Source organism: Pseudorca crassidens, chromosome 15 (assembly GCF_039906515.1).
Source record: "Pseudorca crassidens isolate mPseCra1 chromosome 15, mPseCra1.hap1, whole genome shotgun sequence".
Lineage (NCBI taxonomy): Eukaryota > Metazoa > Chordata > Mammalia > Artiodactyla > Delphinidae > Pseudorca > Pseudorca crassidens.
The window spans coordinates 74708297-74991980 of record NC_090310.1 but is presented as its reverse complement, the minus strand read 5'-3'; the positions used below and the strand labels follow the sequence as shown (position 1 = coordinate 74991980).

The 283684-nt window shown below is 51.8% G+C and overlaps 4 protein-coding genes and 1 long non-coding RNA gene across 19 annotated transcripts in view; 4 read left to right on the top strand and 1 right to left on the bottom strand.

Annotated features, from left to right (window-relative positions):
- The window catches only part of ELMO2 (engulfment and cell motility 2), a 38458-nt gene extending 3166 nt beyond the window's left edge, over window positions 1–35292 (top strand). Inside the window, exons 2-22 of one of the 3 annotated variants that reach the window (XM_067708310.1) lie at window positions 4068–4157; window positions 7951–8074; window positions 8401–8441; window positions 8906–8978; window positions 9353–9403; window positions 13014–13195; window positions 14739–14838; window positions 15942–16093; window positions 18599–18677; window positions 21852–21902; window positions 25783–25905; window positions 26221–26355; window positions 26953–27057; window positions 27148–27256; window positions 27596–27732; window positions 29142–29305; window positions 29418–29530; window positions 29719–29826; window positions 30585–30667; window positions 32505–32582; window positions 33760–35292. In XM_067708310.1, coding sequence (XP_067564411.1) covers window positions 7997–8074; window positions 8401–8441; window positions 8906–8978; window positions 9353–9403; window positions 13014–13195; window positions 14739–14838; window positions 15942–16093; window positions 18599–18677; window positions 21852–21902; window positions 25783–25905; window positions 26221–26355; window positions 26953–27057; window positions 27148–27256; window positions 27596–27732; window positions 29142–29305; window positions 29418–29530; window positions 29719–29826; window positions 30585–30667; window positions 32505–32582; window positions 33760–33960 — 2163 coding nt within the window. In that variant the 5' untranslated portion in view covers window positions 4068–4157; window positions 7951–7996 and the 3' untranslated portion in view covers window positions 33961–35292. The remainder of the gene's footprint in view (window positions 1–4067; window positions 4158–7950; window positions 8075–8400; window positions 8442–8905; window positions 8979–9352; window positions 9404–13013; window positions 13196–14738; window positions 14839–15941; window positions 16094–18598; window positions 18678–21851; window positions 21903–25782; window positions 25906–26220; window positions 26356–26952; window positions 27058–27147; window positions 27257–27595; window positions 27733–29141; window positions 29306–29417; window positions 29531–29718; window positions 29827–30584; window positions 30668–32504; window positions 32583–33759) is intronic. The other 2 variants (XM_067708311.1, XM_067708309.1) reach the window with 2 other exon arrangements.
- Window positions 35293–36803: 1511 nt separating this feature from the next.
- Window positions 36804–49043, top strand: SLC35C2 (solute carrier family 35 member C2). Of its 6 annotated transcripts, XM_067708312.1 has the most exons (11): window positions 36874–36953; window positions 39918–39997; window positions 40612–40993; window positions 41380–41530; window positions 42398–42461; window positions 43118–43190; window positions 43719–43887; window positions 43964–44047; window positions 46344–46519; window positions 47638–47767; window positions 48100–49043. In XM_067708312.1, the coding sequence occupies exons 3-11, from the start codon at window positions 40715–40717 to the stop codon at window positions 48231–48233; spliced, it is 1260 nt and encodes a 419-aa protein (XP_067564413.1). In that variant the 5' UTR covers window positions 36874–36953; window positions 39918–39997; window positions 40612–40714; the 3' UTR covers window positions 48234–49043. The 6 variants fall into 6 exon arrangements, with proteins under 6 accessions (XP_067564414.1, XP_067564413.1, XP_067564416.1 ...); XM_067708313.1 differs by lacking the exon at window positions 39918–39997 and having other exon boundaries at window positions 36804–36953; XM_067708315.1 differs by lacking the exons at window positions 47638–47767; window positions 48100–49043 and adding an exon at window positions 47086–47631.
- Window positions 49044–51522: 2479 nt separating this feature from the next.
- Window positions 51523–60786, top strand: LOC137207935 (uncharacterized). Its single transcript, XR_010935377.1, has 3 exons — window positions 51523–53689; window positions 54505–59900; window positions 60008–60786. It is a non-coding gene; the product is annotated as an uncharacterized lncRNA (long non-coding RNA).
- A 27067-nt stretch (window positions 60787–87853) lies between these two features.
- On the top strand, window positions 87854–213629 carry CDH22 (cadherin 22). 8 transcript variants are annotated; one of them, XR_010935374.1, is made up of 14 exons: window positions 87854–88212; window positions 142442–143060; window positions 152647–152941; window positions 165901–166020; window positions 175114–175281; window positions 180011–180204; window positions 182703–182956; window positions 191384–191548; window positions 191646–191782; window positions 203130–203251; window positions 203370–203487; window positions 209149–209403; window positions 212092–212179; window positions 212318–212362. XR_010935374.1 is itself a non-coding variant. In XM_067708300.1 (13 exons), the coding sequence occupies exons 2-13, from the start codon at window positions 142782–142784 to the stop codon at window positions 212893–212895; spliced, it is 2685 nt and encodes an 894-aa protein (XP_067564401.1). In that variant the 5' UTR covers window positions 87858–88212; window positions 142442–142781; the 3' UTR covers window positions 212896–213629. The 8 variants fall into 8 exon arrangements, 7 of the variants coding, with proteins under 7 accessions (XP_067564407.1, XP_067564401.1, XP_067564403.1 ...); XM_067708300.1 differs by lacking the exon at window positions 212092–212179 and having other exon boundaries at window positions 87858–88212; window positions 212318–213629; XM_067708302.1 differs by lacking the exon at window positions 212092–212179 and having other exon boundaries at window positions 87859–88212; window positions 142442–143073; window positions 212318–213629.
- A 38879-nt stretch (window positions 213630–252508) lies between these two features.
- CD40 (CD40 molecule) lies at window positions 252509–262636 on the bottom strand. The gene is made up of 9 exons (XM_067708299.1): window positions 262479–262636; window positions 259338–259416; window positions 258890–259015; window positions 258466–258612; window positions 258025–258118; window positions 255362–255423; window positions 253469–253555; window positions 253319–253347; window positions 252509–252822 (listed from the first exon to the last, which is right to left on the bottom strand). The coding sequence occupies exons 1-9, from the start codon at window positions 262527–262529 to the stop codon at window positions 252655–252657; spliced, it is 843 nt and encodes a 280-aa protein (XP_067564400.1). The 5' UTR covers window positions 262530–262636; the 3' UTR covers window positions 252509–252654.
- Between the last annotated feature and the right edge of the window lie 21048 nt (window positions 262637–283684).

The following is a 283684-nucleotide window of genomic DNA, read 5'->3' as shown; positions in this document are numbered from 1 at the left end:
GAAGGTCAAGGTTGGACGAGACCTCCTCATGCATATCAGGACCTGAAGTCCAAAGAGGCTTGTCCTCATGGCAGAGCTGGGCAGTCAGGTCTCCTGTGCTGCAGGGGCAGGACTAACCCAGAAGGGAGCGCCGAGGCCTTCTTTGGTTCCTGACTGCTGGTGTGGCCTTGCCAGCTTCTCTGGACCTCAGTTCCCTTATTTGTAAAATGAGAGGCTTGGCCTGGTTTTGCAGTGAGAACAATGCTGTGTGGTTGGGGTCAGTATTGAAGGAGTCGGGCCCCCAGCCCGGGGTTTCAGTCATAACCCAGGGCTTCTCAGCCCCGCGCACCCCGTCCCCACACAGGCTCTGCCTTCCCGCGGCAGCCGTGGTCCCGTGAAGGCAGACAGTACTTCTGGTTCATCTGTGTTTTCCACTTCAGTTTCTGTTTCAGTTCCAGAAACTGAGGCAAGTGGACTGGAAACACAGACCCCCTTCTACGTCCATCTCGATGACTGTAGGGCCGTGTGGAGTTCTAGGCAATGGCTCGTCCTCTGTCATTAGAGTTTCTGTTCTCTTTTAGAGGCGGGCAGGTCTAGGGGTATCCTGGAGGGTATTTTTGGTGTGGAACTCTGTGGGCACAGCTGTGTGCCAGGCACTGTGGGCAGGGGAGTAGATGCGGACTTGATGAGTCCCTGCCCTCAGCTAGCAGCCCCTGAGCTGTGGCTCCCAGCCCTGGCTTCCCATTAGATTCACCTGGGTGGGGGGGCTAGGGGGGTGGTTTGCAGTGACCTGGGTTGGGCACGGATGAGGCACAGCCAGAGCTGAGACCCACTGGTGTAGAGTCTGCACCTGGGGATCTTGTTTGAAGGCAGGTTCTGATTCAGGGGGTCTGGGCTGGAGTGGGTGATTCTGTGTTACAGGCTCCCAGGCAACATCGGTGGTGCTGGAGTGCGGATCACACTCTGAATAGCACGAGGAAAGGCTGCACATAGACAGTTATGAATCAGTGGGATTGTGACAGTGTGTGTAAAAGATGGGAGGGCAGATGAGGGCGCAGTTCATTTTGTCTGTGGGGAGAGGACCAGGAAGGCCACACAGAAGAGTGACTGAGCTGGGCCTTGAAGCTCGAGTAGAAGTTTGGCAGCTGGACCAGGTGGAGGGAGTAATGGCAGAGGCCCCAGTGAGACTTAGAAGAGCCTGATGTTTGGGGGAACAAGGTGGTCTGCAGTGACATTCGGAGTATCTGCGAGGGCGGTCTGAAGGCCATGGTGGGCCTGGAAGGAGCTGGTGCTCTCCTGCGGAGTCTAAGCTCAGTTGTGCAAGGATAGGGACCTTGCAGAAGGTTTCTAAACCGAAGAGGAGAGCTGAGTGCTTCTTAGGGTAGGTGTTACGTGAGAAGAAGCCCAAACAGTTACCCTGTTCCCACGCCCTTCCTCACTGCCCTTGTGGCTCTAAGTTAGTGGCTTTTAACTACGTGTTCGGGTGAGTCTTGTGTCCAAAAATTTCAACAGAAGGGAGAAATCTCAGCTGCCATTGGTATGATGGTCCTTCTCGGTGTTTCTAGCAGTAAACGTCAGGACCTGAATCTTCGAACCCAGCTTCCCTCCCTGTACCTTAGAGTCTCACCCGCATTCAGGGGTCCGAACTAAGGGAAGTTAAGTCACTTCTCACTGCAGAAGATTTCAGAGGGAGAAGCCTCTGTTGAGATTGTGCTCTCGATTAGAAAGAGGGTTTGACCTCTGGTTGCCTTCCTGGAGCGGTGCTTTCTCTTGCAGGAAACATAAACCAAACTCACCCATGCCTCCCCCACCGAATCAGAAGCAAAAGAGCCGAACAAAAGCACCCGTCAATCCTTATCCTTAAAGGAATGAGGTGGGGAGAGTGCGGAGCTGGAGCCTTCTGGCCTTCCTCCATCTGAATTCCTTACTAATGGGGAGGGATTGTCTTCCACTTCCTTTCTGCTGGGCTCAGAATCCATCTCCCTGGAGCCGTCCCTGCAGGGGCGATTGATTGATGGAGCTCTGTGGGGCCTTTTGTAACTGTGCTGATTTTATAAGCACACCTTCCAGAAGCCACTTAAAGAACACTCATTGGAGACATGGAAGGTCCTGTTTTTCTCTTGTTTCCCCGACTTTGCCTTTGAAAACCTGAGCTTTCATCTTCCTGCCTTAGAGTATAGGATTATCTTCGCCAGATCAGTGTGTGCCTCTCTCCTGTTTGGTGGCATGTAGAGCTTTCCCAATCATCTTTATATCTGTAATACTTGGAAGGGGGTGGGAGGGTGGGATGCAGAGTCGTTTAATCAGAAGGGGTTGATGACTTCTTCGCCTCCTGGGCCTGGATGTGGAACCACCGCTCCCTCATCTTGGCTGTTTGCTCTTGAACTCTATAGTGACGCTGAATGGTAGAGCGAGAGGCTATTTATAACCCTGAGAATTTTGCAATGTTACTGAATTGCTTCGACCTAATTCCCACTTCCTTTCTAAAGTGAAAATGAAAAGAGTGAGCAAATGAGAGCTGAAAGGGCTCCCCACAAGGAGATCCTTTATCTGGGGACCGTTACCTGGAGAATAGTATTCTTCTAGTCTCCTATCTCCCGACGTTTCCATAGGGAGAAAAGCGGAGGGATGTTTTCCGCCATCTTTTAACTAGAGTCAGGGGTGCTAAATCTGATTTTCCAGTGAGACACGTCCTAATGTTAGATGTGAAAACAGTGAAAATGCTGTGGAGTTGGAAGGTGGTGGGTCGAGGAGGGAACACACAACCAGAGTGCTTCCTGCCTGTCCACTGCCGTGTGGAGCCGGCCCTGGTTTGTAGGAGTTGAGGAAGTCAGAGCTGTTGGATTTGAGCAGATGCTCATGGAACCGTATCCGTGTGCCAGGCGCTGTGCCAGCCGATGAAGCTGCAGGGTTGGCCTTGCCCCGGGGGAGGAGAGAGCTGTGGGAATATAAAACTATAATGGGGTGGGACAGGAGCCGTCACAGAGCTGTGGACAGAATGCCACAAGAACACGGGCCCGTCCTGTTTCACTTTGCTAGAGAAACGGGGGTGGCGTGAGGAACTAAGACTGGTACAGAGAGGAAGTGACATCTGAGTGGGGCTCTGAAGCTTGAATATGAGCTCTCCTGACAGTCGAAGGAAGGAAAAACATGCAAAGATACAGAGGAGGAGGAGGAACATGGGCTGCCTTATAGAAACAGCAAGTAGTCCAGGAAGGTCTGGCTAGACTGTGAAGGGCTGAGCACCACACAGGGGAGTGGGGGTCACCTTCTTTAGACAGTGGGCTCCGTTGTCTGTCACAATGGTGAGCTCTTGTCGTTGGTCTCTGAGCCTCGGTGTGCTTCATCTTCAGGTCCAGGGAACCCAGATCCTCCACTGAGCGCCTGCTGTGGGAACCATGCCACCTGCTTTCACGTGGCTTTCAAACAGCCAGACTGGCTAGGGTCAGATTCTGGCCGTGCCGCTTACTAGCTGTGTGACACTGAGCACAGTACTTAATTTTTCTGCGCCTCTATTTCTTTTTAAAATTTTATTTATTTATTTATTTATGGCTGTGTTGGGTCTTTGTTGCTGTGCGCGGGCTTTCTCTAGTTGCGACGAGCGGGGGCTACTCTTCGTTGCGGTGCGCGGGCTTATTGCAGTGGCTTCTCTTGTTGCGGAGCACAGGCTCTAGGCACGCGGGCTTAGTAGTTGCGGCACGCGGGCTCTAGGGCACAGGCTCAGTAGTTGTGGTGCACGGGCTTAGTTGCTCCGCAGCATGTGGGATCTTCCTGGGCCAGGGATCGAACCCACGTACCCTGCATTGGCAGGCAGATTCTTAACCACTGTGCCACCAGGGAAGTCCCTCTATTTCTTGTCTATAAAACCAGGATGATGCATCACACAGGGCTGCTGCGTGGATTAAATGAATTAATCTGTGTAAAGCCCTTAGAACAGTGTCCCAGCACTGTGTAAATGTTAGCTAATGTCATCATCCTCAGCAAAGGAAGTATTATGTAGAGGGAAGAGAGCCCACTTTGAAGTCCTAACGCACAGTCCTGAGACCCAGTTCTGATGTGATTTCTTTCTTTCTTTTTTTGTGGGGAAGAGGTGGGAAGGAGACATGTGGAAGATACGTTTCTCATCCCATGTGAACTTCAGTTGCCTCATCTACAATGGGATGACTTCCAGGGTTCGGGTGAGCATCAGCGGTAATAATGCTACAGACGTGTGATCAAATGTAAATAGGCTGTCTGCACATTGCTGTTACATACAGGATGACTTGCCATAAAGTCACCACAAAACTGAACTGTTTTAAACAAACCACTTATCTAAGTGGGTTTTGCTCTTCATTATTTCAGCCAGTGTTAACCAAGGGCCTGCTCAGTGCTATCATCTTGTGCCTGTTAGGCTGCTGTCTCTTCAGCCCTCCATGTAGAGCTCCTTCAAAGCTGGGGGGTCACCCTTATGCTTAGGCTTTTTAGTTGCAATGAGTAGAAACGCAGGCTAGTTTAATTGAAAGGAGTTTTATTGGCAGGAAACAGGGGAACTTCAGGTACCCCAACTGTAGGAGGTGTAGCCGTGGAGTCTGGAAAGTCTTCAGACACAGGCTTTTTCCACCTCTTTCTGGGACTTTGTGGTTTCTGGTTTCTGGCCTCCACTCATCCACACATTTCTGGATTCTTCTTGCTGAATAGCTTCCTCTGCAAGGCTCTTGGTTTTTGCTTCTTGGTATCTTTGGCTTGCCGCGGTACCTGCTCTGAGGCTGACTGTGACCTTTCTGCTCCAGGGCCCGTTGTCATCCATCTTCTTTAGTCTGTGTCTTTAAGCTCAAGAGAGAGAATTGGATTAGTCCAGCTAAGGTTGAGTGTTCACCTCGGTCCTGTTGGCTGTGGCATGGGTGGCAAGAGTGCCAGGACACATGGGCTGCCTGGGCATATTGGGAAAGGGCAAAGTCACTGAGAATCAGGGCTTATAGTATCTCTGGAATAGTCCTGGTGGTTGCAAATCCCCGTGCTTTAAAATGGATATGAATTTTTGGAACATACAAGTATCACTCAGGGCTGACTTTTATAAAGAAAGAGATAGGGACTTCCCTGGTGATCCAGTGGTAAAGAATCTGCCTTCCAATGCAGGGGACGTGGGTTCCATCCCTGGTTGGGGAACTAAGATCCCACATGCTGTGGGGCAACTAAGCCTGCGCGCCACAACTACTGAGCTCATGTGCCTCAACGAGAGAGCCCACATGCCGCAAACTACAGAGCCCACACGCCCTGGAGCCCGTGTGTCACAACTGGAGAGAAACCCGAGCAGACTGCGCACCCTAACGAAAAGATCTGTGTGCTGCAACTAAGACCCGATACAGCCAAAAAAAAATAAATAAATATTTTAAAAAAGAGAGATAATCAACCTAGGAAATGACGTGTGGTGTCACAGTAAAGTGGAACTGTAAAATAATGAACTTTAGCTTTGTTTATCTCCAAAGACAGTATCCAGAAAGGAGTTCTAGGGACTTCCCTGGCAGTCCTGTGGTTAAGACTCCGCTCTTCCAATGCAGGGGATGCGGGTTCAATCCCTGGTCAGGGAACTAAGATCCCACATGCCACGCACAGAAAAAAACAGAAACAAACAAACAGAAGAGAGTTCCAAAAAATATGATTTGTTTCTTAACAGCACCACTGAAATAAGGGTGTAACTTCTTTTGGAGAGGGACATGTGTACATCACCCAGACACTCAGTGTTGGAGCTGTGACTAGGTCCTGAGTCCTCTGGCTCTGAATCCAGATGCTTCAGCAGGGAAAATCATCTCAGCCCAGTGCTCTTCCTCTCACACCTACACTGCCTACTTATTTTAAGAAGAAGAAGAAACTAAACTAAATAACAAATGGTCTTAAAGGCCATATTGTGCATTTCCACATATATGAAGTACAAAAGCAGGCAGAACAAATCCATGGTGTTGGAAATCAGAAACAAGTTGCCTCTGGGAGGGCTGGCAGGTGCGGGGTTGACTGGAAGGAGGTAGGAGGGAATTCTGGGGGTGTGAAAATGTTCAGTGTCTTGTTTTGGGTGGTGGTTGCAGGACGGTATGTGTATTTCTATTTTGTATATATATTTATATATACATATATACACATAAGCTCTGCATTTTATTATTTGTAGATTGTATCTCAGTCAAAAAAAACGATCTCACAACTGTACAGTCATGCCTCCTAATTATGGCAGATTTAGATAAGGATGGGGAATCCTGCCCTAGGTATCCTGAGATTCACGGTACCACCCCTGCTTTGCTGTGTCACTGGAGCAGAGCATCTCAACCAGGACTTCTTCTGATGGGCCCGTTTCTTTTCAGAGGTTTGTTGTGTGTCTAGGCACATAAAAATTACATGTGAGAAATTCTGCCCGGAGCTGCAGAAGCTGTGGAAGCTCTCAGGGCCGTGAGACCGGCCCACTTCACCTTTAGCCTTGATTTAGTTGCAGTGAGCAGAAATTCAGGCTAGCTCAGCCGGAGGTGGGGGTGGGTTGGGGGTGGGTAGCACTAGTCAAAGTCAACTCCATGTTCTGTCACCTTCACTGCTTGTGCGCTGGGTGAATGGGGCACCTTAACCACACTGAGTTTCAGTTTTGTTGTCTTCAAATGGAGGTAATCCTGTGCTGCCTACTTCACAAGGCTGCTGAGGGGACTCAACAGAGTAAGTGATGGCACACTGAAAACCATCTCTTCTGTGCTGCCATGTTCTGGAAGTGCTGGTATTTTTGACAGTCGACTTCTGAAGCACCCCATCCTGGTCAGGAAATGGCTGGGAAAGCTTCCCTCTTTCTGAGACCTGTGGGTTTGTAGGGGAAGGGACTTGTACCCCTGTCGCCAAAGAGGTTAGTACTTACAAGGCTGTGAGAAATAACAGCTGTGTTTGGGCTGAAAAATTGATGGCCTCCACAAATACCAGCTCAGCACAGCTATGCCGCATGTTCCAGGAGAGGCGGGTGGTCTCCATTAGTGAGGCGTGGATTGTGGGCAAGTGGCTAAACCTGGGGGTGCAGGAGAAAGGCCTCTTTCGTGAAGAGAGAGGCCTCTCCTGAAGCTGCAGGCATGGAGTGTAAACAACATTGAAATAATCCATCAGCGGGGTGGCTTCCCCTCATCAGACCTTGGAGAGAGAATGCTTTAGCTACTGCCTGGAACACCACTAAGCTCACAGAGTTGCCTAGGATACCAGTCACGTGGGCCCATCTTCCAGACTTGTTCAAAATGATTTATTTTCCTTTATTTTGGAGAGCAGTGGGTCAGAAGTACTTCTGAAGCCTTGTCCTCCGATAGTTGGTCCTTTGTATGAGGGTCCTTACCTCCCTATACTTGTGCTCTCAGCAGCCCTTGCCTTTGGCAATTGGGACTAAAATAGCATTTCCTGTCCCGCTTCTCTTCTCCATTTTCTGAAGTCTGTGTCATCCCACACGGTGGAGGCTCCGCGTTGTGTCCCTTTGCGGGGGGAGGAGTGGCAGCAATAAGTAGGGAGGAAGCAACAGAGCATGTGGCCAGGCCCTGCTGACTCTGGAATCTTCCCGGGATGACTGCAGAGCAGAGCAGGCTGGCTGCTTCAGCTAACTGCTCCGCCAAGGAAAGGCTGTGTCTGTCCTTATCAGTCTCAGGGCATAAGCTTCTCCCTCTCAAGGTCCCAGGACAGGACTTTGCAGTAAATGTTCTCCTCTACTCCGGGGTCCTCCTGGCCCTTCACCTGAAGTGTCACATTGGCAGATCTTGCGGCTGGCTTATCCGCAGTTGGTAGATAGGTTTGTCCCTTTTCTACTTGCTGATTTAATCTAAAGAGACAAAATGTCCAAGGAAAGGTTGTGGCGTGATCTAGAAGAATTCAAACCAAGGAGTTCTACATGTTTCTTTGGGCACTCTCTGTCTTCTGATTTTCCAAAATGTATAACAAGAGTGAAAAATGAAGGCAAACTCTGACTTTTTCCTTTTTTCTGATTCTTTTCCCCAGGCAGCTGTGTCTGTGTGTCTTGGAGAAGCAGGGCCCATTGGGAACGATGCCACCACCATCAGACATCGTCAAAGTGGCCATCGAGTGGCCAGGTGCTAACGCTCAGCTCCTCGAAATCGACCAGGTAAGCTCTGGAAGGGAGCAGCGGCGATGCAAGGGGAAGGATCCAGGGAGTGCGTGGTGGGGATGTCTTTAGGGGCGGGGACCACTGGCATTAGGAGTAAGACCAGCAACAGGAAAGCCAAGCCCTGTCCCACCCTGTGGAAGGCTAGTCACCATGGCCTGGGAGAGACTTCCTCTTCGAGAAAAGCTCTCAGAGAAGAAGTCCGTGCTCAGGCCCCAGGACGACCCTGCCTGGCCGACCCTCTCATCAGGACCTTGGTACTAGCAGGCTGTGGCTCCTGGTGAAGGATCTCTCTCTCTCTCTCTCTCTCTCTCTCTCTCTCTCAGAAACGGCCCCTGGCGTCCATCATCAAGGAAGTTTGTGATGGGTAAGTTGAAACTGCCCCTGTTTTGGATGGTGACAGGCTAAAAACAGAGGAGCATTGCCAGACCTTGAAAGGAATTCTGCCCGAGGATCTGCAGTTAGTCGGGTCCCCAGTCCGGGGGTTTTGTGGATCGTTGTCTTACGAAGAAAGTGTAGCCGGTGGGGATGTCCCTGAGACCTGTCAATCTTCAGTTTTTCCTTTACGCCCAGGAACGCCCCACCTGAGGTCCTGGTGGGGTCTGAGACCTGCGCTGAATTATATGTGCCGCCTTCTGTGGTACCAATCTTTACAGGGGCTGAGGAGGGTACTGTTCAACATCTCAACCCAAAGCTTTGGGTTTTCTTCCCCTGTACGTCAAACAGACCGCCCAATCCCTCAGTCAACTCTGTTGAAAATTATTTATTTGCAGCTTCTAGACAGGCCCCCCGGCATGGCCACACAAGCTGTACTGTTTTTCTCTTACATAGGTGGTCACTGCCAAACCCGGAGTATTACACCCTCCGTTATGCAGACGGTCCCCAGCTCTACATCACCGAACAGGTTAGTACAGGGAGAAGCCAGACCAACACAGGGCTCGCTCTGGAGTGAGCCATCCCGGGGGCCGGCGCTGTTTGCCCTCCTTACATCCAGGGAGCTTCCACTTCCTGGGTCAAGAGCTGCTTCCTGGGCAGATCAGGGAGCATCAGCCCTTGTCCTCCTCTGGTGGCTGGAAAAATGTGGCTTCTGCTTCCTGAGAGGCACTTGAAAAGCATCTTAGAAATTCTTTGCCAAGAAACAAGCAGGAGAGGAGGCCCTGACTGAAGAGTCTCAGTTACAGCTACTTTAAAAATGACAGAAAGTTCTTGTTGATTCAACTTGCTTGCACAATTTTAATATTTTATCTTAGCTACTCTTTTTTTCTCTTTGCTACCCAGACTCGCAGTGACATTAAGAACGGGACAATCTTACAGCTGGCTATCTCCCCGGTAGGTATTCGGCCTTCCTTAGGAATTCCTTTATTTGACAAGCGTCTGTGAGCACCTACCATGGGCCAGACTCTGTTCTAAGTAAGGCTTGGAGGTTAAAAAGTCAATCTTTGCTCTCACAGCCTGGTTGGGAATAAACAGACAAATATAAGGCCTCTCTCAAGGGTCCTGAAAGAAGGTTGCTTAGGGAACTCAGAAAAGGGTCCACCTAACTCAGACTGAGAATTCCCAGAAAGCCCTTCCAAAGAAGGGGGACACTTGGCTCAGATGTTGAAGGATAAGCAAGAAGCAGCTGAAGAAAGAAGAAAAGGAAACGTATTCCAAGCAGAGAGATGTGCTTTGTTTAGGGGAGGCAGGAGTGATGGGTGGCCGAGGGCCTGTAGCCATCAACCAGAAGCCAGTGAAAGGTTCCTTGGCGGCCTGCTTATGGGTCGGACTTTATCCAGAAGGGAAAGATCATAGTGGGGACGTTGAAAGATTTTAAGTAGGAAGCTATATTATGCTTAGGTTTATGTTTTATGAAGATCACTTTAGTGACAGTGTGGAAGATGGGCTTGAAAAAGGAAGGTTGGTGGTAGGAGGAATCTTCAAGAAGCTGATGAGCAGTGTCAACAGCCCGTGAAGGCAGTGGCCGTGGCGATGAAACGATGGGCAGGAAAAGTATTTGCAGGTGAACTTGGCGAAGAAGGCAATACACTGGCTGTGGAAGCAGTGCGAGAATGCAAGCTGGCCCCCTGATTCCTGCAAAAGCAGCCCTTCCGGGTGACTAAGGAGGCACCCACAAGGGTAGAAAGAAAACAGGCGCTAGAAATGGCTTAGGAGCTGAGGGCAGGGAGAGTGTCCGGATGGAGGACGGGTTGGTCTGCAGTGAGCAGAGAGAAGGTAAACTGAGGACAGAAGAGCGGTCCGTTGATCTGGGAGGTCAGCCGGTTGCTGGGGCAGCTGGGTGGCAGCCAGATCGCAGTGGGTTGAGTTTAAGAGGTGACAGAGCGAGGACCTTGTGTTTGCCATGTTATCAGGAAGCTTGGTTTAAAAGGAAATAGATAGAGAAGGTACTAGCTCGGGGATACGGAGTTGAAAAGATACGCCTTTTAAAAAGAGGTGGAAGGGTTCCCTGGTGGCGCAGTGGTTGAGAGTCCACCTGCCGATGCAGGGGACACGGGTTCGTGCCCCGGTCCGGGAAGATCCCACATGCCGCGGAGCGGCTGGGCCCGTGAGCCATGGCCACTGAGCCTGCGCGTCCGGAGCCTGTGCTCTGCAACAGGAGAGGCCACAACAGTGAGAGGCCCTCATACCACAAAAAAAAAAAGAGGTGGAACATTCACGTGTGTTAAAATCAAAAGAGTTTTACAAAGATACAGTGAAAGGTCTTCTCCCACTCCTGTCCCTCACTTACCCAGCTGTCCCCCTCCTCTGACCCTTCACAGTTGTTAACTTCTGTTGCAGTTTTTTATGTGTCCTTGAAAATACGTTAAGATGCAAGAGAGGAAGGTTGCCAGTGCGGGAAAGGGGGGATGAGTGACGGGGGCAGGACCTTGCTGCCCACAGGACAGGGGGAGCCCACAGCCCAGGGGAGGGATTTGCCCTGACGGCTCGGCCTGGAGCAGGACCAGTGATATGGGGGTAGCGTAGGTAGGTTTGTAGAAGGGCTGCCGGAAAACGGAGGGCATGCTGGCCCCGTTCTCTTGATGAGGTGACAGGCTGGTCCATCTGAAAGGAAGGGAGGTGTGGAGTAATAGCAGCTACCTTGGCTGAGCGCCTGGATTTTGCAGAATACTTTCCATATATGGTATCACTTAATCTCGACAAACCCCATGAGATGAGTACTCTTGATAGCCCCATTTTTCAGACCAGGAAACTGAGACTCAGAGAGACTAAATAACCTGCCAGTTGTCGACAGCTCAGAACGCGGCGCAGCTGCCTCTCAAACCCAGGTCTGGGCGACCCCAGGCCAGTGTTCTTGGCACTGCCTGCTCCTGCCCTCCTCCTCAGCTCTTCTCGTCCTAAGGACTTCATTTCTCCTCCCCAAGCTCGGCTAATTTAACGAGATGGCCTGGGAGCTGCGCGCTCTTACAGAAGTGCCGAAGCATTTTACGGGCCTCGCGCGCAGCGTAGCTGACTTCCCCAGAAGCAGGAGGCGCAGGAGGTGGCCCGGAAATGCTGTCCCGGGAGGAGAACTGACATTTGGAGTTGGAAGGCTCCCAGTGTGATGCAGACCAGCGCTCTTCAAATCGTTCCGTCCTGTGACCTTTTCTCGCAGGGCACGCGTCCCTCACCGTGGAGGTGAGGGAGGGTTTCTGTGTCCTCGCGAGCAGCGTGCCGTTAAAGGGGAGAGACGTGGGTAGGCCCGACTCCTCTGCAGCAGCAGTACCTGGGCTCCGTCGCTTGCTTAGCACTGGAAGAAAAACGAAGACCCCCCCGGGGCGCTTGTGCTCTCCAGATTCTTCCATTCCAACCGAGAATATTAAAGTAACACACGAGAGATAGAGAATGATGGAACGGTAAGCTGTGAGGCACAGACTATAGAGTGAGTAAGTTCAGCAACAGGAAAGACCAGTGAACATGAGAGGAGGGGTGTCAGCCGCAGTTGCAGGAAGGATGCAGGTGCTCCCATGGGAAAGGTTCACGTGCTCGGGGGAGGCTCTGTCACCAGCCGTCATTTTCGAAAAGCCGTTTTGAAATTAGCTGCTTCTAGCCCCTTGGTATTCTTAGTTTTCCCAGGGCTAGCACTTTGAGGAACAATGATACGGACTCTGAGGGAAAGTGAAAAAAACGCGTCAGGCTGATCACAGTTTCAGATTGAAAGGGTCCTTAGAGGTCATCAGATTTCATTCTCCACCCACATAGGAGCCCCTTCCACAGCACTTTGTACAGGTGCCCGTCCAGTCTTCCTCGATTGCTTCCAGTGACCGAGAGCCCAGCATTCAAGAGACAGCCTCTTCCACTGTCTGACGGCTTTAGTTAATATCAATAGAAAACTCTTACGGTTACCAAAGGGAAAAGGGGGTGGGGGAGGGATAAATTAGGAGTGTGGGATTAGCAGATACACACTACCATATATAAAATAGGCAAACAACAAGGTCCTACTGTATAGCACAGGGAACTAGATTCAATAATCCTGTAATAAACCGTGATGGAAAAGAATATGAAGAAGAAAATATACATACACACACACACACACACACACAGACACGCATATATGTGTATAACACTGCTGTACACCAGAAACTAACAAAACATTGTAAATCAACTATACTTCAATTAAAAAAAAAAGAAAAACTCTGATATTGAACTAATATCTGTTTCTTTGTGACTTGCCCTGGTTAGCGGGTTGTCATCTCCCAGATCTCTCTTGTATTCCCTCGGTGGGAATTTTTTTATTCCATAGACCAGGGTGGTACAGAAAGGATACACATACACAGACCGGTCTCATCGTACTGGTGATTCCCTGATTGATCCAATAAACATTTATTTAGCAAATCTGAAGCAGTGTGAAGAGCTACTTCTGTCTCGGGCTTGGGAGTCCACAGAAGGGCCCCTGTGAGCTATTCACAGAGCAGTAACCTGCCACAGGGAGCAGATGGCATGTGTCTTGTCCCTGGTCCCGCAGTCCCGGGCCGCACGCCAGCTGATGGAGAGGACCCAGTCATCCAACATGGAGACCCGGCTGGACGCCATGAAGGAGCTGGCCAAGCTTTCTGCGGACGTGACCTTCGCCACCGAGTTCATCAACATGGATGGCATTGTTGTGCTGACGCGGCTTGTGGAAAGCGGAACCAAGCTCTTATCCCAGTGAGTGTTGCTGAGGTCTCGTTTGGGAGCTCTCGAGAGATTTACGACACGGCGCAGGGCATCCTATGCTCATTTCCGTTGAGTCAAATGAGCTTATTGAGCTCCTTCTGCATACAGAGCAGCGTGCCCAGCACCAGGGTCCACACAGAGGGGTATAATTCACTACTGTGGTCCTGAATCTTGTAGTCTAGTTGGGCTCTCACAAATTCAGTGACGGTACAAAACAGTACTATGCTGAGTGACGTGAAAGTCGGGGCTCTAGAAGTCAAGAAGAGAGAGGTCAGCTCACGGCTGAAATCATTTCCGGAAAATGACCGGCTTGATGGAAGTTAGCAGACTGTCCATTAGCAAGTAGAACAGGTGTCTGTGTGTTCTTAACCGCACCCCTGCGTCCCTCCCTCTCCAGTCACCTCCCCACTCCACACACAGGCTCCTTATACAGAGACGCGCACGGGCCCTCCTCTGTGTTTACCGGGGCGTATCCCCACCCATCCGCTGTCTCCCTGTCACCCATTTTCACGGGGGCAGGGGGGCGTCCGGAACTTTGCGACGCACTGCAAGTGGCTTTGTGGTACTCCAGTGCCAAGGTGAACGTGGCGGGAAACTGCCATGCCATTATCAGCAGTGAGTAAACAGATGTTTAGTTTGTCTTCTAAGCCCACAGAACCTAAGCTGGCAGAGAGGGAGTCAGAAACCTTTGAGTTGATGGATCAGCTACTGAAATTTTTAGCCAGACCGAGCAGCTAGTCTTGGGTATTTGTTTTAAGTCTTGGATTCTCCGGCTGCACGGAAATCTCGAAGCCTTTGGCTGCCATCAGCACTGACCCAGACGTTCCGCAGTCTCCCGGGAGTGCGGGGTTGGACTGGCCTTCGTCTCCTCTTTAAAGTGGAGGTGATACCTCCCTTGCCATATTGTCATGAGGAGTACTGTGGATGAGAATGTGTCAGAACATGCTTTGCAAATGGAAATATAGTTTGTAAATTATAGAGCACTGTACAGATGTATAAAGGTTGACGTGTATACAGAGCAGAGACAGAGGGGAGAAAACATTTCAGCCCTCATTCTCTGTCAGCTCTGTGGTAGGGTTTCGCATGCACTGTCACCCTGCCCTCACCACAACGCCGTGAGGTTAACGCTGTGAGAGGAACTCAGTTTCACAGAGAAAGAAATAGAAGTTTGAACAGATAAAATTTGCACAGTTAGTAAGTAGTTGAACCCATGGCCAGAGTTCATCCTCTTTCTCCTGTGCTCTGCCGCCTCCCAGCCTAAAAGTGAACCTGGGATGTAAGCTCCCTCGGGTACCCCACCAAGTGCTGGGATTTGACAAGGCCAGACCCAGAAGCCTTTCCTTTGGTGATTCCAGGGAAGAAGCTGCTCCACACCTAGCTTAGGTGTGTGCCAGGCGCTGGCTCACAGTGGCGTTCGCTGATTTCTCAGGTGGTGCTTACGTTGAAATCCGTCCCTATTGTGGCTGCCTTCACACCTGTGCTCCCAAGTTCTGAATCTTTGTATTGTTTTGTATGTGTTTTGCACATGTCTCAGCTACAGTGAGATGCTGGCATTCACCCTGACTGCCTTCTTAGAGCTCATGGACCATGGCATTGTCTCCTGGGACATGGTTTCAATCACCTTCATTAAGCAGGTGAGGCCTCCAACATTCCGTCTTTCCTCCCTCCGTCGCCAGTTGTCCTCTAGGCTTGAGGGGAGGTGCGGGCGACACAGCTGCTCCAGCGAGGGCCGGCGTTCGATCCCCGAGGCCAGGTGTTTCATCCTCAGGCTCCGGCCTTCCTGTGGCTCCTGGAAGGTGTACTTTGTTACACTCGCAGGGCCTGCACTGAGAAGATGGAACTGGACTCCCGGAACTGATTATGGCCAAAGTGGAATTGGATTGTCAGTGAGACTCGGGATAGCGTGCAGCCAGCCAGCCAGTACCATCCCTAAGTCTTCTGACCTGCTTCCTGAGCCCTGCCTCCTCTTTGGATTAAAAAAAAAAAAAAAAACCGTTCATTTCATTTGCCTTCTATTTATCAATCTGCCTTCTGTTTACAAATCTGCAAGGTAGACTGTTTGATTGTCAGATGAACTCAGTGGGGGGGGAGAAGATACTTCTAGTTTTATCCTCCTTTCTTCTAGAAGAAGGGGCAGTATCACCTCAGAAAACTGAACTAAAACCAATGAATGCTATATCTGCTGACCTAGAATTACACCTGTCATTGGGTTGGGACATTGAGAACTTCCCAATGCTGGAGATACTTAGGCACAAGTGAAATGACCATGTGTCAAAGATGTTATAATGGGGATTGAGAAAAGGGATTAGATTATAAGACTTTGAGGTCCTTTCTATGTCCCCGAGTCTGCTGTTCTGCGTGTGTATAGGGACAAAATGTATGTCCGGAGTACAGTACATGGAGAGCAAATGAGATCCCAGCATCAGTAAAACCCTCTGCTTTTTACCCTCGGCTTTTTCATGCCTGAACCCTTATTTTGAAAACAAAAGATTAAGCCCTTAGGTTTAACGAAACATAGTTGAGTGGATGCTGTAATTTGAAATTGAGTTATCCATGCCTAGGAACTCCCTGGCACATTGGCCAACATAGCAGATACCATCATCCACCTGGGGACAGCTGTCCAAACGTGGACAGCACACCTAAGAGGAGAGTCTGGGGGCGGCGGGCGTCCGAAACCTAAGCCTTCAGCTGTCTCGGGCCCTGAGCTTCCTAACTGACTTGCCCTCTCTGGCTTTAGATCGCAGGGTACGTGAGCCAGCCCATGGTGGACGTGTCAATCCTGCAGAGGTCCCTGGCCATCCTGGAGAGCATGGTCTTGAACAGCCAGAGTCTGTACCAGAAGATCGCAGAGGAAATCACTGTGGGACAGCTCATCTCTCACCTCCAGGTGTAAGTAGAGACCCTGCCTCAGCCTCCCTTCCCTGCCTGTTATCTTCTCCCCTCTTACTCTGTTTAAGTCTTCCAATCCTACTGCTTTGCTTGTACTCTGAGATGCTGATCTGCTTGTTCATTCACTCATCACCTCTTCTACACTACTCAGAATTCCTCCCGTAATTCAGACCTGGTCATGTCATGCTCCCGCTTGAAATCCTCTGTAACTCTCCTTGCCTCTCAGGATAATGTGAAGTTTTTCCCAATCTTCCTGTACCACCATGGTACCAGAAAGAATTAGATGCTTTCTCCTCTGTGGGCCAAATAGTTTCTGTTTGTACCTATGATAATCATATTTATATAAAATACTGTATTTTTATTATCTGCCTCCCATTTTAAACTTTGAGCTCTCTGGGAAAAGGGGCCAATCATTTTTGTATCCCTTGTTTTGATTTAAGTAGAAGATCAATTAGCATTTGTTGAATGAACTCTTGCCGAACTAACAGTATGCTGGTGGGGGTAGCAAGAAGTATTGTATAGGATGTGAATTCTAATCCAGGATCTACTGCAAACTAGGTCTCTGCCCTCAGCAAATTACCTAATCTCTTCTGGCCTAAGTTTCCTCGCCTCTAGACTAAGGTTAATCATCCCCGCCTCTCAGACTTGTGAGGATCAAAGAAGATAAAAGGTCCAGCATAGGGGCCAGCACAGGATAGGTATTGAGGAGGTTTTTTTGTTTTTCTGTTTTTTGCTTTTGTTTGTTTTTTAAGAAGCTTATCACATCCTAAAACATTTAACAGATAGTAAACAAAAGCCAAAGACAGATAAAGCCTTTGGAGCACTGTTTTGTCTCCTCCCCATTCTTTATACTTCCCTTTCAACCATTCCACACAATTTAAGGGGACTGGACTTCCCAAAACAAGGATGGGGACACTGCTGATTCCTTCCTAACCCTTGCTCCCTTCCAGCATATGGGACATTGACAGAAGGCCCTGCCAGTTCCAGGGGAAGCCAGAGCTCCCAGACTTGGTTGATTATAGCAGCCTTGTCTTCACTCAGCTATGCTCTCAGCCTGTACCTTCCCACTAGTCCAAGTAAAAAGGAAGCACAAGGAGATTTACAGCTCTGACTTCTCCTTGTCACTTCTCTAAGGAATTCTTCAGCCTCTGTTTTCATGCCCAAAAGCCAAAAAGGTTGATTGAAGTCAGGGGGACATTGTAAACTCCAGGTGGAGAGTCCTGATTTTCCTGACCTCAGAGTTACCTCTATTTCTTTGTTTCTGAATTGGGAATGAACCAGTTACCTCCTTAGAGATGATAGAGGAGCGTGGCATTTCTTAGGGGTCAGTCTATGAACACTTTCAGCCCATTGCTGTCCCCAGAAGTCATGTCCTCTGCTGCTGGGCTGAGGGACAATTAGTAGCCTCCACCAGACCTCCAAGGTGCCCCCGGCCAACCAGGACACCCAGCAGCCCCTCTGGAGAGAGCCACAGAATGCACTTATGACGTGGCAGGTGGAGAGCTCTTGTCAAGTGCCAGGATTACAAGATTCCAGAGGAGCGTTGTAGTTATTTTATTTGTTTAAAATAAAATAAGTTCATAGTCAGAGATTTTGAAAATACAGAAAAGCACAAAAAGGAAATCATTTGCCCATTATCCCCCCTCTAGACATAACCACTGTTAACAGTAAATTGACTGTGCCGCTGGGTTTTTTTTCTATGCATATTTTTAAGAAAGTTGGAATCTTACTGTACATGCTATGCGTGCCTTGACTTTTTTTATGGACTAATAGTTACTTAACATTTCCCATGTCAAAGAACCTTCTGAAAGGGTAGTTCTAAATCTTGTGCAGGAATTCCTTGCCGGTCTAGTGGTTAGGACTCCAATGCTCCCACTGCCGAGGGTGCGGGTTCGATCCCTGGTCGGGGAATTAAGATCCCGCAAGCAGTGAGGCCTGGCCAAACATTAAAAAAAAAAAAAAAATGTATATATATATATATATATATATTTTTTTTTTTTTCCACCCCATATGCCTTTGAAAATCCAGTAACAGTTATAGACTCTCACCTCCCTGGAAAAAAGTATCACATAGTCAGCCAGCTACAAGGAATAATGGCTACACCATTTCTAGGGTTCCCAGACACTCTAAGCCCATCCCTAACCCCAGGCGAAGAACCTTTATGCTAAAACAGCATTTTTAATGACCGCTTAGGATTTGAATATATATGAACAGAGTCGCTACTGTGGACATTTGCATTATTTACTGTTCTTGATTTTTTTTATAGTACTTGGATGAAACACCTTGCCAGTAACTCATGCACAGCTCTCTGATGACTATCTTTGGGTAAATTCCTGTTAGTGGAATTGCTGGGTCAGGGAGTCTGCCCACTTTTAAGCTTTTGAGGCTAAGCCTCTGATTATTATTTGATTACAGTGTGCAAGTGATTGTTTTAAAACATCTCTAAGGATCGTCTTGCTGGTCAGTCTCCTAACCTCTCTCTGCCTTCTTTCTCCGTTGACACAGCTCCAACCAGGAGATTCAGACCTACGCCATTGCACTGATTAACGCACTTTTTCTGAAGGCTCCTGAGGACAAGCGACAGGTCTGTGGTGGCCTTTTCAAGCTTTTCATCTGGGCTCTCCCAAGAGAAGACTTATCCACCCAGTCATTTTCCCAAGAGTCCCTCCTCCTGCCCCTGTGCAGCCAGAGCCCGTCTGAGTGGCTTTGCTAAGGAAGACCCGGGGAAGAACTAGGAGGGAAACCAGCTGGGTCCTAGGTCAGGGCAGGGGCCTGCAAACTTTTTCCCCTCAAGGACGAGTAAATATTTTTTTGCCTGGTGGCCCTTGTGGTCTACGTGGCAACTATTCAACCTTGCCGCTGTAGCCAAAGCAGCCTCAAACAGTAGGCAGACAGGTGGGTGTGGCTGTCTTTCCATAAGACCTTCTAGACACAAACAGGCAACAGGCCTCATTTGGCCTTACTGCGACTACCCCTGGGTTAGAGGAGCAGGGAGCAGGGAGAGGAGACCCGCTGGGCCTCCCTGCCGGGTCCCAGGAGACAGAAACAAACGCAATCCTTGCTTAAGGAAGCAAGAGTGGAGGGACTTAGCTTGAAGTTTCACGTATAAAGATCCTCTGATCCAGGTTCTAAACTTTTTTCTTCCCTATCAATCAGCTGTGTGACATGATGCAAATCGCTCTGCTTCTCTAAACCCCAGTTTCCTCACCTATAACGTGGGAGTAACAACATCTGCCCCATTCACCTCATAAGGATGTCATGAGAAAAAGCCATATTTTACAAGTGAGGAAACCAGGGATCAGCTGGGCAGTGGAGCAAGGACTGACCTAGGAGGCCAGGGTCCGAGGCTGAGTACTTTTCCTGCCACTGCTGGGCAAGTGCTCTAACCCCCCTGGGTCTCCGTTTCCCTTTCTGTAAAATGCAAGGGCCAGATTAAAGATCGCTCTGAGCCCTTCCAACGCGACTGTTCTAGATTTCTCTGGTCAAATCCCAAGTGATGTACAAAAGCAAGACTTTGTAATTCTCGGTCAATACCGTGGGCTCAGTAAGTTGTAAATCCTGTGGGATTATGTACCAAGTTCCTGGAAGATTCTGGTGGGAGGACCAGGAGCGTCTGTGGTTCTGTCTGTCCTTGTCTTTCTTGGATGGCTGGCTCTGTTCATCTCTTCCTCCCTAGTCCTGTTTTGAATGTAAGCTGAAGGCTCATTCTTCCATCTGCTTCTCTCTGTGCTTTTTGCTTTCTGCCGGCAGGACAAGCATCTTAATCCTCTAGACCTCCCTGTCACTGTAAGTAGCGCTGCCATATGGAAAGGGCCCCGCTCTTTTCCAGGTGGGGAGGTTGAAGCTGGGTGAGAATCTCGTGATCTGATCTAGTTGTTCAGGGAGCTGCAAGACACAGGAAAAGGTTGTGTGCTGTAAATCTCATTTGTCAGGACACTTAGCGAAGTACCACGGATCAGAGTCGCATAAAGGATTAAGGGGACGCCTGCCCTGGGGAATGTGGCCCAGTCTCTCCTTTGTAACCTGCCTTCACATGGGTCTGTGGTTCAGCCAGGAAGATCAGATTCAGAAATAGCCTGTGGCTTTCATCTAGACGATGCCAGATGCATCACATTCCAGCTTGCTGTAGCCAGGAGTAAAGGTACATCCACGCCCTTTTGGACGCTTTCTAGATCCTAGGAATTGGAAAAGCTTTAGACAGTTGACAGAAGGGAATTTGGATACTCGTTTCTTAGAGGGACGGTTTCTTAGAGGATTAGAGGGAGCTCAAAGAGGTCAGCTCTATGAGGATATGAAAAAGGATGAGTGCTTCCCCCGGCACCGCAGAGAAGCCTTTGGTTGCAGGCCTTTATATTCCAGCAGCAGACCACTGTCAGTTAGCAACTTTGTGAGTTGTGGACAGCAAGATTTAATCGTGAGTTGGCCTCCCATAGCTACCAGAGAAGTTTCTAGTCCACCTTCCTCCTTTGCCAGTTAGTGTGTGCTCAGGGGACGCAGAGTAAAACTTAATATTCCTGACAGCGTCAGCCATTGGAATTTGGCTAGAAATCTAGAAGCGAGAGACAAAGGCCTTCCAGCTCTGAGAAAAATGACAACACTCACGGATATTGCCCCCTAGGAGAGGTGTGACAGCTCCCTCAGGCCCGCTGATTTAGAATTATCTATGAAATTAAATTAAGGCAGCAGTTCAGGAAGTGAAGTCATACTAATTAACATTGTAAGAAGTGGTGACTGACATTGGAAGGAAGAGACAGAAGAATTATGAAAAGCTGTCAGAAAAATTAAAAGCATAGTAATCTGGGACCATTTTGTTTAGGGGAAAATAGCTTCACATTTCAGAAGCCCCATAGGGTATTACAGTGTCACAACACAGAATAATAACTGATGTGTTTCTTTGTTCCTGATGAAGTCAAGTCCTTGGCAGTGATTAACTTATTATAATCATCGTAGTCTCTTCAGAAATACAGGAAGTGTATATATTTTTAGAAGATTAGCATAAGAATGGTCAAAATAACAGTTCTGAGAGGACCCTTAAAGCTTCATTCCCTGGAAGATTGACTTAACGTAGGATATTTTATTTCCTGAGTGAGCTAAATAAATAAAGTGTTACTGTCAAAATCTGAACCAAATAAATAAAAAAGGTGACCCTGTTGTGAAAAATCACTCCAAAGCACCCAACACCTTGTTCTCTAAACTGATCAGAAGTGAATCGTAGACCACCTGCTGGTTTAGAGCATCCCACCCCAGCTCCGTCTGCTGGCGTGGTGCTGGGGCGGGGGGGCGCAGTGGAGGGGGATGCTGGAGCCCAAGCCCTCTTGCTCGGTTTGGAGTCAGTGTTCCATTAGAGTCCCTCCCAGCCTTGGCAGTGGTTCTGGCCTGGCGTGGTGCATGTGGCTTGGGAACCATCGTGCTGCTCTGTGGCCTGTGCTTGTTGTCCATCTCCTGGCATCCTTGTAACACAAGTGTCTCGTCCTGAAGCAGCCTTTGTCCCTCTTTGAAGATGACACGGTTGATTGTACCATTGGGAAAGGAAACCCTGTTTGCATTAATGTGTACTCATGAAAGAAAATGTATGGGAATTTTTCAGAGTATAAAATACGTATTTGAAGGTCTGTGAATTTTTTTTCATTTGCCCACTTTTCATTTTAAAGGAAAAAAATTAAGGGAAAAAGCCCCAGAGCTATGACATCACCTTCCTCTTGATAGTTGTCACAGCTGCATGCCTGCCACCTTACCTTATGTCGCTTCTTCTTAATAGGATATGGCCAACGCATTCGCACAGAAGCACCTTCGGTCCATAATCCTCAATGTAAGTTCCCAGACAAGCTATGTTTTGTTACTGTTATTGTTTTGTTACTATTAACTACAACTATCACTATTATTATAGCTGTATTATTATTATTGAAATCACTGTGGAGTGGGATGGGCACTCAGAGGGTCCTTACCGATAGGTACTAAACACTTCCTAAGCTGGAAAGCTTATGGTTTCTGATCCACTGTAAGCAGGGTTGTCTCTAGGAGGCTGTCCCACCAGGAGCTGCAGAGCCTCTAAGGAGGTACTTAGCCAGATATACTGTTTGTTGCCTCACAACCCCACAGACTTTTATTCAGAGGGAGTGTGTTAAAATAGGCACAGAAGAGGAATTCACTCAACTAACACCAGTCATAACCCTGAGTTGTGCGGGGCACCGGGAGGGATGCCCAGCCTGGGAGATTGCAGAGAGGAGCTGTCAGTCCTGCCGCAAAGGAGAGTTGTCAGGAGCCCTTAGAGGCGGGTCTTCAGGGAAGGCTGAGGATAAGCCAGATGACCAGTCAGAAAAGGAGTTCCTGCATGGGGAAGGGGGCACCTAGGAGGAGTGTGTGGTCCGGTGGAGCTTGGGGTGAGAATTTGTGACAGGCTGGAGAGGTAGCAAAGACCAGATCAGGTAGGGCCTAGGTCTTTCTCCCAAAAGCAACTGAGGGGCTTTAATCAGGCTCGTGAAATAACCAGGCCGGCGTTTTAGAAAGGTCACACTCCAAGATCCGTGTTTCCTGAGGGGTGTGTGAGGGAGGAGGGTAGAGCGGGAGTTGGCGGGGGAGGGAGGCATCTGGAGGGAGGTCTCAGTCCCTGTTCTGCAGTGGGGATGTGGGCGGGGAGAGAGCTGAGGTGGGAGGTGAGGGCGGGGAAGGAGAGTCAAGGAGCTGGGTTAAAAGGCCCTTTTATCAGTCGTCCAAAACCAGGTGCACCTGGGAGACCACAGTGTAGGGAACAAAATGAGAAATCGAGAGTCAAGTGTGAAAGGCTTCCTAATTCTGAGCATGAACTTTGGAGTCGGCAGCCCCCGCTCTGCCTTTAACCAGTCTTTCATCTTGAGCGGTTCACTTAACTCCTGTGGGCTTCAGTTTGCTTATCTGGATGTGCGGCCCACATGAGCTGATACATAGACACAGGGCTTAGCAGGGGGCCTGGCACTTGGTGAGCGCTCTGCTCACATGGGCAGTTCCTTCACCGTAAACAAGATACAGAGGTGACAGAATTCAAGAAGTAATCGTGGGCACCTGTGAGGTGGAGCGATCAGCTGCTCTAAACAGGCAGAGCCCACCGGACTTCACCTCGCAGAGCGAGCTCCTGCCTGCGGGCCACCTCCCTGGTCACACAGCCCCGCTGCCAGCCCGGCAGGAAGGACCTGGCCAGACGCTTCCGCCCTCTGCCTGCCACACAGGTCCCCACATTCTTGTCTCCCGTGTCCGAGCGGTTGTGTTGGGCGCCATCCTCTGCATGTGTGGGAGTGGGTGCCCTTCTCAGAGAACTTTAATGAATTTCGAGGCTTATCATTTACCTGAACGAGATTAGACGTTCATCTCATTTCTGGACAAGCCTGGTGAACAAGCAAAGATTCCATCCACTATAGAAGACAGTTTGGTGTCAGGACTCAGACTGAACCGGTCTGCTAGGAGAAGGTTAACGCGTGCTCACCTAAGTCCCGGGATTGAACGGAGTTGAGCCAGGGAGCTGAGGCCTCGAGGTACTTGCCAGTTAAATAAGACTTCATCAGACTGGCACTGTTCTTCTTTAAGCCATTGATGACTCGAGGAATTACCCTCCCACTCTGACATCTCTGAGATTGAGAAACGGGGATTAAAGTGAATGGAAACCAGTATCACATTAACTTTAACCTCTCTTCAGAGTGGTTTTATGAATTCTGGAGAGAGGTGAGGAGAGAGGAATAGGGGTAGATGGGTAGGGAGAAATCAGAGTGACAGAGGGAGGGACGCAGAGAAAGGAAGAGGCTCAGAGTGAGGTGGAGGGGCAGAAGCAGCCTAAGCGGAGAGAAGAGACTGGAGGCGGAGGAGGGGCAGAGCAGACCTTGAGAAGGAAGCTTGGGAGGGGCGAGGAGGCTTGGTGAGAGAGGTCAGGCCGCGGAGAGGGCTCAGGGAGGAGGTGAGCAGAGCGGCGCTGTCCCCTAGAACCTGCTGTAGCTGGGGAGGTGTGTGCAGAAAGGGTGGCCCAAGCCACGTATGGCTGTTGAACACTTGAAATGTGTCTAGCGTGGCTGGGGAACTGAATTTGTAGCTCTTTAAAGTTTCAGTTTAAATGCCCACGTGTGGCTTCTGGCTACTGTATTGGGCCTTGCAGATATAGGGAAAGAAAGACAGAGAAAGGAAGAGCTCTCATGGAGTCGCACCGGTGGGGAGAGGAAGCCTAGAGCAGCGCCGTCCAGGGGAAATATGATGCGAGCCACTTGTTTCATGTAAGTGTTCTAGTAGCAGCGTTGACTAAAAAAGGGATAGGGGAAATGAATTTCAATAATATAATTCGTTTAACCCGGCATATCTAAAATACTGTGACGCCCACGTGCAACCAACAGGAAAACTGCTGCTGAGATATCTTACACTCCCCGTCTCCGCACTAAGGCGCTGGCCTCCAGTGTGCATTTTACGGCCACAGCACAGCTCAACTTGGCCTGGCCACAGTTCAAGTGTCCACCAGCCACAGGCGGCTGGTGGCTGCCAGACTGGACTGCACAGATCTAAAGAGATCGATCCCGAACCAGGGCAAGCTCTAGAGAGAGCTGACCTAGAGTTAGAAAGCTAAGTACTTTAGAGTACAGCAGGACTTTCTGATATGTTCCGTTCTACTCTGTCATTGGATGTAGCCGCTAGCCACTTGTGCCTCCTGAGCTTAAAATGTGGCTAGTGCGACTGAGGACCTGAACTTTTAACTTGAATCAATTTTAACTGACTTAGATGCACGTGGCCACATATGGCTAGTGGCTACCATACTGGACAACACGGCTCTAGAGACGAGCTAGACCGAGTAAGAGAACACGAAGGGCACAGAGGGCGGTTACGTGTGGGAAACTGGGCAAGAGTCTCCTTTGGGCAAGAAAAGACCAAGAACGACAGGATTCTAGATGGTGAGTGAGACAGAGGGAGTGAGGAATGCAAGGGAGCAGGCAGGAAAGAGCAGGAGGCTACTGCGGGCGAGGGAACAGGACACCAAGGGACAGGACGGGAACCAGCCCGGAGGACAGAGGGGGGCTGTGGCATGTAGAACAAGACAGAGATGGAGCGTGAGAGGTGGAGAAGGACCTAAGGTTGGTGGGCATCAGGGAGGAGGTGGTGAGCTGAGTGGGTGGGGAGGATAGAATTAGAGGAGAGGAGAGGGATGTGGTGCGGGGACATGGGGAGGGGGACATACCCAGAATGAGCAGAGGGAAGGGGAGGGACACCAGTAGGAGAGAAGGGGGCCAGACAAGGAGCGTTAGGTGCCCCTCTTTGTGTAGGTGTCTCGAGATGATTGAAAGAAAATGATCTTTTCGGAACCTCTCTACCTGGTGAGGCCATCCAAAACATTTTATTTTTCTAAGGGAAAACAAAAGAATTGTACTGTCCAGTTCTGCAAGCGACTCTTCACGCACACTCTGTTGTCTGGATCGATTGGAATGAGGTCCAGCGGCTGATCTCCCGCATCGTAATGTTACTTCCCCGGCCAGGGGCGTGCACAAAAAAAGATGGTGCCCTTGAGGCCTGCAGTGAATCATCTCTGCCTGAATCAGAGCCATTCATATTCCATCCCCTTCTGGAACTCCCTGTGTGGGGGAGGAAACCCTGTCCCCTGCCCAGCGTACTGTCTTTTCACCAGCATGGATGTGACTCTTCAGTAAAAATCAGTCCAACCCTCTGCTCCCTGCCTTTGCTCTCTCCAGCATGTGATCCGAGGGAACCGCCCCATCAAAACTGAGATGGCCCATCAGCTGTATGTCCTGCAAGTGCTGACCTTTAACCTTCTGGAAGAAAGGATGATGACCAAGATGGACCCCAATGACCAGGTTGGTTCTAAGTGGGACAGAGCTTTCCTGGCTGGCATCGTGTGCTGTTTGATGTGGTGCATTCCGCCCTGTGTATCGAGCACCTGCTGTGTGTCAGGAGCTGTGCTTAGTTGTGTCAGCTTTGTGCCTCACCATGGTCCCTTTCTGCTGGGTGACTGGGCCAAGCCCACCTCTGTCCTGCGATGCTAGAGGTGATGCCTCCTCAAAGATCGATCGGGACCAGAGTTCTGCCCGGAAAAGCTCTACCCACTCTTTCCTTTCCTTGTTTCCCTTGACTAGCCGACTCACCTGCTGACTGTCTATTTCACCTCCCAGGCTCAAAGAGACATTATATTTGAACTGAGGAGGATTGCATTTGATGCAGAGTCTGACCCTAGCAACGTCCCCGGGAGTGGGACTGAAAAACGCAAAGCCATGTATACCAAGGACTACAAGATGCTGGGATTTACTGTGAGTTTCGCAGAGCATGGACACTGGTAGACCTTCTCCCCTGACAGGGAGTCAGAGGGCCACCCAGACAGAACCCTGACAACCCTCTCTCATAACATGATGGTGGCCCCGGCACAGAAGACACTAAGGAGCTGGAGGGGCCTTGACACTTGGTTTGCTTTGGCCGTGGCAGGTTCACAAGTTTATGTGCCACATTTGGCCCCTTGAAACAAACCCATCTGTAGGAGGGCCCAGGAGGTCAGCCGAATGAGTGGAGAGGGGATCTCTTATCAAAGCAGCTAGGTTCTTTGAAAATCTGGAGTGGATATGTTGTGCTAGGCTACAACTTGAGAATGGAACTAATTCATTTAAATACCTATTGGGCATCTGCTCGGCACCCAGCAGTATTTAGGCAGGGGGGATGTAAGACGAGTCAGGCACCGTCCAGTGGCCTTGAGCTCACGGCCTCGCAGTAGAGATGGGCACGTGACAAGAGCTACAACAGAGGCAGGTGTGACTTGCGGGCGGCATGTGGTGGAGGGGTGATCGGGATCCCCCTCAGGTGAGCTCGCACGCAGTGTCTACCGAGTCTCAAATCGGGTGTGTTTATTTCTACAGAACCATATCAACCCAGCAATGGACTTTACCCAGACTCCTCCTGGAATGCTGGCCTTGGACAACATGCTGTACTTGGCGAAAGTCCATCAGGACACCTACATCCGGGTAAAGGCTGGGGAACAGCTTTCTCTGTGTTGATGCCGCATCGCTTGCCTCCCTGCCTCCCTCACCCCCCCGTTCCTCTTCTGCCCACAGATTGTCCTGGAGAACAGCAGCCGAGAAGACAAGCACGAGTGCCCCTTTGGCCGCAGTGCCATTGAGCTCACCAGAATGCTCTGTGAGATCCTACAGGTCGGGGAACTGCGTAAGTCTGTGTGGCTGCCCCCTTCCTTCAGCCATTCCTTGTACTCAGGAGCCTGGTGAGACTCGACGGTATAGAGTTAGGTGTCCACGGGACTGGACAGCCTTACTGTACTTTTCTAAAAATTACCGAGAGAGCTGTAATCCGTCTGCTGTTGTCTGTGGGGGTCGTGGCTGTGGCTCGTTTGAGCTGGTGATTTGGCATGTTCAGTAGCTACGCCCCCATCCACTACCCTTCTCGGTCCTCAGTCTGGTTTTGTTCCTCCAGACTTTGATGTGGAGGATCCCAGGTTTCTGGACATGGGCTCCCAGCTTCATCCTTTCCGTTTCTCCTCTTCCACAGCAAATGAAGGGCGCAACGACTACCACCCGATGTTCTTCACCCATGACCGAGCGTTCGAAGAGCTCTTTGGAATCTGCATCCAGCTGTTGAACAAGACCTGGAAGGAGATGAGGGCAACAGCTGAGGACTTCAACAAGGTCGGTGTCACAGAGCTCTGAGGCCTGTGGGCTGAGACCCTCCCAGGACAGTCTGTGACAGCTGGCCAGAGCCTGGGGAATACCTCAGCTGGAGGACAGTGTGGTCTGCAGCACTGAGTCACAAGACGGAGGCATTGAGAGCGTCAGTCCCCTCTGTAACCCTGAGCAGGTGTCTCCCTGCTGGGCCCCTCATTTGCCCAGTGGACCAGTACTGGCCCCTCCGGCCTTCCTTCGGGGGCAGGAGGATAAACATAACGGTGATAGCTGTGGGTTACTGAGCACTTACTCTGTGCAGGCACTGTGGCAGTTTTGTGAACTGCAGATGTTATGGAGACATCGGGGTGGATCCGCAGTGAAGTGCATGTCAGGGGTACTTACCAGTAGCCATTTCTGGATGCGTTCTGAGTCCACCCTCTGACAGCACTGCTAGACCCTCAAAAGCTGATTATCTAGGAGTTGGCTCTTTTGAAGCTGCTCATCTCATTGTAAAAAATTTGTGAAATATAAAGAAGAAAAAGTTATCTATAATTCCCCTATCCAGCGACAATGACCATTTTTATGTTTCCCTCTAGTCTTTTTTTTTTTTTTTAATTTATTTGGTTGTGCCGGGTCTTAGTTGCAGCAGGAGGGCTCCTTAGTTGTGGCATGCGAACTCTTGGTTGCAGCATGCATGTGGGATCTAGCTCCCTGACCAGGGATCGAACCTGGGCCCCCTGCATTGGGAGCACGGAGTCTTATGCACTGCGCCACCAAAGAAGCCCCTCTGGTCTTTTTTTTGCTGTAGATTTTTCCTTCGTTGGTGGGGAGCCGACTGGATGTGCAGATGGTGTCCTGCTTTTTACTTAGCTGTTGTTGTTTTAAGGGAACTATCACATGTTTTGAACACACTACAGTGTGCCAGGCACTGTGCATCCAGATGGCGTCTCACTCATATGCTTGTGGCAACCTCTGTCGAAGATGTGTCTTCCTTTCTCTAGCTTTAAGGATGAGTAGGTGGGGCCCTGAGGATGTTGAGTGACTTGCTCAAGGAGAAGATTGAAGCACAGAGTTGAGATCTGAACCTACTCCTCTCTGACTCCAGAATGTATGAGAAATAAAGCACTTGTCTGGATGTCCCTGGCGGTCCAGTGGTTAAGACTCTACGCTTCCACTGTAGGGGACACGGGTTCGATCCCTGGTCAGGGAACTAAGATCCTGTATGCCCCATGGTGCAGCCAAAAAAAAAAAAAAATCCATTTGTCACCATCCATCATTTGTCCTACGTAACTGAGAAGAGATAATAGTAGAGACTCAGTGCTCTTACTCGCCCAGTGGATGCCTGTGGTACCCACCGTGCTCAGGACCGCGGAGGGCAGAGCCTGGCATCCGCTTATCAGACCAGGGCTGAGGCGGCCGCCTTCCTCTCTCAGGTTATGCAGGTAGTCCGGGAGCAGATCACTCGGGCCTTGCCCTCCAAACCCAACTCTTTGGATCAGTTCAAGAGCAAACTGCGGAGCCTGAGCTACTCTGAGATTCTGCGACTACGCCAGTCCGAGAGGATGAGTCAGGACGACTTCCAGTCCCCGCCGATTGTGTAAATGCCGTGATGGGGCAGGGTGGGGGTGGGGGTGTGCCAGCTCTGCCTCCCTTCAGAAGGCCTGCTGTCCCCGTGACCTTCTCCTTACGCCGGTGCATGTCCACCGCAGGGAGCTGAGGGAGAAGATCCAGCCCGAGATCCTTGAGCTGATCAAGCAGCAACGCCTGAACCGGCTCTGTGAGGGGAGCAGCTTCCGAAAGATTGGGAATCGCCGGAGGCAAGGTGAGTTGAGGGCCTGAGCGCTGGACCGTCTGTCCCTACTGCCCGGAGCCGCCGCACTGCGTGGGGCACCTGCCCGGGCAGTCCCTGCGGGGAGCAGGCAGGGAATGAGTCGTCTTTTTGCCCCTCGTGTGCCCAGGCCTCTCCCGGAACTGTCCTTGCTCACCTGCCTGTCTTCCCTTGTGTTCCAGAGCGTTTCTGGTACTGCCGCTTGGCCCTGAACCACAAGGTCCTGCACTACGGTGACTTGGACGACAACCCTCAAGGGGAGGTGACATTCGAATCCCTGCAGGAGAAAAGTAAGTTCATTTCTCTGTTGGGGTGTCATGGTAGCTGGACTTGCTGTCAGGAGACCTGAGTTCTAGTCCTGGCTGCTTCAAACTGGTAATCTGGCCTTGGGCCAGTTATTTCTCTGAACCCATTTCCGCATTGGTCAGAGGTCATCTCCACCTGGCCTAGGGGTCAAGGGGCTGTTTGGAGAATTCAGTGAGATCACAGGTATGGGTTTTGCAGATTGTAAAGGGTGATACAAGACTAAATTGAAAGGCGGTGGTTAAGAGCAGAGCTCTGAAGCCTGACTGCCTGGATTCACATCCTGGCTCTGCTGTTAATTCTAATTAATTACAAGTTAATTCTCCCCTCTGCCTTGGATTCTTCTGTAAAATGGGAATAATAGCCACATTTCCCTCATCAGAGGATTGAGTGAGTCCTATATGTAAAGCACTTAGAACAATGGCTGGCAGGGAGTAAGAGTAATTATTAGCTGCCTTGGCTCTCGTGGCCGTTGTCATCTTTATCGCCACGAAGTGGAAGTGAGGTGAGTGTCTGAGGCCCCCTTCCCTAGGCAGACAGTGCAGAAGCCCTGAACCCACCCCCAGTTAGACTTGACACAGCGCAGCAGGCCAGAGAGTCCAGGCGAAGCGACCACGGAGCGGGGAACCCTCCCTGAGCTCATACAGCCCTGTGGGTCTGGGGGCTGGGCCGTCCCTTCCAGCACTGATGCAAGGACCAACTTGCAACATAAAGCTTCCAGAAACTAATTCCCCTCATTTATCAGTTCCTGTTGCAGACATTAAGGCCATTGTCACTGGGAAAGATTGTCCCCACATGAAAGAGAAAAGTGCTCTGAAACAGAACAAGGTGAGTGGAGAGGCAGCCCAGAGTCTGAGCTGCTGTCACAGTGATACGTGGAGCGTAGTCGGTGGTGGTTGCTTTCTAGGTGCGTGACCTCTCGCCCCCATGCTGTCTCACATTAAGTTCATCCTGAATGTTTTGTTAAGAACAGTTTGAACAGACACCAAGATAGATAGAACCCCCATAGACGCCTCACCCAGCCTCATCAACCAGGGCAAAGTCTACCCATCCACTTGTCCCTCTTCCCTTATTACTTTGAAGAAAATCTCAAGTATTATATCGTTTCTTCTGTAAATGTTTAGAATGAATCTCTAAATTATAAGGACTCTGTTAACATAGTCACAGTACTATTTGCACATCTAAAAGGAAATAAAAAGTTGTTATTTAGTATCAAGTATGCCATTGATGTTTGATTTTCCACTAATTGTCTTAAAAATGTCATCGTTTCTCTCTATAAAAATATGTGTATGTGTATTCGCATGCACACATACACACACTCATACCCACTTAGTTTGCTAAATCAGAATCCAAATAGGGTCTCTGCACTGTGATAAGTCTTTTAAGTTTCTTAATTTGTAAGTTCCCCCTCCATCTTTTTTTTTTTTTTTTTTGCGGTACGCGGACCTCTCACCGCTGTGGCCTCTCCCGTTGCGGAGCACAGGCTCCGGACGCGCAGGCTCAGCAGCCATGGCTCACGGGCCTAGCCACTCCGCGGCATGTGGGATCCTCCCGGACCGGGGCACGAACCCGTGTCCCCTGCATCGGCAGGCGGACTCTCAACCTCTGCGCCACCAGGGAAGCCCCCCCTCCATCTTTTGCAGATCTTTTTTTTTCCCTTCTCTTTGCAGTTTATTAGTTGAAGAAACCAGGTTGCTTGTTTGGTAGTTTCCCAGAGTCTGAAATCTGCTGATTGTCTCCCTGTGGTGTAGTTGAGCCTATTCCTCTGTCCCAGATCTGTAAATTGGTAGAGAGATCTAGAGGCTTGATCCAGTTCAGGCTTGACCTTTTTATTTTGGCCAGACTCCTTCCTAGATGGTATTCTGTTCTATCAAGAGGCACATAATGTCTGGTTGTCTGTCTTTTTTGTGATGTTAGCAGACTCTGGATGCTCAGTGCCTCGTTTCATGAGTAAATTAAGGTTTGCAAACTAGTGATATTCTAGTGCGCTCATCCCTTTTCGTTTATTAGTCGAACTACTTCTCTAAAGAGAAACTTGCCATCATCTATGGTGGTTTCCCAGTGGTGCAGTTTATAAGAAGGGAGGATAAACGCTTGATTCTGTTCTTTTATGTACCTACTTTTAAAACAAGGACTTAGTTCCCTGGTATCATCCAATAGTGACCTATTTTGTGCATGTGTTTTGCTTTGGTTTTTTAGTGGTATTGTGAACTCATGGATTTAAGCCTATTATATTTGTTTCAGTCATTACAGTTATGTTGTTGATGCTCAGGTCGTCCCATTTTTGGCCACAGTTTGTTTCTGTTGTGGTGTTTTTTTTAAACTGTTAAGACTTTCAGTTTAATTACCCAGATATATATGTAAGGTAATATACAGTCGTGGACTCTGACATTCAAAGGTTCCGAGTGTTGAGAAATGATTTTTCTCCAATCTTAGAAAGTATCACCACATCCTAGGCATGACTTAGGTGGGTTAGTGAGGGTTGATTACCGGTGCCCTCATCTCCAGCCACATTTGTGCATGAGCCCTGGGACCTTGATGACATCTCATCTGAATCAGCATATTTGGTGGTGGTGCCAAGTCACTAGGACTTTGACCAAGCTCTTGGTATGTAGGGCTCAGGCCATTCCCTTGCTCCAAATAACTGAAGCCCTTTCTCCTTTAGGAGGTGCTGGAACTGGCTTTCTCCATCCTGTATGACCCCGACGAAACCTTAAACTTCATTGCACCTAATAAGTACGAGGTGAGCAGCGTGGCGCTGCCTTGGGCAGCCAGGCCTTCTCTGTGCCTGCAGCTGGAGGGGAGGGGTGGGCAGAACAGAAACATCCCCCTAAAGGCAGGGGCCCCAGAGTGTGACGAAGGCTGCCGACACCAAGGATCTGCCATGCTGGGGGTCCTTCCCCCTGAGCTGGGCTCTCCAGGTCACTCTTAGCAGCAGTGGTAGGTTGTCGTTAGAAAGACGGGATCAACTAGGAATAACTTATTTGCCTGGAACTAGGAAAATGCTCCTCTTTTCAGTTTCCGCGTGGCCACCCACCCAAGTGAGCCTGACAGATCCTCCCTCTCCAGGGCTCTGGGGCATATGTTGTAGTGGATCTGACCTGGGCTTTGAAGCCAGGTGGATCTGGTCCTCTTTACACGGGGACTACAGTTTCAGCTATAGCACTAGAAGATGCTAGATATTGAAAAGCAGCTGTGGTTGAGAGCATACATGTCTGGTGAGCTCTGAGAGCCAGTGGAGGGAACTGGAGGTGGGGCTTCTGAAAGAGGAGACCCTTAGGCAGGGCCTGAGCTGCCAGTGGAGTTTGATTGGGAAGAAGTGAAGAACTAGCAGGTGGGAGACAGGTGAGCAAAGGCAGGAAAAAGATGGAACAGGAGTTAGGGAGGGATGGGCTGAGAATTCTTTGTTATTCCCTCTTGTCATGAGACCCTCTAGTTCAGTTTTTCTAGTACTTATTCTTAACATTTATTGACGGTTGTTTGTTTGTTTTTTTTTAACTTTTTTTTGAAACAAAATTGAGATTCTACAGATATTCCTTTTGTTTCCTGCCTTTTCACCTAATATGTGCTCCCCCCCACCAGTACAAATTTCCGGGGCAATTTCAGGTTTCTCTAAAGAGAAACTAGTTGGTGTCCCTGTTCTTAGTTCTTTTTTTGCTGTACTTATTAATTGCATTTTTAAAAATCACACTTCATATTATTTTAGGGAGTTTAAATGTAAATCCCTTATAAAAATCAAAAGGTCTTTTGGGAAAGTGAACAGTCACCTCCCAGTTTACCTTTGCTCTTATCCCAGATAAGTCCTGCCTGTACTGAATAGGGCCCAAAGAGGCTGTGTGAGCCCTGTCAGCAAAGGGACTTGGCAGGACCTCCCGCTGACCAGGGTCCACCAGTGACATTTTGCAACTTGCTTCTCACAGTACTGCATCTGGATCGACGGCCTCAGTGCCCTTCTGGGGAAGGACATGTCCAGCGAGCTGACCAAGAGTGACCTGGACACCCTGTTGAGCATGGAGATGAAGCTGCGGCTGCTGGACCTGGAGAACATCCAGATCCCCGAGGCCCCGCCGCCAGTGCCCAAGGAGCCCAGCAGCTACGACTTTGTCTATCACTACGGCTGAGCCCAGAGCCGGAGCCAACGGTACCCAGCAAGGGACTTGCGGCCCAGGAGGAACACTCACAGTCTGGTGCCTTGTCTTTTGCTTGTACAGAATCTATAGTGACCGTGGTGGCCAGTCAATGCCAGTCACTCCTCAGACCCACCTCGGGCCACCCAGAGCTTCCTCTTGGTCCCTGTGCACTCTGAGCCGTGAAGGCAGGGTGCTGTGCCGTCCCCATCACCGGGGAGCCTGGGGTCGGGCCGTGAGGAATAAACAGCAGACGCCCTTGCCTTCCAGGCCAAGAAACTGCTTCTTGAGCCGGAGTTAACAACGGCCACTCACCTTTTCTTCCTGACCCTGCTCGCCAGTTGCCTGGATCCCCAAGCGGGCGAGAGCTGGCCCAGGAAAGGCCGCCCCAGAGGACAGACGTGCTGGGCATGTTGAGAGCCTTGGAGAGGCTGCCTTCAGGTGACCCGGGCCCGTGTCTCAGATCTAAGTGGAAGCCTTGGCCTTTGCTCAGTAGCGGCCTTGCCCTTGCTTTTGCCGTCTTCGTGAGGGCTCACCTGGCCTCGTCCAGGGCCGACGTGCTGCTGAGGTTCATCTCTGACATCTCTGGTCTCCGGAGCCACCGGATCCTCTTGCCCACGCAGTTGTCTGGGCAGATGGACGTGTCTCCCTACAAGCTCTGTCTCTCATCCTGGCAAGTCAGAGACATGCAGGCCAAGTCCCACCCTCTTAGTCTCAAGGAAGAGCCCAGATGAAGCCTGGGTCTAGACTGTGGTGAGGTCACTAGATTCCACTCCCCTCGCGCCACATTTATATCTTCTCCTTCCTCGGGGAGAAAGCTCCCAGCTCACCTAATTGCGGCCCCTCCGGTCTGCTTTCCTTTGGCCTACCAGCCCTCGGGAGGTTAGCCTCCCTTCCTCCCTCCCCCAGCGCTGTGATTTCTGCCATTGGCCATGATTTCAGCCGGCTGGGGCCAGCGGAGGCCACAGCTGTGCCAGTGAGGCTTCCCTGGTGCTGCAGCACTTGTAAACCACACGCACAGCCCGTCTCCTTGGACACGCGTGGACACGGTGGCATTCAGTATTGGTAGCCTAGCATGGTGGGTACTGCCCAATGAAGAGTGTACTATATATTTTCTTTACTATAGGCCATACTTATACAGACATGTATATATATTTATATAAGATCTACCTATCCTAGGATGGAACATTTGAGGGAAAATAAAATGGGAGGCCAAAAAAAAAAAAGGTAAACACTTCCAGTTGTGAGCCAAGATTGTAACCTGAGAGTGGCCAGGAGCTTCCTGTCAGTAACCATGTTTTCAATAAATACTCTTTCACGTACAAACTGGTTCCCATTAACAGCTGTTTCTCTGTACTTGCTCCCTTCCCAAGGGAGCTTTCACCTTGACAAGCGTTCATTTCACTGTGTCTGGGAGACGTTGGAGAGCTCCAGCTAGAGCCCTCAGCCGCCTTCCCAGAGCCCCTTCCTCCTCTTCAGCCACTCTGCCCCACCACGCACATGCCTGCACACACACGTACACACACACCCCCCTGCTGGTTAAGGATGCTCACAGATTGTCACACCAGGACAAAGTGCTTTCCACTCAGGCCCGCCAGGTATAGCAGGGAAAGGCATACTGTACACCCCCGAGGACATGGCCTCCCTCTCCTCCCTGCCAGGGACACAGCCAGGGAACAGCTCGAGTACTAGTGCCTGACAAAGAAGACATGTTCTTCACCCTGTGTGTCGCTGGTGCTTAGTGCCCAGCCTGCCAGCTGGTGCTCTACACTGTCTCTGTCGCTCAAACCTCAGGCTTAGTAGCTGGGAGGCTTGAATGAGGGCGGTGATGAAGTAGATACTTTATCTTGCCTCTGAAGGAGAAGGGGGCGAGGACAAGCGCTTTCAAAAGGCATAGAAAGTACGTGCAGCCTTGCGGACTCAATAAAGCCAAGAGCTTGGGTGCCATTGTAGGTGTTGGTAAGTGCTGAATGAACGAAGGCCTGGTGATGCCAGCTGGTGGGGGCGGGGCAGCAGCGGTTTGCATAAAGAACTGCTTACACTCTGGCCTTGGGCCTTCTGTTCAGAGAGGCCAGGGAGCCCAGCTGAGTCACTTGCAAGGACTCCTGTTTGCAGCCAGCCTTAGAGCCACAGTCCAGGAGGGGCAAAAAGTCCCAAACTGGGCTTCACTCTGCAACCCTAGCCTGCCCTGGCCTAAATGGTTCTCTCTCTCTCTCGACCTGCTCTGACCCTTTTAATCCATCCTGAAAGATGAGTAAGACCTCAACTCCCTAGCTGGCATTTTGGGGACTACTGCAACTTGGCCCTTGGCTACTTTTCCAACCATGGTTTTTGTTAACTCTCCTTATAAACAAGTGGACTCCAAGCCGGGCTCCAGCCTTCTCCTCGCCTCCTTATTTCCTCTTGTCTGGGATGCTCTCCCCTTACTCAATGAAATTGAGATCATTCTTATAAAGTTTTCAGGCCCACGGAAGATGTTTCACAAATGTTTATTATTTATTCCCTCCCACGGATCTTGTAAGTCCTAAAACTTAATGCCTCTGACATCACTCCCCAGCTGGCTTGAGCTCCCAGAAGAAAAAGCCCAGGAGAGATGCAGCTCGGTGTTTCCATGGTTGCCCAGCCCTGTGTTGGAATACGGTAAATACTTAATTTGTGAGTAGGTAATTGTTTTCTGGCTGCCCGCAATGCGCAGGGCTCCGCAGCAGGCACCGAGGCTCCAGACCGAGACCCTGGTTGAGCGCAGGAGACACAACACCGAACGAGGGGAGTCTCGGCGTCGGGCCCCAGGGGTCTCCCGAGCAGCGGAAGCGCACAGCGATCGGCCCCGCAGACGGCACAGGAGGACCGGCCCCCGACCGCCTCCCCGCCCCCGACACCGTCCCCTCTCGGCCCTCAGCGGCTTCCGGCAGAACTGCCCCCCCGTGGCGACGCTTGGCCTCGCACTTCCGGCAGGAGGATCCGGGCCTGGAGCTTCCGCGGCCGAGGTGAGTGGCCGCGCGGCGGCCCTTCTGCGCCCTCCCGGGGTCGGGGGGTGGACCCGGGCGGGGCTGGGAGCGGGATCCCGGCTTGGCAACGCGCGCCGCGGCTCGGGGCCCCCCGGGGAGCTCGTTATCCCGGGCCTCAGTGTCCCGGTCGTAGAGGGGTCCGGGCCTCCGAGCGCCCGCGACGTGGTCCAGGCGGGCATCACGCGGCCCCGGCCCTGCCCTTGGAGAGGCCGCGTCCCGCGGTGGGGTGGGAGTCGGGGATGGGCAGTGAGCACGTGGACAAACAAGGAAACGTCAGGTAGTGGGAGGTGCCAGGAGGCTTAGGAGGGCTCCCCCTCGCCCAGGACGTTCAGCCAGGCACAGGTCTGTGGAGGAGTGTACCGGGCAGAAGGAACAGCAAATGCAGAGAAAGACACAGACTTGATGTGTTGGACAAACGAGGGGCCAGCGTGGCGGGTGGGCGGGAGGGAAGATGAGGTTGCAGATATGGGCAGAGGCCAGAGGGTGGAAGGCCTTCCTCTTGGGCCTGCTGAGGAGTCAGGGTTAGCCCCAGAGGGCCTGGTCTGCTTTCTGTGCTCAGACCACCTCTGGGGCTGATTGGTGGACTCCAGGCTGTAGCGGGGGAGAGCAAGCAGGGACGCCAGTTAGGAGCCTCCTTGACTTTGAGAAGGTGCTCTGCGTGGGCTGGGGTGGGCATGGGGACTTTCTGCAGGTGGGGGACCTGGACTGGCTCGTGGAAGGAAGGGTAGGATTTGAACGGTGGAGGGAAGGCGTGGCAGTGTTGGAGCAGGAACCCCACTGGAAGCCAGAAGGTGCAAGAAGTCGATTCACAGGAGGGTGCAGACTGCCCTGGCATGGGAGCCCTGGGGGAACCACAGGGAGGGAGTGCCAGGAGAAAGCTCCCTTAGTGCCAACACGCCCCGTGGTTGCCTGTGGGACATCAGCAGTCGATCTCAACAGGGAGCAGTTTTGCCTCCAGGTAACAGTTGGCGACACCTGGAGACATTCTTGGTTGTCACAGCTTGGGATGAGGGGGAAGGGATGCTACAGGCACCTAGTGCGCAGAGACCAGGGATCCAGTGCACAGAACAGGCCTTCTCCCAACAAAGAATTATCTGGCCCCAAATATCAATAATGCCAAAGTTGGGAAACATTGGTGTAGAGGAAAGAGCATAGGCCTGAAGTTCTGTTAGATGTAGGTTTGGTGCCCCCGTGCTGCACTCTCTGGCTGGGGGAGAGGAGTCTGACTGTGAGGGCTGCAGGCAGAAGCAGAGAGGACCGTATAGGAGGCCAGTGCATTGTGTAGGGCAGGGAGCATGGTGACTCGGAGGTAGTGGTGGAAGTCAGGAGATGGGACCTTATTGGGGATATTTTTTCAAGATAGAGGAGACAGTATTTGCTGATTGAATGTGGACCGAGGGAAAGAGAGGAGTCAAGGGTGAGAACAAGATTTCCGGCCTGAGTTACCAGGTGATGGTGCCCCTGGCTGAGGTGGGAAGAGGAGGTTTGGACGGAGGGTGGATTACTCCTGGAAAACAGGAGGCAGCCCTGGACAGGCTATGTGTGAGACACCTGGTGTTAGATATTCAACCGAAAAGGACAAGGAGGCAGTTGGATATTCTTGTGGAGTTGAGGAGGTCGGAGAGAGGGATCCACACTGGGGAGAGGTAAGCTCACATGTCAAGGAATGGGACCACAGGAGATCACCTAGCACAGCGGTTCTCAACCCACTGGATACAACACCTTCTTTTGAACGACAGATATTTTGGTAACAACCCCCCTTATTATCCGCAAAGGAAATTTATGGTTAATGAAAATGGCCTACACATAATTTTTTTTAAAAAAATTGATGATCCCCTAACCATAATATAAAAGGGAAATAAAAGGAAAATAATTGATGATAAAATGTTTCAGTATGTGAGTTCCTGGGCCCTGCGGTACTAGAAACTACGAAGAAGCAGTGGGCGCTCTCACCTCTGGTAGAGCCTCTGGGGGTATGAAAGCCACAGTGCAGGTGGCTGCAGCCATGTCGCGTTGGCAGCTTGAAAACCATGCCTGCTGTGTCTGCAGATGAGGTCGTTTTTCCAAACTGGGAACTCGTGGTACCGTTTTATCAAAAACAGTTCAGTCTCCCCTCAGTGTACATGGTATAGGTATTATTGGACATTTTAGTGCCTAGGAGACCCATGGAAAATTTACTTTGTGTTACATGTGAAACAGAGTTGGGTTGTAAGTTCAGGGAATTATAAATAGAGCTTTCACCTCTGTGGATGTTGAAGTCATGCAGGGTGCCGAACAGTTCTTAGTTATGTGGACTGTCCTCCCATATTCCCGACTCACTAAAAGCTAGGAGAGTCTCCCCAAAGCAGCACAGGTTTCTAGAGTTTCCTGAAGAGAGCCACAGCCTAGGGTGTCCTCTGGGCAAAACCTTGTGCCAGCTCCCAGTTTGCCTTGGGGGAGGAGACACGGTAAGCCAGGTTCCAGAGTGTAGAACTGATGTGATTTCTCCTTTTAGAAAGGACCAGGGGTGGGGGAGGTAAGGTATGTCTGATCGGATGGTTCTAGGAAGGCTTCCAGAAGGAGGTGGCATTTCATCCGGGGGGGGGGGAGTGTCTCAGAGGAGGAGATGAGGCAGCAGGTGGGTCACACTGGTCCCAGGCACGCCTGGTCTCCCCGAGCCTGCGAGCCTGCGTGCTCTGGACACTCATTAGGCTGGGCTGGATTGATAGGGAGGCAGGGAGTGGTTCCCTCTGGCAAGACCCTCAGGCAGGCACTGCCTCCATGGGAGTGGTGGTTAGAGGCTAGGGCATGGGAGGTGTGGCTTTTCCGGTTTGGTTTTTGTTTTGTTTTGGTTTTTTTTTTTTTTGTCATGAATTTATTTTTCTGGTAAAGGATGTAAACTATGGCATATAGACTTAGCTCAAATTCTGACTGACTGGTAGTCCACGCCCTAGTACTGACCAGTTCGTTTCCATCTTCTGAAAATCACATGCCCTTTCTTGCATCGAGCCATCAAACCATACAGGAAACGCACAGTGTGCCAGGTGGGGGTGTAAGCTGACATGGGCACTGTGGCTCCGGTGTGCTCGGAGTGCACAGCCCCTTGGGGGACACAGCCTCACACAAACACGATGAAGGAAAAGTAGGGGAGCCGTGGGAGCAGCCTGTATCTCAGGGGGGCCCATGGGGGGGGGGCGGTGCTCCCTGAGGAAATGCCATTTGAGCTGAAGATAAGTAGGATCTGCTGAGGAAGGAATGAAGGGTGGGCAGAGCGTTCAGCTCCCTGGGGCAGCAGGAAAGAGCCCGATGTGTTTGGGAAAAGGAAAGCCCTGTGGCAGGACGAGGACACCAAGAGTCCGGCAGGGCGGAGCAGGCCTTCGTAGCCAGGGAAGGGTTTTGGTCTTTATCGTAGGAGCCTGGGAGCTACTGAAGGGATGCAGTCTTCTCTGACATGATCAGACTTACATTTTTAAAAGGTCACTTTGGTGGAAATCCATGGAGAACCGCTTGAAGTGACAGGAGAGTGGACGTGACAGGGAGCTCTGCGTCCTGCGGTCCTGTCCACTTCGCTCCACTCCCCGCGGGCCAGGGCTGGGGAGGACACGTGGGGTAGCCCCCCCCCGCCAGAGCCACCGGAACGGCCTTTTCCTCTTTCTAGCCTCAGCCCTGGGGTCCGGCGAGTCGTGTACGCAGTTGATCATGGAGAGGGTCGGCTCGGGCCACCAGCCCCTTAGGTGAGAACAGAGTCTAGGGCTCAGGGGATGCTTCCCGATCATGGAGGCAGCGAGAGCGCCAGCCAGGAGACACGCTTGTTGAAAGTCGTGGGTCCAGCTCGACTGGCCCTTCCTGCGGGCCCTGCGGGCATCTTCAGGAGAGGTCCGCCCCCACTGACCAGAGCCGGGGAGCTGCAGCTTCCACGGATGGGGAGGTGGGCCCTCGACGTGGCCTTTGTGTGGAGGGCGGTGTTGACTCTGGGGCTGGTCCTTCTCTACTACTGCTTCTCCATCGGCATCACCTTCTACAACAAGTGGCTGACCAAGGTAACGCGGGGGCCTCGCCAGCCCGGCCGGGTAGGAGATGGCTGTGGCCAGGGCTACAGCGCCCCCAGTATTAACAGCAGGGAGGCACGGGCTTCAACTAGTCACACTGGAAGCCACTCACACCAGTGACGCGACAGGGCCATACCAGGGATTCCCCTTAAATATTGGGATGGAGGGGAAATCAGGGGAGGGGGAGACACGCAGGATGAGCTGGGGAGCCGTGGGGTTCCTAAGGCCCCTTGTACACTGCGGCGCCCTCGTGAGCTGCTGAAGCAGCGCCCCGCCACCAGGTAGAGGCGAGGAGGGAGGCGGGAGGCGGGAGCCGGGGGCTGGCAGCAGGCAGTAACAGCACTGCCGTCTGTGCTCTGTGCTTGGGCTCCATACAGAGCTTCCACTTCCCCCTCTTCATGACCATGCTGCACCTGGCTGTGATCTTCCTGTTCTCTGCCCTGTCCAGGGCCCTGGTTCAGTGCTCCAGCCACAGGGCCCGCGTGGTGCTGAGCTGGACCGACTACCTCAGAAGAGTGGCTCCTACAGGTACGTGCCCGCGGGCTGGTCCGGGGAGGGCCCTGGAGGCAGGAGGGAGCTCGGGAAGCCAGAGGCCCAGACCAGAAGGAAGGAAGCCTCTGTGGCTTGAAGCTTAGGCTCTCCCGGCCACACTGCCGGGCGGGGATGGGGGGGGCCGTGCAGCAGTGGCCGGTCGTTCCCGCGCCCTTGAACACACACACCGAGCAGGTACCAAGGCCTGGACACAGTAGTGAGCAGGGCACAGGGTGCCTGCCCTCGGGCGGCAGAGGGGGCGCCTGGGGGCCACGGGGCACAGGGGAGGATTTCCGGAGCAGGGGCTGAGTGGGCTGAGACCCGGAGGGGAAGTTGACGGGAGGCACTCGTGTGCCTGGGTGGGGTTGCGGCGTGGGTAGGTCTGAGAGGGAACTGAAAGTGTCTCGAGAGGCTGAGGACTCAGCGTTGGTAAGAGGAAGGGGGAGAAAGGCGAACCGAGAAGGTGGCCGGGCCAGATCCTGGAGGGCCAGGTCCTCCGAGAGGAGTGTGTGTTTCATCCTCAGGGAGGCGGGAGCCACTCTGCAGTTTCCAGTCGGGGAGCGTCAGGGTCCGACTAACACCCCTCCCTCCTCAGGGAGATGTTCCAAGCGTTCAACAAGTGGGAGCTGCAGTGGCCGCAGCCAGTCAGGTGGAGGATTGCCGCCCCCTCCTCTTTTGGGGGGGCCAGGAGTTAACCCTTCAATTGCTGGGTAGAAAGGAAGGCGGGGAGGACCCCAGAGAAAGGCAGGCCTACAGGCCAAGGCAGGGGGCATTCGGGCGCCTCACGGAGAAGTGTGCTCACTGCGGGCACACCCGTACGGGCCTGCCCTGGCTGCGTGTCCGGTGGGGCCCGTGTCTCTGCAGCACTGGCAACGGCGCTTGATGTGGGCTTGTCCAACTGGAGCTTCCTCTACATCACCGTCTCACTGTGAGTACCGGCCACGCCCAGCACCGCCCTGGGGGCTCTCTGTCCAGCACCGTGTCTGTGTGCCCGGCCGACGGGCCAGCCATCACACTGCCCTCTGGGACCCAACCCCCTTGCTCTCTCCGCCCCTCCCTGGCACCCAGCAGCTCACCTGGAAGTCGCCAGCCTCTGCAGTGAGCCAGGCATGGACGGGGTGTCGTGCCTCCCTGCCAGGTGGCCTGGGGAAGCCGGGGGTTCAGACGGAATGGTGACAGGGCAGCGGAGAAAGGGGCACAGAGGGGCAGGCGGAACAGTTATTTTCTTATCTCAGATTTTGCGCTTCAGCGAGCACAGCCTCTGCCTTCTCTCTTTCTCCCCTTCTCTCCTTCTTCCCGCCTCATCCTGGTCTGCACTGAGGGGTCGGTGAGTAACAGGACTCAGGAAGCTCAGTTTCTCCCTGGTGATAAGCAGAGGCCTCTTAGGCATAGATTTCTTCCGATTAAAGGTCAGGTATCAGCCCAGATGACTCAGGCCGCCTTACTTTGGTCTTTGTATCCAGATTGCCCTGCTGCCCTCAGGGAAGTCAGGGGTCTCCCCCCGACCCTTTGCAGCCCACTGGTTGTGCTGTGGGTCCGCGCCCCCAGCTGCAGCGGTGTGCCATGGGTGACTTCCCCTCGCAGGTACACGATGACCAAATCCTCGGCTGTCCTCTTCATCCTGATCTTCTCTCTGATCTTCAAGCTGGAGGAGCTGGTGAGGCCCCAGCTTTTCTTGTGTTCCTCCTACCCCCACAGATGCTAAGAATAACAAGGGGAACCTGAGCAGTGGCTTGTCACTGCGTGTGACCGAGGAGATAAGCCCAGCCCAGGTGGCGCTAACTCGCTGAGGAAAGACCTAGACACAGGGCGCTACTGAGAATATTTAGAAACCGGTATGGCAGGAGCAGTGACCAAAGGAGACAGGGTTCAAGGGGCAGCGGGTCCTGCGGGCTTCCCGCTGTACAGCAAGAGCCCTTTGCTCCCTGGGTCCGGGGGGGCCACTGGGGCCACGTGGGGACCTAGGGCAGCTGTAGGGAAGCACTACCGTATTTCAGGATCTCGGTACATGCTGGCTGGATGTCAGCCCTGCTACACCGACGGGCAGGGGCTGGCCAGGACCCCAGGGTGGGGCAGGTAGAAGGGTGTCTCGCCCCAGGGGCAGCCAAGGTGGCTGCTGGCCCCCAAACTCTGGGTGTGAACTTGAGACCCCCAAGGTGGTTGCAACTGCTCCCCATCCTTTCAGCGTGCGGCGCTGGTCCTGGTGGTTCTTCTCATCGCCGGGGGCCTCTTCATGTTCACCTACAAGTCCACACAGTTCAACGCTGAGGGCTTTGCCTTGGTGCTGGGTGCCTCGTTCATCGGGGGTATTCGCTGGACACTCACGCAGATGCTCCTGCAGAAGGCGGAACTTGGTGAGTGCGGGGCCTAGGCGCCAGGCGGGGTGGAGGCGGGCCAGGCCTGATGGCTCGCCCGTGTCCCTTTCTGCAGGGCTCCAGAACCCCATCGACACCATGTTCCACCTGCAGCCGCTCATGTTTCTGGGGCTCTTCCCTCTCTTTGCCGTATTTGAAGGTACGTGGGGTCGTCCACCTCGGGGGCACCTCAGTGCAGCAAAGCTCCCATCCCCACCTCAAGCCTGTCACTGTGGTAGCTGCAGAGGTTACGGAGATCAGAGATGGTGGTCCCTTCCCTAGCAGTGCCTGGTTTGGGGGCTGGACAGACACTTAAACCAAATGGCTGGAATCCAGCACATAAACGCTACGTAGAAAGCGCGTGTAGAATAAATGCACCAGGCGGTGATGACGGTGAATGCAGACAGCCCTAAAGGTATGCCAGGGCTGTTCTGATCAAGTTAAGCGTATGAACTCCTTTAATACTCCCCCAAAGCCTGTGCGCCAGTGCTGTTACTGCCCCATCGTGCAGATGAAAGAAGCTGAGGCAGAGAGAAGTAGAGATGGCCTTGCCCAAGGTCCCGTGGCTCATAAACGCACCTGAATTTGGATCCAGCAGCTGGCTCCGGCGTCCCTCCTCTTAACCATGATGCGTTCTTTCTTTTAGAAGGAGCACAGGGTCATGAATTGCTCCAGGATGGTGGGGTGGAAAGGCAGGTCAAGGCTTCCCAGACAGTGCATTTTGGAGAATGAATGGGATTTTGACAGCCTGATGGGGGCGGGCGTCCCAGGAAGGGGGAACAGTAGGTTCAGACGTGGGGAGACGTGTCGGGGATTGGCCTTGGCCGAGTGCACAATTCTGGGGCAAGGGAGGGGGGAGGGGAGAGGGCGGCACACAGGAGCCCAGGCAGGTGAGCAGCGTCTCCCAGAGCAGAGGCAGGATGATGTGTCTAGGCTGGGGGGCTGGGGGAAGGGGAGGCAGGGGGCCCACCGCCTTCCTTTACCCAGTGTTTTGGAACGAGTCTTCGTCCCCTATCTGTTTATCCTTCCTCTCTGAGTGCCTTCTGTCCTCGGGGTTATTACAGAGAATTCCGTCCCACGTCCATTTAAGTTCCACGCAGTGAAGTGTCTCAGACCTCTCGGAGAAAATTATTCTGCAGCTCCGCCGTCCAGGAAACTTCTGTTCTGCAGCCTCCTTTTCTCTTCCCTTTTAAAATCTCTCTCCATTCCTTCCTTATGCCCCCTTCACCAAACGCCACACTCTCCCTCCCTTCCTGGGTGTTCACACCATTCCCCGTCTCTGCAAACCCCCACCCGAGAGCCCCTGCTGGTCATCACTTAGCAGAGCTGCAGCGGTTTAGCTCCTTTAATCTTTTCTGGTAAATTAATCCCCCAAGCGCCTTCATTACTTATGTTGCTCTTCCCCGAATTCCCTTCAATTTGCCAGCGCCTTTGCCGTACTGCTGAGCCCAGCACCAGACAAGATGTCCTACCTCGGGAGGCTGTTTGCCCGGGGGGACTGTCACTCTGCATTTCTTTGGTGCTTCCCCCCCAAAATCTCACAGGACTCGGCCAGTCTCCTGCTCCCACAGGTGTCCATTTGCTGAGTCGGGGGTTCAGCTTCACGCCTGCTTCTATACCAGGGGCCTTTCCTGCAGGGAAAGGAACCATTCTCTCAGATGGGCAGTGTCGGAGGGCCAAGGGTCCTCTGGAAGTCTAAGCGCAACTTGGTGCATGGAGGCCTGTGTGGGTGTCTCTGGAACAAGGGACCGTGGTTTTGTCAGGTCTTTGTACGCGTGTGTGTTTACTTTTTGAGAACTGTTCATCAAATTATATTCTCCAGTCTAGTCCCAACCCTTTAATTATTCAGTGGGGGAACTGTGGTCCAGAAAGGGGGCATGTCTTGGCTAAACCCCACAGCTTTGTAACTAAATGGAGAAGGTTTGTACAGATAGAGTTTCATCCCTGTTTAGAGGTGACCCACCTGAAGTTAAGGTACTCCTCCAGTGGCCCAGGACATTGACAGTCCTCATGTGATGGGCTGTCCCGTCTCTCTTTGGCCCACTGGGTATCACAGCTGCCAAGGCCACATGAAGTCACCCTCCCCCACCCCTCCTCCCCCAAAGACGGGTAGGTACATGACGTATGAAGGAGCAAGGCGCTTCTGCCCGATTTCCTCTGCAGTGCCAGCCCCCTCTACTCTAGTCCAGAGGCTCAGAAGCCTCCCCATCACTCCCTATAAGGATCTCTGGCTTGTATTGCCCCGGGGCTTCCCTGGTTTCCCCAAGTCTCAGGCCACCTCCGTGGGATTCTCTGACACCTTCCGTCCTTGTGCTCAGGGCCTCAGACAGGCAGCAGGTGCAGTGAGTGTGCAGTGCAGCAGAGGCAAAGCTCACCCGGCTGCTGGGTAGGGTGAGGCCGCCCAGGCAGGCACACCCAGGACATGGCCTCCCGCTCTCTCCTCCCATTGCTTGCAGGTCTCCATTTGTCCACATCTGAGAAAATCTTCCGTTTCCAGGACACGGGGCTGCTCCTGCGGGTACTTGGGAGCCTCTTCCTTGGCGGGATTCTCGCCTTTGGTTTGGGCTTCTCTGAGTTCCTCCTGGTCTCCAGAACCTCCAGCCTCACTCTCTCCATTGCTGGCATTTTTAAGGTACAGTCTTGGAGGGGAGTACAGTCTTAAGCCCTGTCTTAGAGGGGAGACCCCTGAGCTGTCCCAGCTCCTACATCCCAGAGCCCTGCAGAGAAGAGACGGAAGTGCCTAGTTAGGGTGCTGCGCACTCTGCTGTCACCTGCACTCCTTCCATCACCATGGCCCTGTGAGGTGGGGATGCACATCCCTGCTTCACAGATGGGGAAACAGACATGAAGAGCTGCTCGTACCCAAGGATATACAGCTAGGAGGTAGCCGAGTGGGATTCAAAGCCAGGTCTGACTCCACTAGTCCTGGGATGCATTTACGGTTTACCAAGAATGCCAGCTCTGGTCATTTGGCAGTGACCTGGAGCCAGGATTGAGAAGCCCCCAGTCAGACTCATTAGCGTAGAGTTCTGTGATTGATTGGTAATGTCTGCCATGGGCACAGTAAGGGATGGTTTTATCCCGCATGCCTTGCATTCGCCAATCCTGCCTTTACTGCTGTCCAGCAGCACCCCTACCCTCTCCTCTCATCACTTCCCCCCTTCCTTCCCCCACCCTCTCTCACTCCTTCCTGCTCAGGGCCATGGACCAGGCAGACACTGATACTGGAGCAGTGTTGCCTAAAGCCAGAAGCATAGGGTTCCCCGAGGGTCTTGCCAACCAAATGATGAGGCATAAGCTGTGCTTCTCAGAATGCATCGTCTGACAGGTCCCATTTGCAGTCAGTGTGTACGAAAAACCCCGTGACCAGTGTGTGTCCTATAGAGCCCAGTGTGACTTCATTCCCCTGTGGCAGCAGAGGCTCTCCATCCGCAGGTGCCTTCTGGAAGGGCAGCTTCCTCCACTCCTGTGGGCATGGCTGTGGGCTTGCTACCCTGTGCTCCCAGCCTGCATTTGTTTGCTAGTCCTGACAGCCCTGTGAAAAGCACCTCCTCCTGCTGCATCTCAGTAACACAAAGGGGGAAAAAGCGTCACAGGCTGGTTCGCTGAGCTTGGGGAGGCTTCTGCCTTTGCCTTGCAGGCCAGCCTGCCCAGGCCCCGGGAGTTTTGGCAGGTCTGGCTCTACCCTGTGGGTGTGCCCGGGGCCCCTGCCCTCCACCTCCTCCTCCTGAGCACGTCCCCTTCCTGCAGGAAGTCTGCACTTTGCTGTTGGCAGCTCATCTGCTGGGCGATCAGATCAGTCTCTTGAACTGGCTGGGCTTCGCCCTCTGCCTCTCGGGAATATCCCTGCACATCGCCCTCAAAGCCCTGCATTCCAGAGGTAACCAGAGCCCGTCTCCTGATGACGTTCTCCCCGCGACTCTTAGCCCCACAGGCTCCCCTCCACCAGCCCTGCCAGAAAGAGGCAGGTGGCTCTTGACTCCCCAAAGCAGTTGCGGTGTGGTCTGCACAGTTCAGCTGCCTCCGCACCGGCTGTCCCTCTCATTGAGGAAGTTTGCCTGGTGATTCGCCACCGCCACTCCTCCGAGAAGTCACAGGGACCGTCTCCAGGGGGTGGGGGTGGGGGGGCCTGGAGGCCTCTGCACATGCTCATGTCAGGCCACACCAAGAAAACCGGTACTGGGTCTGTAACTGGGCTGCCTCTGTCCTCAGGTGACAGCGGCCCTAAGCCCGTGAAGGGGCTGGGCTCCAGCCCCGACCTGGAGCTGCTGCTCCGGACCAGCCAGCCGGAGGAAGAGGACAACGAGGAGGAGGAGGGGCGCTTTGTGGCCCAGGGGCAGCAGTGATCAGCCGTGGGACAGGTTGGAAGCAGGCCGCTCCCCAGCCTTCACACCTGTCAGCAGCTCGGGGACCCGGGCGGCCCCTCCCAGCTGCTGGGGAGCAGCAGGCCGGGCTCTCCCAGGCTGGCCTCGAGAGCACGTGACCACGTGGTGGGCCAGGGCAGGGAGTTGGTCAAACGGGTGAGCACCAGGCCAGCCTCAGACCTGGCCGGAGCGGGGCCCAAGCGGTGCTGGCGTCACAGCCACTTGCCAGGCTCTGAGAGCCAAGGTGGTGATTTCAGAGGTATAACGGGTTTGGACTGTGGGCCAGTTAGGAACGGGAGATGGAGAAGATGGGGCCTCATCGCCTGGAGAGCGTCTTTTCTCAGAGAGCAGATCTATTTATAGTTTGGAAATAAAGGGTTTACGGTCCACCGGCCACCTTGTGTTGCCTGGAGGTATGGGGGCAGGCAGGGAGGCGTGGGCCTGACCTCTCCCCTCCTTTCCCTGCCTGGGGCCTTCCTGGGGAGACTGGTCATACTCCAGGCCTCCTATGTCTCTCGTGCTCCTGTTTGAGCCCCAGTGCCCTCTCTTAGGGCCCCACCACACCTGCAGGCAGGAAAAAATAGGTACCGAGTTTCATATCCTGGGGACTTTAATGCTTTCACAGCCTGATTTGAATATTGACTCTGTGACTTACTAGCTGTGTGACCTTAAGCAAATTATTAACCTCTCTGTACCACGGTTTTTTCATCTGTGAAGTGGGGATAATAATTATCTCAGAGTTGTTCTGAGGGTCAAGTCAATATTGGTAACAGATTAAATGTCATTTAAGTATGTATTTTGAAATTTCTTTAACAGCCACAGGACCGAGACCCTAAACGAGCGGCCGTGCTAGGATTCACGGCCAGGACTGTATGCCTACGTGCTTGTCCATGGACCATACACAGAAGGGTTATGGGCCTCTGGGACCTGGGCCTTCTGCTCACCTACCTTGGACAAGTCGCACCACCCCTCTAGACTGAAGTCCTCTTTATAAAATGGAGAGGGAGGAGGTGAGATGCCAGCTCTGATGTGCGATGGTTCTGAGGCCTGGTCTGCTCCTGTGAGCTGTTCCCCTGCCTTGTGAGAGCTGCTGGCCAGTGGTCCTTCCGGGCACAAGTGCTTTTAGGCACTCACAGCAGGTGGCGCCATTGCACCATGCTTCGGCTCCTGAAACTGCCCGACCTGCCGCCACTATCCAAACTCAGGCAGGGGTCGTGGGAGGAGGACCCACCCTGGTGTCTTCCGGTAGAGAGACTAGGACGGGACTTGTTGTGAATTGTTCTAATCAGATCAGAGCCACACCAGCCCAGTCCATCAAGCCTAGGAGAGCGTTCATACTTTAGAAGTGGGTCAGCAAACTTTCTCTGTAAAGGGCCAGATAGTAAATATTTTCCATCTGGGGGCCATATGGTCCCTGTCGCAGCTGCTCAGGTCTGCTGTTGTAGCAGGAAGGCAGCCACAGACAGAGATACAGAAGCGAAAGGGCATGGCTGCGTTCCAGTGGAAGCTGCTTATAAAACCAGGGATCAGCTTGTCGGCTGGAGTTTGCCAGCCCCTGCTGTGGAGGAGTCCTTAAGAATGACTGAGTCCCACTCTCCGTCTTACGGCTAGGGAAACTGAGGCCCAGGAGGGCGCAGTGACTAGCCTGAGGTCTCCAGAGCCTCTGGCTCAGGAGGAATTAGAACCAAGGTCTCCTGCTACCAATTCAGCTTCACAATGCAGACTTCTGCAAATGGAGGTGTGACACCCAGGGCTCCCCTGAGGCGGTGTCTTACCTGGTTCCTGCACCTCTGCCCCCCTTGGATGCTGCAAGCTCAGAGGCTAGGATTAAAGGAAGCTTGCGTTCTACACCGGATGACCTGGGGAGAGCCAGCAGGCGGAAGGAGCCGGGGTCCTCCCTGCCCCTGCCAGAGGCTGCTTGGGGTGCAGGATGCTCCGGCAGTGGGGAGAGGCTGCCAGAGCCCCGCTGGCTCAGGTGGATGAGAGCTTCCTGCCTGCTCTCCCCCCCATCTCCCTCTCCTCGCACAGGGAGCAAGGTGTTGTCTGGTGCAGTAATTATAGGGTGCAGAGCGGGGGGGCCCCACTACCTGCACGTTGGGTTCAATGACAGCCCCTCACTTAGCAGCAATTACCAGTCAAGCCTGGAGGAGGGCTCCCTCTCCTCCTCCCCCACCCAGCCTGCCCAATCGCCTGGCCTCCAGGGCCAGACAGAGTCACCCCCAGCTTTGAGCCCTGGAAGCACCCATGCTGTCTGCAGCCATTGCGTCTCAGGGCTGCAGTGTCGCCATGGCAACTCAGTGCTTGCACAGGTTGAAGGAAGCTGAGGATGTGACTTGTCTCTCCAAGGCTGTGGCATCTGTCCCCACGAAGCCTCCAGCTCCAGGGCTTCTGCTGAGGAGGGGGGCAGGGAGGAGGTGCTGACCTCCAGGTTTGAGTTTTAAGTGCTTACATGCCCACCGTCTCTCCCAGGGGCCTCCAGTGGAGGGAAGGTTAATGCCCCCAGTATATGAGCATGTCTGCAGTCGGGGGGCGTGGTGGGGGTGAGAACAAGCTGGGGTTTGCCCGTGGGAGAAAGTTGAGACATCACGCTGGACCTAGAATACCTTCATCCTAATTCTGGTACCTCCTCTGTCAGGAGGGCTCAGGGGACCACCTCCATCTGTTTCTGCTCCGTTCTGCTGAGAAAAACCTCAGCATTCCAGTGGCTTGAGAGCAGTTACGTGACACCAAGAGAATTGCCTTCGTGGTACCGGCCACAGCCCGCTACATCAGGCACTAGTGACGGACCGAGTGGGATCCCCACCTTGCTGTCCAGAGAGCCCAGATCATCCATTTGGGTCGACAGCATTCAGTGAGCGCTGGCTGTGTGCCAGACACCACCGGCCCTGGGATAGAGACATTTGTCCTTGGAGAGACGGCAAATGGGGCCATCATTCCTTCCAGCCCAGGGAAGCGTTGAGGCGCAGGGGACGAAGGAAATGGGGAGGAGAACAGAGTGGACGTTCACTGGGCACCTCCTGGGCCTCTCACATCGGTTATGTAATCGCTAACAACCCAGTGCCGTAGGAATTGCTTGTACCTATTTCATAGCTGTGGAAACGAAGCTTGTAGACGTTAAGCACAATAGTGCCTAAGAACACAGCCTCAGCACTCCACTGGACCTGGGTTCACATCTCCCCTTGGCCCGGAGGTGAGCTGTGCGTCTTGGGCATGTCGCTGACCCGCCTGAACCTGTGTCCTTTTTTATAAAGATGGAATGACTATATATATATATATATATATATATATATATATATATATCTCCTAACGAAGCCGTTGAGAAGGTGAAGTGGAATCGTGTCTATAAAGCAGTTAGCACATACCGGGCACATAGTAATAACCATTCAGCAAATGTCAGCCAGCAATGGGGAGGTGAGGTAACTTGCCTGGGAGACAAAGCAAGTGAGAGGAGCAAGCATTGGGGTCCTGGCCTTTTGAGGTCACCGTCCCTGCTGCAATGCCTGGGACGGTGGACACTTCATATATATTTGTTTCATGAAGGAGTTTCCAATAGTGGAAACTAAAGTGAGGGTTTTTCTGGGTTCTGGGGACCAGTCTAACTTCTAAATGATTTGCTCTACAAGAAAAGTCTGTCCCTCACCACCACCCATCCCTGCCACCTCCAGCCTCCCAGCCATCCCCTTGAGCCTCCACCCTAACCACACAGCACCGACATCAGCCAGGCCCCTTTGACCTTGCTCTGTAGTAACCAGTTAGCTTGACCTCTGTTCCCATGGTTAGGTACCCAGAAGCGGGCCCACAGCCCTGGTCCTGCTGGCATCCTGCCAAAGGGTTCATCTTTTTCTCCTGGATGTCTGATGAGAACTCTCCTGCTGGGACAACAGAGGGACAGAACAGAGAAGCAGGAGCAAATGCATTCAAATGCATTCAGTAAATGTTTCTGAAGCATCTACAACACGCCCTGCCCAGTGAGAGCTGCTGGAGGTACAGTAGGCCTGAAGACGCTGTTGCTGTCCTCAAGGAACTTCTGCAGGGCTTTTAAGTCTAATGGGTCCCCTGGGAAACATACTCAGAGGTAAAGATTAAAGTGTAAGATGTTTAGAATATGGTCTTGGGAAAAACACCTGTGGAAGGGAGGCAAAGGAGGCAGGTCTCGGCAGAGGGAGAAGTCGAGCTTCGAGGCAGTTCCGACAAAGGCCTCAGTCAACCCCGTGGGGAACTTTGGAGCTGGGATGACCCTTCAGAGTTGTCCCAAGTTGGGGTGAGAAATTCAGGCCTTTGCACTTCCACATTGATCTGTCTTGGAATTGGGCCTACCCTGGAAGGAGGCATGTTTTCTTCCAATCAAGACAATCTCCAAAGAGGGCTGACAGCTGAGGGCTGCCTTCCAGCCACGCTGGGGTAGTAAGTCTTTCATACCCAATGGGGCGATCTGAACAGCCCATCACAGCATCCAGCACACATAGGGTCCACAGTCTGGCTTCAGCGACGACCAGGGATCCCTGAAGAGGGAAGCAGCATCTGGCACATCTGGCACTTGCAAAAATATATCATTTTACTGGGGGAGGGTTCCTTGACCCCCAAAAGATTAAGAACCACTAGTCTAGGGAAAGCCAGACTTGTCCAAAACTTCAAAACATGATCAGAGATGCACACTATTGGTGCTCAGTGAATATGAGTGGGTGGATGGATGGGTGGATGGATGGTTGCCACGTAGAAGAATGCATGGGAGGCAGAGAGAAGGGAGCAACCAGTTCTGCCTGGGGCAGGAGAGCAAAGATTCCCAGGGGCAGCTGACCCGTTTGAAGTGAGACTTGAAGACTGAATAGGACTGGCCAGGCAGACAAAAGGAGATAGGCATACCAGACAGGGGCAAGAGCAGACGCAAAGACCCAGGTATGAGCGAACATGGGGATGGTGTGTTTCAGCACCGTAGGGATTAGTTCACCGTGGCTGGCCACAGGTGCACTTGGGTAAGAGGAGGGGTAGTGGACGTTTTCGCCTTTGAAAAGCCCACAGGTTCCAAGGAGGTATCCTGATGGGAATCGCTTCTTGAACAAGCAGGTATCTCCCCTCCCCCCACTAACACTTAACAATTGCCCCAGTCTCCAGGTGGGGGGAGGGGGAGGTCCTAAAGATAATCTCACACAAGTGAAAAGCATCTGGTTATCTACCACCTCCTTTCCCATCCTTCTTTGCTCCTGCAGTCCACTCCTGAGAGGTCAGTGTTGCCAGCCGCCCCACTTTCCAGAGGAGAAATGGGCTCCAGGGGCCAGGTGACTTGCCCAAGGTCACTCACCCCCCTGGCTCCCAAGCGCAGCCAGGAGCCCTCTCTGCAGACTCACGCCTCCCAGTGCCCTGTTTTCCACTTCTCTGCTCTGCCGCCCTCCGTTGGAATGCGCACAGTCTCACCTGCCTCCTGGGATTCAGCCCCTCTGGTTAGTGGGGGCGGGGGACCAAGGGTCTGGCGGGGGATGGCGGGGTGGAGGGGGGTGCAGCATCCCCCTGGCCGTGTTTTGCTCTGGGAGGAATCCCCACTGAGCCAGAGCCTCCATCCCGTTCTGGGGCTACCCCATGAATCAAACATGCCCCCGTGGTTAACTCAGTAATGCTTTTATTAATAGTTAATTATTCAGTGCACACTGGGGAAATGAGCCTCACTCAGGCCTTGTAAATTAAGGCAGTGATCTCGTGAAAGAAGCCAGCGGGAGTTCGTTACCCACTCCCGTCGCTGCATCTCCTGGCTCTCCATTTAGCAATGCTAAATAATGGGGGGGCTGGGGGGGAGAGTAGGGGACAGGGACCTTCTCCGGTGGAGGTGAGAAGGGGCAGATGAACATCCTCTGGTTTCCTCCGAGAGAAAGGGCTCAAGGAGGGTGTGGCGAAGGATCAGCTGGGAGATGTGATCCCGCACCGTGGCAGTTGTCATCGGCCTGCGTTCCTTGTCACTGCCGGGGACTCAGCACGGCCCCCAGGGACTCGCGTCCAGGGCAGGGCCACCTGTCCCAGGTGTGGGACTCCCAGGCGGAGAGGAGCCCGTCTCAGACACTCCCGTCTCTGAGCCGCAGGCCTCCCTCCCCCACGCAGCCTTTCTCATTTCACCAGTGTCAGGCTTCCTGGGCAAGGTTTTTGTTGTGGCTGAAGCCAATTTCCCGTCCTGAATTTGCAGCTGAGCTGCATAAGGGGCTTGTTCTAACCTGGTTTGGCTTTTCTAAATTTAACTTTCTCCCATGTTTTGTTTCCCTGGCGACAGAAACCCCTCTTTATCTTCCTGGGAAATGAAAGCCAGCACCTGCTTTGAACCTACTGTGTGCCAGGGCCTGTCCCCCCGGTTTATGTTGACTCATTCTAACGTTCAGCTCTGTCTTTGGGACAGTGACTCCGCCTCCCTGGGTCTCCATTTCTTCATGTGAAAATGGAGATGTAATACTCCCTGTGTCTGGAGTAATTGTGATGGTTAAATGAAGTAATAGATGTGAAGTACTTGGAACCCTGCTGAACACATAGTAAGTTCTCTCTAGGGGTCGCTGCTATTACTGTCTTCTTCACAGCTGCGCTGCCATTATACAGATGAGCAAAGTGAGGTTTTCAATCCACGCTTTGGCTTGTTCAAGGACTCTTGACCCAGAACTTCACGTTGGCAAAGCTCATCACTTTCCTTCCATGGAGGTAAAATGGGGAGCCGATCTCTTCTCCAGAAAAGCACATTGGCCAAGTCCCAGGAGCCAGGAAAGATGTGCCCTTCTGTCCCTGCATGCAATACAGAGCCTCACCAAGGCAGTCTGGGCTGAGACACTGGAGCACTGGGTCCAAACCCTGCCATACCTGCTAGCTGTCACATCGGCCCCTGCAGCCTCAGTTTCCACTTCGGGCAAAATGGGCTCCTGGTAGCACCTACCTCCTTGCATGGTCGTAAGGATTTCTGTTCCAAAGTGCCTGACACCTCGTAGCCTTCTTTGAGCACTCTCTGCACCTGGGATAACAAAAAACCTCCCCCGCCCCGGGTTGTTGGAGGAACCCTGGAGATGATGGGCGTCCATCTGCCGTCAAGCAGGAAGATATGAAACAGGTGAGCTTCTGGTGCTCTCCGCGAAGGCCACTCAAAGGCAGGGATTTTCAGAGAGCCTCTGGGGGTGAAACACTGCCCCCGTGGATGTGATGGTCTCTGGCCTGACGGGGGTTTTCCTGGGACAGGTGATGCAGAGGGTTGGGGACAGATGGCCTTCCCAAAACCCATGCCAGCTGTGAACTGCCTTGCAGGTAAAGGTCGGCTTCTCTGCTGTGACCTCCCCCTCCCCCAAACTGCTAGAGCCACACATGGGCAAAAAGTCTGGGGTGGGGATTGAGGAGTACGGCTCCAGGTTCATCTATAATATGTTGCATCAGATTTAAATGTCACTGCTGCAGGCGGCTGACCCGGGTTCCCACACAATGGGCCGCGAGGGGCGCCTTCGCCACCTCTTCATCTTCCTGGCGGTAGCTGACCAAAGGGAGGGAGATTTGGTTTCTTAAAAAACTAAGCGCTTGTTGAGCACTCTGGCGTTGCCTGGGCAACAGCCGAGGGGGGAGAGAGAAGCAACTTATTGTTGAAAGTGATTCTTGCTCTACGCCAGAGGGTTGCTCTGAAAAGACCCGAGTTCTCCAAGCGTCCAGACTGGTCTCTCACTCAATCTCTCCCCTGGCCCGGCTGGCCGTGCAATCCCAGCCCCTGCCCTCCCTCAGCCCCCAACCCCACTTCCAGGTCCGGGGCTGTGGGAGGGGTCCTGGCCATGCTGGCCATCAGGATCCTGGAGGCAAGGTCCCTCCATAGTCTGTGCGCTCACCCCCAGGCCCAGGGGGCTCGTGGAATAAATGCACAAGCAACAGGCCGGCAAGGAGAATCCCTGCTGCCCCACCATGGGCTGCCTTTCCGGCACCCGACCTGGGATATGGACACAAGTGTGGCTCCGTGACTTAGGGGTCAGCTCACAGAAGTGCCTAAACTTGATCGGGGTGGGGGTGGGGGGAGTCCTGGCCATGTAATCCAGAGGTGGGCATCTTGGTCCTCAAGCCCAACCAGGGGCGAGACAAAGGTGACCTTGTGCCAGGTCATTCCTGGGGGGCCATGGCTGAGTGCAGCCGCCGGGATCCTTGGAGACAGTGTAAGTGGCACCCCGTGCCCCTCTACCCGTCTCGCGACACTGTTTCAGAATTGTTTACTCGCCTCTCTTCCCCACGAGACTGTCAGCTCCCTGACAGCAGAGCCGCATCTATTCATCTCTGTGTATTCTTGTAAGCTGCCGCAAATCCTTTCAGGAGCAAGGCAAATTCTGAAAATCCAGATGAGATGTACATATATTTTTAATTAGAACATGTTTACATAGTGAATACATACACATGATGCAAAATTCAAAGTTTAAAAGGAATGAATACCCATGTCTCCTGCTGCGCAGTCTCCTTGTATGGGGACAGCCATGGTTTCCAGCTTCCGATGTATCCTTCCAGAGATATTCCACTCATATAGAAGCAGATGGGCATCAAATAAAATATATTAGTCACATCTCTAGCTCCTGTGTCTAGCACAGGGCCCAGTCTATGGTAGATGCTTGATAAAAGTTTGTCTGATAGATGAACACACAAACAGGTGATGCATGGATGGATGGATGGGTAGATGGATGGATGGGTGCCGCTCTTGTACTGTGAGTTCCCTTTTCACCCAGATGTCTGGGTTCCCCAACAGGGAGTTCCTTGAGAGAAAGATGGAGGCCCAGCATCAGACACGTTTGGTCTGAGGGTCCGTGTTCTTCAGATGGAGACATTTAATAGGCAGTTGGACTGTGCTTGTATCAGGGAGGAGTCTTATTCAACTGCGAATAACAGGGATCCAACTACAATGGTTTGAGTCCATAAAGGTTTTCTTTTCCTCGTGATGAGAAGTTTATAGGGGTTCAGCCCTCAAGGATACCAGAGTTGAGGTCACTGTGATGTCCTTGACCTTTCTCTCATGGTCTCAGAACTGTTGGGGGAGGGGGCTCCAACCATCATATCCAAGTTACAGGGAGGAAGAAGAGGGGCAAAAGGATGCTTCCACTTCCTATAGGAAACCTGTTCCTGGAGGCCCCACCAAATGACTTCTAATCATATGTCCACGGCAACCCTTAGCAGCAAAGGAGGCTGGGATGTGTGGCTTTTAAGATGGGCATGTTACTCCCCCAGATAATGTTGGGGATCTATTAGCAAGGAAGAAGAGGGAGCTGGATAGAGTAGGCGACTCACAGCCCCTGCCACCCCTGCCCAGGGTGGAGACTCTGGGCCCCGGGAATGGACACAGCAGGAAGGCACATCCCAGAAAAGAGCATAAACTAAAGCACAGAGGCATGAAAGCTCACGGCACATTCGACCTACATCCTGTGGACTCTCGCCTCAAAAATCTCCGAATAGTCCCACTTCTCGTGCCCCTCGTCCTGGCCACCGTCATCACCTGGGGGACTGCAGCAGCCTGGCCCCTGGTCTCCCCACTCCCTCTCTGACCCCATGCTCAGCGCTCCATTTCCTGCCCAGCATCCACAGTGACCCCTGCGTCCATAAATCAGAATGCATGGCTCCCTGCTTAACTCCCAGCAGCAGCCTGACTTGGAATGAAACCCCAGGTCCTCACCCAGGCCCTCACGGCCTTCCTTGACATGGCCCCTGCGCTCCCCGTCCTCTCCCACCATCAGTCACTTTGCTCCATCCGCACCCCCTCCCACTGCGGAGCCCTTCTCTTGCCCCCGAGGCCCGGAGTGAATTTCAGTCCGATCCTTCCCTTGGCAGCTTCTCTGCCTCCTTCAGGTTGCCACTCATATATCACTACCCCAGAGACCGTCCCCCCAGCCCCACCCCTCTTCTACCTACCCGCCTCTCCTCGCCATCACTCTCTACTCCAGGACTTAACCCATTTGGGGCCACGGACCCCTGGGCCTCTGGAGAAGCCTATGGACCCCTTCCCAGAATAATGTTTTTAAATACATAGAAGATATGTAGAATTACAAAGGAAGCCGATTATATTGAAATGCTGTTTTCAAAATATTTACAAAACAAATGTGTGATACAGCACTATAGGTGCATCTGTATTAACGCATTAGATAACAAGATCTAGCAGCACCTCTATTAACTCCCACGAACTTGAGGCAGTGATGAGTGTCAATGATATTTTGAAACGTCTGCAACCACTGTAATGTAATAGGAAAGATCTGATTTCTGCTGGTGACAGTCACAGGCATTGCCAATACTACACAGTGTGTTGCCAACACTTTCAATTGAGGAGAAATGCTATATTTCAGTGAATTTAGTGAAATAAAAATGTAAATTTTCGCCCTTTGATTTCACTGACCCCCCCCCCCGTGCTCTGTCTGTAGCTCCCTCGGAGGAGTCTGGTTGGTTTGGGTTTTGGTTTTCTTGAAAGCCCCTTTCTCTGCCTGACATTACACATTTATCTGTTAACTTGTTTACTGTCAGTTCCGCCCAAGAGGGCAGGGATTTTATCTCTTCTGTTCTCTGCTGTATCTTCAGAACCTAGAACACTGCCAGGCACGTAAGTAATCAACAAGTATATATTTTTAAATAAATGAACAAGCAAGGGATGAGGCTGGAGAGACAGGGAGGCTGGAGGCAGATCTGGGGGGCCTTGAATGCCACACTCAGGAGCATGGCTGTGACCGGCAGTGATGGACTCACCCTGGGAGGGAGGCAGGGCCTCGGAGAGATCACTGTCCCATGGCAGCTGGGCTGACAGTTGGGATGACTGGGGAGGTGAGAGATGGCCGAGGCCGCCTTCCAGAGGCAGCTTTCTGAGGGAGGCTTGGGCATCAACCACTTAGCATCGTTCGTGAATGTCGGCAGCCACTTCACCCCCTGCCTTCCTGCCTCCTCCTGCCGTCCCCCCCCCACCCCAGATATTAAACAGGAACCCTGGAGAAGCCATGGTTTCTCAGTGTTTCCCGGGCAATAAGGATGTGCTAGACAACGGGACAGGGCCCACGGGGCTGAGGAGGCAGGCACGGGGGTGGGCGGGTGAGAAGAGGTCCCAAGGCAGCCACTGCGGGGCGGGGGTCCTGGTGTGTCAGACCCTGGGGTCAAGCTGTTGAAGGGTCACCGCTCCCAGACCGTGGCTGGCTATTCAGAACCAGGGATTGTAGAGCAACCTGAAAATCCAGGGAAAGACCAAACTTCCGGAATCAGCCGGCCTTCGGCCACTTGTTCCTTAATTGCACACAGTTGGACAGGTCACATATATGCCCCACACCTCCCTCTCCACATCTCGGAATGGGGTGGGGTGAGGATTCAATGGGGAAAGTGATGGATCTAAAGCAGCCAGCTCAATGCCAGGTGCACAACCGTTGCCTTTGTCACTGTTAACCCCTCTACTGCTAGTATTCCTTAACAATCCACTTTATCACCCTGCCCATAAAGGGAGGGGGAGGATGGCGGAAGGTTACCAGAGGAAACAAGTCAGTAGTGGAGAGAAAAAGCAAGTTCTGGAGTCAAACAGATCTGGGTTCAAATCCAGCTGTGTGACTTTGGGTAAGGCGCATCACCTCTCTGAACCTCAGTTTTCTCATTCAGAAAACAAGGATGGTACCTTCCTCTCATGGTGCGGTGAGGATTACTGGACGCGGATGCTGTGTGGAGGTAAGCGCTCAATCAGCAGGGCCGCTGAATACGTGATCACAGCCCCAGCCCTGTGCCGGTTGAGGATGAGACAGACAATGGTAATAAGCCCCTGCTTTTTTGTCAAGAGGTCTACACTTTCGAAAGCACTCTTTCCCATCCATCATTTCATTGGAGCCTCGCTTCAGCACCTCAGGATGAACAGGACTGAGAGTTTGATCCACATTTGACAAACGGGGACACAAGAGCTCAAGCGGCGTTGGTCTCAGGGAAGCAATCTGCTCAAATGTCACACAGCCGGTGAGATTCCGGGATGGACACGAAGCCAGGCATCTCAACTCCCGTCTCTTTTCAGATCAGCCGCTTAGGTATTCATCCACTCAACAGACAGTCCCTGAGCTAAGCTCCAGCAATAAGGCGGTAAATGGGCAGACACGACTTCCGCCCTCGAGGAACTTGGAGCCTGGTGGCTCAGGACACAGAGACCTTTTCCGAGGCTGCACCAATCACAGGGAAGACCCAGTTCTGCTCAGAGACGCAGATCGGGATGCACCCTGAGTTCAGAGTCATGGCTTTGTGTGCCCACCTTGGGCAGTGAGCAGGCCAGGAATAGAAGACTTCTCTGCCCTCAGGGATGAAATCCACTCGTTAATAAGCCCAGATACTGGGAATTCCCTGGTGGTCCTGCTTCCAGGGCAGGTTCGATCCTTAGTCGGGGAACTAAGCTCCTGCAAGCTGTGCAGCACGGCCAAAAATAAATACATAAATAAAAGTCCAGAGATTTGCACCAGGATCCCAGCCTGAACAAGAGTCCTAAAATAAAGGTTTCCATAGCCAGATGCGTTCAGAAAAGCTACACATCTCCCACCCTCTCTGAGAGTCACACTGCTTTGGCACACCCTGGAAAGTCCTGCAGAAAAGAACCCTGTTTAACACGATGCTTCCCAAACGTGCTTAACCACGTGAACAGTTTTTTTTCAAGCCACGCCTACTAACTTGGGAATTAGGAACAGGGCAGCGGAAAGAGCACAGTGTCTAGAGCCAGTTACTTGGGTTTGAAGCCAAGCCTTAGATGCGATTAGCACTTGGTAAACTGTGGAAACATTATAACCCAGGAGAGGGGACGTGACTTGCCCAAGGTTACTCAGCATCAGACCTACAATCCAGGTCTCCACGCATATGAGAGGCGTCCTTAGGGCATGTGCCACTTTGCTTCCCCTCTGACAGGGACGGCCCTGACAGCCTGCTGGGTGGGTGTTATTTAGGTCTACTTGTCCATGCAGTGCCTTTGTACAGATTACAGAAAGGTGCCTCCTTCTCCTGGATCCGCAGAATTCCACGTGAGGGCACATGGACGGATAAAGCATTGCACGGACTGAATTTTAGCCGCAACTTGCTTCCTTGGCCAACTATCCTTGTGTAGGTTACAACCTGTGCAACTGTACATGGCAACGCTTACTAGCCTCTTTCTCCTCATTCCTCTTCACTCCTTCCACCCTGGTCCCCTTCGTGGGAACTGCACCCTCCCCTTAGGGTGCTGGGTTGAGGCTGGGTGGGAAAGCCCAGTTGTTGGGCTGCACTTCCCAAGCTCCAAAGTAGCGTCGGCCAAAGATGCTGACTCAGCAAACTTTAATTTATTGCACAGGCCAGGGGTGCGCGTGAAGCAATTAGTGAAATAATGGTTACGTCGCACTAAAAATTATTTATAGAGTCACTGTGCACACAGCTGTGATTAAATTAGACAACCAAGGGGACTTTAACTGCCAACGGAGCCGGCATCCAAGGCCTCGGGCTCCAGCTGGCTGGGGATGGGGTGGGGTCACTTCTCCTGTCCAGTCACCCCCTGCCGGGCAGGTGAGCCAACCGTGACCCAGGCAGGGATGAGGAGGGTCTTCATGGGCAGGGGTGTGGAGAGCCATCTCCGTCCCGGATGTCCTGAGCTGCCAGGACATTTGAACATAAACAAGTCAGGGGCTTTCACATACCTGAGCCTTAGCAGTCCCTGAAACTCTTTCAAAGAGAGTCTTCTGTGGACCCCCAATGACTGAAAGGAAGGTGGTCTGGGTGAATTAGAAAAGATGGGCCTGGAGACCTATGGGCTTGACATTGACCCCAACTGTGGGCCCTGAGAGCACAGAGCCAAGCTGGAAGCCAGAGATCAGTCCAGCCCTCTCTTTTCACAGGTGGCAAATGTGAGGGCCAGAGGTTTCATCTCCCGTGTTCTCCCCACAGTGTCAGAGACCTTTGTTCCAGCCCTGGGTCCTGGGTAAGCCTTTACCCCAATCCGTGTACCCCGTGAGGGTTAGTGTTGGACACAGAGCTGCTACAGGAGGGAACAGGTATTTTGAGCACCTATGGCATACCGGACACTGTCTGTATTTATATTTATTGCTGATTCATGTTTATCTTTATATTCTTATTTAGCTCCTTGCAACATTCCCGTCAAGTAAGCAATCTTGTCCCTCTTTACAGATGCAGAATCTGAGGTTCAGAGAGGTAAAGATATTTGCCCACAGCCACAGAGCAAGAGAAGGGCAGAGCCATTTTCTTAAGGTCCATCAAACTCCAATGATGGAGCATTGTGGAGCTTTGAGTATTTTGCGGGGTGTCTCCTGGGTGCGGGGTGTGATGCTGAAAAGTCATAACAGGGTTTCCTTTACACTGGACACAAGACATGCATCATCTTGTTTCATCAGCAGCCCCTTGCATGCACATGGGGAAACTGAGTCACAGAGCACTCCATAAAGGGCCCCCAGACGCCAAGACTGTGAGCACTGGGGTTTGTGCTCATCAACAGCCCTCCACCTCTCGCTGAGATGCAGTCGGTACACCGTGTAGGAGCCACAGATCTTTGCCCAAAGGCTGGAGCTACCTGTGCAATTCCAGGATTCTCTCAGGGGCTGAGGGTGCGGGCAGCCTAAGGGGTGGCAGCCAGGGCCAGGAGTGCGGGTTGCAGTCAGGAGACCCTGAATCCCAGTCTGACACCAACCCAAGCCCCACATCCCTGCGGCTTCTTTCCCTCTCCATCTGAGCTAAAGATGGATGCGGAGCATTTCACAAGAGCTCTGGCCACAGTCATCTTTTAGCAGCCCGTGTCCTTTCTGAAACTCACTGGTCCTCCCTCCAAATAAGCCGCTGGAGGTGCAGATCAGTGGGGTTACAGAGCAGGGCCCGGAGGCTCAAGTCTCCCTCCCACTCCTCCTCCCTTCCAGGGCCTCCCCAGCCCCTCCCCACTCCTCTCTCCCTCACAATTCCCTGCAGAGCAGGACCAGCTCGCTCTCCAGATGTCTCCTGCCCAGGGGCACACGCTCACGGATCTGCAGGAACCCCACGCCTGGGACCCCAAAGGAGGAGGGCTACGTGGAGTGAGGACGGAGAATTGAGAGAGGAGCTGGATGACCCTGGTGCTCCCAAGCTTCGGGCAGGTCCCCCTACAGGGAGGAACCTCTGACAGCATAGGACACATTGTCCTAGGGAGCCAGCGTGGCTCCTCGTCCAAGTCAGGGCTGGCCTCTGGATTCGCCTGGCTGCGCACGGTGTCCGGTCCCCTCTCCCGGGCCTGTCCTGAGTCCGGAGGCTGCTGTCTCCTCCGGCCACTTAGCATGCAGGCCGGCTTGTGCAGGCTGCAGCAACCAAATGAGATTAGCTTGCCAGCTAAAGCAAGTCCCCACTTGCGCCACCCACGGCTCTGCGCGACCCCCAGCTGTTCTGCTGAGCCTCCCACAGCCTGGTGGGCCCAGCCTGGCCTCTGGCACCTCGCCCCCCACCCCACCCCATGGAATTCGGGCCAGCCAGGGGCAGGTCTAAGAGGATGAAGGATCCTACCCAACTTTATAGCCCTGCTTCCTCTCTCTCAATAGCCCTTCTGGAGTCAGCTGGGGGAGGGGGGCAGGCAGAGGGAGACAAACAGGATTAAGGATGCTTCCTTGCTTTGTATCCCTTGCCAATTCTCCATCAGACCTCCTAGGGGGAGTGGATAGGAGATCCCAGCCACATCTCCTCCCATTAAAGCCCCGAGTGCGGGTGGGAGCGGCCGGGAGTGGGGATCGAGCAGAGGAAGGGTCCAGTCCAGCTGCACTCCCTCTACCTCTGCTCCCCTGGGCCACTGGGAATCAAGCATGAAAGTCTGGCCCAGCCCTGGGCCTCCCTGACCGTTCTCCTGGCCAGGGAAGGAAGAAGGACCCAGCTCAGCCACTCAGCCCTAGTCTAGCTGGAGTCCCTGCCCCCTGGGCCCCAGGAAGCTTCCAGGGGTCTGTGAAGGAAACTGGGGGAAGCCTGGGTTCCCAACCAGGCCCCCTGGGAGAGGTGAGAGATGCCTTTGATGTCAGGACTTGATGTCAGGGTGATGTCAGGGTGGAGGTGTCTCTTGAAGGGTTGAGGGTGTGGCAGGGGTGGCTCCGCCCAGGGCTCCTGCTCTGCCTCCGACCATGCCCCAGGCTCACCTGGCTCTCTGCAACCATCTTCCTCCCTCTTCCCATCTCTCCCTGTTCTCCATCTCACAGGCTACTTGCCCAGCCAGGAGTAACCCACTCCTGGGTCCGCTCCTGAGTCCACTCCGCTCCTGAGTCCACTCCGGTGGTCCTGAGCTACCCTGGGGCTTCCTGCCTGGCTGGGGGCCCATTGCGCTGCTCCCCTTAAGGTCTGAGACTGGCACCTGAGATTGCAGAGGATGGCAAGTCCCTACCGCCTCCCGCATCTACCTAGCCGGCCCAGGTGGATCCAGTTCCCAGCACACACCTCTCCCCCGCCCACCCCGACTCCCTGCCCCTCCCCCTCCCTCTCATGTCCCAACTTTTCCCACCCCCTCAGCAGATCGGGCAGCCAGCTCACACCCTGCACACTTCAACTTGCACTTATTTCTACCCATCTCACTGTGCAAATCATCAAACCTCTCCGAGCCTCAGTCTCCCCATCTGCAGAATGGGGGTGACCCCTACTATCTCAAGGGCTGCTGTGGGGCCCAAGTTAGATCACAACTGCGCACGCCCATGTGAATCGTGGAGGCATCTGAGGGATTTTTCATCCTAGGTGACTGGGAATCCCCGTGCCTTCTGGGTTTGCTCCTTTTGCCCACAAAAGTCTCTCTAGGCCCTCGCCCCAGCCATGCGGATGCTCCTCAGCCTGGTTCAGTGAGCACGGCCCCTCTGTGTTGGGGAACAGGGGTCCTTTCCAGCCTCTGGTCCTGGGCAGAGGGAGCCGGGAGCCTCGGGATGCAGCGATGCAGAGGCAGGAGGGTGTGGATTAGAAACCCATCACAGAAATGACTTTCTTATCACACCACGACCTGAATTGACAGGACCAACTCTGGAAATGAAATTGCCTCCCCCCTCCCCCGCCGCCCGTCCCCGCCCCTTCCCTGGGCTCCTGGTTCTTTCCACACTCCAGCCCGCACCTCTGGAGGCCCTGCCGGTAGAGACCCAGAGACAGAGACAGAGAAGCAAAGGTAGAGGGGAAAGTGGGGTGGGCAGGGACCCCACGCCCCTGGGGGGCCACGCGCCAGAGGTCGAAACAAGGAAGAGATGGGAGAAGAGAGGGTAGCGTGGGACGTCAGCACAGAGGAGGGTGCGCCCCTCACTTCTCACTTCTCCACCTGCCCCTGCACCCAGCTGGAGGGCCGGGGCCCTCTCCTTCCTGCTGGCCCGGGGCAGGGCTCTGGTGACCGGGGCAGAACCCTGGGCTGGAGCCCATGGGTGCTTGGAAGCAGCCCCAGTGAGTTCCTGGCAGAGCCCCGGCTGCAGGTGGTGGGGAACGGCCGCGGGTGGCCAGGGGCAGTCAGCTGTGCAATCAGGCGGGCGCTCACCACAGCCAGCCCCAGGCACGAGGTAAGCAGGGTGGGGCCGAGCGGAGGGCGGGCCTGGCTCCAGGTGCTGCCTGGGCAGGGGGCTGGGACCCAGTATATTACCCTCTATAGCCCCCATGGTACCTACCAGCCCAGCCCCCAGGCCTGATGGCAAGCCGGAAGCTAAATGTTGCCGCCTCCCAGCTGAGCTGGTCTGACTCCCCCTTCCCAAGATAGCATCTCCATCTAGAGCCTGAAAGTATAGGACTCTCTCGTTCACTGGCACCTTGGCCTGCAGCCAGGTTGTGGTCCCCTCTCTCACATCCATCCCTCTCTCCTCAGCCCCTGCTCACCCCCTCCCATCTCCCCCTCCCCCATGTATCCACCCATCACTGGCCTGGTGCAGACTGCCTTCGGGTAGGCAGTCACAGGGGCCAGGGAGCCCAGCAGGGGGAGGACTGCATCCCAGGATCATGTGGTCCCAGACCTTCCCCCACTCAGCCCACTCCCCCTCCACACAAACACCGCCCCCCCCCCACACACATCTTTTTTTCAGAATGTGTTGTTGGATCTCAAGTTCATGCATTATCAACTCCAGACACCTCTTAATCCAAGCCCCATTTTACAGGTGGGGAAACCAAGGCCCGGGGATGGAGTGGACTTGTCCAAAGTCACACGACAAGGAAGTCCCTCTGTGCCCAGCCAGTCCTTCTCTCCCAGGAGGTCCCCCCGTAGAAGCCCCCACTGGCCTCAAGACTCGCTTCCCAGACTTTCCTGGTCCTCCTAGCTTCCCTGCTCACCTGGGCCTCCCAGGCCTGGCCAATTGCAAGGCCCCAAAGTTAATAAATCGAGGTGACTTTGGGGACAAGAATCGGCCTCTTTCTCCCTTGTCCCTCCCATTTACAGAATCCTGGCTGGCAATACGATAATGATGTCTGTTAAAGACAGAGCACAATAAATTAATGCGTTAAGTTGTCGCTACAAAGTGCAAAGCAGGTAATTTACTGCCAGGGAGGGACGGAGCCTTTAAATGGTGATGGATTAACTTTCCCAGCAGCAAACGCGTCCCCCGAGGGGGGAGTTGGGGAGGCAGGGGTGGAGCTGGGTTGATGGGGGGGGCCCCCGATTGCTGCCCAGGATCTGGGCCTCAGGTGTCCAGGCCCCGATCTGAGGTCTCCACTGGACGTCAACCCCTTCCCCACTGTACAGAAGGGGAAACTGAGGCCTGCACGAGGCAGGGAGCTGTAGAAGCCCACGGGGAGACAGTGGTGGTGATCAGGGACTTCCTGTGACAACCCCCACTCCTCTAGAGAGGGAGGCTGCGGATGCCGCATTTGTGGGACCCTCAGGAGGAGCCCCTGTCACAGACCACCCTTTCTTGAGGGTGACTAGAGCAGTCCCCCCAGGCCTGGTCCAGCCCCAAAGATGACTGAGCCCCCAGCCCAGCGGAGGCCTCAGCCCCAGAGGCAGTTGTGGCCCAGGCGCCAGCTTCTCCCTCCCAGGGTCCACACCATGGAAAGCAGGGAAGGATGGGGTTTCCTTAGGGCTGAGGAGGTGGGAGAAGGGGAAGGGTGCACCAGGAACTGAGGGTCAGACCCTGGCCTGATGCCCTGCCCCGCTCCCCCCAAACACTGCCCTTAGGCCCTGGGAAGGGAGGGGGCTCGAGGAGGAGGGGAGGGGGAATCATGAGGGGAGCAGTTATTTCCGTCAGTGGCGGAGGGGAGGGAGTGGGAGATGCTGGCAGGCCAGCTGAGAGGCCAGTGTGAACTGGGCCCACACCAGCACCTCTCAGGGGCAGCCCCTCCTTTAAGGCTCGGGCAGCCCCTCCTTTAAGGCTCAGGCAGCTCCTCCGTCCCCAGGAGAATTGCTGCAGCCCCAGCTCAGGGCAGGCCGCTGGGCGGTCTCAGGGACCCCGGCAGAATTCTAATTTCCCATTTATCTCTGCAGCTTCTCCAGCTATATTAAAGGGGTGACGCTCTGCAGGAGGCTCCCAGACTAATTGGATTTGGACTTCCTCTCACTCCTGGGCGAGGGAAGGTGTGGGAGGGAGACGGGGCAGCTCCAACTTGGGGAGGGATGCTGGAGCTGGACTCAACGTGGGTGGCTGCGATCCTGGAGTCCAGACCCCTGGTTATATCCCGACTGCTGTGTGGCCTTGAGCAAGCTTCTGCCCCTCATCTGAGGTGATGATGATGATGATGACAATAATAACAACCGCAGCAACAACAACCATCACTTACACAGCATTTCCTAGGTACCAGGCCCTGTTCAAAGTGCTCTGTATGACAGCACGCCTCCAGTCTCAACAATAGCCCAGTGCGCTAAGTATGTTCCATTGTACAGACGAATAAACAGAGGCATTCAGTAACCTCCCCAGAATCTGGATAGTACCCACAATGAGCATTTCATGTTTGTCACATGCCTGGAGTCCCAAGTTTAAAAGCCCAGTTACACCTAAATAAACCGGGGTTGGGGAGGAGGGTGCTCCCTGTGCCCATTTTGCAGATGGGGAAATGGAGGTCTGGTCCACAGCTGCTTTTAGCTTTAGGATTATGTCACTCTCATGAAGGCTCCCTTTCATTCCCTCCCAGGGTTCAGGGCTGGCATTTCCAGGGTAGAAGGCTGGGTTTTCACATGGTATATTCAGTGCCAGTGTCTGAGGTAGGGCAGGGGTCCATGTGCCCAGCACCTGCTCTCCCTCCATCTATCCTACCTCTCTCCTTCCCTGGACTCAGGTCTCAATCCTAGTATTCTCTACGCCTGCTCAGGCCCCTTGTCCCACACAAGAGCTGAGTTGGAGGGAGGGCCTCACCTCCTGAGCACAAATTCATTCCCAGATGAAACCCAGAGGCAAATCACACCCCTCTGCAGGTCCAGAGTGGAAGGATGAAGAGGTGAGAGCGCCAAACTCCACTGGATCCTGGTCCCTAGTGACCCTAGAATGAGGTCCTTTACACGAGTTACCTCATCTCGTCTTTAAGCCAGTCCCATAAGCCATGCCACTCACTCACCCATTTTACAGACAAAAAACCAGAGGCTCTTGTGAAGTACTCTGTGCAAGGTCTCATGGTGAGGACCTGGTTGAGCTGGGATTCAGACCAAGTTTGTCTGAATCCAGAAGCTGAGCTCTTCACAGCACGCTTCCCCACGCAGGGGGAGTCAGGACTCGGAAATTCCAGCGACGGAGGCCCTGCAACCAGGGCCGGAGAACAGGACTCCAGTGGAAGGAGCCCTGGGCTGGGAACCAGGGGACCTGGGTTGACATCTCTACTTGGCCCCAGACTCACTGTGTGATACTTTACTTCTCAGTTCAATGACAAAAATGGAGATAATAATAGTGCCTACCTTATGGGGTGTTTGTATCACAGGAACTGTTAAAAAAACAAAGCACTTATCACAGTGCCTGACCCACAGTAGGTGCAGGATCAAAGCTAGCCATCACTTCCATCATGAATTCATTTCCATGAATTCACATCAGCCTCCCGAGACTGAGAAGCACGTGGGAAAGAGCTTTGCCTGCTCCACAGTCTCAGAGATTGTCAGTGCTGGAAGCATCAAGTTCTAGGCCCTATGTGTCAGATAGGGAAACTAAGGCCCAGGGTTGCAACAAGCGAGTGGCAGGGCCAGGACTCAACTCTAGGGCTCCTGGTGGCTTCCCTGCTCCAGCCAGGGGGACGGTTCTTTTTCCATTCTCCTTTTGCCCTGTGTGCCCGCATCTGTCCATCCAGGCGTCCCTCCTGCAGGAGGCCAGCTGGATGGCTGACCCTGGCAGCCCTTTTTAGTCCAGCCACGCTGGCAGGAACCTACCCGAATAAATGCAAAGAGACCGCCCTCTGGAGGTGCTCTTGCTGTGTCCCCGTCCAAATGTAACTTTGCCAGGGCCTTGATAAATCTTCTTGTGGCCTCCACCCGGCCTGAGACATAGATTTCATCTTATTGAGAGGTGACACTTCTGCCCTTTGGTACCAGCTATCGATTGCAGGTGGCGCCCGGAGGGGAGAGCGATGAAGAACCAGGTCCTGGTAAACACTCTTCTGCCCTCCATCCTTCCCTTAAACACCGTGGGGCCAGCCTACTTGGGACATGGTCACCTGCCCTTCCAGAACAAGTGCCGGGACCCCACTTCTATTCCCTGGCTCTCAGCATTTCCGTGCACACCTGCCTGACTTCCAACTGCCAACACCTGAACCTCTTTACCTGAGATTTGCTCTGGCCTTCGGAGCCAGTTTGCTGCCCAGATGGCAGACTGGAAGAGCCATGGGACAATGTCCACGGAGTAGCTCTTAACTCTGAAGTATGAGCTCTATGCTGGCTCCCAGAATTCCCCAGTGGGGTTAGGCTCCACTCCGCAGTGGTAATGGGCTTGACCATCCCACCTCATTGGCTGTCTCCCTTCCCCCCTCACTTGCCCACCCTCCTGCTCGTGTTTTCTGAGATGACCTCCCCAATCAACTACTTGACCTTGAATGCTTTCCTTTGGGTCTCTTTCTGCAAGATCCCAAACTTAGACACTCACCAAACATTTTTTAGCAGCTCAAGAGGTAATGCACTGTCGTCAGCAACGGAGATACGGGAGAGGTCTGACATTTATTGAATGCCTACTATGTTCAGGGACACAAGAAACACATGTGTGTTTCTTTCTCCTGGATCAATTATTCATGCAAGCTGAATGACGCCTCTGGAACGTTTTGTCCCAGTTTTACAGATGAGGAAACAGATGCTCAGAGAGGTGAAGTCACTTGCCTAAGGTCACACAGCCAGCAAACGAGAGTCAATGTCTAAACTCAGGCAGCCCACTCTCTTACCCACTAGACAGAGGTGTGAAATGAAGCCAGGATCCACTTCCAGGTATGACCAACAGTTCAGTTGGGAGAATTTCTCCCAAGGGCAGGGCAGGCAGCCTTCTGCAAGGCGCTAAGGACACCACAATAAAAAGACACAGTTCCTGCTCTCACAGGGGCTGGAGATCTGGTGGGGGAGATAGACGCATGAAAGACAATATGGCTGGGACCCCTCACAGAATGCACTGCAACATCTTCCCTACAAGGTCTTCTTCCTATAGAATCTTGGGATATTTGTGGTAGCAGGCAGCTGAGAGATTGTGTATTTCAGCACTTTCATTTTATGGACGGGGCAACTGAAGCCCAAGAGAGATGGGGACTCGCCCAAGGCTGTCATCCAGGACCAGGGCTCTTGTGTTTGAATTCTGCTGAGCCTCACCCCCTAGCCCCGACCCCCAGCCCAGCCTGTGTCTTGGTCTAACCCTGCAATTCCCCAACAGAACATCCATCATAAACAATTCGCAAAACTCAGAAGTCTCAACGTTAAAAAAAAAAAAACAACAGGTGTTACTACATAAAATGTTTAAATTTCTGTACAACCTAAGGAAAAAAGATATACAGATGTAGGAGAAAATATTTGCATATAGCAGGTTAAGGGTTAATAACCTTAATATACACAGAACTTTTACCAATCAATAAGGGAAAAACAGGCAATCGGAAAAAATAATGGACAAAAGATATGAGGAGGGGACACGAGTCTAAGGAGTCGATGCCAGAGCTTTGGACTTCTGAGGATCCCAAGAGTGGTAAAGCTGTTATAACTCGTCAAATAAATGCTTATTCATTATTAAAAGATCCATTTGTAGTGTGGGTTGCACATTACTGCTTGTTAAACCTGTTAACATGCTGGGAGTCCTCCCAGCTGCCTTATTTACAGTTACAATCGCAGAAGAAGGGGGCCAAATGCCAGAGCCATGGCCCCAGTGTTGGGACCACTCCCTGCCCCCCACTCCCAGCCCTGTGCCTGTGGTCCCTCAGTCCCAAGCAAGGTGGCCTTCGAGTCAAGTTGCCTCTGCAGCCTGGATGGGGCACACCCAGGAGGAACATGGCTGGGGAGTCAGGACACCTGCTCCTGCTCCTGACTGTGTGATCTGGACGTCAGTTTTCCTGTCTGTAAAATGGGTGGGTTGGCACCAATGATATCAGAGGTCATTCCAACGCTGAAGCGCCAACATTCGGGGGAGGGGGGAGGGGCCGAGGGAGATTTGGCACCAACCATCTTCCCTGCCCCCACCTCTATGCAGAAGGGCAGGTGCTGACCTAACCAACTGGAACTCAAGGAGTCCTTTTACGTGACTTAGGACAGAGATCCCACTTTACAGGTGGAAAGTCAGAGGCCCAGAGAAGAGCAGGGACTCACGTAAAGTTCCCCAGGCCCCCAGTCAGGAATAGAGCCCCAGTCCCTGGATTCCTCCTCTTTCTCCCTGAAAGGGAAGCAGAGGCCACAGACAGCTGTAGAGTTCTGCGGCTACCGGGAATTCCCTGCCTCCCTGCTCTCGTCTCCCAGCCTCCTTCCCCTCCTCCCTGATTCCATGGAAATCCCTCCCCCAGGACCATAAGCATCCTTGCAGCAGGGGAGTCTTGTCAGGTGTCAGGCCAGCAGTGTCCCCCCAGCCAGCCGGGCTTCCTTTGTCTCTGCTCTGAAGACAAGCCCTGGCCCTGAGGGAGTGATGCGCCCTACACTGCCCGTGGCTATTAGCCACATGGCCCTTCAGATTAAGCATCGCCAGCTTCAGGAAGTCTCCAGAGCGGCACCTAAGTCCTACCGAACACCTACTCCGTTTTGTCGTGGGCTTGATATCCTTCATCTTGATGACTCCTCTTCCATCACTCTCAAAAGGAGTCAGTGTGTGCCCAGTGCTGGCGGTGAGGAGATCAGGACTTGGGGCCAGATTCTGCTGCTTCCTGTGTGACTCCAGGCAAGCCACGTAACCTCTCTGTGTTCTTCAGTAAACGGAGCTGTCATAAGGAAACATGTAGAGAATAAATGAAAGGTATTAGCACAGTACCTAGGACATGGGGGGAGGTCAATAAAAAGTTGCTGCTATTGTTATCTGAAAGATGGGATTAATAACATCTACCTGAGTGTGCTTGAGAGGAGGTAATGACACGATGGATCTAAAGCATATGGGAAAATATCAGGGGCTCATTTAGGACCATCCTGGGCCGAGACCAAAACTGGCGGCGGTGACTCAGGCAGAGATGCTCAGCTCGTGGACAAGGGGCTCCATCAGGGTGGCCCCGAATGCTCGCCAGGGAGATGACCACCTCCTCAGCTCCCACCTGGGGCTGACCCCAGCCCTGTCCAGCCTTGGGGTGTGATCCAAGCCGGGCACGCCAGCATCAAGCCTGGATGAGAATGTGGAGCCCAGGAAGACACACATGATCAATACTAAGCCAATCTACTACAAGATTATCCTGGCCTCTGATATCCAGTCGTAAAGAAAATCACTCAGCACGCTAGGGAGATGTGAAAAATGCCACGGATTACAGTTTGGGATGTTCCTAGTGAGAGTAAGTGAGTTCGGGATTGTTTCCTGCAGTAAATAATTCATCCACTTTAAAGTTCGTTTCTTCTTACCAGTGTCTCCCCTCCCTGCCTCTCCCGCCAGCTCCCTCTCAGGCTTGATTTCTCCAAGGCTCCCACCCCGCCTCTATCCAGGGCAACCCTGGACAGGAGCTCATTTGTATTATGAGCTCCTTGCAGCCAGCAAGGAGCTCATAATACAAATGTTTTGAGGCTGTTAATGACACTCATCATCATTCTCTGTTAATTAGTAACACTGACAAGAAAAGCTTCTTTGTGACAGAGGCTGAGGACCACCCAGGCAGGAGAGCCTCGTTGGGGTAGCCATGGGGAACGCTGGAGCTATGCCGGGGAGCCAGGCATGGGGTAGGGCACCAAGGAGGGTCAGCTTGCTGGACCGAGGGTGGTCTGGCCAGAGACAGCTCCTACCATGAAGGACTCCTTCCTCTGCTCCTATCAGATGGCTTGAGGGGGGCCTGGGACCGGGCCAGGAGGCAGGAAAAGAGGTCTGGCTAGTGATAGCCCCTTCACCACAGCTATAAGCACTTCACGGCCCTGAGTCAAAAGCATTTAAGAATGAATTTAATTACCAGGCGGCATGGGTGACGGGGGACGGATAGATTGGGAGTTTGGGATTGACATGTACACACTGCTGTATTTAAAATAGATAACCAACAAGGACCTACGGTATAGCACAGGGAACTCTGCTCAGTATTCTGTAATAACCTAAATGGGGAAAGAACTTGAAAAAGAGTAGATACATGTATATGTATAACTGAGTCACTTTGCTGTACTCCTGAAGCTAACACAACGTTGTTAATCAATTGTACTCCAAACTAAATTAAAAATTTTCTAAAAAGAATCCATTTAAGAATCAATTCTGAGACCTGGGGCTCAGAATTGGCCGATGGTGGGCACCTGTGTGGCATCTCTTAACACACCAGCAGCTGGGTCTCCAGCAGATGACCACTCAAGAAGCAGACCCCAGGGAGGTGCGAGGCATATGATCTCCGGGAACTCTTAGCTTGGCGTGCGGAGATGGAGGATAACAGCAAACATTTATGGAGACTTTACTGTGTGCTAAGAACTTACACAGATCCATTGATTCCTCTCAACATTCCCATGAAGTAGGTACTTTTTTGGGTTGGGGTTTGATTTTTTTAATTTTTTGATAGGTCCTCTTTTTTATCCCCATTTTACAGATGAGAAACCTGAGGTACAGAACGATCAAGTAATTTGTCCACTGTCACAATAAGGCAGAACCAGTAGTGGACTCAGGGAACCTGGGTCCAAAGCTCACCTGTTTTTACCATAAAACGTCTAACGGGGAAGTAAAAAGACAGCTTTGGTTCATTGGGAACCATAGGGTACATTGGGGGCTGCAGGAGCACAGAGGAGGCACGCCATGCAGTCTGGGGTGATCAGCGAAGGCTTCCATGAGGAGGTGAGGTCTGAGAGAGCCTTGAGGGGTACATAGGAGTTCACTAGGGGAACTGGAGGTGGAAAGGAATTCCAAAAGGAGAGGGCATCATGAGCAAAGCAAGGAGAAAAGAAAGGGCAGAATTCAAGTGGTCTAGTGATGTCTGAGGATAAGGAGTGAGGTGGGGAGCCGTGAGAAACCAAGCTGAGGACCCTGGAGGTGCTGGATGCTATGCAGAGCAGGGAGAGCAGCGGAGAAGAGCTGACTTTAGGATGAAGGGAGGCGTTGTAGGGAGAGACACCTGGGAGACTGGTGATGGGCCAGGAGAGGGCTGGCCAGGGATTGGAGAGGAGGAGGCAAATTCAATAAACGATTTGGAGGTAAAAGAGGGCAGGATGAGTGATGGATTGCAAGCGGAGGGAGGATAAAAGAGAGGGAGAGTCCAGGAGGCGGAACCAGCAGGCTCCAGGCAGGCAGAAGGAGACCGCCTTTCTCCCCAGGCACAGGGGAGCCCTGCCAGCCCTCTTGGGGAGGGGGGCACAGCAGGCCGCTTCAAGCCCAGCTTGGCTGGTAGGGGGCCCAGCCACCAGCAGCTGATAAGGCAAGAAGTACCCAAGCCTGAAAGACCCCCCAGCCAACTATATCTCCTCCTCTGGCGCCTTAAATCCCACCTTTCCAGCTTGACTCTCTTGGGTAAAGCATTGCCTGCTCTCTGATGGGGAGATCGTATTATGCCTTGAACTCGTCTTACGCAGCGTGGTAGATAAATTACATATCATCTGTTTTCAGGGGCCGCTTTCTGGGGTTCCCCCAGGCAGGATAAATTCTTCCCTCATCTGAGGTGCCGGAGTGCCTTGTATGCTTGCACAGCCCTGATGATGTCAGAGGGAGTTGCTTTTTTTTCCGCCTCTGTTCGCTGCATTAGCCTGGGAGTTCCTGGAGGGGCGAGGTGACAAGGGATCTTTTTGTTTGTGTTTTTGCAAATAAGGACAATTTTGCATGAATGCAATTTTTTAAGTGTGTCTCCCCTTCTAGAACTAACCCTCTGAAGGGGGTCTCTTGTCTTATTATATTTATCATGCAGTAACATTGACTCTTTTTTGGTGTTCAGCTTTATACGTTTCAACACTTGTAGATTCATGTAACCACTGTCTGAATGCACTTTGAATTCACATAAATGGTATTATGCCACAGATCCCCCACTGGTTTCTTTTTTCTTTTTTTTTTTGGCCGAGCCTTGCGGCTAGCGGGATCTTAGTTCCCTGGTGACCAGGGATCGAACCCAAGCCCCAGCAGTGAAAGCACCGAGTCCTAACCACTGGACTGCCAGGGAATTCCCCCCATTGGTTTCTTACTCCTTTCATTTTGTGTTTTAAAGACCCATCCACGTCTGTCACTGTGTACACGTCTCTAGCACTAACAGCTGCGCAGACCTCCATGCTGTGTGCCCCTGCGCCCTCCTGCCCACTCCCCCGGGGACGGCACTGGGGCTGCCTCCAGCTCCCCACACCACAGACAATGTTGGCATGAGCACCCCCAGACTTGTCCCTTGTGGACATGCTGAGAATTTCCCTGGGATATACATCCAGGAGCAGAACCCCTGGGTCCTAGGGTCATCGTATAAATAACGATCTCTAAATCCCACGTCACTCACAAGGGTGTCCCATCCCATCTTGGGAGACGACAGGCCATGTAGAGCCAGGATGCGCCAATAAGGCTATTACAGGTGTTAAAATATTGACACCCTTCCGCTCTGGTGGCTAAATAGCTACGTCCCTGTCTTCTGAGTCTCCCAAGGGCTCAGCCCCCCTCCTTGACTTCCAGCTCCTCTTGGAGCCCCTGGCTTTTCCCAGGATCTAGCAAGTAATGGGTTATACCTCACCCAGAAAGGGCCTCCAGGGTCCTGCTCCGGTTCCCAATGTCCATTCCCCACTATTACATATTTTGAATATTATCCTTGTACATAGCCTTGTGTAGGAGAAAGAGCCTAACAAGGGCCCCAGGGGTTGAAGATAAGTCCTCTCCAGCCAGTTTCTGGCCACAGCCTCCCCTTACTGGATTCCCACAGCACAAGACCAGCACTTTAGGGATTGCCATGCCCTCCAGAAACATGCTTGCATAATCCCACAGCCACCCTGAGAGCTAGAGCGTGGTTCTCCCCATTTGACAGATGAAGAAACTGAGGCCCAGAAAGTGGGAATGACTTGCCCAAGGTCACACAGTGAGTAAGGAACAGAGCAGGGACCCAAGAGTGTTTGAAGATGGAGACAGACCCAGTGCACTCCTGCTTTGAGGGGTCTCTACTCCACACCACACGCAGTAAAACGCATCCACACCCACCTCATGCATCTTTTATGCACGAGTATGGGAGAGGTGAGCTGAATTGCTATTGACGAGCTGCCAAAATGCTAGGTTTTGTAGACATTTAACTGAACACTCATTAATTTCGATCTTGCAGTTTTCATTTTGTATTTTGGAGCTAATCTTTTTTTCTCCTTTTTTCCTTTCACATCTCTAAGTTTTCTGTAGGCCCTTGACAAGAAGATCAAAGGCCCTTCTGAATGCTTGAATGATCACATGTGGTACTGAGTCCTGCTAGCAACTGGACCCAAGTCTGTCCCTCCGTCTCAGTGATGGGCCGTTGGTAGATATCCAGGCTTCAGCTGATCTGGCAGGTGGGGGACACAGAGGTCAGTCAACCTGGGGTCCTGCCCTCAAGGGGTCTCTGTTCTGCCTCGGAAACTCAAGGTTCCCAAAGGCAAAGGCTCTCTATTCCCAGGAGGTGTGTGCTCAGGCTGGCCGTAGGGAGTCAGCACAGTGATTCTCTGAAGCTAGCAGTTGGGGCAAGGGTGAGGGATTCCTGGTGCAGAATGGAAGTTATCGGCAGGCTTTTTTTTTTGCGGTACGCGGGCCTCTCACTGTCGTGGCCTCTCCCGTTGCGGAGCACAGGCTCTGGACGCGCAGGCTCAGCGGCCATGGCTGACAGGCCCAGCCGCTCCGTGGCATGTGGGATGCTCCCGGACCGGGGCATGAACCCGTGTCCCCTGCATCGGCAGGCGGACTCTCAACCACTGCGCCACCGGGAAAGCCCTCGGCAGGCTTTTTTTAAGGTAGCGAGGAAGAGGGAAGAGTGGGGGCCTGGGATCCCAGGATTCCAGGCCTAGAGCCCTGGTCCAGATTAATAATAGTGTCAACCATTATCTATTGGACACCTTCCGGGGGCCAGGCACTGTACTCCCATCATTTTATTTAACCTTCATGATATCTGTGGGATGCAGGCAGGGCAAAATATTTCCTACCCAGTGCAGCATGTATGGGTCCAGCAGAACATTCATCACTGACGCTGGAGCAAGTCCTTGAGGTGCCCAGAGGAGCTGACTTTTAGTTTTTGGATTGTGGGCAGAAGAGGCATCCTAGGTGGGACTGGGGTAGTAGCAGGGATGAGCACTGAGTCCATTGGCTATTTACAGACCAGTGTGGAAGTACTGCAATATTTTAACACGCTGAGCTGAGTATCACTTCAGGTTACGGGTACTATTATTATCATCTCCGCTTTACAGTCAAGAAAACAGGTTTGGGGAGAGGCAGTGACTTGCCGCTTTAGTCAGGAGGTGCTACCTGGATTCAGACGTAGATCTGGCTCATAGCTTTTATCGTGAGGCTCCTAGGTTTAGCATTCTGGCGGCTTTCTCTTTGCCCAAAAAGCCTTGACATAGGCCTCCAGGCTGCAGCCTCCAGCTCAAAGGGCGGCAGCTTAGGCGGGAGGAAGGGAAGGGTTAACTAGGCCACACCCCCGGGGCAGTCATGGCATCACCCTCAGGCCTGGCAGCCGCTGGCACCTACCCGAGTCTTTCACCTTCACGGGCTCCAGGTTAGAGAAGCTGGAGCCAGGTCCGCCAGGGACCCAGCAGCGTGGTTTCCCTTTGACTCCCCTGGAGGCCGCCTGCTCCAAGCCCAGAATCAAAAGCAGGCAGTTGTGGCCAGTGCCTCAGGGTCCCCAGGATGGCAGCCGTGGGCTGCTCCCTTCCACCTGCTCGGCCTGGGCCGCTGCCAGGGCTCCCCTTCTGCCATATTCTTGGGGACCAGCCAGAGCAGGAGATGGGCTGAGAGAGGCTCTGGGCCACAGGGGAGAAGGGAAAACAATGTAAGGTCAGGGCATCAGGGGCTCAGACCCAGGACAGGCAGGGCGTGGGTGGGCTCCAGGAGGCTGGAGTGAGACGCCTCCAGGAGGCCTCCCAGAAGCATGGAGCTTCAACAGGGAGTTCCCCCCCTCAGGGTTTGGGGGGATCTCAAGGTGAGAGCTGTAGGGGACCGGTGAGAAAAAGCAACGACTTTAAAAGGAATGAGTCAGGAGGAGGTGACAGGCCCATTCTGAAGCAAGATGAATGGGTTTCAGTTGGAGAAAATGATTCTAATTTATAATCTGCTTCTTGCTGCCGCTCGCCAATTAATTCTCTATAGATACATAAATAGGCCGTGTGTTTGCTTTGCTTCAAACATAATAAACATTATACTCTGTCCCCTTCTTTTGTGCCGGTTCCTGTCACGGCATCAGTCCCCACAGCTAATTCCTCACACCTGTCTCTGCCACTCAGGGGAGCAGGGCTGCTGAGGAGGAAGCGCCCGGCTCCAGGAAACTCATGGCACCGGGAGACAAATGACGGATCCAGAAGCTGTGGGCACCTGCAGCAAGGCTGGGCTCCCCCCGGCTCAGGAGAGGCCTAGGCAGGCAGGGAGGGAGGGGGGGGAAGGAGACGGGCGGAGGGAGGGGAGCCCCCCCCCCACCAGCCTCCTATGCCACAAACTTAGGGACCATCTTCCCACTGAGGGAGGGACGGAGGGAGGAAGAGAATCAACCATCATCACTCTCTGTCCTTCCGTCATTGGCCTCAGCTCGCTGGGCTTCAGACACATGTGCCTCCTGGTTCTCAGACACACCCAGCCAGCCTCTGCTCCTGGCTTTTGCACTTGCCCAGAAGCCTCTTTCCCTAAAAAGCCACCTCTTTTGTGTCTTTCTTCATGTATCTCACCTAGCAGTGGGATATTTTCCAGACCCCGCCCCCTTCCCAAAACGAGAACCTCCTCTTTGACACTCTTGGTGCCCCTTTCTTGCTTTAAATCTCTACTAAGCACTATCTAATGTACTATTTATTTTACTAATTTATCTTATTTTTTGTCTTCCTTAATTGGAATGGAAGTCCATAAGGGCATCCCCATATTCACTGCTATATCCTCAGTGCCTTGGGACATAGTAGATGCTCAGTAAATATTTATGGAAATGAATGAATGAGGTGGGGATGGGATGGGAGGGAACGGCAGATGGGATCCAAAGACTGAAATGGTTTCTTGGTCCAGCTTATCATCTCACGTGATGACACCCTGGCAAAACCAAGGGGAGGGGAGGAGGATTGACTTGCCCAAGGTGACACAGTGGGTTAGTGGTGGAACAGGAACTAGGATCCCTGGCCTGGGCTGCTCTCTAAGGCAGCTCAGGCCACCTGAGAACATACACCTCACAATAATTCTTCCAGGCTGGATATTGAGAAAACTGAAACTCAAGGAGGCGTCATGACTCGCCCAAGGTCACAATTATTTATCTAGTGAAATGATTGTGTATCTATTGTGTGCCAGGCACTGTTCCAGGAGCAGTGACCCAGAAGATAAGATCCTTGCCCTCACAGAACTTACAGTCCAGAGGGAGGAATGGTCATTGGACAATTTAACAAATGAATGTAAATGCCAGGAAGTCACAAGAGCTAAGAAGATAAATAAATCAAGGTGACAAGACGGGTGAGGGAAGGGGTGAGGCGGAGTGGGGGGCACCATTGTACTTGAGAGGGGCAGGGAGACCCCCTAGAAGAAGGAGCCTGAGAAGAAACGCCATTGGCAAGAAGACAAGGCTGTGGAACAGAGCAGGGCCGGGATTTCCACTCACACGAGTCTGCTCCCAAGGGCATGTTCTTCCCGGATCCAGCTGTGTTGCCACTAAAAATGGGCATTCCGTGAGGAGTGAGGTGACAGTGAGAAGACCATAAGTCAAAGCAAGAAGTACTCACTTGCAGTGGATGAGTTGGGGCCTGAAATCTGAGTGGGAGCAACCCCTGGGAGCAAGGGCTGAGGCAGGGGACTCTCAAATCGGGGTACCGTGGGAGCAAAGGCCTGGAGGAGGGAGTGGAGATGCTGAGGCAGAGCAACCTGGCTCTCCGGGAAGGTGTAGGGGGGAAGCCCTGGTCTGTAGTGTTTGCCAATTTCCATGGTGTAAATAATCTCCACGTGGTCAATTTCAAGGGCTTGTAAAACTGGCTTGAAAAATTCCTGAAAAACCCAACAACTGGCTTTGAGGCATCAGTCCAAGCCCACCGGGTATCAATGAGGGAGCTGGTCAGACAACATCCACCTGGGGAAAGAGCAAGGAATTGTTTCCAAAAGTATATGTGAGCAGAGAATCCTGGACTCATAACTACAAGGGCCCTCAGCCATCGGGAAATTATCCCCTGCCGCTCCTCCTGCAATTTACAGAATAGAAAACAAAGGCCAAGAGAGAACCAGGAATTTGCCCCAAAACAAAGAGAATTGGGGCCAGACACAGGACTGGGAGGAGACCTCAGACTCCTCAGGGTGACCAGCTCCCTCTCTGCTGCTTCTCAGAGGATCAGGAACTATGATGACCCCATCAGGCCTGACAGTCAAAGACACCCGTGTGGGGCATGAAGAGGGGAAGCAACAGGGGATGTGTATTCCAGGTCCAACGGAGGACAGAAGTGGGTGAGCTTAATGACATCTGGTGGGGTGGTACTTAAGCTGGGTTTTGAAGGATAAATAGGAGTTTTCCAGCGAGAAAAAGGAAGAAAGAGATATCCAAGGGGGCAGGAATGGCTTCATAAAAGCTCAGAGTGCAATTTTTTAAAACATATACTAAAACTATTTGGTATTACCAGGATATAAGGTTCAAGAAGGAAGTAGCAAGAGATAGAGCTGGAGGGACTTCCCTGGTGGTGCGGTGGTTAAGAATCTGCCTGCCAATGCAGGGGACATGGGTTCAAGCCCTGGTCCAGGAAGATCCCACATGCCACGGAGCAACTAAGCCCGTGCGTCACAACTACTGAGCCCATGTGCCACAACTACTAAGCCCGTGCACCTAGAGCCCATGCTCCGCAACAAAGGAAGCCACGGCAGTGAGAAGCCCGCGCACCACAATGAAGAGTAGCCCCCGCTCGCCACAGCTAGAGAGAGCCCACGCGCAGCAAAGAAGACCCAACACAGCCAAAAATAATTAATAAATCAATTTATAAAAGAGATAGAGCTGGAGAGGTGATGCTCTGCTCCCGATACTGAAGCAGTAACGGTTGGCTTTCAGGCAATTGCAAAGAAGCTATTTTAAGATGGGTCCTCCTGCTTATCAGAATCAGGTGAGTGAGGTGGTACAGCAAGGGCCACTTCCTCGTGGGGGAGGGCCTGCAGGGAGCGAAGGCCAGGCTTCTCCAGTGGCATGGCCTTCCTCCCTCTGCTGGAGCTCAGCAAGTCATTCACCGCATCGTGGGTCTCTCCCCTCAGCCCCCTGCTTATCCCCCTTCCCCTCCTGCTGGCTGCTCTTCTCCAGGCCAGGAATAGAACCACACATCGGACAATCCTCAGCGGTGTTTAAATTTAATGGGCGCTCCTGCTTTTTTCCTCCTCAGCACCTGGGCTGGGCACTCTGCTGCAGCCCTGGGGAGAGGCAGGTGAATAATTCAGGAAGAGTGGAGTGTTTGAAGCATTGGAGGGGAGTGTGTGGCAGGGCTGTCTGCCTCTCCCACCCCAGGGAAGGGGTTCAGGAGGGATGGTCCAGGTGCTTGGGCCCTGTTCTACTGTCACTGTGTCTTTAGGGACTTTCAGGAAAGCCCAGGGAAGCCCTACTCCCATCTCCAGGCAGCCACCTGCAGCGTGGGGCCTCAAGGCTGCAGACGCTGTCTAGGGCCGAAGGCAAGGGAGGGGAAGAAGGGAAAGGCGATGGGCTGCTTTCCCAGTCGGCTGCTTGGATCTGGATCCAAAGAGAAGAAAAAGGACACAGTTTGTGTGGGAGGCAGAAGTTTGGGGTCTAGTCCCAGACTGATGTTCCAAGTGCCAGGTCAGGGGACGGGGATGCAATCAGAGATGGAGGGCTGGGCCAGGCCGGGCAGCTGGAGAGGCCTCCCAGGGCCTGGGGGCATCTCTGCTGTCCATGGTGCTCCCGCAGGCTGGGTCTCGGTGGCTTGGACCCAGACTTGGACAAGCTCTCCTCGCCCAGAAGTTCCCCAGGCACTGGGCTCCTTCCTCCACGTCAACCCAAACTATCCCTCTGCAAACAAAGCAGGCTTTCCATTTTCTAGCTTTGGCAACTTTCCAGCCATTTTCATTCCTTCCTTCCTTCACTCATTAACAAATATTTATTGAGCATCTACTATGTGGTATCCACAGGAGTCAGCAGTGAACAAAACAGACTCAGTCTTTTTTTTTTTAAAGAAAAAATTATTTATTTATGTTTGGCTGTGTTGGGTCTTTGTTGCTGCGCGTGGGCTTTCTCTAGTTGCAGCGAGCGGGGGCTACTCTTCTTTGTGGTACACGGGCTTCTCATTGCGGTGGCTTCTCTTGTTGCAGAGTACAGGCTCTAGGCACGCGGACTTCAGTAGTTGTGGCACACAGGCTCAGTAATTGTGGCTCGCGGGCTCAGTAGCTGTGGCTCACGGGCTCATTAGCTGTGGCTCGCAGGCTCTAGAGCGCAGGCTTCAGTAGTTGTGGCACGTGGGCTCAGTAGTTGTGGCTCACAGGCTTAGTTGCTCCGCGGCATGTGGGATCTTCCTGGACCAGGGCTTGAACCCATGTGCCCTGCATTGGCAGGTGGATTCTTAACCACTGCACCACCAGGGAAGTCCCCAGACGCACTCTTTGAATCCTGGAGCTTGTTTTCCACCCCTGCACTCTCTCCCTTGAGGACAAAAGGGGAGAAGGGAGAGGGAGCCTGGCTTTAACCCCTGTTCCGTCACTGACTTGCTCTGAATCTCTGGCTGGTCACTTTCCCCCTCTAAACCTTCCCCATCTAGAGCATGCGGCTGATAATCCCACATTACCGAGTTGTTGTTCTCCTTATTAATTACAGCAAACATTTATTCTAAGTCCTTACATGGATTCGCTCATTCACCCAGCCCTTTGACCTAAGCACTGTTATCACCACGCCCATTTTACCTATGAGGAAACTGAAACGTGGAGAGGTGAAGTCACTTGCCCAGGATGATACAGCCGGTAAGTGGGGTGATGGGTTTTGAACCCAGACAGTGTGGCCCCAGGATGAACGCCATGGGGTGTTTAAGTGCGCAGCGAGCGTTCGGGCTCCCCTGCAGGCTCGCAGCCCGCCGGCTCTCTCCAGGGCGGCGGGGCCTCCCCCCACCTCACCCCCGCCCCGCCCCTGCGCTCCAGTCGCCCCGGTGGAGGAAGCCTGGGGTCCGTAGAGGCTCAGAGCGCCTGCGAGCCCCTCGTGAGGGGCCCTGCATCCCCGCCTGGGTCCAAGGTCCCTTCCTGGGAGGGGCTGGGGGGGCGCCCTGACTGCCCCCCCCAACGCCCACCGGCGGGCTGGCGGCCTCAGTCCCCGCGCTGACATTTCTTTGGTTGTTCATGTCACAGGCCCTTCAGTCTGCGCAGTTTTACAAATGTGCTGGCGAGATGAAAGGCGCCGGGAACAGCGACTGGAGAGCAAGTTCGGAAAAGCTTTTAACTTCCGGCTTCTAGAGACAAAACGCTAGGAGGGGGAGGAAAGGAGGGATGGGGTGGAGGGGAAAATAGAGGGAGGGGAACAGAGGAAGAGAGTGGGGGAAAGGCGGAAAGGGAGGGAGGGAGGAGGGAAGGCAGGGGAGGCATTGAGAGCAGAGAAGGAGGGAGGAGAGACAGAGGGAGGAGGATGGGGACAGAGAGAGCCAGGATAGGACAGGTGAAGTGGAGGCAGAGGGAAACTGAGGGAAAGGGACAGAGATAGAAAAAGACAGGGAGACACAGAGAGAAAGAGGCAGAGAGAATGAGGGAGGGTGGACAGATGGAGTAGGGAGTGGCTAGAGAAAGAGACACAGAGACACAGCTAGGGGGAGAGAGAGAAAGAAAGAACAGCCATAGAGAAGAATAGAAGGACAGGTAGAAACAGACAAATAAGGAGACAGACACTAAGAGAGAAAGAGTCAGGGAGACCCAGAAACACTGATGAACAGAAGGAGACAGAGGGGGGTTGAGCAGGGGAGACAGACAGCGGGTGAGAAGGCAACAGGCAGACATAAAGAAATGAACAAGGAGATAGGAAGATAGAGAAGGGCTGCAGGTGAAGACAGAGAGAAGTGAGGCCCTGTGGGCTCCAGCCACGGTGTAAGGAAATGTGGAAAAGGAGAGGAGAGCCAGGGAGTGGGGCAGAGCCTGGAGCTGAGGGCCGTCTGCCTCCTGGACACCTGTTCAAACTCTTGAGCAGACCCTGCCATTAAGGCGTTCAGGCTGGAGCAGCTGTTCTCAGTTGTGTGTGTGTCGGGGTGGTGGTGGTGACTTTGCCTCTCAGGGGAGGTTTGGCCATGTTGGGACACATTTTTGGTTGTCACATCGGGGCTGGGTAGGGGGGATTGATGGATGTGCTGGCACTAGTGAGTAGAGGCCAGGGGTGTTGCTAAGCGCCCTGCAACATACAGGACAGCCTCCCACAGCAAAGAACTGTCTGACCCAAAATATCAATAGTGCCAAAGTGGAGAAACCCTGGGCTAGAGGGAGGGGAATAGTTATGGACCCGGGTGACTACTCAAAAGGAAAACATGCTCCGTGTCTCAGGACGGTGTTGGAAGCATCTGATATAAGTGAAAGGAGGACTTTTACAAACCCCTTCTCCGGAATCATTCTAGCCATTCCGCCCACCCGCTCCCACCCTTCCTTATCCCATCCCCATGCCTGGCAGAGGAGCATCTCCCTTCTAAGTACACTCCCCAGGCTATAATGTAATCAGGCACAGGCTCGGGCCTCTAACTGAGCACCTGCAATGCATTAGGCATGTCGCTTGCCTGGGGAGGCATGGCGCACCAGTTCAGTATGTGGGCTCTGGTGTGGCTGGGATCCCAGTTCTGCCGCAAACTACTTGTGTGACCTGGGGCAAGTTTAGAGTTTTTCTGTGCCTCAGTTTCCACACCTCTAAATGTGTGTGTTGGTTGGTATGAGAATCAAATGAAATGATCCAGGTAAGCAATTAGCACAGGGCTTGACACGTGGCAAAAGCTTGCTAAGTGCTAACGATTGCTATTATCATGTCATTTTATCTGCACCAGGACGCTGAGGGAAGTGGCTTGCCCAATACCACACAGCCCAGTGTGCTTCCTCTGTCACACTACACAACCTCTTGCCGCCCCTGTCACACTGCAGCAGAAGTTCCTGCTTACCTCCTCCCAGACCAGAGTACAAGGTCAGGCCCAAGTGTCACGCACCAACCTGATCTCGCCACTTGCCAGCTGTGGGAGCTTTTGACATTTCAGCACTTGCTGCCTCTGTTTCCCCGTTTGTAAAATGGGGCTCATACTGGTTAGTATCTGATTGTTGCGAGAACTTAAAAGCAAAATCATGGCACACAGGAAGTGTTGTCATGGCTGATGGTGACCTCAGCGTGTGTCCAGAGCCTAGCGTCGTGCCTGGCCCAGAGTGGATGTTCAGAGGTTTGTTGGAGGAAGGAAGGGTTAGAGCAAACCCGGGAGATCTAATAAAGAGTCATGGGGAGAGCAGAGAGATCAAAAGGAAGATGCATGAGGAGCTCATTCAGTGAACATTACGGAGCACCTACTGTGTGGACGCAGGTGTGAGAGCAACAGGGTCCCAGGCCAGAACAACCTGTGGACAATTAAACAGGTCTGACTCCTAAGATGAGCCGCACACAGCAGGGCCTGGAGGGAGAGGAAGGGAGAGAGGGGTAACTGAAGCAAATGGCCAAAGTGAGTCGGAGGGGAGGAAAAGAACAGAAAGTGAGGAGATGCCTCTGGAAGGGCTGGCCTCCGGTCTCTGAAAGCATGAAAGAGTGGAGGCTAAGAATAGAGAGGAGAGGGGAGGAGAGAGGCGAGAGAAGGAGGGGGCGATACAAAGACAGGGCTGGGAGAGATCAATGAAGGGGAATAAACCTAGAGAAGGACTTAAGGGAGGGAACAGGCTGGCGAGATGAAGAATAAATCTCAAAATAAATAAAAGAGTGACAGAGTTTAGTGGGAGGGGCTGGAGGGGCAGCCATGAGAGAGGTGATTTCAATCACCAGGGAGCAGAGAGAAGGACCAGGACATGGGGATGGAGATGGAAATTAGGGAAGGAGGCAAAGGAGGAAGCAGGATGGGGTGAGGTAGAGCCTGGGTCCCTGAGGACCCACAGGACTCCAGGGGCCTGGGGCTCCCTGCTCCCTCTTGGCTTTGAACTTCATACATCATTCTGTGTCTGGTCAGTGACAGCACGGCAGGACAGAGGCGTATGGGGGTCTTGGCTCCTCCTATCCTTCACCCCCTATCCAACAGCCCTGGGGAGCTCCTAAGGGGACATCCAATCCAAGAAAAAGAATGGGTCTATGGAACTCATGGGTCCTAGCCCACCAGCAACAACCTCATACTGAGAGCTAAGGGGCCAGGGGTCTCCTCCATTAGGCCTCATCCTAGAGAGATGGGACTAGAGAAAGCCATGCAGCCAGCAGAAAGAAACTGGGCCAGGCAGAAAGACCTCAGGCAGCGGGCTAGCTGGATTTGAAAGAGATTGGAAAATCCACCTGCACCGTGTTTCAGGGCAGGGGAGGGGCTGGATGGGGGCAGGGGGATTTTATTGGGAGGCTCTGGGGGCCAAGGTGGCGCTAAATTTAGGATGGGGATGTCTTGCCTGTTTACTTTGTTGGTTGCAGGATGTCCAGCATCCCATCCCCCACCCCCAAGAGGAAAAGCCCCCGGGACACTTGACCTCGCACCTCCCTTGAGATTGGGCCCCCCCGCCTCAACGCGCAGCGACTGCTTCTGAAACTGGCGGGTCAGTGCGGGGGGGTGGGGGTCCTTCTTGGCAGCCAGCCAGGGGCGGCCACTGGAGAAACCTGCCCCCACTCTCCACTGCGCCCCCCTCCTCTGAAGCCGGCCTCCCATAGTAGTGGGAAGAAAATGTGGAACTCTGGACACAGTAAAGTCAAGTGGTGGAGAAGGGTCGAGTCTCAAACTGGGTGTCTCCAGAGGAGCTGCCACGCTGAGGGAGATGGTGCCCCTCCTGGGGGCGCTCCCTTCGCGTGGATCTGCGGTTGGAAGAAGGAGGAGTGCCGTCCCCCGGGGGTTCCTGGAACGAGGCCGGCGACGGGACTGAGAGGCCGGCCCCTCCCGGCGGGGGAGGGGCTCGATCCGGGGGCGGGGGCCGGGGCTCCCCGGCTTCGGCATCCCGGCCGGGCGACAGCCTGCGGCTCGGCGCGGCGCTGCGCTCCGGCCGGGCTGGCGCTGCATTCTCCGAGTCTCCACCAGAGGCTGCGGGAGCTGGGAAGGGATCCGTCCCTTGCACACTTCCCCCCTAGTCAGACACGCACGCTCCCTCGCTCCCGCTCGCTCACTCCCTCGCTCTCCCTCGCTCCCTCGCTCACACACACGCGCGCACACGCCGCCGCGGCTCCCTCTCTCGCGCCCGCTCTCCCTCCGGCTCCTCCGGGCGGCCGCCGGGCTCCAGACTCGCCCGTCAGCGCCGGGGCTCCCGCCCCACGCAGCGTCCCGAGGCTGCAGGACTGGGAGAGCCCCGGGCCGCTCCCCGAGGTAAGAGCGCGGGGTGCCGCGGGAGGGGCGGCCGGATCGCCGCCGAAGGGAGGCTGCCCAGCCGGAGGGAGCCCCCTGGCCGGCGGGAGCCGCCCGGCAGGCGGCGCGGGGGGGCGAGCCTCCCGCCGCAGGAGGAGCCCGGGTGCCCGCGCCCGGGCCCCGCGCGCCCCCTCCTCTCGGCGGGGCGGGCAGGGAGGGAGTTTCCCACGTCCAAACTTTCCCCGGCGCGGAGCCGAGCCGCCTCTCGGCCCGGAGCCAGCGGTCCCCGCCCGCCCCCCACCCCATCCGCCGCGCGCCCCGGAGCCTCTGGGATCTCGGCGGGTCGCCGGGTGGCAGCGCCGGGGGCCAAGACCGCGCGCCGAAAGGGGCTGGAGAGGTGGCGCACAGCCTCGACACGGGGACGGGGACCCAGGCGTTCCCGGCGCCCCCCACCCTCTTCTACCGGGTTTCGGCTCCCGGGCCCCTCCCAGAGGCGGGGTCCGAGCCGGGAAATAACAGCACGGCGTGATTGTGTGCGTGGGTGTGTGTGTGTGTGTGTGTATGTGTATGTGCGTGTGTGTGTGCGCGCGCGAGGTCGTGCCGCGTCCGGGGGCACCCAGAAGCTGACTCAAGCCGCGGCAACACGCGCGGCTGCGGCCACCTCGGGAGGAGGGGGAGAGCTGGCCCACGGGGACCCCCCGCCGGCCCCACCAGCGCGAACTCTCTACCCTGGGGCCGTCGGGCCGGTGAGCGAAGGGCAGCGCTGCCCTCTCCCCTAGTATCTGGCTCCGGCCACACTGTCCCTTCTACGGAATAAGGACAGGGCCGACAGCCTCACGTCCAAAGGGAGCGTCACTTGGGACTGACCCTAGGGGACCCGGGCGCTGATGAGGGAGTTGTGGATTGTGTGGGCGCGCTGGGTGCTGGGCGGCCCGCAGAGGGCACAGTCGGGACCCATCTTACGCGGGCCTCCAGACTTGACCTCCCCTCTCCCTCTTCCCTGGGGCTGCCAGGCCCCTGCCCCAGCCAGGGCGTGGGGGGGGGGGTGGGGCTGGAGACCACCAGGCGGGGCCGCAGCAGGAGGAGCTAATCCGGAGTCCCTCGGGGTCTCCCCGAGCTGCAGGGGCACCCCCTGGTGGCGGGCAGAGAAGCCGCCGTTTCCAACACCCGCGCTTCTGGGAACCCTCGTGTCTTCTCTACCACCCCTCTGGGCCTGGCCTAGGATTGCCCAAACCAACTCTTTTCTGTGTCTGACTCCAGCTTTCTCTGGGTCTCTGGGTCTGGCCAAGGTGCCCCGATCACCGGCAGCGGCTCATCTGAGGGATTTACCTGCTGCCAGCCCTCTGTCGGCCCCTCCTGCGAGGTTCTGGATCTTATTCTCTTTCTCCCCCACTAGTCAGCGCCACTGCCCTACATCAGCATCACCATTGCCTTGGAACCCATAGGCTCCTCCCTAACCATCATGGCTCTCTGTCCCTCATTAGTACCCCATATATTTGTCCATCAGTGCCCACTCTGTCCCCCTTAATTAACCCTATTCAACGGTCATTTGGGGGATTCGGTCTCTACACCCATCCTTTGGTCTTTGCCCATCTACGACCATTTCTCCTCCACCCATCTTCCATCCTGCCTGCCTCAGTTTCCCTCTGCAGCAGTCACCCGCTCCCTGGCCCAGCTACTTCTCCAGCCCCTATTCCTCTCCATCTCCCAGTGTCTGGGATGCTTCTCTTCCATTCCTCCTGGAAGGGAAGGCCATTGTCGACATTTTAACCCTGCTTCCTAGGGGTGTCTGCGTACCCACCTGAGACCACGCTCTCCAGTGCCTGTGGGGCAGGTGCTTTGCAAAAGCAGCCAGGTCTGTCTCAAGCAAGGGGCAGCTGCCTTTCCTGAGAAGCCCTCTCAACGGGCTCCTGGCGATGAGGAACCCCCTCCCCTATTCCTGACTGTGAGCACATTAGAGACCCTTGGACCCCACGCTTTCCCTTTTCAGAATCCCAGGTCACACCATAAGCTATAGCCAGAGACAGAATAGGAGCCCAGGTGTCCCGACTTCCAGGCCTTCCCAATTCTCCTTATATGTCGGGCAGGTCTGGGGGGAGACGAAACCGTTTTCTGCCTTCACACTGCAAGCAGAACAAGAAGACCCCTGCTTACATGAAAGAGGTGTTTAAATGAGACCCCCATGCTCCTCCGCCAGTACCCAGGGAAAGCCGTTGAAATCCCTTTTGCAGAGAAGCCTAAATAACACACTGAGGATGCAGCTCGGCCCCTAAATGTTCAGCGTTACCCCCGGCAAGTCCCAGCCCTTCTATAAAAAGTGTGTGTGCACGGAGGGGGTGGCTGTGATCTCCAGCCGTTTCAGTTGGTCTGGAATAATTGTGTCTAGAGGCAGGACTTCCAATTCCCCAGCCATTTCCCAAGGCTCTGCTTTTTCCGAGGCCTTCTCAGGAGCTCTGTGCTCCACGGCCCTCTGAGGGGGGCTGGGCAGGGACCCCAGGAGGGTCTGTCTCCTCTGAGGTAGCAAAGTTTGGAGCAGCTAGTTTATTTACCACATGGGTGATAGGAGTCAGCCAATTAAATCTCCTTGCCTCTCTCTCTGTTCTTTTTTTTTCGGTTTTCTCCTTTTTCTTCCATCAGGAAGCTCCATTCGGAAATATAGCCTCAGGTATTCCGAGAGAGAGAGACAGAGAGAGACAGAGAGAGACAGAGAGAGAGACAGAGAGAGACAGAGAGACAGACAGAGAGACAGACAGAGAGAGACAGAGAGAGAGAGATTCCTGTTTATATAACTCCAGCAGCAGCCAGTGCGACTCGGCCTGCGAGGGGGTGGGAGCTGAGGATGGAGTCAGTGTTGTTCCAGGAAAGAGACCCTAAGGAGTTTCCTTGGGCTGGGGTCTCAGGCCTGGGGGCTTCCCCATCCTGTCTTGGGGCAACCCAAACAGGGCGCTAGGGACTGGGGACAAGGAATCCACCCCTGTCAGTCCAAGAGGAGACCCAGGCCTCAGGCCAAGCTCAGGAAGAAAAGCTTCATGCCCCCAGAGAAGGTGCTGTACCCTTCATGCCTCCCACCTCCCACACCCCCACGGGACTCTTCAGAGTGCCCTTAAGATGGAGCTCTTGACCAGAGGCCTTTGCTTCCTGGAATCTTGTGTTTTGTTATAGGACTCTCTAGAGAAAGCCTAGATTTTTTTTTCAAACTACCAAGGACAGGCTCTGACCTCAACTTTTTCATCAGCGCAACGGGCATAATTGAATTTTGTCTTTTCTCCCATGGAGGAGACAAGGACTAACAAGAAACTTGTTTGCAAAATGGTCTGAGCTCTAGGTATCTGCCTGCATGTTTTTCTCATTGAGAATGATACAGAGTGGCTGCCGGGACAATGTGGATGGAGGCATGGCTGTCGTGTACAGTTGGGTAGGTTGCTGACTGTCCAAGGGGACTCAGTACAAGAGACTAGGGGCTGAAATCCATCCTAAGCTCCACTCAACAAATCAGGTGCCCTAAAGGCAGACTGTGTCCTTCCTTTGGAGGAAGGGCCACCATTCTCTAATTTGCAGAATAGGTTTCATATACCCTCTGGCCATGGGCCCGTAGCACTGCGTGCCCCCAGAGGAGGATATTTTTTTTAATTCCCACAGAGTTGCCCAACTGGGGGTTAAGGATATACACACTACTTACTCTTTAGCCCAATTCTCTAACAGCGTGGACACCCTTCTGGATACGGTAGTCTGGGTCTGAACACATGGTGTGCAGGGACCTGGAGGGATTCCCTTCCTGCCCCGTGTCTCCTTCCATGCCCCATCGGCAGGCCCCTTCCTGCTGTCACATAGAGATTAAGATGGGAGCTTCAGACCCACAGCCTTCAGCCATCCACTGCTACTAGCTCCCTCTTTCGTGTAATATAAATAGCTGATTAAGAACATGGGCATTGGGGTCAGACTAGCTTGGATTTGTGACTTGCTGGCTGTGTGACTTTGGGAAAGTTACTTTGCCTCTCTGAGCCTCAGTTGCCTCCACTGTGAAATGGGGGGAAAATGGTAATACCTACCTTATTAGGTTGTTGTGAAGATTACATGTGCATGAGTGTGTATGCTGCTTAGCACAGTGCCTGACACACAGGACACTCAAACAATGAAGCAGTTTTGTTACTGTTATCATCCTCTGTTTGTGTCCCTTGGTTTCCGCGGGGCTGAAGGCAGCTGTTCCTCTGTTTGGTTTTGTGCGTGACTTTGGCTGCCTGCACCCCTGCAGGAGGGTGAAGATGAGTCGGGACCACCAGGATCTGTCTCTGACCTCAGGATCCTTCAAGGGACTGGCCAGTGCCTGCAGGTGGCTGGGGCATCAGAACACGTTCTAGATTCCCAGATTCATTTCACCCTAGTCTCTCCCTCTTTTTTCTTCTCCCATCCATCCCACGATCCCTGCTCTGGCTCAGACCTCACTGGCTTTGCCTAAGCCGTTGTGGCAGCCTCCTCCCTGGCCTCCCAGCCTCTGATCCCCTCCCTACCGCAATCCCTGCTGCAGAAGAGTGATCTTTCTCCAACGCAGGTGGGATCGTGTCACTCGCTTGATTAAAACTCTCCTATGGCTCCCCATTGCCTACTGAATTAAGTCCAGTCTCTGCACCGTGACATTCAAGGTCCTTGTAATCCGTCTGCATCTTCCTTTATCTCCCACTGTGCCTCCAATCCGACACTCCTGCATTCAGCCACACCTGCCCTTCTACCTGAACGCCCTTCCCCTGAAGATCTTTGAAAGCATTAAAGACCCAATTCAAATAGTACCTTGCATCCACCCAGCCGTCAGTCTAACAGTCCGTCCATTCGTTATCCAGTTTAAAATATACTTTCACACATCCATATTAGATGTTTACTCTGTGCTAAGCGTTGTGCTAAATGCTAGAGATACAACGGAGAACGAGCAGACATGATCCCAGCCGACAGGAATCTGATGGTCCTGGGAAGGAGACAGACAATTAAACAATTCTCATAAGCCATGATAAGAGCCAATGAGGGGCCAGCATTTGCTTCCAGGAGGAAGTGGTGGTTAAGCAGAGACCTGCAGGTTGATTGGCAGCCATCTAGGAGACGAAGGGGGTGGAGCAGTGGGAAGATGGGAACAGGCTCCAGGCCAAGGAGTGCAAGGTCCAGAGCTGAGAGAGAATATTGGAGGAGCTGCAAGTTCAGTGGCTGAAATGGAGCACAGAGAGCTTGGGGTCCAGGTGCTGGGGTTACAGGAAAGGAGGCCAGTGAAGTGGGTGGAAGCCCGGTCCTGTGGGCCTAGAGAGCCACGAGGAGGAGCTTGGACTGCGTCCTGAGAGCCGTGGGGAACCACTGAGGGGTTCTCAGCAGGAGAGTGGCATGATGGGATTGCCCTGAGAAGCCTCACTTTGCTGCTGGATGGAGAACGGATTGCTGGGGAAGATGGGGTCCAGAGCTGCCAGTGGCCAGGCCTGGGGAGTAGAGGAGGATGGTGAGGTTGGAGGAGTAGAATGGGCAGGGCTGGGAGATTTGGTAGATGTGGGGGACAGGAAGAGTCCTTGTTTCTGACTTGGGAAGCTATGTGGGTCTTCAAGAGGTGGAGACCAGCTGTGGACAGAGTGTATGTGAGATGCTGGTGGGACATGCAGTGGAGATGCCTGATGGACAGTTGTGCAGAAAAGACTGGGGCACCCTGAGAGGTCTAGGCCAGAAATAGATCTTTGAAGCCACAAGGATGGATGAGATCCCCCAGAATAAGTCTGTAGAATGCAAAGAACCTTGAGGGACCCTCAAATTTCAAGGACAGGTACATCCCGGGAAGCCTTCTCTGATCCATCCAGGCACAGATGACTTCCATCTACACTGAGCCCCCTAGAAATTAGTTTAGGTTTTGTTTTGGTTTGGTTTGTTTTTCCTGGCTGCCTTGTATCATCGACTGGCTCCACAGTTCTTAACCAGGAGTGATTTTGTCCCCAGGGGACATTTGGCAATGTCTAGTGACTTCTCTGGTTGTCACAGCTGGGTAAGAAGCTGCTACTGGCATCTAGTGGGTAGAAGCCAGGGGTGCTGCTAGACACCCTGCGATGCGCAGGACAGGCCCCACAGCAAAGAATTATGCAGCCCCGAGTGTTGATAGTACAGAGGTTGAAAAACCCAGCCATGGATGAGACGATCCTGAAGACAGGCTCTGGGTGGTTGACATTTTGGTCTCCCCAGGGTCCAGCACGGCACATGACACATGGCTCACTACCCTCCCTGAATCAAATTTGGGCTTGAGGAGGGGGCCTCAGTCCATGCAGCAGTGAAGCCTACAATGCTTAAGTCCTAACCCTACCCAGGGTTGCCTGGCCCATCTCCAGCATCCTGGACCCGCCCACGATACAGGATGGAGGGAAGGATGAGCCGACGGGGCAAACCTGCTGAAACGCTGCCAGAGACCCCAGAGATTGAGGGCGTGTTGCTGTGTATATCTTGCCAGCCTCATTTTTTTCCTTGTCTTGTTAACTTCTGTCATTTCTTTATCTCCCAAGTGAATATATGTTATTTTTTTTAACAGGCAAGTTACAGATAAACAATAGGAGAAACGTGACAACCTACTGATTAAGAGCGCGGGCTCTGGAGTCAGAGAAAGCCAAGTTTAAATCCTGGCTCTGCCACTTACTAACTAACGGAGTGAGCCTCTGTTTCCTCGTCTGTAAAATGGTTTTAATGAACCTGCCTTGTAGGACTGTAGGGAAGAGTAAATGAGACGATATAGACAAAGGGTTTAGCCCAGCGCTGGGCTTGTAGGAAGTCTTCAGTACAGAGTCACTACATATGTGTATGTGTGTGTAAGTTTATATGTATGTATGTACATGTATGTGTCTTTTTGTATATGAAAGCATTTTTAATTAGCCATGATCCACCATTTGCCTAACATTTCAGTGCATATCCTTCCGCCATACATGGATTTTTAAAAAATAAAAATGGCATCTCGCTTTATACATAGGCCTTTGTAACCTGCTTTTTTCACTCTATAATATATTGTGAATGTCTTGCCGTTTCGATAAATACACATCCACATCATCATTTTTTAAGAGCTGCATGGTTCTCCATTGTGTGGCTGGACCGTAATTCATTCAACCAGCCCCCACAGTTGGACATTTGGGTTGTTTCCAGTCCTTCGCGATTACAAACAATTCTGCAATGAACATCCTTGTACAAACATCTTCACGCTCTTGTCCGATGATTTCCTCGGGGACCACTTGGACATATTTGGCAGGAGGCATGTGGCCCTGACCAGATTCCTCAAGTAGAAGCCCTTGGGCCCAGGAAGGAGGTGGCTGGGGGTCCCCGGGGAAGGGAGAGGATGTCCGATGGCAGAGGACTGTTTTGGCCCCTGGAAAGCAGGTTCTGATGTTAAGACTGGGCTTCTCTATGAGCGGAAACAGCCCCACCCTATCTCTCTGTTGTCACTGTGGTGCTTGCAGAGTGAGGCACCAGGGGTGAGGAGGTGGGCTCTGTGTGTGCGTGATGGGCAGAGTGACAGATACCAGGCAGGTGGGGACACAAGGTGGAGGGGCCCCAGGCAGGCTGATGGATGGGTAGCTGAGGCAGACGGATACAGGTCAGTGGGCAGACAAGATGATGGGCAGTGACGGGCTGAAAAGATTCAGGGGACCAGACACAGGACTGTGGCCTCCCAGTGGAGCCCACAGGAACCAGAAGCTGCAATCCTGTATTCAGGAGCATGGGGGAGTTCCTGGGAGATGCAGCCAGGCCCCGAGGCCAAGAGGCTCCCAGGGATTCTTCTTTCATCCAAGCATCTGTTTAGGATTAGGCATGTCAGAGCTGGAAGGATCTTTACTGTGGATGGGCCCAACCCTATTATGCAGATGGGGAACTGAGGCCCCGGGGGAGAAGGGAACTTGCCTAGGGTCCTCCAGTGTCTCAGCAACAGACTTAGCCCCTTGACTGTAATTCAGTCCATTATCATTTCCGTTTTTTTAAATGATCCTCTCACCTGGGCTTGAAAGGAAGGGGACCAGGTTGGCAGAGAGGCAGGTTATGGCCCAGCGGGGGAGGGTGCGGGGAGGTCAGAGTGAGCCTGGTCATGAATTTCTCCATCTATCCTCCTCCCACGATTGTATTTCTGCCACCCTACTGTGTGCTGTTGAAAGCACAGACCCACTGTGTCTCTGCCACTTACTAGCTGAATGACCGCAGATAAATTGCCCCACCCGTGCCTCAGTTTCCTCGTCTGTACCTACCTCAGAGGTTTGTTGAGAGGATTACAGGAGTTAATAAAGTCCTTAGAACAGTGCTGGGACCATCCTAAGTGCTCCATGAGCCTTAATTACTAATATTCCACTATTTTGCCCTTATTTTTTTCCTTTGAATTCTGTATGTGTCAGTGTGCACACTCACAGGCACCTCCACAAGCACGCTGTATCCCCTTGAAGGCGAAGAATGTGTCTTTCTCATCCTGTATCTCATCTTCACCTCTCACCACCAGGGCCCTCTAGCCAGCTGGGCACGTACATAGTAGGTGGTCAGTAAATGCGTCTTGAAGTGGCTTGTGGATTGTATCTGGTTGAAGGGATTAGGGAAGTTTCATCAGAGGGTGGCGGCCGGCCGTGGAGCTGTGTGTTGGGGTCTAGGATGGCTTTGCGGCGGTAGAGGCGGCAGCGTGGGCATCCCAGGTGGGGGGACAGCATGAGAGAAGCGGGGAAGCTTGGTGAATGTCTGGTGACAGATCATTGCCTGCTGTGACCAGAGCACCGAGACCATAAAAGGGAGGAACGAGAGAGGCTGAGAAAGGGGGGATTCAGCAGAATTCAGAAGGGTGGGCCTCCAGGCCGGGGGATGCAGGCCATGGGGAGCTATTGACTAGAGCTTTAGGGAGATCATGCTGATGGCATTGTTTTAGGATCGACTTGAAGGAAAGAGAAAGGAAGCAGCAGGCAGGGGCAGCTGAAATCGTCCCGGAGACAAGTGAGGTTGGGGCTTGAATGAGGTCGTGGAGAACAGCCGCCAGAGGGAAAAGGCACTGAGGAAATAGGATCAACGTGACTGCTGGGGGCCTCCCCGGTTGCGCAGTGGTTGGGAGTCCGCCTGCCGATGCAGGGAAAGCGGGTTCGTGCCCTGGTCCGGGAGGATCCCGCGTGCCGTGGAGCGGCTGGGCCCGTGAGCCATGGCCGCTGGGCCTGCGCATCCGGAGCCTGTGCTCCACAGCGGGAGAGGCCACAACGGTGAGAGGCCCGCGTACCGCAAAAAACAAACAACAAAAGAAACATGACTGCTGGTCGTGGAAGATGAGGGAGACAGAGAAGTAAAAAATGATGGTGTCAAGCCTGGGTGTCCGGGAGAACTGGGGCGCCGTCAACCACTTTGGGGGTCTGTATTTGGGAGGTATGGGGAAAAGCTGAGATGCCAGCTACGGTTCATCCATCCAGCCTCCCATATAAGCCATCCATCCATCCACCATCCAATCCATCTTCCTCCTGCCCACCCGCCTCCATTTAAACATCCATCTGCCCAGTCTACCCCTCCTTCCCCCTCCTCCACCCCTCTATCCATCCACCCGTCATCCACCACAGAGGTACCACTGCCTTTCTTTCCATCTTCTGCTATCCATTTATCCACACTCATTCATCCGTGATCCTCCAACTTATTCATCCATCCAAGTTACATTTCTTGTGAGCCTACAATGTGCCAGGCTCTGGTAAAATCTTATCACAAGCCTTGAGAGATGCTTGATTGATAATAAAGATAGTGATTAGAAAATCCAGTAGAAGAGACCAGAATTCTTTTCCCTAGAAGAAAGAAATTTGAGAGGACACTTTATGTCTCCAAAGCACGGAGGATGCCCCGAAAGGAGGTGGTCTGCAGATCAGCTGTGTTCTATTCTTGCAGCTGCAGGGACTGTGGTTAGCTTGGAGGGACGACTGCCTTATTGACCATTACAGGTGTCTGAAGTACCCACCTGATCATGTGTTTGGGCTAAAGGGGGACACAAAATCTATAGGGGCGACTTAGAGGGGATGAGTAGAGACTGGGGCATTTACGGTGCAGTTAGTGGAGAAGGACTCAGGACTATGCCTTGAAGAAAGGTGGGGAAGGGGGAGTGGAGGAGCAGAGGACCACGGTGAGGGGAGCTTCGGGGGAAACAGACAAACCTGTGGCTGGGATGAGCCAGGACAAAATAGGGCACCTTAGGGCTTCCCTGGTGGCGCAGTGGTTGAGAGTCCGGCTGCCGATGCAGGGGACGCGGGTTCGTGCCCCAGTCCGGGAGGATCCCACAGGCCGCAGAGCGGCTGGGCCCGTGAGCCATGGCCGCTGAGCCTGCGCGTCCGGAGCCTGTGCTCCGCAACGGGAGAGGCCACAGCAGTGAGAGGCCCGCATATCGCAAAAAAAAATTAGGGCACCTTAATTCTCAAAGCAACCCTTAGGGGAAGGGCCCCTCCATTCTCCTCACTCAGCTTCCATCCCTTCACAAGCCAACATTTCTCTCTGAGCACCCCACCTCTTACACAGCCCTGACCCCTCCCAAAGCCTCTCCCCCGCCTGGATTTAGCCCTGATCCCTTCACTGAGCCCCTGTTCTCTCTTCTGAGCCTTGTTTCCTCAAGATTCCCAGTCTCCTCACAAATCCCAGGCTCTCAGCGGAGCCCCTGGCCAGAATTCCCCCCTCTCAGAGCCCTCACCTCCTCTCAGAGCCCTCACCTCCTCTCAGAGCCCTCACCTCTTCCCTGAGCCCTCACCTCTTCTCAGAGCCCTCACCTCTTCTCAGAGCCCTCACCTCCTCTCTGAGCCCTCACCTCCTCTCAGAGCCCTCACCTCCTCTCTGAGCCCTCACCTCTTCTCTGAGCCCTCACCTCTTCTCAGAGCCCTCACCTCTTCTCAGAGCCCTCACCTCCTCTCAGAGCCCTCACCTCTTCTCAGAGCCCTCACCTCTTCTCTGAGCCCTCACCTCTTCCCTGAGCCCTCACCTCTTCCCTGAGCCCTCACCTCTTCTCTGAGCCCTCGCCTCTTCTCAGAGCCCTCACCTCTTCTCTGAGCCCTCACCTCTTCCCTGAGCCCTCACCTCTTCCCTGAGCCCTCACCTCTTCTCTGAGCCCTCGCCTCTTCTCAGAGCCCTCACCTCTTCTCTGAGCCCTCGCCTCTTCTCAGAGCCCTCACCTCTTCTCTGAGCCCTCGTCTCTTTGTGGAAGCCCTCTCCTCTCATGGCAGATGCCCCAGCAGAGCTCTCACTCCCCTCTGCAAGAGCCCTAGCCCACTGCAGAGCACCCACGCACCCCCTCCTGGAGCCCCAGATCCTCTCACAGGGCCCCATCCCCTCCTGGACAACCCAGGTCCCTCGCAGAGTACCTACCACTTCTCTTAGCTCCTGGCCACTTTCCGCATGTACTTCCCTTGTTCTCTTAACAGAATATCTGTCCCTGTTCTGAACCCTCCTCTCCTCTCTGAGGCCGCATTCCCTCATGGAGCCCTCCTGCTGGCCCACATCTCAGGAACCAGACCTTGCTCTCCAGCCTGTGTCAACTGGCAGGCAGTGGCTTCAACTCTACAACCATCCCTGGGGATCTGCATCAACCCAGTCAGCCCACAAGACCCTCCCCACAGCCTGTGCAGTACCCTGGGGGGCACTGGGGATGGAGGGACTCATAGGTGCCCAAGTGGGCTGGACTCGGGGCAGAGACCAGCAGCTCTGGCAGCTCAGCTCGATTCGTGGGCTGGGAGAAGCTGGAGACTACTGCTGCTTCTGGGTTAGGAAAACAATCACGAATTAGAGAAAATGCTTTGGGAAATTGCTCTGCTGCCTGAGAGGAGGTCGCCTTGGGAGGGAGGGAAAGAGGCCCTAAGCCAGCAATGGCTCCCCGTGGCCTCGCCCATCGGCTCCAGACCATCTGCTTGGCGTTCGAGGCCCCAAGCACGGTCACCGGCCGAGTGCTGACACCCACCTGGTCCAGCTAAGCCATTGCTCCAAGGTCCATTCTCACCTGCGGAACTTTGCTCACCTGGGCTGAGCTCTTCCACCCATGTAGCGTGAGCGCTTCCTTCCGGTCCTTCACGAACCATTGTTAGCCGTCTTGACTCTTTGACAGTCCCTCAAGGCCAGGAACCACGTCTTGTACTACTCGCAGGCAGGCAGATGAATCTGGGCACCCGTCCTCATCTGATACATATTGACTGGGTGGCCTTGGGCAAGTCTCTTTGACTTTCTGAGCCTCAGTTTCCTCATCTGTAAAGAGGGTCGAGTAAGGCCTCCCTTGCTGAGTTGTTACTGGGAATGAATGAGGTAAGGGGCACACAGTGCCCTGCTCACTATAGGTATCAGATTAATGAAGATGACCCTGTGCATCTTATAGCCAGATCAGAACAGTGGCCATGGGAGGCTGCACTTATCTATGAATATGCACTTATCAGCAACATCCCCAGCTGCCTTCTTTGTACCTGTCTGTCCATCATTCCCCTACGGAGAAGATACAGAAAGAGGACACATGAGCTTCAGGACAAGCACTTGGGGGTTCCTGATATAAGAAAATGAGGCAATAGATGTTGAATTTTATGAGTCTTCTGGCCATCAGGCGAGACTCACCCTCAAGCCAGACCACCCTCTGTCAGGAGGAATTGGGACAGTAGCCTAGATCTTGGGTTCTGGAGCCAGACTGCCTGGGTTTGCGTCTGCACTTTCCTAGCTGCCTGACCTTGAACAAGTGACTTAACCACTTCAGTTTCCCCATCTGTAAAATAAGAATGATAATCACAGTACCTGCTTCATAGGGTGTGGTGAGGACTAAAAGAGCTAATATTTGTAAAGTGCTTAGAATGGTGTCTGATACCTACTAAACTCTAGAAAAGGGTTTGTCAAATAAAATTGATGAAGGATTCAGGGACATAGGAGTGGACAGCCGGGAAGCTCAAGCATAGGAAATGGGCTTTCAGAATTGGGTTTTTGCAGAGCTAGAGTCCAGCCAGTTGCCCGTCAAATTGGCCTCTTTCTAAATAAGGAGAGCACGGGATGTTCTCTAAGTAAAAGGGCTTTTTCTGGAGATCACTGGAGAGCTTCATTTGGAGAAGGATGGGCCCAGGCACGTGGCACACAGAGGCTGCCTCTGCAGAGGGCAGCAGGGAAAGGGATCTAGGGTTCACAGTAGCACCTCTGAGCCCCGAGGGTCTCGCCTGCCCTTTCTGTGGCGCAGTGGAGGTTCCCTCCTGGCGTGACTATTCTCTTCCTGCCCATGACAGGTGAGACCAATCGCTGGTTCCTATGGTGGAGGGGGACCAAGATGCTTTGTCAGGGGGTCTCAGAGAATTCCCTCCCACAGGCTGGCTGAGCAGGGAGTGGAGGCTGTGTCCTGGGATCCGCTGCTCACCGCAGCACTGGGAAAGTACAGTGGACCAGGCACGGTCCTTGCCCTTGAGGGAATTGGGGAGAAACAGATAATTCCTGGAGTCCCTCTTCTCCTTGGGCCTCAGTTTCCTCATTTGTTCTCTTCCTTTTTACAGAGTGGTCCTTCCACCTGCCCCTCTCTTTTTATCCTCCTCCCCAGGCTCCTCCCCAAGCAGAGGATGGGAGGGGCCCCCAGGGAGGAGAGAGAGTTTGTACAAACTGGAGGCATGACTGGAACTTCTGATTGGCTGGTCAGGGCCATTCTTTTCCCTGGTTGCCATAGCAGCCATTTCCTGGGGTTGTCAGTGATGAAACTCATAACATTGTTTTCAAATAATCCGTGTAATTGAAATAACAATTGAGCTGTTAACTCGTCTCTCACACTCGGGCTGGGACAGAGCCTCCTTTCCTTACACCCTCCTGCCCACCCCAGGAAGCTTACACCCTCCTGCCCATCCCAGGAACCTTATACCCTCCTGCCCACCCCAGGAAGCTCTGGTCCCTCTCCATCTCCTCTCTGAGGCTCCAGCCCCTTCCTTGGGTTGGAGGGAAAAAGAGGTAAATTTATTTTAAAATCCTAGAAACTCAGGCCCCCAGAGTTGAACCAGAACTTAGAAACCAGAATCCACCCCCCCCATCTTTTGCAACCAGAGGCACAGAAGAGGAAGGGGCTTAACCAGGGTCACGCAGGAAGGAAACAGCTGAACTAAGACATGCATGTCTGTTCGTCAGTGGAGGTTGGAGTTGATATGTTGCACTGAGGGGTTGATAGAAGTCCACAGAACTGCCTTCTCTAAGGACTTGAGCTTGTATGAATCCTTACCTACTCCTACCCCCATTTTACAAGTGAATAACTGAGGACCTGAGAAGTTAAGCTTCATACACGTGATTTTTATAACTTTTCAGAAAATACCTATTGAATGGGTGGATCTCAAAGAGCACAGACCACTTCTCTCTCTCTTCACTCCCCTCCCCACCAACAAGAAACTAAGAGCTGGCTTCTTCAGTCAGAGGACTTCTTGGAAAAGGGGGTTGAGAGCGATGTGGAGACGTGTGGCTTAGAGGAAGAGGAGGATGGATTCCTGGAGGAGATAATAGGAGGAGGGAATTCCGCAGTACCGAACCGCGCCCCGCCTCCCCGCCCACCATCCACCCCTAGTCAGAGGCTGCGTGTTCAGAAGCATAAACGTGAGCAACGCAGATCCTTTTGCCCAATCCTCAACCTGGGATGGATTGAAAACTGGAAGAAGCAAGGCCTCTTCTATTAGTAAATGTCTCCATGCACATGTGGGAATGCAGGTCTGCACAGACAGCTCCCTATGTTGGCAGCTTCACTGAGGATAAAAGCATTTAAAAAAAAAAAAGGTGGGTTGAGGGGGGAGTGTCTGGTCGCTGTCCAAGGTACTCACTGGGTCCGCAGACTGTGGATGGCTGGGGCAGGAGGCACTTGCTGGGACTGGGGGTGGGGACAGTTCTCTGAATGTGAGACTGGGTAACAGCAAGAGGCTGGCTTCCTTCCCTGGATTCCAGAGTGCTGGAACCGCTCAGGGTCTTGGCAACCATCTACTCCCTCCGTTCATTCATTCTTACTTATTCAACATTTATTGAGCACCTACTCTATACCAGGCACTGTGTGGGCCATGAGGATATGAGAACTAGGGACACCCAGTCTCCATCTTCAAGGGCTCTTTCAGTCTTTTGGGGAAGACACACACACACACACACACACACACCCTTTGTGAGGGAAGTGACTTGGGCTCAATGTTGAAGGATGAATAGGAGTTCTCCAGGTAGATAATGGAGCAAATAGCATTTCAGAGGGGCAGCATAGGAAAAGAAAGGGAAGTATTCATAGTTTAGAGAGCATTGAGAAGTTCTGTGTGGCTCAAGTTTTGGCTCAAGTATTGGTTCTGGAGAAGGACAGTGACTTGTCCAAAGTGCCACCTTGAGTTGGGGCACAGCTAGGGCTAAAACATGATACCTTACTTTGTCAGAGAACCAGAACTTCAGAGCTAGTTGGGTCTTTGAAAGACTCTAGTCCAAACCGCCCATTTTTCAGATGGGAAAATAGAGGGTCAGGGATGTTCAGTATTGTGCTTGGGCTCGCACAGTAAGGATGTAGCAGAGCTGGGATTTGAAATCTGGTCTGTTTGATATTAAAGCCTGAACTGTGTTCACAGAACAAAAGCTGGGAGCAGGGTGAGTGCCACCGCAGCTCAGCTAGAGAGGGCTCGGGCAAGGTCAGGCTGCCCCAGCGGGACCTTTCCCTGGGGTGGGATGGGCAGCCTGGGCCAGCTCTGGTCCCATTGTTGGCACTCAGCACTTGCACAGGAAGAGCACGACTCCAGCAGGAAAACTCAGCAGCAGGCCTTCCTCTTGGCTGGAGTGAGCCTGGTCCTACTTGCAGTCCTGCCCCGACTCTCTGAGTGACCTTGGGCAAGACATTACCTCTCTCCAGGTCTTATTTTCCACAGTCATCTATATCATAGGAGTATCCTCCTCGCCTTCTCTCCGGGGCAGTCGTTCTTAATGGCGAGGAGGAAGGGGGCATGATTTGGACCCCTAGCGGACGTTTGGCAGTGTCTGGAAACAGCTTGGTTGACAGGGGTGCTACTGGCATCTAGTGGGTAGAGGCCAGGGATGCGGCTGAACAGCCTACAGTGTGCAGGACAGCCCCTGCCACAGAGAATTATCCAGTCCAGGATGTCAACAGTGCCAAGGTGGAGAGGCCCTGCAGTCCGAGCCTTGGTGAAAATCAAATGAGGCCACGAGGGTGGGCACCGAGGGCTGTGCAGAGGTGCACCCCAAGCTGTAATGTAGAGAAGCAGAAGTGACCTTGATGTTGGTCAGACCTGGCTGTGTTGAGAAGTATTTAACCTCTCTGAGCCTTCGTTGCTTCATCAGTGAAACAGAGGCAGTGATAATAGCCCCTATCTCAGGAGACTGTTGAGAGGGTGTGATGAGATCACGTATGCAGGTGGCAGAGGAAAACGGCAACACGGGAAGTTGAGGGGGTCCCCACCCTGAACCCCTCTACTGCAGACGCAAATGCTGAGCCTTTAAGCTCAAACTGCCGAGCCAGCTCTGCCATGCAGAGCTAAGGGATCTTGGGCAACTTAACCACTCTGTGCCTCAATTTCTCATCTGTAAAATGGGGAAGACAGTAGTACCTACCATATAGGTTTGGTGGGAAGGTTAAAAATGAGTTAACAGACGTAAAGCACTTAGAATGGCACACAGTAAGTGCTATGCAAATGTTAGCTACTATTGTTGTTATGTCGTTGTTGTTGTTGTTATTATTATTGTTATATGGATTCTATCTGGAACAAGGCACTCACACAGGTTGCAGAAGGTGCCTCAGACACTAGCTTCTCTAGATGCCGTCTCTTTACAGCTTTCTGCCTGTCCCTCCCCCACTACCCAAGCCTCCCATGGACCCAGCTTAGGGCCTCTGCGACCCTGCCAAGGCTGCTGGTCTCCCTCTCAACAGCTCCCACCCCGCTTGTCTATAGCTTCATGAATCCCATCTCCACCCTTACCCTCCTCCTTTCCTGTTGAGTCCACCAGAGCCAGAGATGGCTGTGAGAAGCTGAATCCATGGGGAGGGAGACATGGGCACCTGTACCTCAGTCTATAACTCAGGCCCCATTACACCAGCTCGCAGCCCTGAACACTCATATCCTGACTGCTCTGGACTAGCCCTTGACTAACCCTTCAGAGAATGGATAAATTCTTTAGCACAGGGTTTCACAACCTCAGCACTACTGACATTTGGGGCTGGATAATTCTTTGCTGAGGAGGGCTTCTCTGTGCATTGTAGGATGTTTAAAGCATCCCTGGTCTCTACTAAGTAGAAATCAATAGCTCCCCACCTCCAGATGCAACAACCAAAAATGAGCCCAGACATTGCCAAATGTCCCCTGGGTGGCAAAATCATCTTCGGTGGAGAATCACTGTTCTAGAACTTTGTTATAAAATGTGAGTTTCTGTCTTGTAGTATCCTGGCAGAGACGCTTTCAAAACCTAATGAATGTCCTCAGATTGGGCCCCTGATGCCACCCTCAACTTTATCCCATTTTACAACCAAAATTCTAATCCTTTGACCCACTGTCAAAACCAATTGGCCACAAGCATCAGGCCCAACTTCCAAACTCTAGGCCGTGACTCCAAACCCGGAATCTTAATCTTAAATCCAGAACTTCAACCTATTACCCAAATCCCACACCTTAATTCAAATTCTAATCCTAAACCCTCAACCTGTTCTAAAACCTCAGATTTCTTAACCTCAAACAGAATTCGAAATCCACAGGTTAAATGCATATATGTATAGTATAATATATATATTTATATATAAATACATAAATATATATAAAACTGAATCATTTTGCTGTACACCAGAAACTAACACAACATTGTAAATCAACTATACTTTGATTTGAAAAGAAAGAGAGGGCTTCCCTGGTGGTGCAGTGGTTGAGAGTCCGCCTGCCGATGCAGGGGACACGGATTCGTGTCCCGGTCCGGGAAGATCCCATATGCCGCGGAGCGGCTGGGCCCGTGAGCCATGCCCGCTGAGCCTGCGCGTCCGGAGCCTGTGCTCCGCAATGGGAGAGGCCACAACAGTGAGAGGCCCTCGTAACGCAAAAAAATAAATAAATAAAAGAAAAAAAGAAAGAGAAATCAATCCATCAATCAATCCACAGTTTAGCCCAATAGGAAACCTACATTTCCAGATCCTTCCGGCACTAGCTCCTAATCCCGGTCCCTGTCCCTTCTGGCCTCTGGAGATTCTTTGTTCGAGCTTCTAGCCTCCTCCCCTCCAAGGTAGCCCCAGGTCCCCAGGGAGAGGCAGGAAGGGCCAGAGAGTAAGAAGCTCCAGGAGGCAACTCTGTCTCATAACCCCTCCCTCACACTACCCCAGGCATCCCATCTGGAAATTCTATTATTTATTCATTTGCTTATTCAAACATTTAATGAGCACCCACTCTCCGGGCTTTGTGTTGGATACTAGAAAAACAGCAGAGAATTGGATCCATTGCTGCCTACTGTCTACTGGGGAAGAGAAAGAAATAGACAAACAAGTACACAGAGAGTTCAAAACAATGATTCCAGAGTCATTCGAGAAATGACCACCAAGCGCCTATTATATGCCAAGCACCATTCTAAGTGCTGGTGATACAGCCCTGAGCACAAAAGACAAAGCTCCTATGCGAGCTTCCATTAAAGGGCAAGGAGGCAGATAATAAATCAGTAAATGTGTGCTGTATCAGACAGTGCTGAGTTCTATGGGGGCAGGGCAGGGAGAGAGCAGGACAAGGGGATAGGGGGGTCCTGAGGATGGAGGAGCTGTTCTATCGCAGGGGAAGTCTCACATTTAAGCAGACATCCAAAGGAAGGGAAAGAGTAAACCATGCAGATATCAGGGGCAAGGGTGCTCCAGGCCAGAGGAGCAGCAAATGCAAAGGCCCTGAGGTGGGAACATGCCTGTTACATTCAGAGAGCAGCTAGAAGGTCCGTGTGGCTGGAATGGGGAGGGAGCGGGGATGGTAAGAGGAGGTCGGGAAGCAACAAGCAGCCAGATCATGCTGGGTCTTATGAAACATTTTATCCAGGGTGAGACGAGAAACCCAAGGAATTTGGAGAGGAGGAGTGTTATGATCTGATTTGCGTTTTGACACCATCACTGAGAACAGTCTGTAGGGGGCAAAGGCAGAAGCAGGGGGACCAGCGAGGAGGCAGTGACCCAGGTGAGAGATGAGGGTGGCTTGGACTAGGCTGTGAACAAAGAAGGTGGTGAGAATACTCAGATTCTGGATCTATTCTGAGGTAGCGCTGACGGGATTTGCCGATGGGTTGGATGGAGGGTGTGAGATACAGTGAAGTCAAGAAGGGCTCCAAGGCTTTTGGCGGAAGCAGCTGGGATCGTGGAGTTGCCAGTTACTGAAATGGGAAAGCCGGAAGAGGAGCAGCTTGAAATTGATTTTCTTTTACTATTATCTGGTGAGGGGTGGGGATAGAAGTCAGGAGCTCTGCTTTAGACATGATGAGTTTGAAGTGCATTTTAGACATCCAAGTGGAGATGTTGAACAGGCAAGTGGATTTAGGAGTCGGGGTTATGGGAGAAATCTGAGTTGGACGCAGACACTTGGGCATCATCAATATATCGATGGGGTTTCAAGTTGTGGGATTGCATGTGGTGACCTAGGGAGTAGGTGTAGACAGAAAAGACGAGCAGCCCAAGGACTAAGCTCTGGGCCCCGCCAGCATATGGGGGACATGAGGTAGAAACAGCAAAAGGGACAGTGAAATGGACAAGGTAGTGAGGTACAGGGTGCTGGGAGGGGCGCGTGATGCTGTCTTTGCTCCTGGTCCCTTTCTTTTGCAGTGGTTATCCTACCTTTTAATGAAATCATGAGTGAACACAGAGAAGTTGCTAACAGAGAAGGGAGTTGATACTGGGCAAAGGGAAAAGAGAAGAGAGACACCAAACCTAGAGCAGCCAGGGAAAGCTTCATGTGTCGGAGGTCACACTGGAGCCTGGCTTTGAGCAATTAATAAAAAATCCCCCATCAGGGCTTCCCTGGTGGCGCAGAGGTTGAGAGTCCGCCTGCCGATGCAGGGGACACGGATTCGTGCCCCGGTCTGGGAAGATCCCACATGCCGCGGAGCGGCTGGGCCCGTGAGCCATGGCCGCTGAGCCTGCGCGTCCGGAGCCCGTGCTCTGCAATGGGAGGGGCCCCAACAGTGAGAGGCCCGCGTACCAACAAAAACAAAAATCCCCCATCAGACAAGATTGGGGGAAAAGCATTGCAGGGAGAAGGAACAGCACATGCAAAGGTTCAGAGGCCTACGACCACCAGGGTACACAAACCGAGCTCATGGTTCCTGACCCTCCAAACCTATATGACTCACTCCGCCTCTGTTCCCCACATCACCACTGTGCCCTCCTTGGAATCCTCCCCTCTCCCTTACCTCCCCAGAACACTCCTGCTGTGTCCTGGGGATTCTGCCTCCTGCAGATCTCTAGAAACAGCCCTCTCCTCTCCACCCTCCCTGCCCCCACCCGGGACCGGCTCACCGTTTCAATCACGTGGACAACAGCTGCTTCTTCCATCGCCCCGTTTCTTTCTCAGCCACCCCGTGAGGGTCCCCGCAGGGTAAGGGGCGCCCATCTGCTTTACACGCACAACAGCCTGGGTGTTTAAAAATGGGATAAGGTTGATGGCGATCCTCTGCTTCACAAGCTTTCAACAGTTTTCCATCACTATCAGGACAAAGTTTAAAATTTAACAAGGCCCGCGAGGCCCTTCATGGTGTGGCCCCCTGCCTGCTTTTCTAGCCTCATTTCATTCTCCTTCCCCATCACTCCTGATGCGTCAACCTCCTGCTGCCTTTCAGGTTTCTCAACTCCGCAATCCATCCAGCCTCAGGGCCTTTACCTGTGCTGTTCCCTCCACTTGTCCGCTCTCTCCCTCCCCGACCCCACCACTTCAGTTAACACCCACTCATCCCTCCAGTCTGAGAAAATCGGACATCCTCAGGGAACCCTTCCCAGAGCTCCAGACTGGACCAGCCCCCCTCTTTGATGCCCTACTTGCTCCCCCATAACTTTATTTAGTCATCATCATCGTTTTTGTTTTGTTTTTTTTGGCCGCGGCCAGGGATCAAACATGTGCCCCCTGAAGTGGAAGCGCAGAGTCTCAACCACTGGACCACCAGGGAAGTCCCATCATCATTTGTTTTAATGCAGTCCTGGGTTAATAATGATAGTACTAGCTAACAATTATTGAGTACTTCGTGCTCAATAATAAATGATAGTATATTACATGTTTTCCCATATTTTTAGTCATTTAATTGCTCAAACAACCCAGTGAGGTAGATACTATTCTTATTCCCGTTCTACAGACGAAGAAACTGAGGCCCAGAAGGGGTTATTTGGGCTGTAAGATCACAGAGATATCTTTAAAAAGAGTGGATATATGTACATGTATAACTGATTCACGTTGCTGTACAGCAGAAACTAACACAACATTGTAAAGCAACTAGACTCCAGTAAAAATTAAAAAAAAAAAAATCACACAGATAGTGAACAGCCAAACTGGCATATGGACCCAGGCAGCCTGGCTCCAGAGCCCACAAACGTCTGTCTTTTCTGCTCGATGTTAAACCCCATGAGATGAGGGACCATGTCTATCTTGCTCACAGCTTTGTCCCCCGCATCCTTCAGAGGGTGCAGTAAATGTTGAATGAATGAATGAATGAATAGAAGTTTAAGCACTACAAGGTTCATGGTGTGGGAATGCAAGCAAGGAGGCTGGAGTGATGGACGGGACGGGACATGAAAGGGCCTGTATGGCAGCCAAAGGAGTCCAGACTTGGCTGTGGTTCATGGGAACCATGGAGCTTTCTGGAGCAGAGGAGGGTGGAGCTCAGATAAGTATGTTAGAGAGATCCCGCTGCTGGCAGTTGTGGAGGAGAGCCAGAGGTGGGGTCCTTTCCTGCCCAGTAGCCGGGCGAGACTGGCACCTGCCCCCTCCCACTTGGCCCTATTAGCATTCCGCTTGTGGCTTGGGCTCCACAATTAACACAAAGGTACAGTCATTCGTTCTGACTGGTGGAGGTACAGTCATTCATTCTGACTGGCGGACTCCGGGAATCAGCCAATCGGGGGCTGGCTGCGCGGTGCCTCGGCTGGGAAGGCGTGTCACAGCACAGCGGCCACCGAAATGAAAAGCTATTAATAATGATCCTGGAACTTCACTCCCATCAGCTGTTTGTTTAAAGGTGTTCCGTACTTGGAACTGCCTGATTTATGTGGGCAATAATGCGCCCTGGTCAGTCCGCACTTTTTAAAGCATTGCTAATGGGGTGAGACCGAGACCCCGGGGGATGCTGGGGAATAAGGCTTGAAGGCCAGGCCTGGTCAGCCTCAAACCTCAACTCCCTACCCAGCACCATCTTAAAAGGCCCTGGAGATTACAAAAAGGGAAGAGCTGAAAGAACCAGGAGAGCTGGCTTCAAATCCCAGCCGCTACACTTGACCAACTTAAGCTGTCTTTTCCCAACGCAACCCCCCGCCCCAGCCTCAGCTTCCTCATGTGCACTTTGAGTAAAACAACACCCAAATGGCAGAGTTGTTGGGAGCATCCGTGAGAAGCATACAGTAAGGGCTCGATAACATCTTCGTTTTCTCCCCCATCTCTTTTTTTCAATGGAAAACTTCCCCACCACCTGCCCAGTCCTCTCCAGGAAGGAGAAGCAATCCACTTCAATGTTTATCAAGGACCTACGGTTGCAATTTGATTTGAATTTCTGAAGGCCTCACAACAACAAGGAGAGACATAGTATCGTGCCCATTTTAGAGATGGGAAAGCTGAGGCTCAGAGGAGGAAGAGACAAGACTAAGGTGACCCAGCTCAAAGTCCACTACAATGTGAGTTCCAAATGGGCAGAGATTGGATCTATTTTGTCCACTACTGAGTACCCAGCACTTTGCACAATGCATGGCACAGAATAGAAGTACAATGATTGTTGAGTTGCAAACAAAAAGTGTCAGAACCCTGAATCTTTGACTTGGAGGCCTACTGCCCTTTCCATGTTGAATCCCAGGAGTAGACACAGTCAGAAGAGCTGGGTGCTACCCCCCATCTCCTGGGTAAGTTACGTAATGGGGACATCGCATCAAATGACTCTAGGGAGGGGGTTCTCAGCCTCGGCACTATTGACATCTTGGGTTGGATAATTCTCTGTTGTGTGTTGGGGGAGGGACCTGTCCTGTGCACTACAGGATGTTTCACAGTGTCCCTGGCCTTCCACCCACTAGATGCCAGTAGCACCCCTCCAGCTATGACAAGCAAAAGTGTCTCCAGACATTGCAAATGTCCCTGGGGGTCAAAATCGCCCCTGGTTGGGACCCACTGTTCTAAGAGCTTTCTCCAAACATCACACAACCTCTGCACAGCAGAGGGTTATGTCGTGGAGGTCTGGCGGGGAGACGATACTTGAACTCATGACCCAGCCATGACCCGAGAGGACATATCATATTGATATTTCCACAGAGTCACATTTTCCCACTTGGCCTGTTAGAGGGCAATTCTTCTCTTTGTCAGAGCCAATCGCCTGGTAGTTTCTGCTGATGATGCTAACCTGGTCCACACACGGAAGTTGTGGAGGAGAGCCAGAGGTGGGGTCCTTTTCCTGCCCCCCCCCCGCCTTACACAAAAGGTCACTTCCTTTTGTGTAAGGTGAATTTCCCAGAATGCATTGCAGCTAAAACCGGGGACTGCTAGGTCCCTATTAGGGTCAGAGGTGAAGAAGAGATCTGAGGCTGTTGGGGATGAAGCCTAGGAATGACCTGGGCTGGTCTCCAGGGAGGCTCGGGAGGATCTGGAGACAAGAGAAAGCCATAGGCAGGTCAGGGGGTAGGTACAGCTTCAGCAAAGATGAGGAGGCTGGAGTGAGCAGTGGTAGGGAGCGAGGGAAAAAATGGCCTGTACCCATTCCAGAAGGATAGACACGAGGACATCCTTCCTTCTCCAACGGGCCCTGCCTCTCACTTTCCCACCTGAGGAAGCCACCCCTTTTCCCCCGGGTACACAGTTCCTCCTAGCTCTAAGTCATTCCCTCCAAGCCTCCTTCCCACTGGGACTCATTACACAGAGGTGGCCTGGAGGGGCAGGAAAGGTGGATGCTTTGATGTGGGACACCGAGGGTTTCAATTTCAAACACAGATTGGAACTTACAGCCCTGTGGCCTTGGCCCAATCATATGACGGAGGATGACTGACAGTCAAAATATTTAACAACTGGCACAGCACAGGCACTGACCAGTCAGAGCAGATGACACCTGGAAAACAAACAAACAAACAGTAGTGCTGGCTGAACACCATCAAGCCTGCCTCTGCACCGCTACTCCACCTCCACAGAATGGTGACACATCTGCACTGTGGGGCTATGGGATGAAATAGAGGAAAAGCGCCCAGCACAGCAACTTGCATACAGCAGGCAATCAATAAATAGGCCTTAGCTTCCCCAGAGGATCCAGAAGGTGCTGAGGTCCCTGCAGCGGACCCTGGATGCCAGCAAAGACTTCTCTCTTTCCAGATGTTGAGGAAGCTTTCTAATGATTCCGCCCCGCCTTCCCCGCTGCCGCAACCCTCCAGGGCTCAGGAGCACAGAGGCTGGAGAGATGCACGGGGTCCAAATACATCCACTACAACCAGCGCGCTGAGGCTGTGGGCCCTGGACCCTTACCCCCAGGGGTCTCCATCCTGCCCAGGGGCCCTGGAACACCAACCGTCACCTGTCCCAGGAGGACCCGGATCTGTCACTCCATCCTGGCGCAGCCAGCCCCCCTCTCGGTGTGTTGAGGCAGCTTGTCATCATGAAATCCATTTTCTTTTTCCTTACCATATCTATTTTTCTAATTCTTCCTTAACGAGCTCCCCTGAAAATAAGAAAATCATTGGAACAATTTCCTTAAGTGTGAAAGATTAGTCTGAAATCGGCATTAAGGGGACTAATTACCTTCATTCTCCCACCTTTCCGACAGCCGTTTGTTAGTGGCAAGGTCTCATTCATCTGCTGCTCAGGGAGGGCTGTCAACATTTGGCTGCGATGGGATTCTCCGCTCCTGCTTTTACTCACAGGGTGCGTGCGTGCGCGTGTGTGTGCGTGCGTGTGTGTGTGTATGTGTGTGTGAAAGAGAGAGAGCGACAAATGGGAAGTGGGCACAGACAAGAGCAGAATGTCCCATGGGCAGGTCTGGGGGTGGGGGGAGAGTGGGGTCCTGTTCAGGGTCAGGGGTGGCTGGGTACCTGGGGGTGGTGGAGGCAGGGTCCTGCCACGCAAGCTCCTCCCCAGGGACCTCGATTCCCCACCACTACTCACTGGATGGCTTTGGGAAGTCGCTTTGTGTCTTTGGGCCCATCTTCTCATCGGTAAAACGAGAGTAGGGAATTCCCTAGTAGTCCCTTGGTTAGGACTCCGAGCTTTCACAGCAGAGGGCCCGGGTTCGATCCCTGCACGGGGAATTAAGATCCCACAGGCTACATGGTATGGCCAAAAAAGAAAAAAAAAAAGTAAAATGAGGGTGATTTCCCATAGCTACAGTAACAGCACTGTCGGGCTTTCATGGAGACCAGGCCCTGTACAGGTGGCCCGGTTAGTCCTGGCTATAGCCCCAAGGGCATCCACTGTCATTAGCTCAGTGTACAGAGGAGAGAGTGGACGATCAGAGACGTTAGGGAACATGCCCCAGGTCACGCAGACAGCGAGTTCAGAGCTGCAGGTGGAACCTGGGTCTGTCTGATTCTGGAGCTCAGGTCCTGTCCACTCTACCTGGACTCCAGACCTCCATCTGCTCCCAGAATAGCACTCCCAGAGAAACAGGGTCTGAAGACCTGGGCTCCAACCCCAAATGGAGCTCATACCAGTGGTGGGACCAGAGACACCTCCAGGCACCTCTCTGAGCCTCGGTTTTCTCCTCTGTGAAATGGGGATGGTTGTCATACTTCCCACCATAGAAGGGTGTGGCGAGGCCCACATGTTGGAACTGAAGCGTGAGGTGGCCGAGTGAAGGATGGCAGCGGCAAAGCTCATCTGAGGGTGGAGGACACAGGGAGAGGCAGAGACTTGCTCATAGGCGTCCTCGGAGTCTGTGGAAGCTGGGGACAAGAACCCAGGTGTCTGCACTCCCAGCTCCCCTACACCTGCTCAGCTGCTGCCTCTCCTGTCCCCAGTGTTGAGGGGCCTCCTTTTGGAACAAGGCTGTGAGCGGCAGGAAGGCAGACTGACAAATGGTGACGCCCAGAGCGAGGCAAGGATTATGGGCTCAGCGTCCAGCCTGGTACCTGGTATGGGAGAGGGGCCGTCACCCTTCCGGGGAAAGCTCATTGGGGGAGGCGGATAAGCTCTGAGAAGATGATGGGAACATCTTCCATTTTCCATTTAACCACCTGATATTGAATTATAAATAATTCATACACCTGCCAAACATTTGATTAAAAGAACCCAATTCGCACTGCATTTGTCAAGGGGTAAGAATTGCATTTGGTGTTTTTATTTTAATCTGTCCTTAACTCTTTTACGAATATTTATTTATACTTGGCTGTCAGGTTTTATTCTATTTGCCCTGATTTGATTCTGGCTGTAGCTGGCGTTTCTTCCTTTCCCTTTTTATTTTGTCACTTCTGCCTAGTAGTCATGCATTTGAGAGCCCAGAGGTAATAAATAAGGAAGTGGGACTCTGTCTCTGCTCTCTCCCTGCACTCCTGCCCCACCCCTGTCTACACCCACTGTTTATGGACCCCTCTCTCCCCTGATCTTCTCCCCACCCACCCATGCTAACCTACTGTGGGTCTCACCTGCCAAGTCCAGGGTGTCTGGGCATGTCACACACATACACACACACCTCTGTCTCCGGACCTCAGCCCATGCCCTTCCCTGTCATCCTCCTTCTTTGTTACCAAGCACAGAGGAAGCCCTCTAATAATTATTTTTTTGAATGAATAAATGAAGCAACATCATTATCAGTGTGTTTGGAGACAAAAAGGAAAGTATTGGTAGTCATCAAGTCTGGTGATGAGAATAAGCTGTCACTGTGGACTAGACAAGCTCAAAACCCCAGCCCTGCCACTTACCCTCTGTGTGAAAGTGGGTAAAATACTTCAGTTCCCTAGGTCTGCACTCCCCCCATCTGTAAAAGGCATACATTAAAATAGCACCCATGTCAGAGATCGATACAAGAATTAGTGCGTGCGCCCAGCACATAGGAAGCATTCAAAAACTAGGAGCTGCTAATTTTTATTATAATCTTCAGTCTCTCTCTCTGTCTGTCAACGCTGCCCATATTCCCACCCGCCCTTCCTGCTTGTCCCTTGAGGCTGAGTTTCGGGCGTTTGTAATATTATCCTGAATGCCGGGTGTAGGTCGACAGATGTGTCTGTGACAAACAAGAAAAAGAAAAGCGGGCCATTCCTTTTTTGCTGGCTACCTGCTTCCGCAATAACGTTCTGTGTTTGTCGGAGGGCTTACACCAGTCGGTTTGTGAGTTGACATAAAAACTTGTTTCTGCCAAGTGATTCAGGTGAGCTGGGAATTTACTTGAGACCTTGTGGTTGCTCTCTGAATACAAAGGGCCTGGGAGGCTGTATGCCCAAGAAAGCCTGTGATTTTGACAACAGAGCATTAGAGTGGGGATATGCGATTTTTTAAAAAGTTTATGAAACGTATTCTCATATACATCATGTGTTTCATCTCAATCTCCTATAAAATTCTAGCGTCTTTCAAAATCCATCCAGCCACCCTACTCTCCCCTGGCTTTCCCCAGTCCGCCAGGTATCTCACAGGATTAGACGGGACCTCAGGGCCCTATCTGTCACCTGAACTGTTCAGAGCCTCATCACGGGTTCCCTGCCTCCGGGCTTGTCCCTTCCAAAGCCATACCCCACACTGAGCGTTCTTTCTGAGACCCAGCCAACCCCATCACTCTCTTGATTAAACCTTCAGTGGTTCCCGCGGCCCTCAAAGTAGAGTTGAAGTTGGCCCTTGATTGTGAGTGGGGTCTGCCACCCCAGTTAGATGGTGGAGACTTTTCCTTTTGTCATCGATAATTTAATCCTATGAGAAGCCAAGGCACAGCTTCCCTGCGTGCCTACTTTATGTCATGTACTGTGCCTGGCACAGGGTTCAGGGGTGAGTCAGGCCCCTGCTTAGAGCCAGGAAAGCTGTGGGAAGAGAGAAAGCGCAGGAACCAACATTCACGGAGCACTTCCTATGTACATGTTGCCCACTGCAGCCTGCAAACTAGGTAACATCTTGCAGAGCAAGGAAGTGGCTTGTTCAAGATTGCAGGCTGGTAAGTGACAGACCTGGGATTCAAATCCAGGTCTCTCTGAGTCTGATATTCAAGGTCTATGTTAACACTACCTTCCAGAAACTAGTGGGTGAGGGTCTCAAGATAGAGGGCAGCCCCCAGACCATGAGGCCGAGGTCTCTGGGGCCAGCTCAGCTGGGGCTGTGGCACTCCTGGGCGGAGGCTGCAGGTCCTCTTGAGAGGGGGCTCAGAGTCAGGACAGTGCCTCCACCATGATTAGCCTAAGACACCAGTGGCCCGGAGACAGTTCAAAAGGCATTTGCACCCTAGAGCCTGAAGAAGTAGAAAGAGGGGCCCGTGACTTTCCTGGTGGTCCTGTGGTTAGACTCGGCGCTTCCACTGCAGGGAGCACGGTTTCCATCCCTGGTCAGGGAACTAAGATCCCGCATGCTGTGCGGCCTGGCTGGAAAAAAAAAAAAAAAAAAAAAAGCTGGGCCCAGGCTATGGAGCCAGACAGCCGCAGTCTGAAATCCCAGTTTTGTCCCCACATGACACACATATGACCTGGGAAAAATCACTTCACTTCTCCATGCCCTGGTTTCCCCCTCACTAGAACACACATTATAATCCAGCCCTCAAAGTCTTATTGAGAGGATGGAGTAAGGTCACGTGGGTAAAAACATGCTCTCTCAGCTAGAAAATAAATTATACATTCTCTGTGCACATATAATTTTTTTTTTTTTTTTTTTTTTTTTTGCGGTACGCGGGCCTCTCACTGTTGTGGCCTCTCCCGTTGCGGAGCACAGGCTCCGGATGCGCAGGCTCAGCGGCCATGGCTCACGGACCCAGCCGCTCCGCGGCATGTGGGATCTTCCCGGACCGGGGCACGAACCCGTGTCCCCTGCATCGGCAGCCGGACTCTCAACCACTGCGCCACCAGGGAAGCCCTGTGCACATATAATTTGGTCCTCCAAACAATTTTGTGAAATAGGCAGGGCAGAAATTTTTTTCAGTTAATTTCTTTTAAAAACTTAATTTTATAAGAAATACATGAATCCATTCTCTTAGAAACCAGGACACTGTTGATGAAACTAAAGTCCCCTTTATCGCCACTTCCAGTCTGGTCTCTTCCCCACGTCCCTAGAAACCACTCCTGGGATGAGTTTGATTTGTATCATTGCATGCCATTTTTATACTTGAGCATACATGACATGTACCTACAGAAAACAAGGAGCATTATTTTGTATTATTTTAGTGTTAATGGATTCCTACTAGATCTATCATCGCGCGGCGACTTGCTTTTTTCTCTCCTACGATGTGTTTGAAAGCTATCAACGTTGATGGATCTGGTCCATTGCATTTAAGTGGCTGTGTTCCATGGTATGAAAATAGCCTATTTTATGTGTCCCCTCTTTTACCAAGAGACATGTAGAATGTTTTCTCTTTTTCCCTTATTACCATCAGTGCTTCTGTAACTACGTACGCATCTCCTGGAGCACATGCTGGTGTTTGTCTAGCCCAGATGTAATAGATCATGGCGGGGCTTATTGATAATGATGATAGTTGTCCTATACTGAGCTTTTGCTGTGTTCTAGAAGTGTCACATGCATTATCTCATTTAACCCTCACCTAAAACCTTGCGTGAGTGAAGATCTTGTCCAGTTTTCAGATGAGAAGACTGAGGCGCAGAGACATGCAGAATTTATTCATGGTCACACAGCTGGGTTGGGGCAGAGTCTCCACCAGGCCCTGGTTTTCCTCAGCCCAGCACACACCCTGCCCCAGCAGTGGTGTCCCCCTCTGCTCATGGGGGTTTAGGGCAAGAATATTTGGAAAAACCAACTGGGCTAGTCTGCAGTCAGAGCCCAGAATCCACAAAATTCCAAGTGGCAGGTGTCCTCTGGTGATAAGAAAGGTGTCCAGGTCATTTCTGGGACAGGAGGCTCAACTTGTCAGCTGGGAGGACCACCCTCCCCCTTCCTGAGTTTTCCTTAACGGGGACATCAGAGGCTGAGGCAGCAGAGGCGGGGACTGGCGGGGACATTGAACCGTGAAATTGTAGGATCCTGGAGCTGGGCCTTTGAGGAGAAACTGAGGCCCAGGGCAGGGGTAGGGAGGACTTGCTGACGACCACACAGGCAGCCAGGGGTCGAGCTGGATCGGGAGGCTGCCGTGCCCCGTCCAATGGACCAAGCAACTGAGTCGAGGGGCCTGGAAGCCTGGGCCTGGATTAACGGTACTTGAGATGCAAAGCCGTTACTGTCCCCAGAAGGCCACAACCACATGGGAAAGAGCAGGAGGGGTGGCCCCAGGGAGCAGAGGCCCCACCCCTGCTCCCAGCTCCGCCCTTTCCCCTCAGGTTCTGTCGGAGGAGCCAGCCTCTCTCTGCCTGTGCTCCAGGCCCGGCTCTCCCGCTTCTGCCCTCCGTCTTCAGCGTGTCAGCACGCGGGCACACTCAGCTCTCTCTCTTTTAAAAGTCCCTCCCTCCCCCGCCACATTCCTCTCCAGCTACTGCCCGCTCCCTCCTTCCCTTCCTAGCCCCACTGATCGAGTTGCCTCCGTTTCACTCCCTCCCACTCCTCAAGCCACTCCAATCTGGCGTGGGCCCCCCTCCCCGTTACAACTTTCCCAGGGTCCCCGCGGCCTCCTACACCGCGATGCTTCAGTTCCTCACCTCCGATCCCTGCGCCATCACCGTCATCACCTTGGTCCTTTATCGACATTGGACGCCTGTGGCCCCGGCATCCTCCGAAATCTCCTTCCTCTGACCTCCGAGACCCCTCTCTCTGCTGGTTTCTAACTGCCTCTCTGAGAGCTCCTTCTCCATCACCTTTGCCATCTCCTCTTCCCCCTGCTCCTCCATTTGTTTAAAAATACAAAAAAGTATACAGAGAAGAATGAACCAAAATGACTTGAAATCTCACCAGTTATTCCTCGTTGATGTTTTTTTGAAGTAGATGTGGCCCGTGAAGCACGTGTCCAGGAATATGCTGTGTCCAGAAGGCCCCTCCCCTGCCCTGCAGCCGCTCTCCAGAGGCAAACCCTGATCCCCCATCTCGTAATTCCTTCTAGAAAAATGTCTTGTTCATACTCCAGCACATATGTCTTTATATTATTTTTATTTACCCCAAAGGGGTCATCCTGACACCCCATTCTGTGCTTCGGCTCCCCTTTATATCTTGGAGCTGACCTGGGCCTTTTCTCACTCCCCTGGCTTGAGCCAGGGTGGTGTCTTGGGGGGTGTGATGCCCAAATCACTTGTTGCCGGCTTTCATTTCTTCTCTGGCTTCCAGACCCACACATTCAACTGTACAGTTGGCATCTCCACTTGCGTGGCACCTCACACTTTTTGTGGGTTTGGCATCTTCCTCCCCCACCCCCAGCCCTGCCACCCCCATCTCCCCAAATGGCTCTAACACTCCTCCAAGCCAGCAGCCTGGGGTCACCCCTGAAAGCCTAACGTCATCTCTGGTCTGTGTCTGAATCCTGGAGGCACCACTTCGGTTGTGGAAACACCGTGTGTTTCAGGTTCCTGGTGTGTCCTGTGGATTAAGAGATAGGACCTGCCAGGTGCTCAGAGGCTTCCCTGGCACACAGTACCTGCCCAAGAAATGCTGGTTGTGGTTAGGGATATTATCCATGTTCCCTCCCTTTTCCAATCACCCACATCCAATCCATCACCTGCGATTGTCCATTCTCCCAGCCAGACTGGCTTAAAGGCCCTTGTCTAGCTCCCCCGCAATCATCATGGGCCCCTCCAATCTGTTCCATTCTTAAGTGACCCTTCTGTAACCCTGATTACAGCCACTCCCCTATTTGAACCCTTCAGTGATCACCAACACGTGTAAACTCCATGGTCTCTCCCGTGGCTTAGGGCACAGCAGAGATTCAGCCGGCAGGTCCCAGCTGTGTATGACCAGTGTCTTTTCTGATTGGTTGGTGCCCTGCTGAACTGACCGTTACATATTTCCATGTGCCCCAGGTCCTGTGCGGTCCAGCCCCTGCCAACCTTGCCAGCCCCCTCTCTCCCGCCACTCCCCTTTCAGTTCAGGTTTCAACTGGAATAAACATCTTACGTGTCTCCAAACAGGACACACTTCCTCTCTGACCTCTGGGCCTTCTCACATGCTGTTCCCTGGGCCTGAAACCCTCTTCCCTCCTCCCCACATGGCCAATTCCTACTTACCCAACGGGTCACTCTCCAGGAAGCCCCTCCCTCATCCCGCTCCCGTAACAGCCTTTTGTAAAGTTTATCACACTCGGTGGTTTCTTGGTGATGGGACTCGGTGTTGCCTTCCATTACTGATTTAAAATTTGTTCTTACCTATGGTCTCTCTACCACTGAAACGCAAGCCATTTAGGGGTGAGAGATTTTTTTACCCATTCACTGCTGTATGCTCAGCTCCTGACACAGAGAGGGTGTTTAGAAAACGTTTGTTGAATCACTTATTAATTCTTCCACTTAACAAATATCTGTTGAACTCCTTTTTCTGTCAGGTATTGTTCAATGGCCTAAGGGTACATCAGGGAATCAAACCGACAGGAATTCCTATCCCAGCGAAGCAGATATGCCAGGGATGAGAGAGAAACAAGCAATAAGCACAATAAATAAGTAAATCATATATGAAAAGGTGATAAACACTATGAAAAATCAGGAGGAGGAAAAGGGGGTTGGAGAGGGGCTGTAATTTCAGATGGAGTGATTGGGTTGCTTTCCACTGAAAAGATGATATTTGAGCAAAGATATTAAAATTGATAAGGGAGGGAGCCCTGCCGATATTTAGGGGAAGAATATTACAGGCAGATGGAACAGACAGTGCAAATGCCGTCAGGTGGGAACACGTCTGCGTGTTCAAGGAAAACCCAGAAGCCCAAGGGGGCTGGAGCAGAGGGAGGGAGGGACAGGGTGGGAGGAGGGATGAAATCAAAGAGGCCATGATCGCAGACCATGCAGGGCCTTGTAGAAGCTCTGACTTTCACGCTGAGAGAAATGAGAGCCTTTTTTTTTTGACAGCTTTATTGAGGTATAATTTACATACTATAATATTCATTCATTGTCAGCATACAATTTGATAATTTTTAGTAAATTACAGACTTGTGCAACCACTGTCACTATCAAGTTTTAGAACACTTGTTTTATCCCAGAAAGATCCTACAGTCAATCCCCATTCTCACCAGCAGCCCCAGGCAACCACTAATCTGTTTTCTGTCTCCGTAGATTTGCCTTTTCTGGACATTTCACATCATCAAAACCAAACAGTATGTGGGTCTTTTTTTTGGGGGGAGGGTCTGGCTTCTTTCATTGAGCGTAATATTTTTGAGATGCGTTCCACATGATAGCACTTATCGGCGGTGTGTTCCTTTTTATTGCTTAATAGTATTCCTTTGTGCTGCTATACCATACTTCGTTTCTCCATTCACCAGTTGATAGATTTTGTGTTTGTTTTTGTTTGTTTTGGCCACACTGCACTGCATGTGGAACCTTAGTTCCCCCACCAGGCGTCAAACCCACCCCGCCTGCAGTGAAAGCGTGGAGTCTGGACCACCAGGGAAGTCCCTTGATAGACTTTTGTATTGTTTCCACTTTGGGGCTATTCTGAATCATGCTGCTCTGAGCATTTGCTTACGATCTTCATGTGGACCTATGTTTTCACTTCTCTTGGGTAGATACCTAAGAGTGCAATTGCTGGATCATATGGTAAATTTATGTTTAACTTTTTAAGAAACTCCCAAACTGTTTCCCAAATGGGCTGCTATGTGGAGAATAGTCTACAGTGGATCAAGGGTGGAAGCTGAGAGACCAGTTGTTTAATGAGCATAATTTATTAAATAAACCCACTGGATCTGAGGAGAAAGGAATTAGGACAGTCATCCGATTGGCACCAGAGACCCTCATGGAGGACCCAGGCCAGGAGACCCCGGGCTGCAAACCCAGCCTTCCCAGCTCCAGAAAGGTACAGAGAGGCCTGTCTCACGCCCACCCCTCCCTCCACACTACCCAATCCCCAGACGACTTTCATGCAGCCAAAGCGTGAAAATCCCCCGTATGGAAAAGGATCGGCATCAGGCATGACTGTTCGAAGCTCTGGAGCCCTCTCCCCCCAGGGAGATGACAACATTTTCTTTGCAATTAAAATTCCTTTGAAACTGAGACCAAGGAAAATTCAGAGGAGAAAGCTTTTTAAACTAGGGGAAATACTCTTCTTAGCAATTACCATGTGTGCATTTCAACAAAAGCTGTTTCTCCTCCCTCCTCCTGCTGGCTGCAGGGAGCTGTCTCTGCCGGCACTCTGGTTCCATATTCACACTGAGCCCAGAAGTCTCCCTTGGCCTTCAAAACTTTTCCCTGGCTGGTCCTTGCTTCTCTGTCCACTGCCCACTCTTAGCTCCTGGCTCCCTCACACATTCCAGACTTCACTCCAGGCCTTTACTCACTTCCCGTGAGTCCTCCTTTCCCAACCCAATGGCTCATGTGCCAAGGTGAACTTCCATCCTTGTGCTCCCTCTGGCTCTATCCTCAACCCACTGCTATTGTCCCTCCGCATCCCACAGGGATCTTCCTCGCTCTGAGCTCACAGCTCTACCTTTCTGCGCAGCTCACTGCTCTGACCACAGCCCTCTCTGTTAGTATCTTGGCCTGGGAGTGTGATGTCCAACACATTAGAAAGAATGGGATGTTGGAGACCTGGGTTCACTGCATCCATTCAATCAACACATATTCATTGAGTCATTACAACGTGCCGTGCATGTTGCCAAGCTCCAGGGATTAGCAATTTCTGTGTTTAGAAACAGGAGGCTAGGTTTTTTGGAACAACCCTTCAGCTGAAAAGAGCTAAGAATACTGGATAAAATAGGAAAGGCATCTTATTAAAGCATCAAAGAGCTGACAAGTAAGCTCTTTGTAAGGAATTACCAGGAATTATTAGGTCAAAACTGAAGGGAAAAGAGAAACCCAGAGAAGTTTGAGAGCACAGGATCTGTTTTTGTCCTGAGGGCGTTTGCTGATCTCGGAAATTTTGAATTTGTTTTTGATGATCTCCCAGCATAAAGGGAATTGAAATCAAAGTCCATAGCCCAGACAAAGTGGGTGATCAAGAAGGAGACCCTCACCGAAATAAGCTGGGACTCTGGAGGGCTTCACCCTTGCAGTAAGGGTGAACCAAATGTAACCCAGCTTTGAATCATAGATTGGCAGCTTCATCCACACTACTTGGGCATTCCAGGGAACTTTGAACCTTGAATTTTATTTAAAGCAATCCCAGTATGGTCGCACCACAGCCAAATGCAAATCCTTTTTAGAAGCAAATACCTTTATTCTAGGCCTGAAATTCTTCCTAAAAAAACAATAAAAGTCCAAGTATTAGGCTGACCAAAATTTCGTTCGGGTTTTCTGTAACATCATACAGAAACCCGAACGAACTTTTTGGCCAACCAAAATGTTGGTTGGCCGTTGTATTTTGGCCAACCAAATTACAATGGCCAGCACAGAGTCAAAAATAACCAGACAAGCCAGAAAGCAATGCTAATGAGCTAGGTAAGCAGTAGCGGTACAGTGTGAGCAAACAAATGACACCCCTTGCCTCATAGGGCTTACAGTCCAGCAAGGAAGACAGGTATCAACGCTCTTATCAAGGCCACTAACAACCTCTGCATTGCCTAGTGGAGTCACTTCTTCATCCTCAGTTTACTTTGCCTCTCAGCAGCTTTCAACACGCTGACCTCTAGTTAATGCTCTTGGTTTCCATGACACCACAGTCTCTTGGATGGCCTCCAACCTCACTGGAAGCTTCTTCTCAGTCTTTCTGTTTCCTTCTCCTCCTCTGTTTCATCTCTGATGTTGGAGTGCCTCAGGGATCACTTCTGGGTCTGCTCTCTGTCTCTTCCCAAGTGATCTCATTCATTTCCTCAGCATTAGATACCACCTACATGCTCATGAATCTCAGATTTATATCCCTTCTCCTTGGAGTCCAGACTGTTCCACCCAACTGCCTGCTACTTATCTCCTCTTGCAGATCTCGTCAATGTCTCCAACATAAGATACCTAAATAGGAACTCTTGCTTCCTCTCCCAACCCTTCCTTCCCTCATTTACTCCATCACGGTAAGTGTCACACCATCCGGTGTTAAGCCAGGAATCTAAGAATCATCTTGAATCCCTGGTTTGAATTAGGGTGGTAATAAAGATGATGCAAAGTGGTCAACTTAGAGAGTTATTTAGGAAGTAAAGTAAACCAGACTTAATAATAGATCGCCCACGGGGGCTGCAGGGGTGAGAGTTGTCAAGCATGACTTCCAGCCTTCTGGCTTGGACCACTTGACATATAAGGATGCCATTCACTGAGGTGGGGCGCCCAGGAGAAGGACCAGCATGGAAGAAGAAGAACGTATGTTTGTTTTTTCACATGTTAGGTTTGAGGTCTCTCAGAGGCATCTAAGCGGAAGTATTGAGAAGCAATTGTATTTTTTATCTCTGGACTTCAGAAGGGAGGTTGAGACTAAGCTTGGGGGTCATCATAGTATTGATGGTAATTGGAGCCATTGGCATGGCTGAGATTGCCCAGGAAGAGATTGAGGAGTTTGAACATGGGATAGAGGCAGATATGCCTGCAAAGGAGATGCGGAAAGTATTGTTAGAGAGGTGGGAAGGAACCCAGTTGTTTAGTTTCATGTTTCAGATGCTGCTGAGAGGTTAAGTAAAATGAAGAGTGGAGAACATCCATTGGATTTAGCAAGATGGAGGTCATTGGTGACCTCTGTGAGCCGTCTTGATGTAGTGCTGGGGATGAAAGCCAGATGGCAGTGGGTTGAGAAGAGAGTGGGAGGTGAGTAAAGGAGTTCGTGAGAACACCCAGTCTGCAGAGAAGTTCTGCTGTTAAGGGAAGGGGCTGAGAGGTGTCAAGAGGTGTGTGCCTATTTTTGTTTGCTTTAAGATGGAATCTTCCTGAGCACATGTAAATGCCAGGAGCCCATCAGAGACAGGTGGAGATAAGGCAGGAGAAGGGAGAATTTGTAATGTAAGGTTTCTCAGATGCCGGGAAGGTGTGAGTGGGCTTCCGAACCCAGATGAGGTGCCTGTCCTCAGACAAGAGACATTTTCTCTGTCGAAAAGAGGAAGAAAGAGGAGAGAGGAGATGTGTTCTCTCATCTATCAAATGAGGATGATAATAGTGCCTATCTCTGGGACGGGTGGGGTGGGGATTCCACGAATGGACGCTTATAATGGGCTCAGCCTGGGGTAGTAATGGCGGATGGTTAAAGCTCTACAGACAGCAGCCACTACTATTATCTTTCACTCTCAAAGCTCTGATCCACTCTCGCTTGTGGGTAATAATCACCAGACCTCAGCTGGTTATAGCACTTAACTCTTTCCAGAGGATTACTTTGATATTCATCTATGTGAGCCTCACAACAGACCTGGGAGGATTTATTTCCCCTGTTCTCCAGAAGAGAGTGCTGCGGCTCAGAGAGGTGAAGTCACTTGCCCGACTGAGGTCCCACAGCTGGCAGCAGAGTTGGGAGTCCAGTCCAGGTCCACCTCCCAAGCCTACTGCCGCCACGCCAGTTCCTGCCTTCTCCACAAAGAAGAACTCGTATCTAGGGTCTCACCACTCCCCACATGCAGCCCCTACAGTATAGCCCTGTGTGTGAGCTCTGTTTTCTTCAACAGTTGCAGTGTCAGTGTCCCCTGGAGGAAGGGCTGAGGAATTCATGACTCAAATCTATAGCTTTAAACTCAGGAAGGAGAGGATTAAAGTTTGAACAAGGTGCCGAGCTCGGCTTGCTTTCTTATTCCAGCCCGAGACAGGAGATTAGGGAAGAAAATACCCAATCTGCCAGCTCCATCGCTTGTCAGGAGAGAGAGGAAAGTGAAGCCTCCTTCAGGCCTGGCATCGGTGCTGCCTATCTGTCACCCCAGATGAGGCCCTGCTCGGAGTCTGGGGAGTGATTTGGCCAAACTGGCTTGCAGCTTTCAGCTCCAGCAGTCCCAGCACGGGGATGTAGGACCCGTGAGAAATATTCTCTCCCTGTTCCCTTCTCCCATCTGTTCCAGGCAAAGCTAGGTCATAATGAGTATTTCCACCTCTAAGTTAACACCCAGCCCCTTGCCAAGGTGCTCAGCCTGGCCACACCTTACCTTTCTACCCTCTTCCCCACCTCCCAGTCCCACCCCCGCCCCGCACTCTGGATATCCCTTCCTCCAAGACATCACCCAAGTAGTTCCCTCTGCCTGGTTATCCCTTTCCTCTTTGTTCAACATGGTGAACTGCTACTTAACCTTCAAGGAGCAGTTCAAATGTCACCTGCTACAGGGAGCGCCATGTGACTTCCTTAGAGAAGGAAAACGAGCCTTTATTGAGCACCTACTATGTTCTAGTCCCTGGGTTAGGCTCAGAGATGCGTCAGATCCTGGCCTAGCCTCCAGGGGTCCAGGATTGCAGTCCAGTAGGAAGAAGTGGCAAGGCTGGAAGTCCCTGGGGATTTGGACGGGAAGCTGCAGAGAAGGTGGGAAGTGACAACCCCGAATGGGCAGACTCGGGGCTGGGGGAGTGCTGACCTCAGGGCCCAGGCCCGGTAATGCAAGTGACAGGTCAGTTTCCCTGACAGAGCAGCCGCCTGTACTTCTCCTTGGTATGTTGGCTCCTCTTGGCATCTTCTGTCTGCTCAACTGTTCACAAAAAAGCCAGACGGAGGGCAGCAGTGGGAGCACCTGGTGAGGAGCTTGGCTCTGATGTCAGACCACCTGTGCGACCTTGGGGAAGTCACCTGACCTCTCTGGGCCTCATCCCATCCACAAAATGGCAATAGAAATAGGGCCTGCCTTGTAGGGTTGTTCGAGAATTACGTGGATTACACGTGAGGTGCTTAGGATGGTGGTATCAAGCACTCAGTGGGTGTGAGCTATTTTATTACTATTTATTATTTTCACTGGCAGAAGATTTGGGCCCATTATCAGCTCCCCCTGTGCACTAGGTCATCCTCTCTCTGAGCCTCTCTCCAACAGGGAAATGAGGAAAGTAGTGGATTTCCAGCTCTGATATTCTGGGATAGGAATGAAGGGGGGTAGTAATTGTGAGGGGTTGGGGGAATAGAAAGACCCAGGGACAGAGCTGGGCCCTAAGCAGGGCGGAGACCAACCCCCCCCCCACACCCCCGTACTGCAGGAAGCCTACCGTGTTGGTGAGCCACAAAAGGTAAGTTTCCAGAAGGGAGCTGGCACCTGGATCACAGAGAACCTTAAATGCCAAAACAGTGCTTCTGAGAGGTGACAGGTCTTGATCAATGATTTGGAGACCGTGTCTAATCATTAGACATGGGTCCTTCAGAGAGGCAGGCATCTCCCCATCCCCAGAGGAATGCAAGCAGAGGCTGAGATCTAAGAGACATCAGACGTCAGATGGATGGGTCAAGGTCTAAGAGGGCCTGAAACCCTCTAAGAGACTACAGCCCTCCAGGAACAGTGGTTGGGGGAAGAGGCGGTGGCCATAGTATTAAGTGCCACAACCCTGGAGTCAACTGCTTCTTTGGTATGTGACCTTGGCAGTTGACCCCACGCTCCCTGGCCCCAGTTTGCCCGTCTCTAAAATGGGGTGATGGTAGTGTCTTGCATCACGGTTAGTGTGAGGATTAGCTGGAATAGCATCGATGTGCTCCTTTATTGCTGGGGTTACTGTTGCTTCTCCACCTTGGCCTCCAGAAGCCTATTCTGCTGTCTTGGCCTCTCCTCTGTCCCATTCTAGGAGGAAGCGGCCACACTGGAGATTGGGGCTGACGAGCCTCCAGCCTGAGGCCTCCCTAAGGAGCTTGCCATGGCTACCAGCTGCCTGCAAGGAGAGGCCATAAATCCTGAGCCTGGGGTGGTAGGAGGGAAGGAACCCGTGTGCGGGGTGGGAAGGGGGGGCAGCTAAGTGGAATTGAATCTTGTTTAAGGAGGAGGCTCACACCTCCCTGGGCCTGTAATTTACTGCGAGGTTGACAAGATGAAAGCGGAATTTTCAGTGGCATAATCACTGGGACTTCGGGAAGCCGCGGGAGACAAGCCATGAGGCAGGTGGTGGCAGCCAGTGTTTAAGCGAGATCTGGGGCGCTGATCCCGCTGTGATCACAGCGGGCAGCAGACTGGGAGCACAGGGCTCCGAGTGGGGCCGGCCCAGCTGGCTAAGCCCAGGGCTCAGGCCACGTCTTGTCTGCTGTCATCTCCAGAGCCAAGGTCAGGCCCCGATTTTTCAGCCAATTTTATGTAGTGGAACGTACCGCCCAAGACAGCTGTGACAGTGGCTGCTGACAGCCGTCAGCTGAGCCCCTTCACCAGGATTGCCCTCAGCTAAAGGGAGGTGTCTGGCTCAAGGTCACACCCCCTGGAGAGGTGGACAGCTCACGTCCAATATCTGGTAGATGCAAGGATTCCAAGGCCAGGCCCCTTGCCTCAACTTGGAGCATCCCAGCTCCAGAGCGCCCCATGGAAGCAGCTGGGGCCTCTGCTGTGACAGCCTCACAGCGCAAGTTCTCCCTCTGTGCAGCCTTGCCTCTCTCACCCCCGCCACAGTGTTCCCTTCAACTCTCCTCAATAAACCTCCCGGAAGCACATCTCTACCCTGGAGCCTGTTTCCAGGGAAGCGGACCTAAGGCTTTCCATCACCAGGAGGCTTGTTGTAAAACAGCTTTTGTGTACAGTGTTGTAAGAGGATCACAGAACCTTCTTTTCCAGATGGGGAGACTGAGGCCCAGAGAAGCAAGAAACTTACCCAAGAACACTTGGTGTTAGGGGCAAAAACTGGGATGCCGGACTCCCAGCCCCGTAGCCCAACTCCTCCATTTTGCACATGGGCAGACGGAGGACCAGAGAGTTGGGGGATGCAATTCAGCATCTATTACAAGGAACAGGGGAGAGTGGGGTCATGGAAGCAGTATGCTAGGGTGAAAGCTCACAGCTTTGGAGCTGGATCCTAGCCACATGGTGTCTCGAGCAAAGCCACCTCTTCTTAAGTACTTCTATTTTTCATCAGTAATTGGAGAGACTAAAGCCCGTCTCGGGAGGATAGGGTGAGGCTCGCTTAAAATACTAAGAGCTCGCACTGGTGGTTTATTGGATGAGCCCTTCACACACATCTTGATGAATCACTGAGAAAACATGTTGCTCATAGTAGGTCCATGATGCTTGATCTTTCTTATACAACTTTCTGACCACCTGGTCCAGGGGCTCCCGGGTCAGCATCAGAACCTGCTAGGGAGCTGTCCCAGACCTAGAACAGGCTCTGGGGCCAGACTTTCCTAGTTCAAGTCCTGGATCCCCACTTCTTGGCTATGACTTTGGGCAAGTTACTTCACCTCTCTGTGCCCCAATGTCTTCATCTGTAAAATAATAGTAATAAAACAGACTGTGGCACAGCTTAAACCAGGGAACTCATGTAAAGTGCTTAGCACAGCGGTTAACAAGCACAGCTTCTTATTTTTATTTCATGAAATACACAAGTCCTGGCACGTAGAAAGAACCCTATAAATGTTGCCTATTAATATTATTATCACTATTACTGAATCAGATGCCCCGGGGACCTGGGGATATGTGTTTTAAGAGTCCCTCTTGTTATGCTTCCAACATGACCCTGCTCCCAGCAGGTCCTCTGATGAGCTCTGGGAACCACAGTTTGACCTTCCATTGTACAGAAGCCCAGAGGGGGTGGGGACTTGCCCACAGTCACCCAGCATGGTGGGATCACAGCCAAGCTCCAACCTAGTCAGCTTGCCTTCCAGCCTGGAGAGCTTCCTTCTGTGCTGCAAAGGGACAGATCCCTAATGTCATCTGCTTGGGTTGCAATAAAAATTAACTACCCTGAATATATGCAGCTCCAAGACAGATAAGGGACGGAAATGAGATGTGTCACACATGCTCCTGGGGTATCCAAGCAGTCTCTTTAATGACTCCCTGGAGGGCCCTCCACTCCTCTGTGAGGACAAGCCAGCTGGTCTCCTCTGCTCTGCCCTGGGTGAGACCCATTGCTAGGTCTGGGATGGGTGCCCCAATAAGCCTTGAATGAGCAGAGCTGAGGGTGGGGCTTCACCCTTGGCCGGCCCGGCTCCAGTCCCCCCTCCCAACTCATCTGTGCATCTTACAGGTGCATCCTGACCGGGACCACCTCGGTTCTCACCCCAGCCCAGATGGTAGTGTTTTACTGTCTGAGTGAGGGTGATGGGTGAGGACTTCTCCCTTACGGATGCTAGAATAGAAGTTGATGCCCAGGGGCAAAGGACCCTGCTGTGGACCCCCAGTCTCTGTCCCTAGCGATCCTCTACTACAGATAAACGTTAATAGACTCAGGTCTGGGGAAACCTCCCTGTGGCTGGAGCCATGTATTCCAGGAACTGCGTGGGGGAGGGAGAGACCCAGAGGGAACATCCAGGCCCCTGGTAGGATGGAGGAGCTGGGATCAGGTATGTGTGTATGTGATATGAACAGATACAGCAGACAGAACAATGGGAGACAGACAAACAAGGAGGCAATACAGGGGGAGAAGAAGATAGAAGGGAAGGAAGAGAAAGAAAGAAGAGCAGGAGAAAGGAAGAAAGCAGAGGAAAAAGGAGAATGACTAGAATGGAGATATAAATCATGGTATACTCATGCAATGGAGTACTATACAGCAGTGAAAAGGAAACACGAAAGAACAAAGATGAATCTCCAAAACAATGCAAACAAGATGCAAAAGAGTGTATACAGCATGATTCCATCTATCTCAAGTTTAAAAACAAAAGAAAACTAAACTAAGACTTTAGGAAGGCATAATCAGATGATAAAGCATAAACAAAGGCAAGGGGCTGGTTACCGTAAAAGCCAGGGAGAAGGGAAGCAGTAGGTTATGGTCAAAAAAGGGACACAGTTGCGGGGCTTCCGAAGGGGGGACAATTTTCAGTGTTTTGATCAAAGGGTGATCCATGGGTTCATTTTATAATTATTTGTTAAACTCTGCATTTATGTTTTGTGCACTTTTAGGTATGAATGTCGAATTTCACAATTTTAACTGATTACAAAAGTCGAGAAAGAGGAGGAGGAGAGAGAGGAGGGAGCAGCTCAGGCGTGAGAGAGAGAAGGACCTCCCAGGGCTCTCTGCTTGGCTGGTACCACAGCAGGGCCCTGCCCCCCATCCGGCTGCATTTGTAAAATGGAATAAATATTGACACGGCCAGGATGGTATTCAATTTGTCCTGATCACTGGGCTGCAGTGAGTTCTGACAGGGCGAGGTGTAAAGCAGCAGCTCGGATGTAATTTCTACTGTCAACATGATGTACAGCAGGCTCTGCCTGGGGCACCAGCAGGCGGGCAGGGCGGGGGCAGGGCGGGGAGACAGGTGCAGGCCCCGGGGAACCTGGGCTGGAGGGTCCAGGTGGCCACCCCAGGGCAGGTGAGCAGTGGCAGCTAAGGTGTGTGTGTGCATGTGTGTGTAGTTGTGAACGTGCATACACGAGTGTGTTCATAACTTTCATGGGAGGTCATGCTTTAAGTAGACAGGCCTCAGGTAAGCAGTGTCAAGAGGTGTTTGAGGGGAGGGACATAGTCCATGCTTAGAGCTAGATGCAGGCCTTTCCTTCCTTCCCAGCAACCACTAAACACCTCTTTGCCCATCCTCATGCCCCTCCCTCTGCCACAACCCATTTGAATTCCACATCTACCAACTAGCTAGCTGTGTGATCTTGGGCAAGTCCCTCAACCTCTCTGAGCCACTGTCCTTTCTTCTGTAATAGAAATTTTAAAGAGAGCTGTTGCAAGATTTCAATCAGATCCTTGATATAAAGTGTCCTGCATGGAGTTTAGTGTCACCTCTTATTATTAGCTAATTGGATGGCACTGGGCCCGGCACACAGTAAAAGTTCTAAAAATGTTATCTGTCATCATTCTCACTGACTCAGAATCAGCTCAGAATATGCAGCCTGCCTCCATTTCTTCCTTCTCTATCCCTTTGATCTGCCAAGGATGTTGCCCCAAAGGAACAGAGCTTGGGACAAACCCCACTGGGTCCCATCAGCCCCTGCATTCTTATCAGAGTGAAGTGAGACTGTGAAGGGGGCTATTGTGAGGAATAAGCAAGGGATACCCATAAAGTGTCAGAACAGTGCCTGGGTTTTAGTAGGTGATCAATAAATGTCACTTAAAACAAAAACCAGGGGTCATGCCGATGTCGCTCTCCCTCATCCCCTACGTCAGACCCATCAGCAAGACTGGTCCACTTCCTAAATATTTCATATCCGTCACCTTCTCTCCATCCCACAATGGCCTCCCTGGTCTGAGCCACCACCAGCATCTCTCCCCCAGACACCGCCACCGTCTCCTCTTAGGGCCCCTGCTTCTGGTCCTGCACATGCGCAGTTTGTCCTTTAAGCCTCAAACCCGTGACCTCCTTCAAAACACAAGTTTGATCACATCTCCTCTGCTGAAAACCCTTCAATGCCTTCCCATTGCTCTGAGCTAAAAATCCAAACTTCTTAAGCCCATTCGAATGTTGCCTCTCCCCGGCCCCACCCATCCCTAATGAGCACACGCTGTGCTCTGGTCCCTGAATTTTCAGGCCCTCAAATGTGGCTTTGCACATTCTGTCACCTGGGCCCCAGTATGTCGCTCTCATCCTTTACATTTCAGCTCAAAAACCCCTTTCTCAAGGAACTGCCCCTCCCCGGCCCCACCCATCCCTAATGAGGTTGTGCCCCTGTTAAATGTGGGAGTCCCCTGTACTTTCCCTCTGTGGAACCTGATCCCGTTGGTAATTGTACATTTACTTGTGAGATGATTGGATTGATGAATATCTCCTCCTTACACACACACACACACACACACACACACACACACACACACACACACGGAACAGAAGGCCATGGGGGCAGGGACTTCGATTTGTCCACTGCTACATCCTCAGCCTCCAGCACAGTGTCCGGCATAGAGTAGGTGCTCAATAAATATTTAATGAATCAATGAATGGAACAAACAGAAGGAAACAATGCCATAGAAGGGCAGTCTCAGGGGAGATGGTGTGGCCGTAACCAGGCAACCCCACCACCTGGCCTTCCACCCATCCATCCAGCCATCCAGCCATGCATTCTTTCATCTGTTCATTCACACATTCAGTAGCACCCACTCTGAGCACGGCACAGAGGTGTGAGCTGAAGGGCAGAGAGCAGTGAGGGAGGTGCCCACGGCCAGCTGGCAGGATGCTGAGACCGAGACAAGAGAGAGTGTGGTTCTGAGCCACCACTCAGACAAGTGAGCTCACTGGGGTCGGGGGTGGGTGAATTGGGGGAGGCAGAGAGGCTGCCTGGAGAAGAGGGCATGGGCCCCGAGAGGTGGGTCAGTGTTGGATGTGGGGCAACATGGGAGAAGGGTATTCCTGGCAGAGGGAACAGCAGGAACAAAGGCCTAGAGGCACAAAAGTAGTAAACAGTGGTTGGTGCCACCTGCCCAGAGAGATGAGTACATGAAAAGATGCAGTGACAATAACGTAGAGGGGGGCGTCCAGCTCTCACGGGGTCTTGAGTGGCCGCATCCTCCCGGTTGTATCTTGGGCAAGTTTCATGAACTCTTTGTGCCTCAGTTTCCTCATCTGAAAAATGAGGACAAATAACAGTCCCCACCTCAAAGGACTCTGTCTGTGTGGAGTCATTGAACAGGAAAAACTCTTTGTTACTCTGAATGGTAACTAACGAGTGCCAGGCCCAAGTCTGGACTTTATCTTGAAGGTGAAAGGGAGCTGGGGAAAATTTTGAAAAGAAACTTCCAGGCTGAGCTGGGCTTCATGAAGGTGCGTCTGGCAGCATGCCCAGCATAGACTGGGGGCAAGACTGGGGGCCCTTGGACCAGCCTTTGCAGATGGGGTGACCCTGTATATGGGGTACATATGGCCCCAGCTCTGCTCATCCCTGTCCCCTGACCTCCCACCTTTGCCATCCTGGGTCCAGCTACCAAGCCCAGAAGCTTCGGCATGTTCTGACCTCCCACTAAAACACCCAGAGAGGCAGTTGCTACCCCCCCTAGCAATATAACGCTGAGCTTATAGGACACGTGCATCACCCCCAAGACCCCAGGGACAGCCCACGGACTCGGCCCACACAGAACAGGCCCCCATCTAGTCACTCGCTCCACACTTACTGAGTGCCTACCACAAGTAGGAAGTTGTTCTAGGTGCTGGGATACGGTGCACACGCATGCTTCCCCTGCACACATCATTACTGATGCAAACGCACACACGTGCTCAGGCACACACATGCTCATGGATGTCAAGGCAGCCCAAGGCCGTAACTGGTCTGCTCTCCTGTTTATGGTTTCACCGTGCTTTCCCTGGAGCAGGGGGCGGGGGAGCAATGAGAGGTGAGCAGAGACAGGTGACCCTGCCCAGCACCCCTCCACACCTCAACAGCTCCCGCATTACTCTGGGATCCATTCTGGCCTGGAGGGAGAGTACTGAGCTGGTAGAGATCATTTCCCCCCAGGGAGAAGGCAGCGGCCAAGCACAGAGATCTGGGCTCAGGACCCAGCCGGCATGGTGCCCTTGGGACGCGGGCAGGGCAGACAGGAGCCAGGCTGCCAGACACAGTTCCCACTGGCAGACCGGGGAGCCAGGCGGGCACGGAGAAAGGACATATACACGCCAAGCCAGCGTACAGAATGGAGGGAGTGAATGAATGAATGAGCAAATGAATGAGCTGCCTCTTCCTGCATCCCCCAGGCACCAGCCTAGCCCTGGAGCCAGAGGACCTACCCTGACCCGGTACAAGTCTTCACTCTTCTTGGAACAAGGTGCACTCATGGGCTCATAGCAGTTGTTAAATATTTATTTATTTGTTTATTTTTTGGCCACACCGTGTGGCACGTGGGATCTTAGGTCCCTGACCAGGGATCAAACCCGAGCCCCCTGTATTGGAAGCGCGGAATATTAACCACTGGACCACCAGGGAAATCCACAGTTGTTAAATAAATGCATAAGTGAATAAATGAATGACTGAGTGGACAGATAATTACAAACCCCTTTTACCTGGTCAGGATACTTTGTACGTAATAGGGGTCTAGTAGTATGTTTCAAGTGACCAAAATAATAATAATAACAGTAGCCATTATCGGTACACTATCTAACATTTATTGCGAACACTGTGGGTCCCTTCACATGCATCATCTCATTTATTCCTCACACTAGGTCTAGAAGGTAAGCACTGTTATCCCCATTTTTCCGATAAGAAAACTGAGACTCAGAGAAATGGAGAAAATTACCAAGATCATACGTAAAGTAACACAATGGAATTGGGACTCAAACCCTGGTCTGACTTTGGACCTTGTGGCTTTAGGTTCCCTGAACATTAAATTCTGCCCCAGAGATAGGGGCCGGGAAGGTTATCAGGAATCTGGGGGAGGAGGCAGGGGTGAGGAGCCCCAGGCTGCACCGTGAAGTCTCCCCTGCTTTGTCCTGCCTGTGGAGTCACTGAGCCCAGCCCCTCTTCTTGGTCTTGGCAGAGTGAGAGTCTGGGAAACAAATGTGGGATGGATAGGATAAGAATTCCTTCTCTGTCCCCGGGGAGACAGCCAGATGACAAAGGAAGGCCTGGCGCTACTGAGCTTGCAGTGATACAGCCTTGGCAGCAGTGGTACTAGGGCACTGAGAAATCAAGAAAGGACACGCTGGTCACCCAGCCCAGATTCTGAAAGTATACAAGGTAGGCAGTGGCAGTGATGCCCACAGCAAATCAGCAAGTCTAGCAGCTCCTCAGTGAGAAGGAAAGGCAAGTTGCCCAAGCAGCTCCTCAAAGCTATCCGAGGCAAAGTTCTCCTTAGTCCCTCCCAGACCCCAGCTCCCTGTTCGGCTCTTCCAGGTGTGTGTGGGAAGGAGCAGGGAGGGATGGAGGAAGGAATAGGCATGATCTCTGTCCTCCAGAAGCTTGCCATTACTGCTGACACCAAGCCCCAGAGGAAGACCCAGCCATAGGGGTCTGAGGGGGTTCAGGGGAGAGAGAGAATGAGTCTGGAGGAAGTGGGGCTGGAACTTGGTCATCCAAACCCAGAATGAATAACTTTGGTGGTTCAACAATATCGTCAACGATACAGATTGTGCCCTCATTTCTTAGTAGGTGCCTTTGGCCTCTTGGAGTAGCTCCCCTCATTGTCCCAAAATGGCTGCTATTGCTCTGGCCATCACCTTCTCACACATGCAGAAAATAGAACATTTCTCCTCAAGGCATCTCTTTTTAAAGAGTAAAAAATATATATCCAGACGCTCTTCGGGAGTTATATTTCACTGGCCAGAATTATGTCACATGATACTTTCTAGACCAATCACTGGTGGGGATGGGGGAACGGCTCTTATTGGCTTAGACTAATCACTGTTCAGAGGGGAGGGGCTGTACACATGGCCAAGCTGTGGGAAAGTGGCTATCAAAAGAAAACTGAAACAAGAAAGAAGGATGGGGGGATGAATTAGCCTTTAGCAGCCAGCCCATCTTTTATATTTCCCATCGCTCTCTTTTACACACCATAAAACCCAGCCAGACTGCTGAGGTAGGGGCGGGAGCTGGGAGAGCAGGCAAAACGAACCTTCAAAAATCCCTAGAGGGGCTGCGGCCCACTCACACGTGTCTCCACCTATTCTCTTCCCAGTCTCTCCTGAATCCACTCCAGTCGTGCCTGCACACCCACCACTCAACCAAAATAGCTTTATTCAAGGCCACTAATGACCTCCGTGTTGCTAAATCGAATGGTCAATTCAAAGTCCGCATCTGATTTGACCCATCAGTAGGATGACCGTATAGATTATCATCCAATCTGAGAGCAAAAGAGGGTATGACGCTATTCATAGTTATGCCAGGACAACAGACGTAAAGTGGAACTGACACAAGCAAAGGTGGACAGACAGTCACCAGTTAATGCCTCCTTCTTCCTTTCTCCTGTGGGCTTCCAAGGTACCTCCTCTCTCCTCCCCTCCCCTCCCCCTCTCTCCCCTCTCTCTCAGCCTCCTTCGCTATTTCCTCCTCATCTACCTGATCTTTATGTGCTGAGGTGCAGGAACTCTTCCCCATCTACGCTCACTCCTTCATAAGCTCACTCAGTCTCAGCTCTAAATATCCAAATTCCCTCATTTGTATCCGCAGCCAGGACCTCGCCCCTGAGCTCCTGACTGTAAGTACTGTTGCCTGCTCAACGTCTCTGCTGGATGTCTAATAGGCATTGGATGTAGCACGTCCAAGACTTGATTGTAATATGTCCAAATGAGTCCCTGATTGTCTTCCAAATCTGCTCTGCCCATGCTTGTCTGCAGCTCCGTGAAAGGACACCCCATCATTTCCGTCGCCTAGGCTGCAGATGTGGTCGTGCTCGGTTCCTCTCTTTCCCTCACACCCCATTTCTGACCCATCAGCATATCTTGTGATACAGCCTTAATTCTCAGCACCCCCACCGCTCCCACTTGGTCCAAGCCGCCTTTACTCCTCGTCTGGATTACTGAAATAGCTCCCTTGCCCCCTCCCAGCGCCAGCTTCTATTTTGAACACAGAAGCCAAACAACCAGAGTGATCTTTTAAAACACAAATCAGATCATGTCATTCCTCTGCTCAAACCCTCCTACTGGGTCCCATCTCACTCAGAAAAACCCAAAGGAGACCCTGCAGAGTCTGATGCCCAGCTCCACATCTCTCTGGCTTCATCTCCTGCTGCCCCCCTGCACTCACTCCATTTCAGCAACACTGGGCTCCTTGCTTTTCTCCTGCACACCAAATATGCACTGACCTCAGGACCTTTGCCCTTGCTGTTCCCTCAGCCTAGAATGCTCTTCTTCCAACTATGTGCACAGCTCTCTCCTTCCCTCACTTCAGATCTCTGTTCAAATGTCATTTTCACTGCTGGGCGTTCCCTGACCACCTTGTATAAATTATCATTTATAATACACGATTGAGAGAGAAAGAGGGAGAAAGAAAATCCCCATCCAGCACTTCCTGTGCCCCTTACCCTGCTTTGTTTTTCTCCATAGCACTTACCATCATCTGACATGTTATTTGTTTGTTTATCGTCTGAACCCACTAGACGTGCAAGGGCAAGGACTCTCTTTCTTTTCATTGTGCTGAGAACAGAACAGAGTGGAAACTCACAAATATCTGTGGAATGAAGGAATGGGCACCAGATACACACATGCGCTGGCATCCACGATTGCAGACCTGTGCCCGCACGCACGTAGGAACCACACGCACTTACGTGGGCCCGAGGGCACATGGGTTATAGGAGGTGAGGCTGAAGAGCAGACAGGGCAAAGCCAACATTTATGGAGCAAGGTTGGGGCTCGGCTTTTCATCCCATTTGGGATTAAACAACTGTGCAGTAGGCTGAGACGTGTGGCCCAGAGAAGGCCACCCACATGCCCAGGACCTCACAGAGAGGCCCAGCAGAGCCAAACGCAGCTCAAAGGCGCCACAGCTGTCTCCCCTGAAGGACTTGGAATGCCAAGACAGGGTCCTGTAGTTGACACCCACTTGGGAAAAGCAGCTGGAGCAGGAGAGAAAGGAAGGGAGGGAGGGATGGGGCAGTGAGGGCCTCGTCCCTCAAACGAAAGCACAGGATGTGCCTCGTACAAGGGGGTAGGTGGGGACTGAGATGCAGCCACCCTTGTCTTGCCAAGCGTGCCTCCTGGCACTGGGCTGCATCCACTCAGGGGGGCGTCTTTTCCCATCCCCTCAAAGGTGCCCTCCCCCAAGGGGAATCCAAGTCCTGGGTTTGAGGCCCTGCTCCACCACCAAGGATCCTATGCAACTTTGGACAACACTCTTGGACTCTGCCCCTTTCTAAAGTGGGATTTGACCTCAGACCTTTGTAGCGCTTCCACAGGGCACTCCCTCTCCTCCCCAACACCCCAAATTCCACATATCCAAATCCCTCCTGTGCTTTAACTCCAAGTGCCACCTCCTCTGTGATGCTGTCCCTACTCTGCAACCCACTATGCCTAGCCCTCCAAAGTTAAAGGACTCACATCATGAAATTCGTGATTACGGCCATGTGCCATTTCAGTCTCCCATGGTTTTTATTGTATAAAGTCCCTCCTAATATTTCTCTGCACGCTCAGAATAAAACGGACACTGCCTTCCTTCCTCCAGTCTGCCTTGTACCCGCCCTCTCCTGATGCACCTTCAACCACCCCCTTGCTCTGTACCAGCTTCAGTGGCCTTACTGTTCGTCAGCTTGTTCCAGCCTCTGGACCTTTGTACATGTTCCCTCTGCATCGAACCTTGCTGTACCCTGCTGCTTCTCATTCTTCCAGATCAGCCAATGTCCCTTCCTCTGAGAGATCCTCCCTGATGCCCTGTCTATAATAACACACACCCCGGTCCTTCCATCATCCTCTTCCTCCCTCTTTCCTGCTTTATATTCCCTCTTATCAATCTCCAAAACTATATTGTAGATTTCATTCCTTTGTTACCAGAAGGTCAGCTCCATGAGAGCCGGGACTTTTTATTGCTTTGTCTCCAGTGCACAGGGGCTGGCATCAGGGAGGCACGGGTAAATATTTGTAGAAAGAGTAAATGAATAACCAGAAGAAATGCATCTCTCCCCTGTCGTATAGCTGAGCAGCTGATTGCATCTTGCCGTCTCACACAGAGAAACTGTTTTTCAAGGGTGTTGAATGAATAAATGAAGTGCATTTCTGTCTCCCTAGTTGCAGTAGATGCTAATGTATGATGAACCAATGAATGACTGAATCTTAGTATGTCCCCCTCTTGTAAAAGGTGTTATAAAGAAAGAAATCAAGGAAAGGAGGGAGAGAGGGAGGGAGAAAGAGCCACAAGAGGGTGCCTGCAAACATTGGGGGAATCTCCCCTTGTTCCCACTTCCTGCGCCAGGCCTCCCCAGAAATGGCCCCAGCCTCCGCCAAACCCTCCCTCCCACCAGCCCCTCCCCTCTGCGTCCCTGCAAGGCTGTGATGGGCCCTGAAACTGCCTGATGGAGCCTGGGGACCAGTTCCTGCAGCGCGCATGGAAGTCATAAGCTCCAGGAAATGAAGGCTTCGGAGCGGCACCTCCTTCTCACCCATGACTCCAGCCTCGTTACAACCAGCCCAGGCCATAACGTGGGGAATCAACGCTGGATCCCCAGAGGCGGCAGCACAGCTCAGGGATTGCGGAGAGGGGGCCGCTTGGGTGGGGGAAGGTCCACCCACATCCCTGGGCGGCACCTTCATCCCTAGACCCCATGGAGTGGGCGAGGAGGGGGTGGGACAGGGGAGCTGCGGATGCCCACAGCAGGGTCGTGGGCCTTCCTGATGTCCGTTAATTCAGGGTGGGTCCTACAGGGAAAGGGCTGGCTCAGGACTCCTCCCCTCTGTTCTTCCCTATGAACCGTTGATGTTTTCTTATTCTTATTGCCCTGAAATGCAGTTTTAACGCCCTCACTGTCACCCGCACCTCCCAACAGATGACTCCCTACCCTGGAACCCCTTCCATAAAGAAATTCTGGAGCTGACAGTGGGAAAGAGCACTGGGGAGTCGAGCATCTGCAGAATGGGTATAAGACACCAACTTTCACAGTTGTTGTGACTCATGTGAGTTACTGAGTTAAAGGTTGGAGAATCACCTGCTGTGGTCCTGGGTCACAGGAAGTGATCAACATGTCTTCTGCCCCAAAGAGTCCAGCCACCTCCTTTGTCCACAGGAGGACCTGGCTGGGGCCAGGTCAGACCCTCACAGATTCTCTTAGCCACACACCTCATGTTTCCAACCTGGTCCCCCAAACTAGCCAGATCCCCCTTAGCCTGGCTGCATACTCCTCTGTCAAAATGCCCATCCCTTTCTTCTCACCGATCAGATGCCCCCTCCTCCAAGAAAAGCAGCCCTGATGCCCTCCCACCCACCTGCCACTTCCAGACAGCTGTGCCCACTCCCTTCCCTGAGGCCCACAGCTGTCAGGTTGCATACCCTTTTACAGCTCTGGTCACAAACAACCTGGCATTTAGGTCGTTCGTTACTGGGGGTTTTGTCTCTCACCCCACTAAACTGTGAGCTTATTGAATCTTTATCTTAGCATCCAGCCCAAACCTGGCACAGAGTCGAAGCTCAGCGGAATGGAGTTGTTGAACTGAACTGAGCTTGGGGAGAGGAAAAGTGGGGACTGAGCCCCTCACCTCCGCTAATGCTTCTCCGTGCCTGAAACTCCTCCATGAAAGCAGCATTGCTGTCCCCTGTAAACACCCACATTAAGCCATTATTCATCATTATGGCTTGAGTAGGAGTTAGTCCCTCAGATCCTTTCTTGCTGAAAGCAGAATCTGATGGAGGGAGGGAATGAGAGATGGATTGATCTGGGGAGGCAGTGCTGGTCCAGGAAGGGGAAGTGTCTTCCAGACTTTGGGAAAGGAAGGTTTTTCTGGGGAGTGTGGAGACACCAAAGGCAAGCTCAGAGGGGATGTGACCCTGCCCAAAGCCACACAGGGAGCCTCCAAGCAAGGCCCTCTGGGACTCAGGTGCTCCACCCGTGAAAGGGAGTGTGCAGGGACTCACATGAGGTCAGTGGGCCTTCTCTGGGTCCCTGGTTTGGATGGAATGACCTCTCTGTGCTGCTGTGGGGAGGCAGGAGTGGTGGGTGGTGGGCTGCGTGCTGGACTCTGTGCCCCCAGGAGGCCTGGGTCCTGGGAGCTCTTGAAGACCCCTTCTGGAAGGGGCAGCTTCCTCTCTAGGATGGGGGTTTTCTATGGGGTCGGCCGGGCTGGAGAGATTGTCAGCCAGGGGGCAGGGAAAGCAGCTCATAAGGTCCCTGCCCCTGTGGGCACCCGGGCTGGCCCAGAACCACCAAGAAAGGGCTGGATGCTGGGGCTGTGAGAAAAGGGGGCGTGCTGGGAGAGTGGGGGAGAGGACAGGTGTGCGACGGGAGTGGAAAGGGAGCAGCCAGGGCTGGGGGAGGGGGAGAGGCAGGGCTACTAAGCCGTGGGCCAAGGAGGCGGGAACCACTCTGTCTTGTTTGCCCCACGCTGCACAGTGCCAGGCACATGGTAGGTGTCTAATTAGTACCTAAAGGACAAAAAGGTGGACCCAACCTGCCCTGTCCCCGCAGAGAGCCTCCTCTGATGTTTTCTTGTTTTTCTCGCAGGCTCCTGGCCCGGACAGCCTCTCGTCCCCGAAGGACCCCTGTGCTCAGGGACCATGGCGCACCCCAGACTCCGGAGCTGCCAAGGCGCTGCCTGGTGATCCGGCCGCGGCGACGCCAGGGGGGCGCGGGCGGGGACCCCGGGGGGCCGTCCATGCCCCGGGTGCGGCCGCGCCCCCTCCCCCTCCAGCCGGGCGCCTCCACGGCGGGGCGGCGTTCAGGGCCGCGGGCCTGTCCGGGTGCCCGTCGGGGGCGGCGCCCCGGCGGCCGCGCTAAGGCCACCATGTGACGCGGCGCCGCTCCGTCCTGCCACCAAGCGGCGACGCCCTGGTACCTCCCGTCCATGCTCCTGGGCCCGGGCCCCTCGCAGGCCAAGCATGAGGCCGCGGCCCGACGGTCGGGGGCTCCGGGTAGGAGCGGCGCTGTCGCCCGCGATGCTGCTGCTGCTGCTGCTGCTGCTGATGCCGCCGCCGCCGCCGGGACCCCTGTGGGCGGCGGGCACGCCTGCGCCCTCGGCGTACGGGGCTGCGCAGAACGGCGCGCCGGGCGCGGGCCGCGTGAAGCGCGGCTGGGTGTGGAACCAGTTCTTCGTGGTGGAGGAGTACACGGGCACCGAGCCCCTGTACGTGGGCAAGGTAAAGTGGGACCCCGCACCCGCTGTCCCGCGCCCGGGACCCCGGAGACGCCCGCTGGTAGACGCAAGGGACCCCAGTTCCCCTCCCCCCCCAAATCCCAGTCCCTACTGCCTCCTCCCGGCTGCCCCTGGTCAGGAGCAGACAATAGGGTCATCACTCTGCTCCCATTACTACTACGCATCCTTCTCTAGTCCCTCTTCCTTCTGCATCTTAGAGCAAAGAGTACTAGTAGGGAGGGAAACCCAGTCCATCTTGTCGCTAGATGCATCTAGAATGGAGAAACGAGTTTGCACATCTGATCATGTCACTCACAAACTGTCCCCACTGTGTTTAAAATTCTTCAGTAGCTTCCCATGCACTTGAGGTCAAATCCAGATTCCCTCCCGCCGCTTGCCAAGACCGGCTCCTCCTCCAGCCTCATCTGCTGCCACGCTCGCTCTGAGTTTCCGACCACACACCCTTCTGATGCCCTTCTGATGGTCCCTCCGATGCTCCCACAGGCTCCTGCCAGCCCCGTCCCCCCTTATCTAGATTGTTTGCCTCCCTCAACTGCTCTCTCCTGCTCCGTTCTTCTACTTCTGCTGCTTACTTTATCTCACACTCAGGCCTCTGCTCAAATGCCACTTCCTGAAAGAAGCTGCCCCTGACCACACCAGGCTGGGACAGACCCCTCTGCATGTGGCCATCCCTCCCTGTTATGTGCCCTCCTAGGTCTTGGTATCTTTCCTTCATAACACTTAACTATGCGTGTGTTTGTTTGATTATGCAATTAATGCATGTCTTTCCTATTAGATCGTGTGTTTTGCTCACCATAAAATCCCTAATGCCTAGCACAGACATTGCTCACAAATTGTTCATTGAATGAATGAAGGAAGGAATGAAAGCTGCTTTCTCAAGCTCTCTGAGTAAATGTTGCTTAACGTGGCAGAAGATCTGTGCCCTAAGAGTATAAGGAGCTGAGAAGGACTTTCGTTCATCCATTTAATCCCTGCGCCCCTCATGGGTGCGATGCTGGAGAAACCCTGGTACATAAAAAGCTTCACAGGTCAGCACCTGGCACTGAGTAGGCATTTAATAAGTGGTATGTGTTGGCTGGCTTCATGGAAGTGTTTTCTAAATGCCTGAGCTGGGTTTTGATGTATGAGTAGGAGTTTAGGCTGATGGGGAAGAGGGCATAGCCTATCAAAAGACATGGAGGCCTGACAGAACCTGGCTTTTTCAGAGACTTGTCCGCAGTTGAGATGTTGAGGTAGAGGGTGCTTATAGGGCAGGAAGAGCAGCGCAGTGCCCAGGGACAGTTCTCTGGCTTCTGCCGAGGCCAGTCAGCTTTCCAGGAAGTTTTGGTCAGCAGAGGTGAGGGGGGACCAACTGTGGAATTTCCTGTGTGCTTAAATGAGTCTGAGAATTGGGAGGCTGACCAGGCTGCTCAGTTCAAGGCTCATGGCTCAGGACCCTCGACAAGGAGGAGAGGAAAGTTTGATGTAAACCTTGTGGGTTTGTCTTGCAGGAAACCCAGATTCTCACTGGTCTAGATACAGTCATCCCTGGTCCTTGGCTACTCTCCCCTCCATACATGTGGCTGAAGTTGATCCCCACAACAGAGCAAAGTGAAGATTTGACAGAGCACAGAGAGGTTCATGTCTCTGCTCAAGGTCACCCAGCAAACTAGTGGCAGAGCCTAGGACTCCTGACTCCCAGCCAGGGCGGTGAGATGGTGGGGCTGGTAGAATGGGGTGAGGGGAGGGGGAAGGAGGAGCCAGTGCCAGCTGGGCAGTAGCTAATGGTGAGATAGCTAGGGATGCAGACTTTGGAGCCAGACACGCCTGAGCTCGAGGCCCGGTTCTGCCAACCAACCCATTAACCGTATTGCCTGAAACAAGTTACTTCACCTCTCTGGACCTCAGTCTCTTTGTCTGTAAAAGTGGGGCTAGGGGAGCCCACTTCCGAGGGTTGTTGAAAGGATTACAGAAGAAAACTGAGCACAGAAAGTGTTCGGCCTGTGGCCTGGTTGTTTGTTTATTGTTGTTTTCTCATTATTCCCATGTGAAGCACTTAACCCTTAAACTGCAAGGTAGAAATCGTTCCCTTTTGTGGGCAAGGAACTGGAGGCGCAGAGAGGGCAGGCAGACAGTGGGCAAGTGGCTTAGCCAGGATTGGAACCTGTGTTCTGATTCTCCAAACATCTCCAAGACCTCCAGGCCTGGGAGAGAGATTTTGGTCCAGGAAGCCCCAGAAAGTCAGGGAAGGACTCTGACACATGTCCCTGAATGTCAGCTGTGGTGGTCTCAGGCGCCTCAGCCCGCTTGTCTACCCGGAAGCTGGGGCTCTGAGAAGGCTTCCTCAGCCGCTCACCTCCTGAAAAGATGAGAGAAACCAGACGCTGATTCACCACTTGCAACCTGCATCCACCTAGCCATTATCGTCATGAGTCAAACGCCACCCCTATTGCCTTGAACCACAGTCTGTCGGCGATGGGGGGACCCTAGTAAGTCCCTGCCTTGGAAGATGGGGAAGCTGAGGCTAGAGGCAGAGAACATCATGCCAAGGCCAGTTAGCTTTCCAGAGAGTTTGGATTAACAGAGATGGGGTGGGGCCAACACGGTGGTAGAACAACCCCAAGAGACAAGGCTCTCCTGACACCGGGTCTGGGCCCAGTGCAATTTTTTTTTAAATTTTTATTGGAGTATAGTTGATTCACAATGTTGTACAGCTATACAGCAAAGTGAGTCAGTTATACATACACATATATCCGCTCTTTTTTAGATTCTTTTCCCATATAGATCATTACCGATTATTGAGTAGAGTTACCTGTGCTGTACAGTACCGTCCTATATTAAGCATCTTCTATGAGCCAAACACTGTGCCCAGCCCTGGGGATCTTCTCTTCACAGCAGCCTCTCGCAGCATCCCCACTGCTGTCATGACTACGTTATCTTCCCCCTCCATCATCTTCACCCAGAGCCCCTCCTTGCTTACTCTCAAGGCCACCTACAGAAAAGCACGCCATGCAGGAAGGAGAGAGAAGTTTCCATCTCTTTGCAAACATGTGCCCAAAGCACTCTTTCTTGTGAAAGATGGTATAGTGTGTGGTTCAGGGAGGCCAACCAGAGCCAGACTGCCAGGGCTCAAATCCCAGCTCTGCTGCTGATTCCCTCTCTGACCTTGGCACATTATTTAACCTCTCTGTGCCTTAGTTTCTTTATCTGCTGAGTGAGGCTATACCTGGCACCTCCTCAAAGAGTTGCGGTGAGGATTCAATGAGTTAGCATATGTCAGGAACCTGGAGAGCACCTGGTGTGTGCCCAGTAAGTATTAGCTTTTATTATGATGGGTCTCACCTGTTATTTCCACCACCTAGAGTATGCATAGATATTATGAACCCCTGCCCCCAATTCCGAAAGCCTTCTGGGCAACCTGATGTCCTAGTTTCTCACCACAAAGTAGGGGGACGTGGTTGCCAGCCCACCCCTCGCTCTAGGAATATGAGCTCAGCCTTTTAAAAAAACCACCTGTCCCCTTTCCAGCCAAGTCCCACATTTGTTCAAGTGGTCGTGTGCATGCATGCACACACACACTCATACCATGCTCTCTCGCTCTTCAGGGAAAAAGGACTTCTCCACGGTTTCAGTTAATTCACTGCTTCCCGGTCCCCCGCCCCAGGGAGCCATAGGGAGCATCTGTCCTTGCCGAATTCCAAAGGTAGCTTAGCAACAGCACCATCAGCCGAGTGAACCCTGGGCACCCAACGGTAACCTATTTTACAACTGCCTCCTCCATCACTCACCGCCAGGCTCCTGTCAGCACCTGCAGGAACCACTGGCCCCGGTCGTTGTCACCAGGGCCCCACACCAACAGCTCCCTCTGCTGTCCTGCCCCCCCTACTCCCCACCCCCGGCAGCCTGGCTCACCTCTTCCCCTCACCTTCTCACAACACCCACCCTCAAAGCAACCTACCAACATTTCCATATAATCTGGGTACTTGGACTAATCCCTTTTCCGAACTGTAATTTCCCCCGAGGCTTCTGTCAGCTGGATGTGGATTTTGTAGGATTTTTAATTTCTTTTTTTTTTTTAAAGAGAGAATTATGGGGTCAGCACTTATGACCAACTCCTGTGGGCGGTGAGATCTATTTTAGATATGCGGCAGGATTAAGGTGAGGAGGAGAGCAGATTTAATTAAGTTGCTAATATTTAAAGAAAATTGATGAACTCCTGGTTTACGAGTAGCACAGACATGAGCAAACCCCTCGTTCCAGGGGAGGCTTTTTATTTGATTTGCTTTCCGTTTAAATCCTGGACTCGTTTTATTTGTGTAGCCGCACTGTCCGTTTAATTGTCTTTAATAAGGAAAACGTACCTCTGCTCGCATTTAATTTTGATTTAATTAGGAGGAAGTAATTAATGGCCTCGTAAATCCCATTTTTCAGCCCCCCAGGATGAGAAGCCATCACTCTGGTGTTTTTCATGTTGTTTATGATCCAGGGCTGGGGCTTAGGGAGGGGGAATTCCCTCAGGGGCCGTCTACACTCGATGCAAAGAACCGAGGATGTGGAGCCAGACAGGCCTCGGGCTGCCTCTTGTTAGCTGTGTGGCTTTAAGTATGATATGGGCCCTCTCTGAGCCTCAGCTTGCCAAACTGTACAGTGGGGAGAGGATAATCTGAGTCCCAAGATCATTATGAGCTATCAAGGAGGTAACAGTAGGGGGTCTAGAAGTGTGCCCAGTGATTGACCTTCCAAGTCTAGCTCAGGTGCACCTGGGATTTAACAGAGTGACTGGATCCTCCAGAAATCCCAGCAGACAGTTGGAGAATTCTAATGACAGCTGTATATTTCATTATTCATGTATTCAATGTTTGGTGCTGTGGCCTATCCTGGGGACCAGGGAGCAATGAACCGCCATATGCTTGATCCTCAGGGAGCTCACCATCTCACACACACATACACACACACACACACTCACACTCACCTGTCCCACTCCCCCTGTATTTTCTCTGCATGCATTGTCAGGACAGCTAGCGTGTGCCAGGCGTGGGGAGTTCAGACAAAGACAAATCAAAGTTAGTCCCTGCCCCTGAGCCCCATGACAACTGAGGAGACAGATTGCAACACGAAGGTGTTACAGGGGAGTGTGGAGCAGAGGGGAGTGTGCATGGGACAGGGGTACAGAGCAGCGGGAGGGCAAATGGGAAGGCATCTGGGAGGGCTGCCTGAAGGAGGAAACAAGCTGAGTTTAAAAGACAAGAAGATATTGCATGATGGCCCCTGTGTCTCCAGTGGGTCAGGATTTGAGCCTATGGTTCTCGTGTCAGGAGATGGGGGAATGAACTAGATGACCCTCAATCTCTTCTGAGACCAGGTGCCAGGAAAGGAGAGAAAACTCATCTTCACTGAGCACTCACTGTGTGCCAGGAGCTCCCACATATTATCTGATGAATCTTTGGACTCTATGGGGAAGCATTATCCATTTCATTTATAGATGAGAAAACTGAGGCTCAGAGGAGGGTAGCCTCTTGCTCAGGGCCAGGCAACAAGTGGGTGACAAAGCTGACGCTGGCACCCGGCCATTCCTGAATACAAGGCCCATCACCTCTCCTGATCTGTGTCCTGAAGTCCTTTTCCAAAAGATAAAATGCATAAGATAGAGGCTCAGATTGAAAAGGCCATCGATAACCATGGCCTGCGGGTACAGGGTGGTACAGGCCTCTCCCCCAGCCGTGAAGCCCAGTGAATGCCCTGTAACCTATTCCATCTTCCTTTCTCCCGCTTCTTTAGCCAGAAACGTTGTAAGTGGACTAACCAGGTTCCAAAGGCTGCAGAGGGACTAACCTGCGCTTTGGAATCAAACAGAACTAAGCCCATCTCAGTCTGTTCACCTGGAAAATGGGGAGATATTTACATAGGCCACAAAATTAAATTAGATTTCTGCAGAGGCCTGCAATCCGGCACATAGTAGGCGCTCGGTCAATAAGAGCACCGTCCTCCAGCCTCATAGCTGAGATTCTTGAGAAATACCCTCCTGGAGTAGAACCACAGGCACTTCTCCTCCACTCCAGAGCCAGGACCCAGGCAGGTGGGGCGAGCAGCCCCAACCCAGCCCAACTCTGCCGCTCTGAGCTCTCAGCTTCTCCGCAGGCCGACCAGCCCTGTTCGGACTCTGCAGTCCCCAGAGAGTAGCCACTGCACCCCACTGTGAGCTCTGTGTTGTGCTTCACGGAAGAGCGTCAGTGACATCACTACTGGGTTCCACTCCCTCCTCCCCCATCCTCAATGGTAGGTGATCCCTGGCCAGGGTCTGAGATAAAATGTCAAGGGCACCAGGGACATGATGGAGACAGAAAGGGAAGGAGACAGCCACTTACAGAGTGTGTAGGTCATTACCAACATGCTCACGTTTCATCTTCACCACACCTGTGCGAGGTAGGACTTGATCTGATTTCTCAGATGGAAAAACAGACCCAGAGGGGTAAAATTAACAAGCCATGCAGGTTGATCGCAACATTAGTGAGCCGTGGGATCAGGAGATTGGCTTCCTGCACTTAGCTGGGTGACAAAGCAAATGACCTCCCCTCCCTGTGCCTCAGTTTCCTCATCTGAGAAATGGGAATAATAATAATGTTTCATAGGGCGGTGACGAAGACTAATAAGATTACAGGTGTTAAGCATTCCCCCAAATGGTATCTATTCTCCCACACTCTTTGGGAATGTTTACTGATTAAATAAAAGCTCGCAACAGGTCTGATTGGAAAGTGGGTGGAGGCACCCTAAAAGGGAACACGTTTGCCCTCTCCTGTCCCCAGCTCCCCTGGGCAAAGGTGGAGGAAGAGCATAAACAGCAAACAGGAGAGACAGGTCTCCTCATCCCCAGCACTGCCGGTGATTCAGGGCTGATGTCTTGAGATAATTTTATTGGGGGTATTAAACTGAGTTATGAGGTTTTTACAATCCAGCCACTTATGAGAAATCTATTAACAGTAACTGGACAGGAAGAAGGCTTCACAGTGGAGCCCAGGATGGGCATTAATTGGGGCAATCCATAACAGGACAGGGACCCGGAAAGTTTCCACCCAACGCCTCCATTTACTCCCTGCAATTTCTGCTGAGAATCAGCAGACTCGCCAAAAAGAGAGAGATGCCCATTAATCGGCTAATGAAATATGAAAATGTTTATGGGCCATTCAATCTTCCAAATAGCACTTCTATAATCCACCCTTCAGACACAAAGTTCCACCAGCAGAATTTATACTCAGACTCCTCCTGCATGGCGGGGGGTGGGCTTTCATCCCTCTTCATGGTGATTTCATTGGCACCTGTTATCCTGCTGAGTGGGCTGGGGTACATGCTGTCCTGGCCCGAAAGGAGCCTTAGGGATTTTCTTGTTCACGTCCCATCTTTGCGGAAGCTTAGAGAGGAGCAGGGACCTGCCCAAGGTCACCAGCTTCATTGGATGCATTTTCCTCTGCTCAGAGCTGCCTCAGAGATTTGGACGTTGAAGGATAAGGACTTGGGCGTTTCTATTTGGGAGAACAGTCCCTCTGCTGGTTCCTTGCCCAGGAGATCTCAGTGCAGTGAAAACAGCCTGGGTTCTGGAGCTTAACAGTGCCTGGATTAAATCCTAGTTATATATAGCTAACATTTAGTAATAATATAATAATAATGATAGCTACCATTTATGGGACACTTATTATGTCACAGGCAGGGCTGATTTTCAGCTAGTACAAACTGGTATAGTTGTGCCGGTTGTTAAAATAGTGAAAAAGCTCCCCACCTGTGGTACATAGTCTGTTTCCTCTCCCTTGCCTCAGCCTCCTCAGCCCCTCCGACCTGTCTGTGATCCAGCATCCAAGGGGTTCCCATCTGAACCAGCAGGGGCTTTGCTGCAGTACCACTCCATGGGCAGTGCCTCTGCCGGGCTGGCCGTTACATATCGTGTCACCTGGTGCCAGGCAGGTGCTAAGGGCTTTATGTGGACTTTATGCTCAATTAGCCCCTCCGGCACCTCTAGAAGGAGGTGCTATTATGACCCACATGTTAGAGAGGAGGCAGCTGAGGCCCAGAGAGGTACAGTGACTTGTGCGAGGACTCACAGGGAGGTGATGCTGGAGCCGAGGCTGGACCAGGCTGGACTGCCTGTTCTGCCGCCATGGGCTCCTCCCAGGAGGCCTGAGGATGGAGTGAGAAAGCCCAGGCTGTGGACCAGGCCGGTTCCTCCAGCAGTCTGACCTTGAGCAAATCATCCTATTTCTCTAATCCTCAGTGGGAAAGTGAAAAAAAAAAAAATCTGCAAAGTGACGATAGCAAAACCTACTCTAGTAGGGATTTTTTAAAATATTTATTTTATTTGTTTTTATTTATTTAATTTTTTAGGCTGTGTCGGGTCTTAGTTGCAGCATGCGGGATCTTTCGTTGCGGCACGTGGGCTCTTCGTTGCAGCACGCGGGCTTCTCTCTAGCTGTGGCACGCGGGTTCCAGAGTACGTGGGCTCTGTAGTTAGCGGCCCGCGGGCTTTCTCGTTGAGGCGCGCGCGGGCTTAACTGCCCCGCGGCATGTTCCCCCACCAGGGATCCAACCCGCATCCCTCGCATTGGAAGGCGCATTCTTTACCACTGGACCACCAGGGAAGTCCCCTAGTAGGGATTTTTTTTTTTTTTTTTAAAGAACTCTGAACCAGATAAGTATGTAAATTGCTTAGTACACTGCCTGGCACATAACAGGTGCTCCTCCAATTTGCATCCCCTTTCCCCCTCTGTCCCTTAACTCCCTGTCCCCGGCATGTGCCAAGCCCTGAGGCTGGCTCTCCAGGTACCAGATGAGTAAGAAAATACCTCCGGGGGCTCAGAGACTAGGGATCCTGGACCTATAGCTCAGAGTGAGGTCATGGCCAGCAGCTTGGAAATTTGTTAGGAATGCAGATTCTGAGGCCCCACCCCAGACCTCCTGGGTCAGAATCTGCTTTTTACCAGGATCTTCGGGTGATTTGCATGCACATTGAGATTTGAGAAGCGTGGCTGCAGCAGTCCTACATGCTGAACGTGATAATGATGACTTGCTGTATTGCAAAGATCTTGGAGGGGAATGGTGGGGTTGGAGGTAGGGGCAGGGAGGGAATCCATAAACGCTTTTGGGAAGAGGTGGCGTCTGAACTGAGCCTCGCAGGATGAGTAGACTTTCCGTAGACAGAGAAATAAGGACAGGGCGCTCGAGGAAGCAGCAGAGAGCTGTGGAGGTGGTTCTGATTTCTTTGTAAGGGCGATAGGGAGCCATGGGAGAGTTGCAGGCGGGGGAGGACGTGTTCAGGTCTGCCCCTGAGGCTGACAGCTCTGGCGGCAGAGGGGAAGGTAGATTGCAGGGGCGGGGCTGGAGCAGGAAAAGCCATGGCGGGCTAGTGAAGCACTCCAGCCCAGACAGTGAGGCCTGGGACCGGGATGACGCGTGACTTCCCCAGCCTCAGTGTCTTCACTGAAGAATGGGTATGTCAGAGAAGAGATGTGCTTAGGCACAGGCCCCCTGTGGGACTTGGCCAGGGGGAGTGCCAGGAGGAGCCCCCACCCCAGCCTCCACCCTGCCTCCCCAGATCCACTCGGACTCAGACGAGGGTGACGGGGCCATCAAGTACACCATCTCAGGCGAGGGCGCTGGTACCATCTTCCTGATCGATGAGCTGACGGGCGACATCCACGCCATGGAGCGCCTGGACCGGGAACAGAAAACCTTCTACACGCTGCGGGCTCAAGCTCGGGACCGCGCCACCAACCGCCTGCTGGAGCCTGAGTCGGAGTTCATCATCAAGGTGCAGGACATCAACGACAGCGAGCCCCGCTTCCTGCACGGCCCCTACATCGGCAGCGTGGCCGAGCTCTCACCCACAGGTGGGTTGCCGGCTCTGAGGGGCGCGGGGAGCCGGGGAACGGGGGAAGGGGAGCTGCCAGGTTGTGAGAAGGAGCCTGCTGCGGGGAGGGGCAGGGGAGACAGTGTATAGGTGTGAGCCCAGGTGCCCACACGGACTCAGGCACAGTCCCGGGCAGTCGCAGCTGCACTTCTGGACAGAGACACACACGTGATCTCAGGCACATACACGGGCACAGTCCCTATGTGGACATGGACCTACGTGCAAACACAGAGATGTACTTGGACATGCTTATACACCCACACAGAATCGCACAGGCCAAGACCCACTTACAAGCTCGGCTGTCCACGGCCCGGCTCAGGCACGGCCCCATGCGTGGACAGCATCGGGACAGTCACACACACAGGCATGGCTGTCCACCTGGACACGGCCCTTCCCCAGACTTCAACTCACCCAGACACAGCACAGCCCTTGGCCGCAACTCCCACACAAATGCAGGCACAACCGAACATGGGCACACCTACAACCTAAATCAACCAGAGTGGGCATAGCTGAAACAAGACCCCACCACACAACCAGACACGCCCTCACACTAGACACAGCTACGTGCAACGTCACCCAGGAAACAGCCCCTCACGTGGACGCAGCTTATGCACAGACACCTACCTAGACACAGGCGAAAGCCACAGCCAGACATCTTTACCATCCTGGGGTCGGGCTTCACCAGAGCGTAGCCGCAGACAGGCATGGGCACAGCCAGACGCAACAACCTCCAGACAGCTTCCTCCACGGCCCACAGGAAGCCCCAGTACACCAAGACCCAGCCACCTGGGGACACAGGCTCACAGAGGTGGCCGAACCCCCGGGCACAGATTCAGCCACCCCCTCCCAGGTGTGGCTGCAAACACCAGGGGCGCCGCACACACACAGTTGTAATAGAAAAGGCAGGACGCACACCGAAACACACATCTGCAGGAAGCCCTCAGACCCAGACATCCTCAGAAACACAGCAGCGGGACACTGAAAGGAAAGGTTGGATGAATCTGCCTTCCCCCACCGTAGGGCCCACAGGTAGTGGAACGACCATCAAGGTCCCACCTAGCCGAGGGCTCCTCGTAGAAGCTGGAGTCGTGGCGTGAGGGGCAAGCCAGTAGCTGCCACCTTCCCCACCGCGTTAGGCTAAGCCACCTGCAAGCTAGACCGGACAGGGAGCAGTGGCCCTAGGTCCTAGAACACGTGCTGTCGCTGACATACTGGGGCCAAGGGCTTGGCACTGCCTCTCACTTGGCCTTCCAGCTCTGCAGCTACATGGCAGAGGCCGGGGGAATTTGGGTTTTGGGGGAAGAGTGCAGTCAGCCCTGGCTTCCCCGGATTGGACCAGATCTGGCAGGTTGGTGGGTAGTGAGTGGGCAGCCGGTGACAGAAGAGAAGGGAGTGGACCGGAGAAAATGGTGAGCATGAAGGAATGGTGGGAGAAGAGGGAATGGCGAGGGTGTGAATGTGGGTGTGGGCTGGCATTCACACACTCATGGTGCACGTGTGCCTGCTGTGCATACGCATCTCACACGTGCACAGGTGTGCCCCTGCACGGCCATAGCCTGTGTATGTGACAGGCTATGTGTCTGTTGAACGGATTCATTCATTCATTGAACAGATATGCATAGGCACTGGGGACACAGCGAGGAGAAGGTAGACCAGCCTCCCTGCTCTCTCACAGAGCGGACATTCTGGCCGAGGAAGACAGGCAGGAAACAAGTTAACAGATCATGGATCTGGGAAGATGACACTGAAGCAAAGACTTGAAAGAAGTGACGGCATGGGCCCTAGGGAACAGCATTCCAGGCAGTGGGAACAGTACATGCAAAGGTCCCAAGGTTGAATTCCCTCTGAGGGGAAGCAGAAAAGCGACCAGATCACGCAGCCACGTGGTCATAGTCAGGGTTTTGCCTTTTAGGCTCAGCAAGCTGGGAAGTCAGTGGAGGGGCTTGTTCAGAAGAGTGACATGATGTGACTTAATTTTAACAGGATCCTGTGGCTGTTCCATGAAGATTAGATGGGAAGGTGGGGTAAGGGCAGAAGCAGATTGCCCGTTGAGAAGGATATTGCAGTTACCTAGGCAGGAAATGATGGTGGCTTGGAACAAGGTGGTACCAGTAAGGGTATTGAAAAGAGGTCAACTTCTGGATATATTTCAAAAGTATAGCTGAAAGCATTTGCTAATAGATTGGATGTGGGGCGTGAGAGAAAGAAAATTCAAGGATGACTGTCGAGATTTTGACCTGGGCAATTATATAGATGGGATCTCCATTTACTGAGATGGGAGAAACAGCGGGAGGAACAGATTTTGGGGGGATGGAGGGAAATCAGGAGTTTGGTTTCAGACTTGCTAAGTTGGAAGTATTTATTAGAAAGCCAAGGAGAGATCTTGGAAAAGGCAGTTCAGTATACAGGTTCAGCAGCAAGGTCTGAGCTAGAGAGATAAATTTGGAGGTTGTCCATGGCAAAGACCCAGGGAGCACTTAGAACTCAATTTTGCAAGTGGGGAAACTGAGGCTCAGAGCAGGAGTCCAAGGTCACACAGCAAGTGAGAAGTAGCTTAAAGCCCTGACTTCCCAGGTCCAGCAGCCCTCACTCCTGGACTCAAACTCTGGCCAAAGGAGACATGGCCCTCTCTCTCTTCAAGCAAAACTGAACTGCATGTTTCTGCATGGAAAAGGCTAGAAAGATGACGAGAGAGATAAGGCTGGATAGGGAAGCTGGAATCATATGCGAAGGACTTGAGGAAGCACATAGCCTGGGAAAGGCTTAAGCAAGGAAGTAACATGGGCAAACTTGCATTTTAGAAATTCCCCTCTGCTGTGGGGTGGAGAGTGGATGGGGATGAGGGATCCGGAAGGAGGTGCAGCCCCATATGCGCCATGTTGGCTTGCCCATCACCACTTCACTCACTTCAACTCCGAGTGGTGGCAGGACTGATGTCAACATCCCCATTGAACAGATGGGAACACCAAGGCTCAGAGAGAGGAGAAGATGTACCCACAGTCACATAGCAAGTCAATGACTGAGCAAGTTGGGCTTGGCTCCCAGGCTGTTGGAGCAGCAAGCTTCCTGTGTCACTCGTGGGGAAAGTGAGACCGAGAAAAGGGCAAGGACTCATTCAAGGTCACCCAGAGAGTGGGAGGCAGCGCCAGCCCCCAGCTTCATGAGCACGGCCCCAAGGAACCCCAGCCCTGCCTCACCTTCCTCTCCCGGTCCACTGACTCTGACATTCTGCTCAGGAAAAAGTGGGGACTTAACTAGGACAAGCCAGGGGAACCCAGGAGGGGGAAAGAGGAAGCAGAAATTAAATTAGTTTGTTTCATTTGAGCAACTTTTTGAAGGGGAGGCAAATCCGACACTGTGGTGCTTACAGAGACTCCAGGCGGCTTTGAAAATCAGTTACAATTACTGAGCTTCCTGATCTGGGCTAAGCGGGGCGGGGCCGACAAGCAGCACCAGGGTCTGGGCGGCTTCCCGAGATCAGAAGAAGGGACACAGCCTGGAACATGAAAGGCAGCAGCGCTCACCATTTAAACCACTCACAGCTTAAAAGGGAAGGGAGGTGTGCCGGGGGCGTCCAATGAGCCATGCTTCTGAGGAGGGGCACGCCAGCCATGCTGAGCCTAATGCGGTGAAGCGGGTCCTGCATCTGACCGCCAGGAGGCCCGGCTCCCCGCGTGACCTTGGGAAAGTCCCTGCCCCTCTCTGGCCCCCAAATTCCCTTTTGAGCACGGAGGGGGCTCATTCATGCCTAGATGTTTACTGAGTGCCTACTCTGTGCCAGGCACTGTTCCAGGCATTGGGGATTCTTAGAAAGCCTACATCTAGAGCAAGGAGAGAGACAGGAAAGAAAGAAACAAGTCAACATATAAATGCACCCTGTGGTGTAAGTGCTGTGAAGAATAAGGGAATTGGGAGTTATACTGGGGGAGTGCTATTTTAGAGGGGTCAGGGAAAGCCTTTCTTTTTTAGAAAGGCTGAAGAAACCAAGGGAATGGACAAAGGAGAAGAAGAAACCAAGGGAATGGACAAAGGAGAAGAAACCGAGGGAATGGACAAAGGAGCTATGTGAAACAGTGGTTTTCACAGTTTATTGTGCATCCAGGTTACTTGGAGGACTTGTTAAAACACAGATGGCTCCCCTCTCCTCCCCAGGGTTTCTGATTCAGTAGGTCTGGGCTATTAGAAATGTTTGCTTTTTTTTTTTTTTTTTTTTTGCGGTACGCGGGCCTCTCACTCTTGTGGCCTCTCCTGTTGCGGAGCACAAGCTCTGGACGTGCAGGCTCAGCGGCCATGGCTCACAGGCCCAGCCGCTCCGCGGCATGTGGGATCTTCCCGGACCGGGGCAGGAATCCGCGTCCCCTGCATCGGCAGGCGGACTCTCAACCACTGCGCCACCAGGGAAGCCCTAGAAATGTTTGCATTTTTAACAAAGATGCTGTCAAAGGTGATGCTGATGCTACTGGTTCAGGGACCACACTTGGAGAACCACTAAGCTAGAGGAAGAATGTTCCAGGCGGAGGGAACAGCGAGTGCAAAGGTCCTGAGGAATAATGTTTGGTCATGTCTGAGGAATAGCAAGGAAGTCAATGTGGCTGAAGAGAAGAGTAAATGAGGGGGAGAGGATCCAAGGAGGTCAGAAGAGGTACCGGAAGCTGGACCACATAGGACTTTGTAGCCATTGAAAGCCTTGGTTGTACTGTGAGTGAGATAGGGAGCAGAGGAGTTATATGATGCAACGTAGATTTTTAAAAGATGATTTGCTGGCCGCCATGTTGAAAATAGACTGTAGGGGTCAAGGATAGAAGAGGGAGATCAACGAGGAGACAACTGCAGTCTTGGGGGCAAGAGGTGATGGTGACTTGGATCCTGGATGTATGGTGAAGGTAGAACCGACAGGGTTGGTGAGGGATTGGATGTGGGAAGTGAGAGAGAGAGAAGACAAGGATGATGCTGAAGTTTTTGACCTGAGCAACTAGGTGGATGGAGCTGCTATTGCTGAGATGGGGAATGATCCAGGAAGAGCAAGTTTGCAGCACAAAATTAAGAATTCATTATTGGACACGTTAAGATTGAGATGTCTACTGGAAATCCACGTGGAGTTCTCAAGGGGACAGTTGGATCTCTGAGTCTGGAGGTCAGGAGCAAGTTCAGGGCTGGAGTTACAACTCTGGAAGTCATCAGCAGAGAGAGAGAATTTAAAGTTTGAGACTGGGTGAAATCAACAAGGGAGTGAGTTTTGGTAGAGAAGAGTTAGACTAGATAATCTCTTGATGTTGGGGGGCTAGACCCCTTCCCTAGGCTGTCACAACCCGACCAGTGGACCACAAGAGAATTTCACAGAGCTCCTGTGCCCGGTTCAACTCCACCTACTTATTAATGCCAACTATGTATAAGACAAAATACTTGGCACTGTTGAGGATACGAAAATGAGAAGTTCAATCCAGCACACATCTGTTAGCCACTGCTTTACTCTGGGCACTGCAGGGGATATAAAGATAAGTAATTGAATTAAATCCACAAATGTTTATTAGCACCCATTATATTACAAGGCCTCCAATGTACTTGGCTCTGGAGGGGTTGCAAAGATGAGTCACCCAACTAAGCAAACACTTATTAGCACCTACTTTATATATATATATAGCCCCAAGCGGATAGAAAAATAAGCAGTTGGTTTAATTCAGTAAATACATAATAGTTCCTACTGTGTACATGTCACTTTTTCTTTTCTTTCCTGTACGTGTCACTGCTAGGTATGTGGGGATACAAAGATAAGCAAGATACTGCCACTGACCTCAAAGGGGTAGCAGATCAGTTTCATCTGTGGTGCCAACTCTGATCGACTGGTAGTGACTGTAGGGCTGTGTTGAGGAGTCTGAGGTCTCATTTGGGCTCAGCAGAAAAGAATGCCACAGTCGATTAGTGATGTCTGCTGGGAGCAAAGGAAGGAGAATGTGGTGAAGGAGAACGTGTATGTGGTGGTACATATACCGTAGGATGGGCATTACTGGACCATGGGATTGGGGCTCAACAGACTGTCGAAACGGGCAGGGGCCCTGTCACAGCTGCTTTCCCATGGATTCCAATCCCTTCTGTGAGCAGCATCTTTAATAGATGGAAAAAAGACTTTCGTAGTACAGTCTGCACTTCTTGGGACATTCACTAAATAATAGCTATCGGCCAACACTGCTTTCACAAAGCTATTTCCGTTTATTCTCACTGTCCTGGGGAATAAGCAGGGCAGGTATTTCTATCCTCATTTTACCAATGAGGAGAAAAATGCAGAGAGAGATAAAGTAACTTGCCTGAGGTTCCATACTAAGAGCTGGAGCCGGAACCAGACCCAGAACCTGGAATCAGAACCTAAACTACTTGGCTCTGTGTACATGGGAAACAGTCACAACCATCTCTTTAGTGTGCACAGGACTTTACAGCTTGCAAAACACCTTCACATCTCTAATCTCATTTCATCCTCCCAGGAACTCTCTTGGGTTAAGTGCTGATACCCCATTTTACAGATGAGGAAACTGAGGCTCAAGAGAGGAGGGGAAATAATATCGGGAGGGCACACTATCTGATTCCCAGGTCCCATGCTTGGGAGGAGGGCGGCAGAGAGGAACCGAGGAAGGCAGGAGGCAGTGTGCTCCCCAGGGGTCTCATTCGGGGAGGGCAGGGCTGGCTGGGAGCCTCCAATTGTCCCATCTGCAGCTGGAGAGAGTGTGGCTCGACAGCCCTCAGGCCCAAGCCAGGAATCAATCGCTGGCCTCTGCAGAGACAACTTCTAAAGATGTTTTTAATTAAAGTCCAGGAAGATCTATATGTGCAATATCTCCTTGCCTAGCAACGGCACTGGCTCTCACCACCCAGGATGGGGAGAAGTGGGACAGGAGGTTTCTGGTGGAGAGAGGTGTCAGAGAAGAACAGAGGCTCTGGCCCTCAGGAGTCGGCCCCATAGCTTTCTTTGTCTTTTCCATCAACAAATCACTCAGCGAACACGAGCACCCTCGCTATGCTAGGCCCTGTGCCCGCGTGGCAGTGGGTACAAAGGTGACAAATCTACCGTCCTGCCCTCAAGGGCCTAGCACATGGTAGGTGCTCCGTAGATATTGGGTGACTGAATGGAACTGAATTAGAAGCCAAAACTGTTTGCTTTCTGCAACTGGCAGAGGGACGCTACTGCAGAAACTTAGAATGTTGCTGTCCCAAACAAACAAGGTGACCGGACTACTCCACAGAGGGTCCCGTTTAAATGTGGAGAGGATAGAAGAGCCTATGGGACTCAGTTAGGGATAGTAGGGGAGTCCCTTCTCTCAGGGGGACAGATGAGATCCACACACACACTCAAGTGTTGCCCGCCTGGGTGAGTCCGTGGCTACCTCTTTCTGTCCCACTCTCTCTCTCTCTTTGTCTCTCTCTATATCTCTGCCTCTCTTACCCTCATCTCTCTGTCGCTATTCTAATTTCTCCCTATGTGTCTGGGTACCTCTGTTTTTCTCACTTTCTCTCTGTCCATCTCTCTGCATCTCTGTCTCTCTGTCCCTTGTTTCTCTGTCTCTGACCCATTTTCTTGCTCCATCTCTCTATGCCTCCTTCTCTGTCACTTGTCTGTGGACCTGCCTCCTCCCCCTCTATCCTCCGACCTCCCCTTCCCATGCAGCCACTTTCCTGAATCTCCTGTGTATCATTCATCTACATTAGGCTGCCTTGGGTGGGCAGCCGGAAGTGCGGTGGAGGCCAGTCCAGTAAGCTGGCATTGTAAGTGATGAGCAAAGAGGGAGTTGGGAGGGGCATGGTGAGGGGGGGAGTTTGAGAAGGGGCTTGTTTCCTGTGTAATCTGAATGTTCCCAGGGACTTGACAAGTGGTTTTTAATTTTTAATAGAAAGCATTCCATACAGTTCCGGCAGCAGCAGGGGGTGGGACTCATGTTTCATAAATGTTTGAGAAGGTAATGGGAGCCAAGGGTTTCCCCAGGCCCAGCAGGGAGGCAAGGGGAGGTAGGGAAGAGGCAGGATGATAATAATTACAAACATCTTCATAATCATGACACTTGGTCACCTTAGTTGAGGACTCTGTTCTTTTCCAGAGCGTTTCATCTCCTTCATCTTATTAAGGGATATCCCTCACCCAGGAGACAGGAAGGGTAAAGTGTTGTTTCCATTTTACAGAAGGGGAACTGAGGCCCAGTCAGGCCGAGTAGTTTTCCCACCGCCACACAGAGAGCCAAGGAGAGGGCTGGAATGAGAATTTGTCTTCAATCCCTGACATCCACTCCACATGACATCACCTTCTCCCTGAGCAGCTGGAGGTCCTGGGGCCCAATTTTGGGCTTCCGTTGGATTTCACAGACAGCAAGGGTTAAAGGAACAAGAAGGGAAAGAATTCTGGCCTGGGAGCCAGAGCATGGATTCCAGTTCTTGCCCCGTGACAAACCATGTCAAATAACAGATAAACTAGAAATGAGGAGTGGGCAAGGCCCCTCCTTCCTGATACTGGTACCCACGGGTCTCCTGCGCAGGGCCAAGGACACAGACCTAGAGATCTTCTGACCATACAGAGAGAGGAGAAAGGAATAAACTCTTATTGAGCACCTACTACGTGCCTGGCTTCACCAGGCACTTAAATCCATCATCTCTAATTCCCATAGCACCTCTGAGAGGCAGAGTGGGCCCCTCTAAAGTACCAGTGAGGAAACAGGTCAAACAGGGGGAAAGACTTGATTGAGGGCACAGAGTGAGGGAGTGGTGGGATTTGAACCCAGGACTCTCTGATGCCAAAGTCCACCCAGTCTCCATGAAGTTGTGAGGGGCATCTCTTTGTAGGAGTGTCCAACTTCTCATGCTGATTTGGTGGCTTGTGTCATCCTTGCTGCTTCCTTCTGGGTGCCGGTCTCAGTACAGGCACAGTGAGTCCAGGAGGGTGACATGCTGGCTACAGTGTTGTGGGTTTGAATCTTTTCCTACCACTTACTAATAACCTAATCTTGGGAAAGTCATTGAGCCTCTCTGTGACTCAGTTTGCTCATCAGTTCAATCAAAGGCTGGGGCATCAGTTCTCAGTCTGGAATGCACTTTAGAATCACTGCAGGAGCTTTTAAAATCCCCTTGCCTGTGCTCCACCCCAAGAGAGCTCTATTAAATTGGTCTGGGATGGGGACCCAGCATCAGTTTTACTTTAAAGCTCCTAAGAGATTCTAATGTGCAGCCAGGTTGAGAACCACTGGTTTCTGTGCTCTCCAAGGACCAGCCTTTTCATAGCCAACATTCCACATGGAGCCCTGGGCTCTGAGATACTGTTTACCCGAGAATCCTTTGGGCAACCTTTCCTATGCTAGCCTGGAATTAGGCCCTTGATCCCGCGTAGCAGGACTGGGTGGCAGCACCATGGACAGCAAATGGCTCATTCTAGCCAATCCCACCCCTGCTTCTGGAAGCCTGGGCTTGAACCAGCTGCCAGAGAGCGAGAATCCTGAGCCCAGTTCCTTGCTGTTCCTCTGCTCTTCCCTCGCTCTCCTTTCTTTGACTCTTCTCTCATTTGCCTATCTACTTCTCCTACGGATCCCCTCTCCTACAGCCTTATAAGGCAAGGTACATGTGTGTTTTGACATCAGATCGACCTGGGTTTGAATCCCGCCTCTCCTATTTCCTTGCCGGATGAATTTAGCCAGGGGCTGTCCTTGCTGCTGAACAAGGAAATCTATTTGAGTTCTCACAGCGATCCTGAGAGCTTGTTAGTAATATTACCCCCGTGTCACAAATGATGAAATTGAGGCAAAAGGGGTTCATTACTAAACATCACTCAGTCTCCGTCTCCTCGTCTGCAAAGTGGAAATCTTAATAGAGCTTACTTCAAGGCTCTATTATATGAATTCCATGAGATACTATACATAAAGGGCTTGTTATAGCATGTATCACAAAGAAGTTTTTAATAAACCTAATCGATCATTATCATTGAATAAGGGTATATAATAATGGGTTTCATTATTAATTTACATTGTCACCCTTCACTGTGTGTAGCAGTTTCCTCATCTGTAAAATGGAATTGATGCAGGATTGCTCTGGAGTCGGCTCGTATCAGCTCATGAGAGCCAAGTATTGATTTTCAGGAGTTTTATGAACCACTTGATACCACATTCATAGCTTGAAATTGGCCATGGTGAGAGTATTTACACCGTAGAAATCAGCAAACACTACAAAGCAGGGCATTCCTCCCTACCCCTCCATCCCCCAGAGCCAATGGTTAAACACGTGCCAGCATGTCCCCTGCATCTACATCAGAGACTTGGTGTGAGGACTGAAGAAGAGAATGGCCGTGATGGCGCATGGCAAAATGCGAACTGCTGAACATAGGGGCACGGCACAAGGTGGTCCTACAGCGGCCACAAGCCTGGCACCCTTTTGCCTGCGCATTCTGGGGAGCTCCTGACTTGTGAAGAAGGTGGGAGGGCGTGTGGGGCCTTGGGGAATCAGTGGTGAATCACTGACCCTTTGCCATCCCCACGTGTCGGCATTAGCTGTAACGGCTGCAATAAAGAAACCCAGATCGGGGAAATGATTCCATCATCCCCGCGGGTGTCCCAGGGATGCAGCCAGGGATAGAGAGAGAGAGCTCATCCTTGTCCCTGGGGAGTCACTCAGCCTAGCACTGTGCCTTGCCCAGGGGGAGAGGGGAACATGCAGAGGAGAGTGACAGGGAGACCCTCTCTCATAACTGTTACAGCAGCTACTAGTTATTGAGCACCCACCGTGAGCCCGATGCTTTATGTATCGTCTCTCATTTCAGTTTGTCCGTGAGGGAGGCTTGATTGTGCCGTTGTATACGGGCATGCAGCGTCTGCTGAGAGGACAGCAACCTGCGTTTATCGAGTTCTTAGTGTGGGATGGGCACTGTCCTCGGTGCTGCATACAGAAACCTATTTGAATTCTGAAACCAATCCCAGGAGTTTGGTGGTACTCTCACCCTCATTTCACAAAAGAGGAAATTGAGGCAAAAATGGGGTTCATGACAGGCCCAAGGCCACACTTCTAATAAGCGGCAGAGTCACTGATTGTGATTCAGTACACCAGGCCACCATCCAGAGTCACTGTGTGTGTGTGTGCTGACTCTGGCTCCCAGAGGACTTTGGCCTTAGAGAGTCCTGGGTTCAAATCCCACCACTTCCTCAGTCTGTGCCCTCAGTCGAGTCTTTTCCCCTGTTTGACCCCTTTCCTCACCTGTAATTTAGAGGGGCCCACTCTGCCTCTCAGAGATGCTGTGAGAATTAGATTTAAGTGGCTGGTGAAGCTAAGCATGTAGGGAGTGCTCAATAGGGTTTATTTCTTTCTCCTCTCTCTGTTTAAGAGGAGGCGCCTAGGATCATGCCCTTGCCCTGAATAGGAGACCCCTGAGTACCAAGCATCAGGAAGGAGGGGGCTTGCCCAAGCCTCTTCCCCAGCTTCTGCAGGCAACTCTGACATGGTTGATAGGGGGCCGGAGCCTCCAAAGAGAGAGGCGCATTGCAGGGCCGGTTTAGGAGGCTGGGGCGGGGGGGACACGGAGAGGGAAATGAGAAATGCAAAAGAGTGAAAAATAAATACATGTGTCTGTCTGGAGTGATCGAGGGCTGGAGGCGGGAGAGGTGGGTGGCCGGCTGGGCTTAGCAGAATTGCTGCAGTAGCACTTGCAGAGCCCCACTCATTAGCCAGGCAGTGGACTGGCGTCACCCCCCAGCGTGCTGCCCCGCTGGCCCAGAGAGCCCAACCCACCAGGAGGGCCCTACCCAGAACCTCAGGAGGCCTGGGCCCCGTCCCCTCACCATCAGGGCACCCAGAAGAGGGCATCTCCTTGAGGTGAGGTCTGAGTCTCATCCCCCTTGGATCCTATCCTGAGCCCCCAAGACTCCCTCTTGGGTCTTGCATCTCACACCCTCCTATCTGGAAAGGTTTGGATGGACCACACAGCTTTGCCCATCCTTCCATTCACCCCCGCCCCCACCCCTTCCATCACCCCCACCCTGTCCAGCCTCACATCCCAAGCCCTGCTTTTGTCAAATTGAACATGATGTCAAATTAGAGCCATCTCTGGGACAGGCCGAGAGGAGCTCCCAGTTTAATGAGGCAGCGTCGAAAATCAATAACTTAATTGCCGCTGTTTGATGGACTTTTATCCAATTTATACTCTCCCCAGCAGCCTACGTGCAGAGCATGAGGAGAAGTGTGTGTGTCGGGGGCGGGAACTGTCTGGGCACCCGGGAGGAGGGGCGAGGAGGGCACCAGGACCCACAGCCAGCTACTTCCAAAGGGAAAGCTGGCCGCTGCTCTTCTGCCTGGGGCCCAAGAGACACTGGCCCCTGAGCCCCAATGAACTTGGTTGTCCTTCTGGGATGCCCACACATCCCCATGGCGGGATGGGGGGGTGGGGGGATTAGGATGTGGGAGGAAGGAGGCAGAATTCCCTTGAGAAATCAGGAGGGGCTGGGATGGGTAGAAGGACCCCTGCTTTGGGAGTAAAGTGCCTGGTTTCCAGTGTTAGCTCTAACTCTGTGATGACCTTAATTGGTGAAAATAACCATTTCCACCACCCACTGAGATACTGCTCTGAGTTCTGCACTGGGAGATTAAAAGTGTTCCCTCATGAACCAAGGACTAGGACTGTCCCCATTTTGCTGGTGAGGAAACTGAGATGCAGGGAGGCTGTCTTCCCTTGCCAGAGTTTTACAGCTGGGAACCACCGAAGGGAGATTTGACTCCAGATCTGACTCCATGGTCATGCTTGTGCCACTGGGAAGGCCCCAGGTCTGGAAGCGGGTTGGGGCTTCATGTGGGGATGAGGACTGTGAGGGGATTGGCTTCAGTGACCTCCGGCCTAGGTCTCCTTTCCCAGTTTCTCTGGGAGTGGGGAGCCAGGGGGAGGACGAGCACAGCGGCCCCAGCTGACCCTTGTCTCGCTTGGTCCCCCGGGCCCAGGCACGTCGGTGATGCAGGTGATGGCCTCGGATGCGGATGACCCCACGTACGGCAGCAGCGCTCGACTGGTGTACAGCGTGCTGGATGGCGAGCGCCACTTCACCGTGGACCCCAAGACCGGTGAGGGGCGGGGCCAGGCCAAAGGGGCGGAGCCGGGGCGAAACCAGAGGCGTGGCGAAAGGGGCGGTGCCGGAGGGGGCGGGCGGAAGTCTCTCAGCGTTCCAACCAACAGTGCTGAGGTGTGGACAGAGGATACCGAGGCATCTTTCTGGCTCCAGGAGACCCCAGGGTCGCGGAGAGGGAGGGCGACCAGGTAGGAAGAGAGAATGACCGAGGAGCAGAAAAAAAAAATAGAGTGGGGGGCGCCTGCAAGACTGGTGAGGAAACCAAAAGGCAGGAGGCTATCACTTTGGGCCCCCTGAAAGGACTTCGGAGGTCTGAACTCAGTGGCCCCTCTTGCCGTTGGAGCTAAACTGAGGCAGGCGTGTCCACAGCCCAGACGGGGTCGGTCATGGTCATAAGTGTCGCTGGGGGCCAGGGGTAAGGGGGGACGGCCGTCGGCCGGTGAAAGGCACCTTTTCGGCAGTTGTGAAAGCTGTTCAGGTGCCAGTTGTTAAGGATCTGATGGGAAGACCGAGGCCGAGACGGTTAGGAAAGGATGGCTTCTTGACTTCCTTGCCCTCCCCGCCATCACCAAGCAATGGTGCAGCACTCCCACGCACCGTCCCCCACGTCACTCACTCTGGGGCTAGAACCTGAGTACATCTCTGAGGGGCCTCGTGAGAGTGGCAGGGAGAACAGAGGCAGGAGGCTGAGGCTCAGAGAGATGAAGTGGTTCACTCAAGGTCCCAAAGCTGGGAGCGGCTGCCGGTGACAAGGGCAGTGCTCTCACTGTCCCAGGGACTGGAGAAGGCAGGGGATGAGACATCAGACACCACACAGTGTTCATCACATGCCTTCCTGGGGCTCACAGTTCAGTGGGGGCAGGGGGACAGGCATCCGTGTGGGTAATCAGGAGGCAAGTTTCTTGGAGGCGGGAGCAGCAATCTCCAAAGGATAAGAAAGTGTTGGCCAGACCGAGATTCAGAGAAGGGCATTCCAGGCAGAGGGCATGGTGTACGCAAAACTGGGAGGAGGAGAACAGCCTGAGGCATGAGGGGAATTTTAAGCAACTCAGGACTGGAGAAGAGGCTTGTTGAGGGGTAATGTAGAGAGGCTGGCAGGGGCCTGACTGCCCCGTGTGAGGCGGGCTGAAGCACTTGGATTTTATTCTAAGAGTGGTGGGGTGGGAGGGTGTTTGATGCATTTGGGTTTGGGGTTTTTGTGTGTGTTTGTTTTGTTTAGGCGGAGAGGTTGAGGATTCCAGTCTATAATTGCATTCTCTTACACATAATATCTGCATTATTTTTTTCTCCTTGTGAAACTAATACGTTTTAGAAACCATTCAAACATTAAAGAAATGTTTTTTAAAAGAGACAAAGGAAGGAAGGAAGAAAGGGCTTCCCACCCTCATCCCCAGTAATTGCAACCCCAAAGGTAGCCACTTGGTATATATATCCTGTGAGACCTTGAACTCATTCACTTGTAAAGTATTGAGGTTTTTTTAAAAAAAAAATAGATAATACATTTCAAGGTTCAAAATTCAAAAAGTCCAAATTTGTATTTAGTGGAAATTCTTCACCCCCTCTAGTCCCCCAGCCACCCAGTCTGTATCCCCAAGGCAACCAATGTAATTTTCTTGTGTATCTTTCCAGAGCTATTCTATGCGTGTACAAGAAAATAGGTACATGTATTTGGTTTTTTTTTTTTTTACACAAATGGTAGCTATAAACACACACTATACACACTGCTTGCCTTTTTCGCTTAACAATACATCTTGCAGATTATTCCATATCGGTACATAAAGAGCTTCATCATTCTTCTGTTTAACAGCTGTTGTGGATACACTAAAATTTATTTCGCCAGTCCCCTATTGATGGACACTTACGCTGTTTCCAATCTTTTTCTACGACGAACAGTGTTACAGTGCATAACCTCATACATAGATCATTTTGTGCTTGTGTGAATGTATCTGCAGGATAATTTTCAGGAAGTGGAAAAGCTGGGTCAAAGAGCATAGTGCTTATGGAATCTGGATAGATGATGAGGAAATGTACCAGATTACACTCCTGAAGACCCAATTACGAGAGAGCCTGTTTCCCTTCCCCCTCACCAACACTGTGGATTCATTGATGACTTTTAAGCAGGGAAGTGACATGCTCAGGTTTTCATTTTAACAAGATCCCTCGGGCTGCCACTGTATAGCATGGCTCAGAGGCAGGAACTGAATTCAGGGAGACCCAGGAGCCTGGAGTGCCCAGCAGAGAGCCCCGAAAGACAGAAGCCAAAGCCTGCGCCCTTTCTCAGCACCCACCCAGACTCCTTAACCTGCTGCATCTAGTTAGGGAGCCAGAGATGATACGGGATTGGTAGAGAGGGTTAGTTGAGATACTGAGGAGGGAGAGTGAGGGATGACAGTGAGAATCTGCAAAGGGCAAACCTTGGAGGCCTGGATGCATGTACGGGACTACATTCAGGGAGGAATCTGGGGGTTCCTAACTTTGGAACCTAGGATGGGAAGGGGCACCACCTACAGAAACAGAAGGAGGAACGTGGATTAAGAAAACTGTCTAGGGACAGAGGAGTTACTGAATGTGTTCCAGGATCTGATATAGAGCTAAGTAATTCAATTTTAACTATATTGGCTTTAAGATGAGAGAAGAGGAGGAAAGAAACATCTAGCATGGGCCATCTGAAATATGGGCCTAAAGCTCCAAGAATGGTTGAGGCTCTTTAAGCTTTGGTTTCCCCATGTACACAACAGAGGTAATAATACTCATGTCACATGATTGTCGTGAGGATCCAGTGGGAGAGTTCATTCATTCATTCAGCAACTCTTTATTGAGTCCTGTACATGCCCAGCTCTGCTCTAGGCTCTAGGAAGGCAGCAGCAGGGAAACCCAACACCCTACCCTCATGGAGCTTTTATTTAAGTAGGAAATACAGAAAATAAGCACATAAACATACAACATAATGTGGAGTAGCAATGAGTGCTAGAAAAACACATAAACAGGATAAGAGAGTGGACTTAGACAAAGAAATCAGGACAGGCCTTTCCGGGGAGGTGATGTTGGGACTGAGTCCTGAATGAAGTGAGGGTGTGAGCCACTTCGTATCTAGGAGACATACTGACATGCTCAGTGCAATACGTGGTACATAAACGTAAACCAGGGGGATGATGGGGATGATGATGAAGCCTTCGTCCATTCAACCTGAGGAGGTGAAGTCCTTAGAGTTGATCAGCTTTAAGGTGGGGAGGAAAAGACAGAACACAGAAATAAGGGAAGGGCCAGGACTGAGTCTGGGAGGTGGCAGGGGTGGGCAGATGAAGCATCAGACTCCAGAGTGAGAAGGATGGCCAGGTTCTAAGAAAGAACATCCCCCACTGCAGAGAGTCGGGAGGAGGGTGGCAGGCGGGAGGCCGTGGAGCCTGGGAGGGCAGAAACAGTTCTCAAGAAGCCAGAAAGTGGGCACCAGGCGAGGTAAGTGAAGAAACACAAACAGCGTCCTTGTTTCTAGGGTCCATCAACTTTCTCTGTTTGGAAGGGTCTTTGTAGACATTGCCCAGGAAGGACCCGATTTCTCCTCCCCCTTCCTTCGGCCCCATGGTAGGAGCCACCCTGGTGCCATTTGCAGCCCCAGCTCCATTTTCCCAGCCAGGAATATTCCGCTCATGCGGGTCTATATTTAGCAGCTGCTGCGAGGTACAGTCTGTTCTCGCTGTGCAGATAGCAGGGAGCAGAGCCGGAACAGGGCCTGTGAGGAAGGTGTGAGGGAGGGGAGAAGGCGGGGCGCCACGAGGCTCGTGCCAGAGGAAGAATTAACTTGTGTGTTTTAAAGGCCAGGCCTGCCCGTAGACCCCCAACAGGGAAAACAGGGATGGCATTTGCGGGCTAATGAGGCATCACTTGGGCTCCAGGGCCCCTTCTGCAGCATTTGCTGTTCTCCCCGGGGGCGGGGAGAACAACAGCTGGAACTGGGACGACTGCTGAGGACAAGGCTGTGGGTTGCCGGGGCCAGGTTCTCATTACCAGCCCCCGCTCACCACCACCCCAGCAAGAAGAGAAAGCCTCTCTCTCTCAGAGACTCCAAGATATCTGCTGACAATTCTCAATTGAGCCAGAGATGTTTGCTTTTCCTGGGAGGGAATGAAACTAACCTTTGTAAGTACCAGATCCTGATCAGGGTGATGTACCAGATCTGGTTTCTGCCTTCATGGTGCTTTTGTTCCAGCAGAGAAGCCAAATACAAAGAGACAACTACACCCAGGCTGCAAGAGGCGGGCAGAGGGTCTATGGTTGTAGGTCAATAAGTCAAAATGTTTATCGAACACCTACTATATGCCGGACCCTATAGATAAGATGATGGATGGACAAGACCAGCATGAATCTCAGCCCTTGTGGAACTGATTTATGAGGTCCTCAACCCAGGACTTGAGGAGGGAGAATCATCAAGGCATCTCCAAAATGTGGGACCTGCTGCTGGAAGCTTTGTCTCATTTAACCCTCTTAACAGCCCTTCCAACTGGGTATCCCCATTTGACAGAATAGGAAACAGAGGCACAGAGAGAGTTAAGAACTTGCCCGAGGTCAGATAACGTATAAATGGTGGAAGGAAGGCTTGAATCCATACCTGTCTGACCCCAAAGTCCTTCAAAATCCCGAAGTGCCTCTTATCTGACTCTGTGTAGCCCTGGCACATAGTAGGCCGTCAGTAAGGGTCTAATAAATGGGTCAGTGAGTGAATTTTCAGAGCCAGATGGTTTAAGAACAACTTCATCAGCTGATTTGGGAATTTTCCCCCAGGCCCCCCAGGAGGGCACCAGCCTCCAATATGCTTCTCCCAGCATCAGGAGTGGGAAGTGGAACAGAGTAGATAGCAAAATATGCCATCAGTTCCTGCCATCCCTGAACTGCCTCTTGGTAAAGTGACTGTGCTGGAGAGAGGAGGGGTCTATTTCCCTGCCCTTTGAATCTGGGCTGCCTTATGACTTGCTTTGGGCCAATAGAATGTAGCAGAAGTGATGTTCTGCAAATTCTCAGATTAGGCCTTAAGAGACCTTGCAGTTTTCACTCTTCTCTCCTGGAACATGGGCCTGAGACTACCATATAAGGAAGCCAGCCCAGCTCAATGGAGGATGAGAGAGGTCTGGCCAATAGCCAGGGTCAACCGCCCGGCAGGTACATGAGGCTATCTTGGACCTTCCAGCCAGATGACCCTGCAGTGAAACGCAGCTGTGTGAGTGAGCCCCAAAGAGGGACGGCCTAGGGAGCTCGATTTCTCTGTTAACCTATCTACTGCTATATGACAAACCGTCCCCAAACACAGTGGCGTAAACAGCACCGATTTATTATGTGTCACAATTCTGTGGGTTGGATGGGCAGTTCTTTTGCTGGGGTCACTCCCATGGCAACAGTCAGCTGGCAGGTCAGCTAGGACAGCTGGCATGGCTGGGCCTGCCACATGGCCTTTCATCCTGGCCTTCTTCACAGCACAGTGGTCTCAGGGTTCCAAGAGGACGAGCCCCAGTGCACAAGGGCTGATCAAGCCTCTGCTTTTGTCACACTTGCTAACGTCGCATTAGCCAAAGCAAGTCGCACACATGGCCAAGGCCAGAGTCAGTGTGGGAGGGGATGACCCAAGGATGTGGATCCCAGCAGGCACCCTTCGTCAGGAGCTATCACCATAGCAACCTATCACTGGGTGTGACCCCAGGAACAGGGTCCAGAGGCAGCATGGCCTCAGGGTACCAACCTCCTAGTTGCCCAGAGATGGCATCTAATCACACACTGTTTACCTGTTTCCAGGTAAGAAGACTTCAGTGTCCCCAGTTCCCCTAGAGCTGGAAGTGGCAGGGCAGCAAGGAGGCCAGCCACATAAGCATGGCTCCTCACCCACAGGGGTACGCCTCAGCCAGACCCCTGCTCGGAGCCCCCTCAGAGTGAGGGTCGCTGAGCTTCTGGTCCACAGGCTCACAGATGTACAGCGGCCCCGATCCCATCACCAGCCTCCGCATCAGTGAGATCCTAGGTGTAAATGACATGCACAAAGCTTAGCACGTAGTAAGTGTTCGACTGGCCCGCACCCCTCCTGCCTTTCTGCCTGGCTCACACCAGGAGCCCTCTACCGCGTCTCTGGCCCAGTGATCACTCCCCCGTCAGTCCATCTGTCTACCCTCTCCTTCCTCCCTCCCACCCTCTTTCTCCACCCGTTGCTGTCCGTCTGCCTCTCTGGTGTCCCTGAGAAGCTCTGTTCACGCTGCCCTTGCTGTTCTTCGTCTTGCTTTCTCCCCGTCTTTCTCTCTTTCTGTTTCTCTCCAGGTCTCTGTCTCTCTGTGGATCTCTGTCTTACTGCCTCTGCCTGCGTGTGTGTATTTCTCTCTGGCTTTACTGCTCCCCTCCTTCTTTCTCTCTTTTTCTGTCTCTGTGGGTCTCCCTTTCCCTCTCCTCCCCTCCTTTCCCTTCCTCTTTGCCTCTGAGTGTGTGGCTCTCTGTCTCTTTCCCCTCACTAGATTGCCCTCTGTCTGTCTGTCTCTTCTCTCTCTTCTTCCCTCTCTGCCACCTTCATCCTTCTTCCTCTCCTCTCTTTTCCCTTTCTGCTCTTTCTCTCCTTCCAGCCCCCCAGGGGAGAGGACGTGACAGGCCCACGTTCCCAGTACAGCCCCTGCTGTCCAGGACTGCAAACACTTAGCTAAGAGACCAGCCAAGGCTTTGGGCCCCATGCTCATCCCTAGAAGGGCATCCCTCTGACAATCCCAGTGTTGAGGTGCGGCTCCAGGGGGAAGGGACAAGGGGCCTGCTGCGTGATTGGAAGCATGTCTTGCCTGATTAGGACTGAGACGAGCACGGGGGCTGTCTCATGAGCTGAGATGGGACCACATAAACAGCATTGCTCTGTCAGAGGCCTGGGCTCTCCCCTTGTACCTGGTGGTGGGGGAGGGGGGGGATACCAGGCAGGCTGGGCAGGGACCCTCCGTCCTTACAGTGGTCCAGCAGAGCAGTCCACAGCATGGATTCTGGCCCCAGAGTGCCTGCTGGAATCCTGACTGTGCGCTTCCTACATGTGTGACCTTGGGCCAGTGCTTAACCTCTCTGTGCCTCCATCTCCTTATCTGTAAACTGGGTATAAGCAAAGCACCTTCCTCCCAGGGGTGTTGAGAAGATCAAATGAGGCAGTTCACTCAGATGCACATCAGGGTCAGTTATTGTTGTTATTGTCACATGCAATCCTCGTGAGATGAAACTCTGAGCCAGTGGTTCTCAACCGGTTTTGTCCCCAGGGACCATTTGACAGTGTCTGGAACTAGGGTTGGGCAGGGAGGGTGCTGCTGCCAGCGTCTAGTGGATGGAATTATCCTGCCCAAAATGTCCATGGTACCAAGTTGGAGAATCTTGTTCTTTAGGGAGGTATTGTGATTGTCCCATTTTACAGATAAGGAAACTGAGGTTCAGAGAGGTGAAGGGATCTGCTCAAGATCACATGGTCAACAAACGGCAGATCTGGGATTTATCCCAAGTTCGTCTGCTTCCAAGTCTCCCCTGCCCTTGGAAAGACCAGTCCCGGCTGAGGAGGGGTCAAGAGAGAGCTTACTGAGGAGTCTTGAAGGCTTCTGATAGAGAGTCTGTATGACCCCTGGTTAGACAGACTACACTTTCCATATCTCCATGGGATCCCTCAAAGTAGGGTCACCCCCTAGGTGCCCACCCCTGGCTCCCCCAGCTATACACACACGCACACGCACACGCCACACACACACACACACACACACTCACACTCCAGCCTCTCCTCCCATTCCGTTGCCTTTATTGGCATCTAGAGGCTGTCTGGGGACATCAGGAGTGAGAGGTTGGGTATTATGGGGCACATCATGGGGCTGCTGGTGCGTGACTCCACCTGGCGCTCAGGCCCTGGGCACCACCTGTCACCACTGGTGCTCGCAGGTTGGAGTGGGTCGGGGGGGTGGGGGGTGGGAGGGGGAGGCTCTGAATGGCTCGTCCACTTCCCCCTCCCCCCTGGTCTCCCACTGGCAGGGAGACAAGAAGCCCAGGCTTCCCCTGCACAGGATCAATCTTGTGGCCACCCCGACTCCTGCCGCCTCTCCCCCCGCTTCCGTTAACAGCTTGAAGGATTGTCTGATTAGCGATTAGCTGGTGCCTGGACAGAGAATCTAGGGCCAGGCCTGAGAGGAAGGGGCTGGGACCCCCAGGGCAGGGGGATGATTTAATCGTGGAGGGGTGTGCGGGGGGGAATAAGTGTGTGCAGTAGCTATGCGTGCGCGTGTGACCTCATGTGTGTTACGTATGTAGTACATAAGTGTGTGAGACATATCAGTGTTTGTGTGCACGTAAGTGTGACTCCAAGGTTTGTGTGTTTGAGGGTGGGTGTGAGTCCAGTTCATTTTGTTAAACACTCACCGAGCTGCCACTCCAGGCCTGGCTCTGGGCTGAGCGCCACTGACCCAGAGACAAATCAGACACAGGCCAGGCTCATGCAGAGAATTATTGCAGGTTCCCCCTCACATGGGGAAACCGAAGCCCCCAGAGTGGGATCGGTAGCCCAGGGGGTCACACAGCGCCTGGTTCTAGACCCTACGCCTCTTTTTAGTAAACCAAATAGTCTATATTCTATTGCTTTTGTGTTGCGTATGTGTGTTTGAGAGTGTGTGTTAGTATGTGTGTGTATGTGTACGAGTGTGTGGGAAGGTGTGTTTTAAAGTGTGTATGTGTGAATCTGATAGTTGTGTGTATGTGTGAAAGAGTAGTGTGTGTGTGTGTGTGTGTGTGTAGCATAGAATCTGTGTGCGTTATCTGTGAGCCTATCTATATAAGCACGTGTGTGTGTGTGTAGCACAGAATCTGAGTTATCTGTGAGCATATCTATAGAAGCACGTGTGTGTGTGCGCGCGCGCGCATGTGTGTGTGTGTGTGTGTGTGTGTGTGTGTGTGTGTGGTGGCTGCTGGGCCCCACACCTGCACAGCGGCCATATCCGTGTCTTCTGCATCAGCCGCTCCCCTCCTGAACTTGAACGAGCCCGGCTCTGCCTAGGGAGGGGTCTCCGTATCAGCTGGCAGCTGGCAGGGGGGCATCCCTGGCCTCACCCTCCCTCATCCACAGGCGTGATCCGGACGGCCGTGCCTGACCTTGACCGCGAGAGCCAGGAGCGCTACGAGGTGGTGATCCAGGCCACAGACATGGCGGGCCAGCTGGGCGGCCTCTCCGGCTCCACAACTGTCACCATCGTGGTCACCGACGTCAACGACAACCCTCCCCGGTTCCCGCAGAGTGAGTGAGGCCTTCCCAGAGGGAGGAGGCAGATCCGTGTGTCTGTCTGGTCATCCCTCCAAGCCACCCACTGACCCCGAGCTGCCTTGTAGGCTTCCCGCCATAGAGGAGCTCCCCCATCTGTCTGTGTCCATCCATCCGAGTCACCCACGTACCCCCTGCCCCTCCAGCCACTCTTCTTGCAGGGGATGGCCTCAAAGTCGTCTGATTTTCCATACATCCAAGTAACGCGGTTACCTTGCCACCCCTCACCTTGCTTCCTGCCAAGAGTGAGCCCCGTCTGTCCACCCACCCCGACCAGCCCTTGCACACACCCCTGTCCTGCTTATTGTGTGTGTGATCTGCTACTGACCCAGGCTTGCAAAGGGACATTGGAGGTGGGAGGACAGATACAAGGATATCTTAGGGATGTAGACAGAGGCTGCAGCCATGCCCAAGCTGAGTGACACCTATAATTGTGCATGGAGATGCCAAGGTCTGGAGTGACAGGTCTTACCCTTTTCCTCTGAGCCTGGAGGGCAGGATTCCGTGCTCCTGAACTAGGAGGCCTTTCCACTCTCTGCCTCCCCAGGCACAACAGGGTGGAGGCGGCTTCTCTGACTCAGCCCCCCACCACCCCATCAGCCCAGCCAGCCCCTCTGTCCCAGGTTCGGGCTGAGCCGAGTGAGAAGCCGCCGAAGCTGGCAGAGACTAAATGCCGTGGGGAGCTGGGCTGATTCCTATCGGGCAAGTCATTACTTGAGGTCTGCTGCTCTCACATTAGGCCCCGCCACAGGGGACTGACCCCCGAGAGATAAGGGAATCCAATCCCTTAGCTGAGAGCACATCGCAGCCTGAGCGCCACAGTCCAGACGCACAGCGGGGTGGGCAGAGCCGGCCAGCCAGCTCCACATCGTTGCCAGGGAGCCTGGTATGGCAGCCGCCCCCAGCCACTCCTCCAGCCCAGCCCCACTCACCGATGGGAAGCTTCAAAGCACCGTGTGGAGGGGCGGGGACCACCCAGTCTTCTGCCCAGCTGTGTGATGCTCTGTGCCAGCCCTGAGCCAGAAGGGGTAGGGCAGAGCAGAGGGGCCAGGGTCCCCCAGAAGACTCCTGTTTATTCATTCATGTACTCCTTCATTCTTTCTTTATTGTGAAATACACACACAAACAGAAGTACGTAAAATAGAAATGTCCAGTTCGACAAATAATTACAAAGCAAACACTCCTGTAACCACCAGCCAGGACCCCAGAAGCCACCAAAAGCCCCTTCTCTTTTTTTTCCCATCCAGCTATTCCTTTATTTTATTTTTTAATTTTTTTAACATCTTTATTGGAGTATAATTGCTTTACAATGATGTGTTTGTTTCTGCTGTATCACAAAGTGAATCAGCTATACGTATACATGTATCCCCATATCCCCTCCCTCTTGTGTTTCCCTCTCACCTTCCCTATCCCACCCCTCTAGGTGGTCGCAAAGCACCGAGCTGATCTCCCTGTGCTACGCGGCTGCTTCCCACTAGCTATCTATTTTACATTTGGTAGTCTGTATATGTCCATGCCACTCTCAAGCCCTTTCTTGATCATAACGTCTCCCCCCAAACCCTCCTCCGGAGTTAACTTCCATCTGCTTTTGTGATCATCTCCTTGCTTTTCTTTTTGCTTGAAGTGTAGTTGATGTATAATATTATATAAATCATAGGTGCACAATATGGTGATTTGCAAGTTTTAAAGGTTATACTCCATTTATAGTTATTACAAATTATTTGCTATATTCCCTGTGTTGTACAATATATCCGTGTAGCTTATTTTAAACCTAATAATTTGTACCTCTTAATCCCCTCCTCCTATCTTGACCCTTCCTCCTTCCCTCTCCCCCTTGGTAACCACTGGTTTGTTCTCTATATCTGTGAGTCTGCTTCTTTTTTATTATATTCACTAGTTTGTTATATTTTTTAAATTTTTATTTATTTATTTATTTTTGGCTGTGTTGGGTCTTCGTTTCTGTGCGAGGGCTTTGTCTAGTTGCGGCGAACGGGGGCCTCTCTTCATCGCGGTGCGCGGGCCTCTCACTGTCGCGGCCTCTCTTGTTGCGGAGCACAAGCTCCAGACACGCAGGCTCAGTAGTTGTGGCTCACGGGCCTAGTTGCTCCACGGCATGTGGGATCTTCCCAGACTAGGGCTCGAACCCGTGTCCCCTGCATTGGCAGGCAGATTCTCAACCACTGCGCCACCAGGGAAGCCCTGTTATATTTTTTAGATTCCCCATATAAGCGCTATCATACAGTATTCTTCTTTTTCTGTCTGACTTATTTCACTTAGCATAATGCATTGTAAGTCCATCCATGTTGCTGCAAATGGCAAAATTTCATTCTTTTTTATGGCTGAGTAGTATTTCATTGTGTATATATATACCACATCTTCTTTATCCATTCCTTTAGGGTTGATTCACCCATGTAGGCATCGCCTAACATTTAGTTTAATTTCATGTTTTTTAACCTTATCTAAATGGAGCCACACAATACAAATGATTTGTGTCTTGCTTTTTTTTCTCTCAAAATTATGTTTGTGAAATCACATGTTGTTGCTTGTAGCTATAATTTATTCATTTTCATTGCTGTATAGTATTCCATGATTTATCTATTCTCCTGTCAGTGGACATTTGGGTTGTTTCCAGTTTGAGGCTATTATAGAGGATATAATTGCTCTCTCTATATATATAATGTTCAACTGCTTTGAACATTGTTGCATGTGTCCTAGTGCCATTTTGCATACATTTCTGTAGTGTACAGAGGAGCAGAATAAACTCATCTTCAATTTTACTAAATAAAGCCAAATTGTTTTCCCCCACGAAGAAATGCATGTGTCCATTGTACCATATCCTCACCGACAGTTAGTACTGTCAGATTCTTTCATTTGTGTTAATCTGGTGAGTGTATACTAGTATCTCATGCTGCTTTTCATTCATTCACTCACTAGTCACTCACACATTTCACTTATGTGACAGCCTGGTGTTCTGCCAGGCACCAGGAATGCCTGATGAATAAGGGATGTGGTCCCAGCCTTGCCGGAGCTCACACCCCTGAGGGAGGGAGGGGGAGAGAGAGAGGGAGAGAGAATAAACAGAAAATGATAGGGAAATGCAGTAATCCTTACAATGGGATGAGCTTGGGGGCCCTAGACACACAGGAACAGAGCCTGGAGGTCTGGGAAGCTTCCCTGTTGGAGGTAATATTCAGTGAGACTAAAAATGAGTAGGAACAGGGGAGATGAGGGCAGAGAGGAGAATAAAGAGAGGGAATGTCTAGAGGTGGGACAGAGCAAGTCATCCTGAAGGAATTACAAGAACTTCAGCCCGACTGAAGCTCAAGTTAGGGTAGGCGGTTGCGGGCACGAGGCTGCAGAAGTCAGCAGGGGCCAGGCAGCAGGCATCTTGCAGGGCAGGCCAAGGGGCTTGTACAACTCCATCCCAAGGGCAGCGGTGAGCTATGGCAAGGATGAACGCAGGGGAGCGGCGAGGTCAGCTTGTGTTAAAGCGCCCCCCGGCCCGGCTGTTTATGTGACAGTGAATCAGAGGCAGCCACTCCACACAAGGGTATCCAGACCAGAGGGGGTCCCAAGAGACACATCCCCATCTCCACAACCCCTGCTGGCCCATCATTTAGCAAATCACCCTCACCTTCATCTCGGCTCTGGGAGGAGAGCAGGGAGCTGTTTGCGTCCCACCCGACCCTCACTCCTTCTGGTTCCCCCGCTTCCCCTCCTCTGGCCACAATGGTCATCTCGCCATTCTTCAGACACGCCAGGCATTGCACCCACCTCAGGGCCTTTGCACCTGCTGTTCCCTCTGTCTGGAATGCTCCTTCTGAAATATCTGCTTGACTCACTCCCTCACCTCCCTCAGACTTTTGCAGAAATGTCGTCTTTTCCTCAATTGCCTTATTTAAAACTCCACACACACCATCATCATCACTCCCATTTCCCTTCGCAGCTTTATTTTTCTCCAAAGTACCATTTGACCTGCTGTTTTACTGATGTGATTGTTTAGTGTCTTTCTCCTTCCATTAAGAGGAAAGCACTGTGAGCCCTGGGATTTGGGTCTGTTTTGCTTGTTGCTGGAACCCCAGTGCATAGAGCTGCATCTGGGACATCATAGATACTAAATAAATATGTGGAAATGAAGGAACCAATATCAATAACATCAACAGCAACAAAAAATCAGCATGAAGCCCCACTGTTCTAAGGCAATTTGTTCCATTTATTGGGTAGCTACCAGGTGTTGGACCCTATGCTAAGCAATTGACAGGCATCATCATCTGAGTTAATTGCAGGATGAACAGTGCTGTTAGGAAGGCACTGTTATTATTCCCATTCTACAGATGAGGAAAACCAAAGCTTGGGATTACGCAGCTGGGACTGACTCTAGAGCCTTAGCCTTGATCACTGTGCTCCTCTGTCCCTTCACTGGGCAGATGGGGACACTGAGTCCCAAAGAACTGCAGGCACTTTCCCAAGTCAATCAGAGAATAAAGCCAGGGTGAGAATTAAAACCCTCCTCTTTGCACTGCATCCCACATTTCTGCAGGGGACGCACCTCTCCCAGCATCAGTCCTGGCCAAGCAGGGAGCGCCTTTAAGACACTGCCCCTCAAGGAGCCCATCTGAGACACCCCCCTCCTCTCCCCTAGTGCTGGTGGGAGCTGGGGGAGGGGCTGTCACTCCATCCCTGCTCACAGCTGTATTCCCTACAGAGATGTACCAGTTCAGCATTCAGGAGTCGGCCCCCATCGGCACAGCTGTGGGACGCGTGAAGGCCGAGGACTCAGACGTGGGCGAAAACACAGACATGACTTACCACCTCAGGGAGGAGAGCGGCAGCGGCGGCCATGTGTTCAAGGTCACCACAGACAGCGACACTCAGGAGGCCATCATCGTAGTGCAGAAGGTGCGGGGCTGCCCCAGGAGGGGTGGGGGAGGCAGGCCCCAGGGCAGCAGGGTCAGGAGGGCCGTTGAGTGGCCAAATATCCCCACCCCACTCCACTCCAGGGATTAAGTCTCTCCGGAAACTCTGGACCAACCTGGTGTCATTCCCATTTTACAAATGGGAAAATGAAGCACAGAGAGGTTAAGTGACTTGTCCAAAGTTGCACAGCTAGTTGTCAAGAGCCAGGATTCAATCCAGATTTGAATCTGTGCTCTTCAACACTATGCTGAGCTACTTCAAGTTCATACCAGGCCCTTCACACTCATTGTTTCCTTTAATCCTCATGTTCCCCTCTGAAGGAAATATATTATGCCCATTTTTACAAGTGAGAAAACAGAGGCTCAGAGAGGTAAGAGGGCTCGCCCAAGAGCACACCTCTCCTTCCTGAGTCTAACAGCCTCCTCACCCACTGGCCAGCCTCGGAACCAGAAGCTAAAACAGCAAAGTCAGCAACCCCTAGGGAAAGCGGACGGAGGTCAAATAAAAAAGCAAAAATCCATCTTCCAGGACTTGGTCACAGGCTTGGCAACTCAGGGCTGCGCAGGCCTTTGAGCCTGTCCGCTCCAACCCTGCTGTCCCATGGGAGGTCTAAATCCCCTGCCCTGGCCCACAAATGGTCATAGGCCTTTGTACGTGCCCGGGGATGGGATGCTCACTCCCTACCATCGTCCAGCTCTTCCTCCTCCCATTCAGCCAGAATCCGTCTCCTTTAATCTGCTCCTATCAGCCCAGGTTCTGCCCTCTGGGACCCACAGAAACATCTGCCCCCCGACGGCCCTTCATTCACTCAATAAGCAAACTCTCTACCTGGGCTTGAGGGCTTGAGGATAGAGAAAACTCCCAGTTTCTTCAACAAGGATAATAATCTAATACTAATACTTATAATGAGTGTTTACATTGTGCCAGGAATCCTTCCACTGCTTTCCATGTATTAACTCAATTGATCCCTACAATGACCCTCTGAAGTACTATTATTGCCCATTTTATAGATGAGAAACTGAGGCCCTGAGAACTTCAGACATTTACATCCAAGGTCATGCATCTTACAGAGCAGTTGTAGGGCTATGGGTCCGGGCAGTCTGGCTCCAGGATCCACCCTTTTAAGCATTAAGTGGTTTTCAGTCTTCTGACCTCCATTTGTCCTCACTGTAAGATGAGCCCATTTCACAGATGGGGAACTGGAGGCCCAGAGAAGCCCAGCATCACACAGCAACAGAATCAGGCCCCAAGCCCAGCCTGGGGACCCCAGCACAGCATTTGCTCTCATCCACAGTGCTGCCTCTATCCTGTCCCCCTCTCCTCCCTGGCTCTTGGGCCTCCCGCCTGCTCCAGCAGTGGCGCCCGAGGTGCCTCTGTGGAGTCAGTGCTGGCTCAGGGAGCAGAGCCCCCGCCTGATGGATGACCTGGCTCCAGAGCCCATCGCTCACTCCCAGACCAGGCCCGCGCCTGCCTCCCTGCATCCTGATTTCCCAGGCAACAGGATGGAGGAAGGAGGCAGGAGGTAGCCCTTCTTTTTTTTTTTTTTTTTTGGCTGCTGGAGAAGGGGGCGGGGGATGGGAGGTTCTGAGAGGAAAGGACGGTCCCTACACACAGGGCAGATCTCCAGGAAGGTGGCCCCTGCTGCTCAGATAGCTCCCCCACCGTGTAACGGAGGTGCCTGTGGTTCCACCGGTGCAATTTCTCTTTGCTCTAAGGCATTGTCCTTAGGAGGCCAGCACCCATACAGCCATGGAGCTTGTCCATCAGAGCGTCACCCACCAGCACTCTCTGATGAGAAGCAGGGCTCAGCATGGCTTTAGCCAGATCTCGGAGGAAAGCTCTAAGGCAGCCAGGCTTATCAGGCTCAACTCACATTAGCGGCTGCCACCAGTATATACCAGGAACGTGTCATTTAACCCTCCCACCTGAGGCCCAGAGAGGCCAAACAGACTGCCGGCAGACACAGAGCCAGTCAGCGCGGATCCAGTACCTTTCCTCTCATGGGCCTGGGACTTGGGAGCCGACCTTGGGCAAGTTACAGAGCCTTCTGGGCCTCGATTTCCTTGTGTGTAAAATGTGATAATAATAATACAAGCCTCTTTGGGATGTTGTAAAATAGATGAGCCACTATGTTTAGAACACAGGCACATAGCGCTTTGTAAGTTAATAAATCAATGCCCCAACCTACTGTGCTCTGTAGCGGGAAGTCTGGGTATCAGTACTTGACCCTGTGTCCCTGGACAAGACTGTCCCCAGCAGGGCCTTACTTTCTCCACTTGTAACCAGAGAGGGTTGGTCTGGGTCTTGGACAGCCAGTTCCGGGGTGCAGCCTGATACTCCGGAGGCCCTGCTGAGTCAACTGTCACCTTGGGCCAGCTCCGCCCTCTCGGGGCCCATCCCCCCTGACTTAGGATCTGTCCGCCCGGAGGTGTTGAGCAGACCACAACCCACTCACCGGCCCTCTGCTTCCTCCCCACCAGCGCCTGGACTTCGAGTCCCAGCCCGTGCACACCGTGGTCCTGGAGGCGCTCAACAAGTTCGTGGATCCCCGCTTCGCTGACCTGGGCACGTTCCGCGACCAGGCGATCGTGCGTGTGGCCGTGACCGACGTGGACGAGCCCCCCGAGTTCCAGCAGCCCTCCGGCCTCCTGGAGGTACAGGAGGACGCGCAGGTGGGCTCCCTGGTCGTCGTGGTGACGGCGCGGGACCCCGACGCCGCCAACCGGCCCGTCCGGTGAGACACCCGCCCGGGGCCGACGCCTGCTGCCTGCTACCCCGTCAGCGCCCTCGGACAGACGGCGGGCAGAGGGGGAGGGGGCAGGTCGGGGAGGGGAGGGGGAAAAGATGGTGTGGGGGGAGGGGAGAGAGAGAGATGGACACAGAGATGGAGAGAAACAGGCCGGGAGCCAAGGAGACAAAGGAAACAGGTTAGAGAACAGTCGCAGAGAGACAAGGGACCCAGGATAAGGAGAGAACCAGGTGTGACAGACACAACACAGTGACCTGGGCTCAACCTCAGTCCTCCACCAAAAAAAAAAAAAAAAAAAAGATAATTTCATCCTTTCAGCTTTTCAGGTCAAAAATGTTGAAAACCATCCTCGAGCTCTGTTTTTCTCTCACACCTCTCTCCAGTCCATCAGCAGCCCCTGTCATCCCTGCTTTAAAATCATCAGCAGAATCAGACCATTTCTCACCTCCTCCGCTGCTGCCACCCTGGTCCAAGCCACCTCCTTCTCCTGCCTGGATTACTGCCTCCTCGCTGGACTCCCTGCTTGTGTCCTCACACCTCTTCAGTCTAGAATGGGCACAGGAGCTAGACTGATCCCACCCAAATGTAAATCAGAGCGTGGCCCTCCTCTGCTCAAAGCCCTCCAAAGGCACCTCTCGGGCTCAGGATAAAAGCCCAGACCCTCACAGTGCCCCCCAGACCCTATGCGGTGTGGCCTCACTGTAACCTCTCAGACATCACCTCCCACGACCCTCCTTCCCTGGTTCACTCTGCTCAGCCACACTGGCCTCCGCCCAGCTCCGCAGATACACCCAGCCCGCCTCTACCCCAGGGCCTTTGCAGCTCCTGATCGCTTTGCTTGGAATGTTCTCCCCCTTAATATCCCCATGGTTGGTCCTTTCACTTCCTCCAGGACTTTCCTCAAGCATCAGCTTCTCAGTGCAACCTTCCCCAACCACTCTTTCTAAAATGTCAACCCCACCCCAACCTGTCCCCACACTTCGTATCCATTTTCCTGATGACTTCGTTTGTACCCCCCCTAAAAGATAAACACCAGGAGGGTAGGGATGCATGTCTGTGTTCACGGCTGTATCCTCAGCGCCTCACCCACTGCCTAGCGCTCGGTGGACACTCCCTGACGCATGGTGAATGAATGACATGTAAAATCAGAGAAAGACTGAGAAAAGAGAGAGACTCATGGAGGGGTAGCGAGACCAACAATGAGAGGAAGTGACCAGAGAAGGAGGAGAGCCGGTGGAAAGAGGGCAGGAGTAACTAAAGGACAGAGGGACCTACCTGGCACTGTAGGAACAGAGAGAGGAGACTTGGAGAGAAAGCCAGAAAGGGGAAGAAATAGAATCAGACACAGAGAGAGAGGCAGAGCAGTGAGCGGGGCAGGTGGGTGGAGGGGAGGGGATGCTGCGGCACTATCAGTGTCCCAGGAAGGGTTTGAGAGCTGCAGCGGTTAGGGAGTCCCTGACTGTGGCCCAGGTTGGAAGAATGTCAGATAGAAAGTGATCCAGAGGAGAAGGTCGGGGTGGGGCGGATGGCCATTGTTGGATGGATGGGAAAAAGAGCCTGTAGCTTCCTGCTTTTTCCCTAAAACCCCTGTTATATAGTCAGTGAATGATCCCTCAGGCAACTGTGTGCCTAGCTCTGTGCTGAGCATTGGAGAAAGAGGGAAGGGAAGTTACTTTGAGGATCTCTGCATCACATAACTCCAGATGCGTGACATTCCCACCATCATCCGTGTGAACGGCTCAGATTTGTACAGTGCGCAGGCTGTGCAACCTTACATGGCAACCCGAGGTGAGGACACAAAGATGCCATCCTGCTTAACTACTCATGCACTTCCAGACTAGGAGCTACCCTCAGGGGTCTAGAAAGACTTCTTGAAGGAGGGAGGAATTGAACTAAGCTGGATACCTGAGCCTGGTCAGGTACAACTATGAAGAGAAGGCCATTCCCGGGTGCAGGCGTATGGAGGCAGGGGAGTGGTAGGTGTGCCTGGAAAAGAGTAGACTGTGATAGCTACAGGAGGCGGAGGGAGATGAGCTAGTGAGAGAGGTCTGACGGGCCTCAAAGGTAGGCCAAGGGGCTCAGACTGGTCCAGAGGTCCAGAATGCCTCCTGGGCTGCCTCCACCCTTCTCAAGGCCAAAACTGCCCTCCACTGCCTCTGAACTCCTCCACCGCCCTTCCATCCCTGCTACTGGTAGGTACAGTCTTTAAACATCCCCATCAGCCTTGGGCTCAGCCCAGACCTCTCCCAGGAGGGCATTATCACCCATGTTTGGCAGGAAACTCAGGCCCAGGGAGGGGAGGAGTTAAGAACCAGCAGTAGGAGCCTCATCCTTGCCTCCCAGGTCCCTGCTTCAGTCTGCCTGGCCCCCTCCTCTCCAGTACAGCTCTCCACACCCCCTCTCAGTCCTCTCCCTCCCACTCTCCGTTGACTTCCCTCCCCCCACCCCCCGCTTTTATCTGCACTGAAAGGGCCAACTTGGAAACCTGCTCTCACCTCTTTTCATCTCTCTTTGCTGCCTCTTCCCTGGGGCCCCTCAGATGTGGAGGCGGTGAGGAGCTTGAGACAGGTCCAATTTCATACGACAAACATTTACCCAACTCCTCCTCCATGCCCAGCCCTGAGCCAGGCCTGAGATGACTCAGCCACGGGCAGAGCTGGAGAGGAGCGCCCAGTCCATAGGGGACAGGCGTGGAAATGGGAGGCCAGAGAAGCGGTCCTCACAGGCCGCGTGTGCGGCCCAGAGCCCAGCTTATATTCCAGCTCCCCCAGTTCCAAAGGTTCTAGACTCAGCACCTATGCATTGAGACATGTCATGTCAGCCACTGACCCAGGAAATGGGGAAATGGTGATAAGACCCAGTCCCTCCCCTCATGGAGCTTGCGGGCCGTTGTGGGGGCAGACAGTCAACAAGTAGCTGTTGAGACACATCAACAAATGGTTAAAAGGGATCATTGCTGATAAGAGCTATGAAGAAAATAAACTACTATGTAATGGGATAAGGAGGACTGGGGCCACAGGGGGCTACTTTGGCTTAAGTTGTCAAGGAGCTGGCAGATGTGTTCACATCAGAATGATCAAGAGAGAGCCACCCAAACAAAGATGTGTGGAAGCGCTGTCCAGGTAGAAGGAACAGCAAGTGCAAAGGTCCAGAGGCAGGAACAAGCTTAGTGCGTTCCTGGAAATGAAGTGGTATCCTGGGAGATTTTGCCTAGCATAGTAGGCACCTTGGAAATACAGAAATACAGATGTACAGAGTGGTTTTTCTGAGTCGCTGCACTGGAGAGAGTGGAAGATGCCTCATACTGTGGCGTTTGGCCCTCAGGATGTAGTTAACTCATTCTACAGATGAAGGAACTGAGGGTCTGAGAGGAGAAGGGAGTCTCCCAGTGTCACTCGGCCTGAAAGGGGAAGGAATGAGATTTAACCCATGATTGTCTGCTTCTTGAGTCCAGCCTCCTGCCATTTCACTCCTGCTTCTGACTCTCTGTTTAGTTAGAACTATTTCCAACCTTACACGGTGCCCTTCCCTGTGCTTGAGGCCCAGAGAGTCAGATGGGGGCGATGGGAAGGCTGGGGCCCCGTGTGAGTGAATCTAGTGACAGATCTAAGCCTGAGTGGGCTGAGGCAGGGGCTAAGGACTAAGGAGCTCCAAGCAGGGGCAAGGACTCTGGGCACCAAGGAGGGATGGCCCCCGAGCAAGGATGAAGAGGACGAGGTTGGAATGGGACGACAGCACTCCAGGGTGGAGTGATAGTGAGGGCCTGGTGGCAGGAACAGAATCATGGAGCCAGGAGGTTAAGTTCAGGGGCAGGGAGGTCAGCTGGATGAGCTCACGTGAGGGGGGTGGGCTGGAGATGAGGTCATGGGGGGGCACTTGGGGACAAGCTGTGAAGGGCCTTGAATGTCAGATGAAGGTGTGGAACTTTATCCCTAGGCAGTGGGAAGTCTTGGAAGGCTTTTGAGAGGAGGAGGAGAGGGCTCAGATGGGCCCATGCCTGGATTAGGCAGCCTTGCAGATAGACCGGCTGTTTATCAGCCCAGCCCCAGCCCTACCAGCCCCAGCCCCCTCGTGAGTCTTCCTTGAATGCCAAAAACAGGAAAGCCCACACTGGACCAGAGAGAGAGTAAACACTTCATTTCCTCCCAGCAGTCCACAGTGGGGTGCAGCAGAAAGTACATGCACTTTAGAATCATGAATCCTAGCTCAGTTGTAGAATTGTGGGAAAATCACTGCACCCACTCCAAGCCTCAGTTTTCCCATCTCTAAAATGGGTGTCGTGGTAGTTCTTGCCTCATTCATTTATTCAAAAAAATAGGTACTAAATGTCTATCATGGACCAGGTTCTACGCTCGGTGGTACCGGGATTAGAGGGAGGATTAAGTGTTTGGTACATAATAGGTCCTCAGGAAGTGAACATTACCATTTTTCTCGGTGCTCTGGACACCTGTTTCTCCCCTTCATTCTGCAACCAGAACTAACCACACACAAATTTCTAGGTGTCATGTGCAGGCTTTGAGTGTGTGCTTTAAAAGGGTTAGGGGGAGGGGAAAGAGTCGAAGACAGAATGGGGTGAGCAGAGAAGAATCCCCGGGTCAGAGGAGCAGCCCCTTTTGCATCTGAAGTTTCCCCCACTAGTAGCTCAGGTGGGGGCCGCATCATTCAGCCTGCTGCATGTACACGAGCCTGGACACAGGAGCACCGGGCAGCCTGGACACACATGAATCTGCAGACTTTCCTATCTGTCATGCCTGTGTGAGCTATCTATGCACATATTTATGTGGAGAAAACCCACATGCACTCAAGGCAGGAAGAAGTACCCTCCCCACTTCTCTCACCCTGACCTTGACAGCAGCAGCGTTTTGTGCTGTGCCCAGGGTGTGGGAGCACCCGCAGGTATACCTGGCTGGTCCTCAGGAGAGTACCCTTAGTTAGATCTGGGAATCTGGACAGACAGACGTGGCTTGGGAACTTGGCTCTGCCACTAACCAGCCCTTTTGACCCGGGGCGAGGCACCTGGCTTCTCTGAGCCTCAGCTTCCTCATGTGTAAAACGGCAGCGGCAGTGATGACTGTTATCTGCAAGCACTGGAGGAGCTCGTGCATGTGAAGCCCTTATACAGGCCTGTCACAAAGTCTTGCTGAGCAAATAAAAATAAGAGCTAATCCATACGTCATGTGCTAGGTGCCTAGCGCTGTTAAAAGTGTTTTATTGGTAGTACTTGTCTAATCCTCACAACCACCCTGTGAGGTAGGTGTTATTATTAGCGCCATTTCTAAGATGGAACCAAAGACCAGAGAGGTTAAGTGACTTGCTCAGGGTCACACAGCTAGGTTTCAAACCTAGCCAGATGGCCACCAGATCCGCACTCCTGACCGTCATTCCCAGGCTTTCTTTGCACGTGTGCACACGCACACACACACTAGCAGACACATACCCATACTCTGTCACTGTACTCTTCCACCCACACCAGCTGCTGTTCCCCTTCCTGCCCTTCAGATCCTGGCTGACCAAATGAGAAGTAGGGCAGTGAGAACTGAGCAGAACCTTCTAGACCACAGATGCCTCCTGTCCTTCTCAGACCGCTGGCAATGCTGCCATGTCCATACATGGTGCCTCCCACCCCCAGGCACACAGACCACACACTGGGTTGAAGGGTCACCTGTGTCCCCCTCACCAGACATTTCGGAACGCTCATTAGAATAACAGTAGTTCTCACTCCGGGAGTCATTTTCCTGGAACCCAACTAGGCACCTGTCCCCTAGCTAGGCACTTAATCCTCCCAACCAGTTGCAAGGTGGGAGTAAAATCGGTTCCATTTTGCTGAAAATTAAGGCTCAAAGATGCAGTGACTTGTCCGGGGACATCATGGATCCAGACCCAGGGCTGAGCGGCTGCCTCTTGTACCTTCCAACTGCAACACAGCGTCACACACCAGTTTCCACCCACAACACAGACACACAACTCTTGCACCTACACGTGAGGGGTACACGAGCGTCCCCCGCTGCCCCCCACATCTGCCAGGCCACACTCCTTGCCACACACCACGCCCTCCGCCCCTCCCTCCCATTCACTCGCTGGCTCCCTGAGCTGGAACAAAGCCACCTGGGCTCAGCGGCCACACTGACCTGCAGCCCCAAGTCTTTAGCTGGTTAACGGAGGCTCCCCGCGGCTCCCGCCCCATGGCCTTGGGAACAGCTGCCTCCACTTAGATTCCAGACCCCCTTCCCCTCCAGGAGGGAACAGAAAAGAACTGGGAGGAGGAGGGAGAAGAGAGCAAACAGGTCTGAGCCGAGAGGGGAGGAGAAACAAGAAGGCGGTGGGCATCCTCCCACCAGCCTGGCCTCACGCCCAGCCCTGACCAGGTGATCAGGAGCCCCAGGCTAGGTCATGCCCCTGGCTCTCTCCTGGACTCACTTCTCCCACCTGTAAAATCAGGAGGAGGTCTCCACGTTCCTTCCAGCTGAGCTGACGCTACTCAGAGTCTGGTTCTACCTCCTTTGGACCCAAACATCCGACAGGCCAGGCTCGGGGCAAAGGCAACCTGAGACTCCATGCCTTGCCACTTTGGATGGTTCAGTGCGCTAGAAAGAACTCTGGGTGTAGAGGCCCATATTGGGGTACAGATTCCAATTCTGTGACAGTCCCTGTGCAACCTTGGGCGGGGTTATCACTAGCCCATATGGCACCTTTCGTAAATAAGAAAAACGTCGCCTTTTGAGAAGATGCTCCCTGGGCTAGGACACGTGGCTGGGCAAGCGGAACACTGGCTGGACTTCACCCCCCCCCCTTCCGCCTGTTAACTCTGTGCAGGGCACAACCTGCACAACCGTACTTGGCAGCCCTAAGCTTGGCAAGTTTCCTCTCTGAGCCTCAGTGTCTCCATCTGCAAAATGGGGTGAGATCACATCAGCCTCACAAGATGCCAGGCAGGGATGGACATTGTCTGTCTTGTTTGCCATTTTATCCCCAGGGCTTAGCACATAGCAGCACAGAGAAGGCACTCAGTTAATGTTTAGGCGTAAAGGAACGAAGGGAGGGATGGCTGGAGGAAAAGTAAGCTACAAACAGCTAGGAGCTATACCGGTGAGAGGAATTGTCATCTTGGATCTGAACCTCCCCACACACTTTCACCCAGGTCAGGAGGACCCAGGCTGATCAGGGCCAAGGAGAATATAGGCTTAGCAGCTTAGGGACAGGAAGGGGCAATAAACTAGGGACTCAGGAGATGCCCACTACACCCACGTGCCCAGGCCTTTTCAGTTTGACACGAGCCTCCACTTCCACTACAACAGTGAATATGAAAATAAGGGCTGTCACCTCTGCCCAGTTCCATGAATTACCTCCTCTAACCCACACCAGTGTGAGGTGAGTATGAATCACCCTATTTTCCAGACAACCAAACAGAGGCCAAAGAGGTCCAGTGACTTGTCCAAGGTCACACAGGTGGAATAAGAAGCAGAGGATTCAAAGCCAGCTCCAGCTGCTCCCAGATCTGTGCAGTCCCACTGGACATCATTATCCCCATTCAACAGATGAGGAAACTGAGGCCCAGAGAGGTTTGGTAATGCAGCCAAGGCCCCACTGAAGGGTCATCTCAGGGCTTCGGGTTCCCACAGAGGGTGTTTCTTGTATCCTCAGTTTCCCCGCTCTGGAAGATGGGGGAAGGGCCCCTTTCCTTCTGCTGGTGGAAGTGGGAGGGGCGCCCCGCTGGGGCGGAGCCCCACCCCACCACGCTCCTTTGTCCCCGCTTCACAAAGAGCCCTTGCTAGGCATTAGGGGCCTTCGTCGGCCGTGCAGCCTGGCGGCGCCCCCTCCCGCGTTATCAGCGCCGGGAAGCGGCGGAGAGAGCTGGCGGGGCCTCTCTGGGCCGCCGCCTCCCGAGACATGTGTTGGACACGGGCCTTTCAGGCCTGGAGTAGCCGCACAAAGGCCGGGGAAGAAGGCGGAACAAAGGGCTTTTTCACGCGGCAACGAAAAAGCCGCAGATTAGCACGGGCATGCTAAGCTGGCGGGGAGGGGCCGGCGGCCATCCCCCCAGATCCCTTCCCGCCGCCTCCGCTCAGCCCGTGTGCCCTGTCTGGGGCCTCCGGAGAGCCTCAGAGCGACAGAGTCAACCCACTCTCTCCTGCTCAAAATCCCCCTTGGCGCCCCAGGACGCTCAGCCCCCTGAATTCTGCACTCTGCCTGTTCTGATGCCTCCTCCTCCCCACTTCCCAGTTCTGGCCGTTTTTGCACCATAAGCCATTCCCTAAGTAATTCTCACCGCCCTTTGCAGCTTCTGTTCCCCCTGCCTGAAATGCCGTCCTGTCCCTTTCTCAAGCCCAACTCTAGGGTCACCTCTTACGGAAAGATAAGAATCAAATATCCCGCGGGTGCTAACTCTATGCTGGGCCCTTTGCCTTCTTCCAGCCCTCACAACGACCGTGGGACGCAAATCATTAGCCCCATTACCCAGCTGAGGAAACTGAGGCTCAGAAAGCTTGAGGGTTGCCCATGGACACATGGCAGGTACCCAGTGCAGCTGAGATGCAAACTCAGATCCATTTCCACTCCTCTGCTTCTTGTGTCTCCCAGGCAGGTGGTTCCTCTTTGGGGGTAGGGTGGAGGGACATGGGCACAGGCTCCACTGGCGCCAGGCCACCTTCAATCAGCCCCGCCCTGCCTCCCTCAGGTACGCCATTGACCGTGACTCAGATTTGGACCAGATTTTTGATATCGATGCGGACACGGGCGCCATCGTAACCGGCAAGGGGCTGGACCGAGAGACTGCCGGCTGGCACAACATCACTGTGCTGGCCATGGAGGCGGGTGAGCCAGGGGGCGTGGCGCATATGGGAGGGAGGGGCGATGGCTGAGGGCTGGAGCTGGGGCGGGGCAAAGCCCAGGGGGGAGGGGCCAAAGGCTGGGGGCGGGGCAAAGAGTAAGAAACTGGGCAAAGCTAGGGTGGGGGAGTGGTCAGCAAAAGCTGACCCGCAGGAACAAAGATCTGGGAAGGCTCCCAAGCCAAAAAATGAGGGCCAGTCTTGGGTCTGGCTTTCTTACCTCAGCATTTATTGAGCACCTACTACACAACAATCCCTTTTTTAGAGGCTGGGGATACAGCCCTGAACAAGATAGAAGAACTCCTTTCTCCATGGGGTAGAGTTAGACCATCAACAAACTGAGAGAAAGGGCGTACGCATGTCAGCTGATGCTAAGTGCTAAGTGCTAACAAGAAACTGAGAAAGAAGGAAGTAGAGGAAGGGGATCGGGAGGGGATTGTTTCTCTTAGGGGAAGGGCTCTCTGAAAAGGAGACATTTCAACAGAGAGCTCAGTAAGCTCCCTCTGAGCTCTGCCGCCGTCAGAGGGAAGAGTGTTCCAAGGAAAGGGAACAGCCAGTGCAAAGGGCCTGAGGTAGTAGTTTGCCTAGCGTTGGAGGAACAGCAAGGACAGTGTGGTTGGTGAGGGGCAAAGTGGTCAGCCATTGCAAGGTTTTTGGACTTGACTCCAAATGAGGTGGGAGTCACTGGGGGGGTGTTGAGTAGAGGAGGGAGGTTGCCTGACATGATACCTCTGGCTGCTGCATTGCGAATAGACCAGGAGCTCCGAGGCGGGGGCGGGGGCGTGGAGGGGGAACAGGGGCTCAGCCAGAAGTTACATGCGACAGTGCCCAGAAGATGAGACAGTGGCCTGGCCCAGGATGATTAGCCATGTTAATGGTGAGACGTGGTCAGCTTTGGGAAACAGACTGAAGACAGAGCCCGCAGGACCTGCTGATGGGATGGTACAGAGGAGAGATAGAGAGGGGTCAAAGGATGACTCCAAGGTGCTTGGCCTGAGTTTCTGGAAGTGTGTGTGTGTGTGTGTGTGTGTGTGTGTGTGTGAGAGAGAGAGAGAGAGACATGCAATTTGGCACAGCTGGGGAGGAGTGTGAGCTGAGAGAGAAAGAGGGGGCCCTGGGACATGGGGGCCAGACAAGTCAGGCCGTGGAGGAGGAGCTAAGAGCATGGAGGGTCACGCCACCCAGGAGTGGGGACAGGGCAGTTCTAGGCCTCCTCCACAACCACAGCAACACTGCCACTGCCCCTGCCTGGACCTGCTCTGCAAGCTCCCCCACCCTGTCAGCTCGCCAGGTCTCAGGAGCCAGCAAAGCCTCCAGGAAGCAGTGGTGACAACAGGAATACTCAGAGTCTCTGAGCCTTGGGTGGGGTGGGCGCCGTTCAAACTCCCCTCTGCATACCTCAGCCCCAGGCCCCTCCTGCCACTTCGAGGCCTCCTGGTGGACTCCCTCCTCCTCCGCCTGCTGGTGCCTCCCACTTCCCAGGCGCCACCAGCCCATTCCAGACAAGGAAGTCCCTAGGCTGAAGTTCCCTTGTCTCTTTCAACTTCGGTTTAAAAGAAAATACAATGCTGGCTCAAACCTCAGTGCCTGCTGCTCCCGAGCCTTTTAATCCACTTCTCCACCGCATGAAAGGGAGATAACAAAGGTGGCTGGAGAGGAAGTGGTGGCTGGACTGGAAGGAAGACAGCTCACCCTCCTTACCTCCCCGAACCTGCCCCTTGGGCAACCATGGGGACTGGCCCAGCTGCTGGGCAGAGATGCCTCCTCTCCCTACCCACAGATACATCTCCTCTACCAGCTGTCACAGCGCCCAAAGGCCCACCACTAGCAAGCCCGTTCTGGGGTTAAGCATTGTGCTTCTACCCAGTGAGTCTCTTTCAGAAAGCAGCTAGAGCCACATACAAAGTCTGCAGTGCTGCCGTTTCACAGGAGAGAGCGTGTCCGGGGGACTCTCCCCCACAAACATTTCACAATGTTTACCTAATAGCTACTGAGCTCCATGCTTCCTAGCACGTACTTTATTGACCATGATCTGTTACAGAGCCGCACCCATTTTACCGATGGGAAAATCGAGGCTCAGATCATTAGGAGATTTGTCCAAGGACGTGCGGTGGCAGAACTGGGATTTGGACCAAGTGTTCCTGGTTTCCTCTGCAGCTTTGCTACGTGGCCTCCCTTTCCCTGGTACTCTGCTCTCGGGACCCCACCCCAACCCCCAACCCTCCCCAGCAACTGAGCTGGGGAAGGAGATGAGTCTCTGCAAGGAAGGGACTGGTCGCTGGGCTAGAGATCACTCCCCTCTGAGCTGCAATTCACAACCCCTGCCCAACCCTCACCGAGGATATTAATCAATGGGAAAATGAATTATTCCCACTTCACAGTGCTGGTGGGAGGATTAACTAGGATAATACATGGAAAGGACTTAGCCTAGTACTTAGCTCTCAGTTCATGGTATCTATCGATCTCGACTCTGTGCACTCGGCTTCAGCACCAGCTCTGTGCCAGGCACTTTACAATGCTGTGCTCGTTGAATCTTGCCACCTATCTGGTGTTGATTCTGCCGTTATCCCCAGTGCGTGGATGAGGAAACTAAGAGAGGTGAAGTCATTTGTCCAAATTCCCAGCGCAAGCCTGTCAGACTGCACAGCCCGCTGTCACCCAGATGCCCCTCAAGTCATATGTCTTTGGTACCAGGCACGAAGCCAGGAGTGTTGCAAAGAATCCACCCACTCCGGCTTCTTGCCATCTCTGTGAGACAAGGACAAATTATTATCCCCACTTTACAGCCAAGGAAATAGAGGCTCGGGAAGGAACAGCGATGGCCCGGAGTCACAGAGCGAGTCCACGCAGGGCCAGGGCTCCCAGCAGCCAGCCGGGCCCCCAAGTGCAACACCCGTGTCTTCCTGCTGAAGCATCCCTTTGGCTTCCTCAGAAACGGGGGATGGTGGTGGGGTCACGGTGCCCCGCCTGCTCTGGGTGTAACAAACACGAGGTGACAAGAATCAGAGGGAAAATATTTATACACAGCCGCTGAGCTTTGCCAGCACCTCGGAGGATGCAGCGCTCAGCCGGGAGCCGCCACCTGTCACACCGGATTACCTCAAAGACTCCCGAACCACTTAGTATGCCCGCTCCCCCCCCCCGCCCCCGCCCCAAACTTCTGAGTCATCCATTCTGCCCATGCAGATGCTCCTTCCACTGACATTATCTTTAACGTTTTGTAATCATGAAATATTAATGACCGTTATTGAATTTAAAGCACAATTTGTGTCTGAATCCTTCAGTGGAAAGGGCAGTTGTAAAGGGACAGTCTTCAAAGAGATGGCGGGGTGGAGGGGGAGACTTGGAAAGCCCGTGCTGGAGTGGGCGGTGCCGGGGGGCTGCATCCGGCCCCCTCTTCCAGGCCCTAAGCTGGTCCGGAGGGGTGGTCTCTAGCCGCCCCGGACAGCAAAGAGTTAAGCAGATTAGCTAGAGCTTCCCCATCTGGGTCACCCCAGGCCAAGTCATGGTTTTACAGCCCCCTGGATTTTTCCTTATACCGCAAAGCGCACTTTATGATTTATATATGCATTTGTGTGCGTGCTTTGTTCATCTCTCTTCCCCAGGAAACGGTACCTTCCATGAGGGCAGGGTCCCATGTGTATCTGTAGCATTCACACCGGGCCTGGCACTTAGAAGCTGTGTATAAACATTTCCCGAATGGATAGATAGATGGGCTTGCCCACCCAGTTAGGAAGGCAGGGCGACATGATGGAGAAAAACTGGTTCTAGTGGCATGGCTCCCGGCTGTGAGTTTGGGCAGTTGTTTCCCCTCTTCTTGCCTTAGTTTTCTCATCTATTAAATGGTACCGTATTGGATAGCTATAAGGATAATAACTGTATTGTTAACTATTAATAACAGTGGCTTCTATTTATTTGAAGCTCACAATATACCAGATATTGTGCTGAATGCTTTATATAAAGTGTCTGCTGAGGGCCTCTTGTCACCCACCTGCTCTGGGCACTGGGATCTGGTGATAAAAAGTCTTGGCCACTGACCTCAGGAGTTCACAGGTGGGCAGAGAGACACATCAACTGTCAGTGGCAACGCAGAGTGCAAGGAAGGGGGAGGTGGGCATTCAGGAGGTGTAGCCAGGGACTTGCCTCCCTACAGGAGAAGGCAAGAGACTTCCCCAGAGGAGGGGACATTTGAGTTGGGTCTCAAAGGCTAAGGAAAGGGGGTTTGGGAGCTCCCAGCAGAAAGAGCCCCACATGCTCAGGCCTGGAGGCTAGGCCGGCAGAAAGACCCCTGTCCATTCTGAGAATGGAGAGACTGGGCGTGGCCAGAGGCTGGAGCCAGAGAATGGCTGGAGTAGGTGGGGTGAGGTGAGTGTGCGGAAGCTCACTGGGCCTCTACAGGAAGCACCTCGGATGTTCTGTGAGCAGCCGGGCATCTCCTGGAGACGACAGGGAGCCAGTGCAGGTTTTAGAGCAGAAGAGGAAGATGGTCAGCTGTGCAGTCCGCAGCAGTCACTCGGGCTGCTGGGGGAGGGTGGACGGGATGGGGGCAGCCTGGAGCAGGCAACAGACGGGAGGCTGTCGGGAAGACTCGGGCTTGGACATGTGCTGAGGGTACAGGGCAGGGTGGGGACGGGCAGGAGGAAGTACCAGGGAGGCTGACTGTGGTGCCATCTGGGGAAGAGGCCTGGCACAGCCCTGCACGGAAGGGCTTGCTTCATAAGGCAGTGAGCTCCCCATCACCAGAAGTGTGGAAATGAGGCCTGGGTTCCTCTTGGATTGGGTAACTCCCGGGATCCTGTGCCACCTGTGTACTTAACAGATGCCACCACGAACAAAGATTTTTGTGATGTCCATGGAGTCTCATAAGACAGCCCAGAGTATCAGGACCAGCCTAGCCCTAGGGAGGAAAACTTTCTCCCACCCCACCCCCCAATGCCAGGGCCCCTGTTTTACCCAGAAGTCTTCCAGCACCCTACGGAGGACCAAACATCCCCACCCCAATAAGGTCAAACCTCCAATCTCCACTTGGACGCCAAACAGATAATCAAAGAAACAGAGAAGGGCACCCTAACCTCATGCTCCCAATGGAGGTGAGTGGGCACGGGGCAGGGAGTGCAAGGCGACCGCCTCTGGCAGCCCTGACACCCCCCTCCGCCGGGCACACTCCCACCTGCTCACCCAGCCCCCCTCGACGTCCTGCCTGTCTTGGCCAGCTCGTAATTGGGATGATAAATCTTCCTGCCCAGCTGGCCAGCACTAATCAGAGCCTGGTGTTTGGATGCAATTTAATTCCCTCAAGAGGAGGGAGGCGCTGAGGGGACGGTGGAGAAGAGGGTCCAGGCTCTGGTCCTCCCACCCTTGCACCATTGCAAGGAGGTACCTTCCAGCTGCCCCCCACCTCTCTGCCCCCCTTCCTCCCCCCTCTCCCCACTTCTCACTCTCCTTCCCACTCCTGCTCTTGTGACCCCACTTCTCTCTCTCTCTGTGACAGCCAAGGAGAACTTCAGAGTCCAGCTCCATTTGTTTCACAAATGAGAAAAGCTTGGTCCAGAGAGAGAGGCAGGAAGAGGGTCACACAGCTTGACTGCTCCCTAGATGGTGGGATCTGGGCGGGGGGAGCGTGAAACCCTCACAGAATTAGTCCATCCAGAGGTCTCAGTCTCTCCCTGTCGTCACCTCCACAGCATCCCAGCATAGTCAGGGGTGCCACAGACAGTGAAATCCATTCATTCGCTAAATCTTTAAGTACCTACTGTGTGCCATGCACAGAGGGGCTGTGGATACAGCAGCAAACACAAGAGACCAAAATTCTGCTTACTTTCTGGTGAGGGAGATAGATGATGGGCAAGTTAAGTGAGTAAATATATAGCGGGTGTTGGGTAGGTGCTGTGGAGAAAAGTAGAGCAGGGAAGTGGGTAGCTGGTGGGATGACAAGGAACAAATTTAAATAAGGTCATCAGGGGAGGTCTCTCTGGGAAGACATCTGGGCAAAGATCTGAAGGAGGGAAAGGAGGAAACCTGGAGCAGAGGGAAGGGGAGAGCCAGGTGAGGGACGAGGCCAGGGAGGAAGATCACAAGGGCCTTACGGGCATGTAGGTCTTGGGCTTATAGTCTGAGTTCCCAGGACTAGGGCAGTCAAGGAAAGCTTCCTGGAGCAGGCAGAGACATTTGTTTGGGGCCTTGAGGCAAGTCGGATTCTGGCAGCTGAAGATGGTCAGAAAGGCAGTACCATTTGATGGTTAAAACTCCCCTTTTGGACCCAGACCCAGGTTCCATTGACGGTTCCCTGTGAGACTTCGGGCAAGTTCTTTAGCCTCTCTGAGCCAGTTTCCTCATCAGCAAAACGGCAATAATTCAAATCCCTACCTCCCACGACAGTGGACAGGATGAAATGAGGCAGCACAGACCCTGGCCCACGGCAGGTGCTCGATATGTGTTTGCTGGTGTCCTGGCAGGAGCATATCCCTAGGAGTTCCCTAACAGGGTCACCAGGCCAGGCCCCATCCCCCCTACACTTCCTACTGGCCTCTAGCCCTCCAAGTCCAGTTTGGTCCAGACACCAGGTTAGGAACTGCTAGGAGGTGGGGGTCTTCCTTAGAAGGAATCCAGAATCTTACTATCTACAGCCTCCCCTCCCACCCCAGGACCTTTGCACATGCTGTTTCTACTGCCTGGGGCACACTTTCCTTCCCATCCCCTTCATCTGATTACTTCCTAGTTGGATCTCAGCCTAAAGGTCACCTACGCCAGGGCAAAAATCCCTGCACCCCACCAGGGTAGGCACCCCTGCCTCATACTCTCACAGTCCTGGACTTTTTTCTCTCTACTTTTATCACAGTCTAGAGTGATATCTGTCCCTGCCGCTAGACCAAGAGGCCGTGTTGGTCTTGTTCAATGTTGTGTTCTTGGTACAAAGGAGGCGCTCAAACTGTAATAGTCAGCAAAAACCAGAAGTCTCAGTTTCAAATTGCCTGGTTCAATCCCCCGTCTGTTATACGTAAGGGATGCTGAGGCCCAAAGAAGGTTAAGGGGCCTGCCCACACAGCACAGCAGCTCTCCCACCCAAGCCTGCTCTCTTCCCAAGGCACCCAAGGAATTGCCCACCCTCCTCTGCCCCTCGGCCCCCCAGGGCTATACCTGCCACCTCCCCAGGTTAACGGTGAGCCGGCTCAGAGAGGAAGCACCGGGCTGAAGCACGTTTAATTTTAATTTAGGAATCGGTTAAGACTGCGGGCCTGCTCAGCTCTGGGTTGTCAATCAGCCTTCCTCAAGGCTGCATCAATTAGTTTAAAAATATTGAATGTAATTTTGCCTGACACAACATATTGCAGCTACTGCAAAATATAATTTATTTTAGAAGAAGAAATAATTAAACTAATTTGCATGTCAGTCAGCTGAACTGAAATGCCAAGGGAGGGGCGTGGGACCCATGGGGGATCCAGCCCCTGGACACAGCACCTGCCACTGGGCATTAGGTGAGGTCAGCCTGGGCCTCGGTCCGAGCAGTAGCTGCGTCTGGATGGACAAATATTCAGGCAGCAGGAGGGCCCACTGGCATTGCATCTAGACCACGCACTGGACTTAAGAGTCGGGAGACCTAGGACCCAACCTCAGTTCTGCCACTGACTTGCCTGTGGCTTTAGACAAAGTCTTGCCCCTTTCTGGGCCTCGGTTTCTCCATCTACAAAATGGGTTTAGGGAATTCCCTGGCAGTCCAGTGGTTAGGACTCTGTGCTTTCACTGCTGGGGCCCCGGTTCGATCCCTGGTCGGGGAACTCAGATCCTGCAAGCTGTGTGGCGCGGCCAAAAATTAAATAAAAAAAAAAAATGGTTTTAACAAGACCTCCTTTATGGGTTGTTTTCAGGATCCAATGATGTCATAGATAAGAAAGTTTGTTATAAATTGGAAAATCCTGCACAAAGAGGAATGTTAATTAATTGATGGATTTCTTATTTTATACTAGAAACATTTAAGTTGGTAAAAATTACGCATTATTATCAATTATTACAAATGATGCTAACTGTGATCGGGAGGGGTTTGGAGGAAGCCAATCAGAGGCGAGATACCCGGTTGGACCTCCCCCAGCACCTGCCAGTCACCCCAGGCAGTAGTTTGCAACACTTGCTATTGATACATATTAGATTCACCTGGAGCTGTTAAACAAACCGTCAACGGGCTTCCCTGGTGGCGCAGTGGTTGAGAGTCTGCCTGCCGATGCAGGGGACACGGGTTCCCTCCGCGTCCGGAGCCTGTGCTCCGCAACGGGAGGGGCCACAACAGTGAGAGGCCCGCGAACCGCCAAAAAAAAAAAAAAAAAAAAAAACATCAATGACCAAGGCTTGGGCTTAGAACATTTTAAAGGCTTCCCAGGTGATTCTAATAGCCAAGTTGAAGACTGCCACGATGTCAAGAGCACAGGATGCTGACTTAGGGCTGGACCACAAGCTCTGGGGGGTCCAGACCAGCTCCCAATTCAGGGGTCTGTGGGATAAGCTCTGTAGGTGGCAACTTTAGCGACGTAGAGGCACACCTCTCGGCTGCCCTGCCTCTCAGATCTGCCAAATCCTCACGCCAAAAAGGATTCAGGGCCTTCCCAAGAGGTGATCCATGACATTTGAAAGGAGGAGATAGGACAACAGCAAGACGGTAAGGTAAGGATGTTCTAACTAATCTTATTGTGACAAACATTGCAATATCTACATTTATTTTACACCTTAAACTTACACGGTGTTATATGTCAATTACATCTCAATAAAGCTGGGGGAGAAAAGAGGTAGGAGAGGCCCAGCAGAACCCAGAGGAATGCTACAGTAATGGGGGTCTCACCAGCAGTGGACCCAACCCTCCAGCAGAGTGTCTGCCCACTGAGGATCTTATCCTACTCTGAGGTCCCCCTTCTGCATGGCCCCATAGGACCCTGTCTCTCCCTCCAGCCCTGCACACCCCACCCGCTGCAGGGGAGGGGCCCTGGCCACCCCCTACCCTCCTTCTGCCTCAGTGGGGAGAGAGGTGCCTGATCCTGACAGCGGACCTCAACCTCCCCTCCGAAGCACCCCCCGGCTGGCTGTTTAAGTTCTCTGGCAAAACACTCTTAAAAATAACAGCTCACCCGACATTCCCAGTCACGACTGCCATCTCCCACCCCCAGAAAATCCCCCACTAATCGCTGAAGCAGCAGATCTGGGTGAGCTGAGAAGATAAGGCGCCCCTGCCTAAGGGGAGCTCCAGAGGGGAGTCGGGGTCTGAGTTAATTAAGGACTACCCCCCTCCCCCTGCTTCCTTTCCCTGACCCCCGCAGGAGGTGGCTGCACCTGCCTCCCAATCTCCATTTCTCTTTTTATCAGCACAGGAGCAGCTGCAGTCGGCATCCAGTGGGGCCCTGAGTTCAGAGAAGGAAGCAGCCGCCCAGCCCCGACTTGCCCCCAAAACTCATGGGATTCCTGGCTGCCTGGAAGCTTCCAGGCTGCCCCCAAAATAGCTCCCTGTCAGCCGGGTCAGAGACCCAGCCTTCAGGTCACCTCTTGGAAGCGGGTAGTTTCCTCTCCCAGGGGATGTCCTTGATTTCACTGGCGGGTAGAACATGTCAGTAATGAACTCATGGCTAAGATAGCCAAGGACAGGGCACCAGTAAACACTCAGGGGTCTGGGTGGGGGGCTATAAAGGGCCAACATTCAGGGTGCTTCTCGGATGAAGTATCCCAACAGCCTAGGGTCACTGAGTGTCATTCAAGGATATCTGTTGATTTAACAAATCCTTATGTAACACTTATGTGCTATGTACACAGTTTTAAGTGCTTTGCACCTATTAACTCAATTTGTCCTCTTAACCAACCTGTTACTAGTAGCTCCATTTTGTAGGTAAGAAAACTGAGGCACAGAGAGCTCAAGTGACCTGGCATGGATCACACAGCTACTAAGTGACAGAGTTGAGATTGGAACCACTTGGCTCCCAAGTCCTTGCTCTTAATCTCTATGCGCTGTTCATTTTCCAGGTGTGGAAACTGATACCAGAGCGGGTCAAACACTGTGTCAGAGACAGAGCCATGCCTGAAATTCAAGACTCTTTCTGTCTAAATGTTTCCAGGCTTCATTCATTCGTTCAACAAATCTATTAGAACCAGCTCTATGCCACATCCCACAGTGCTGGGGACCCAGGGGTTAATACAACAGAGGCCTTGACCTCAAAGACATTGCAGTTGGAGGAGTGGGGACTTTGTGGCTTTGCTGAGGACCTTGGCAAAGACCCACCTCCAGTGGACTTGTCTTGCCCTCTCATGATCAGGTCTTAAAAGAGCAGAGACAGCTTTAGTTGTCAGCTGATCAATTCTTCAAACTTCAGCATGTTTTTTAGTTTCCCTTATGCAGTATGGGGATAGAAATTGTACCAAACCATAGGATTTCTGCAAGGATACCTGAAATAATGGATACGGATACTCCAGGAGAAATCTGTGCACTCCACGGTGATGGAATGGAGATGGCAATGTTGATTGTAGTGTTGTTGGAGGTGGGAGTGGGGGGTGGTGATGTGATAGTGATGTGGGTGATGATGGCGGAGGTCATGGTGTATTGGTGGGGCTGGTCATGGAAGTTGTGGTGGAGATGGTGGAGATAGTGAATGATTGGTGATGATGGTGGTAATATTGATGATGGCGGCCACAGGGGGGTGATGGTGGTGGTAAGGGTGGTGAGAGTGATGGCCTTAGTGTTTGTGATGATGGTAGAGATGAGGAAGGTGGTATTAGTCAATGCAGTGGTGGTGGCGGCAGCGATAATTCTAATGGTGATAGTATTGATAATCTAATGGTGATGGTAACAAAGGAGTGGTGATGGCATTGGTGATGGTGACAGTGGTGAGGATGGTGATGGTGGTACTGATAGTTATGTTGCTAGAGGTGGCAATAATAATGCTAATGGTGGTGATGGTTTAATGGTAGTAGTGGTACTAGTAATGGTGATGGTGAAGGTAGTAATGGTGGAGATGGTGACGGTGTTGGTGATGGTGATGGGGTGGTACTGGTGATTACGGTGATGGAGGTTGTGGTGATGATGCCAGTGGTACCAGTGCTAATGGCAGTGGTGGTGGTGGCAATAGTGACAGTAATGGTGATGGTTACAGTGGTGATCTAATGGTGGTGATGATGATAGCAATGGTGGTGGTGGTGATGACCCAGTTAGCCAGACATCCTTGGTCCTGGTCCTAATATGAGCTTGATCAACCCACAGATCTCTCAGTGTGACCTCACTGCCTACTCTTGTCCTAGCAGTAGATGGGGGGGGTTGTCTAAATCTCACACTTGATGCCTCCCACCCTACGGCTGTGCTCTTGTTACAGACAATCATGCCCAGCTATCCCGGGCATCCCTAAGGATCCGAATCCTGGATGTGAACGACAATCCCCCAGAGCTGGCCACACCCTACGAGGCAGACGTGTGTGAGGATGCCGAGCCAGGCCAGGTAGCACTGAGGGGCTGGGGACTGGGGGTCGCTGTCAGGACTGGCCAGGACACCCTCTACTCAAGCCCAGAGTGGGCTTGGCCTCACCTCCGCTCCCTGCCCCCTCCTCACCCTTCAGCTCATCCAGACCATCAGTGTGGTAGACAGAGACGAGCCCCAGGGCGGGCACCGCTTCTACTTCCGCCTGGTGCCCGAAGCTCCCAGCAGCCCTCATTTCTCTCTGCTCAACATCCAAGGTGAGTTATCTCAGAACAACCAAATCCTAGGATCCATGGGGGGAGGGGCTTAGCCTCCCCAACCCCTTCCCATATTACAGAGGCGCCCAGAGGGCCAGTGGTGGGTCCAAGATCACACAGAAAGTCTGAGCCAAGCTGGAGATGTTACCCAGCCTGCGAGCCAGACCCTGAAGAACAAGCAGGAGGTGGGTTGGCTGAGTGGAGGAGGGCTTCCCAAGGATAGAGAATGGTAGATGGAAAGATACAGAGAGGGAATCCATGAGGAGTGGGGCGGTGGCCCAGCATCCAGGGTGGAAAGAGCCCCTGATCTAAGTGAAGATTGGAATCAGCCACACACACACACTCCCACCCCTCCGTTTACAAAGTGCTTTATCCCACTCGCGTTTCTCTTTACATCCTCACGATCACCTTGGGAGGTGGTTTTCTTACCCCTCCCCCCATTGTGCAGGTGATGAGACTCTAAGAGGATAAGGGACCTACCCAGGGTCATATAGGGAGTCAGTGGTGAGGCTGGGACTCAAACCCACACCTGTCTTAGTTCCAATGTACTTCCTGCTTGCTACCTTGAAAGCAAACTGCCCCTCCCATCCTGAGCTGATCCCATTGTGAGACCCACCCCTGCAAATTCCCCTTCAGTGAGAAGTTGAGGTCTGAACCTTTGAGGAGTAGACTGGGGGACGGGGTGGTCAAAGAACTGGGAGTGAGGGACCTGGGTCCCAGCCCAGGCTCAGTTGAAGGCTTTCTATGCAACCCTAATGCCTGCCTCAGTTTCATCATCTGTAAAATGGGGCTGAAGATGCCGGCCAGGCAGCTAGGTGGTCCCAGTGAGATGTGGGTTACAGAGGTATATTGTCAGTACCTAGAACATGGCCTTTCCTTCATTCAGCAATTATTTGTTGACCATTTATTGAAATACAGTCCCTACATGTCAGGCACTGTTCTAGGTCCCGAAAATGCAGCGGCATGCAAGACAAAATCCCTGCCTTCATGGAGTTTATATTCTACAGAGGGGAAACAGAAATTAAACAAATGAATATTATGATGGGGTTGGTAAGTGGCTGGCAGGGAGGAATAATGCAATCTTCACGAGTCTGGACTTTGTTCTATTCAGTGCTGGACCCTGGGTGCCTGGCACATAGTAGGTATTCAAAAATATGTGTTAGGGAATTCCCTGGCAGTCCACTGGTTAGGACTCCAAGCTTCCACTGCAGGGGGCACGGGTTTGATCCCTGATCGGGGAACTAAGATCCCGCAAGCCACGCGGCGTGGCCAGAGAAAAACATATAAACAAAAGCGTGTTAGACAAAACAGGAGGAAATAAAGCAAGGCAAGAGTAGAAGCTGTTTTAAATAAGGTGATCTAGGAAGGCCTCTCTGAAGGAATCAATAGTGAGTAGGGATCTAAAGGAAGTGAGGGGCTGAATGATCCAAGTGCAAGAAACAGCAAATGCAAAGACCCTGAGGTGGGAACAGGCTTGGGACGTTCAAGACCTGCATAGTTGGGGTGAGTGAGTGACAGGACTGGAGGAGATGCAGTCAGAGAGGTACTAGGGGCCAGATCACGTGGGTTCTTTCTGATCCTGTTCCAGGTCTGGTATCACCCCCAAGACCTGGACACCCCTTCCCTCAGTGGCTTCTGAAGCCAGACCCATCTGTATTTCCAGGAGTAATATTAAAAATATTTAACAACCAGTGCAGCTCAGATAATCAATCAGAAAGGACCCTGGTCATAAATAATCTGGAGTAGGACCATGGAGCCTCTGCTGAGCCAGGCTTGAACCCCTTAGCGACTTGATCGTGTTAAAGTTGGGGGTGTGCTTGAGGGAGAGGCTGAGGCAGCAGGGAAGGACTTGGGGGACTCAGAGTCATGGCTATTTAAACCTCTTTGGAAGTAGTTCAGTATTTTAAGAACTTTTAACGACTAGTGCTGCCCTGATTGCTCACTATGGCAGTGGTACCCCAAGCTGAGCGCCGGAGACACAAATAGCCCTGGACTGACCTCACCAAGTTCACAATCTTTCCAACCCGAGGGGCCTGAGGTTCTGCCCCAGCTGCCTCTCTTTGACGGGGGATGGGGGCTGGGGGCTGGGTTGGCCACCAGGGCTCCCATCCGGCGTGACCAGCTGCGTACAAGCCCTGGGAGCAAGGCCGGCAGCAGCGTGCTGAGGCCGGCACTGCCAGGAAAGGGCTCCTCCTCCAGTCCCCCGGCCCCTCCCACGGTGTGCCAAGCCCCCTCCTCCTCACCATATAAATATCCCAGTTGACAAACGGCTACCCCAACCCATCTGTTTCTTTGTACAAATTTGTAGCCAGTTTGGAAACGTGATTTATAAATATTGCTTTTGCAGCCAGGATTGACACTGATGTATGTCAGGCCAGATGGATGAATGCAGTGCTGGGCGCAGATCCTGCCTAGAAGGGTGGGGTAGGGGCCTGGGGTGGCCACTGGCTTCCCCAAATGAAGCCAGCTGCTGCCCAGGAGGGCAGCTGAGAGGGAGAGACATGGTGCTCAGGGATTTCCTCTTATGGGGTGAAAGAGTAGCAGGAACCAGAGCTCTCCAGACATATGGTTCCACGACCAAAGACAGCAACCCTGAGAAACAAATATGTCCTCTCCTCTCCTCTCCTCTGTTCTTGCTTGGGAATTAGAGGCTGAGTCAGAGCCATCCACTCATTTTTCAAATCTGTCCACTTCTCTGTGCCTCCACTACCACTCTTATTTCACATCTAGAACACACAGTAGCTTCCTAACTGGTCTTCCACATCCACTGTTGTATTTTAGATTAGAGGCTCCCTTGCTTAGAAGGTAGGCTTAGCAAAGGCAGGGACCATGTCTGTCTTGTTCACTGCTGTATCCTCAGGGGCTAGAATAATCCTGACCTGTAGAGGGTGTTTAATTAGTATTCGCTATTGAATAGAGGGATGATATGCCACTAGGTTGCTTCTTTGCCCATCAATCGATGGCCTCCTGTTGCCTTTAAGAAAATCACCCAATTCCTTACCATGGCCTCTAAGACTTGCTATTATGAGCCCCTGCCTCCCCCTCCAGCCTCTCCTTGACTCGCTCTAGTCATCATCCTTATCCCTCCAGCCGCAAAGGACTGCTCTCAGTTCCCTGAGTTCCTATGCCTCTTCTAACCTCAGGACCTTTGCATGGACTATTCCCTCCCCTAGAATTCATTGTTCAGGGCTCACAATAATATCATTTCTTCCAAAAAGTTCTCCCTGATCCCCCAGACTGGTCAGATCCTCTGTTAGATGCTCTTCCTATACTTTTCCTTCTTAGCACTCACCATGGTTTGCAATTGTACACTAAATTGTGAGCTTATTTGATTAACCTTTGTCCCTCGCATCAGAATACAAGGCCAGATCCAGGACTATGGTTGATTTAGCTCCCCATTATTCCCCACCCCCCATGACTAGCATGGTGCCAAGCACAGAGTAGTTACTCAATAAAGATTTATTGGATGGATGGATGGATGGACGGAGGATTCGATGGGTGGCTGGAAACGGTAGCTATGCCACCAATTCACGGGATAAATTCAGACAAGTCCCTTCTCTCTGAGCCTCAACGTCCATGTATGTAAAATGGGAATAATGTTACAACTCTTGGTGGTTGTGAGGATTAAACATTTCTAGGTATTTAAAGTATCTACCCAGTCCTCGATACATAAGAAGTATGCGGCCAGTGCAAAGGAGCCCCACGCCGTTCCTTCTTTTCCTCATCTTGCCCTTGAGCCTTTCTTTCCCAGGGGAAGGCAGATGTTGTCACAGCTCGGTTGACTCACCCTTTGGCAGGAGGGCTAGAGTTCAAGCCGGAGCTTGAGGAGCTGACCCAGGACCACCAGTTACCCTAAAAGATGTGGTTCGTTCAAGCATCATTCTTCAAGGCTGGCTCAGTGCCAGGGAAGAGACAGGCACACGCTACCTTAACACAGCATGACAAGTGCTGTAACAGAAGCGTGCGTGGCGCCTGCACAGTCAGAGCAGGGAGGGGGAAGCCATAAATCCTTCCTTCCCAGGGAAGCGTAGAAAGGAGGCCACAGAAAAGAGGTGACATTTAGCTGGAGCATGACGGATGAGGAATTCGCCCAGGCAAGAAAGTGGAGAGGGTGTTCCAGCTAGCAGGAACTTAGTGAAAAAAGGCAGGGCAGCCTAGACAGAGCGCGGGCGTGGGGTGTAGCACGTGGGGGTGGGGCATGAAAAAATTAACAACCAGCATTCACGCAGCATTTCTACGTGTTAGGAACTGTTCTAAGGGTTATGTGCTAATTACACTGTTTAATCCTCACACCTACGTGATGCTATTTTCCTCCATTTCGGATGAGGAAACTGAGATCCAGGGAAGCTAAATGAGTTTCCCAAGCTAGTAAATGACCAACTCAGCATTAGTTATTAACATTTTAATGGAAATTTTCAAAGGTGTATACAAGTAGATAAAATAACACAGTGAACTCCTATGTGCCCATCACATGAGCTTTAACCCATGACCAGTCTTGTTTCAGCTGGACCTCCAGTCCACTTCACAGGTGTGGCCAAGGTCACAAGTCGGCCCTTCCAAGGGCTCTTCTTCCTGCTTTGTGTTCATGATGGGGAAGGCCAGGCAGGCACACTGAATTGGGGGCTGCGGGGAAGAGGCTGAGTTAACTGGGACCGCAAAGCTGGGGAAGGGACCCAGGCTGTCAAAGTCTGAGGTCAGGGAGACCAGCCTGAAGCCTGCGAGGGCAGAGAGAAGGACTCAGGAGGGAGGCCTGGGCCCCCAGCGGGAAGCGGGACCCCTTTTGTGGAGCTGGCTGTCAAGGATGGGAGCAGCAGGGAGCTGGGCTCTGAGTACTTCTCGACTACCGCATTGGCAGCCACCAGAATGACAGAGGGTCAGTGATGGCCTGGCCCATGCAGGAGAGGTGTGGAGGGGTCACCGGGGCGGGGGAGCCCGTGCTCTACACCCACCCCCCGAGTCCTGACTGGCACTCCCAGCACGAGGCCAAAGCAGTGCGATGAGTATGACTCATGTGAGTTCACTGTTCCCTCTGGCCATTATGCATCAAAAGGAAAGAGACCGGTGAGGTGACCTTGGTACCCTGGGGCGTCCCCATCAGGCCCCTGGCCCTCCAGGCTCAGCTCTTAAAGAGACTCCTGACAGAACCATGCCTCAGTCAATGGCAGGTGCCAGCCTGTGTTCCCCGTCTTCTCTGATGACCCAGAGCTTGTCAGTGCCCAGGAAGCCACAACCCAAGGACCACAGGACCCCAGGATCAGGATGCATGGGACAGCTGGGGTGGAATCTGAGAGAAAAAAAGGCTGTTGAAACAAAAGGCAAAAACAATTTTCTTGATATAGCCAGGGACAGGACCTTGGCACCACTGGGGACAAAATCTTGGAATAGCTGAAAACAGAATTTTGAGACAGCTGGGAATAGAAGCTTAGGACAGCTAAGGACAGAATTGAGGGCTCTGTGGCTGGGCACAGGACCTTCAGGCAGCTGGGGGCAGAATTTGGGGAGAGTCGGTCACAGAATTTTAGGAGATCAGGGAATAGACCCATGGGTCAGCTGGGAGACAGTAGCTGGGGGCAGAGTGAGGCAAATCCCGAGGTGGAATTGGGAGGTGACTGGGACGGGGGAGGCCGAACCCAAGTCACACACCACTCCGTTTCTTCGAAGCAGACAATACAGCCGCGGTGCACACGCAGCACATGGGCTTCAACCGGCAGGAGCAGGACGTGTTCTTCCTGCCCATCCTGGTGGTGGACAGTGGGCCGCCCACGCTGAGCAGCACGGGGACGCTCACCATCCGCATCTGTGGCTGCGACAGCTCCGGCGCCATCCAGTCCTGCAACACCACGGCCTTTGTCGTGGCCACCTCCCTCAGCCCTGGAGCCCTCATCGCCCTCTTGGTCTGTGTCCTCATCCTGGTCGGTAAGTCCACCAAGAGCCAGCCCCCCCCCGCCCGACTGGCCCCCATCCTTGGGCCCTGGATGTCCTTCCTGAGGTGCCCCCACGGGGGTCTCACTTTCCCTCCCCGTCCTAGGAAGGGCTGGCTCGATTGATGTCCAGGTTCTAACCTGCAGCTCCTACGAGAAGCCTCCTAAGTACGGAGCAGCCCTACCACCAATTCCAGAAGGTGTCAGCCCCCAGCTGAGACTAAGTTCATGCTGGCCCACCCTCTACATGGCCCAAAGTCTCTCTAATTTTGAAAAACCAAGCCTATTTTTTAACATTCTCTCATGTCTATTGTCCTATTTTAGTCTTTATGTAGTACTTTTAGTAAAAAAAGGGCTCTTGGGAACCTCACAACCCCTCAGCCAGATGTATCATCCCCATTTTTTAGATGACAAAACTGAGGCTCAGAGTCGTTAAGTGGCTTGCAAAAGGGGACCCAGTTCATCTTCTGACTTGAAATCAGGCCTTTTCACCCTGTGTTCCCTGCTCCTTTAACTACTCCACCTGCTGGGAATCTAAACTGGGGGCAAGACTTTGAGGCAGCTGGAGTAAAACCTTAAGACACTTGGGGAGGGGGCAAAAATCTACTCAGGTATCAGTTCCACCAGCAGCCAGTTGAACCCCCCAGAGTGTCCCCAGGGAAGAGGTCAATTTTTTCAGGAGCTAAACTGGATTCAGGTGGCCGCAATGCCGCCTCTCACTGTTAAAGCAGAAAGGCCTCACCTCAGTCCTGACTACTGGACAACAGTCAGAGCTGGAGGAACTCCAGGGAGGGCCAGATGGCAGGTCCCAGGTTTGCTCAGTTCCCTGGGAGATTCAGCTGCCTCCCACGCCTCACCACCCACCCCTGGGACCTGCGGAGGTCCTGGGCAGGCCCCTCCTAGCTGGGAGGCCCCCCCCTCCTCTCCACTCCCCAGCCCGTGGCTCAGAAACCCTTTTTCCAGAGGATGCACTTTACAGCGGTTTCATTTTCCGAGGCAGTGCAAACAAATTTCTGCCTAATTGCCCACAAACGAAGAAAGTGCACATCAGTGCTCTAAAGGGGATGGGCAGAATCACTGATCAGGCCTGGCACATCTGTCTCCTGCCGCCCGCGCTTCCCACCATCTGCTCTCACGGGCACCCCCCTCCGCAGCTCCCGGCCTCCAGCTTCAGAAGCCGACCATCCATCTTTCCCACTTCTCTCCTGACACCTTTCCTCCCTCCCAACCTGCCCCTGGATCCCACCTCCTTCCCGGTCATGATCCACCTTGTTAGGTCGTGAGCCAGCACCCTGCCCCATGGCCCTCGCAGCTGGTTCTGCCCACTGGCCTGGCCTGAGCTGTTTGGAGCTGCAAGAAGAATCCAGTGCCTGAGAGGATACCCAACACATGTCTGTCCATCCATCCACCCACCTATCCATTTAATTCTCTCATTTGCTCGTCGGTTCCTAATTTATCCGTCCAGTGAGTACCCCCACCCATGTGCTAAATTATTCTAGGCACTGGGATTCATCAGTGAAAGAAAGATACAAAAAGCCCTGAGTAACTGGAAAGTTGGGGTTGCCATCGCGGAGACTGGGAGACTGAGGGTGGGAAGGGGGAAAGATTATCCTTTCAAATTTGGACACATTAAGTTTGAGATTCTCCTGGTCAACCCCGGGGACTTGCTAGAGAGGAAACTGGATGTACAATCTAGATTTCAGAGGAGAAGTCCAGGCTGGAGGCTGCAATATGGGAGTTGTCAGCCTCTAAATGGAATTTAAAGCCACGAGACAAGGAAAGCGACAAGAGAGGGGGTGTGGAAAAAAGACCAAGGACTGAGTCCTGGGACATCTGATGTTAAGAAGTCAGAGAGGAGAGGAGAAGAGAAGCTTGCTTATAAGGTTGAGAACGAGTTATCAGTGAGGTGGGAGGAAGAAGAGTATGCAGAGTCCTGGAAGGCAAGTGAAGAAAGCCAAAAAGATCTGCTCATCCTTGCATCACCCAGGTCTCCATCCAATTCTTCATTCAGTCAATCATTCAACAAGCATGGTTCTCTTGCTTACTGCATGCCAGGCACCACTCTCGGGGAACGTTCCCCAGGTCCCCGAGGGCAGTTCACAGTGTGTATTTTGAGGCGGAGTGAGACTGACATCTTAACATGGCAGGTCTGTGCTATGAATGAGCAGTGACTTTCAAACCTGAGCTGCCTGGGCATTACCTGCAGGCCTTATTGAAACAGACTGCTGGGCCCCACCCAGTAGATCTAGGACAGGACCTGAGAATTTGCATTTCTAATAAGTTCCCAGGAGATGCTGATGCTGGTCCAGGGTCCGAACCAGGGGATAGAGAGGAACCCCTCATCAGGGGAGCTTGGAGGTGATATCCTGAACCCGGCCTTGAGCTCTCAGGGAAGGGCTCCTGCAGGAGATATCTGGACCAGAGACCCAGAGGGCGAATAGGGTGTTCAGGGCTTCTGGAGTGGACAGAGGAAGGCAAGGGTGAAAGAGAGGTCAGGGTCAAGGACATTTCACTCCCCCCAGACCTCAGCTGCCCCATTCCCATCGCCACCCCCCAGCACCCAGAGACCTCAAGGGGATGTATCTCTTCATAGAGTTAAGGATGGAGACCTCAGAGTTTGGGTCCAGCCCTCAACACCCATGAAATCTCTTAACACTGCTCTCTGTCCCCACCCCACCCCCAGTGGTGGCATAGGCTTGATTTGCACACCTCCCAAGATGGGCAGCTCACTACCTATCCAGATAGCCAGCTACGGTCTGACTGTGAGAAAGGTATTGTTGCACAGAAATCTAGGAAATTTGCATGAGCATTTAGGCTGAGCCAGCTCTGCTGGGGAGGAGGGGAAGGGTGGTCCCCGGACTGCCCTGGGGGGCGCTGCCCTCACGCGCCCCCTTCTGTCTCCCGCACAGTGCTGGTGCTGCTGATACTCACCCTCAGGCGCCACCACAAGAGCCACCTGAGCTCGGACGAGGACGAGGACATGCGGGACAACGTCATCAAATACAACGACGAGGGGGGCGGCGAGCAGGACACCGAAGCCTACGACATGTCGGCACTGCGAAGCCTCTACGACTTCGGCGAGCTCAAGGGCGGCGGCGACGGCGGCGGCGGCGGCGGCGGCGGTGGCGGCGGCGTGGGCCCGGGCGGGGGCCCGGGGAGCCCCCCGCAGGCCCGTCTGCCTTCGGAGCACCACTCGCTGCCGCAGGGGCCGCCGAGCCCCGAGCCGGACTTCTCGGTGTTCAGGGACTTCATCAGCCGCAAGGTGGCGCTGGCGGACGGGGACCTGTCGGTGCCGCCCTACGACGCCTTCCAGACCTACGCCTTCGAGGGCGAGGACTCGCCAGTCGCCTCGCTCAGCTCGCTGCACAGCGGCTCGTCGGGCTCCGAGCAGGACTTTGCCTATCTCAGCAGCTGGGGTCCCCGCTTCCGGCCCCTGGCCGCCCTCTACGCCGGCCACCGCCCAGAAGGCGAGGCCCCGGCCTCCTAGCCCGCCCTCCTTGCAGCCCAGGACCCAACTGGACCCCAGGACAAAGCACGTCCCCTGCTCACCCCCTTCCCCCAACCCTCCCAGGGCGGCGGGACAGGAGGGGGACCTTGTTCGGGCAGCGGACTCCCCGACGGCATCCCTCCCCTGGGGGGCGGGGGGGCGGGGGGGTTGGGCAGCTTTTGCCCAGAAGTGCGGGAATTATGACCAACATCATTAAAACTGCAGCGAGAACGGGCACTGCGTGGCTCTGGGGTTAGACAGGGAGAGAGGGTGGTGTGGAGCCCTCCTGGCTTAGGGGAGAAGCTGGGGGGAGGATGCTGCAGAAGTGCCAGCCCAGGAATGCCCCATCAGAGTTAAGAGGAAAGAAGGGCTGTTCGTTTACTAAGCGCCTACTGTGTGCTGGGCCTGTACAAAGACCATCTTAGTCATCACACAAACCTTGAGGTGGGGCCCTGCAGGTAACAGTTGGAGAAAGCCACCCAGAGAAGTGGCTGGGACCTGTCCAAGGACACCTTGCCTGTGTACTGTGGAGCCACAGCACTTACCGGCTACCTGGCCTTGGGCAAGTTACCTCTCTTCTCTGGGCCTCAGTTTCCTCCTGTGTCAAACGAGGCAAATAGCAGAACCTACCTCGAAGAGTCTTGAGGATAAAAAGGCTTCGTATGTGTCAAGTGGTTAGGACAGTGCCTGGCACATAGTAGGTGCTCCATAAATGTTAGCCTTTGATACTGTTATTATCTTTGTTGTTATTAGAAGCCCAGCATGTCTGCCTCCCGGATCTGAGCTCTCTCCCCCTTTTCCCAACATCTCCAAGGATATAGAAAACCTGACTATTGGTGTTGCTTCTGCTCTGAGTCGGGGATAGGGACGTTCCCAGAAATTGGAGAGCCTTCCGGTGTCTCAGGCGACACTGGAATAGGACACCTGGCAGGCGTGTGATGACAGACCAAGAGATGACAAGGTGGGCAGCTCCAGGACTTGGATGAAGTGGGAGGGTTGATGGGAGATGGAAGGGTCAGAAGCCACTGAGTGTGATGGGGACCTTATCTGTTTGTTCTGGGAACCCAGCAGTTTCCCCATCCATGGACCCAAGTTAAGAACCCCAGGGCTAAGTCACCACTAAGAGCCTCCAGCTCTGAAACCATTGGATTATAAGATACAGGTTATTTGTCCTCCTGCCCCACACCCAAGTGATTAATTCATTCTACATTGATTGGCTGTGAATTCCAGCTCCTGCTAGGTGAGCATCCTTCATCAAGGTTCTCAACTGCTGAAGCCTCAGTTTCCTCATCTGTAAAATGGGGCTAATGATAGCCCCTACCTTAAAGGATGTTAAGAGGCTTAAAGGAGATAAAGAATGTTAAGCTCCGATCCCAGTGCCTTCCTGCCACATTGAAAGTGCTCAATAAATAAATGCTCATTTGCCTTATTCTCTTACCCTCCCAGGGAGCATTCATTCATTCCCTCCACATTTGCCAAGGTCCAGTGTGACAGATCCGGAGATAGTCATTATGTCCTGAGTGCCTTGCCTGTATTATCTCACCTAAGATACTGTCAGCCCCAGTTCACAGGTGAGGAAACTGAGGTTCAGAGAGTAGTAACCCGTGCAAGGTTACACAGAGCGTGAGTAGTTCCTGCCTTCCAGTAACTTCCAACCTGGGTTGGGGCAGGAGGCAGGGGGCCAGAAGCAGCCAATAACAATGCATTGGGTAAGAGTTGTAGCAGAATTAACAGAAAAAGATCCTGGAAACACCGAAGAAAGATTGAATAATTTCCAGAGGAGGTGACTCCAACTGGATCTTGAAGAATGAGTATGAGATGTACGAGATGGCCAAGCAAGAAGACATTCCAGGCAGAAAGTAGAGCATCCTCAAAGGCTGGGGACAGGGGGGCAGCAGGAAGCATGTGGCAGCTTCAGGAGTAGTGTGTGGTCCCCAGAGCTGGACCACTGGGAGGAGGAATAGTGAGATGTGAGCAGGGAAGGCTGCTTGGAGGTGGGTTGCGAAAAGACCTTTAAGGCCAGGCTAAGAAAGGATGCTTTGTTCAACTTGACCATGTCTCCTAAAGTCCCCTGAGGGATAGGGGGTTAGTGTGGTTAGCCCAAGTGGGGACACATCAGGACCCTCATGCACATAGGAGCCTTAACCCACGGTTCCTGTAGCTCATGATATGAATGGGTATTGTAATTCGGGGGCCACTGGGGTGATGTGTGATCCCCTCTCTCACCCATGTGTGCCCAGCTCTCACGTACAGAATCCCAACTATTCTCAGGTTGGTTATTGCCATCTCCATTGTAGACAGGGAAACTGAGACCCAGACCCAGAGGAGTAAAGTGACGGGCTCAAGGTCACCCAGCGGGTAGGGGACAGAGCTGGGATAACACAGGACCTCTGATTCCAAGTCTCTGTTCCTTCCACATATGCCCGTTGCCTTGACAGACTCTGACCCTGCCGAGAAGGCGATTACAGGCAGGTTATGTTTCCAGAGGGACGAACAAATACAGAGTCACAAAAACCCCTGAACATCTTGTCCAAACCCCATACATGGGGAATGACTTTCTCAAGGTCACACAGGGTTAAAGAGCTTACAGAAATAAAAAAACATTATTCATCCAGAGTCACCTTCTGAGCCTCTGGCTCTTCCGTTTTCCAGCTGTGTGACTTCAGACAAGTGTTTTACCCTCTCTGTGCCTCTGTTTTCTTATCCAAAAAGTGCACCCACTAGAACACCTACTCCATAGGGTTGCAGCGAGGATAAAATGCAGAAATAACCACTGACACTTACCGAGCATTTCCCACACGCCAGGCACTGCTCTAAGCACTTCACGTGAATTAACTCTTTTAATCCCTCACCAGCCCAGTGAGGTAGCCCTCATTTTATAGGTCAGAAAGTGAGGCACAGAGAGGTTAAGTAACTTGCCAAGATCAAACAGCTAATAAGTGGAGATGCCAAGATTTAATGGGAGCGCTCTGGCCCCCAGAACCTACACCGTCTGCAGCACTCACAGTGCCTGGCACAAAGGAAGCATTGGACATGTGGCCTGGGAGTATCTGATGTCCCCGCCTGTGTCCTGGGAGAACTTCACTCACCGCCACATTCTACAGCCTGTGGGAGTCCTCAAGCCTCCCCGTGATTTCTGCTAATAGTGGGGTGGGGATGGAGGGATAGATCACGTTCCCTTAATCCCCTCTGCTTCCAGCTCCTGCACCTGCATTTGCCTCCTCCACTGGGCCCTGAGCCAACCCAGGAGTGAAATACGTGAGTCCGGCCCCTTCTCTGGGTTCCACAAGGTGTCCACTAATGCCCCGCATTTCGTGAGCTTTGTACACTTTTCTGATGGTTTGGGGTCACAGACAAGGGCCTGGTTGTGGCGTACACAGACTTTAACCATCGCCTTCATTGGTTGCCACCACTTTCCCCCACGAGCTCCGTTTCCTCTCCCTGTGTTACGCAGAGCACAGCCACCCCAGCTCCAGGCTCTAATTGGGCACACCCGACTCTATCACGGAGCTCAGAAAACAAAGAGCCTTCCCTTTCCCGTGTCTGCCCCCCTTTCAAGGCATCTGAGAAAATGAAAAGAAAAAAATTTCCCTTTTATTGTCATCATCTCCATCACTGTCGTCAGCACGGGATAGAAGAGCAGTCAGGGTCATGAGCAAGAATCGATATATAATTGGCCAAGAGTTTTAGAAGCAGGGATGTTAATGACAGTGACAGTGATGGTAATAAGGATGGTGACAGCGCCCATACATGGCGCTTGCTGCGTGCCAGGCACTGTTCTAAGCCCTATATGTAATTAGTACTAATACAGGTAAAACCCATGCAAGGTGGACTCTTTGTTTACTGTGTTTAGCGCTTTATTTAAGTGGCCTTGTTTAATTTTAAACAGGTACATCATTAGCCCCATTTTATAGATGATTTATAGATGAGGAACCCAGGGCTCCTGGGTTTATAGATGAGGAACCCAGGGCTCACAACTGGGGAGGGACTAACTCTGGGATACAGAGCGTATAAGGGCTGGGACCATTTCACACGCACCCCACCACAATTCTGAGCGGAACCAGGGCAGCTCGGATTCTGAGTGGAGTTTCTGGGAGAGTGTGGGGAGGGGAGAGAAGCAGGTGGTGAGAAGGGGAGGCACTTGAGACAGATGGCAGAGCTGGGCAGCAAGGTGGAGTCCAAGCCCGGGTCTGCGTCTCTGGTATGTCCCAACATGTGTGTGTCTGCACGTGGATGTGGGCACGCACGGAGAAGTGGGAAGGCAGCGCAGAGCACACAGGTCAAGAACTAACCTCCCACCTCCTGCTTCAGGCGGCTCAGAGAGCTGGCTGCTGTCACGGGGCGGCTAAGCGCTGCATCTGTCAGCCAGCCGTCATGACTGCCCACCCCCGGGTCACGAATCAGCAGCTCCACTTACCTCCTGCCAGCCAGCGCTCTCAGGCCAGCTCTGTCACTGGCCGCTGAGCCTTTGGAAAATGTAACCCTGTCAGCCCTCAATCGGAGGCAAGAGGGTTCACGCTTCAGTGCGTGCACAAGGCGGTACGAGTGCGCCCACGTACTCACGCCAGCACACAACACAGGCACGTGTCTACCTTCAGACGTGTTGCTAGCTGGGTGCGCGTTGCAGACACACATGCTTGCAGCCATGCACGTAGAGCACACCCCTGCAGGTCTGCAGATGTGGTCACGTGCCCGCGCTCTATGCACGCACTAGAGGCACTCTCACGTGTGCACTGACACTTGTCCACAAAATTTGTACACAGCCTTCCATAGCTGTGTTCTCTTACATGCATGTACGTGTGTGTCCACTGTTACCCTTCCAGGAGCCAACACATTCCCTCATTCAGGCGTGCACATATACACATTCATGAACATATGTGTATCTCCAGACACTCCCAGGCAGGTACGTGGTACACATATGCATGTCCCCTCCCACGTGCCTGGTCACATGAGCTCATAGCTCCACGCGTGCATTCATAATGCAAATGCACATTTGCATGCGTGCACGGGAAAGCATGCGTACGTAGCCTCGGGAACCGTTGGTTACAATCTAACTGCATAGTGCCCAGAGGTGTGTCTGCACGTGTGAACACATAGGTCTGTGTGTACATAATACACACGATCACTCACAAGCATCTCAACACACAGGCATCCTCCAGTAAGCGCTTGGATCTGCACCAAGGACACACACACATGCAATGGTACATACCCCCGCACATCTGCCTGCCTACATGTGTGTACCTCCACTTTCACACCACCTGTCCTCAGGTACCTAACCACCTCTGTTCACATGCGCCTTCAGGCTGGCCCACCACGGCTCACCCACGGCCGTGCCACATGTGTCTAACTCCACACCCAATCATGCACACAGACAGACACGTGCCTCCGAAGCCCGTCTCCCACACGTGTGTGGGGTCAGAGCCCTGGCACGTGGGAGCACACACACCCACTCTGGGAAGCAGCACGTCCCAGCCCCAGATTGTCAGGTGTGCTGGGGACAGCAGGAATGGTGCCCACTCACAGAAATCACCACTCACGCAGAACTGCATCTGCCGCAAACGTCTCATCTGCTGTGCAAACGATGATTAAATGTTATTGTGCGAGAGAAAACGGCAAGGAGGGATTCATTAGCTTTATTGTCAGAAAGGACTCCCTGGGCTACAGCTCCCGTCTCCAAGGCTGGCTTAACCCCCTGAATGCTGGGGACATTGCGCTCCGACGTGGGCTTGTGGAAAATGAAGGCCCCGGAGACAGAGATCCCAGCGTTGGGCCCACATGAGCCAGCTGGGTGCAGAGAGCACTGGGAGGGAATCATGAGTCCAGGCAGCTGCTGCAAACGTGCCCCTCATTTGCTAGGTAGGCTTGGTCTTGTCGTTTCATTTATCAAATAATTTCTCCCCCCTACCACGTCCCAGGAATGCAGAGATACAGAGGCCATGGTCCCTCCTGGCTGCATGAGGCTTCTCAGATAGAGCAGGGCATTCCAGGCTGATGAAACAACTTAAGGAAAGACTTGAAGGCTGGGAGACACGGTAGTAGTGCCAGGCTTGTCCAGGAATCACTGGGCCTGGACAGGTCAGTTGGAGGACAGATTGTAAAGGGCCCAGTAAACCCTTCCAAAGAGCTTGGGCCTTTTCCCAAGAACAATGGAGAACCATGAAAGCTGTATGGAGAGGGTTGCCAGATAAACTACAGGGCGCCCAGAGGTGTTTGAATTTCAGATAAATAACTAATAGTTGGCCTAGTATCAGTATGTCCTAAATGTTACACAGGCCGTACTTATAATAAAACATGTGTCATTGTTTATCTGAAATTCACATTTAACTTTGAATCCTGTCTTTTTATTTGCCAAATCTGTCAACACTGTATATGGATTTGCATTTTAGAGGAATCGCCCTAGCTTGCTCTGTCCAGGGTAGAGTAGAGGGTGAGAGAAGAGAACGAGACCAGTGAAGAGATGAGGAGCTCACATTCTCACCTTCTTCCTTAATCAGAAAACCCCCAATTTTCAGCCGGGCACATGGCCCTCTATCACAAGGACCGCATTTCCCCATCTCCGTCACAGCTATGTACTGCATGGACTGAGTCATAGTCAACACAATCTAAGCAGAATTGTTAAGTGGCGGCTTCTGGGAACACCTCCTTAAAAGACTGTTGACCCATGCTTTTAGCCTCTTTTTCCTGCTCCTTTCTCTTTCTGCTGGCTGAACACAGCTGAGATGGCGAGCACTCAAGCAGCCACCTTGGGGGCTTGGCTTGGGTAAAGGAGTGGTGGGGATGAGTCCTCTTTCCCACTCCAAACCGAGAAAGAGGCTGAAACCCTGGGACCCCTCACTGAGACCTTTAGTGGCACCTGCTGTATGCAGAACACAGAGCCACGTGGGGAGAGGGGGAAAATGGGGAGAAAAAGATACGCTTGCTCTCGGAAAGGTGATGAAGCCCAGCCTTGCCAGGAGAGTTTAGATGAAGCTGAGATCTGGGAACAAGGGAGGGATTGGGAAAGGGACAGAGGTGAGGTTATCTAGCCCAGAGGAGGGACTGATGCCCTGAGGCCTTGAGGGCAGTGTGCTTAGCACTAGAGGGAGCTTAGTGGATTCCACCGGGCAGAGCGAAGATGTGGGATAGCCTGCTGATTACAGCACGGGCGCCTGTGAAATGGGTCTGCAGGAAACAGAAGAGCTATAGGAGAAGCGCTTTTTTAAAAGGTGTATTTATTTATTTCTTTGGTTGCGCCGGGTCTTAGTTGTGGCACGCGGGATCTTTGGTGCCGCGTGTGGGATCTTCCTGGCAGCATGTGGGATCTTTAGCTGTGGCATGTGATCTCTTAGTTGTGGTATGTGGGATCTAGTCCCCTGACCAGGGATCGAACCGGGGGCCCCCCTGCATTGGGAGCACAGAGTCTTAGCCACTGGACCACCAGGGAAGTCCCAGGAGAAGCGCTTTTAACGCTTCATATCCCCAGATCTGTTTGCTAGGACCGCTGTACCAAAGCACTAGAAGCTGGGTGGTTTAAACAACGGAAATGTATTATCTCACAGTGCTGGAGGACGGATGTCAGAAATGCAGGTGCCAATAGGGTTGGTTCCTAGCGTGTGGGTATGTGGGCCTAGGTGAGGCCCAGGTATGTGAGGCTATGTGAGGGAAGGATCCGTGAGAGAGAGGCCTCTCTCCTTGGCTGGTAGATGGCTGTCTTCTCCCCTCTGTGCATGTCTGTCTCCCTGTCCAAATTTCCCCTTTTTATAAGGATACTAATCATACTGGATTAGGGGTCCACCCGACTCCAGGATGACCTCCTAGCTAATCACATCTGCAATGACCCTATTTCCAAATAAGGACACATTCTGAAGTACTGCGGTTTAGGACTTCAACATATGAAGCATCCGCCATGCCAGCCTCAGCACCAGACAGCACCAGAGACACCGGGCTCACAGGCTCTTTAACAGGGGCCATGTGGGACTTCCGTCCTTTGGTGGAAGCTTGTACAGTCTGAGGGAGGAGGCCTTGGGACCCTGACCACAAGCTGGAATGGGGCATAGTTTTCTCCCTTCTTCTTCTTTCTTACTGGTCGATTCTCTCAGAACTTCACATTTAACCACACACACACACAAACATACACATATATACATATCCTCACAGACTCTCTACTCAGAGAAAACCCCTGAGATCCTCCCATATACATGAAGGCACATACACAAAGACACTCAGGCAGAACCCTCACACACAAAGAATCACATGTGTATATACTCGTGCTCACAGCCACGGGGACACACAGAAACCACAACTCACACACATCTTCCAGATGTGTGCTAGCAGACCCACACAGGGACAGTGACCGCCACATCGATGGACGCACAGGGACATATCTATGGCCTCCCAATCCTACACGATGCAGACCTGCTTGTGCATTCTCACAGGCCCTTATAGCCACACACAGACACAGAACATATAGACAAAGGTTTTCCCATGCACACACACCCACACAGGGGCTGTCTGCACACACAGGATTGTTTAATCCTACTGTGGTTGGCAGAGCCTGGCATGCACACACCATCCCTCTGGCCTCACAGCTCACCATCCACTCCCTGGTAATTGGAAGCAATTTAATCCCCCACCTGCCCAGCCAATTGCAGTCTCCACAGAGCAGGCAGCAATCAAAGTGCCCCACCATGGAGGCAGCGAGGCAGAGAGTCCCCTCCCCACTCTGGTTTCCCCATCCACCTTTGTAGTTGAGATGGGATTTACTAACCTAGACGCGCGTGGGCGCACGCGCACACACACACACACACACACACGCGTGCTGAAGTCTTGAGACTGTATACACCACACACACAATCACGTATACACAGAAACACACAATTGCATACACACACACAACCACACATAGAAGCATAGGAAGATAGATTACACAACAGATATTAAGCCACGGTGAGATAGAGGGTGTCTGTATCTACAAAGACACACGGTCTCTTGATCGGTGGTGTGAATGTGTGTACATCGTTGCAAAAGTTCTACTAATGCGTGTGAACACATAGACATAGGGTGATACCTTGAGTTGGAGGACATGTATACACAGCCATGCACAGATCTCCACGGGTGCTCAGTGAACACCCTCCTGGGGTCTGAGCATATGCACACCGAAACACAGTGACAGTAAGAAGGTACACAGCACAGGGACTTCCCTGGCAGTCCAGTAGTTAAGAGTCCACACTTCCATTGCAGGGGACACGGGTTCGGTCCCTGATGGGGGAACTAAGATCCCACATGCCACACGGTGAGGCCAAAAAAAAAAAAAAAGGTACACAGCACAGAAACACAGGAGTAGGTGTACACACGCGTGCACACACACACAAAACACACAAAACCCTCACTGGCCCATGGCGTGTCCCTCCGAGGCCCATGGTCCACGTTTGCTGAACCCAGAGATGGCCCGGTTCCCTCCTCTGTCAGGGCGATTTCCCATGAAAGGGGGGGTGAAGACCCCACCTGTCAACCCGCTGTTTGTCACTCCATCATGACCGGTGTGCTGACATTCAAAGCCCGGCACTGCGATGATCGCGTCTAGCTGTAATGTACCACAGATTGCACTGACATTTGGAAAATATTCCACCTCGGGACCCATTCAACTTCAAACTTCTTTTCCTGGAAGAGGAGAGAAATGGCAGAGACGGGGCAGCGAGGGCCTGCCGTGTTCCGCCAAGGAGCTGCTTTCCAGCCCAGACCCCAGGAGCTGACTCCCGGCCCCTCCTCCCAGAGACCCCGGGTCACTGGCTGCCCCATCTGCATCTACCTGGGGACAGGGGGATGGGGAAGAGGAATGGAGGTTCCCAAGGAAGAGACGAGGTTCCAGCCCATCAGCACGTCTTCACAGAGGGTCTGCCGGGAATCCCTCCATCAAGTGTGACCTGGCGATCGCTCCCTGTCATCAGTAGAGCACCTACCAAGCACCAGGCTGTGTTCTAAGCACATTACATACGTGACCTCATTTGCAACTGTAACAACCTTGTGAGGCAGGAACTGTCATCATCCCATTTGAATGGTGATGGACCCAAAGCTCAGAGAGGTGAAGTGACTTGCCCAAGGTCACACAGCCAGAAAAGGCTGGAGCTGAGATTTGAACCCCGGTCTGTCTGGCTCCAGAACTTGCCCTTTTCCCACCTGCGTGTGGTGAACTTATGTGTCGTGGAGTCAGGCAGATGCTGAATCCTCCCCAGTCCCTCCCACTGCCTTTCTCTGTCTCTTCTTTCCCTTCTCCTCCCCTTCCTCTCTCTGCTTTCTTTCTCTCCTCTTGCATCCCCTCTCTGCCTCTCTAAGCAGAATGAGTGTTCCCAGAATGATGGCACAGTCTGAGACAGCTTCCTGGAAGGGAGGAGCAGGTCTGAGCTGCACCTAGAGACTCAGAGGACTGGATGGGTGGGATTGACATCTGCAGAATCAATGAGCAAGCCTCGCAGAAAAGCCTCTGGAAGCCACTGCCTTTGGGTGGATGGAATGTTTGAGTCCTTCCTACATTGAGCCAGGACTTGGATGGTTGGATGGGGGAGACTGGCCTGGGGTGGTCCAGCCCTCTCTGAGGTTTTGCTCAGTCTGGAATCGGGGCAACAAGGCCATCCGAGTAAACTAATGGCAGCCAGCGATGTGCCTACCTGTCCCCTAAAGGGGAGCCGGCAGAGGCCCCTGCTTAAGTGACCTGGGCAGTTGTGGTAAAAATACAGGCGGGGTCGTGGACAACACGTATTTTGAAGGCACGGTAAAAATGACATGGTCCCAGCTAGTCCAAGAAGAGATAGAAGAAGTAGGAAGACTGTCTGCTTCTCTGATGAGCTGATTAATCTCCTTAAATAACTTGCAGTCCAACTTCCCAAAAGGCAAAGGAAAGTTAAGTTAATCTACTCTAAATGACCCCTGAGCTTCTCAGGGGTGGTAATCAATACACACACACTCTCTCTCTCTTCATAAGTAATTCTCAGTAATTGCAAGAAAGAGGGGTTTTTGGTGGAAAATGACATTCTCACCACAGAGAGGATCCCTGGCAGGGGGATCAATAGGCCACTAGCTGGGAGGCTGGCTCCGCAGCTGGGGGCAGGCCACGAGCGGGCCACCATCACATCACACCGCAAGCTGCAGGGTCATCCTGGGCTCTGTCTGCCTGCAGGAATTTTAATTGATTGGGGAAAAGGAGACTGAATGAGATCTCCAGGAGAAGCAAAGACTGGCTCCTCCCCATGCCATCACTGATGTCACTGAGAGAATGACTAGTGCTCAGCAACAGTGCCCACCCCGGATGCCAAAGGAGTACCATCAATGCCCATTAGCAGTAACCTTGGGAGTACATCAATGCTTAGCACCAACACCCAGAGGATACCATCAGTGCTCACCAGTGATGACTCTGGGGCACCGTCGATGTTCATCACCAGGGTCCTTGCAGGTCCATCACCTATATTCTCAGGAGTCTCCATCCGTATCCATCCCCAAAGCCTTTGGTTGGCATCCTCATTGATGCACAGGGATTGTATCCTTTTTGGTCATCATCATATCTCCACTAGCCACAGTGCCTGGCACATAGTAGCAACTCAATAAACATCTTTTGAAGAGATGAATAAGTGGGTGAATGTTCTTAGGAAGGACAGGAACTTCTTTATCCTGTTCACCCCCCTACCACCCTATCCTCAGGACCTTACCCCACTGCCTAGCCAAGGAAAGTGCTCCGTAACTATCTGTTGCATGGATGACTAGGTGGGTAGATGAAAGGATAGATGAGTGGGTGGACGCATGGATGGATGGATGGACGGGTGGGTGGATTGCGGATGGATGGTGGATGCATGCACGGAAGAAAGAAAGGATGACCTTGGCAGCACTGTCAGTGCCATCTGTAATTCCAGGCAATCAGCCTCCAAGACCAGAGTTCAGCACAAAGTAATCCCGAGAGAGAAGACGAGCCTGCCTGCTGCCCCAGCCCTAGTGGTTCTGGGCCCTCCGTGGTGGCTTCACCTGATTCCCTCCTTTGCTATGGGGCTGGGGTCAGGGGTGCAGGTGGGCGGCTGGGCAGAAGAACCTCTCACCTCCTGGCCTTCCTCTCTCCCTCCCACTCTGCAACCTGAATACAATTTTCTAGAATGTCCCCAGGTCCTGGAGGGAGAGCTCATTACCTGCAATCTGCCCATAAAAACATCAGTAGCTGCCTGCTGGCTGGGGAGCCAGTTACTCTCAGCCCCGCCTGGCAGCGGGTGGGCAGGGAGGCCGAGGTGTGCAGGCTGTGGGAGCAGCTCAGCCTCTCTGGAGATGCCAGTTTTGTGTAGAAACAGCCATGACCTCTGGCAGAGCTGGCCGCCCAGAGGGCCATTCCAGGATGGGGAATGCTCCGTCTGCCTGCCATATATTCCACACGCATTCATTCCCAGCCCTCAACATGCTGCCTGTTATTATTATGAATAACAACGTCGGCAACCCAGGTTGGGGCCCTCTCGGTTCCGGGTACCTCCTGGCCCACCTCCCACCATGCAGCCCCGCCCACTGTCGGGCAGGGTTTCCCACAGCACATCTGCTACACAAATCACTGCCATTGATTTCTTGGAAAGCAGCTTTAGGGATTTTGTGATTTTTTTTTTTTTAAGTTTGATTTTAAATCCTGGTTTATTCTCAGCACCTTAAAAGAGGAAGTGGAGATTTGAAGGCAAGCTGGATCCTTCCTGCCACTTGGTTTTCCTGCTTTTTCACCCTACTTCACCCCCAAACCCAGCCCACCTCTTTTACATAACTTGTCTCTTCCCCCAAAGGGAGTGGCACGGGGACCTCTGCCCTGCCCTGAGATGGGAGGAGGGGATGGAGTGAAAGATGATGACTTGGAGCCCAGGCACTGTCCCCTGTCCTCCTGGTGATCCCCCCACCCAAGCCCTAGTCAGGATCTCCCCTTCCTACCCCCAGCCTTGGGCTCAGGGCACTGTCCCAGGAGCCCCCTAAACTCTGCCGCTTCCAGCTCTGTGGCCTCGGGCGCACCATTAGAACTCTCAAGGTCTCTGTTTCTTCCTGCAAAATGGGTATAGAAGTGCAATCTCCCCGAACCGTGGAAGGACCCACGGAGATAACCAAGGCCGTGGGGCTTTGCGAGTGCTCTGAGTCATGAGGGGTTCTCAGTGATCATCGTCTCGCTGGGAGAGTGTCTGGCTGCCTCATAGGGGCCACTGGGTACAGGTGGAGTCAGAGAGGCCTTCCCAGCTGAGTGTTTCAAGCTCAGGCTCTGGAAATGTTGCAGCTGCCACTCTGCTACGACCCAGCTGGGACCCACTGACAGCATCTTAATTTCAGCCTAAGCTTTTCTCCAGACGGACTGCTAATTAGGGCTAATGGGCAGCTCTCCCTGCTGGTTCTCGCTGCCTTCTCCTCCTTTATTAAAGGGAGCCACTGAGCAGGGTCGCTGGGCTGATGCCCCAGGGCCCCATGGGTGAGTCAGTCCTCTGGGTTAAACACTGCTTCCAAAGTCTCTTGGCCAGGGTGAGCTTTTCTGTTGCTTTTTTACCTGACAAATGGGAGGTGGAAGAAGGGGCAATATTCATCCAGGCAGGCAGTCAGGCAGGCAGTTCAGTGACCATGTACCCACTTCCTACTTTATGCCAGGCCCGTGGGAGGCACTGAGGCCATACAGATAAGCCGAACCCGAAGCCAGACATTCCTGAATTCAAAACTTAGTTTAAGCTTGTTCTGGCTGTGTGACCTTGGGCAAGTTACTTAATCTCTCTGAACCCAAGCTCCACATTTGTAAGACAGTCCCTACTTCACAGATGTGTTGTAAGGATGAGATTAGATGAAGGAAGCTGAACACAGTGAACAGCACCACGGCCATGAGGCTGGCAGGAGTCTAAGGGATCATAAAAGGCCTTGAACACCATCTTGAGAAGCTAGAACTTCATGCCTAGAGAACAATAAACAAGAACTATTATTCTTACCATGTCTATCTCTGTTCAGTGCTTATTAAGCACCGCCAAAGTGCTGAGAATATGATAATAGCTACACTTACACAGCACTCACTATATGCCAGTCACTGTTCTAAGTAACTCGTTTAATCCCCACAACAACCCTACAAGATAAGGGTGATTATTAGCCCCATTTTACAGATATAGAAACTGAGACACAGAAAGGTCTTGCCCATGACCACCTAGTCAGTATTTAGTTATCTATCGCTGTGTAACAAATTAGCCCAAAACTTAACAGCTTAAAACAATAAATATTTATTATGTCACAGTTTCTGTAGGTCGGGACTCCACAGGCACAGTTTACCCGGGTGCCCCAGGTCCTCACTGCTACTGACGGGAGATATTAGTTCCTTGCCATGTGGGTCTCTCCATAGACCATAGGGCAATTCATAACATGGTAGCTGTCTTCCATCATAGAGAATGAGCAAGATAGGGTGCCCAAGATGGAAGCCATCATCCTTTTATAACCTACTCTCAGAGGTGACATTCCATCACTTCTGCTATATTGTATCTATTAGAAGCAAGTCACTAGGTCCAGCCCACACTCAAGAGGAAGGTACTCCACAAAGGCATAAATACCAGATGCCACCACTCCATCGGAGGCCATCTTAGTGGGTGTCCAGTGCAGCCAGTAAATCGAGGAGCTGGGGCATGAATCTAGGAAGGCTGGGTCCAGAATCCTTGTTCTAAATCCAGAATCTGGTTAATATCCCAGCTCCACAATTGTTGCCTGAAAGATGAGAAGTGAGACACCATCCCTGCCCTCCTGAAGCTCTCCATCTAGAGAGAGAAGCAGAAAAGGAAGAGGGTGAGATGAAAGGTACAGCAGCAGAGGAGGGTGGAGCAGATTTAGCAGGAAGCCTTCCTGAAGGAGGTGATGCCTGATCTGAGAAGCAAAAGACAAGATGCAGGGCTTCCCCGGTGGCTCGGTGGTTAAGAATCCGCCTGCCGATGCAGGGGACACGGGTTTGAGCCCCGGTCCGGGAAGATCCCACATGCCATGGAGCAACTGAGCCCACGTGCCACGACTACTGAGCCTGCTCTCTAGAGACCGCGAGCCACAACTACTGAGCCTGTGTGCCGCAACTACTGAAGCCCGCACGCTTAGAGCCCACGCTCCGCAACAAGAGAAGCCACCGCAGTGAGAAGCCCGCGCACCACAAAGAAGAGCAGCCCCCGCTCACCGCAACTAGAGAAAGCCCGCGCGCAGCAACAAAAACCCAACGCAGCCATAAATTAATTGATTAATTTTTTTAAAAAGACAAGATGGAGTTGGTAAGCAAAGAGGGGTATGGAAAAGAATCTGGCAGCTGGAACAATTTGTGCCAAGGCTCACGTGGAAGACTGGTGCTTTGCGTGAAGGCCAATGCGTGTATGGGGAGAAGAGGGGAGGGCTGGGCTGGGAAAGCAGGAGCTGGAGAGGTAAACAGAGACCAGGGTGTAAAGGGGCAGGTAACGGAGCTTGGATATTATTCTAAAGAACTAGGGAGTCGTGGAAGGCTGTCCACGATAAGATTTTTTTTTTTTAATTTTTTCAGGACTATTGATTTTTTTTTAAAATTTATTTTTGGCTGCGTTGGGTCTTCATTGCTGCGCGAGGGCTTTTCTCTAGTTGCGGCGAACGGGGGCTACTCTTCGCTGCGGTGCGCGGGCTTCTTGTTGTGGAGCACAGGCTCTAGGTGCATGGGCTTCAGTAGTATGGCACACGGGCTCAGCAGTTGTGGCGCACGGGCTTAGTTGCTCTGCAGCATGCGGGATCTTCCCGAACCAGGGCTCGAACCCGTGTCCCCTGCACTGGCAGGCGGATTCTTAACCACTGCACCACCAGGGAAGCCCTAAGATTTTTGTTTTAAAAAGACTATCTTGAGTGGTGTGGAGAATGGAAGAGGGTGGCTGGGGGCAAGGAGAGGAGTGAGGAGGTTCTTCCTTGTTTTATTCATTCATTCAGGTCATGAATATTTAGCAAGGGCCAAGTATATATACGGTTCTAGGCACTGGAGATACAGCCATCAATAACACAAGGCTATTTTCTCTTGGAAGTCACATTCTACTGGGAGAATATAACTTACAAAACTAATAAATAAAAATGAAAATTACTAAGGTGATAGGTGCTACGAAAAATCATAATCATAAAGCAAAGTAGCATAAAAGCAAAAGTGACCACATAAGCCACATTGACCTTAAACCTGAATGACAAGAAAGAGCTGGCCATGGGAACACAGCATTCCAGGCAAAGAAACAGCTAGTGCAAAGGTCCTGAGGTGGAGTGGGTTTGGTTGGAGGCCAGTACAGCTGAAGCATACTAGCCAAGAGGGAAAAGGACAAGAAATGAGGCTGAAGAAGTCGACAGAAGCCAAAACAAGAGAGCCTGCCCTGACTCCCAGCCCTGGTAGCAGGGAAGAAAGGAAGAAATGCCGAGGGGTGACATGAAGAAGGCGCAATCCACTGGCCTTGTGCAAGCAAATCGGAGTAATGATGCTGGGTCCAGTGGACCAGGGAAGCCATGGCAAATGAGGGAGAGAAGAGAGGCTGGCCTAGCCCTGGCCCACTTTCCAAACGGGCCTCCTCCCCACGGGTCCAGCTGCAAATTAACAGTCATCCCCACGGCAGACCCAGGCAAAGGCAGCAGATAGGCAGTATTTGCATATTTGTTTAATAAAAAGTTATGGATGTACAAAGATGGATAATTAATTACCCGGCATATTTTCCCTCTGTTCCCCTGCCCCTCCTGCACATTACCACCATGGCCCCAATCACTTTCCTCTCCTTCTGGATGAGTCAGCAGAATCTTTGCCTCTGCTTGTGGGGAGCGGGGAAGCCAGGCCCAATAAATATGTACTTATGAAGTGTGTATTGCGGCCTGTCAGGCTTGCACAAGCAGCAGCCCCAGACTGTTCTGCCTGAAATATTTATGCCAGTACCTAGGGCCACTTTATCTATTTATTTCTGCAAAGAAATTAAATTAGATAGTTTGATAGCTTTCAGTGTAATTACAAAAGAAATTTACATGAGATGGTTATGAGAAGGAGGGGGATCGTTAAGCACCCAAACCCCAAGGATATCCATTAGTTGGGACCCCTTCCCTGATTTCCTCCCCAGCTACTGCAAGACGGTGGGGAGGTGTCCCTCCCAGGGAAAGCCGGGGTGGGGGGATTCAAATTGCTGGAACATGAGCCCCAGGAGGGTGGGAGCGTCTGTCTGTTTCAGCCATGGGCGTGGAGCATGGTAAGTGCCCAGAGAATGCTCAGAGTGAGTGGATGCCAGCTCCCCCAAGCAAAGGGGTTTCTTATTTCTGAGCCTCAGTTTCCCCATCTGTAATAACGCTTCCCTCACCAAGTTGTTCTGAGAATTCAACGAGATAATGCACGCAACATTCTCTCTAACCATAGCTGCCATTTATTGAGTGCTTATAATATTTCAGGAACTGTTCCAGGTACCATATTGAATCCTCTCAACAATCATTTTTCCCCGGTGGTCTGGTGGTTAGGACTTGGCCTCTCTCATAACAATCATTTAAATCATATGTCAGTACTTTAAGTTTATCGCCATTTAACGATGGGAAAAGTGAGAGCTGAGCAGGTTAAATGAGTTATCCCAGCAGATCAGGGCAGGGCCAGGTTTTAAACTAGGCAGCTGGGCAGAGCCCACACCTCTGGTCAGGAGCTAGGAAACCACCATAGCTATCTTTGAACTGGGCGGGTCTTGTATTTCAGAGTTAAAGGCCTACTGCTTTCACCTACACCTGAGTGTAGCCAGGGAAACCCGGACCCAGGAAGGAAGAGAGAGCATTGTACCAGCAACCCACGGAGCAAGCCGGGGCTGGAACCCTCCTAGCACCACTGTGCTCACCTCCCCATGGGCTGAGTCATTATCTGGGTCTGATTAGCACTGATTGCGGAGGGGCGAGGGGGGGCCGCGGGGAAGAGGAGGGAGCCCCACCTGGAGCTGGGCCTGAGGGGTGGGAGAGTAAGGGCGCTGGGGATTCCTCTCAACCACCTGGTCACCCGCTCGCCAGGCCAGGGGGCTATGATCTGAGCCCTGGAGGGACGCCCCCTGAAACCCAGGGCTGGGGAAACACTTTACTCCCAAACTGGGGAGCTGAGGCTGGTTGAGGAAGTTACGGGGGGGCCCAAAATGCCTGAATTCTAATTCTGCCTCTGCCACTTAAACTAGCTGTGTGGCAAGTTAATCTCTCTGAGCCTTGGTTTCTTCATCCACAAAATGGGAAGATAATAATAGTCCCTTCCTCCTTGAGTTTCATAAGGACAAAAGAAGATCTGAAAGGAGGTAAGCACTCAAGAAACATACCGTTATTATTATTATTATTTCCCGAATCCCTGAAAGTGGGAAAAGCAGTGATCTTTTTTTTTTTTTTAATTTATTTTTGGCTGCGTTGGGTCTTCGTTGCTGTGCACATCTTTCTCTAGTTGCGGCGAGCAGGGGCCATTCTTTATTGTGGTGCCTGGGCTTCTCGTTGTGGTGGCTTCTCTTGTGGAGCACGGGCGCTAGGCACGTGGGCTTCAGTAGTTGTGGCATGCGGGCTCAGTAGTTGTGGCTCGTGGGCTTAGTTGCTCTGTGGCATGTGGGATCTTCCCAGGCCAGTGCTCGAACCCATGTCCCCTGCATTGGCAGGCAGATTCTTAACCACTGCACCACCAGGGAAGTCCTGAACTGTCTTTTTAACCAGCGGCTGCAGGGCTGATGGAAGCAGGAGAAAGCTCTGCCCTTGGGGCTTAGAGGCAGGGTGGGGTGGCCCTTCTTCCGGCCCTGTGAAAGCCCCCACCCCACAGCTGCCCATCTTGGGGGTGGGCTGAAGAAGGAAACACCATGTGTTAAAGGTCTCTGTGTGCCGGGTAAAGTCATTCAGGTGAGTCTCATTCCCAGATGAGGACACAGGTGCAGCCTGCAAGTCCTTTGCACAGGTCACCCATCAGGGGGGCGGAGCCAAAATTAGAACTTGGGTCACTCTGACCCCAAAGCCTCTGGGGCATCCAGGGCACCAGCTCGAAGCCTTCTTCGTGGCATGGGAAGTCACCTGGGCCCTGGGTGGCCCTGCCTGTCCCAGGCCCTGCCCAGGGCAGAAACTCAGCTAAAAGGAGTACAGAGGATTTAATGGAGGGGGCTAATCAGGGAATCCTAGCGAGGACGCCAGACAAGATTTAATTAGAATGCTGGTCACCATGAGTTCCCTGTTTTAATTTACCACAAATTAGCTTAAAAGGGGGGGATGGAAATGAAGATATTAGTTTTTTTTTTTTTAAGAGCCAAGAGGGAAAATCCTTTGAGGATTTTATTACTTGTTTCTGTTTTAAAAAAAAGCCGTTCTCAGCTGAGGGATTTGGGTTCCATCTCTATCCCCATCGGAGGCAATTTTCAGGGCCAGCCTGTTAGAGTGCTGGCATGGTAACCCCTTTATAATATAAAACACCATTTCCTGAATGAGCACTTAGCACGTGTACATTCCAACCCTCACCACCCCACAGATCAGCATCATTGCACCTGTTTAACTGAGGCTCAGAGAGGTGAAATGATTTGCTCCAGGTCACCCAGCTGGGAAGTGGTACAGCCTGGTTCCAACAGCCATGTGCTCCCCACTGCAGCCAGGCTCTTGTTCAGCCCCAGATCCTGGTCCAAGCCTCAGACCCACTCTGGATCCTGCTTTAGGAACCAGCAGATTTGAGGAGGGGACACAGGTGGGCTCCAGCCTGTCCTCTGCATCCTGCAGGGCCTGCCAGAGGTCATTAGTATTCCAGAGGCGCCATGAACTTCCTGACCTTCACTCAAGGTGGGGTAGTCCCAGGAGGGGGGCAGTGATTTCTGGACCCCAACACACACACACACACACACACACACACACACACACACACACACACACACACAGGAACTGGGTCTCTGCCCTTCAGCACCTCGCAGCGGGGACCCAACCCATTCATCACTGTCTCCTGGCAAAGGCCAGCTCCTGCCACCACCACCCCACAGTGACTGGCCCTGGCAACCGGTGCCCTTGATCTCACTGCAGTGTCCTCCACTCCGTGTTCCCCCCATCCTCCTGTCTACTGGAAATAATTTGTTTTGCCGATGTGGAAACAATACAAACTTAGGCTCAGCAGCAAGAGCAATCCCCCCACCGTGTCTTCTACATAGGCAACAGCACCCCACCCCCAATTCCCCGAAGCCTGAGGGCACTCCCAAGCTCTCTTACAAGTTCTGGGGCAGGACCTTGGCAGAGACAAAGTTCCCACCCTTCAGGGCTGAGTATCTTTGGACAAGTGACTTAACTTCTCTGTGCCTCTGTATCTTCATCAGCAGAATGGGCATAATAAAAATCTAGTTCACTGCGCTCAAGAGCCTGCGAGCCACAACTACTGAAGCCCGCGCGCCTAGAGCCTGTGCTCCGCAACAAGAGAAGCCACCACAATGAGAAGCCCGCGCACCACAAGGGAGAGTAGCCTCCACTCACCGCAACTAGAGAAAGCCCGTGCGCAGCAACAAAGACCCAACGCAGCCAAAGTTAAAAAAAAAAAATCTAGCTGAGAAGGTTATGGTGAGTGTTCCATGAGACCACAGTCATGCCAGGCCCTGGTACCCAGAAGATGCTTAATAAATGTCACCCTCTTCCCTCCAAAAACTGGGAGGTGAAAGGCCCAGCTGGGATGGGGATTCTAGATGGAAGAGGAGGCAGGAGAGGGCTGAAAAGATGAGACAAGACTTCCTTTAATGGTGTCCCGAGTCCACTGAAAGGGAGATAAATGAGGCATCAGGGGCTGGGTGACAGACGAAAATAGCTCGGCTGCCTCCCTGGCCAGTAGTAAGGGCCAGGGCAGACCTGAAACTTCCTAGGTCATTGCTTCCTAAGTCATTGCCAGTGAAACAGTATCTCTGCCCCTGGTGGGCACTGGGAGAGCCAGAGCCTAAGGTGACCTCAAGGTTTGGTGTGAGCTTGTTTGGGGGTGAGGCATGAATCTGAGGGTGATTCCTTGGATTCTGGTGGCAGCCCAAGGCTGGGGATGCCCAAGCTAAGGGTTAGAGTCTAGTTCAAGGAGACGTCTAAATCCGGGGTTGTGCTGAACCCACATTTGGGGGAGGTCGGTATAGGGAGTTAACTCTGAACTTGGGGCTGGCCCTGGTTGTGAAGTTCCAGGTTTAGGAGGCGGGACTCAGCATTTGGTGTTGACACTGAGCTGAACCCCAAGTCTGTCTGTGAGCCCGAGCCTAGGAGATATCAGACTTTGAAGTGAGCTCTGAATGTGGGATATGCTGAGAGTGAACCTTAAACTATTGGGGTATCTTCGAGCCCAAGTATGTGAACTTCACATCTGACGGATGCGGTCTGTTTAGGGGCCCTGTGTGTGAGGGTCCACACACCAGCTCTCGAGGTGTGTTGAGGAAGGAGACAGGCATCCCAGGGCATGAGGAAGGAATGAGTCCTGGGGGGCTCCCCGGGCAGCAAGTGAAGCCCCACCCAGTTCCCCGTCCTGTGGCTCATCCTTTACCCTCTATCAGCACACACAAACCTCACCATCACCCATTCATATCCCCTCCCTTACCCCCATCTCTGCCCTGAACTTCTCACTCTCCAGAAACCTCTGTTCTGAAGCCCAAGACTCAGACGCCTCCACATTCCTTCCCTGGGTGAAGAGAATCAAGGGATGAGGGGGAGAGAAAACCCATCATCATCTCCTCCGCCAACAGGGTAAATCCTCCCCAAATCACCCTTCGGGGCCTGGGAAAGGCAGATCCGATTCTTGGGGAGCTCAGAGCCCTGCTTCCTTATCTAAGCCTCTGGAACAAGCGTTTTGCATTTATTCCCCCAAATGTGATGCCAAATTGTGTTCCAGCCTATGGCTCCCAGCCATCTGCAGAGAGAAATCCAGTTAGACCTTGTATAATAAGTTCCTGACAATCTTGCCGAGGACGCTGGGTCATAAAAGTCTCCTGGTTTTATCGCTGGTAACAGACACGGAGTGAAATGAAGTTGTCTTATCAAATTTAGATAATATATATCCCTCTAGAGTAGAAGGCTCCGCATGGGGCTTTCATGGTATGAGCCCAGCAGGGGGACGGGGAGGGGAGGAGTGTTCCTAGGATGTGGCACAGGGTGGTGGCCATGCCGGGGAGCCTCGCAGAACTGGCAGGCAGGAGGACAAGGTTACTGATGTCCCAGGTCCCAATGTCAGCCAGGCCTGAATTTGAGACCTGACTCTGTCATTTCCATGCTGGGAGAACCTGGACAACTTCCTTTACCTCTCAGTTTCTTCATCTGTGAAGTGGGCATAACGATAATAGCGCCTGCCTCCTGGGTTGTTGTGAAATTTAAATGAGATGCTGCATGCAATAGGCTTAGCCCAGCGCATGGCTGGCGAGCACTTGACATGTGTTGTCTGTAATTTGGGAATGGGAGAAGGGAAACAAGGGCTGGATGCTGACATTTATCTGGTCCATTCTCTTCCCATTTTATAGGTGGGGAAACTGAGACGGGGAGTAAGTAGACGGTGGTCACACAGCAGAGTGGGTTCCCAAGTCACCTCTTCAGGACTGAGCCATCCCAACTCTCTTCCACCCCAACTTGGGCCTCCTAAGGAGCTGAATGTTGCCACTTTTCTGCCTCTGTCTGTGGTTCCCCCCACGTTTCAGGGCCTTGCCCCAGGGAATGGACGGACATTCATGGAGGGAAGCTTGGCCATCCCTTTGTTAGTGGAATGGGCTCCCAGGGCATTGCCCAGTGTCAGGCTTCCAGGCTTGCCCAGCTGGTCCTGAAAAACTTTAGTATTTCTTTTCTTTCTTTCTTTTTTTTTTTTTTTTTAATTTGGCCACGCCACACAGCTTGCAGGATCTTAGTTCCCCAACCAGGGATCGAACCCAGGCCCCAGCAGTGAAAGAGCCAAGTCCAGGACCGCCAGGGAATTCCCTGGTCCTGGAAAACTTATCCCACTGTCCCAGGAGGGGGCTGTCACACTCCAGAACCAGTGTCGGCCTGATGGAATTGACCTGCCTTTCTCCCACAGCTGGGATCTTCTCTGTGGCAACCTCACACATTGGCATTCCTCCAGTGATGGAGAGCTCATGACCTTACCAGGCAATCATTCCATTTTCCCCAGCCTGAGTGTAAGGCAACCTCAACTCATCTGACTTCTAAGCTAAGACTCATTCATTCTAAAACCACACCCTGCCATCACAACTTCCTTTCAGCACAGCCCAAGTGTATGTGAGCTTGTGTATGTTAATGGTTTCTCTGTGTGTGTGCCACACTGTGAGTTCTAAGGGGAGAGGAAACTGGACTGGTACAGCTCTGTGTTCCCAAGGAACACACAATAGGACTCAAAAAATAATAACCATAGCTAACCTTTATTGCACTTACTGTGTGTCAGGCATGAGTTACATGCATTAACTCATTTAATCACTATAATAACCCCAAGATGCTGCTACCATTATTATCTCCAACTTACAGAGAGGAAACCTGAGGTACAGAGAGGTGAGGCAACTTGCCCAAAGTCACACAGCCAGGACAAGGGAGAGCCAAGATTTGAATGCAGACTGTGTGAGTCCAGAGCTATGACTCATCTCCCAGGTATTCTTAAGGATTATTTGGAATGAAGGAAGGAAAAGAAAACAGGAAGGGCAGACCCAGGTTTGTGTATCTATCTCTTCCAAATAGACTGGACTCCTGGAGGGCAGGAAATGTGCGTCTCTCCCCCAGCACTTAACACAGTGCTTGGCAAACATTAGGTGCTTAATAAATGGTTTTTTTCTCAGTAAATTTTAAATGACTCATCATATGTATATTTTTCTCCCCGGCCATCCCAAGAGCCTTTGGATCAGGAACTGAATTATATTCATCTCTATAGAGCTGTCACTAGCCCATTCTGTATGGATTAGAAAAAAGCAAGCATGATCCCCTGAACATAGCTTGTCAAGCTAATGGCCCACTGTGCAAAAAAAAAAAAAGAAAGAAAAATCTTCTTCTGCCACTAGGGGTCTCAGTTTGACAAATGGAGCCCCACTCTCCCGGGGATGAACCTTTATGCAGCACATAACCTGAAGAACTGTGCGTGGAAATCCTGATCCGGCTCCCTGGGGCCCAGCACTGAGCCTGAACATGCAATAGGCATTGTGAGTGTTTGTTGAATGACTATTTGCCAGTATTTGCCTCTCTCCTACCCTGTTTCACCCGTAGCCAGTCTGAGCCCCAGGAGAGCGATTGGTGGAAGAGCCACCAGCTGGGTGTCGTGCAGCCATGGTACTGACGGGGGAGTTTGCAGAGACAAGAGGGACAGACAGGGTTAGGCATAATTGGTAAATGTTTGTCTATCTAATCAGAGGGTCTTTTTTTTTTTTTTTTTTTTGCGGTACACGGGCCTCTCACCGCTGTGGCCGTTCCCATTGTGGAGCACAGGCTCCGGACACGCAGGCTCAGCGGCCATGGCTCACGTGCCCAGCCGCTCCGCGGCATGCGGGATCCTCCCGGACCAGGACACGAACCCGCGTCCCCTGCATCAGCAGGCGGACTCTCAACCACTGCGCCACCAGGGAAGCCCCAGAAGGTCTTTTCATCCTTGCAACTGGTTTGTTCTTTTTTTTCTGCGGGAAGTCAATTAAATGTAACAGATGGAAGAGAATATGGGGGTTTCCTTGTCTCCCACCATCTGTCCCATCCCACCCTCACCACCACTACCACCCCCAGCTGCACTCACACCTCACTAGTGGAGCTGCCTGCCAGTCGCCAGAGGGAGGCAGGGCCTCTGACCCTCAGGAAATGCTCCTTGATGCTCCCAGTCTCCCAGCTACCCGGCACATCCAGGCTGATCCTGTCTGCAAGACCAGTGGCCCCAGGTCCTGACACGCTCTGACAGCTGGGGATCTCCCCTGCCTGCCTGCCTGGAAGCTAGTATCATGGAAGGTGTGCAAGTTTGACCTCCCACCGCAGGCCTGCCAGGGACCGCATCCAGAGAAGACTTTTGATTAGTGCAACAAATCTTTACTGAGTGTCTGCTCTCTGCCAGGCAATGTGTCAAGCACTGGGGACATAAAACGGGCAGTCCCTGCCCTTCAGGAATTTGCAACCCATTGGAGAAGACATTCATTCATTCACTTATTCTCTAGATATTTATTAAGCAGCATGTGTGTGTCAAGCTCTGTGCTGGGTCCCGAGGACACAGTGATGAATCCAACCATTCCCTGACTTTAAGTAACTATTAAGCAGAGGAGACAGGCACGTAAATCCATACATTTGATAAGTATTTACGGAGCGTCTGCATGAGCTGTTCTGGCCGTTGAGTACACAGCAGTCGACAGTACAAAGTTCGTGTCCTTTCTAGCAGGGGGGCAGGCAATGATCAGATGGATGTATAATGCCAGGGGTGCCCAGTGATTTGAAGAAAAAATAAGCATAATGTTCTTTGGAATCTAACTGAGCTCTGGAATTAGAAATCCAGAGTCCTTGGCATGGCCACCGAGGGCCCTGAACACCAGTCACCCGATCACTTTCCCTCTAAGACCATTTCTTGCCTCTCCCCGCCTCTCAGGCTACATTCCAGCCACGTCCACCTTCTGATGACTTCTCCAACCTGCTGTGCTCTGTCCTGAGGATTTCACCTAGTCTGTTCCCTCTGCCTGCCACACTCTTATCCCTATTCTTTGCCTGGCTAAGTTGCACAGCTGAAACATCCCCTCTGTCCCCTCTGGATCTCTCAGGCTGCGTTAGTTTCTTCCACTGTATTTCTGCAGCCCCAGTGCTCCCCGAATCCCAGATCCTTCTTCCAGCTTGGTTGTTACCAGGTATTCATCCATCTCCCTCATCCTGCCTGGGAGCTAGCTCAGGGCCCAGACTGTGTCTTTCTCGCTCCTCTGCAGCGTGTCGCCAGCACCAAGCACGGTGCTTTGCAGATGCCTAGCAATCCCATGGATATCGACTGGACCGAATTAAACCAGGCAGAGAAAAGGAGAAAGACATCCCAGTCATGAGCCAAGATTTGCAAAGACAAGGCAGCATGAAAGATTCCCAAGAGTTTCAGAGACAGGGAGCAGCCCAATGTGGCCAGATTAAGGAGAAGAGCTGTGTATGAAGCTGGCGTTAAGCCTTGAGTGTTAAACTACGAGGTCTAGACTTTATCCTTGTAAGCCTATGAGCCAACGTCTAATTACTCACTTTCCTCTTCCATGATTTTTGCCAGAGGTCCATGTGTTTCTGTACAACTGTTGGCTTTTTTCTTTCAATGATCGCTTTTTTTTACTGTATTTTTTGATAATGACTTTATCAAGATATAATTCACATAACATAAAATCCGCCATTTTAAAGTATACAATTCAGTGGTTTTTAGCACATTCACAGTCGTACAATCATCACCACTATCTAATTTCTGAACATTTTCATCACCTATTATCAGTCATTTCCCATCTCCCCTCCCCCCAGAACTCCTGGCAACCACTAATCTATTTTCTGTTTCTATGGACTGTCCTATCCTGGACATTTCAGATGAATGGAATCATGCAATACGTGATGAGACCTTTTGTGACTGGCTTTTTTCAATTAGCAGACTGGTGATGAGATCCATCCATGCTGTAGCATGTGGCAGTACTTCACTCCTTTTTGTTGCTAAATAATATTCCATTGTATGGATATCCCACATTCATCAGTTGTACATCTGAGTTGTGTCTATTTTTTGGCTCTTTTGAATAATGTCACTGTCAACACTCACATACAAGTTCTTGTGTGGATGTATGTTTTCGATTCTCTTGGGTATATACATAGGAATGGGATTACTGGGCTATATGATAACCCCAACTATTTCCAAAGTGACTGCACCATTTTACAATCCCACCAGCAATATATGAACATTCCAGTTTCTCCACATCTGTGCTAACACTTGCAAAGATTGTCTGTCTTTTTCATTTTAGCCATTCTAGCAGCTAAATTCTAATGGGTTTGAAATGGCATCTCATTGTGGGTTTAATTTGCATTTCCCCAATGACTAATGATGTTAAGCATCTTTTCATGTGTTTATGGGCCATTTGTATGTCATCTTTGGAGAATGTCTATTCAAATCCCTTGCCCATTTGTAATTGTGTTGTCTTTTTATTGTTGAGTTGTAAGAGTTCTTTAAATATTCTAGATACAAGTCTCTTATAAGACCTTTTTTGGCTTTATTCTTAAGAGGAAAGTTTATATCACTATCTAAAGTAGAAAAACCAGTGACAGCTGTCATAAATCAAAGGTGATTGTAAAAACATATATAATTCATTAATTCAAGAAACAAATACTTAATAATCATCTCCAACGACCCAGGCACCATTCTTTGGCTTTGGGGATACAGCAATGAACCAGACAGGTTCCTACTGAACATTTTACTAACTAAAGTTCTTGGTCTACAAGTATATGGGGAAAAGCAAAAACCAAACAAAAGAAACAGATAAAAATGTCATGTCCTGCTGTGCTTGAAGAGGCAGATGTGGTCCCGTCTGGGGGTAACCTGGCTATTGGATGGTCAGGGAAGTCCTCTCTGAGGAGGTGACACTCAAGTGGACAGCTAAAGGAAGAGAAGACACTGAGCCTGCAAAGATCAAGGTTGAGAGGATCCCGGACAGAGAGAATAAGGTGGAACTGAGCTCCGTGTGACCAGAACAGAGTGGGCAGGGCGGAGAGTCACGTGGGGAAGAAGAGTGAGAAACAAACAGAAAAGGATCCCAGTTACATGGGTCCTTGTAAACCAGAGCAAAGGGCTTGGATTTTTTAAGCATAAAGGAACTCCCTTTGAGACTCTTAAGCAGTGGAGTGACATCATCTGATTAATGTTTTTAAAAGCCTTTCTGGCTGCTGTGAGGTGGACTGTAGGGGTGCAAGGTGGAAGCAACAGGACCAGTGAGGAGATGACTGTAACGCGCAAGTGAGGGATGAGGATGGCTTGGGCCAGGGCAAGAAGCCATGGAGGGAAGTGGCTGCTTCAGAATATGTTTTGCAGGTAAAGTTGACAGGTATAGCTGATGGATTGGGTGCGGCAGGTGAGAAAGAGAGAGGAACCAAGGATAACCCCTAGAGGTTTAAGCATCTCCTGCAACAGGGCGGGCAAGAGGGGAAGCAGAGGTGTGGGGTAACTAGAGCTCCATTTTGGACTTTTAGGTAGAGATGCACATCTGAGTGGTGTTGTCAAGAAGGCAGCTGGACATTTCTCTGAGTCTGAAGAGAAGTATTTGGTACTCACTGGTGGTGGTGTTGAAGTCCACGGGATCGGATAGAGCCCCAGACGAGAAGCGACCTGATGGTACATGAGCCTTAGAGGCCCAGCCCCAGAGGACAATCCAGGACACTGGGGAGAAGCAGCCAGTGAAGTGGATGCAAAGAAGAAAGCGTACAGTTGAGGGGCAAAGAGGAGAGGCGTTTTGAGAGGAAGGAAATGGTTGGAGAAACCTAGATCGAAAACACGTCAGTGATACTGAGTTCGAACAGAGGCAATTGCTTGCTGATGGCTCTGAGTCTGAGCCTGATCTCCCTTTGGTAGAAGGTGTGAGAGACAAACACCACCAAAAGAGATGCTATTGAAAGAGAACTGGAAAGTCTCAAAGGACCCCAGATCATGCACCACCTAAGATTATCCCCCAACTCCCTGGGTTCTCCTGGCGCACTTGGAGAATCACATCCGTGGGCAAAGGGGAGTCATCGAAGGCTGTGGATGAGGCGGTGACATGGTCAAATGAATGGGGATGGAGAATGGAATAGAGGAGAAACTGGGCAGGAAAAGCAGGGAGGGAGGGAGGAGTAACGGCCCTGAAAGGAGATGTGAGGTCTGGTCTGAAGAGAGAAGCCTAGGGATCTTCAGGTGACGTCACCTGAGCCTAACCCCTCAAAAGCCTCAGAACCAACCCCTGCATTTCCACCTTACCTTCTGTTCATCTTAAGGCCCTCCTTTCCCGCAGCTCTCTCTGATCCCCACCCCCACACCCCCATCCTTTCCCACTCTGCCATACACCTAACACGCAGGGTTAGAATTTAACCCCTCCATTTCACAGATGAGAAAACTGAAGCACAGAGAGGGCTAGCAAGGTGCCCAGGGTCACACAGTGAAGATTCCAACCCAGCGGCTCTGACTCGAGTCCATATTACAAGGATGGAGAAAATGGAACCCAACCTCCTATCTCTCAAGGAAGCCCTTCGTCAGTGAGCCGCTCCTTGCATACCTCCGGCGATGGGAGTTTCACCACCTCCCAGGTCAGTCTGCTTTGCTGGTCAGGTTGGTTCAGAAATCCCTCTTTTTCCATCCCTACAATCTGTCTCCCTATAACTTCTCCCCACTGGTGATACAGCAGAGGGCTGGGGACTGTCATGGATGGTGGCATAAAGGTAACAGGAGGGCTCTGAGATCAAGCCAACCTGGATTAGTAGCTGTGCATTCCCTCACGGCTCTGAGCACCAGTTTCCTCACTCAGGAGCCTGGCTGATGATTGAACCTGCCTCCATGCTGTGAGGATTGATTGACAGATGCCTGGTCCATCGCCAGGCCCACCGAGAGCTCTGGGCAGGTGGGAGCTGCTAGGGTCATGGTGACATCTTTATAGTCTGTCTCGCCATCCCCGGGGACCCCAGTCATCAGTCTAGGTCCTCAGCTTAGGCCCTGCTGTGGTTTGTCCCTGGCTCAGCCCTGGGCTCCCCCCAGCCCACCACCCACCCCGGGCTGCCTGAGGCTCAGGTGAAGCCTGCTGCCTAATCAGGGTGCCAGGCCCCCCACGCCTGCCCCCCTGCAGGACCCTGGGCGGCTCCTCACTAATTCCTCTTCCTCAATCAGCCAGCACTCTCATGGCCTCTCAACTGATTGCCCCTTTGTTCCCTGCCAGGCCAGGGCCACCTCCAGGGCCCAGCTCTCCCCAGACCGCCCTCTGGGTGCCCTGCCCCCCACCCACCCCCCCACCCCCAGCTCTGTCTCTTAGGCTGTGTCTAGACCTGCAGGCTGCTGAGGGGGCTGGGGTGTGACTGGGGCATGTACAGATAAAACCACTGGGAGTGTGTGCTTGTGTACACACACACACAAAAGAGAATATCAACACATGAGCGGGAAGCAAAGCACTCACGCACGCATTTTAAAAGGACATCCAGGACGAAGTGAGAGAGTGGCATGGACATATCTACACTACCAAGGGTAAAACAGACAGCTAGTGGGAAGCAGCCGCAGAGCACAGGGAGATCTGCTCGGTGCTTTGTGACCGCCTGGAGGGGTGGGATAGGGAGGGTGGGAGGGAGGGAGACGCAAGAGGGAAGAGATATGGGGACATATGTATATGTATAACTGATTCACTTTGTTATGCAGCAGAAACTAACACACCATTGTAAAGCAATTGTACTCCAATAAAGATGTTAAAAAAAAAAAAAGGACATCCACATAAACCAGGAAAACACATACACACTTTGGGAGACAAAAAGGCACAAACGCCCCAGGGACACACACACACACACACACACACACACACACACACACACACACACACACACACACACACACACACACACACAACTCCAGCACGTGCTCCGTCCACTGCAGCCTGTGTTTCAGCTCCTGCTACCCTCTGCTTGCAGGCCCCTCCCCGCTTCTTAACTCCTTGGATAGGTTAGTTAATGCCCAGGGCCTGCAGCCTGAGCGGGCATACTTAACAGCACGAATCTCATTTGCAGAGCCGGCTCCACCCCCGCCCTGCTGCCTCTGGGCTGCACTCACACATCAGGCCCCCCACCCAGCCCGAAACGATGGTCAGGCTGTCTGCACTTTACCATCCCCCAGAGTCACTGTGCCCCTTCCTGGGAAGAGGAGGGGGAGGGGAGTTCCAGGACAAGATCAGGGAGAGCAGGGGAGGCCCATCCTGCCCAGTGACCGCTGCAGAGCCTTGACTCTCACCGTTTCCCATGGCAAGAGCTGGCCTTGCTCAGGAGGCCGGATGATCGCATCCCAGCCAGCTGGCTGCATCCACTTCCAGCTCAACGCTCAGGGTGCAGGGGGGGATCCCCTGAGAGCTGGGTGAGGTACGGGTTGGGGGAGGCAGGAAGGCTCCCTGCGTGCCCTTCAGCCTTGGGCTCATCCCCTGGCTCAGTGGCCTAAAGGCCAGCGGTCATGCAGGGTCTTTGGGGAGGGGACCCAGACACTGCCAGCCAGGGTGGAGAGAGAGGGAGCAGGGGGCTTTGGGGAGCTGCTGCCTCAAACCCTTGCCCTGTTCCAAGGCTGGCGTTCAGCTGGAGCACACCATCCCGCTACAGGGGATGCGAACATACTGAACCACACCTGACCCTTGAACAACACGGGTTTGAACTGCACAGGTCCACTAATACGCAGATTTTTTTCAATCAAGGCATACTATGCTACTACACGATCCGAGACTGGTTGAATCTTTGGATGCGGAATTGCAAGTATGGAGGGGGCCAACTGTAGTTACACGTGGATTTCCCACTGCATAGAGGGTGGCCGCTCCCAAGCCCCACATCGTTCAAGGGTCAACTGTACTGCCAAACATACTGGTAACTAGGTGCTGCCCCAAGCTCGCCAAGCAACCCCCCTCAACAGGGATCCCTTCCCTGACTCTCTCCTCATTCCCAGAAATTAAAGAGTTAACACCTGACACAGCAGGGGGCCTCCAAGGACCTGGTCTTCCGAGGGCCCTTCTCATTGGTCCCTGCAGACGATTACAGGTGGACAACAGGTGGAGCATCGCCCAGGACTATGATCCTGGCCCTGATTCTGTTGCCTCCACCCCTCGCCCTGGACCCAACCCCTCCCCCAGTCCAGCTGCCCTGTTCGGGTTGCCCTGCCTATCTCTCTGACTCTGGGAGTCTGGAAGTACCGGTGACTCAGGGTCTCATAGCGGTAGGGTCCTGCATCCAGTCTCGTGGGTATGAGTCTTGCTGGGCAAGGGGCTTCAAAAGGGAGTTGGAAGCAGAGGTGGAACAGAGCTGCCCCACCCCAGCCAAAGGCTTCAACGGGAAGGAAAGTCAGCGGGATCCCCTCTCTGGGTCTCAGCCAAGCGAGGGTGGCCACGGCCCCCCCACCTGAGCCTCAGCTCCCTCTGCCCCTCGCACCCTTGCTGCCTCCACCCTGCCAGAGCCTTCATCATCTGTAGATTTATTTCACGATAATTTCATTTCATCCCTGACTCCAGAAAGATGGATCGGCCAGTGAGGTGACTGGGGAATCTGGGTTGGGCTCGTAAATGTCCTGCCCTGCTGTGAAGCCCCCACGAAGTGCACTTAGCGAGGTGGGTGGAGAGGAGTGAGTGTGCCTGGCTATCATCCACCTCTCCTTGCCACCCTCTCTGGGGGCAGGAGAGGGGGCGGCACATTCATGGGGAAGGGAATTTTTTTTAATATTTTTCTAATTTTAATTATGCTTTATTATTTGACCTACATGCTATTTATGATTGTATTGATTAATTTTAAATTCTTTTTTCTTTTTTAAACCCCACATTTGTTTATTTATTTATTTTTCTGGCTGTGTTGGGTCTTCGTTTCTGTGCGAGGGCTGTCTCTAGTTGCGCCAAGCGGGGGCCACTCTTCATCACGGTGCGCGGGCCTCTCACTATCGCGGCCTCTCTTGTTGCAGAGCACAGGCTCCAGACGCGCAGGCTCAGTAGTTGCGGCTCACGGGCACAGTTGCTCCACGGCATGTGGGATCTTCCCAGACCAGGGCTCGAACCCGTGTCCCCTGCATTAGCAGGCAGATTCTCAACCACTGCGCCACCAGGGAAGCCCAGAAGGGGGAATTTCCCTGCCCTAGAACTATTGAGGGTTTTCTCTCCACATTAGTTCCAAACAAGGCTGATTGTCACTTGGCTGGCAGGATGACCCACCTTCCCCTGCCCCTCACCAGCCCCCAGCCGCGAGGGGAGGCTGTCTCCTGATTGGGCACTGGAGCTGGCTGGGGGGAAAGGGAACAAGAAGCAGGGGCTGTGCCCTCTCCTCCTTCCTCTCACTGGTCAGCAGGAGGCTTTGTGCTGGGCGGGAACGGGAGGCTTGTGAACAGCTAGCCCCTTTTGGGAGGGAAAAGCGCGCTCATACACACACATCTAACAAACATACACACAGAGAGAGAATAGTAGCACACCCACACTAACACCTGCTAGAGAAGAGATCCCAAACGCAATAGCAGAATCAAAGCCGCATAAGAAAGGGGCACGGGATTCGGGATACCTGCTGCGCTGTGTTTCCTTGGGCCACTTACTCAACCTTTCTGAGCCTCACCTAGTTCAGCTGTAAGGATAACTATACCCCCTCAAAGGGTTGTTGTGAGGATCAAATGAGATCATGTGTGAGAAGTGCCTGGCACATTAATGGAAGAATCATGATGACTACACACACACACACACACACACACCCCTTCACTCTCCTTTCTGCACCTCCCCATAGCCTCACCTCTGACCTGCAGGAGCTGCCCAGAATAGAGCCGCCTGGGGCCACATTCAGGTCTTCTTCCTTCACCTCCCCCTACCACCCAGAGCAGACACTCACAGGGAACTAAGGTCTAACCAGTGGTTTTCAGTCCTGGTAGAATCTTTGAATCACTGAGAAGCTCTTAAAAAAATACCGCCGCCTGAACTATTACCATCCCACCCCCACCCCACAGACATTTTAATTTGTCAGGAATGAGGTTTGGGTCATTCTCAGTGTTAGGAACGCAAGCTTGGTATCTAAAGAGGGCTGAGCCCCAGCTTGGCCCCAGCTGGCTCTGATCTGGGATGCATCCCTCACTTCCCCTCTCCCAGCCTCAGTGTTCCTCAGCTTAGATAAGGAGCCTGCCACCCAGGAGGGCTGCCGTGAGGATTGTGGCCACCGGTCTTTAGCACATGGTCTGGCCCTGGTAGCCTGGGAGCAAAGGGGACGCTCCTGGGAGCCAGCTGGGTCCCCACAGCTCCAGGTGGGACTGAGGTTTCTTGCTGTCCACCCTCACCCCGGCACATCCCTCCAGGCGCTGCTGGGCCCTCCTGCCTCTCTCCACATGAAACTCTAGCCCCTTGCCTTCCTCGAGGGCCGAAGGCTCAGCATTTCATGTCCCCCAGCCCCCAGCCCCCAGCCCCCATAGTAGCCCTTCCAGGGTCCAGGATGGATCGGGCCTGCAATTAGATTTACTCGCGGTATTTGTTTCACCTCCGGATCCCCGGCTTCCCGGATGGGAGGGGGACGGGAGAGGCAGCTGGGTTCCTGATTTGATCCCGGCACTCCTGCCTAATTAGTATTCCAAGGAGAGCTGGCTCCACAGGCCCCAGGATTTGTTTGCCAGCCGGCCAGTTCCCTGTCTCCCCAGTTCAGAGTGAGTAATTCTGTCCCTCCCAGGCCCATTTAAAGGAGTGAATAATTAGTTACATTCAATTAGGCCTCTCGCTGCCACTGTGGCTCCTGTCTGCCTCACTTGAGGGGACAGGCTCACTAATGAGGTGGCACATGTCTGACACGGGGCGGGGGGTGGGGAGTGGGTGTTAAACACCAGTGACCCCCAACCCCTCCGCAGAGGAAGGGAGAGTGAAAGAGGAAGCGGAGGTGTGGGGGAGACGCCGTAGAAGCAGGAAGGGGCTGAAGAGGAAAAGAGAAAAGCCGCCTAGATGTCCATCAATACGGAGCCCTCACTTGAATCAAGGCTCCAGCTGGACAATGGAATCCTATGCAGCAATTAAAAAGCACGTTGTCGATCTACATTTATTGGCATGGAGAGATGTCTGCCGTACACAGCTAAGCAAAGAAGATGCTTACAAAGCAGGGTATGTACTAACAGCCCAAGTGGAAAAAATATTTTTGGCACGGAAAACAAGTCTGGAGGGACCTGTAGCTCTCAGTTGGGGTGTGGGGAGGACTTACAGGGGGACTGATTTTCCTGTGTGTTGCTTGGATTGGGGGCACAAGGAGTGCAACGCACAGGTGTGACTTTTGTGATTAGCCCAAACAATAGTACTTGTTCAAAAGAGAACCAGGGTGAGACGCGAGGGCTGGGAGAAGGGAAAGGAGGTGGTCGGTGGGGGAGGGGCAGAGACAGCAGAGGGTGGGAGGGGGTCTTGGAACGAGGAGGTGGCAGGGAACTAGCTCGGCGCCAAGGCCCAGCGGGACGTGCCAGTCAGCGGGAGAGAGGCAGAGAGCCCCCAGGGACTGGGAGGGGGGACTGGAGTAGAGAAGCAGGGCACCCCAGCCGCCCCGCCCCGTCTGTCTGGGCGAAAGCTGCTCACTGATTTTACTGAGCAACACGAAGCCGCGGCAGCAACGTTGCACGTCCCAGAGGATGTGCCCCCGCCATGAGCGTCTCCATCCCCCAGACTCCAGGACCACAGCATGGGTGTTTTTTCCTTTTTTTTCAAATTAAAACTATCTCCCCACCCCTGCCGGTGGGTTTGTAATTTTCTGTGCCAGAATCACGGGGGGAGAGAAATCCTTCAGGCAGAGTCTTTAATAACTTCTGCTGCTCAAGGAATCGACCACAGGGCCCTAAAGGCTTAAGAGGAGAGTATGTGGGTGCATGCCTGGGAGGCTGAGATGGGGGGGTCATAGGATTAAGAGGACATCTACACCCAGCTCAGCCCCGGCCCCTCGGTCCTAGAGTTTCAATGCTTTAGACCCAGTTAACCGGGGACTTCCCTGGTGGTCCAGTGGTTAAGATTCCGCGCTTCCACTGCAGGGGGTGTGGGTTCAATCCCTGGTCGGGGAACTACGATCCCACGTGCCCCGCAAAAAAAAAAAAAAAGGAATGCTGAATAGAGCCAGTTAACCAGGGTCACAGGGTGGAGCCTAAGGACCTCTCTGCAGCCTCCCAGATGGGGTGCAGAGAAAAGAGACAACCTGCCTAGGACATGTTGCCTAACTTGGCTCTGGACCCTCCCAGGGCCTCAGTTTCCCCATATAGAAAACAAAAGTGTCGGACACAATGAAATTCCCAGTCTCTTTTAATTCCAACCCTCTGTGACATGCTTTCTTGGGTTCTCACAGAGTTGTTGTTTTTTCTTTTTCTTTTTTTTTTTCTTTTATTTTTGGGATTGGTAGCATTTAAACATTGGGAGATTTCACATAGAAATCTGGATCCCCAGCAATACATAACTCTCATCCCTGGAGGGCAACCATTAGAAGCAATCCATAGATGCTGCCCCACCAAAACGGGCAGAGCCTCGCCGCTTTGCCAGAGTCTGTGCCATCCTGACTCCTCCTGACCCGGCCTCCCTCACTTTCCAGCTCCTGTGTGCTCCGCTGAGTCTACAACTGCTGTCCTAGAGGTGAGTTGCTCCTGCCGTGGGCTTTCGCTCCGCCTGGGCAGTCACACTGTCTTTTAACGGCCTGATAACATGCGCCTGTTTTTTTTACTCGCTGAGTGGGTAAGAAGCAAAGGTTTTTGGATCAACCTAGTTAAGTCCAAATCCCAGCTCTGATTCTTCCGACCTTAGCAAGTCATTTAGCTTCTGAGCCCCATCTGTAAAATGGGCGTTAGAAGAGACTGTGCCTTATGCAGGGTTGTCCTACGGACTTAGTGCATGTGAAGTTCTTAGGACTGTGCCTAGCGCAGTGAGCCCTCTGTCCATGTGCATTCTTAGTGCTGTCATGCACAACCCTAGCTCGGCGAGAGGCCGCAGTAGGAATGCAGCTGATGCTTGTTAAGAAGAAGGAAGCAGTGGAGAGGGAGACCTGGGGAACGGATGAAGTTAGTAGAGATCGCAGGAGGCTCAGGCGGATGGACGGTGGAGGGAGGAAATGAGAGTTGGCAAAAGCCAGACGCCAGTCTTCGGGCATTACTTTGGCGCCACCTTCTGGCTATTGTGAGCCTCACACCCACCCATTCATCCACAGGCCAGAGTAGACACTACAGTGGGCTGATCGCCTTATTTTTAGAATTGGCAAGATCCTTAGAACTTGTAGAATCCCAACCCTTCATCACATCTGGGGGAAAAAAAGCTCAGAACCAGAGAGCAGCTTTCCCAAGGTCACACAGAAGGTTCCTGGCTGAGCTCCATTTAGAACCCAGAACTTGCTACAGGTGCCAGGAATAACAACCCCTTCTCTTTGCTGGGGATGCCAAGATATACAAAATTATACCTTCTCATGCTTGACCTCTGCTGACTCTTGGGGGGGGGACTTCTCCAAAAGCAGACTCTGCAACAAGGAAAGAATGTAGGTAGTTTACTGGGGAGTTGAACCCAGGAAGCACCAGTGGGGTGGTGGAGAATGACACAGGGAAGGGAAGACAGCCATGGAGGGCATCTGTGGCTCGAGCCCTCTGGGGAACCTAGGAGACAGTATAGAACACACCTCAGATTTGTCCCTCCCAAGGGCAAGGAAGCCGGGTCATGTATCCTCCAACTTTCACTCCTATTTGGTTGAGAGTTTTGGGGGCGTTAGCTCTCCCAGGTACATCTTACCTGCCCTACACCTGCACCAAGCATTTTTTTTAAACCAAGGAGGGACTTCCCTCGTAGCACAGTGGTTAGGACTCCACGCTCCCAACGCAGGGGTGCCGGGTTCGATCCCTGGTCCGGGAACTGGATCCCACGTGCATGCCGCAATTGGGAGCTCGCACGCCACGACTAAGGAGCCAGCAAGCCGCAACTAAGGAGCCCGCCTTCCGCAAGTAAGACCCAACGCAACCAAATAAATAACATAAAACCAAGGAAAGCCCCGAGGTAAGCAATCCCAAGTGCTTGCAATCGGAAAGCGACTGCTTATCAAGAAATGTGAATGCCAAGGGTGGTCGTTCTCAAAGTGTGATCCTGGACCAGCATCGTCACCTGGGAAACTTGTAGAAATGCAGTCTTGGACTCCATCCCAGACCTACTGAATCAGAAACCCTGGAGGTGGGGCCCAGCAATCTGTCTTTTAACAAGTCTTACAGGTGGTTCTGATACATGCTCAGGATTGAGAACGAAGGGCCTAGGAGAGAACGAAGGAAGCACCCACAGCGTCTGTCCGTTAGATTGTGTCCATTCGCCAGATGAGCAAACTGAGACGCTAAAAGGTGAAAGTGACCTACCCGAAGCCACACAGATAATAGGTGGCAGAGATGGGTCTTTTGTCTCCTTCCACCATACGGTCATGTACAGTACGTAACACTAGCATTTTAGACTCTAGGCAGGGGATAAAGGTGAGGTCGCAGAGCTCCCCTCCCCCCACTCCACACCACCACCACTTTGCACTGCTTTCTGAAGCAGACGTCTCCCCCTGGTGCCTCCCAATGGTTCTCTTCTGGGAAGCCTGCCAAGCCAGGCGCCCCTCCCTTGGCTCTCAGCTGCCCTCACCGCCTCCACTGGGGCAAGCCCTCTCCACGCTCACCCGCCAGGCGGCAGGACGTGTTGGGAAATCCAAAGCAGCTTCTCACGAAGGCGGGGCTGGGGTGAGATCCCTGGGGTAAACCCGGCTGGCCTCACCCTCGCCAGGAACCTCTGTGCTGGGGCTTTGCAATCCTCTTCCTTCCCCTTCTTGCCCTACAACCTTCCCCTCTCCCCTCCCCTGCCCTCCCCTCTGTTCCCTCTCCATCTGCTGCTCCTCCTGGCTAGGCTCCCCCTCAGTTGGCACAGCAGGAAAAGAGAACAGGACGGTTTATTTTTATCCTAAGATACTGCTTAGGGGGAAGGGGACACCATCTGACCGAGAAGCAGCAGCTCCTGTAGCAGTTGGGAGGTCAAAAGGAGATAGAAGGCCCAGGAGCTCCCTGGGAAGGGGCTACAGATGCAGGCTCCAGAGAGCAGGTGGGGCTGGGAGAAGCAGCATTGGACTAGGAGTGGGGAGCTCTGAGGGGCACCACTCTGAACGGCTGTGTGACCATAGATAAATTACTTCACCTCTCTGGGCCTCCATTTCCACCTCTGTTAAAGAGGGAGGGAGGAAAGGAGGGATGCTGGCCCTGCCTGCCCCGAAGGCTACTGTTATGAATGTGAATCAAATGGGGAAAGCCCTTTGCAAACATGATGCCAAACGTGAGTGCATGTGGAAACCACCTTAGAAGGGCAGCAGCCTGGGGGACGTCCTTATTTATCCTCCGAAAGTGCCCTCATTCTGTGAGCCTGACAGCATGTGAAGCAGCTCATGTCACCCAGCGTGTCCGCTCCCTTTTTTCTTTTTACACGTTTGATGACTTTTTAATTACATAAGCAGTCTGTGAATTCACTCTCCTTTTGGGGAAAAAAAATGAAGCATTATGGGAGAGTCAAATCTTTCTTTAACCAACCCTCCCCCGGACCCTTCTTCCCCAACCAAGACATTACAATTCTTTGAGCTGTGCATGTTGTGTGTGTCCTTCCAGAACCCCCCTGCCATCCCGACATATATAACATATACTACGTTTATACACATATCTGTAGAAGATATATTGTTTTGGGTTACTTGCTTTAAAAAAAATGTTTCCATGCCCACCATTCTACAACCTGCTTTTGTTTTCCGCCCATGACAGTGTTTTCAAGATCCTGCTGCATAAATATATTACAGTTTTATTTAGCCAGTCCCCTGTTGATCGACAGTTAAGCAGCTTCCAGTTGCTCACTGTCACAAACAGTGCTGCGATGTGTATCTATGCATATGCCTCCTGGGCTCCCAGAAGCCACCGCGTTACACCTGTTGGCACCGAACCGCTGGGTTGGAAGGTTTGGTGGATACCCTTGTACGGCCTCCCCAAAGTTTTGTTACCATCTTTGATATCAAGTTGGGAGACTGAATGGGCTCCACGGCTGGGGTGAAAGGTTCCCCGAGGTGAACTGTTTCTGGACTGCAGGGGTGCAGGCAGAGGGGGGCTGTCGCCCTCACCAGCAGCAGCCCCAGGCTCTCCAGCCACGTGCCCACATTCCGGTGCCACCACGCTCCTGGGCACACACAGCTTCACTCTCGCTCCTGCACGGAGATGCGGCTTTCTTTGCCATCCTCCTGGGCGACCGGCTGACACCAGTGTAAGGTCTCCTGCACTGGAGGGGTGGAGTGGGGGCCGAGAAAATCCTCTGGATCAATCGTCTCCACAGGATCCTGCCTTTCAGCCTTAGGGTGCAGAGCCTGGGGAGACAAGGCTTGGGGTTACCCCTAGCATCTCAGCCCTTCCTTGGAAGCGATTCCACTCTTCACCCCTTCCCCTTTCCCAAACGGAGGGTCAGTGCTCATTCCATGGGTGCGTCCTGCCCCCTGCTGGCCACACCAAGGGTGTCAAGAAGCTTCCGCAGTAGGAGCCAGTGGGGTTAAGGAAATGTCCCTCCATCACCCACCCATGGATCCCACACCAAGGCCCCAAAGATGCGGTTCCCCCACATATCCAATGCCAGGAAAGAAGAGCAAATGTCAGACTTTGCCAGCGGTGCTAGGGCAGCTCTGTGGGAAGGTGAGCTCAGGAGATGAAAAAGGCGGGTGCTGAGGGAGAGAAGGGGAAGAGCCCTGGAGCACAGGGGAGGGGGCGAGGGAACAGACCTTGAATCAATGTTTCTGCCATATAGGCAACAATGAATCAGTCTTTCTTTCCAGTCTGACAAAACTCAGCCGGTTCCCCAGGGTGACCTACCTTAGTCTCCTGCTTCTTGACCATCTTTCCTAGAGAGAGAGAAAAACATATAGGATGGGGAGTCACTGAGGCCAGATCAGGAAACAGGTGACCCGTCAATTGTACCTTCTGCTGCCTCTTCCCCCATCACCTCCCCACCTGGGGACTCACTGATACAGGCAGATACCAACAGGACAGTGAACAGGATCACCATCGTGATGGGGATCACCACCAGGGTTCGCATCCGATTCTGGAAACCTGGAGAGATCAAGACTTCAGCGATGGCTCCCCACCGCCCTTCCCGAAGCTGCTGCACCTCGCTGGACTTCAATGTCTAAACTCATCCATATCAGAAGTTTCAAACAGGTGGCTCCTGGTAAAATGTGGCCAGCAGATGTCTTTAGTGTGACTGGCACATTTTTTTTCTTTTTTTTAATATTTGCCGACATTTTTAAATGGGAGATTGTGTATTTAAAATCTGGATATCTGATTTCTCTTGCAAATTGGGAAGATCCAGCCCTAGTGGGCCAGCAGCCCACATGGCGCCCACTGGCCAGAACTGAGTGGTGATAGTTGTCTCTACCGGCTCGCTACACTGCCACCCCTCCCTACTCTTTGCCCAATACCAAGGCCCAGCATCATTTATGTCTGTAACATTGCCTTTGTTATAGAAGAATTGGAGGAGAAGGGAAAGTATTTCTTGTGCCTAAGTCTCTATTCTAAATGGGAAAATGAAAAAAAGACCAAGAGACAGGGTAAGGACTAGGGTAAGGCTAGTGAAGCACTGCCTCTGGACAAAATTTAAGGGGACACCAAAAAAACTCAATAACTGGGACTTCCCTGGTAGTCCAGCGGTTAAGACTCTGCACTCCCAATGCAGGGGGCCTGGCTTCCATCCCTGGTCAGGGAACTAAGATCCCACATGCCACAACTAAGAGCCTGCACGCCAACCTACATGCTGCAACTAAAAGACCCCGCATGCCGTAACTAAAGGTCCCGGATGCCTCAACTAAAGATCCTGTATGCCGTAACACAGGATCCAGTGCAGCAAATAAATAAATAAATATTTTCTTAAAAAACTCAGTAATCAAGATAAGTCATATTTTAATGTCATGTTTTAAAAAATCATATCAGCAAAGTCTGGCCCACAGGCCAGCTGCCTGTTTTTTTAAGTAAAGTTTTATTGGAACCAGGGATGGGATTAGGGTGAGGCAAGTGAGACAAGGTTGTACAAATACAGGGTTGGATCCTGTCTTTATTTAAAATGTTGCTATTCTGTTCGTTATGGATTTTTTGCATGAATTTTGATTTTTTTAATATTGCATCAAATGGTTATCTTGATTACGGCATTTTTCTGGCACGCCCTTAAATACTGTGCCCAAGGCAAGTGCCCCTCTCACCTCACTCTAGTCCCAGCCCTGCCAAGAGGCAAGTGAATTTTAAGGAAAAGAAGAGAGTGTATTTTTCTTACCCCTGATCTTTTCACTCATTAACATGATCCTGCCTAATCCCCGTAATTATGTGAGTCTGTGACCTGTGCCGTATGCCAACCTCCTCATTCTAAAATCAAAACTGAGGCCCTGAGGGAGTTCCCTGGTGGCCTAGAGGTTAGGATTCTGGGCTTTCACTGCTGTGGCCTGGGTTTGATCCCCGGTGGGGGAATTAAGATCCTGCAACCGCGTGGTGCAGCCTAAAAAAAAAAAACTACAGCCCTGAGAGGAAACAGAGTCACACCATGCTGGCCCTCAACGTGCAGGGTAGCAGAATAGCACTGAGGGAGCACCTCCAAAGTGTCAGAACCCATGCCAGGTACTTATACCACCCTATTAAGGGAGGTGGTAGTATCCCATTTCACAGATGAAGAAACTGAGGCTCGGGGGGGGGGACTAACTTGCCCAGGCTCCACAGATAAGTGGCAGAGCTGGTTGCCACAGTTCCAGACTGCTCCTCCTCTTGCTTTGCCTCCCCTCCCTCTTTCCCCACTGGTGCTTCCAGGTGCCCCAGTCTTCCCCTCAGCTCCCCACCTTCCTAGCCTGCTGCCGGGGCCCGTTCTCCAGGACTCACCACAGACAACATCTGTCTTGTTAGTCCCTGCATGTTGTTCCACCAGGCCTTTGCTCTCGCAGCTGTGTATAGACACGTGTACACACACACACACACACACACACACACACACACACACACACAGAAAGAGACATTAAGTTTCCCCAACCATGCGATTTCCAACCCCAGAGGGAGACAGCCAACAACCAGCAAGTCCAGGTTCACTGAGCACATAGTATGTGCACCCTCCTGGGCTGGTTACTATGGGGATGACACAGACTCTGTTCTTACAGAGCTCGTGAGTGCAGAGGAAAGATGATGGTATATCTTGAAGGAGTAAGGAGAGCCTCTGATGAGGGCCAAGCTTTGTGATACAGGCTCATGTGAACAGAGGATTGTTCAGAGAAGAGGAGACAGAATCCACAATGGCTGGAATGGAGGGATGATGGGGGCTTCTCAAGCTCGGCACTACTGACGTTTGGGGGCCACATAATCCTTCTTCCGTGGTGGGACCTGTCCTGTACATTGTAGGATGTTCAGCAGCTTCCCTGGCCTCTACCCACTAGACACCAGTAGCCTTCTCCTCCCCAGCTGTGACAACCAAAATGTCTCCAGATATTGTCAAATGTTCCCTGAGGGAGAAAACTGCTCAGCTGAGAATCTCTGGTTTGAGGGTCATCCAGAAAGACTTCCCTGGGGAAGTCAGAGCTGAGTGGGCCCTTGAGGGATATAAAATTTAGAGCATCAGTATTTTCTCTTCAAGCAGGACAACACGATATGGGAGATTAGGTGGGTGACGAGCCAGATGGTATAAGGAAACTCTGGAAAATTGGGTCTTTAGAACCAGATCACTGAGAATCAGCCATGAAGGTTTCAGCTGGATTCAGCTAGTGGGTCATGTCAGCATCCAACCAGATGACTTAAGTTGTGAGAGGACTTAGTTGGCCAGAGAGCTCCCCGGAGGAGAAATGACAGAAAAATGCCAGCCAGGAGGCCATCGACAGAATCCAAACATGAGATGATGAAGACTGGGCCAAAGTGGTCCCAGGAGGAATGGAAAGGGATGGACAGAGAAGGACATTGCAAAGGAACAAAACATCTAAAGCTGGAAAAAGAGAAAGAAGCTTCAAAGAAAGCACATACACAAGAAGAGTGCTTAAGAGTTTTCGAAGCACGTTACATGTCTTTTCCTCAAACCTTGTAAAATGAAGGTCATTCCTATTTTCTGAATGAGGGCACCGAGGCTCAGATGAGGGTCACACTTCCACCCCTTCTAAGCTGAGTGAGTTTGGAACCCAGTGCTCTGGTTCTATGACATAAAGGAGCCTCCCTTTCTCATTGAACATTTATCAGTAAAGATTTATTGAGCACCTACTATGCATCAGGCACTGTTCTAGGCATAAGGGATGCATCTGTGGAATAAAAAAAGTCAAGTCTCTATAGTTAAGGAGTTTACCATCTACTGGAGAAAGGCAGACAGTAAACAAATAACAAAGTATATATGGGATGCTACTATTTGTGTGAAAAATATGTCTGCATGTGTGTGCATGTATTTGTTTGTGCATAGACTCTCTAGAAGGACACACATGGTCCAGTGGCTGCTGGATGGTTGAGGGTGAAAGGGAAGCATATCACTAGAGGCCCTTCTGTGCCTTCTGTCCTCACGCCTGTCTTACTCGTTTTTTCAAATTAAATGTAAAAGGTTAATCAGGCGTGTGTTTAAGGTATTCCAGGCAGAAGAGGTTGATGCAAGAGAACGAACAGTGTGTTGACAGGACTGCAAGCAGCACGACGTGGGAAGAGGTCAGGAAGTGGAGCTAGAAGGTCGGAGGCCATGCACAGGAGTCAGGGTTTTATCCTAAAGGCACAGAGAGCCATGAAGCATTTTAACAGGGAGTGCCATGATCCAAAATGAATGGTGGAAAGTTTCCTTCGCCAAAGGGATGGAGAACTAGCTGAAGGGGAGAGAGTAGAGGCAGGGCAGCTGGTGATGAAGCCCAAGCTAACGTGGTGACGGTGGGGATAAGTGAAAAGGAGGAGGAGTCCCAAAACATCTGGAAGGTCAGATGGACAGGACCTGGTGACTGATTTGGGGAAGGGGGTAAGGGGAACTTTGGAACGGGTGCCCAGAGGCATGCTTGTGCCTTTCACAGCGGGTATGGGGAGCAGGCAGGTGCCTGTGGGTTGTCTGCACAGAGGTATACCCTCGGCAGTTAGATATGACAGTCTGGGACCCAGGAGACAAATTTCAACAGGAGATGTTGATTGGGAAACGTCCAAGGGCAATGGTAGCCGAAGCCAAGTGGGCGGATGAGATAGATGGTCCAGGGGAGGCGGGCAAGGTGATGGGAGAGTAGAGCCTAGAATAGAGGCCTAGAAAACCAGCTAAGGAGGAGCAGAGGAGGGGTACAAGGAATGGAAGAGAGGCGTCACGGTGCCCCCAAGAAGGGAGGGCTTCACCAAAGATCAGAGATCAGCGGTATCTATTACCACCAAGAGAGAGAAGGCAAGAAATGCTGAAAAGTGTCTGTCTAGTTGGCCACGAGGTCACTCTAGAAGTTCTACAGGTGCACGAGTGTGTGTGGACATGGGGAGCAGGGGCTGAAGGGCAGGTAGCCGGAGAGAATGGAAGCAGGTCCCATGCCCCTCTCGGGGCAGGAAACACAAGGGATGAGTCCTTATACCTTGTCCAAGGGTGACACTTTTCAAAAGCAGATGACACACTGGAGAAGAAGCCGACCGGGCAGCGTTCACAGATGGTATCAGAAACCCCTGTAGCTGAGAGGGTAGAGGAGGAGTTAATCATCACGGCGGACCACCTGTCTGGCTCTCAAGGGAACTGGCAGGCAGGCAGGCCTGGAAGAGCATCCTGCCTTAAGCCCTTCTCCCCCCAGCATCCTGCTGCAGGCAGGCCCCAGGAAGACTTCTCCCACTGCCCTCTCAAGGCAGATCCCCATGGCAGGAGGCAGGAGGCAAAGTTTCTATTTCCCACCTGCTCTGGTGGAGATATCCGCGTAGGTTGGTCCCTCCCCACCAGGGCTGAGTGCCCACTGCCCAGCCCCGCTCCTTTGGCCTTCACCTCCTCTCTCCTGCCTCTAGAGCTGATTCCCAGACAGACCACTTACCCATCTGCTTGACCCCGAAGCCAGGGAGACACAAGCTGTGCGGGGTGCAACTTTCGCAGGTGTGACTGGTACAGTGATGGCCTTCGTCACATGTGCAAATGGTGTCTGTTATTGAGGTGCCCTCCGTCTGGATCTGGAGCCCTAGGTCTGGGCAGGGATGGGCAAGAAGGATGGGAACCCCTTACTGGCCATGCTTGGGGGGCCCCGATCCTCATACTTCCTGTTCTTTTTCTCTTAGACCCTCTTCCAAGTAGGGGTGGCAATCAAATTAAGTAACAACCAAGACAACCCAGACTCTAACCGATCAGAACAGACCCTCGCTATGAAAAACAAACAAACAAACAAACAGAACGGCTGTGCTGTCAGCAACGAGCTGGAATATCGGCCCAGCTCCCAAGTGCCCCTTCCCCAGCAGCCCACGCACTGGGGTTGCAGTATCTGTGCTGGTGACAGTATTTCTCACTGTTGCGGGTGGCTAGGAATTCGCCTTTACTGCACGGAAGGCATTCTGTTTCGGTGACCTCTGTGCAGTCATTCATCAGTTTCTGTCCTGGAAAACATCAGGAAATGAGGTAGCTCTGGCGCACTCAGTGAGTCAGACACTGAACTGAAAACTGATGAGGCCGGGCTTTAGGGAGGGAGAGTCAACGATGACAGTCTCAGACTCTTCCAACTTTCATAGTCTGGTAAGGGACATAGAAGAGATAGGAACCCTAAGTTCTGGGTAGGCAGAGAGGGACCCCAGAACGTCCTGGGGCAGGGATGGAAAATGCCAGGGGTCAAGACACGAGTTTATAATTGACACAGGGGGTCTGTATCTGCCAGCAAACCAAGAGGGGTCCCACTATGGGGCTAAAGGGTTAGCATCTCACCTGGTGGGCACAAATTACAGCACCGGCTGTTTGTTTGGTATTGGTTTTCTCTGCATGAAGTGGGTGGTTCTGCGTGGACCTAAAAACAAAATTGGGCAATTTGAAGGGATCTTGAAATCTCCGATATAGCCTTGGCAGACAGGTGCAAATCAGCCAGGACAGAGGTTAGAACTGAAGTGGAAGTCCAAAGCAGAGAAACAGCGCCTGCATATTACTTGTTGTGTTTGTTTTTAACTAAACTGCCAACTAGTATGATGACAAAGGCACCCAGAGAATCAATCTGGTATTTTACAAAGTAATTGCGCTGGAAACTCACAATAGTCACTGAACTAAACAGATCTTCCTTCTGGCTTGACTCCTGAGTCTTTCCTCTACCCAAAAACCCAAGAGCACATGAGGACTCCAGCATCTCCCCTGGAGTCCTGAAGCTGGCTGACTCCAGCTGGTCCTAGTCTGGACAGGGGCTATATTTAGCACCTGACCTCTTCCTTCTATTCTTTTGCTCCCCCCCCTCTTCCCCTCTCCAAGTCCCATCATCTGATCATCCAACCCTTCTCTCATGAAATGCAAGGATGGAGAAGCCGGAAGAATAAAATCCAACTCTTTTACTTTACACATGGTGAGACTGAGGACCAGAAAGGGTGGGTCACTTGCCCAAGGTCACACAGTGATAGAATCCAAATGAGAACTCAGGTTTCAATACTCCCTCTCTCCAACAACTTGAGTCTCATCTGCACTATTTTCACTACATCCAGGTACCACCCAAGCTATTCATTACTTCTTGTTCATTTAAATACATTTATTTTCAATGTAAACCTCACATCATTGCCATGAGAGAAAAACCAGTATCACTTCTCATAAATAAAAGGCAACCCTAAAAATAAACTCAACAGAAACAAAACGATGTTATTTATTAAACCCCAGCTGATCGCTTTGCTTGCTGACAGCCCTCTACCTCAGGCCTGCTCTTGATTTTTGTTTAAAAAGGAGGATTAGCAGGCATTTGAGAGGTATTAACTATATTCTAGCTCCAGCGACTTCCTTCTTGAAAAAATGAAAAGGATTTTAAACAGAACTGTAAAGTGAACCTATGTTGTTAATTCTATGTCCTTGTGCTGCCTAAATCATCCCACACTTTGGGAACAGCCTGTGAAAAGAACACAGCTTTAAGGGTCAAATAGCTTAAGGCTCCAATCTTGACTTTGTAACACTTAACTAGCTATTTTGCCTCTCTTAGCCTCAGTTTCTACATCTCTAAAATGGGAGTGATAATACCTGCCCCACAGATTTTAGGTTGTGAAGATGAGAAAGAATAGATGTACATGGCCTGGCATAGTATCTGGAACATAGTAGGTGCTCATTGAATGGCAGCTTTAATTATCATACATATATGAGTATCTGCTTGGATGCCTAGCAAGCTGGCTAACTGGCTGGCTTCCAGGATCCTGCCTAATTGGTGGCTCTCATTCAGCCTGGGTGGGCAAATTACTTACAAAAGTGTATCTGACCCCAAATGGGGAAGGAAATAGCAAAGGCTACTGCTCCCACCATCACATCGCAACACACTATCCCATGAATGTTCTCCCCGCAAGCCTATGGACTTTCCCACCACACTCCCAGAGCAATGAAAGTCCTTTACGTCATTTTCAAACACACAAGAAATACAGCTCCTCCTCTGTAAATCTGTCAATCCCCAGTTCCCACTTCACAGCTTCGATCCTTCTGACACGAAGGAGCTTAGGACCAAGGCTTGGAGACTCTCACCATCTGAGAGGCAGGCTCAGGAATCAGGCAGATGGAGATTTATATTCAGGTTCCACCTAGCTATGAGGATTAGGGCAAGACATTTTCTCTCTCTGAGCCTCAGTTTGCTCACCTGTATAATGTGGCGGTTAAAAGAAATCAGACCTAGAGTGCGTGTAAAGCTTCCTGGCCCACAGGAAGCTCTCAACAAATAGCCCCAGTTATTGTTGTCACAGCCTAGTCTCCACCTGGAGCTAAAATTGGGAGATTGTTCTTGAGAAACCACGACCACCCTTCACCCTACCTCCCCTGGCTTTTCCTCCACTCCTCCTCCAAGAGCCCTCTTCCTGCCTCCTTTCTCCCTAAGAGCCATTACTTAGAGTGAAAATGAAAGCTCTGGGACCAAAGCAGCTTTCCCATGAAATCTCTTCCCTTGCTGCTAACCCCCTACTTCATGGGTCACTCCTGCCCTGCCTTCATGCCAGAAACTACAGCCCTTGAAAGTTAGGGGGAGACCAGGGGGGTTGCGATGAGAGTGTCCGGTACTTGGGGGATTCCCAGCCTCCAGAATGAGGAACTACAAAAATACACTTAAACTAAAAGCGAGTCAAGTGTGGAACTCTGAAAATCCCGGAGATGTGCTTGGTTGGGCATATCTGAGCCCCTCTCGTGCCTAGAGAAACCCCTGCTGGTCTCCTAGCCCTTTCATGGTCCCATGAACTGTTCAGCTCCCCTGAGAGTCCTCTATGTCGTCTTAAATTCAGGAGGCAGAGACACAGCCTTGGGTATTCCTCCTAACTTGGATCACCCAGGATTTGCGGCCGGTGGTGGGAGTGTTCAAAGCTCCTTGCCTTCTCAAAGAAGCACCTGGGCCTCTACACTCATCCCTTGTTCCCAAAAGATGCCCTGGAAGAAGGCAGCCCCAGCTGGCAAGGAGATGAACCACTCACAGAGGCTGGCGTCTGTCCACAATGGGAAAGAGAAGGGAAACTAGCCAGACCCGCCCCTTCACTTGGCTGCCCTCCCTTCCCGCTTCTGAAACCCCTCACCATCTCTTTGTGGCCAGCCTCTGACGCAGACCCAGACTCCAGTCTTTTGACCAGATCAAGCCTTCAGGTTCCCAAAATCCCAACCCCATCTGCGCTGGCTAGGCACTTTTCCTGCAGCGACCCCACTATGCGCCCTCTGTGGGCTACCTGGGACCCCAACCTGGGAGGAGAGAGAGGCAGCCCACCTCATTCAGCCCGGACCCGGGGTACCCTACCCAGCTTCCACCCACCTTCCTGTCCCCCCAAAATCAGCTTGGAAGGTCCCCTCCCCGAAGTATTGTTTCTTTTCCCATTCCCTACTCTCTAATTTCAAATTCCCGCCTCCGGTCGGAACAGAAACTCAACTTACGGCGGTCAGAAAGCAGCCCCAGAGGAGACACTGCAGAGGCAGACGAACCATGGCGAGGTGAGAACCCGGCGGCGTGGGGAGAAAGCGCCAGGACCCGGCCTTTTCCACTTCCACTGTCCCAGCCCATGGACCCTCCCAGGAAAGGGGCGGGTCTTAGGGGACAAATCGCGACCAGCCTCGCTGACGGGGGCGGAGCTCCGGGCGAGTCACCTCTCTGGGGTTTCCCCCAGGACAGTCCCGGGTAGTCTAATTCCCCAAGGAGTTTAGGGACGCGCCTTGGGCGGGGAGGGGTGGGGGAATCGGGAGGCGTGGTTCCAAGGACAGCCCTTCTTGAGACTCCTCCCCCCCCCCCCCCGGGACTACAAAGGCCGAACTGAATTGGCCTAGGAGGAAGCCCGCTTCCTGGGGGTGGGGAGGACGCGAAGGGAGTGAAGAGAGATCCCTATGGGTGTTGGGAAGACTCCCCCCGCGCCCCGCGTTCTTCCCCGCCGCCTCCGGCAATCCCGGCAGAACCGAAAGCGTCCCACACCGCGATGGAGAGGTCTGAGGAAGTTCCCAGAAAACGGGAAGGTCACAGCTGAGTGGTGGGAGGAGGGCTGGGGAGGCCTTTCATGGAAAAGAGTTTCTCACCTTACAGTTTCGCTCTCTTTCAAAGGAAATTCCCTCGCGTGGGCGCAGCGTCCCAGCCTCCCCGTCCATCCAGCCGTCCGTCCAGCCATCCATCCAGCCATGCAGCCCCCACCAGATTGTGTTCCATCCCAGTTCCCATCCGCCGCCTGAAGACAGGCACTCAGAGTAGATCAGCCTTTCGTGGGATCGTAGGACCCCCTGAGAATCTTAGGACACTGGAGACCCCCTAGTTCTGCAGAAACACACACACCCTTGTACCTATTATTTCCCCAATTCAAACCCTCCTAGCTGTTCTTGAACCAGTGTTAACACTCTGCTCTGCAGCAGGAAGCACCTGGGTTCTGGCCTAGGCTCTGCTTCTGATGGGCTGAGTTTCCTTGAGCCTTAGTTTTCTTCAATGAAACCTGAGGAGTTTGAACTAGACAGTGGTTGGGGTGATGCCCCCCCAAGCTCTGAATTTCTGGACTGGGCCAAAAGGCCAAACTGCACAGATCAAGGAGGATGGGAGAGGAGAGGGCTGCTAACCCCATTCTCCTGGCTTCCGCTGCAAAGGGCACATTTGTAGACCTGCAGATTCTACCTCCGGAATCCATCGCCTCTTTTCTATCCCCGCCCCCCCGCCACTACCCTAATTCGGAGGCTCAGCATCTTTCACCTGGGCTGTTGCAACAGCCTCACTCATTCAATAAGTATTTGTTGAATCTCTGCTATGTTCCAGGCAGCTTCCCCCCCACCACCACCACCACCCTTTCTCTCTCTCTCTTTCTCCCCCTCATTGTTCACTTTGTTGCAGTTCTCTTTTGTAGGATCTGGTCTGATCAGGGCACTTCACTGCTTAAAAGCTCTGCGCTCCCCTAGGCCCTCAGGATGCTCCAAATTCCTTCTCCTGTCACAGCTGAGTCTCCGCTCAGACCCACCCTCTCCTGCTCCACTCACACCCTGCCATGTCCCCCACGCACGCTGGCTTCAGCCATACTTGCCGTCCCCCCACTTTCCAAACACACAGTTGTTTAGTCTGTGTCTTGCTGTTTTCTTCCTTCTCCTTCCTCGAATGAGTTTAAGTTTCTCCTCCTCTTCAGTTAAGCCTCCTCTTAACTCCCTGGGACAAAGGTAGATACTCCACCCCACCTTCGCCCCTGCCCCCATGTTCCCACATCATAAGCATGCTGGACTATCACTCCCATCTGCCTGGCCCTATTTGATGGTGAGCTCATTGAGGGCAGGACTGAATCTATGCCAGGCCTGGGCACCAATACGCATTTGCTGAATGAATAAATGAGTAGGTTTTTCTTATTCTAAGCACAGCCTCCATCGGGAAGGAGATACAAAGCTGGTAGTCCCAACACAGACCTCAAGTTGATGGTCAGACACCAGTAGTCCCAGAACACTTGAAAACTAAGACCAGAGGACGTCATGAAAGCCACACAAGCATGCCTGGGATAGAGAGAACATTAAAATATCTTTTCCCTTTTTAACCCACACTGAAAAAACAAGCACAGTTTTAATTCCTAAGGGGGCTAGGGAGGGAGTTACTATAATAACTTCAGCCATTACTTATTCATTATTTGCTTGATTCTAAAATTGGGCCCTTCACAAAACTGCCTTGGGAAGCAAGTACACAGAATTAAAACATTAATTATGTTATATAAAACATATCATAGCAGCAATTAAAGCAGCTTAAATTACTATGTGAAAGAATAAATAGTAGCCTTCGGGTGGCCCCATGGGGTGAAAACCAGATGAGATAAAGGGAAGATATTTTAGTATATGCATATCCCAAGGAGACATGGGCTGGCGGGCATGGGCCCAGAGAAGGCATCGAATCTCCTTGCGCTGGAGAAGGAAAGAGAGATGATGACTTATGGGGAGGGTGGCAATATTTCAGAGTCCCATCAAAGGGTGGAACTATGAAGGGTTCAGTGATGGGAGTAGGGCAAAGGACGTTCCAAAGAGTGGGGACCCAGGATTTTGGAATCACAGAGGAAATGGCCTTTGCAGGGAGGTGGGGGTCCCAGGGCCAGGTGAATGGATGAGAAGCATGCCTGGAGCTCAAGTCCACAGCACTGCCAGAATCCGGCTACTAGATGGTTCTAAGATGCAAACCCAATTGTGCTGCTCCCAGGTTTGAATCAACTCCCCAGAGCCCTCACTCCTTAAGCCCGCAGGGCCTCAAGGCCATGGGGTTCCTGGCCTGCCTCTCTAACTGTCCTCTCTGCCTTCAACTTACTCTCCAGACTGTGTTGTCATCTCTCCCTGGAAAGCCCTTTCCCACTGTCCTTTCAATGAATCAACTCTTTCTCATCCTTCAAGGCTCAACTCAGGTGCCCCTTCTCTGGAAAGCCCTCTCCATCAGCCAACCTGGGATGTGCACACCTGCCTCCCCGGGCCCTCTCGGCACCCTGGAGCTGCTCGCCTAAGCCAGACTTCAGTCCTACCAAGCCATGTCTCAGTTATTCTGTTTACTCACAGTACCAGTGCATTGAGGCAACTCGACCTGGTGGGATATAATAATAAAGCTTTTTTCCCTCTATCTCTGCTTTCAGCCCTGCTGTGTTGAATCTCCATTTTCCATCCTTTAATGACATCTTGGGCAGATTGCATTACTTTTGGATCCCTTTCTGTTGTTAAACCTCCACCCTTGAAAGCTTTATTCTCAAACTCAATTTAAATCTCATTTTATCATCTCCCTTACTGATCCAAGGATTGACTTGTGCTGGGACCCCACCTGTTTGGATAAAAAGTGGAAGCGGGGGCATGGCCTGGTTGGGAGACACGCCCTAGCACCCTCCCTTTATTGAAATTGGGAGGAGGGAGCAGGAACGGCCCTCTGCAATATAGCCCTCTCCCTGTTGCTTGACCCTGCTTTCCTGGCTAACCCAGGGAAGCAAGGGTCCATACATGGTGTCTCATGGAGCGCATAAGTAAGTCTCTTAGGTAAGGGCTTCTCCACTGCAAGGTTCTCTGACAAGGAGCATCCAGCTCAGACTTGAGCTCTCCTACTGTACCCCACCACCAGGGCGCCTGCCACCGGTGGGACCCTCTTGTTCAGCAGTCAGCCTGCTTGAGTGGGGTCCCGGAAAGTCTGGCTAATGACTGCAGCATCCACTTGACCCAGAGAAACTCATACATCCTGGCCAGCTACTACATTTCCTCCCCTCTCCATCTTTCTCCCTCCCTGCTCGGATAAGCATAGCAAGTCCACCACCAAGTAGACCCCGACTGGGAAAGAGCATCCCAGCATCCCCTTCTTGAAGTCACCCCTCAATAAACAGGAGGGACTCCCAATTAAAGGTGTGGAGGTGGGGATTGTCTTCTGCCATAGACACCATATTCCTCAATAAAACCGGAGAAGCCCTCCCTCCCCAGGATTATTATATGGGCAAGGAAAAGGAAAGCAAGGTTTGGGCTAGGGGCTATAGGACAAGTTCTACCCCCTTAGTAAACCTTGGAGGGGAAGTATCTGGCTCCCGTTTGGAATGCAGGGTACGCAGGGCCAGTGGTTTTTACCAGCTCCTAAGTAACAGGGAACTGTCACTCAATAATGTTGGGACTGGGCCATCCCTCATACCTAACTTGATTCCTGGAAAAGAGGATCTTTGTAGCCAGAGGCCCACAGGGAGCCCAGGCATATGCTGGATGCTGAACAACTGTTGAATGAATGTGGGACCGTGAAATGAGACTGAAGGGATCCATTGGAATCCACCTGCTCGTTCCCACACCATCCAGGGTAACTGCCCATCTTCCCCAGATGACTGGACTCTCTAGCTGGGATTCCCAGGCCCAACAGTGGACAAAAATCTTTCCCCTCAGCTCAGCAGAGTTGGGTTGGAATTTATCAAAGGTAACTAAGGAACTCAGGAAAGAACCCAACCAGAAATTAAGGAAACCCACAAGCTAGCAAAACAGACGGGTGAGTTGACAAAGAAGTTCTTTATCATGATCTGGTTAAAGGCACTCACTGCCTTAGCTGATCCTGATACCCAGACAAGGGGACCTCAGGTCTGATCCTCAGCCTTCTCACACTCTGATGTCTGGAATAAGAGATGGATTCGGTTGGCGGAAGGGATCCAAGTTCTTTACCATGACCTCGAGATCCTGCGTGATCTGGCTTCCGCTGACCTCTCCCCCCACTTGCCCACTTGCCTGCTACACTGCAGCCATCCAGGCCTCTCAGCTCCCGCCTCAGAGCCTTTGTCCCTGCTGCTCCCTCTGCCTGAAATGTCTGTCCTTCCACACTACATCTGCTGGCTATCTCACCATTCAGCCCTCTGGGTAAATGGTACTTCCTCAGAGGGGCTTTCCCTGATTACCTTATCTAAAGTGAGTTCCTCCACTACCAACTCACCTTTCCCACCGCTGTCCTCTCCTGTAGCACCCGTTTTAGTCAGGGTTGCCATTACAAGCAAAAGAAGACAGAGTTGGTGAACTGAAATAGAAGAGAGCGTTGGAAGGATGTCAGGCAACTCGTAGAATTGATGGGAAGTCTGAAGAATCAGACTCAGGCAGGAACCACAGGAGGCAGGACACAGTCAAGACTCTGCTACAGAACAGGTCTTACAAACCAGCTCTGTGCTAGCCCATCTCCAAGAGCCCTCAGTGATCCTGCCTCCTGGCCTTCCCGCCCTTGGGTAGTACCCTCCTCATTGCGCCAGGGTTGGTCTGTGTGACCAGCAGAAACCAGAAGTGATGATATGTCACTTCCAAGGTTAGTTTCTAAAACTACTGAGGCTTCAGTTGTATGTGCTCTGTTGTATAAACTCTCTCTGCCTCTCCTTCCTCTCTCCTTCTTTCTCCCTATCTCTCTCTCTCCCATCAGGTGCTCTGGGGAAGCCAGCTGCCATGTCATGAGGATACCCAGGTAGTCTATAGAGAAACCCACATGGATGGCAAGGAACCGCAGCTTCTGGCCATCAGCCACATAAGAGAGTTTAGAAGTGGATCCTCCAGCCCCAGTCAAGCCTCAAATGACTTCACACCCACCTGACACCTTGACTGCAGTCTTGTGAGAGACCCCCTAATCAGAACCACCCACCTAAGCTGCTCCTGGATTGCTGGCCCACAGAAACGGTGAGATAATAAATGTTTGTAAGTCACTAATTTTAGGGTAATTTCTAACACAGCAATAGTTAACTAATACAACCTCTAAATGACTCTGAAGTCGAGCGTTCCCTCAAGGCTCAAAGTCTTGGGAAGGGACGTCAGAATGGCCATCATGGCTTATGCTCCATATTCTGGTGGCCAGGAGGTAGGAAAGACTATCTGTGTCCTCTTGTTCTCCTTGGTGGGTCCTGCCCCTGCCCCATTCTCCTCAAATAAGAAGGATGTTTAGATGCTGAGCAGCCAAAACAACTTATTTGCACTGCCACAGCCCTTCAGGACATTTGCCACAAGTTGTAGTTCTTTATGTGGAAAGGCATTTTCTCCTTTCCCCTTCCTCCTCCTAAGTTTGGGCATACACCAGACCCCAAAAACAAAGAATGCAGGTACTTTCTTGGCCCAATAATGTGGAGGAAATATCCTCAAAAGTCAAAAGTCTGATTGCCTTCAAAAATGCCAAACCCTGAGGAAAGAGCTATTCTTCTCAGTGAATTAATAAGGGAAAGAAAATAAAGTTTGGGAATCTAGATGAAGAAATACAATTCTGCATCTTTTCATATAGCCGAAGCCCAATGAATAATCAACTCTTTCCTGCTCACGGTATATATATGAAGCAGACACTTTAAAAAGACCACAAAGGGGAGTTCCCTGGCGGTCCAGTGGTTTAGACTCGGTGCTTTCACTGCCGTGGCCCAGGTTCAATCCCTGGTCGAGGAACACAAGTTCCCACAAGCAGAGCGGCCAAAAAAAAAAAGACCAAAATATTACCTATGGCCCCATCCTGAAATTAAATCAATATGTTTATTTGTACGTGTCACCTTGTTGTCCTTGTCCGTATATACCTTCAGATTTTTCTTTCCCAAAGATATCATAGGTAAATTTCCTGTTTTATATTTTCCTATAACATTATACCATATGTATTATTTTCACTTTCATAAATAACTGTTTTTTTCTCTGTCTTTACAGCCCCCTCCCTGTAACAGCCTGTTAGGTATCTTCCTTCATATCTAAGGATATGTTTGGTTGTTTAGTTTTTTTGGGGGGAGGGTTGTTTGTTTGTTTGGCTGCTTTGGGTCTTCGTTGCAGTGCGCAGGCTTCTCTTGTTGCGGAGCACAGGTTCTAGGCACGCGGGCTTCAGTAGTTGTGGCACATAGGCTCAGTAGTTGTGGCGCACGGGCTTAGTTGCTCCGCAGCATGTGGGATCTTCCCGGACCAGGGATCAAACCTGTGTCTCCTGCATTGGCAGGCGGATTCTTAACCACTGCGCCACCAGGAAAGTCCGATATGTTTATTTCATAGAAAAAGAAATCTTATCACTTTTCTGCAATCACTTTCTCACTTAACCATATACGGTGGAAATCATTCCAGGCTAGTAGACACAGATCTGACACATTCCTTTTTTAATAACTGTGTAATATTCCATGGTGTGGACTTGTCACAATTGATTCGACCATTCTTCTGTTGACGTACATTAAGTCTGCATCCAAGTTCTTACTACTGCAAAGCATGTTGTAACAACACACATGCTTGTACACATATGCTTAGGCATTTGTACTTTTATTTCTATAAAACAGATTTCTAGATATGGAATTTGTGGGTGTGTGTATTGTAAATGCTAACAGATATTTTCAAATAGTTTTTAAAAACTATATGAAGGGACCTTTACTTTCATTCTCACCATCACTAGATGTCATCATTCATTTTACTATTTGACAGTTTGATCGATGAAGAGAGATAGCTCATTGTTGCTTTAATGTACACTTTCCCAATTATTAGTGAAATTCAACACCCTATCAAAGGTTTATCAACAATTTGAATTTCCTCTTCTATAAACTAACTGTATATATCCTTTGCCCACTTTTCTACCAAATTGTCTTTTTCTTATCAATTTCATTTATTCATTTATTCATTCAACAAATATTCTTTGAGTATTTACTGTGTGTCACATGTTGAAGTTACACTACTAACTAGACAAAGTCCCAGACCTAATGAAGATGAAACTGCACAATGCAGATGGGACTAGAACCCACGGGCCAGGACTTGAACCTAGCCAGAACCCAGATTGGGACTTGAACTCACTGACTTTTCATCGAGATCACACACCTGGTCTCAGGACTTAATGAAGCTCAGGTTCTTTACGTCTCATTACAGAAAGAATTCAGTGAGAGACAAAGTGATAGGTAAGAAGTGGATTTATTTAGAGAGATACACATTCCATAGACAGATGTGGTCTGTCTCAAAAGGCGAGAATGGCCTTGGGAGAAACATACTCCTCAGACAGACTGTGGACCATCTCAGAAGGTGAAACGGACCCGAAATATGGGATGGTTAGTTTTTATGGGCTGGGTAATTTCATAGGCTAAGGAGTAAGAGGATTATTCCAACTATTTGGGGAAGGGGCAGAGATTTCCAGGAATTGGGCCACTGCCCACTTTTTGATCTTTGATGGTCGGCCTCGGAAACTGTCATGGAGCTGGTGAGTCATTTAGCATACACTAGTGTATTACAATGAGTGTATAATGAGGCTCAAGGTCTACTGGAAGTCGAATCTTCTGCCATCTTGGACCTAGTTGGTTCTAACCAGCTTATGTTGTATCCTCAACGGCTATGTCATCCTTATAGAGGTTGTGCCCTGACCCGTTCCCTCTCAAAGAGATCTTTGTATATCAATATTAACCCTTTACTCTGTCATCCATGTTGAAAATCAGCTCAGATGTCTAATTGTACCTCCAGGCTTTCCCTGTAAACATTTTCTGGCAGACTGTTAATCATTATGGTTTCAAATTTTATGATGTAAAAATACCTAATGCCAAGCTCAACTAGCCACTAATTTGTTAAAGAGAGCACTCAGTCCAATCTCCTATGTAGCCTCATGTTGGTACCCCACTCACATGCCCTCCATATACACGTCCTTGTTCCCTACTTCAAGCACCCGTGGCCTCTGCCTGGGGGGCCTTGTGTGGTTACTGGAGCTTGTTTAGCCCTTGAGCTCAAGACATAAGCGCCAGAGTTAATGCTTTGGGGAACAGCCATCTACAAATGACAAGGATTTGATGGATGAATACCTACCTCCCTCGTTCCTTAGGTGGGATAACTCAGAGGTGCATGTTCTACACTGTCTCCCCCATCAAGATTAAGCTCCATTGCCCACAGTGTAACCTGGTCCTTAACCCACCCTGTAATGGCTTCCTTCCCCTCCCTGTTTCACTTCCCCACCCCCCCCTGTGTACTTCCTGAGGCCACCTCCCAAATAAACCAGCTGCACTTAAGTCCTTGTCTCAGTTTCTGTTTCTGGGAGAATCCAACAAAGGCGGCTTCATTTGCATATGAGGAACCGGGGTAGTTAGGTGGGTAGGAATGTGGCCTCTGAAGTCAGAGGCCTGAGTCCAAAGCCAGGTTCTGCTCCTGACCATGTGACCTTGAGCACAGTCTTAAACTCTGGTTTCTCCTCTGTTAAAATCAGGGGCTTCCCTGGTGGTGCAGTGGTTAAGGATTGGCCTGCCAGTGCAGGGGACACGGGTTCGAGCCCTGGTCCAGGAAGATCCCACATGCTTCCTGTGCGCCACAACTACTGAGCCTGTGGTCTAGAGCCCTTGAGCCACAACTACTGAAGCCGCGCGCCTAGAGCCCGTGCTGTGCAACAAGAGAAGTCACCCCAATGAGAAGCCCAGGCACCTCAACCAAGAGTGGCCCCCACTCGCCACAACTAGAGAAAGCCTGCACGCAGCAACGAAGACACAACACAGACAAAAATGAAGATAAATAAAATAAATAAATTTATTTTTAAAAATGGGCCTAGGGCTTCCCTGGTGGCGCAGTGGTTGAGAGTACGCCTGCCAATGCAGGGGACCTGGGTTCATGCCCCGGTCCGGGAAGATCCCACATGCCACGGAGCAGCTAGGTCCATGAACCATGGCCGCTGAGCCTGCGTGTCCAGAGCCTGTGCTCCGCAACGGGAAAGGCCACAACAGTGAGAGACCCGCGTACCACACACACACACACACACACACACACACACACACACACACAAAAAGGGCCTAATAGCTCACATGGTTATCATAAGAATTTAGTTAATTATGTAATTTTCCTATAATATCCAGTAAAATATTTATATTACTCATTAATATTAGAAAACTGAGTCTTAGAGAGTATATGTGCCAGGTCACACAGGAGCCTGGCACTCGTCTGTCCCACTTCAGAAGATTCTACTCTTGTCTTCCCATGGGCTGAGGATGTTACAGTCACAGGGTTCCACTTGTCCTGGACTTCAAATTCTCCTACACTTATAGGTAGAATTGGGTGTTTTTCAGTGCTGTCCAATAGACCTTTCCAGGGTGAGGGAAACATTCTGTGTCTGTGCCATCCAATATGATAGCCACGAACTACATGTGCCTATTAAACACTTGGGAGGTGGTGAGTGCAGCCAAGGAAGTGGATTTTTTTATTTACTCCTAATAAATGTAAATAGTCACATATAGCTAGTGGCTACCATATTAGACAGCTCAGGTCCAGAGAATAGGGGTTGGGTGATGGTGGGAAGAATCTCTTAGTTCTTTTCTTCTTCTCCTATTTTCTCTTTCCTCCTGTCACCTTTCTTAGCCCCAGCTATTCAGCCCCCTCTTCATAGCACTCTCTGCCTTTCCCTCCTTTGTACATGCTATGTTCTATGAAAGGAAGCAGTAGGGACTGTGACAACCGTTGTATTTTCATACACCCAGCAAGGTGAAACAAACTCCTTTGTGATCCCCATTTTGAAAGACAAGACGAATACCTGCTATAAATAAAGCTGAATAAAGATCCTTTTCTAGACGGCTTCCACTGTTCCCTGTTCCCTGTTCCCTTACGGTATTCACGCTGAGATAATTTCCAGCTTCTCAGATCCTCAACAGTTATAAAACATACCATTACCTCATTTTCATTTCATTAGATTTACAGGTCACAAGACTACTTTGATCTTTACCAAGTTCATCATTAATGCTTTCAAAGTAATGGTTCTTTCCGTTTCAGCATGAGCTCAATACAGAACTTCCTACTTGGGTATTCTTTTATCTCCTGCTTCCTACTTTTAACTCTGTCTAGACAATAGCAGCTAATGGAGTTTCCCAGATGCCAGTGTGTATTTCACATCCACGAAGATGTTCCATACAGCGCTCTGTAACCCCACAGCAAAAGCAGCAAAAGTAATTTCTTTCTAAACAGTCTAATCCTAGTGGATGGCATGAAAAGTTCTGCCTGAGTCATATATCTGATAAACCATCCGCTCTCCAAGCCTGATGGTACCTTTCATCAACTCCGCAGGGCACGGTGGGGCACATGGCCTTTGGAGCCTGACAGACATGGGTTTGAATCCTGACTCTGTTGTTTATCTGTGAGAAAAAATAACTAATCATCTTTGAGTCTCAGTTTCCTCATCTGTAAAATGGAGGAATAGGATACTTACTTGGCAGGATAGTGGAAGGACTAAGAGGATTTATATAGGAAGCAGGATATTGAAGTCATTAAAAGCATGGACTTCACCACTAGTAGAGTGTCCCGTGACCTTGGGTAATTTACCCACCTCTCTGAGCCTCTATTTTCTCATCTATAAAAATGGGAATAGTAATACCTACCTACCTACCTATTAGGGTGTTACAAGGATTAAATAAGGATATGTATAAAGTCCTCAGACAGTGACTGACTCACCTCTTAGTGTACCCGGAGAAGAGTGCCTCATCCCAGTCATTGACTACTTTCTTTTTTTTGGTTGAAATATAGTTGAGGTATATGTGAGAGGTGTACAATATAGAAATTCACAATTTTAAAGGTTATACTCCATTTATACTTATTTTAAAATATTGGTTATATTCCCTGTGTTGTACAATATATTCTTGTAGCTTATTTTATACATAATAGTTTGTACTTCTTAATCCCCTACTCCTATATTGCCCCTCCCCCTTCCCTCTCCCCACTGGTAACCACTGGTTTGTTCTCTATATCTGTGAGTCTGCTTCTTTTTTGTTATATTCACTGGTTTGTTGTATGCTTTAGATTCCACATATAAGTAACATCATACAGTATATGTCTTTCTCTGACTTATTTCACTTAGCATAATACCCTCCAAGTCCATCCATGTTTTTGCAAATGGCAAAATTTCATTCTTTTTAATGGTTGAGTACTATTCCATTGTATATATAAGCCACATCTTCTTTATCCATTCACCTGCTGATGAACACTTAGGTTGTTCCATACCTTGGCTGTTGTAAATAATGCTGCTATGAATATTGGGGTGTGTGTATCTTTTCGAATTATTGTCTTGGTATTTTTGGATGTATATCCAGGAATTGCTGGATCACATGGTAGTTCTATTTTCAGGGTTTTTGTGGGGTTTTTTTGGCCATGCCACGCGCGGCTTGTGTGCCCCAACCAGGGATTAAACCCGGGCCCTCGGCAGTGAGAGCACAGAGTCCTAACCACTGGATCGCCACGGAATTCCCAACTTCTAGTTTTTTGAGAAACCTGCATACTGTTTTCCACAGTGGATGCACCAATTTACATTCCCTCTAACAGCATATGAGGGTTTCCTCTTCCCCACATCCTCGCCAACATTTGTTTCTTGTGGGGTTTTTTTTTTTTTTTTTTTTGCGGTACGCGGGCCTCTCACTGTTGTGGTCTCTCCCGTTGCGGAGCACAGGCTCCGGACGCGCAGGCTCAGCGGCCATGGCTCACGGGCCCAGCCGCTCCGCGGCATGAGGGATCTTCCCGGACCGGGGCACGAACCCGTGTCCCCCGCATCGGCAGGCGGACCCTCAACCACTGCGCCACCAGGGAAGCCCCTCTTGTGTTCTTTTTGATGATAGGCATTCTGACAGGTGTAAGGTGAGATCTCATTGTGGTTTTGATTTGCATTTTCCTGATGATTACTGATGTTGAGCATCTTTTCATGTGCCTGTTGGCCATCTGAATTTCCTCTTTGGAAAAATGTCTATTCAGGTCTTCTCATTTTTTAAAATCAGGTTGTTTTTTTAATGTTGAGTTGTATGAGCTGTTTATATATTTCGGATATTAACCCCTTATTGGTCATATCATTTGCAGATATTTTCTCCCATTCAGTAGATTTTCTCTTCGTTTTGTTGATGGTTTCCTTTGCTTTCAAGTTTAATTAGATCCCGTTTATTTTTGCTTTTATTTCCTTTGCTTTAGGAGACAGATCCAAGAAAACATTGCTACGATTTATGTCTAAGAGTGATTGACTACTTTTTTTTAGATTCTTAAGTTTTTTTGTGTGTTATGGACCCATCTGACCATCTGGAGAAGCCTAGGGACCCTTTCAGGAAAATGTTTGAAAATGCATAAAATATAATAAATAGGGTTACAAAGAAAACCAATTATATTGAAATACAGTCATCAAAATATTAAAAAGACAAATGTGTGATATAGCACTGTATGTGCTTCTTTATTAATGGTTTAACTAATAAGATCTAGTGGTGAGTCTAAAATTTACATAATTTCAAAGTAATTATATGTGCAAACAATAATTCAAGACATCTCTAATAATTGTGATATGAAATATCTGTGATTTCTGTTGGAGACAATATAGCAGGCTCTGCTAATACTGTTGTTTGTTGACTACATTCCTAATTGAAATGAATGCTTAATTTCAGTAAGAAGTAAATGAAAATATGGAAGTAGGTTTTTCCCAGTACGTGAACCTCAGGTCAAGGGCCCCTGCTTTATACTTAGTACCTCTTTATCCTCAGCTGTGGGATTAGGAGGTAACCCATTGCATATCCCATTGCATAACCTCTGACTGGAAAGGTAATTTTAAGACAGAAGAGCACAGTTCTATGAGTGTGCAATAGGCTGGCAAACTACGACCAGCTAATGCTCATTGAGCCGTACATGGCAGGCACTGTTCTAAGTGTTTTAAATATGTTAACTCAGCAACATTCACAATAATCCTTCGAAATAGGTCTTTTTACTATCTCTATTTTACAAAGGAGGAAACTGAGGCACAGAGAGATTAGGTAACATGCCCAAGGTCACACAGCTAGTAAATGGTAGAGCCAGGATTTGGACCCAAGTAGTCTGAATCCATAGTTTGTTCTCCTAGCTACCATGCTATACTATCTCTCTACTCTGAATGGAGAGGGGGAGTGAGATTTAAATTAAAGCCCTCAGGATGAATAGGAGTTAAAGATGTGGCAGAAAAGGGAGGAGAGGGAATGGGAGGGTCAAAGGTCCTGAGGTGGAAAGAATGCTGTGAATGTAGGGCCTGAAATAACACCAATGGGGCTGCAGGTTGGAAAGCAAGGGGAACAGTGGTATAAAATGAGGCTGGATGGCAGAAGGTTTCCAGATCTTGCAGGGCCTTGAAGGCAGTTTTATCGTTATCCTAAAGGACAATGGGAAGTGACAATCAGATTTCTTATAAATATGTATGTATACAAACAAACTCTAGCTGTAGAAGAGAAAGAATTGGAGGCAAGAAAAGTGGAAGCAAGGAGCCTAGTTTGGAGGTAAGCTAGGAGTGATGATAGTTTGGACTGGGTGGTGGCCAGAGGTTCCTAGAGAAGGTACCTAGAGAAGTGGACAGATTTGAGAAAGACTTGGGGTCAGGTGCACTGAATGTGGAGGCAAGGGATAACTCTGGGGCAGACTCTATTTCCCAGAGACAGCCAGAGCTATATCTCCGATCCACACACTCTTCTTTTTTTTTTTTTAACTTTTTATTTGATATTGGAGCAGAGTTGACTAACAATGTTGTGTTAGTTTCAGGTGTACAGCAAAGTGATTCAGTTATACATATACATGTATCTATTCTTTTTCAAATTCTTTTCCCATTTAGGATGTTACAGAATATTGAGCAGAGTTCCCTGTGCTATACAGTAGGTCCTTCTTGGTTATCCATTTTACATATAGCAGTGTGTGCATGTCAATCCCAAACTCCCTAACTATCCCTTCCCCCCACCCTTCCCCCCTGGTAATCATAAATTCATTCTCTAAGTCTGTGAGTCTGTTTCTGTTTTGTAAATAAGTTCATTTTCTATCATTTCTTTTCAGATTCTACATATAAGTGATATCATTTGATATTTCTCTTTCTCTGCCTGACTTACTTCACTCAGTATGACAATCTCTAGGTCCACCCATGTTGATGCAAATGGCATTATTTCATTCTTTTTAATGGCTGAGTAATATTCCATTGTATATATGTACCACATCTTCTTTATCCATTCCTCTGTCGATGGACATTTAGGTTGCTTCCATGTCTTGGCTATTGTAAACAGTGCTGCAGTGAACATTGGGGTGCATGTAGCCTTTTGAACCATGTCTTTCTCCGGGCATATGCCCAGGAGTGGGATTGCAGAATCATATGGTAGCTCTATTTTTAGTTTTTTAAGGAACCTCCATGCTGTTCTCCATAGTGGCTGTACCAAGTTACATTCCCACCAACAGTGTAGGAGGGTTTCCTTCTCTCCACACCCTCTCCAGCCTGTATTGTTTGTGGATTTTTTGATGAGAGCCATTTTGACTAGTGTGAGGTGATATCACATTTTGGTTCTGATTTGCATTTCTCTAAGAATTAGCGATGATGAACATCTTTTCATGTGCCTCTTGGCCATCTGAATGTCTTCTTTGGAGAAATGTCTATTTAGGTCTTCTGCCCACTTTTGGATTGGGTTGTTTTGATGATATTAAGCCTCTTCACAGAGTCTTCTTACAGTGGGACCATGCTATTCCTCTCATGGAGAGGTAGGCCTATGTTCCTTCCCCTTGAATCTGGGCAGCCTCATGAGGCTATACGACTTCCAAGGCAATGTCATACAAGGCCATACAGCTCCTGCCTGGTTCTTTCAGCCACTCTCTCAGAGCCCTGAGCTCCATTTAAGGAGCACAAGTGCTCTGAAACCACCATGCTGTGAGGAAGCCAAACTAGCCCATGTGGAGAGACCACGTGGGGAGGCCCTGAGACTATGTGAAGCGAGATATCCAGCCAGCCTGCAGCGACTCCATCCCCCTGCTGTTCCAGCTGCAGCCACTGTCTGACTAACTCTGAAGCAGAACTTCTCAACCAGGCCCTTCCCAAATTCCTGATTCCCAGAAACGATGAACAAGGATAAAATGGCTGCTTTACATCACTAAGTTAGAATCTGGAACACTCATCCTTCAGATTTTGTCTCTACTGACTTGGCCGGTTTTCCAGTTCTAAACCTGGTAAGAGAGAGTCAACATTCTCATTTGGGGTTATTTGTAAGGGACTCTGAAACATGGTAACTAGCATTTACTTATGCTATCTCTGCAATTTTAATTACCCAGCCCAGTGGTTTGCAAATCTGGGAGGGCTTTTTTAACAAAAAAATGGATCCTCAAGTTCTACCCTAGACTCGCTGAATCATAATCGCCAGGAAAGAGTGAGCCATTGACTCAGCTGAACTGTCTTACTCTCTGATATTATCCTTAAACAGTTTTATGATTATTATATTTATATTCTATTTCTATACCCCAACCTATGTAGGCAAATTAGGAGATGGATCCTTTGAGAATTTCAAGGGAAGGGAGGCATTAATCAGATTCCCTGGTCATCTGAGGAGTACAAACAGCATTCAATTACCTATGTCAAAGAATTCTCTTTAAATGTTTTCACTAGTATATTTTACATGGCTCTGGAAATAAAATAACTAAATATATTCCATCTAGAGTAACAATAATTGAAATGGTGTGAATCACCCCAAAAAGGAATATTATGAAAACAATGAAGAGAGGCCGCGACAGTGAGAGGCCTGCGCACCGCGATGAAGAGTGGCCCCCGCTTGCCACAACTAGAGAAAGCCCTCGCACAGAAACGAAGACCCAACACAGCCAAAATAAATAAATAAATTTATTTAAAAAAAAAAAAAAGGGGGTCAGTTGGGCTTCCCTGGTGGCGCAGTGGTTGAGAGTCTGCCTGCCGATGCAGGGGACACAGGTTCGTGCCCCAGTCCGGGAAGATCCCACATGCCGCGGAGCGGCTGGGCCCGTGAGCCATGGCCGCTGAGCCTGCGCACGTCCGGAGCCTGTGCTCCACAATGGGAGAGGCCACAGCAGTGAGAGGCCCGCGTACCGCAAAAAAAAAAAAGGGTCAGCAAGGCTGTGCTCCTTCTGGAAGCTCTAGGACGAAATCTGTCTTCTCGCTCTCTCCTGCTTCTAGAGGCCTCCTGCATTCCTTGGCTTATGGCCCCATTCTCCATCTTCAAAGCCAGCAGTGCAGTAACATGTTCTGATCTCTCTCTCCCCCTCCCTCTCTCTATCTCTATCTCTGTCTCTCACCCCTGCTCTGCTTTTGTCATCATATCTCCTTCTCTGACTCTGACCTTCCTACCTCCCTCTGATAAGGGTCATTGTGATTACACTGGGCCCACCTGGATAATTGAGGACTATCTCCCCATCTGAAGATCCTTAGTCTAATGACATCTGCAAAGTCCCTGTGCCATATAAGGTGACATATCCACAGGTTCCAGACATTAGGCTGTGGACATCTTTTGGAGGACATTATTCTGACTACCACAGTTGCATAGAGCTATCCTGACATAAATGGGTGTGTTGTGGAGGCCAGACTCCCTGATGGCTGGGAGGGACCTTAGGGTGACTGCACTGCATTTCTGGAGCCGCCTCTTTCAATGTACAACACACTTGCCAAGTGGGGGCAAAGTCATTCTGATCCGCTTTGTTGGCAGAATCTTGCTTTGAGGAGTATTAGGTCTGTTGGGCTCACCAGGAACTCATTATCATCACAATAAAGTCCCCTCCACCGCCACCCCAATGTCCTGGGGGAAAGGACGCACTGACCAGCTTCCAGCGACATTTATTCCATCTGTGAACAGAGTAGGCCATGAAAAGCCAAGGGCCTCTGTTTTCTAGGGATGGTCTAAAAACTGTTAGCAAAAACAAATGTATAGAAAGGTGCAAACCATAATGTCATAAAATAAACCTAGATGAGATCTATGAGCTGATGAGGCCACGTGGTGAGCCAGGCATGATATGTGCTACTTCATTTAATTTAACTTACTGACCTTACGAGGTACGTCCTATTCTTATCCCCAACTTACAGATTAAGAAAAGGAGACGGGATGCAAACTATTATATACAGAATGGATAAACAACAAGGTCCTACTGTGTAGCACAGGGAACTATATTCAATAGTCTGTGATAAACCATAATGGAAAAGGATACGAAAAAGAATGCATATATATATATACATGTGTGTGTGTATATATATATACACATATATATATACAACTGAACAACTTTGCTGTGCAGTAGAAATTAACACAACATTGTAAATCAACTATACTTCAATAAAATACATTAAAAAATAAATAAATAAGATAATGAGACATGGGAGGTTAAACAACAAGCTCAAGTTTGCCCAGCTAGAAAGTGATGAAGCAGAGTAGTGGACGTGGGACTGTCTGATTCCACAGTCCACATTTGGGGAATCTGGCTGAAGGACATTCAGGAATTCTTCATCCTACTTTAGCAACTCTATTGTAAATCTGAAATTATTTGAAAAATTTCAAAATATTTCTAAGAATCATGAAGTCTAGAGCCAGAGGTTTCCGTGATGTAGTAAATGAGAATTGCACTTAACCTGCAGCCTGTCTGAACTCTGCACATCCTCCACATCAATAGAAAAAGGCTGAGAAGTGGTCTCATGAGACAACTAGCAGAACGGGGTGGCAAGAGACTCCTCAGTTGTGGAGTGCAGTGCAACCCGGGGGGTCAAGAGCCCAAGTCACTCACCTCCAGTCTCTGCGGCCTTGGGCAAGTCATATCAGCTCTCGGTGCCTCAACTGACTCACCTGTAAGATTGACATACTAATAGTATTTACCTAGGAGAATATCTACATGACCTCACAAGAGGGAAGGAATCCTCAGACAAGACACTGAACACTACAAACAGTAAAGGGAAAGATTGAAACATATGACTACATTAAAATTTTAAACTTTTGAATGATGAGATACCATTAACAAAGTAAATCGACAAACTACAGAAAGAAGACCTAACTAACACAAGATCAGTATCCAGAATATGTAAACAACTCCTATGGATCAATAAGAAAAACATAAATAAACCCGTTAGAAAAATGGTCTCGAAATATCAACAGGCAGAAACCTGGATAGCCTGTAAGAAAAGATGCTCCATATCACTAAATTCAAGAAAGTTAAAACTAAAACAACAAAGATATCATTTCACACCTATTGTCATAAGCAAAAATAAATGAATAAAGTCTGAAAATATCAAAAGTTGGCAAAGATATCTAGAAATGGTACTTACACATTGCTGGCAGAAGTATGTATTAACAATTCTTTGGAGAGCAATCTGGCTATAAACCTCCTAAAGCTCAAGATGTGATATACTACAAAGTCATCAGTTCCACTCTTAAGTGTGTATTCTAGAAAAGTATGACATGTATACACAAGGAGGTATGTACCAATGTGTTCAATGTAGCACTCCTTGTAATAGAAGTCTAAGTGTTCCTTAGTACAGATACATAAACTGTGACTGATTCATACAATAAAATACTATGCAGCAAAAAAATGCATAATTTAGAGCAGTAGTTCTCAAACATTAGGGTGCATCAGAATCACCAGAAGGGCTTGGCAAAGGGCAAATTGCTGGATCCTATCCCTAGAGTTTCTGATTCAATGGATCTTGGGTGGAGCCAATTTTTTGCATTTCTAACAAGTTCTCAATGTTACTACTGCTGCTTGCTGGTCTAGGGACCACACTTTAAGAACCACTAAACTAGCTATATGTTTCAACACAGTTAAATCTTGAAAACCTAGTCCAGTTTCCAGCAAGTTGTGAAAAGATACATAATATATCTCTAAACACAGTAAACAATAGCATACAGATTATGAATACATATTTTTTTCTTTATAATAAAAATACAAAATATACCTGAAAATGTATAGAGAGTGATTATCTCTGGAAGAGAGGGGAAGGCAATGGAAGGAGAATCTTAGTAGTGAGTAGAAAGGTATGTGTTATATTATTTTATGTAGTTTAACACATGTTTGAAATGTTAAGGAATTTTTAAAGTTTAAATTATATAGTATCAGAACAGAATAGAGAACCCAGAAATAAAAATAAAATTTTAAAAATATATAGTATCTATCACATAGAGTTGTTGCGAAGAGTAAATGAGATAATGTGAAACTTCTGGGTGGGTAAAAATAGCAGGATGCAGTGGAGTCACAGAATCTCTGTCCTTGTGTATCTAACCAATAATAAAAAATTAAGTTAAAGGATACCCCCCAAAATTAAGAGAATTCAACCAGACAATGAAAAGGGTACAATTTGGACTTTCCTGGCGGCACACTGGTTAAGAATCCGCCTGCCAATGCAGGGGAGATGGGTTCGAGCCCTGCTCCGGGTAGACCCCACATGCCGTGGAGCAACTAAGCCAGTGTGCCACGACTACTGAAGCCCGTGCTCCTCAACAAGAGAATCCACCGCAATGAGAAGCATGTGCACCGCAAAGAAGAGTAGCTCCTGCTCGCCGCAAGTAGAGAAAGCCCGCGAGCAGCAACAAAGACCCAGTGCAGCCAAAAATAAATAAATAAATTTTTTTTAAAAAGAAAAGGGTACAACTTTATGGCATAAACATCAAAAAGGCGTAATCAAGGAAAGAAACAGAAGATTCTAAACTGAGTCAGTGTGGTTTTTAACCTGACCCAGAAAAGCATATCAGGAAAGCAGGTGAATCCACAAAATCCTGAGCCTTCTCATCTAGAGTGAGTGAACAACCTGGGATAAAGGGGAAACTCCTGGGAGTAGAAGTCCCTATCTGCCTTCAGAACCTCTCAGTGGAGTCGGAAATAAACACACAACTTCCATTTTCCCAGGTGCCATGATGAATTATGGGAAGGATCTGAAGGCCAAACATATCTGCTCATAGGCATCAGACACACCCTGTACTATTCACAAGGAGAAAGACTAGACAAAAGAGTGGATCCCTATTTCTTTCCTTCAGTTATTTTTGTTTGTACACAAGTGTGATTATTCGCCTAATTCTATCTCTCCACTGCACAGCATCTCCAAGATAGCAGGGATGGGTCTGCCCTTGCTTATGATAGTGCCTAGCAAGTAGGTGTATAATAAATCATAGGGCCACCTAGTAGGTGTATAATAAACATTCAGTGAATAAATTAGTGAAGGAGGGAGCATATGAGCTGGTGTCAAAGAAATCTGATTTCCCATAGTGTTCAAATTTCACAGCCACCGTTTTTATTTTGCATGAACTATTCACAAGGAGAAAAACTAGACCCTATGGGGTCTGGGGCATTTCCTAACTAATAAAAAAGCCTACCTGATTCACATAGCCATCGGCGTGATTAATAGAGTGTATTTACAATTGTGTGAGCAAATTCTATTCCCTGTGACAAATATATTCTACAGATTAAATGAACAATACAACATTTTACGTGCTTCACGGTCAACATTCTGGGAAATTTCTTTT

Coding starts and splice junctions, on each gene's coding strand:
- SLC35C2 (XM_067708313.1), top strand. CDS start 40,715: ATGCTTCCCGATCATGGAGGCAGCGAGAGCGCCAGCCAGGAGACACGC. Junction 44,048..46,343: donor TCTCTTTGCCGTATTTGAAG/GTACGTGGGGTC, acceptor CATTGCTTGCAG/GTCTCCATTTGTCCACATCT. Junction 46,520..47,637: donor CCATTGCTGGCATTTTTAAG/GTACAGTCTTGG, acceptor CCCTTCCTGCAG/GAAGTCTGCACTTTGCTGTT.
- CDH22 (XM_067708300.1), top strand. CDS start 142,782: ATGCTCCTGGGCCCGGGCCCCTCGCAGGCCAAGCATGAGGCCGCGGCC. Junction 175,282..180,010: donor CCCTCCCCGGTTCCCGCAGA/GTGAGTGAGGCC, acceptor TATTCCCTACAG/AGATGTACCAGTTCAGCATT. Junction 191,783..203,129: donor TGTGCTGGCCATGGAGGCGG/GTGAGCCAGGGG, acceptor CTCTTGTTACAG/ACAATCATGCCCAGCTATCC.
- CD40 (XM_067708299.1), bottom strand. CDS start 262,529: ATGGTTCGTCTGCCTCTGCAGTGTCTCCTCTGGGGCTGCTTTCTGACC. Junction 258,613..258,889: donor GCACAGATACTGCAACCCCA/GTGCGTGGGCTG, acceptor ATCCCTGCCCAG/ACCTAGGGCTCCAGATCCAG. Junction 253,556..255,361: donor CAAGACAGATGTTGTCTGTG/GTGAGTCCTGGA, acceptor TGATCTCTCCAG/GTTTCCAGAATCGGATGCGA.